Source organism: Canis lupus, chromosome 16, assembly GCF_003254725.2.
Source record: "Canis lupus dingo isolate Sandy chromosome 16, ASM325472v2, whole genome shotgun sequence".
In the NCBI taxonomy this organism is placed as follows: Eukaryota; Metazoa; Chordata; class Mammalia; order Carnivora; family Canidae; genus Canis; species Canis lupus.
Window position 1 is genome coordinate 4,426,538 of NC_064258.1, and position 224,430 is coordinate 4,650,967.

The 224,430-nt window shown below is 34.2% G+C and overlaps 1 long non-coding RNA gene across 5 annotated transcripts; it reads left to right on the forward strand.

The window, feature by feature from the left end:
• The first annotated feature begins 7,474 nt into the window (after nucleotides 1-7,474).
• Nucleotides 7,475-183,644, forward strand: LOC112651014 (uncharacterized). Of its 5 annotated transcripts, XR_003130551.3 has the most exons (10): nucleotides 7,475-7,913; nucleotides 111,804-111,884; nucleotides 137,982-138,105; nucleotides 144,754-144,838; nucleotides 146,430-146,474; nucleotides 147,700-147,802; nucleotides 154,105-154,134; nucleotides 173,462-173,508; nucleotides 176,344-176,472; nucleotides 181,364-183,644. It is a non-coding gene; the product is annotated as an uncharacterized LOC112651014 (long non-coding RNA). The 5 variants fall into 5 exon arrangements; XR_003130548.3 differs by lacking the exon at nucleotides 137,982-138,105 and having other exon boundaries at nucleotides 7,477-7,913; nucleotides 181,364-183,107; XR_003130552.3 differs by lacking the exons at nucleotides 111,804-111,884; nucleotides 137,982-138,105 and having other exon boundaries at nucleotides 7,476-7,913; nucleotides 181,364-183,138.
• Nucleotides 183,645-224,430: the final 40,786 nt, after the last annotated feature.

Here is a 224,430-nt window from a genome sequence, read left to right on the forward strand (position 1 = left end):
ATGCCAGCCTTAGGAACCACTCAAAGTTATTTTGAATTCTTTGAGAGTGGGTTTTAGAGTATCAATGTATAAGGAAGTAAATGATACTTCTTTCTCCAATCCATCCTTACTTATTTCAAAGTTGTGGACCAAATGTTATAGAGCAAGAGCAAAGAGAAGAAAATTTTGAAGAATCAAGATAGCTGCATTTTAGTTGCTAGGATTTGATAAATTGCACACAGTTTCTATTACAGTGCAATTTTGGTTTGCACTTTAATACTAAATAGGCAATTTTACCAAAATATAAATTAGGTTTGATAACTTTTATTTGCAATGGAAATGGAATTAATATCTTCATTTTTGATATAGTTTTGCATTATATTAAGGGCTTGGGTTATTTTATTTCCCCTATTCCATTATGTCCAACAAGGAAGTCATCATTACCCTCACCATCTTTATTCTAACTTCCACTAACTTGATTCAAGCTCTCATTTTATCTCACTGAGGTCCTACCCTTCTTACTAGCATCTAATGCATCTTCCATATCACCTCCAGAACAAATTTATCGAATGCAACGGTAGGCATAGAATGGTTTCCCAAAGATGTCCATGTCCTGGAGAACAGGACATGGACTGTAACATCTATGTTACATAGAAGGAAGGAGTGAAGATTACAGATGGAATTAAATTTGCTAATCAGCTGACCTTGATATGAGGAGGTTAATCTGGATTAACCAGGCAGGCCCAAAGTAATCATAGGGTTCTTTTAAGTGGAATAAGGAGGCAGGATACAGTGTCAGAGTGATGTGAAAGAAAGACTCTTCCAGGCGCTTGTGGTTTTGAATAAGAAAGGGGACATGTGGAAAGGAATGTGGTCAGCCTCTAGAAGCTGAAAAAGACAGGGAACCAGTATTTTCTTAGAGCCTCCAAAAGAAAAGCAGACCTGCAGATACCTTGATTTTAGCCAGTTGAAACCATCTTGGATTTCTGATTTCTGGAACTGTATGATTACAGATGGTTCAACCACCAAGTTTGTGGTAAGCCAGAGGAAACGAGATGTCACATCCTAATTTAAAATTTTCTAGTGACTCCTCATTACACTTTAGATGAAGTCAGTAATGCACTAATAAATGTTTAACAACTAGATCTATCTCTGGGATAAAAAGTCCTGATGTGTAGTGTTTCCAATTTCAGTGTTATTACTAATCAAACTATGGCTTATTTCAAGCTACCAACCTGGCCTAACTGAAATTCATGTTGGAAAGACAAAGATGTACACAGAGTGGTGCCTTACAATCTGATATAAGTGCATCACCGGACAGATCCCATCCCCGAAAGATGTGGCTTTTAGACCATGCTTAATCTAACTTCGGAGTCTCCAGTTGTAGTTCATATATCTTTCCCTGGTTTCTTTCATGTTCTTTGCATATACTGATCTCTTCCCTTGGAGGGCTCCTTTCATCTGTCCATTAGAATTGCACTAATTATTTACAAATCAGTGAAGACAATGCCTCCTTTGTGAAGCCTTCCCTTCCCATTTTACCTCCCACCTCATTAAATTCCCCTGAGGCATAGAGACCACAGCTGCCTTTTATTATTACTCTTTTTTTTTTGTGATGCTGAAAGTAGCTTGAAGCTTCTTTTATTGATGAATATCTCCCAACTAGCAATTTTAGATTTTTTCCTTAGTCTGAGACTCTAGTAAGTACAGATATTTCTGTTTATATTTTTAAATGTAATATGCTAGACTAGACATAGACCAAATATGTGGAGATGTTTGCTAGAGAAAAGAAGTTAATGCTATGGAAGGACTTACACCTGGAAATAAAAGGCATAGCATAAGGAATCTACTGAGTAGTATTGGGATAGTGATATACGGAGACAGAGAGTAGCTACACTTGTGGTGAACATAGAGCACTATATAAACTTGCCGAATCACTATGTTGTACACCTGAAAATCATGTATGTCAACTATACTCAAAAAATTACAAAAGGGAATTAATGTTCATTAACTTTACACTCTTAATACACAAAAGAGGTACAAAAAGATTTGTACTATTTGAGACAGAAGTAAAGAAGGTGAGAGAATTAAGACAGATTGAGTATAAATGGAATGATTTTGGTAATTGGACAAAGGTTAAGCCCCTGATTCTCAATATTCTCTTTAGTAGTCAACATTGTGCAAGCAATACTGAGGTAGCTGTAATTGCCCCATGCAATCTGGGATGTCGAATATAAACTAGCTCACTAAAAATGAGAAATCCTCAGGTTAGATTTTTTAAAGAAGAAAAAAAATAGCTTTGTAGTCTTTGCAAGGGTTAAATTTAAAAAAATAGACAAAAAGGGTCAAGATTAAAAATTTGAAATTTGAGTAAAGAAAGCCAATATTTGTCTATATCATAATATAAAATCTAAGGTGAATAATAGTAATAAAGTAAAATAATAACAAAATGTTCAAACACTCTGCAAAAAATGATCAGTCACGTACTTGTAATCAATTCAACTAGAAAAATGGAATCCACCTATAAAGTGAAGGTATTGATTTTATTAGAATACATTAGCAGGTTCACGACTAATTTGGAAAAGTTGAGTTTGTCTGTTTGACAAGCTTGTAGATCAAGAAGAAAAAAGGAGGGGGAAAAGAAAGTAAATTAACAGAAGCAGAGAAAGTAAATTATTCCAGTTCCAGTAATATGTGAGGTAGTTACATGAATGACTCCTTCTACTGAAAAAAAAACAGATATCCTATATAAAGCATTTGAAAAATAATAATTTTTAGAAAAACTTTGATTGCCTAGAGAAAATGTAAGGTCTTATTCTTAACCATACCATTTACTGAACATGCACATGTACATTGTATCAAATACATATTAATAAATATGTTAATTCATAATTTTATCATATCAGTACTAACTTTTTAGTGTTAATCAGCACACTCTTAAGAGTTCACAGATAACGTTATTCAGTTAGAATTTCGAGCTTCATGAGAAATAACATTAGAAAAGCTCAGTTGGTTAAGTATCTGCCTTTGGCTCGGATCATGATCCCAGGGTCCTGAGAGTGAGCCCCTCATTGGGCTCTCTGCTCTCTGGGGAGCATGCTTCACCCACTCCCTCTGCTGTACTCCCTGCTTGTGCTCTCTGGCTCACTCTCTCCCCCTCTCAGTCAAATAAATAAGTAAAAATCAGAAAGAAGGAAAAGAAAGAAAGAAAGAGAAAGAAAGAGAGAAAGAAAGAAAAAAGAAAGAAGAAAGAAAGAAAGAAAGAAAGAAAGAAAGAAAGAAAGAAAGAGAAAAAAAGAGGAAAGGAAAGGAAAGGAAAGGAAAGGAAAGGAAAGGAAGGAAAGGAAAGGAAAGGAAAGGAAAGGAAAGGAAAGGAAAGGAAAGGAGGAAGGAAGGAAGGAAGGAAGGAAGGAAGGAAGGAAGAAAGAAAGAAAGAAAGAAAGAAAGAAAGAAAGAAAGAAAGAAGGAAAGAAAGAAAAGAGAAAGAAAGAAAGAAAAGAAGAAAAGAAAAAAAAGAAAAGAAAAAAGAAGAAAGAAAAGAAAAGAAAAGAAAAGAAAAGAAAAGAAAAGAAAAGAAAAGAAAAAAAAAAAAAAAGAAAAGAAAAGAAAAGTGGACAGCCCCAGTGGCCCAGTGGTTTAGTGCCACCTTCAGCCCAGGGCGTGATCCTGGAGACCCGGGATTGAGTCCCACATTGGGCTCCCTGCATGGAGCCTGCTTCTCCCTCTGCCTGTGTCTCTGCCCCTCTCTCTCTCTCTCTCTCTCTCTCTGTATCTCATGAATGAATAAAGAAAATTAAAAAAAAGAAAAGAAAAGAATGATCTATTATGGAAGTGCAGGAGTCCCCAAAGTCTATTTTGTTATCTCTAATCTTTTAAGTACCCAGATTTCTGATGTTGAGATCAATTTTGTTGTTTTAATAACATGTAGAACTGGTAGTCCATAGAGTTTTGAGGAAGGGAGGAAGTTTGTTGGCCAAGATCTCTTTCAGTGGACTGTTTATAAGTGAGGTATATGTCACACTTGAAAGAAGAATTATAGGTAGTGACTCTGAGGTCTCTCACTGTTCATTATTTTGTTTTGATGGACTTTTCTGGAATACTTGTGATAAGGATCTTGGTCTCTGGTGTGTTTGGAGATGGAATTTTTTAAAAATGAGTTGATGGCCCATATCTGAATCTATCATTATTAGCTCAAAATTATTTACAGCTTTTACCAGGTACTCTTACAAGAACTGTATGAATAGTGAATCATTTGATCCTCTTAATACCTTCCCATAATGGTGTCCTCGATTGGTAAATGAGAAACTTAGGTACCGATAAGTAAGATAAGTAAGTGACTCTCCCTGAGTCACTCTGCTAAGAGGCAGAACTGGAATGTGAATCCACATAGTCCATCTCTACAGTCTGTCCATTTACACACTATGCTGATTTATCAGTTCCTTTTATAAATGGAACAGTGATGTTAATTGCATGATAGAAAATGAACATAATTTAGCCAGAACATTTCCTTGGTCAATGTACTTTTTGTTGCAAGTACCAGAAATCCACATTAGCGGATAAAGAGAGGAATGTGCCATGAGGGTCTAACAAAATTTATCTGGTCCCAGAGCACAATTTCCAGTCAAGTCCCATGAGACACTAATTCCACCCTCTTCCTTTCCTGCTAGTATGACTTGGTTTCTCACATCTCTTGCTCTCAGCTTCATTTAATTTTTATAGTAAAGAACTCCTCCATAGAGACAGTGATTTCCAAATTAGTCTTATCACCAATCTGTTTGGTGTGATTATTTAGGTTTTGGATTTTGTGTTAGATTTTTCATAACTCTGGTGTTCCTAAAGTTATTATAACATAACAACAGAAAAGAGCTAGCTTGTTTGTAGCCAGCTATCCATGGTCAAGTTGGCACTGTGACCACTACTTCCATCCCTCCCTGGGCACTGTTTCTGTGTAGTGTTTAGTGAGAGATGTCCAGTGATGGGAATTTGCTCAAGATTCACAAATCAGAAGTGAAACAATAATCATTGAGAGGTCATGAGTGCCTTCCTAGAGGCTTCATCGGTTTGTTGACTTTTTGCTTCACAAACTCCCATGTGGCAAATGCAGGCACTTCTGGGATCTATTCCCTAGTTTTGGTCTGCCTTTGTGGTGAGCACTGCAGATTTCCTCACATTTCTCCTCTCAACCTGCATTCTTGGGCTGAGGCCCAGTCCAAGACCTACATGTGGGTGTATCTGACTTTGGGGCAGCAACTATCCACATCTTTAGAGGTACCTTTCTTGAACTTCTCTCTGTAGTTAGATTTCTAATAGTCATGTAAGATTATAATTTCTTTTAAACTCTTTAATAAGTATACATAAACTTATTTGTCTGAATAAACCCTTTTGATAGACCCTTGTAACATCTCAAGACATTGTGTGTTTTGTTTGTTTTACACATGCAAAATTTTTTGGAATCCTGGACTAACAAGTCACGTTAAAGTTACTGGCTATTCTTAGGAGAGTGGTTATATGTTTAAGCCATACTTTTCTCTATTTTATCTACAACACAAATTTAATGGCTTTCTATTTTTTTTCTATTTTTTTTTCTATTTTATCTACAACACAAATTTAATGGCTTTCAACTAATTGGATGAGGCCTATTCAGATTAGAGAGAGGAATCCTCTTAAGTGTAACTGGATTGTCTATGTAATCACATGGACAAAATGTGTTCACAGCAACACCTGGACTAATATTTCACCAAATAGCTGTTCTATAGCCTACCTAATCAATGCATACAATCAACCATTGCATAGACCCAATAGAAAACTTGTCATACATAGACAAGATAGTTCTAGATGAGATATAAATGATGGTTGCAAAATTAAGATGACCCATAAAACATAACTTGTGGAAGATTTTAAGTATTAGAAGAAAACTTTCTATATAATTGTGAACATTTTATACCTTGAATTTCAGTGAAGATAGATTAAAGGTCCTCAGGTGGGTGATCTCACGCTTAGGTCATTTAACTTCTCCATACCTCAGTTTCCATACAGGTGAAATGGAGCTGATAATAATACATACCTCATAGAGTTTCTATGAAGCTGAAATTGTGAAGAATATAGAAAGCATTTAGAAGAGCACCTACTCACTGTATGTGTTATTGTCATTATTATTAGAAATAAACTCCTTTTTATAAAAAGTTACTTATATAATGGCAGGCTGTCTCTTATTAATCATTTAGAGGATTTTTTCAATAAAAAATTTGCCGTTACAGTTTTGAAATTATCATTACCACTGGAAATGATAGCTTTAAGATAATGAAAAAATAAAATGAGAAAAAGATAAGCATTTTGCTAAACGTGACAAAAGAGTTGTATTCAGTATGATGTACAGCCAGAAATTTCAAAACTTAGAATAGATATTGGACAATTTAAATTGAAGAAGGGCTAGGAAACAAAAGACAAAAAGACTGCTATATTATAAAATCAAACTCATTTTCCTATTTTCGCAAGGGTCACAATGTCTCTGAAATTGCTTCTAAAACAACTGAAGGTGTTAATATTTAGACATGAAAATGCCAAAAGAAAACTTTTGTTACTCCAAGGAAAGCTTTCTATTGCCCGAAGTTGCTGGATAGCCACAGTTTACGAGGTTACAACAGGACAACACAATAGATTCTACTTTAACCTCCCACATCAGCTTTCTCAATCTCCAGTACTCACTCAAGCACACACACGTGTATATATATATATATATATATATATATATATATATATAAAAGTTGTCTTTGAACATTTTCTCTTTTTGAACTGAGATACAGTAATACATGGAGAATATCTCTCGAGGCTTACACAAGATAGATGACACTGGCAGTTAAAAATAGGATATGTTAGATAAACTTTATAATGCAAAACTTGAGGCAGAGGAACTCTAGCCTATTATTTTAAGTAATCTCATGGATTTTAAATGTTATATAATAGAGATTGAGAACCAAATTGTGGTAATAATAATGTGAAATGCAAACCTTTCATATATCATGATATTAAATGATATCATTAAGTTTAAACATTAGTTTCACTCTATGGAAATCAGATTTAAATAGCACTATGATTATTTTACTCGTAAAACTAGACATCATCACAAATGTAGGTAAAAGTTACAAGTTATTTTATAGCTAGCACTCTTTTCTGAGTAAAAGGAAGAGTTTATTGGATGGAATAAAATTCAACTTAATTTTAACATAAAACAGAATTTGTGTTATAAATGTAAAAAATGTCAAGTTCTTTTTAGTATATATATTGATTCTGTATGTTATGCTTTTAAAAATTATGACATTGTTTTTCTCGATTCATAAATTCACAGTACCAGGTGCATATTTAAGTATATGTATAAGGAAAAACATATAGACATAAAACTTTGGAACTCTAAATATCATAAATGCCAACTCCTCCATTTTGTGATGAAATCAAGGCAATTGGTATCTGCTTCATACTCCAGGACTCTGTATTCTGTCTCAGAATACCTGTTTCCAAGCAACAGTCCCCCTTCCTTGTTTGATTACATGTAAGTGCATTCAACAGATATGAGTTAAGCACTTACTGTATTCCCTTGTTCCAGAACAAGGGAATACATAAATGAAAGAACTCTAGACTTTAAAGAGCTTAAATTTTGAAAAGAACGGATTTTGACACATATATAAACAAGCGTGGCAGATTATCCTAAGTGTTTTATTAAAAGTGTGCAGCCACTGACTATCAAGTTTCCAATGAGATCTGAATGAGGGAGGGAGCAGGGAGGGAGTGTTCATCTCAAGCTGAATGCTGTAAAGTGAATAGATATTTGCTAAACAATGCATAACAACACTGAATAAGCAGAAGAGTTGGAGCTCAAGTTTTGAGTAGACCAGAAGAGAATTGGAGAATGAAGAAGGTATATGGAGAGAGAGAGAGAGGTGAGATCAAAGATAGCTTTTTTTTTTAAGTAATAATGAATCAATATGCTTTAACTTTGTTTCTTATCTTAAAAATCTTAATACTATTCCCCACTTGAGTTGCAGCCAACTCAGAAGTATATGACATAGGGAAAAGCATTCTGCATTAGTCCCTTGGAAAGCGTCATCTTTACGTAGTCATTTCCACATCTAAGTCTAGCTGTACCAACATATGCATGAGCATTTCTCATTTAAATTATTACAAACTTGCATAGTAGATTTGAAGAATCAGATTTGTCCATCATCTGCTTGGGTGTTATTGCCTTACTTGCCGGCCCTGTATTCTTTCTTGATACGTGGAAACTGTTCTAGCTGCAGACTCGTCATGATGAGACCCAGGCCATCGTCAACCTACTACCCAGGTTGACAATAGCCTTGGGTTTTATGAACTCTCCTGTTTTTTAGCCATTCTATACTTCTGCTTTCAGAAGTAAACTATTCTTCTACAGATCTCTGTGTGAACTCTGTATACTTCTGCTTTTGGAAGTAAATTATTCTTAAAGATTCTTAAAGTTGTAAGGACTTTTAAACTTTTTATTTTGTCAAGATTTTCTTAAAATATTTCAGTTACAAATCAGTTCTGTTACCTTTATTCATAACACTGTTTTAAAGCAGAAGAAATTGTCATAATGAAAGTTATGTTGCTAGTTTGTTTCCAAAAGGCAAAAACGAACAAAAAACAAAAAACAAAAACAAATAAACAACAAAAAAAACAAAGATAAACCTCTAAAATAATGAATCATCACTGAAGTGTTTAAATAAAAATAGCTTAATCTAAAATTTTGCTTCCATTCTTTATTATGTACAAGCTAGGAAAAATAAAGTGACAGTGTTCTTGTCTTGTAGGGCATGCTGTTACAGATAGCTGAAGAGGCTTATGTCAGTAGAACAGTTTAAAGTGACCTGGAATACAGACAACTCTTCCAATTTTAGTATTAGTGAGTTCCCATGAAGTTTTCCCAAGATACCAGCAATTGTTCCATGAGGAAGACTTTGTAATATTTTCTTTTTTTTTCCCTCTTAAAAGTTTCCTTCTTTTTTTATTTTTTTATTTTTATTTTTTATTGGAGTTCAATTTGCCAACATATAGCATAACACCCAGTGCTCATCCCATCAAGTGCCCCCCTCCGTGCCCGACACCCAGTCACCCCCATCCCCCGCCCACCTCCCCTTCCACCACCCCTTGTTCATTTCCCAGAGTTAGGGGACTCTCATGTTCTGTCACCCTCTCTGATATTTTCTCTCATTTTCTCTCCTTTCCCCTTTATTTCCTTTCACTATTTTTTATATTCCCCAAATGAATGAGACCATAGAATGTCCTTTTCCGATTGACTTATTTCACTCAGCATAATACCCTCCAGGTCCACTCACGTCGAAGCAAATGGTGGGTATTTGTCGTTTCTAATGGCTAAAGAATATTCCATTATATACATAAACCACATCTTCTTTATCCATTCATCTTTCAATGGACACCAATGCTCCTTCCACTGTTTGGCTATTGTGGACATTGCCCCTAGAAACCTCGGGGTGCAGGTGTCCCGGCGTTTCACTGCATGTGTATCTTTGGGGTAAATCCCCAGCAGGGCAATTGCTGGGTCGTAGGGCAGGTCTATGTTTAACTCTTTGAGGAACCTCCACACAGTTTTCCAGAGTGGCTGCACCAGTTCACATTCCCACCAACAGCGCAGGAGGGTTCCCCTTTCTCCGCATCCTCTCCAACATTTGTGGTTTCCTGCCTTGTTAATGTTCCCCATTCTCACTGGTGTGAGGTGGTATCTCATTGTGGTTTTCATTTGTATTTCCCTGATGGCAAGTGATGCGGAGCATTTTCTCATGTGCATGTTGGCCACGTCTGTGTCTTCCTCTGTGAGATTTCTCTTCATGTCTTTTGCCCATTTCATGATTGGATTGTTGGTTTCTTTGCTGTTGAGTTTCATAAGTTCTTTATAGACCTTGGATACTTGCCCTTTATCTGATACGTCATTTGCAAATATCTTCTCCCATTCTGTAGGTTGTCTTTTAGTTTTGTTGACTGTTTATTTTGCCGTGCAGAAGCTTTTTATCTTGATGAAGTCCCAATAATTCATTTTTGCTTTTGTTTCTCTTGCCTTCATGGATGTGTCTTGCAAGAAGTTACTGTGGCCAAGTTCAAAAAGGGTGTTGCTTGTGTTCTCCCCTAGGATTTGATGGAATCTTGTCTCACATTTAGATCTTTCATCCATTTTGAATTTATCTTTGTGTCTGGTGCAAGAGAGTGGTCTAGTTTCATTCTTCTGCATGTGGATGTCCAATTTTCCCAGCACCATTTATTGAAGAGACTGTCCTTTTTCCAGTGGACAGTCTTTTCTGCTTTGTTGAATATTAGTTGACCATAATGTTGAGGGTCCACTTCTGGATTCTCTATTCTGTTCCATTGATCTAGGTGTCTGTTTTTGTGCCAGCACCACACTGTCTTGATGACTACAGCTTTGTAGTACAACCTGAAATCCGGCATTTGTGATGCCCCCAGCTGTGTTTTTCTTTTCTATTATTCCCCTGGCTATTCGGGGTCTTTTTTGAGTCCACACAAATCTTAAGATCATTTGTTCCAACTCTCTGAAGAAAATTCATGGTATTTTGATAGGGATTGCATTAAATGTGTAAATTGCCCTGCATAGCATTGACATTTTCACAATATTAATTCATCCAATCCATGAGCATGGAATATTTTTCCATCTCTTTGTGTCTTCCTCAGTTTCTTTCAGAAGTGTTCTGTAGTTTTTAGGGTATAGATCATTTACCTCTTTGGTTAGGTTTATTCCTAGATATCTCATGCTTTTGGGTGCAATTATAAATGGGATTGACTCCTTCCTTAATGTCTCTTTCTTCAGTCTCATTGTTAGCATATAGAAAGACTTCTGGGCATTGACTTTGTATCCTGCCACACTGCCTAATTGCTGTATGAGTTCTAGGAATCTTGGGGTGGAGTCTTTTGGGTTTTCTATGTACACTATCATGTCATCTGTAAAGAGGAAGAGTTTGATTTCTTCTTTGCCAATTTGAATGCCTTTCATTTCTTTTTGTTGCCTGATTTCTGAGGCTAGGACTTCTAGGACTATGTTGAATAGCAGTGGTGAGAGTGGACATCCCTGTCTTATTCCTGATCTTAGGGGAAAAGCTCCCAGTGTTTCCTCATTGAGAATGATATTTGCTGTGTGCTTTTCATAGATGGCTTAAGATGCTGAGGAATGGTCCCTCTATCCCTATACTCTGAAGAGTTTTGATCAGGAATGGATGCTGTATTTTGTCAAATGCTTTCTCTGCATCTCTTGAGAGGATCATATGGTTCTTGTTTTGTTTTTTTTTTTCTTGCTGATATGATCAATCACGTTGATTGCTTTATGAGTGTTGAACCAGCCTTGTATCCCAGGGATCAATCCCACTTGGTCATGGTGAATAATCTTAATGTACTGTTGGATCCTATTGGCTAGTATCTGGTTGAGAATTTTTGCATCCATGTTCATCAGAGATATTGGTCTATAATTCTCCTTTTTGGTGGGGTCTTTGTCTGGTTTTGGAATTAAGGTGATGCTGGCCTCACAGAACAAGTTTGGAAGTATTCCATCTCTTCCTATCTTTGCAGGTTTATGAGCAATGCTTCAATATCCTCCCTGGTTATTGGCCGGTTCAGGTTTTCTATTTCTTCCTGTTCCAGTTTTGGTAGTTTGTGGTTTTCCAGAAATATGTCCATTTCTTCTAGAGTGCCTAATTTATTGGCATATAGCTGCTCATAATGTTTTTAAAATCGTTTGTATTTCCTTGGTATTGGTGGTGATCTCTCCTTTCTCATTCATGATTTTACTAATGTGAGTCTTTTCTCTCTTCTTTTTAATAAGGCTGGCTAGTGGTTTATCTCTCTTATTAATTCTTTCCAAGAACCACCTCCTGGTTTTGTTAATCTGTTCCACAGTTCTTCTGGTCTCTATTTCATTGAGTTCTGCTCAAATCTTTATTAACTCTCTTCTTCTGATGGGTGTAGGATCTATTTGCTGTTTTTTCTCCAGCTCCTTTAGGTGCAAGGTTAGCTTTTGCATTTGACTTCTTTCCAGTTTTTGGATGGATGCTTGTATTGCGATGTATTGCCCCCTCAGGACTGCTTTTGCTGTATCCCAAAGATTTTGAACAGTTGTATCTTCATTCTCATGAGTTTCCATGAATCTTTTTATTCTTCTGTAATTTCCTGGTTGACCCTTTCATCTTTTAGCAGGCTGGTCCTTAACCACCACGTGTTTGAAATCCTTCCAAACTTCTTCTTGTGATTTAGTTTCAATTTCAAAGCATTATGGTCTGAAAATATGCAGGGGATGATCCCAATCTTTTGGTATCAGTTAAGACCTGATTTGTGATCCAGTATGTGGTCTATTCTGGAGAAAGTTCCATGTGCACTAGAAAAGAATGTGTATTCAGTTGCGTTTGGATGTAAAGTTCTGTAAATATCTGTGAAATCCATCTGGTCCATTGTATCATTTAAAGCTCTTGTTTCTTTAGATATGTTGTGCTTAAAAGATCTGTCATTTGCAGAAAGTGCCGTGTTGAAGTCTCTCAGTATAAGTGTATTATTATCTAAGTATGTCTTAACTTTAGTTATTAATTGATTATATACTTGGCAACTCCCATATTCGGGGCATAAATATGATGATTGTTTAGTCCTCTTGTTGGGTAGATCCTTTAAGCATGATATAGTGTCCCTCTTCATCTCTTAATACAGTCTTTAGGATAAACTTTAATTTATTTGATATAAAGATGGCTACCCCTGCTTTCTTTTGAGGACCATTTGAATGGTAAATGGTTCTCCAACCTTTTATTTTCAGGCTGTGGGTGTCCTTCTGTCTAAAATGAGTCTCCTGTAGACAGCAAATAGATGGGTCTTGCTTTTTTATCCAGTCTGAAACCCTGCGTCTTTTGATGGGGTCATTAAGCCCATTTTCACATTCAGAGTTACCTTTAAAAGATATGAATTTAGTGTCATCATGATACCTATTCAGTCCTTGTTTTTGTAGGTTGTTCCCTTAGACTTCTTCCTCTTCCTCTTCCTCTTCCTCTTCCAGAGTTGCCCTTAATATTTTTCTTGCAGATCCGGCTTGGTGGTCATATATTCTTTCAGTTCCTGCCTATCTTGGAAGCTCTTCATCTCTCCTTCTATTCTGAATGAGAGCCTTGCTGGATAAAGTATTCTTGGCTGCAGGTTCTTCTCATTTAGGACCCTGAATATATCCTGCCAGCCCTTTCTGGCCTGTCAGGTCTCCGTGAGAGGTCTGCTGTCATCTGATATTTCTCCCCATAAAAGTTAGAGATTTTTTGTCTCTTGTTGCTTTATGGATCTTCTCCTTATCTCTGGAATTTGCAAGTTTCACTATTAAGTGTTGAGGTGTTGAGCAGTTTTTATTGATTTTAGGGGGGGATTTCTCTATTTCCTGGATCTGAATGCCTGTTTCCCTTCCTGGGTTAGGAAAGTTCTCAGCTATGATTTGTTCAAATACATATTCTGGACCTCTGTCCCTTTCGGCGCCTTCGGGAACCCCAATTAAACATAAATTTTTCCTTCTGAGGCTATCATTTATTTCCCTTAACCTATCCTCATGATCTTTTGTTTTTCTCTTTTTTCCTCAGTTTCCCTCCTTGCCATCAACTTGTCTTCTATGTCACTCACTTGTTCTTCTACCTTGTTAACCCTCGTCGGTAGGACCTCCAGTTTGGATTGCATCTCATTTAATTGATTTTTAATTTCTGCCTGATTAGATCTAAATTCTGCAGACATGAAGTCTCTTGAATCCTTTATGCTTTTTTCTAGAGTCACCAGTAGCTTTATAATTGTGCTTCTGAATTGGCTTTCTGACATTGAATTGTAATGCAAATTTTGTAACTCTGTGGGAGAGAGGTCTGTTTCTGATTCTTTCTTTTGAGGTGAGTTTTTCCTTCTAGTCATTTTGCTTAGTGCAGAGTGGCCAAAAACAAGTTGTACTTGCTAGAAGCGCAAACTCTTCTCACTGTGGCATTCCAGCTGTTCTCTCTTTAAATCTCTGGCTGAATTCGTAGGTTTTCAGGATGATTTGAAAGTTATCTAGGTAATTTGGTGGGGACAGGTGATTTGGGGAGCCTACTCTTCTGCCATCTTGCCCCCTCCCCCTGTAATATTTTCATAGGCTTAACTGTCTACATGATTATTTTGATGACATACATTGAGAGAAATGTTCTTCCCCTACCCAGGTTTAGATTTTGTTTTCTAATAATTGCTACTTAATATATTTGTTGGTTGTTTTTCTTTGACAGATATGATAGGCAGGTGTGGCTTTCCAACTTTATATGATTCTTAGAGATTACATCTATTCCTCCAATAAGTAGGAGTGGGCTCATATAGTACATAAATGTTGCATAGAGGTAAGATATTGGAAAGGTAGAAATTAAAGATGTCATGAAATATTATGTCTGGGTAAATGAGAGTAGGAAATTTTCACCGGCAGAGTTTCTGTGTATATGTTCCATCAATTACTGAGCGAAAGAGAGGTAGTGATATCTCCAACTGTAATTATGGACAGGTACATTTCTCCTTTCAGTTCTAGCAAATTTTGCTGCATTTATTTTGAACCTCCAATTAGTCCATACAATCAAGAGTCTTAAAGTTTCTTGATGAGCTGACCCGTTTCTGAGTGCATAATAACCCTTTTTCATCCCGGTAAATTCCTTGTTCTGAAGTCTATTTTGTCTGAATTAAATAACAGTTTTGGTTCTTTTAAAAAAAATTTGTTTAAATGTTACATATTTTCTGTGTGGGTTTAACCAATTCATGTCTTTATTTTTAAAGTGACTTTCTTATAGACAGCCTACAGTTGGATATTGTTCTTTCATTTCACAAAACAATCTCTGTATTTTAATTGGTAATAATATTGTTTAATATTATTGATAAGGATGGATTAAAATACCATTTTGGTAGCTGTTTCCTATTTTTTCTATCTGTTCTATGTTTCTTTTTCCTGTTCTACCATTTTTGGTTAAGAAGATTTTTAAAAATTCCATTTTATCTATACTACTTATGTTTAGCTTGAAAATATTTTAAATATTGTTTTAGGGCTTATGGTGTACATTCTTAAGTAATAAGAACCTATCTTCACATAATATTATATACCATTTCATATGTGGAGCTAAGGACCTTACATTCCCAATAGCTTTTTCCATCCATTATACATTTTTGTCATATATTTTATTTTTATATGTGTTACAAACACACACTACATTGCTACCCTTTTGCTTTAAATAGTTGTTTTTTAGAACAGTTAATATTAATGGAATATGTTATATTTTTGTTCCCTCTATTTCCACATTTTTGTGTGGATCCTTTCTTCTGTCCAGTGTTATAATATACCTACCTGAAAGTCTCCTTTAACATTTCTTTCAGGGCAAATCTATTGGCAGTTAATTCACTCAGTTTTCGTCTGTCTGAAAGTCTTTATTTCTCCTTCGGCTTTGAAGGATATTTCCCTCAGTTGCCAATAAACACTCTGGTACAGGAGTGAGCAAAGGCACAAGAGCAAATGTCAGTTTTCCATTATTACATAAAAGTTCTGGTTAGCAAACAATAATCATGTTGTATTGAGCATCATTAATCCAAGGATTAGTAAATATTGTCTCAGCAAATTAAAATGGTTGAGTTAATGAGAATTAGGCAGCTACTTTTAATGACTTGAACTTAGGTGTAAGTAAGCCCATGTAAACATAAAACTGCATCTCTTATGTTAACGATCTTGGAGCAGAAGGAGCAGGGAAAGATAGGAGAAATTTTGAATGAAAATTGATTCTTGGACTTGGGAGACCACTGTGGTATCATAGCCTGCACGTTTCGTAATGTATTTATTGAGCTACGACTGAATTCCTTGGCTTCAGCCTCTGCCCAAACAGCCAGAAATGTGAACCTACTAGTGATTAAGATCATGGTCCAAAAAAGAGTCAATGTCCACTTCCAGTCACAGTCATTAAGAAATTAAAGACTCATCCTTGTTTTAAGAAGGGGAATTTAGAGTGGACAATAGGCACATTTATTTATTCTACTAATTCATCTAAAAATCAGCATTTTTTTTTCTTTTCAGAGGAAAGTGTTGATTCGTCATTTTCCACATGTGAAGTTTAAGGAAAATTGGAAAAGATCTGTTACCTTGTCTTAAATCACTACAGCCAATTCAGGGAACAAATAGAAGAAAATAAACTTTTAAAGAATTCTCAGGTTCATTTACAAAGAAACAACTTTTTATTCCTCCATGAGCAATGTGACTTAGGTCATATTGTAAGTTCTTCTTCGTGTTTTTAGCAGATTTCCTGTATCTATGATTATTAGTTGACTCATAAGTAATTTCCTCCAAGATTTTAAAAAGTCAGGTAACTGCTCTTTTGCTGCTGGAAGAATAGCAGCTTACAGTGATACAGAAAATGCAATTCAATAGCTAAGTTTGAAACATGAGATGAGAAACGTGAGCAGAACATGAGTGTGTGTAGGTGATTAATGCCTTGGGCTTAATCAAGAGACCTGAAGTCTCTCGGTACACAAATTACCATAGGAGACCACCTGTGCCACACTTCCTCACATTCTCATGTTGCTAGGATCTCTCTCTCTCTCTCTCTCTCTCTCTCTCTCTTTCCAGGTCCTTGTTCTCCAGTGTTGTGCTCTCCTAGTGACTGACAGTCTGTTTCTTCCCTCACACGTTGTGTTCCTCTCTCTGCCTTTGGCTCCTGCCGTCCTGCTGGTGATGCAGACAACCCTCTGGGTGCTTGAATCTTCCTGCTTAGCTCTAAGAAATACAAACAAAGCCAGATGTTGTAACTGTGAACTTTCTATTTAGACACAGTTTGTCAGTTTTTGTGAAAGCACTTTCTGTCAAAAGTCTGTCATAGGATTTCATAAGAAAGAAGAAAATGTTTAAAAATGCAAAATGTGGGCTTGAATAATTGAAGGCAGACTCAAAGGAATGACCTCAAATGACCATAGTAATGAGACGACTATAATAATAACATAATGTATTTGCTTCTCTTGTTGTCACTTTAGGAAATTGCAGCTACAGCGATTAAGTTAAGTGCCCTCATGTATGCATTCATAAAAGAGTAGAATCAAGATTTGATTCCTTCTGGAACATCAAGCCTATGTCCTTTCCTCTACAGTCAGTGCTACAACATGGTGGCAGATTTTCTAGACTGTTAAAGGTCTGGCATTTCTTGGCCATCTAGAAAACATATTCAGGAAAAAACAAAAAAACAAAAAAACAAAAAAACTTTAAATGTGAAAAATCGTAAGTATAACTTGAATTTAGTATATGAAATATATATCACCAGTTTAAATATTATGGAAAATAACTTTCAAAAATAAGTCCAGAAGTGGGTAGGGGATGGGTGATATAGATAAAGGGGAGAAACAAGAAATCCAATTGTGAAAGACCAATGGACTCTAAAAAGCAAAACAAATGAATAAACAAAGAGCAGAATCAGACCGATAAATAGAGAACTGATAGTTGCCAGAGGGGAAGGGAGTAGAGGGAATGGTCAAAATGGGTGAGAGAAGTGGAAGATACAGATTTCCAGTTATGGAATAGATTAGCCACTGGAATAAAAGGTATAGGGTGAGGAATAGTCAGTGATGTTATAACAGTGTATGGTGATGGATGGTAGCAGCACTTGTGGTGAGCGTGGCATAATCCAGAGACGTTAAATCACTATCTTACACCTGAAAGTTATGTAAATTTTGTGTTGACTAGGCAAATTTTTAAATATTTTCAAAATACGAGAAAGCTAAAATTATTAAATTTTAAATGTGTCAGTCTTTTATTTCGGAAATATAGAGTGGGTTTTGTCCAAACTTAGAAAATAGCACTTTCTCATCCATGAAATAAACCAATGAATTCTAAGGGAAAAATGAAATCACATGATTATATCCATAGAAGCTGAAAATGTTTGAAAAAAAAATCAGTATTTATTCTTCATTTTTAAAAATCCATCAGCTATGTGTAGATGTTTACTTGTCTATCTCAGATAATTTTTAATGAAGAAAAATCTGTCATTCCCTTTAAAGTTAAGAAAAATGCCCTCTGTCTAAACTACTGACTATTCAACTGGAAATATTAACATTTAATTAACCACAAGTAAAATGAAGTATTAAAAATCAGAAAAAATAGAAAAATGTTGCCAATGATATAATCACTTATGTGGAAAACTCTAGAGAGTGAGAGATTTGTCTTAAAAACAGTACAAAGAATAAGGCATACGTATTGTGGCATATAAAATTTATGTATAGGTAGCATTTGATTTCATCTTTACTACCAATCCAATAGAAAAATCACATATGTAAGAAAATTTAAAACCTAAAATTGGATGTAAAGGGAAAAGCATATCAAGATTTTGTATGAGATTACTCAACATCACTAAAATATTCATTGTCCCTGGTTTAATTCATAAATTTACGTGACATCTGTAAAACTACTTGAAGTAATTCAATCAGTATCTTCAATAAGTGATGCTTGGAACAAAATACCCACCTAGAAAGAAAAATAAGCTTTGTACGGTACCTCACATCAAACACACAATTCCATTCATATTTTCTCAATACCTGTGCAATTGTTTTCATACATTTGCTTTTATGCATATTGTAGAACACATGTTATAATAGTTGTTTACATAGTCCTATTTTTAAAAATATAAATAAAAAACATAAAATTTAACCATCAATTTAAATAAAATTTAACTGTATATAGCCATAGCCACAGAGGTAACATTTCCAGTGAATTCTATTCTTTCTTGAAGATTCCTATTTCCGTCTGGTATCATTTTTCTTCTGTCTAAAGGATTTATTTTAGACTTTTTGTAGTGCAGATCTGTTAGAAGTAAATTCCGTCAGCTTTTGTATGTTTGAAACAAATCCTGCTTTCGTTTTTGAAATACATTTTTTTTCTGAATGTAGAATTATATGGTGATAATTTTTTTCCTTCAGAACTTTAGAGATTTTAGTATGCTGTCATCTCACTTGCATTGTTTCCACTGATATATCTGCTATTATTCTTACATTTTGTTCTATATAAGTAACATGCCTTTGTTCTGCCTGCTTTCAAGACCTTATCACTTTATTTTGAGAAATTTGGTTACAGTGTGTCTTGGTGTCTTTTTTTTTTCATATTTCTTGAGTTTAGAATCCTTTAAGATTTTTAGATCTGTGAGGTTGTAGTTTGCATCAATTTTGAAAATGTTTTGATCACTGTTTCACTGTTTCTTCAAATATTTTTGTTGCCTTTCCTTTCTTTCAATGCTTCTTTAAAATTCCCTAAAATCAATGAACTGGGGCAAAAGTAGAACTAACTTCATTTGTTTCCTATCTGTTAGGGATTAGTGTCATTCATTGCCTGCTGTCTACTGTCCTGAAAACCACTTTCATCTATTTTTGTCTGGTGTTGTTGCTATTGTTGCCAGGAGGGTAAATTTGTCTTTTATTACACGTTAGCTGGAAGTAGAATCTCAAAGTTCTAAGACATTCTCAAGAAAATGCAACTCATTTATTATGAGCTATGTAGAAAATTAACTATTGGATATTTTGTATGCTTCCCTTTATAATAAGAACTATATTAATTGCTATTAACTAGTTTTCCTAGTTAGGTTAAAATATATTTTCAAAATATATTATATATAATTGATGTTATATGAAAAGAAAATTGAAATATGAATTTCATTTTACACTAATACTTTAAAATGCAGGAGATGTAAAAATTCTGAGATTTGTTCTTGTTTAAGTAAAAATTTCATATGCACTTTAAATGAATGCTAGTTACAACTTCAAATAGTACTGATAAATTTTGGAAATACAGCTGACTCATCGAAATGGACATTTCACCAGCAAAATACATATATGCTTTTCAAAATTAAGCCAACACATATGGAACACCAAATTAATCACTATATTTGTGTGATATGCACTATTATAATTCTCAGCTCTTGCTCATTCAAGTTGATTCTGTAGTCCTCTCCATTTTTCCAATATTTAAACTGTCCCTGATGTGCTGGTGAAAATACACCTGGAGAAGGACAAACATTATATGTTCTCATTCATTTGGGGAATATAAATAATAGTGAAAGGGAATATAAGGGAAGGGAGAAGAAATGTGTGGGAAATATCAGAAAGGGAGACAGAACGTAAAGACTGCTAACTCTGGGAAACGAACTAGGGGTGGTAGAAGGGGAGGAGGGCGGGGGGTGGGAGTGAATGGGTGACGGGCACTGGGGGTTATTCTGTATGTTAGTAAATTGAACACCAATAAAAAATTAAAAAAAAAAAAAAGAAACTCCAGCAGACTTTCGCGCTGAGCACAGAACCCAAAATGGGGGTTGGTCCCACAACTATGAGATCACAGCCTGAGCTGAAACTGAAAGTCAGACAATTAACCATCTGCATCACACAGGCACCCTAGGTCAAAATACTTTTTAAACAAAATTATCAAGATATACTTCACATACAATAACAGTCACTCATTTCAAGCTCTCTGGTTTGGTCTGGTTCTGATGGCCTTTGTTGGTATTGAGAAGTCTATATAGGTGGGCTTCCACTCAGCCCTCATTCTCACTAAGGAGAGGGTGGCTCAGTTTTCCTTTGGCACCACTAGTGGCTAATGTCTCCAAGCTCCCGCCTCTGGATTTGAAATCTTATTATTTGGCAGCACTAGGGAAACATACAGGTAAGTGGTTTTTAATATATTCAGAATTGTACATCTCCACAATCAGAAACCCCTCCCCATGAGCTGTCATTCTCTACTTTCTCCAAACCCCATCCTTCACCTGGGGCTCTAGGTAACCAGTAATCTACTTCCCATCTCTATAAGTGTGCCCATTCTAGATGTTTTATATAAATAAAATCATATAATATGTGGAAAAAAAATACACCTGGAGGTTCTTTCTATTCCTGTGCCTACTTGCAGATACACCTTTCATGACCGCTGCTCAGATTCCATGATGAAGTACTTTCTTCCCTCAATTCCTTCAGCAGAAGCCTACTGAAATAGTTGGGAGAAATAATCCTTTGCTATTACCATGTGCTTGCTCATTTTCAGTTTAAGCCAACAAGACCTACTGGCTGTATTTCTGTACAGAGAAATAACACAGATTTCTTTAAGAAGTTACAAACAAATAGAAAACATAACCAATTTGGTCTTACAAAAGTTCTGATATTGTTTGACTACAAAGTCTATTTGAAAATTGATTTGCTAATTATAGAAGAGGATTTTTGTTAGTCTTGATAATTATAAGATTAACAACTACGGTAAAGATAACACTGGGGCTCACATGATGTCGGTTACATTACCTAATGTTTTTGCATGTAATTAATAATTTGAGTTTTCTGAAGATGAGATTAATTATCTCCATTTTACTGTTATAAAAACTGGGATATAGATTTATGGTCATGAACCTTGTCATAGATCACACCGAGACAGGTGAAGCTGGGACTAAAAACCAGAAACATGACATAGTCCTGGAACTCTCTTTCTACTGTTACCTTACCTCTTATGCATACCTAATTTATAGAAATCAGTATTTTTTTTTCCTTGACAACTCAGTCATAAATAAAATTACTCTTATCTGCTATATATTTCTAATTACTATATTTTCATAACTTCAAAATTTTTATCTTTTACTCTAGAAATCTCTCCTAAAATGCCTCAAGCATCTCCACCTGGTCTTCAACATCATTATGAATGAGCTTTATTATTTTCACCACCACCTTCCAGTATGATTGTTTGAATATTTATATGAAGGTTGAAACTTTCAATGAGTATCTATAGTTGCTACTTCTATTTCCTTTTTTCCATTTTTTACTTCTACTTTTATTTGAAAGAATCACAAACTTACAGCAGAGATGCAGGTATAATAAAAAAAAATAAAACTTTTTTCCCCAAAAACCATTTGATAGTAAGTAGTTGATATGATACACTCTTGCCTCTGTGTAGTTTAATGTATTCTTCCTAGACACCAGGACTTTTTATGCATAACTGCAGGACAACCATGAAAATCAAGAAGTCTATATGGTCTATTATTACCATCATCTTCAGATCCCATTCAAGTCCTTCCAGTAGTTTCAAAGTGCCCTTATAGCAAAAGGACATAATTCTGAACGGCAAGTTCTCCTGAGTGTTCATGTCTCTGGTTTTCTCCAGTCTGGTTCAGTTGTACAATCTTTCTTTAACTTATATAACCTAGACACTTGTGAATGCGTAGACCAGTTTTATAGAATGTTTTACAACATGTGCTTGTGTGTTGTTTCTCATGGTTGGTTTCAAGTTGCATTCCTTCAAGTTAGTTTCTTCCACTGTGAAAGTAATACTCTGCTTTCTTCTCCAAATTTTTATTTACATTATAGTTAGTTAACATAGAGTGTAATATTGTTTTCAGGTGCAGAATTTAGTGATTCATCACATATAACACCCAGTGCTCATCACAAGTGCCTACCTTCATCCCCAGCACCCATTTAGCACATCCCCTGCCCACCTCCTTCTGTCATTCCTTCTTTCCTTAGTTTGTTCTCTATTGTTAAGTCTCTTATGATTTGCTTCTCTTTTTTCTTTTTTTTCTCTACCCATATGTTCATCTGTTTTGTTTCTTAAATTCCACATATGAAATCATATGGTATTTATGATTTTCTGACTGACTTATTTCACTTCATATAATACACTCTAGCTCCATCCATGTCATTGAAAATAGTAAGATTTCATTTTTTCATGAATAATATTCTTGCATTAATTTTAGCCATTTTGATACATGTGAGGTGTATCTCATTGTGGTTTTGACTTGTATTTCCCTGATAATGAGTAACATTGAGCATCTTTTTATGTATCTGTTAGCCATCTGGATGTCTTCTTTTGAGAAATGTCTATTCATGTCTTCTATTTCTCAATGGATTGTTTTTTGACTGTTGAGTTTGAAAAGTTCTTTATAGATTTTGGATACTGATCCTTTCTCAGATATGCCATTTGCAAATATTTTCTCCCATTCCATAGGTTGTCTTTTGGTTTTGTTGTTTCCTTTGCTGTGCAGAAGCTTTTTATCTTGATGAAGTCCCAATAGTTCATTTTTGCTTTTGTTTCCCTTGCCTCCCACCACGTGTGTAGTAAGAAATTGTGTTGACTGAGGTCAAAGAAGTTGCTGCTTCAGTTCTTTCTAAAATTTTGATGAATCTCTGTCTCACATTTAGGTCTCTCATCCATTTTGAATTTATTTTTGTATTTGGTGTAAGAGAGTGGTCCAGTTTCATTCTTGTGCATGCAGATGCCCAGTTTTCCCAACAGCATTTGTTGAAGAGACTGTTTTTTTTTTTTTTTTCCATTGGAGTTGAAGATTAGTTGACCATAGTTGTGAGTCCATTTCTTGGTTTTCTGTTCTTTTCCATTCATCTGTGTGTCTGTTCTTTTGCTAATACCATACTGTCTTGATGATTATAGCTTTGAAATTAGTATAGCTTAAAGTCATGGTAACTCCAAGGTTGCTTTTCTTTTTCAAGGTTGCTTTGGCTATTTAGAGTCTTTTGTGGATCCATACAAATTTTAGGATTGTTCTAGCTCTGTGAAAAGTGCTGGTGGCTTTTTTTTTTTTTAATTGGGATTGCATTAAATTTGTAGATTGCTTTGGGGAATATAGACATTTTAACAGTGTTTGTTATTCCAACCCATGTGCATAGAATGTTTTTCCATTTCTCTGTGTCCTCTTCAAGTTCTTTCATAAGTATTCTACAGTTTTCAGAGCATAGATCTTTCACCTCTTTGGTTACATTTAGTCCTAAGTATCTTATAGTTTTTGGTGCAATTGCAAATGCGATTGATTCCTTGGTTTCTTTTTCTGTTGATTCATTGTTGGTGGATAGGAATGTAATAGTTCTTCAGATTGATTTTATATCCTATGACTTTCCTGAATTTGTATATAAGTTCTAGCAGTTTTTTTGGTAGAGTATTTTGGGGTTTCTACACAGAGTATCATGTTGTCTGCAAGTAGTAGAAGTTTGACTTCTTCCTTGCCAATTCAAATGTTTTTTATTTATTTTTGTTGTCTGATTGCTGAGGCTAGGACTTCCACTATTATGTTAGTAATATATATATAATATAATATAATATATAATAGTAATGATGAGAGTGGACATCCATGTCATTTTCTTGACAATGGAGGAAAAGCTCTCAGTTTTTCCTCATGAAGGATGATATTAGCTGTGGGTCTTTCATATATAGTCTTTATGATGTTGAGTATGTTCCTTCTGTCACTACTTTGTTGAAGGTTTTTATCAAGAATGGATACTGAATTTTCTCAAATGCTTTTTCTGCATCTATTGAGAGGATCATATGGTTCTCATTCTTTCTTTTATTAATGTGGTGTGTCATGTTGATTGATGTAAAAATATTGGACCACCCCTATAGCCCAGGAATAAATCCCATTTGATTGTGGTGAATAATTCTTTTAATATATTGTTGGAATCAATTTGCTAGTATCTTAATGAGAATTTTTGCATCCTTATTTGACAGCGATGTTGGTCTGTATTTCTCCTTTATAGTGGGGTCTTTGGTTTGGGGATCAAAGTAATGCTGGTCCTGTAGAACGAGTTTACTCATTCAAAGTCACTCAAATCCTACAGGAACTTTTCCTTCCTTTTCTATTTTTTGGAACAATTTGAAAAATTGGTATTAACTTCTTTTTATTTTTCTTTTTAAAGATTTTATTTATTTTTTGGGATCCCTGGGTGGCGCAGCGGTTTGGCGCCTGTCTTTGGCCTGGGGCGCGATCCTGGAGACCGGGGATCGAATCCCACGTCGGGCTCCCGGTGCATGGAGCCTGCTTCTCCCTCTGCCTGTGTCTCTGCCTCTCTCTCTGTGTGTGTGTGACTATCATAAATAAATAAATAAATAAGATTTTATTTATTTATTCATTAGGTCTAAAATGATTGTCTTGTAGGCAGCATATAGATAGGTCTTGCTTTTTTTTTTTTAAACAATCCATATTAATACCCTGTCTTTTGATTGGAGCATCTTATCTATTTACATAAAGAGTAATTATTGAATAAGATACGAATTTGGTGCAATTAGGTTACCTGTAAAGTTGGTGTTTCTGGTAATGTTCTCTGGCTCAGATAAGCATGCAAACTAATAAAACTAAAACAGGAATAAAGAGAAAATTTCAATGGACCCATAACCAGCAAAGAAATTGAATCAGTCATCAAAAATCTCCCAAAAAACAAAAGTCCTGGGCCAGACGGCTTCCCAGTGGAATTCGACCAGACATTTAAAGAAGAGTTAGGGGGCACCTGGGTGGCTCAGTGGTCGCATCTCTGCCTTTGGTTCAGATTGTGATCTTGGGGTACTGGGATCGAGTCCCACATTGGGCTCCCCACAAGGAGCCAGCTTCTCCCTCTGCCTGTGTCTCTGCCTCTCTCTCTCTGTGTGTCTCTCATGAATAAATAAATAAAATAAATAAATAAAAAATAATGAAAATAAAATTCAATAAATCTTCTGCCCCTTTTCCTTCTCTTCCTCTTCTGGGACTCCAATTATATGAATGTTATTATACTTTAAAGAGTCACTGAGCTAAGTCCACATTCTTTTTCTTTTTTTTTCCCTAAGTCCACATTCTTGATCCAATATTTTTCTTTCACTATTCAGTTTTATTATTTTCCAGGATTTTTATCTTCTGTAGTGTTGATTTCTTTTCTTCATTCATCCTCATTCTCATTGCATCCAATTGGTTTTGCATCTAAGTTATAGCTTTTTTTATTATGGCCTGACTAGCTTTTAGCTCTTTTATCTCTATAATAAGGAATTCTCTAGTGTCTTCTATGCTTTTCTCAAGCCCAGATAGTATCCTTATGATTGTGGTTTTAAATTCCCATTCAAGCATCTTACTTATATCAGTTTTGGTGAAATTCTTGGCCATTACTTTTTCCTGTTCTTTTCTTTGGGGTGAATTCTTCCATCTTGTCATTTTGTCTAAGTCACTGTTTTGTTTTGTTTTATTTTGTTTTGTTTTTGCTTGTTTGTTTTTGTTTTTGCGATTGTTAGGAAAGCCTGATGTATCCCTGCTCCTAAGAGTAATGGCCATATTAAGAAGAGGTCCTATGTTGTCTTGGGACTGGTGCTTCAGGAGGTGGTTCAGAAAGTACACTTGGCTGTTGTGGTTTGGCTACTCTTTCCCTCAGGTCAATCCTCTGCTGAGTTTCTTCTTACCTGCAGTGGGGGGTGTTTGGATTTTGTTCACTGTGTGACAAGTTTTAACTAGGTGTGTTTCATAGGAAGAGGAGCTTGGTGTAAGCAGCTCTGGCCTCCACTGGGAAGCACTGTGTTGCTCACTGAAACCAGTCATTGCTGATGGGCAGGTGGGGAAGAAAGGGCATCACCTTGCTGTGTTGTTCCAGAGTGGAAAGTTCCTTCATACCACAGTCCAGGATGCCCTCAGAGAAGAGCAAAAAGTCACCCCTCTTGCGTCTCTGGCTTCCATCAGATCCCTGCCTTTGTCAGTGTCTGAGCTGTCTCCCTGCCAGGCAGTTCTGTACTCTTGTATTTTATCTTGGGCACACTGCTGAGTTTCAAAACTTCATATTTTAGGAACATGCAGGTTTTTGCTGCACTGTGGCTGGAGTCAATTTGTTGCAGAAGTCGGACCCTGCAATTATTCAATTTATGGTAAAGTGCAGCAAGAGGCTGGCACCAAGGTTTCCTACCCTCAGCTGATGCCTATTACTAGGCTAGTGAATATGGCAGCACCTTAGCACTACAAGTTCTTTTGTTCCTAAAGAGGCCTTGCCACCACTCCCAGATGCACTCCAAGAAGGGGAACTCATTCTCCCTTTGTGACCTAGGTGATCTTCAGATCATGCTGCCCACAGGAGCACTGCTAAGCCCACCAGGCATAACTGTTATGATGGTATGGATTTCTCTTTTCTTTTTAAAGATGTTATTTGTTTTGAGAAAGAGAGAGACAGAGACAGAGCACAAGCAGGTGGAGGGGCAGAGGTAGAGGGAGAAGGAAAGGGGGACAGATAAATTCTTAGCTGAGTGGGGAGCCAAACTTGGGGCTCGATTCCAAGACCCTGAGATCATGACATGAACCGAAGGCAGACACTTAACCTAACCAACTGAGCCATCTCGGCACCCTAATTATGCAGATTTATAAAATTTCAGACTTTGAACTCCATTGCTTAAAAAACAAATTACGGTAGTCAGCCATCACCTTTTCCCAATGGTTTTGGGGAATAGTCTTTCTTGTGCAATCCTGTGTGTGCTGCTTTCACTCTTTCTCTCTTTTGCGCTCTCCTCTGTCCATGATCAGGGCTCCGTCCCCTCTGTAGCATCTGTACTTCTTCTCTCCCCCAAATCAAGATGCAGTTTGTTCTCAGTCCTCAGATTGATTTCTGGGTGTTGAGAATGATTTATCTAACTGTGTTCAAGGGCCGAGGCAAGTGTACAACCCCCCCGCCCCCCACTTCTCGACCATCTTAACTCCTATTGTTTTTCCTTAAAGTTTTAGTTTAAATTCCAGTTAGTTAACATATAGCGTAATACTAGTTTTATTAGAATTTTATGATTCATCACTTACTCATCACATGTACTCTCCTTAATCCACAGCACCCATGTAATCCATCCTCCTGCCCACTTCATTCTGTTTTTATCATTGCACCCTATGAAGATGTACATCAATTTGACCTGTCCCCTTATCAGTTACAGTAATCCTTTGTCAGAGTTCTCAATTGTCAGACTTCTTGTCAGTCAATAAGTATTTTGTGGGGGACTACCTTGACATTGTGGAAATATCTTGTCCCTTACAAATGTTCAAGATATCCAATTCAATATATTCAAATTGGCCTATGGCTTCCTATTTTTAAAAAAATGATCATAGTTTGTTACTATCATTTTTAATTTCAAATTGCCCAAGGTCAGCCAATGAGAATGCATTGAATTTGGCTTCTGTGTCCTTTTAACATATTTGCTTTCTTCTCTGAAAACTGCTTCTCCAGAACAAGATGTTCCAGGCTCATCTTATCCTTTAACTGCTCCAGCCCTTGGGTTTGCTATTTCCTCAAGGTGTCTGCTTACCTTTTTTAGTAGAAAATAATGTTAGGAAACAAAAATCCATGTGCTAGGTCTCTTCATTGTTCTAAGGGTGTTTCTGTTCAAGTTCCTTCAGCAGATAGAACTGGAATGTGTGTGTGTGTGTGTGTGTGTGTGTGTGTGTAGTGTATGTGTACCTTTTATGGCTATTTCTCTACATGTCTATTTTTTAAGATTTTATTTATTTATTCGTGAGAGGAGGGACACAAGCAGAGGGAGAATTCCGCGGAGACCTGCATGTGGGACTCGATCCCAGGACCCTGGGATCATGACCTGAGCCAAAGGCAGATGCTCAACCACTGAGCAGCCTAGGTGCTCTTCTATCTATATATCTATTGCTGTATATTGAAAGCTGTGAGTTCATACTAATACCTCCAATTTCAATCTAATAGTAGGGTTTATTCTAATGTTATCTGTTACTTATTTTTCTAATAGTGAGAAACTTCTAACATTTAACATTCTCATTAATGTTAAGATATTTCTTTAGCAGTCCCCTTCTATGTGTCCTATTTCTGATAACCACCATTGTCTCCTCCCCTGCATACATACCCTCCTCATGCCATTTGGCTTTACCACCCTCCCTAAGCTATTTCTACTGTCAATATGTGAATGTTTTCCTCATTCCACCTTTAGGCTGACACTCAGTGCTGGATGCCTCAATGCTTTGATGCCCTCAAAACTCTACATACGCTCTAATACCCTGGACCCTTTTCCTCTATAACACCTTTTCCACCCTGTTCTCAGCCATTGTAACTATCTTCCCACCAATGTAGAAACTTATCTCATCAAGCCCCTCCTAATGGTTTGAGGTTTGAATTATTCAGGAAGAGAGAGAGAAACCTCTTTTTTTTTTTTTTAATAAATCCAAATCAGTAATGTTTCACTCACAGGATTCCACCAAGCATGTATTGCTAGAGGGACAAATGAGTCTCTTGCTAAATCCAACTCTCAAAAGTCCAGTCCTTTTCTAGTTTGACCCATTAGCAATGTTGGACCCAGTTAAACACTTTGTCCTCCTTCATATACATTCCATAGTTGACTTCCAGGATACCACACTCTTGTGTTTCTCTTCCTGTTATTCCATTTCAGACTTATTTTCTGGATCTTCCTCTGTTCTCTGAACTCTTCATCTTAAGGTGTCCTATATTCAGACCTTGATACTATTCACATATTCGTGTACTTTTTTGGTAATATCATTCTTCCCATCTCCGCTGCCAACACCCTGCAAAGAGATCATCATCTCCCCTGAATTTCTGCAAAGACCTCCTAACTGGCCTCCCTGCTTTTAGAATTGCTTTTAAGTGGTTGGTTCTTAATACATGAGAGCAATTCTTTTAAATCAAAAGCTAAACATTCTCTACTCAAAACCTGTGATAGCTCCCTATTTCGTTTAGAATAAATTCCTAAATGTCTACCAAGGCTTTCAAGATCCCACAAGATCTGGCTTCATTGTTCCTAGTAAGACCAGATTACTTAATACTCTATTCATTTTGCACCAGCTATGAGAACCTCCTTGCTATCCCTAAAAACATACCAGGCAGGTTGATGACCTTGTGTCCTTTGTACTATGCACTTGTTATTTCTTTCTAGAATTCTGTTTCACCAGACATTTTTATAGCTAACCACCTCACTTCCTATCAGTGGTCAAATGTCACCTTGTCAACAAAACTGTTATAATCAACTTTCTTAAAATTTTAATCTGTGCATGGACGTTGTAACCTTTAGTGTTTTCCATTTACCTTCTCTTGCTTTGCTTTCATAAAAACATGTTCAATGGCATTCATCTCATTCTAGCATACTATATAGTTGTTTTTTATGTTAGTTTTTTGAAAATGAAATATCCATATTGAAAATCCATTTTTTATAATGAGACACATAACTTGCTACATCATTTTACCACTGCCTAGACTCCAGGGCAATTTCTTACTACTTTCATCTCTAATCTTATTTCCTAACAATATTGCATAATATCTAATTTTCCCAACTTAACAATATCACATTGTGTTTCCATCTTATTTATCTTTACAATTTTGCTAAGGCCCAGACTTTTGCATGGAGCCCTCTCTTACATTTCTTCTCTCAGATACATTACTCAGCACAAATTAATCTACATAAATTAATCAATTGGCACAAATTAATTAAGCTGCACAAATTCCAAAGTTTGGTTGCTCATCCATTCTTGCCCATGAAATGCTGTTTTCTAGTTAGCTGTTCAAATATCTATTGCTTATATTAAAAAGTACATTAATTATTCATATAGTTGTCTTTCTTTTTTCCCTCTAATTCATGCTAGACTTTTTAGTAGGAATCAGCACCAGGAGGGAATTTAGCTTAATATTCAGCTTCAATTCTTATTTTCACTTGCTAAACTTATCGGAGACAATTATGATCTTGTGAAATTTTGAAGCAATTTTATTAAAAATAAAAAAATATTGTGCTTCTATCAGTACATATGTGTGTTATGGACATGGATATAAATAAGTTTCTAAGTGAATATACTTAAGGGTTTGTATTTTTTGCTGTGCCAGGTAGTAGTGGACATTTTCATTTGACTGATAACTAAGTTTTTCCTTTTTTATTTAAAAAAAAAGGAATCAAAGGCTAAAAAATTTCCCCTTAAATAATAAATTAATTAATGATAATTGCATGATGTGTAATAAAAAATTAGATTTTCTTTAAGATTCCTCAATCAAAGATAAAATTCACTCATTCATTATCACATTATTATTTAGCATCTTCTATCCACCAGACACAGTTCCAGAGTCTGGTAATATATTAGAGAATAAATAACTCTGGTATTCTTGTTCCTTATGGCATATACTAGAATATTGAGGATAAAAGTAATTGTATCTTTATGAACTAAAAAATGTAATGCAGATGCACTGCAAAAGTATCCGAGCAAATTATATGAAAAAGGTTTGAACAAATGCTCTACTCATGACTTTGATCCTCTGTCAATACAGTTTGGTTTTAGTTTTCTTCCTATAAAGTGATGCATGTAATTGGGCATAAAGACAGATGTACCATTATACTCTTGTATTCATCCTTACAATTTTCTTGGCATGCTTAGTTTAACTGGAAGTAAAGGAAATAATTTTTCATTTATTTTCTGTTATCCTTACCCTGGGAGGGCCACCCAGTTTATGAAATAAAATTGTGCTCTTTTTCAACTTCTGTTTCCATGGACATTTCACATTGCTATCACGAATCATTCCAGAGTAAGATACGGTTTCCATTACCTCACAGGTTTGCTTATAATTTATGAAGCAGGCAGGATTGTATTTGATTTCCCTAAGCTTCACTGAACCTGAAGGTTTGAGAACAACATTTGTTTTGACTGGAAAGCTGAATAAACACAATTTTACAGTTTTAACAGGAAACATTTATCAAATCCATCAAGTTAAAATAGTGGAATAATTCAACAGAATATTTATGTGTTTTCTTGTTTCTTTAAATGTTAAATGTGTCAATAATATTTCACAGTATGGATTAGGCTACGGACACTAGACTACATAGAATCAAATGTGATTATGCATCGATTCTAAGATATTCACATTTGTTTTAATCTGTGCTACTTATTAAGTATGTTTATGTCCTGAATCTCTATTGAATGTACTTGGCTAATTTGATTTTGCTATGTGTTCTTGAGTATTATAGTTTATGGTTTAATCAAATAGACCAAAGATCTAATTTAAGATATTAGAATTTAGAGAAAATTCTATAAGCACGTGATTGTTCTTAAATTACAATTTTAGTGTTTTCAAGGAATGTATCGTGACTTTAAAACTGTTTTAAGCCTTCTTTATATACAACTCTCAAAACACATGCCATTCAAATAAAGTACGCTCTGATAATTTGATGAAAAAATATTTCAAATAAATTTCAGCCGACTTTTTATAATGGAGAGTAAGTCATAATCCTTACTCTGGATTATAAATTCCTTTGATATGAATGAAATTTAATGACTTTTTTCTGATAAGACAGAAACACATGGTAATACATGAAACAATTTTAGAGTATTTGTTCTATGTTTTTCTTCTTTAATTTTTGTATTTGGTCCAAAGTGAGATGATTTTTGGATACAGGATAAAATGAATTAGTTTGTTTTAGGTGAAATGATTAAGGTATTCAGAAACTGATAAAAGTTATCTCAGATAGAATTATGATTGTATTTAACATCCATAAAGGCAAATTTTTGGAGAAGCAATGAGGTATTAGTTTGGGACATGTATAGATCCAGTGACATTGGAAAGAAAAACAAGGATTATGTAAATTTAAGCCAAGTTGAAGAAATGGGTTAGGGGATAAACATGAAATTAGCTGGGTTTGAGGCAGATACCAAAATATTGGTCAGGACATGGTCAGGGTAATGGAAACATATCAATACATGACATTAATTATAGATTCACATTTTTTTTCATTAATCACATAATACCTCCTAAAGTACTCTTCTAGGCACTTTGAGATGAAATGTGCAAATAAGACTGGCTATCAAGAAAATGATATTTTATTGACTGGGGAGTTTTCATACCCTTGAAGATGATAATAACCATGGTACATGTCAAAATTTGACCATATCAAGCATCAGGGGAAAAAAAGACATAATAAATTAATACTCATATAATAGCTTGTATTATGAAAATAAAATAGAATAAACAAATAAAATATCTTTTTTCAGATTATGTTTATTAAATTCATAAATTTTCTTTCTATTTGCTTGAGGAGAAAAGCTTAGTTCATATTTTTATTCCTCCTTTATCTCTTGGGAAGTCCAGATTAACAGCTTCTATTGATTCTCTCTCTTTAATATCATTATATTCTTATCAATTTCTCCAATTAAATGGAACCACATAGTATTCCTGCCTCCATTATTGTCCATTCTAGTTGATTGTAAAATTTGAAGCCAGGCTCTTTCAAACACACATATCTGACCTGAAAAGACAAGTCACAAACTTAGAGAAAATTTTAGCTAAAGACAAATATGAAAAAGGATTTGCATCTGGAATATATAAGGTTCTCTAAAAGTTCTCTAACAAGAAAACAAACTGGCCAATACAATATGCAAACGGTGTGAAGATACTTCAGCAAAACCATATATGGATGACATACAATAGCATGTACATTAATAATGTTAATAATATTGACACTCTACATGAAAGGAAGATAATAACAAACTATAGATGTTTAATATCATTAGTCATTAGGAAAATACAGATTAAAATCACAATAAAGTACCTCTACATACCTATTAGAATATCTAAAATAAAAAAACACTCAAATAGCATGGATGCAGGACTACTGGAAATCTTGTTGTTGCTGATGCAGACGCAGAATGGCATAGCCCCTTTGGAAAATATTTTGGCAGTTAGTAAGCATATAATTGACATGTGATCCAGCAGTCGCAATCTCAGATGTTCAATCAAGAGACATGATAACTTCTGTTCACAAATATGTTTATAGTTAATCTATTACATCACAAAGACTGGAAACAAGCTACTGCCTTTCAACGGTGGTGTATCAATACAATTGAGTGCTACTCGGCAGAGGCAGAAAAAGAAGCAGACTAGTGATACACAACAGCATAGATGAATTTCAAATGTATCAGGCTGAGTGAAAGCAGCTTGATTAAATAGGTGTGTGAGTCAATTGGTAAGATATTTTGGAAAAGGCAAAATAAGAGCTATAAAAATGGGTCACTGAGAACTAAAATTTGGGGATGGAGGAGAGTACGAGGAACTTCTTGGGAGATAGAATTCTGTATTTTGACTGGTGGTAGGTCTGACCCTATCCATGTGTCCAAACTCATAAAACTGTACAGTAAAAGTAAAGTGTGGTGTAATGGAAATCACATCTCCATAAACTTGACTCCTAAATAATGTGGTTATTCCACCCTCTAAAATCCTAAATGATTCTACATTACCCAAAGAATGAAATCCACTTTCTACCATATCACATACGTCTTTTATAATTTACTCTGATTGGCTTATGTAAGCTCCCCTTCTTCATTTGTTAACCAAATCCCACATTCAGTTAAACTGAAAAAAACCAGTTTCCAGCACTGAGCATTCACTCTCTACTTTTTACATGAGCCCTGCATTTTAAATTTATATGCTACTACTCTGATGTGCAGAACTGCAATTTTCTAATTTTTTTTTTCTATAATTGCAATCAACTCGCTCCTGAACTCTCATTTCCACTCAACAGAGGAAAACAGAATCTGGCCTCTTTAAGGAAACCCTATGCCACTCAAGTTGAAACAGTCTCTTAAGGTTAATTTCTCAATCAGTATTGCGTTTGAACTTCGTCAATTTACAATTTAAACTTACTATCAGAGATATTGTCCCCTCTTGATAATCTTTCCTTTTTATCCCTCTGTCTGAGCTGCAGGAAAAATGTTTATAACTTTGTGGTATTAGAAGGGCATATAGAGTCCTGAATTGTCACCGAGGCCAATTGTGGCCTCTCTAATGTATTTTGATGGATTTATTTAGTCTCTGGTTCATCTTCTGTCCCAGCATCTGCTGTTGCCATGGCTTGCTGTGGTATATTACCATTGTGCTGTGACATCTGGTTGTCAGGTCTGCAAACCTTCTGTCCTCCTTGTCCAGACTACAGCATCTTCTGGATGATTCAGCAATGTAATCAGTGTCTTTCCCTGAATCATGACTTACAGAAAAGAAAAAAAAAAAAAAAGTAAGTTCAATCTTCTGCATGTGGAATTTTGTCACTTGAGTTAAGCTTTAGAATAAAGAACCCATTTTAACTTTTGAACACCTGGGTCTTATAATCTAAACATGTAGTTTTTAAAAATAGTTTCTTTTGAATTTCTAAGCAGAAAAGAAAAAGAAAGACTCATTTTTATGACAATCCTAAAAAAAAATCTAATCTTTCCCAATAAAATAAGTGTTTCTGGATGAGAAAAAGCGAGAAATAAAGAACTAAAAAAACAAGCACACAGGTATCTTGCCGTATATTCTGTACCATTGTCTTATGTATGCTCCACTCTTTTCCTGAGCAATTTCTATCCTTCCTTCAAGAGCTTCTTACGGTCATATTTATAAAAACATTCTGATCTCTAAAGACTCTGTTGGTTACTGTGCCTCTGTTTTCACTTTGCAAATATTTTTCCCATTGTTAGCAATTATCACATTTATTGAAAACTCTCTAGTGAAAATTTCAATTATGTTTTACTTTTGAATTTATGAGACAGAAGTGCTTTTATTTTATAATTACTCAGTGTTCCCTTTCAAATTCATTCTAACTTGATTACATTTTATGAAGAGAACATGGTCTGACGCTACTGATGGTCTGATGTAACATGGTTGGTATTTGCTTATTGGGCTAATAAATGTAATATTTTTAAACATTCTATATATTTATTAAAAATAAAATCTTTGGATATTGGGTTTTATACATTGCTTAGAAGCAATATACAAAATATGTGAAAACCAACGCTGTGTTGGTCCAACCAACCAAAATGTAGGTTCGGTCAGTCAGAGCACCTGGGGCATGAACACTCTACCCAGAGATGACAGCTAAAGTTAGCTCTGTTTATGGCCAGTGGATCAAGCTTTTTTATTGTGTTGCTCAAGTCCTACATATCTTTAATATCTTCTTGAATCTTTATCATGTAATTATAATTGAGGGAATTAATGTTGAAATCTCTTAGTGTGATGCTAGATTTGACAATTCCTCAAAGTATTTGTATCCATTTTTGTTTCACCTTTATAATAAAGGTGTCTTTTTAAAATTTTGCATATGTTTGATATAATTATATTATCTTCTTAAGATCTTTTATCATGAGATCATAAGATCTTGTATCGTCACTTGGTAATCTTTATCTGGAATAATGTTGTGTCTTTAAGTGAAATTTTTTCCTGAAATTTATTTTTCTATGTTGTATATCTCTTGGCAGCATTTGGGTGGGGGGGGGATATTACTCATTTGTTATTCTTACAGATCAAATTTTGTTGGAGTTGTATTTAAATGATAAACATCTCATATTTTACCATCATACCTGTCTGATTATTCAAGTCTTGCTTTTATTTATATCTTTCTTCCCATTGCTTTTTAATTTTTCTTGGTTATCACTTTTTACAATAATGTGATAGAGATCTTATAATAAAAGATCTTTTATTTTCTAACTGATAGTTGGTATAGAGAAAATATATGTTATATATATTTGTATATCAACATTTATGCCTATTTTATCAATTTTACTATATTTTGTATAACATAATGCTACTAGATGATATTTTTGTAAATAATCGTATTTTCTTTTATAAAATTTTGCAGTAAATGAACCTGAAGAAAATCTTGCTTTTTTTTTACTGTTTTAAAAAATCTTCACTTTAGAAATTTTATTTTTAGTATGATACAAATATGAAAATGATTTTTAAAAATTCATCGATTTAAATAAGCATTTAAGAAGTTTTTATAGCAGCACATTCCTCAAATGAATTTAATGATAATAATATTCTTGATGATTGTTTAAGTCATTATTTTCTTATATGCTTAAATTGTTAAAGCAATTGAGACCAAGAGGAATTGTCTGAAAGGGCACAATTATTTAAAAGGTGTTTGTGTGTGTGTGTTTGGACCTGTAAATATAAGGCACAATAGGATCTAGCTAAATCAAATAAACTTTTTTCTCAGGGTGAATCAGCTTGGTCCCCTAAAGAGAAAAAATAAAACAAATTGAGTGCTTCAGTGTCAACAGGGTCTATCAACCAGGGTTACAAGCATGTATGTCTAAGACACCTCAAGGTTATAAAACAAATTCCTAAAAGTTCAGGTTTATTGCTTCACACTGAGTCACTGTAAAACCTTCTGAATCCCATTGGGAACCTTTTATTTCAAAATCAATGTTGGAGTTGTTTGAAGAGAAGAGATCTATCTCTGAACCAATGCTCAAGCAGTTAGAAAGGATTACAGATATTTGAAATAAACTTTTCAAGAAGCTTTTCAAAATTTGAAGAATAGACATAAAAGCTACCTTTTACATCCACAAAAGCACTGTCACCTACACATAATTAATACATATTGTCATAGAGAATTTTTATGGACTTCATGGGAAGCATTTTTATTTGTTCAAAATAGAAATTTAAATTTGTAATTTTTCAAGTAGATGTCCAAGAGCAGTGTTGATCTAGGCTTTAAAAAAGTGGGAGTAAAATCACATTTAGAATTTAAAAGATATTTACAGATATTTATAGTAGGTGGCTAAACATAGTTTGAAAAAAAGTAATGTGAAGAATCAAAATATTTATTTAACTCCAGTTATATACACAGGTTTGTAATTTAATGTGAACACATAGAGATAATACAAGATGTTGTTCAACAGAGGTCATCCTCCAGTAAAGATGTTTAGGGTTAGTTATTTCTTGTTTTGAATTATTTCTTGAATGCTAAGGAGGTTATCAATTGACAAATATTGCACAAAAATGATGAAGTAATGAGCTAAAAAAAAATTCCCTCAGCCTTTGGAGGCTAATTTTATTTGCTCCCATGTCTCCTTTTGTCTAACAATGACATATTGCATGTCCCACTGTAGCATTGCAGGTTCAGAACTATTCTGCTATTTAGGGTTAACACCGAATACTGATATAGGACTTCCTTCAACTGAGGCTGGAGAAATATTTTTTCTTTATTTTTTTATCCTATATACAATTGATCTAAAATATTCCATAAAATATTGAATGTTTTAAAATGGTATGTCTAACTTGTTAGATTAACAGTAATATAAACACTGTGGACACTACATGCAGGGTTTTCCATAGTTCTGGAAGCCACAAGTCTGAGATCAAGGTGCCAACAAGGCTCACTTCTGAGCACTGTGACGGAGTGTTCCAGACCTCTCTTGGATTATTGCTGGCCATCTTCTCCTCATGTGTCTTCACATTCTTCCATGTGTTTCTCTTTGTCCTAATTTCCTCCTTCCATTGTGGTTCTTCTCAGTCTCTGTTGGCCAGGGTGGGTGTTTCAGTATCACAGCTGATGTTCTAGGATTTTCATTCTAGTGTTTTGTCTGTGGATAATTGTTAATTGGTCTTCTTGAGAGGAGGACTGAAGTCCCGAGCAACATGTGTCACCATCTTCATGACATCACTCAACACAGTTTTATTATTATTTTTTAAATATTTTATTTATTTATTCATGAGAGACACAGAGAAAGGCAGAGACACAGGCAGAGGGAGAAGCAGGCTCCATGCAGGGAGCCTGACGTGGGACTCGATCCCTGGTCTCCAGGATCATGCCCTGGGCTAAAGGCAAACGCTCAACCGCTGAGGCACCCAGGCCAACTCAACAGGGTTTTAAAAGTAGAGCATAGTACATGCTTTTTCCCTGTGATATTTTTCTTTGTGCTACAAACACTTCTGAAAGACTAATGAATGTAATGTTTAGATTTCCCTTAATTTTGAACTTTATATAAATGCAATATAAAAATAGCTTTATTTTCTATTTTCCTTGAAAATTAAAATATGAGATTCATTATGTTGACATGTAATTATGTAGTTGATTCACTTTATTACTGCTGTTTTTTCAGCTTTACTGAGGTATAATTAATAAATAAAAATTGTATATATTTTAAGGTACAACTTCATGGTTTGACATATATGTAGTATTGTGCAGTGATCACCACAATCAAGCTAATTAACATGTCCATCACTTTTCATAGTTACCCTTTCCTTCCTTCTTTCTTTTTCTGTCTTTTATGGTGAAAACCCTTGGGATTTACCCCTATAGCAAACTACTATTTATAATTCATTACCTGAATATGGACAACTTATTTTTTCTGTTGATGAACCTTAGTTTGTTTTCAATATGTTTTTCTATTATCAATATTCTTGTACATGTTTCTTGTTGGCTATATGTCAGTGTATCTTTAGAATACACTTTAGAATACACTTTATCCTAGGTTGTTAGATGTGAGAAAAGCCGAATTGTTTTCCTAAGTAATTGAATAAGTGTAAACATGAATTCTCATTGTTACCATTTGGTTTTCTTAATTTTTTTCCAATCTGATGATTGTAAACTAGTTTTTTAAATGCTTTTAATTGTCATTTTCTGATTAAAGTTGATTGTCAAATATTTATTGGCAGCTGCATCCTCATCTATGTTACTCCCAGTTTGTTGAAATTTTAGAATTAATTTACAGAGGTCTGTTATTTATTCTGAGTATTTTCTTCTTTGTTAGCTATGTTTGTTGTGTTTATTTTCTCTCAACTTTTGGTCTGTCATTTTCATTTTAATAGAAATTCATTCGTTTTTGTTTATAAATGGCCAGACTTTTTCCCAACTGCTTTTTCTTGTGCTTCTATAAAGCATTTTATTCCTTTCGTTAATTTATAAAGATGTTCTCCTGCTTTTGTTTCTAGAAGATTACACATTTGTTTTTTACATTTAATTCCTTGATTTATATAGAATTACCTTTTGGAAATGGTCACAGTCTTAATTTTTTTCTTGAAGTTTCCTTAAAAAACTTGAAAAGTTATGTAATGCTTTGAAAGTTTTAATTTGACATGTGTGATATTTCAACAAATGTAAACAGTTGCAAAAATAGAATTTGGAGTATTTTGTCAGTTTTGGCATTCAGCAGGAAATTTGTCACTTCTAAAATGGTATTCAGGGGCACCTGCATGGCTCAGTCGGTTGAGTTTCCAACTCTTGATTTCACCTCAGTTTATGATCTTAGGGTCATGAGATAGAGCCCTGATTGAGCTTTGCGCAGACATGGAACCTGCTTAATATTCTCTTTATCTTCCTCTGTCCCTCTCACATTCACTGTGCTCTCTCTCCTTCTCTTTCTCTCAAAAACAAGAAAACAAAACAAAAAAAGGCATCCAGTGAATCAAAAGACTATGACAATTTGATACCCACAGCCATACAGTTAAAAAATTTGGCAGTTAGAGCATACTTAATATTCATATTTTTTACCTTGTATTCAATATTTAATATATTTTATGATTGAAATTATTTTAATTGCCTATAATATATAACTGTAACAAAAATGTAAGCATGATTTGAAATAATAGTTTGAGCATTTTTGTGCATTCAAGGCTCTCTACAACTTAATTTTTTCAGGAGTTTTTCATTACATTTGAGTTAGTATGAAATGTAAAAATGAACAAAAAACATTTTGATATTATCTGAATAATTATTAAAGATAAGGAATAAAATATAGACTCTAAATTATTTTTTGTGAGATAGAGGAAGCCTTTTTGTTTATTCCAATTAGCTCATATATGCCTGCATGGTTATTACTAATTGTTAGAATGAGGAATTTTCCTAGTTTTCTTTAGTATAGATGTAAAGAGAAAATTTGTGTATTGAAGTAGAGAGATAAAAATGAAAGCTCTGTAATAGAATTGTTACTCAGTGCTTTAAACACTTCAAATTATATTCCAAATAACAGTGGTTTCTCATAAAACCTATTTTTAATGTTATATCAGCTGACAACATGATTACTTCCTCCTTCAGTTTTATTGATAGCAAGAAATTGGAAATGACCTAACTTTCAAAAAGATTTGTTACCTAGTCATGAAGATCAATCACATACTGTTTCTAGGAATTATACCTAAAAGGCTTTACTAAGACTTTTCAAGAGATCATTAGTTATTTCTTTTCAGTTTTTCTCAATTTAGAGAAGCAACCTGTTTAACTTGATATACTAAAAGTTTATTAAAAGAAAATAAAAATAGAATTGGTTTCAATATACCTTATCAGTGCAACATATTTTTAGTTAATGTTTTAACTTATCTCATATTTTAAATATATTTGAACAAAAATCATGGAGCCATAGTTAAACTCATTTCATTTATGGGAAATGATGGTCATATAACCTAATTGGCAAAGTCAATCCTTGTCAAACAAATCAGCCAAGTGAGATTTACTTTTAGAAAGTAATGTAAATGTGTTAATAAGCTTCCCCTTGGCAATCATTGAACTTCTAAATTCCAACTCTAAAATGGATAGATCCCTAGCATGATTTTGCGGTCTGGATTAAGAAAAAAAAAGGGGAGGGGGACTACATCATCAGCATTTCTTTAGTTTTCATTCAATCTTATCCTTTTCTTTTTCCTTCCTTCACTCCCAACTTCCCTTCTTTTCTGAACTGCTAGACTTTCCCCCAGGAGTGATGCATTAAATATTTGACAATAATTTTGAAATATTTGGGAATAATTTGGGACTTTATCACTTCTGTGCTCCACACAGAATAAACTTATGAAAAACATTTTGATATTGAACAAAATGTTAAATTTCTCATGCTAAGTTATTTTTCTTTTAAAAAAATATGCATGAGAGAGGAAATGACAACCTCAGGTCAAGAGTATGACATATTGATCCAATGATGGCAACATTTTAATTTTTTCCTTTATCAGATAGTTCAGCAGTTTTACACCACAGGATAATTCTGGATGAGTGAGAGGTATGGCCTCTTTTGCAAACATGGATAAAGGCAGAAAGGAAAAAAAAAATCTTAAAAAAAAAAAAAAGGAGGCTAAAGGGCAGCCTGGGTGGCTCAGCGGTTTGGTGCCGCCTTCAGCCCAGGGGACTTTCCTGGGAACCCAGGGTCGAGTCCCACATCGGGCTCCCTGCATGGAGCCTGCTTCTCTCTTTGCCTGTGTCTCTGCCTCTCTCTCTCTCTCTCTCTCTTTCTGTGTCTCTCATGAGTAAATAAATAAAATCTTTTAAAAAAATTAAAAAGAGGCTATAAATAATGCCTTTTCTTCAAGTGTCTTCTCAGAGAAAGCAATTTTATGAAACAATAGATATTGAAGTTGAAAATTGATGTCTTTCTCTTCAAACTGTGCTTATCTAAGACTTAGGCACTCCTTAAGATTCTAGTTTGCATATGTCAGGTTGAAAATGATTGGTATGTGGTGTGAGGTAGGGATTTATTTATCTTTTTATATATATATTTACAGTCAATTGAGGTATCACTGTATACTGAATAGGTACCATTAGTCTGCAGTGGTAGCTGGGTCAATGATCATATTTCCATTTATTATGCATGTGTATCCTTCAGTGCTTTCTATACTGTTCGAGTGACTTTCCCTGTATCAATACCACAGTGTAATACCATAGCTTTGTAGAAATTCTTCATACATAGCATAGCAAATCGATTACTTTTATTCTCTTCCTCCATGCTGTCTCCTTGTCAGAATTCCATTGCTATTTTCTTTTATTTAACTTCTAGTTAAATTTTACCGAAAACCATTTTGAGATTTTTTTTTTAGAACAAGATTGGATTTAATAGTAGTTGAGGGGCAGCCCCGGTGGCACAGCGGTTTAGCACCGCCTGCAGCCCAAGGTGTGATCTTGGAGACCCGGGATCGAGTCCCACGTGGGGCTCCCTGCATGGAGCCTGCTTCTCCCTCTGTCTGTGTCTCTGCCTCTCTCTCTCTAGCTGTGTCTCTATGAATAAATAAATAAAATCTTTAAAAAAAATAGTAGTTGAGAATTGATAAATTTATCATACTGTATTTTCTGTTTGTAAATGGGCTATATCTCTCCATTTATTTAGGACCGTGTTAATGTTTTACATTTTACAATCTTTTTTTCCCACGAAGAGATTACTCTAGTTTTCAGCTTCATATCTAAGTATTGTGCATTTACACTATTATTTTTAGTAGTATTTTGTTTGTAAGAACCTACGAAGTTTATATTAAATATAAATATTTAATTTTTATTTATGTAAAATATAAAAATAATATAAAATAATTTATATTCATTTAATTCTCCAGTTTTAGCAAACCTGGAAGATAAGTATAATTGTCTAATTTTTAAATTTTATAATTAAAGTAGTTAATTATTATATAATTTAAAATCTTGAATGGCAGAGATTCATTTTGAACATAGGACTGACTAATTTCTAAGGTAGTATCCTTGCTTATGCCTTCATTCTAGAAGAACCTAAATATATACAGAGGAGACTATATATTAAGACATTTCAAGGCAATGTAAATAGTATCAAATGCAGGCTAATCAAAGGATAATTAAAATCCAGAGGAAGAGATAATAGATTTTTCCTTGCTTACATTAGAATATATTTATATTAGATAAAATATGTATATAACATAATATTTTACAATATACAGTTATATATTATATAATTATACATATAAATATATGCTATGTTATAATGTAAATATTAATTGCTTCTGCCTGAGGTTCCACCAGCCTACCAGAAATTTTATCTTTCAAATATATTAAATTGTATTATTTATGAACAAACTCAGGGAGAAAAGTCCACAGAAAAGTCCCAAATAGACTGGTACCATTCCTTTTTACCTTTGTCACTTCAGTGTATTTACTCACTCACCCACTGCATGTAGGGATAGTAAATATTTCACTATTTGAGGACATTTTTTGCAACACTCTTCATATTACTGATTTCTTTGCTTAATCTTCCAGTTGTTCCAGGTTAAATGTATATGGGATATTTGAACAACCTGTCCTTAGAAGGCTCAGTAGAATTTTGCTAATGATAATCAGGTTAGAACCATAGAGTCATGGTTCCAATAGAAAAAGGAGACATAACTCTTTTTTTGTAGCACACGATATGTACACATATGCTAAGTTTACCTCTAAATAATCTCTTTCCTACCGTTTAATTTTCTTGCTTTTTATTTATCTGGTTTATCTTTTTTCCCTTATATTGTTCACTCACCTGTCTAACTTATGCTATCTCAAAGGTCATTTGTGGTGTTCTTAGCTGCTATCAGTGTGCTATGCCAGCTACCACTAAAGGTGAAAAGTATATTTTTTTAAAGATTTTATTTATTAATTCATGAGAGACACAGAGAAAGAGAGGCGGAGAAGCAGGCTCCATGCAGGGAGCCCGATGCAGGACTCGATCCCAGCACCAGGATCATGACCTGAGCCAAAGGCAGATGCTCAACTGCTGAGACCAGGCATCCCAAGGGTGAAAAATATTGATCTCTCGTGGGCCCTGCACTACAGGAATTTTTAGTCTGCATTCTATTGTGAAACATGCTTTATTAAAAAAAGAAAGGAAAGAAAGAAAGAAAAAGAAAGAAGAAAGAAAAAAAGAAAGAAAGAAAGAAAGAAGAAAGAAAGAAAAAAGAAAGAAAGAAAGAAGAAAGAAAGAAAGAAAGAAAGAAAGAAGAAAGAAGAAAAAAAGAAAGAAAGAAAGAAGAAAGAAAGAAAGAAAGAAAGAAAGAAAGAAAGAAAGAAAGAAAGAAAGTCAAACCAGAAAGCAGTGATGGAAACAAGAGGTAAAAACAGCCATGAACAGCCAGAAAGAGACCACTTTCACATGTGCTCATCAGGAAAGACTCAGTCAAAAGATATATTTTGGTCTTCCCCTTTAAATAATTAGAGGTTTTGGTAGATATGGGCAAGAAAGAGAGTAGGTAGTGGGTTTTTTTTCTTTGTCTTTTCTTAAACTTGGCTCAACTATAACTACTCCCATATTAATTATGTTTTTGGGGAGGTGAGTGCATTAGGCTCTTTTCTCTCCGGTAGTTTGTGTCAAGTGCAGTAGTGTACTTATAAAATCACGTCTGGGGGCACGTGGGTGGCTCAGTCAGTTAATCTTATGACTCCTGATTTCGGCTCAGGTTATGATCCCAGGGTTGTGACATTGAACCCTGTGTCAGGCTCTGTGCTAGGCCACCCCCCATCCCTGTCCCTTATACAACAGAAGTAACTTCCATGGCCGCATACTACCCTTGTATATTTGTTTAAAAGAATCTAAACATAACAGCCTTTTTAGAAAGTGTGTAATAGTTGCAAATCTTCTCTGCTAAAGCAAGTACAAGACCCCCTCACAAGTCATTTTCAGCAATTGAAATGGATTTTGTCAATTGAATATTGAATTGATTCAGTCGCTTTTGCAGTCTATTGATTACATTAAAAATCCCCAATTTTTATGACATATTTTGTCTGAACCATAATAATGTATTTATTTATTTATTCTTATTTATTTATTTATTTATTTATTTATTTATAAATGTCATAGGACTCCTCTAATCCAAATTTCCTTCTCCAAAAGAAAGAACAAAATCATCTGTCTGGCCGGTTTAGTTCTCATAATTTTTCTTTTAATCAATACCATAGATACCAACCCATACTTTCACTGATGAAAGTCTTAAAAGAAATTTCTGTCCGGGGGCACCTGGGTGGTTATGTGTCTGCCTTCAGCTCAGGTTATGTTCCCGAAATCCTGGAGTTTAGCCCCACATCAAGCTCTCTGCTCAGCAGGAAGTCTGCTTCTCCTTCTCCCTCTGTGCGTGTACTCACACATATGTGCGCTCTCTCTCTTACACATATGAGAGCTCTCTTGTGCGTTTGCACTCATGCCCCCCTCCCCAAATAAATCTAAAAAAAAAAAAATTATGTCTAGGGATCTTCTACATGCTGTCAATATGTTCAAGATTTTATGTGCAGGGTCCCCTGGGTGGCTGAGTCGGTTGAGCACTTCAGCTCTTAATTTTGGCTCAGGTCTTGATCTCAGGAACTTAAGTCCAAGTCCTGTGTTGGGCTCCACCCCAATCATGGAGGCTACAAAAAAAAGGCGGTGGGGGGGGAGAAGGAAGGAGAAGGAGAAGAATCAATTATGTACAAATTCACTGCTACAGAGGAAACAGATGACTATAAAAAAAAAAAAAACATTTTGAAGACCACACCTTCTTTCTTACAGACTAGTAAGCAAACATCAGTGTCATAGTTTGTTTTTTCCTCTTATTTAAACTTTGTATGACTGCTATTAAAATACTCCTTCATCCTTATGTTTTCATAAACTAAAAGCTTTATTTTCCCCCCAAATTCTGAACATTGATAATAGAATGATATTTTGGGGTTATTTTCCTCTAGAGCAATGATGTTTCTAGTTGGAAAAATTTAATTTTTTCTCCTATGTTTTTGGTGGGAGGGATGGGTATATGGATTAGGGAAGGCGTATTAATAATAAATAATGTGAACATAAAATAACTTCTATGTTTGGAATTATATTTCTGTAAAATAGAGAATATGTGTCTTGGGACAATAAAGCTTGTTGAACAAAACTACTCATACTGTTCATGCGTTTTTTGCTCTGGTTACATTTGGTATAAAAGTGGGTGTCTTTATGTTATTCTAAGCACATTTCTATTAATGGATATAAAATTAGAATTGTGGGAAATATTCATAGCAAATATACAAAACATGGTAATATAATTTTGAGTAGACCTCATCTTAGAAGCAACTTTTACAATATCTCCTATTTACTTGGATTTTTTTTTTTCTTCATAGAACATAGTTCACCGAGTGTTAGCTACCACAGTGGAAAATATTATGAAGCCAACATTCCTAGACCTACCATAAAACCACCTAAATATTGTTTACATTCACTTTGTCCTTGACTGGGGGAGCCTACTACTTAGATAAGGTTACTTATCCTTAAAAAAAAGTCTAAAAGTTGAATTTCTTTTATATGCCACTGTGACATTTTGAGACTCATTATCTTACTTGATTCACACCATGGATAATGTCACAAAATTTTATTTTTTTAAGTTTGGAATCTCTTTTATTTTTTAATTGCAATTCCAAAATGATTAGCATAAAGTATTACATTAGTTTCAGGTTCACAATAAAGTGATTCAACAATACTATACTCATTGCTCATCACCATAACTCTCAATCTTCTTCACCTTTTTACCCATCACCCCCTAACACCTCCCCTCTGGTAAACACCAGTATGTTCTCTATATTTAAGTCTGTTTTTTGTTTTGTCCCTTTTTCTTTGACTGTTTTGTCTCTTAAATTACACATATGAGTGAACTCATATAGTATTTGTCTTTCTCTGACTGACTTATTTTATTTAGCATCATACCCTCTAGATCCATCCACATTGTTGCAAATGGCAAGATTTCATTCTCTTTTATGGCTGGGTAATATTCCATTATTTGTATGTGGGTGTATATGTATATATTAACATATATATTCACACACACACACACACACACACTTATCCTTTCATATTGATGGACATTTGGGCTGCTTACATAATTTGGCTACTATAATAATGATGCAATAAATGTAGGGGTGAATATCATTTGAACTAGTGTTTTCATATTCCTCGGGTAAATACCCAGTAGTATTCTTACTGGAGCATATGGTGATTCTATTTTTAACTCTTTGAGGCACCTCTATACTGTTTTCCACAGTGGCTGCATCAGTTCCTATTCCTACCAACAGTACACTGGGGTTCCATTTTCTCCACATTATAGCTGATACCTATTGTGTTCATGTTTTTTTTATATTTTATTTATTTGGCAGAGAAAGCACAAGGTGGGAGAGTGGCAGGCAGAGGGAGAGGGAAAAGCAGGCTCCTCACTGAGCAGGGGGCCCAATGTGGGGCTCAATTCTAGGAACCCAAGATCGTGACCCGAACCAAAGGCAGATGCTTAACCAACTGAGCCACCCAGGTGCCACTATTGTGCTTGGTGTTTTTGATTTAAGCCATTCTGACAGGTGTGAGGTCATATCTCATTGTGGTTTTGATTTGCATTTCTCTTATGATAAATGCTGTTGAGCATTGTTTTATGTGTCTGTTGGCCATCTGAATATTGTCTTTGGAGAAATGTCTGTTCGTGTCTTCTCATTTTTAATTTGATTATTTCTTTTTTTGTGTGTTGAGTTGTGAACTTTCTTTATATATGTTGGATAGTAACCCCTTATGCATTTACCATTTGCAAATATCTTCTTATGTTCACTATGTTGTCTTTTGCTTTGTTGATTATTTCCTTTGCTGTGAAGAAGCTTTTTGTTTTAACGTAATACCAATAGTTTACTTATACTTTTGTTGTCCTTGCCTCAGGAGACATATCTAGAAATATGTGCTATGCACAATGTCAGAGAAATGACCACCTGTGCTCCCTTTTAGGGTTTTTATGATTTCAAGTCTCACATTTCGGTCCTTAAGCAGTTTTGAATTATCTTTGTGTATGGTATATTAAAGTGATCTAATTTCATTCATTTGCATGTGGCTGTCCAGTTTTCCCAACACCAGTTGTTAAACAAATTGTCTTATTCCCATTACATATTTTTCCTTCCTTTGTCAAAGATTAATTGACCATATAATCATGGATTTATTTCTGGGTTCTCTATTCTGTTCTATTGGTCTATGTATCTATTTTTGTGCCAATACCATACTACTTTGATTACTATAGCTTTGTAATATAACTTGAAATCTAGGATTGTGATGCCTCCAGTTATTCCTTTTTCAAGATTGCCTTGGCTCTTTTAGGGTCTTTTGTATTCCGTAGACATTTTCAGATTATTTTTTCTAGTTCTGTGAAAAATGCTGTTGGCATTTTGATAGGGATTGCATTAAATGTATAGATTGCTTTAGATTGTATGAACATTTTAACAATATTTGCCCTCCCAACCAATGAGCATGGAATAGTTTTCCATTTGTCTCATCATCAATTTCTTTCATCAGTGTTTTATAATTTTCAAAGTACAGATCTTTCATCTCCTTGGGAAATTTATTCCTAACATTTTATTCCTTTTGGTGCAATTGTAAATGAGATTGTTTTCTTAATATCCCTTCCTGCTACTTCATTATTACTGTATAGAGCCTTGGTAGATTTTGTATATTGATTTTGTATCCTGTGACCTTACTGAATTCATTTATCAGTTTTAGATTTTTTTTATTTTTTAGATTTTCTATATATGGTATCAAGTCTTCTGCCAATAATGCAAGTTTTACTTTTTCCTTACCAATGTGGATGTCATTTATTTCTTGTCTGATTGCTGTGACTAGAACTTCTGGGATATGTTGAAAAAAAAGTGAGGAGACTAAAAATCCTTGTCTTATTCCTAACCTTAGAGGGACATCTCTGAGTTTTTCACCATTGAGAACAATGTTAGTCATAGGTTGTTCATATATGACTTTTATTTTGTTGAGGTATGTTCCCTCTAAACTTACTTGGTTGAGGGTTTTTGTTATGAATGGACATTACACTTTGTCAAATGCTCTTTCTGCATCTATTGAATTGATCTTATGGTTTTTATCTTTTCTCTTGTGATGTGTCACATTGATTAATTTGTAAATATTGAATCACCCTTGCATCCCAGGAATAAATCCCTCTTAATTATGGTGAATGATTTTATAATAAGTTATTGGATTCAATTTGCTAATATTTTGTTAAGGATTTTTGTGTTGATGTTCATGAAAGATACTGACCTGTAGTTATATATATATATAGTGTGTGTGTGTGTGTGTGTGTGTGTGTGTGTGGTGTCTTTATTTGGTTTTGGTATCAAGGTGATGCTGGCTTCATAGAATGAATTCAGAAACAATCTTTCCTCTTCTGTTTTTTGGAGTAGTTTCAGAAGAATAGATATTAATTCCTTAAATATTTGGTAGAATTCACCTTTGAAGCCTTCTGGTTCTGGACTTTAACTTGTTGGAAGTTTCTTGGTTAAATATTCAATTTCATTTCTGGGATTCTGTTGGTTGAAATTTTGTATTTTCTCCTCATTGAGTTTTGGGAGGTTACATGTTTCTAGGAATTTATCCATTTCTATGTTGTCCACTTTGCTGGCATGTAATTTTTCATAATATTCTCTTATAATTCTTTTCACTTCTGTGATATCAGTTGTTACTTCTCTTTCATTTCTGATTTTGAGCACTCCCTCTCTCTCTCTTTTAATGAATCTGGCAAAGGTTTATCAATTTTATTGATCTTTTCAAAGAACCATCACCCGGTATCATTGATCTTTTCTATATGTAAATTTTTTTTTAGTTTCTTTTTCATTTATTCCTTTCCTAATCTTTATTACATTTCCTTCTACTGGTTTTGGGTTTTGTTCTTTTTCCAGCTCCTTGAGGGATGAGCTTAGGTTTGATATTTATCTTTCTTCTTGACACAGGTCTGTAATGAGATACACCTTCCTCTTTGAACAGCTTTGGCTGCATCCCAGAGATCTTGAACAGTTGTGTTTTCATTTACATTTGCCTCCATGTATTCTTTTTATTTTCTCTTTAATTTCTTGGTTCAGCCATTTATTATTGTTTAGTAGCATGTTATTTGGCTTCTGTGTACTTGTGTTCCTTTCAGGCTTTGTTCTTGTTGATTGCTAGTTTCTTAGCCTTGTGGTCAGAAAAAAAAAATGCATGTTATGACTTTGTTTTTTGAATTTGTTGAGACTCGTTTTGTGGCCTAATGTGTGATCTGTTCTAGAGAATTTTCCATGTGCACTTGAAAAGATTGTGTATTCTGATGTTTTAGGATGAAATATTCTGAATATATCTGTTAGATCCATTTGGTACAATTGTCATACAAATGTGTTATCCTTTGTTTCTTTGTTGATTTTCTGTTTGGATGATCTACTCATTGATGTAAATGGGGTGTTTAATTCCCCTACTATTACCTTGTTACTATCAATTACTTCCTTTATGTTTGTTATTAGCTGCATTATGTATTTAGTGCTCCCATGGTGGGTTCATGAATATTTACAACTGTTTTATCTTCTTGTTGTATTCTTCCTTTTATTATCATATGGTGTCTGGCTTTGCCTCTTGTTATAGTCTTTGTTTTAAAGTCTATTTTATCCAATACAAGTACTGCTACCCAGCTTTCTTTTCACTTCCTTTGCATGATAAATGCTTTTTCATCCCTTCACTTTCCTTCTGCATGTGTCTTAGGTCTGGTGTTAGGAAAATCAGGAGTGCTTTTGAAAGAACTGGTCTTATGAAGAAGGGGTCCTGTAGTGCCCTGCAGTGCAATGTTGCCTATTCACCAGAACCTGGCACTTCAGGGGTGTTTCCTATGTGTATTGCATATGCCCTACTTTTGTGGCTGAGTCATGTTTGCCTTTTGTTTAGTCATCTATAACGACCGTCTTTGCCTGTTTGGGGAATAATTTGGCCTATATTTTTAATAAGCCAGTCTGGGGCAACCTTCGACTTGAGTTGAGTTAAGACCAGACATTTGCCAGAGATGCAGTATCACTGAACTGCATGGCACTTACCCTGTGTTGTCTTCTCAGAAGTTTCCATTGGTGGGTAGCACCTGCTGTCAAACTATATGTCTTACCCCACCCAACCTACTGCTAGAGCTGCAGTTGAACTAATGTGTATGATTTTCTTCCTTTCTCCCTGGCTCAGGAGTCACTTTATGGTGGTACTGACTCTTTTGGGGTTGCTTGCATACTGGCATGCTTGTGGCATTTTTTTCATGGGTTCCTGCCAAAGGAGTTTTGGAGGACACAGGTCCATAAGAGACAGAGGTGGATCATGTGGTGTTAGCGAGGTTGTGCCCCTCTGCTGTGGGAGGACACCTGCAGCTTCTTTGGAAAACTTCTGCTGAGTGCAGATTGGAGGGAGCAGTGTGCTTCTGTTAAAGAAAGAGCACAGGCAGTGTGCACTGTTAACAAGCTAGATGGTGAGTACTGGGGCTATTCTTGGTCCAGCAGGTCGTCCTTTTATCTAGGCTGGGGGGGGGGGAGGGGCGGGGAGGGCAGAGGACGGAAATGGTGCCTGACAGGTATTTTGCTCTTGGAAGTCTCCTAAAGATTCCTGCCCTTCCAGCAAATGCTCTAAGATTAGTGAAAAATCCTCCTGGATACCCTAGGTGTTTTTCAACTGCCATTTCTATGCTATACCTGGGTGGGGGCTATGTTAATCTGTCTCCTTAATGGCAGGCACTGTTTCTTCTTGTTGTCTGGCTCTCCCTGAGCTGAGCCTCCTGATTTTTTAAAGTTCTAGATTTTTAGATACACTGATTATAAGAACTCATGAGTTTAAGCCCCTCTGATTTTCAAAGCCAGATATTATGGGGATTTGCCTTCCCAGTGCAGGTCCCCCATGCCTGGTGTGCAGTCTGCTCCTTTCCCCAGTCTGAGCCTACAGCGTCTAGCCCTCTGGAGGACAGTCCCTTGTGTCAGTTTGGCTCCTAACCATGTCTCCACCTTTCCTACCCTCCTTGATTTGGCCTGTTCTTTACATTTAGGTGTGGAGAGTCTGTTCTATCAGTTTTTGGGTCATTTTCTGGATTATTTACACTGATGTGGGTGCTTTCTAGGTGTATCTGTAGGATAAAGTATGCCTAGGATGCTCCTACTTCACCATCTTCCCCCATCACAAAATTTTGAAGCCAATTTTGTAGCTAAGGAAATTGAGGTTTGTTGAGAGACAGTTAATGGGCTTCATATTTCTGAATCTTATGAACAGAGACACTGGATTTTTTTTTTTTTTTTTTTTTTGCTCTGGATTATCTTTTCAAAGATGTTTGTATGGCACAATCTTGGAAGATAGAGATAACATTCTTCTTTGGAGCAGAGAGAATGTTTCTGTACTGCTCTGTATAATAAAGATAGTATCTCTTTTCAAGGCAAATGTTGAGCAGGTTTTCCTGTAGCCCATTATAAACAACTGCATTTCCTAAGCCTGTGGTTCTTTAGCTATGATGAAAACCCAGTGCACATGCAGCATGCATTTGTGCTGCTCCATAACACAAGGGGAAATACTGCAAATGTGAGTAACAAAGTCGTCTGTCTCTGACTCATGAGCATCATATCATTTGCCACGTCATCTGTGAAACTAGTGAAGAGTTACTTTTTAGCTTATGTTGTCAGGTAAAAATCTCCTGTCCTTCGCAGTTTTTAACAAGGCTCCGAGAAAATAGGTGCAAGTAGAAATACTGGATATGAATGAAAGTTAATGCTATTTTTATTATTACTGTGTATCTTTTTATTACAATTATTATCAGGCTTATCTTGTATATTTCCTGCACAAGCTTATAATCAACCATTTCTCACAGGAGCCCTAGGTATGTGCATTACTACTTGGGTGTCATAACTTCTAGACCCTTTCAACACATAGAGCAAAGAAATATATCTGTGTATGCTGACCTGTGCATGTACCATAACTATAAATATTTCTATGTGAATAATACGTATCTTATATTAAGTTAAACATAAGTTCTTACTGTCTCCAACTACAATCCATTACCACATAGATCATTCTAACGTTTCTTATGTGCTTATCTGTAAATTTCCACCTCAATGATGAGAAACCTGACTTCTTACAGTCATTCATCTATTTACTTAATTGGTTAGGTCCAGGGTATCCCCTGGTAATTATATAGTAGTATCAAAACTGTTCAGTTGTACCTCAATAGAAAACAAATTCATGTAGAGGACAGAAATTATGTGCAGTCTCTTTGACTTTGGTTTTACATACATCCCTAACTCCTTTAGTGTGGTTAATTCATTTATTATACAGTGAGGTTCTTTTGTCACGGTCTGCATTCTTTCCGGGGATCTCATGGTATCCTAAGTGTTTTTTTTCTTTTAAATCACATACCCAGAGGTTCTGCTCACTATTAAGTTCTAAAGATTTCGACAAATGTATAATGTCACATATTAACCATTATGTTAATATACAGAACAATTTCATTGCCCTAAAATTGCCTGTGATTTACCTATTCGCACTACTCTAGTCCACAATCCCATTGCAATCACTAATATTTTTACTTTCTGTGTAATTTTGCCTTTTCCAAAACATCATATGGATTTTATGACATTCTAGTAGTTGTGTTGTGGCTTCTCATTTTTGTTTTAATTAGCAACTACCTAACGACAATGATATTGTTTATCTTTTCATATGTTTATTTTCCATCTGTAGATCTTTACTGGTGAGATGCTTGCTCAGATCATTTGACCATTTTCAATTCCATTGTTTTCTTGTTACTGAATTTCAAGAGTGCTTTGTGAATTTTAAATCCTTTGTTAGAGGTGTTTTGCAAATATATTTGCACAATGTGGCTTGTCATTTCATTCTCTGAAAAGATTCACAGATCAGAAGTTGTGGCTTGTCTTTTAATTCTCTTAAAAGATTCTCACACAGATTAGAAGTTTTTGATTTTACTAAATACAACTTCATCAATTTTTCTTCATGAAATGTGCTTCTGGTGTTATATATAAAAAGTCATTGCAAAAGCCATGGCCCCCTATGCCTTATCATGTTTTCTTTTAGAAACTTATAGGATTTTTTAAATTTTATATTTAAATCTATCATATATTTTGATTTAATTTTGTTGAGAAGTGCTTGTATATGTATGTCCAACTGTTCATTTCATTTGTTGCAAAGATAATCCTTTCTCTACTGAATTGCCTTTTGTCCTTTATCAGAGAATAGTTGTTTATTTTTAGTAGGTTTTGGGTTTTTTGGCTTTTTAAATTTTTATTTTAATTCATTTAGTTAACATACAATGTAATATTAGTTTCAGGTGTTACAATGTAGTGATTCCACACTTTCACACATCACTAGGACTCATCACAAGTACACTTCTTAATCCTCATCATCAATTTCACCCATCCCTCTACCTATCTTCCCTCTGGTAACCATCAGTTTGTTCTGTATAATTAAGAGTCTGTTTCTGGCCTGTCTCTATTTTCTTCCCCTTTGCTCATTTATTTTGTTTCTTAAATTCCACATATGGTGTTTGTCATTCTCTGGCTTATTTTGCTTAGCATAATACTGTCTAGCTCCACTATGTCATTGCAATGGCATAATTTCATTCTTCTTATGATATGAGATAAATATAATATTCAATTGCACACATGTATATGTATACATACACATATGCAATGGAATATTGTATATATCTCACATCTTTTTTAAAATTTTTTAAAGATTTTATTTATTTATTCATGATAGACATAGAGAGAGAGAGAGGCAGAGCACAGGCAGAGGGAGAAGCAGGCTCCATGCAGGGAGCCCGATGTGGGATTCGATCCCGGGTCTCCAGGACCGCGCCCTGGGCCAAAGGCAGGCGCTAAATCGCTGAGCCACCCAGAGACCCCCTATCTCACATCTTCTTTATCAATTCATCAGGTGATGGACATTTGGGCTCTTTCCATAATTTAGCTATTATAAATAATGCTGCTATAAACATAGAGGTGCATGTATTCCTTTGAATTAGTGTTTTTGTATTCTTTAGGTAAATATTTCAGTGGTGTCATTGCTGGATCACAGCACAGTTCCATTTTTAACCTTTTAAGGAACCTCCATACTTTTTTCTGCAGACTGGCTCTACCGGTTTGCATTCCTACCAACAGTCCACAAGTGTTCCTTTTTCTCCACATCCTGGCCAACATCCGGTTTTTTGTGTTGCGGATTTTAGCCATTCTGACAGATGTGAGGTTATATCTCATTGTAGTTTTGGTTTGCATTTCCCTGTTGATGAACGAGGTTGAACAACTTCTCATGTGTCTGTTGTCTCGTTTATCTGTATCTGTATCTGTATGTCTTCTTTAGAGAAATATCTATTCATGTGTTCTGCCAATTTTTAACTGGATTATTTGTTTTTTTTTGGATGTTGAGTTTTATATGTTCTATATATATTTTGGATACTTTTTCTCAGACATGTCATCTGCAAATATCTTCTCCAGTTAATTAGGTTGCCTTTTAGTTTTGTTCATTATTTCCTTTGTGTGCAGAAATTTTTTATTTTGATGAAGTCCCAGTTTATTTTTTGCTTTTGTTTTCATAGATTTAAATATAGGCTCTTCGTTGTGTTCTCTGTGTCTGCTCTTTAACTAATACCAAACTATTTTGACTTCTCAAGCTATATGAGAAATCTTGTGTTTGGGTGGTAATGGTTCTCTGAATTTTCTCAGCATTTTATTGGTTTTCCTGGGTCTTGTCCCAAACCATATGACATTTAGTTTCAGTTTGTCAATAACATTAAATTACTTGCTGGGATTCTGTTGGCTTGCATTGGATCTATGAATCAAGATTGGAAATATTCATATTTTAATAATATTGAGAATTCCTATCCATAGACATGGAACATCCTTTCATTTGCTTAGATTTTTAAAATATCTTCCATCAAAGTTTTATAGTTTTCTGCACATAGATTCTAGACATATTTTTGTCAAATTCATGACTGAGTTTTTCTTCTTTTTTTCTTTTTTGAGTTCAAATGTCAAAGATATCGAGTGGAGGAAACCACTCAATATATCAAACTGATTGATGGTGTTTACAACAGATTAAATTGATTGATGTTGTTTACCATAAGGATATAGCTGTTTACTTTATCTGTACTAATTCAGTTTCTTATGGAAACACAGAGCTGAGTCTTGCTTTTTTTAATACACTCTTACAGTCTCTTTTAATTGATGCATCTAGCACATTCATATTTAAAGTAATTATTGATATATTTAGATTAATATCTACCATGTTTTTGACAGTTTTCAGTCAATTTCACTTGTTATTTTTAAACTTCTTTTTTCTGCCTTCCATGTTTATTTTTGTTTTATACAGTGGTGAAGGAATCAAAACTCTATCTGCTGGAAGGAAATGGTACAATTTAATCAGAACATTTATCAGGAGATTTTGAGGCAATTTGGATAATTAGAATAGACTTCTCTGAGCAAGTGAATCTGAAATTGGAAGGATTAATAGGAATTAACTAGTTAAAGTGATGTGTGTGTATGTGTGGGGCTGATGTTAGGATATACATGCAAAAGGACCTTCTGACAGGAGTGAGATGATGCTTCTAAGAAAATAATGTGAGATTAAACCACAACTATCAAGTAGAAAGGTAATTCTCAGTGCTCCTGGAGAGGTCAGGTTTACTGTTCAAAGAGCCTAGGAGGCCTAGTCTCAAAACAATGAAAAGTCTTACACCATTGAAAGGTATGGGCTTTAAGGGAGGTGTGCAACAAAATTCTTTTTAATAAATGGTCACTCTCTCAGTATGAAAAATAAATTTTAGGATGCAAGAAGAAAACCATAATGATATTTATTAGTCCAGGGAAAGGTACTGATAGGTTGAACATGGGTGATGATGAGGAAGTTGTAGAGAAGTAGACAATGCTAAGAGATATACTAAAAGATAAACTCTCTCTCTCTCTCTCTCTCTCTCTCTCTCTCTCTCTCCACTCCTCCTTCCCTCTCTCTTTGCATGGTTTCTGTTGTTAAGTCCAATGTAATTCTTATTCTTAGTTCACTACTGGTAAAGTGTGATTTTTTTTCTCAGCATTCTTGCAAGATTTTCTCATTGTCTTTAGTTTTTCTACAGTATAAATATGATATGTGCAGATGTAGGATTGTTGGTATTTGTCCTGGGTAGTGTTCGGTTAGCATCCTGGATCTATGGTTTATGACTTCAATTAACTTTGAAAAATTCTCAAAAAAAAAAAAAAAAGAAAAATTCTCCATTATTATTACCTGAAATGTTTCTTCTCATTTCTGTCCTCTACTTCTGATATTTTTATTGCATGAATATTACACCTTTTGTAATTATCCCACTCTTCTTGTAGGTTTCTTTCAATTTTACTTTTAAATATTTTTTTTCTCTTTTTATTATCATTTTGGGAAGTTTTAACTGACTTGCCTTGAAGCTTACTGATTCTTTTTTGGCCATGTCCAGTTTATTGATGAACCCAAAACAAATGTATTCTTCATTTTTTTTCCAAGTGTTTTTGATTTCCAGCTTGCTCTTTTTAAGTTTATGACACTTATTTTTTCATTGTTTTTAGTTTTTATTTAAATGCTAGTTAAATATATGGTAAAATTGGTTTCAGGCATAGAATTCAGTGATTTTTTTAATAAATTATTTTTTATTGGAGTTCAATTTACCAACATACAGAATAACACCCAGTGCTCATCCCGTCAAGTGCCCCCCTCAGTGCCAGTCACCCATTCACCCCCACCCCCTGCCCTCCTCCCCTTCCACCACCCCTAGTTTTTTTTCCCAGAGTTAGGAGTCTTCCATGTTCTGTCTCCCTTTCTGATATTTCCTACCCACTTCTTCTCCCTTCCCCTCTATTCCCTTTCACAATTATTTATAGTCCCCAAATGAATGAGAACATATAATGTTTGTCCTTCTCGGATTGACTTACTTCACTCAGCATCATACCCTCCAGTTCCATCCACGTTGAAGCAAATGGGTATTTGTCGTTTCTAATGGCTGAGGAATATTCCCTGTATACAGAGACCACATCTTCTTTATCCATTCATCTTTCGATGGACACCGAGGCTCCTTCCACAGTTTGGCTATTGTGGACATTGCTGCTATAAACATCGGGGTGCAGGTGTCCCGGCGTTTCACTGCATCTGTATCTTTGGGGTAAATCCCCAACAGTGCAATTGCTGGGTCAAAAAAAAAAAAAAAAAAGAATTCAGTGATTTATCACTTAAATAAAACACCCAGTGTTCATCACAAGTGCCTTCCTTAATCCCCATTACCCATTTAGCCCCTCCCCCCACACACACACCTCCCTCCATCAACTGTTATTGCTTTTGATTCTTTCTTGGAGTTTCCATTTTTATACTTATGTTCCTCATCTAGTCTTAATGTTGTCTACTTGTATCTTCCCACGTGAGTCCTTAACATATTAGTCATAGTTATTTTAATTTCCTTGGGCTGTGTGATAATGGAATCTGATTCAGATGACTATTTTGTCTCTTCAGACCATGCATTTCTTGGTTTTTAGCATTCCTTGTAATTTTTTATTGAAAGCCACATGCAATATATTAGGTAATTGTACAGGATATAAATAGGCCTTTAGTGAGAGTCTTTGCGTTAATCTGGCTAGAAGTTAGGCTGTGTTTAATGTTTGCTGTAGTTTTTTGATACCAGAATCCACCTTCCTCTGTTGGTCTTAAAAAAAAAAAAAAAAAATGATGATTTGTTACTTGTATCTGTTGTGAAATGATCACTGCAGTAGGGTTAGTTAAATGCTTCTGTTGCCTCACATAATTACCTTGTGTGTGTGCGTGTGTGTTTGTGGTGACTTTCAAGTATACAATACAGTATTGCTATTTATAGCCACCATGATATACATTGGATCTCCTGAATTTATCCATCTTAAAACTGAAAGTTTATACCATACCCTTGACCCACATCTTCCTATTTTCCCCATTCCCTCAGTCCCTGGTAAACACCATTCTATTCTACTTCTATGACGTTGACATTTTTATATTTCACACAGGACTGAGATCATACAGTGCTTGTCTTTAGCTCTCTAAATTATTTTGCTTAGCATTATGTTCTCAAGATTTATCTATGTTGTCACAAATGTTAAGATTTCATTCTTATGTCTGAGTAATATTCCATTGATAGAAAAAAATTGCTTTTTTTAAGAAACTCATTTTAACTTGTGTGAGAGGATATCTCATCATGATTTCTGATTTACATTTCTTTGATTTGCATTCTCTGAATCAAGTTGCATTGTATAAGCATCTTTTCATGCTGTTGACCATTACATCTTCTCTGGAAGAATGTCTTTTCAGATCCTCTGCCCATTTTTAAATTGGATTTTTTTTCTATTGAGTTATATGAAGACCTTATATAATCTGGATATTAATCTCTTATCATAAAGATAGTTTGCAAATATTTTCTCCCATTCCATAGGTTGCTTTTTTGTTTTGTGTATTGTTTCTTTTGCTTTGGAGAAGTTTTTAGTGTGGTATAGTCCCACTTCCTTAGTTCTGCTTTTGTTACTTACACTTTTGGTGTCCTGTCCAAAAAATCATTGTCAAGAACCATATCAAGGAGCTTTTTCCATTGTTTTCTTGCAAGATTTTTATGGCTTCTGGCACTATGTTTAAGTCTTTTTAGTCCATTTTGGGTGAAATTTAGTGAGTAGTATAAGAGAGAAGTCAAATCATTCATCTGCATGTGATTATCCACTTTTCCCAAAATAATTTAAGAGACTATCCTTTCCCCATTCAGTATTCTTACATCCCTCTTCAAATGTTATTTGACAATATATACAAAAGTTTAATTCTGTTCCATTTATCTATTTATTATTTATTTATTTATTTATTTATTTATTTATTTATTTATTTATTTTTACCAGTACCATACTCTTCTGATTACTATAGCTTTGTGATACAGTTTGAAATCAGGAAATGTGATGACTTCAGCTTTGTACTTAGGAATGCTTTGACTATTCAGTTTTCTGTGGTTCCATTATGGATTTTAGGGTTTTTTTCTATTTCTGTAAAATATGCCATTAGAATTTTTATAGAGATTGTGTTGAATCTATAAATGGCTTTGGGTAATATGGACTTTTTAACAACATAATTTTTTTCTGATCTATGAAAGTGAATCATCTATTTATTTGTGTATTCTTTAATTTCTTTCACCAAAGTCATAGTTTTCAGTGTATAAGTCTTTCACCTCCCTGGTTAAAGTTGTTCCTAAATATTTTATTATTTTTATACTACTGTGACTGGGATTGTTTTCAGATATTTTGTTGTTACTGTATAGAAGAAACACCGGAGATGTTGACTTGATTTCTGCAACTTTTCTAAATTTGTTGATTAGTTCTGAGAGATTTTTGATGGATCCTTTAGGATTTTCTCAATATTAAGAGCATATATACATATAATTTTACCTCTTCCTTTCCAGTTTGGATTCCCTTTATTTCTTTCTCTTTCCTAATTGCTCTGGCTAGAACTTCCAATACTATACTGAATAGAGTGGTGGGATTGGGGCACCCTTGTCCTGTTCCTGACCTCAGAGGAAACCATATTAATGATCTGAACAGACAGAGGCTTACTAAAATATAACTTCCTCAGTGAAGCATTCTTTTAATACCGTACTTAAAATTGCAGCCTCATGTACTGTCTAGATATCACTTGATTTACTTTCCTCCGAAATTCTCACTGCCATTTATTCAATTTTTTTTTATTTTATGTGTTATCTGTGCTTTATTACATTAAAATTTAAATTCTACAATGCCAGAGATTTTTGCCTGTTTTGTATATTGCATTATTCTCCTCACCAAGAACTGTACCTGAGATAGGGCAGTTCTCAGAAAAAAATTGTCAAAGAAATTGAACAAACTCCATTTCAAATGAAGAAAGAGTGTCTCCTATACAAGTTGGAATGGGGTGTGATATTGAGGGTTTGCATTTCTTCTTAAACTGGGACAAATAATCTCAATGTTTTTAAGAGCCATATATGTAATTTTAAAAGTCTGATAAAACGTTTTCATGAGAGGTTATACTAAGAATAAGGATGTTGATTTTATAAATGGCTTTTGGCTTTAAACATTAAAAGCATTTTTGTGGGAATGCACAAAATGTTTTCTCTACTATTTGAGAAAAAGTAAAGAGGCTTTTAAAAAAATCATTTTAAAATTATTTATATTAATAATAAAATTGAAATGTGGTAAAGAGCTGATGGTATAGCAATGAAGTTGTACATTTAGTGAATGTTTATATGCTTTTAGCTTCACTAAACAAACTAATATTTCTGACATTGAAAATTAATATGTCCTTACATCCTGCTTTAGAAAAAGTATTCCATCTACACATTGGTTATATTTGTCTTTTCCATTTATGTCCTGGCCTTCTTGCCCAGGGCAAAAGAGTGAAAAAGAGCTAGTAATGGTATTTATTACAAAGAGTAATCAACCATAAAGACTGTAATTGAACACACAAGTGTAGTCATTACATGATTAATTACTTTGGTGAATCAGCCTCCTACATATATCATAAAAATATTCAAAGGAGCTAGAACAGAGTGTACAAAAAGCAGACTTTTCATCAGCATAATCACTGCCATTCGTGGCTTGTTTTCAATGTTTCTCAGTTTTCATAATTTTTCTTCCCTGCTAATCCTCTATATTAACTACATTTTAAGATAAATGTTTAGATGATTAAGTGTAGCAATGCAGGCATTGGATGAGGTCAAGTTTTTGTCACACGCACAAAAGATTAAACTCAAAGATTTATTTGGCATCTTATGTGTCTATTATTGATTGATATATTACTGTACTCATTTCTAATATTTCTGTAATGCTTCAGTTTAGTAGCAGTATATTAATACAATTTTTTCTCAAGTTAAAACCACTTCAATGCCATATGCAAAGCTCTGGAAAAATAGTACAGAGAATAAAGTCAAATTTGATGAAAGTGATTAATAGGAAATAATTTCCTTTGCCTTAGATGTTGTCATGTCTAGATATAAAATCTAGAACTTCTATAGTCATTCTATAACCTTGAGGGGAATTAACCTGAGGGGGAAAACTATCATACTTCAGAGGATGTCTCAGAAAAGTGAGAAGAACCCAGATTTTGGATAATGTCATTAAAGTATTGATACAAGTAAAGCAAGAATATGCCCTGAATCTGAACTTTGAGGCTTCTCAGGATGTTTCTCTGCTCAGAAACCCATAATGACCCTAATTACACCTATGCTGTTACTAAAATAATTTATAACAGAAAACAACAGGAATTTACTTTGGATTTATAACTCAGAGTGATCTTTAGCTAGTCTCACTCGTCCAATCACATTACTCATTCTCATCCAAAATTGCAATAGAAAATTTCTTAAATTTGTGCTTTGATTGAAACACCTATTGGATGATATATCTTAGCTCTTATCTATTTGGTAAGAATAGAGGTAGCCACTTCCATAACCCTCAGATTCCTTTCCAGTGATTCTTGCCCCCAAACTGGGCATTTCCTAAAGCTGGTATGTATATGTATCCCCTTAGATTTCAGAAATGACTCTAAAAACATTCCATTCACTCTATTTTTTTTTAATTTTTTTTAATTTATTTATGATAGTCACACACACACAGAGAGAGAGAGAGAGAGAGAGAGGCAGAGACATAGGCAGAGGGAGAAGAAGCAGGCTCCATGCAGCGGGAGCCCGATGTGGGATTTGATCCCAGGTCTCCAGGATCGCGCCCTGGGCCAAAGGCAGGCGCTAAACCACTGCGCCACCCAGGGATCCCTCACTCTCTTTTTTTAAAAAAGATTTATTTACTTGAGAGAGAGAGAGAGAAAGAGAGTGCAGAGCAGGGGGAGGGATGAAAGGAGAGAGAGAATTTCAAGCAGACTTTGCACTGGATGTGGAGCCCGATGCCAGGGGCTCAATCCCATGACCCTGAGATCATGACCTGAGCCAAAATCAAGAGTTGGAAGCCTAACCAACTGAGTCACCTAGGTGCCCCAAATTCCATTCAATCTCATAGTTCCAATAAATCATAAAGGTATAAATAACTCTGGAGTACTGGTGATCACAGTTTCTGTTAGGAAGATTAAGAAAATGGAAATTCATCTTAATTGGAAGACAGATAAAAGCAGCAAAATTAGCCAGAGAATAGGAAAATAATAGAGAAGTTTGACAGAGAATATTATACATTACATATTGTCACATACAGAAATCATGTTACATACTGAAAATGGAAGAGAAAGAGGATACATAAAAGCAATCAGATTGAATATGAAATTGTTTTTTTTCTTTACTAGGAATTGACAATATAGCTATGTATATTTAAAGTAATTTGATATACACACATTATATAATGATTTCCAATATTGAGATAATTAACATATCCATCGCCTTACCATGGGTAATTATTTTTTTGAGTGTCTACTAAGAATGCTTAAGATCTGCTCTAAAAAACATTTAAGTATATAATACGGTATTATTAACTATAGTCACTGTGCTGTGCATTAGCTCCTCAGAACTTAATCTATGAACTGAATATGTGTGCCCTTTGACCTCTAACATCCTATTTCTTCCTTCCCCCATCAGGCATTAGCAAACATCAGTTTCTCTGATTTTTTTTTAATTCTATATGTGATACCATACAGTCTGACTTCACTTAGCATAATGCCCCCCAGATTCACCAGGTTGTTGGAAGTTTGCAGAATTCCCTTTTGAAAATTTTTTAAATTTAAATTCTAGTTGGCTAACATACAGTGTAACATTAATTTCAGGTGTACAATTTGGTGATTCGACACTTCCATACAACACCCATTGCTAATCACAAGTATACTCCTTAATCCCCATCATCTGTTTGACCAATCCCCTTACCCACCTCCCATTCGGAAATTCTCAGTTCTCTATTTCTTGATTTGCCTCTCTTTTTCTTGATTTGCCTCTTTTTCTTGATTTCCCTCTATTTCTTGATTTGCCTCTTTCCCCCCCTATAATCATATCTTTTCTTTCTTAAATTCCACATATGAATGAATCCATATGGTATCTGTCTTTCTCTGTTCGACTTGTTTCACTTGTTAATAATCTCTAGCTCCATCCACATTATTAGAAATGGCAAGATTTTATTCTATTTTATGGCTGAGTAATATACTATTGTGTATATATACCACATCTTCTTTATCCATTCATTGGTTGTTGGACATGTGGACTCTTTCCAAAATTTGGCTATTATTAATAATGCTTCTAGAAACATTGTGGTTACATGTATCCCTTCAAATTAAAATTTATGTATTCTTTGGGTAAATATCCAGCAGTACAATTGCTGGATCCTAGAGTAATTCTATGTTTAACTTTTTAAGGAACCTCCATACTGTTTTCTGAGTTGGCTGCAGCAGTTTGCATTCCCATGAAGAGGGCAGCAGGGCTTCTTTTCTCCACATGCGTGCCAATACCTCAGTTACTTTATTATCAATTTTTGCCATTCTGACAGGGTCAAGGTGCTATCTCATTATAGTTTTGACTTGCATTTCTCTGATAATAAGTGACATTGAGCATCTTTTCATGTGTCTGTTGGCCATCTGTTTGCCTTCTTTGGAAAAATGTCTATTCATGTCGTCTGATCAACTTTTAACTGGATTATTTTTATAAGTTCTTTATATATTTTGGATACTCTTTCTCAGATATGTCATTTGCAAATATTGTCTCCCATTTTCGTAGGTTGGCTTTTAGTTTGGTTGATTGTTAACCTTTACTGTGCAGGAGATTTTTATATTGATGAAGTCCCAATAGTTTATTTTTGCTTTCTTCCCCTTGCCTCAAGAGAGTTATCTAAGAAGTTGGTATGGCTGATGTCAGAGAAGTTTCTGCTTGTGTTCTCCTCTAGGATTTTAATGATTTCCTGTCTCACATGTAGGTCTTTCATCCATTTTGAATTTATTTTTGTGCATGGTGTAAAAAAGTGGGCCAGTTTCATTCTTTTGCATGTTGCTGTTGAGTATTCCCAGCACCATTTTTTGAAGAGATTGTCTTTTTTTCCATTGGATATTATTTTATGCTTTGAAAATTAATTGACTGTGTAATCTTGGATCCATCTCTGGGTTTTCTATTCTGTTCCATTGATCTGTGTGTCTACTTTTGTGCCAGTATCATACTGTTTTGATCACTATAGCTTTGTGATGTAACTTGAAGACCAAAATTGTGATGCTTCCAGCTCAGCTTTATGTTTTCAAGGTTGTGTTGGCTATTCAGGGTCTTTTGATGTTCCACACAAATTTTAGGGTTGGTTGTTCTAGCTCTGTGAAAAATGCTGATGGTATTTTGCTAAGGATTGTATTATATGTGCAGATTGTTTTGAGTAATAGACATTTTAAAAATATTTGTTCTGATCCATGGGCACAACATGTTTTTCCAGTTCTTTGTGTCAGCCTCAGTTACTTTCATAAGTGTTTGATAGTTTTCAGAGTATAGATCTATCACTTTGGTTAGGTTTATTCCTAGGTATTTTATGGTTTTTGTTACAATTGCAATTGGCATTGATTCCTTCATTTCTCTTTCTGCTGCCTCATTATTATCATATTGAAATGCAACAGATTTCTGTATGTTGATTTTGTATCTTGTGACTTTACCGAATCATGTATCACTTCTAGGAATTTTATGGTGAAGTCTTTTGGGTGTTCTACATAGAGTATCATGTCATCTGTGAATAGGGAATATTTGACTTCTTCCTTATCAATTTGGATGCCTTTCATTTCTTTTTTGTTGCCTGCTGTGGCTGGGACCTCCATTACTATGTTAAAAAACACTAGTGAGCATCCCTGTCTTGTTCTTGACCATAGATAAGAAGTTCTCAATTTTGAACTACTGAGGATGATATTAGTGGTAGGTTTTTTTTGTATATCTAATTTATTATGTGCAGTTATGTTACTTCCACCCCAACTCTGTTGAGGGTTTCTATTATGAACTGTACTTTGCCAAATGTTTTTTTTCTGCAATTATTGAAAGGATCATATATATGCTTCTTATCCTTTTTCTTACTAATGTGGTGTATCATGTTGATTAACTTTTAAATATTGAACCGCCCTTGCAGCCCAAGAATAAATCCCATTTCATTTATTGTAAGTGATTCTTTTAAAGTACTGTAGGATTCAGGTAGCTAGTATTTTATAAAGAATTTGTGCATCCATATTCATCAGGGGTATTGGCCTGTAGTTCTTTTTATTCAATGGAGTGTTTATCTGGTTGTGGTATCAGGACAATGCTGGCCTCAGAATGAATTGGAACGTTTTCCTTCCGTTTCTATTTTTTGAAATAGTTTGAGAAAAATAAGTATTAAATCTTCTTTAAATGTTTGGTAGAATTCCCCTGTGAAGGACTGGACTTTGGTTTGTTGGGAGATTTTGATTACTGGTTCCATTTCTTTGCTGGTTATCAGTCTATTCAAGTTTTCTATTTCTTCCTATTTCAGTTTTGGTAGTTTATATAATTTATCCATTTCTTCCAAGTTGTCCAATTTGTTGGCATATGGGTTTTCATAATATTGTCTTACAATTGTTTCTATTTCTGTGGTGATGTTGTTTCTCCCCTTTCATTTGTGATTTTGTTTATTTGGGTTCTTTTTCATTTCTTTTTGTCAAGTCTGGCTTGAATTTTTTTTTTTTTTCAAAGAACCAGCTCCTTGTTTCATTTATTTGTTCTATTGGTTTTGTTGTTCTTGTTGTTTTTAGTTATATATCATTTATTTCCTTATTCTTTATTCTTTCCTTTCTTCTGCTGGCTTTAGGTTTCATTTGTTCTTCTTCAAGCTCCTTTAGATGTAAGATTAGGTTATTTGAGATTTTTCTTGTCTGTTGAAATAGGCCTGTGTTCTTATATACTTCCCTTCTTTTTTTAAAAAAAAAGATTTTATTTATTTATTCATGAGAGATACACAAGAGAGAGAGGCAGAGACACAGGCAGAGGGAGAAGCAGGCTCCATGCAGGGAGCCTGATATGGGACTCAATCCCGGGACTCCAGGATCACGCCCTGGGCCAAAGGGAGGCACTAAATTGTTGAACCACCCAGGGGCCCCCATATACTTCCCTCTTATGGCTGCTTTTGTTGCATCCCAAAGGTTTTGGACCATTGTGTTTTCATTTTGTTTTCTGTATTTTTTTAATTTCTTCTTTGATTTCCTGGTTGACGCATTCATTTTTTAGTAGCATGTTGTTTAACATCCATGTATTTTATGGTCTTTCTAAATTATTTTTTTACAGTTAAGTTCAAGATTCATAGTGGTGTTATCAGAAAAGATACAATTTAGATTGTGATCTCAATCTTTTTGTTGTTGTTGAGGCCTGATTTGTGACCTATCTGTGATCCATTCTGGAATGTCTCAGGTGCACTTAGAATGTGTATTCTGCTGCTTTAGAATGAAATGTCTTGAATATATCTGTTATGTCCATCTAGCCCAGTGGTTATTCAAAGCCATAGCTTTTTGTTGTTGTTGTTGGTTTTCTTTTTTTTTTTTAAATATATTGTTTGTTAAAAAAAAAAGATATTGTTTGTTTATTCATGAGAGACACAGAGAGAGAAGCAGAGACATAGGCAGAGGGAGAAGCAGGCTCCCTGCAGGGATCCTGATGGACTCAATCCCAGGACCCCAGGATCATAACATGAGCCAAAGGCAGCCACTCAACCACTGAGCCACCCAGGTGCCCCTTTTTCTTGATTTTCTGCTGAGATTATCTGTCCATTGATCTAAGTGGGCTGTTAAAGTTCCTCACTCTTATTGTATTATTATCAATGTTTCTTTTAAAAAAAATATTTCTTATCTATCTATCTATCTATCATCATTTATTTATCTTTGGTTTAAAATCTATTTTGTCTGATCTAAGTATTGGTACTCCAGCTTTCTTTTGATGTCCTTTTCCATTATGAAAGTTTTTCCATCCTCACTTTCAATCTGCAGATGTCATTATGTCTAAAACAAGTCTCTTGCAGGCAGCATATAGATGGGTCTTGTTTTTTAATCCATTCTGACATATCTTTTGATTGAAGTGGTACATTTACATTCAGAGTAATTATTGATAGGTGTGTATTTAGTGCCATTTTATTGCTTGTTTTGTCATTGTTTTTTGGAGATTTTCCTGTTGCTGTTGTCTTTGTCACTTTGGTCTCTTTTCTACCTAGAGCCCCCTTTAATATTTCTTGCAGGGCTGGTTTAGTGGTCATGAGATTCTTTAGTTTTTGTCTGAAACTCTCTCTCCCTCTACTTGGAATAATAGCCTTGTTGGAATATAGTATTCTTGGCTTTGGATTTTTTCCCATTCGGCACATTGAATACAATATGCCACTTTCTTCTGGCTTGTCAAGTTTCTGCAGCTAGCCTTGTGGGCGTTCCCTTATAAGTTAGGGACTTCTTTTGTCTTGCCGCTACTCAGATGTTTTCTTTATCAATATATTTTGAAAATATAATTACAATATATCTTGACCAGCTTTTGTTGATTTTGATGGGAATTCTCTGTTTCCTGGATCTGGATGTCTGTTTCCTTCCCCCAAATTAAGGGGAAGAAATAAATATTCTGCCCCCTTTCCTCTCTCTTCTTCCTCTGGGACTCCTATAATACAAATGTTACTATATTTGATGGGATCACTGAGTTCCCTAAGTCTATTCTTGTGTTCCATAACTCTTTCTCTCTTTTTTTGTTCACCGTCATTATTTTCTATTATTTTATCTTCCAAATCACCTATTTGTTCCTCTGCTTCTTCCATTCTTGTGTTTATTGCATCAAGTGTGTTTTGAATCTGTTACTACATTTTTCATTTCTTTAAGATTTATTTATTTATTAGAGCACAGGTCAGGGGGAGGAGCAGAGGGACAAGCAGACTCCCCCACTGAGTAAGGAGCATGATGCAGGGCTTAATCCCAGGACCCTGAGATCATGATCTGAACTGAAGTCAGATGCTTAACTCATGGAGCCACCCAGGCACCCTACTGCATTTTTCATTTCTGACAGTTTTTTAACTCTCTTATCTCTATGGAAAGGGCCTCTCTGAAGTCTTTCATTCTTTTCTTAAGCTCAGTGAGTATCCTTATGGTTATTGTTTTAAATTCTCCATTAGGCATGTTACTTATATGTATTTCACTTAGATCTCTGGCTTTGACTTTACTTTGTTCTTTCATTTTGGATGAAGTCCTCCATGTTGGTATTTTGTCTAAGTTTTTGCTTTCTTCTCTTAGAAAAGCCCATTATGTTTCCTGATCCTGACATTAATGGCTTTATGAAAAAGAGGTCATAGAATTAGGGCTTCAGGGAGTGTCTCTGATGTTTGCTGCATGTACTCTGCCTTTGTGTTTTGATTGCTCTATCCCTCAGGCCAGTTATCTGTGGAGGCTCTCTACCTTCAGTGGGCAGTGTTCTGTCCTTGGCCAGAATGTGGTGGGTTTTAACTAAATATGCTCTGGTCTGCTTGTTAAATGAGAGCTGATATTACTTTCTCTAGAACCGAAGCTCTGCAGAATTCTCTATTCAGGAGATGTAGCATGGGCAGGGGTTTCTGCTGGTCTTCTAGGGAAGGGCTCATTGTGCTGACACTGAGGCAAGCTTGACAAAGAAGGGAAGTCACATCAGAGTGCAGAGGTGTGAGACTTGGTGTAAGCAGGTTAGGCAGCCAGTATCAGCAATGTGCTGCTTACTACAGGTGGCTCTGTATTTATACTGGGGGCAGGAGGAGGGAAATGACACCAGCTGTCTCCTTTGTCCCTGGGGAGGCATCTTTGTGAACTCTCCCTGTCAGGGAAGTACTCCCAGAAGAGCAAATAGCCTCCCCACTGTGTGCCCCAGGCATTTTTCAGATCACTGTTTCCACACAGCTTGCCTCCGGGTTGTTGGCCTGTTTTCTCTGAAGGAATAGATCAGTGCCTGTAGGTCTCTGTCCCAGCCAAGCCTACAGACCATTAAATAAATCTTCAGTCTTTAATTAAGCCCTACTGTTTGTAAGAACTCACCAAATTCAGCCCCTCTCATTTTTCCAGTCAATGGTTTTGGGGAAACCAAATGACTTGGGCATTCCCCTGTGTGCTCTTCTTTATCTCACCTTTCTCTGAGACCACATCTCCCTCCCTCCACAGCACCCATGAGCCATGTGTCTCCAAACCATGTGTCTGCACTTCCTACCTTCTTCAACGAGGCTTTTTCTCTCCCTTTAGTTGTGGGGTTTGTACTGTCAGTCTTCAAGTTGAATTATGGGGTATTTAGAATGATTTGATAGTGATCTAGTTCTGTTTGAGATATGAGACAAGCCTAGGGTCCTCTTACTATGCTGCCATCTTAACTCCTCTCTCAAAATTTCCTTCTTTCTTATGGCTGAATAATATTTAATCATGTATGTATACCACAGTTTTTATACTTGTCAAAGGACATTTAGTTTGATTCTGTATCTTGGCTATCGTGAATAATCCTGCAATAAATTGGTGTGTATATATCTTTTCAAGATATTAATTTCTATTTCTTTGGGTAGACACTCAGTACTGGGATTGCTGGATCCTACAGCAATTTGATTTTTAATTTTTTGAGAAATCATCATACTGCTTACCAATATGGTTGTACCATTTTTTTTTTCTGGTTAAATTTTATATTTTCACCAATAGTGTATAAGGGTTCCCTTTTCTCTGCATCATTATCATTAGTTATCTGATTTCTTTTTAGATAACCATTCTAATAGATGTGAAGTGATATCTCATTGTGATTCTGATTTGTATTTCCCTGATGATTAGTGTTGAGCAGATTTTCATAGATCTATTGGCAATTGGCATGTCTTTTTTTGAAACATGTCTATTCAGGTCTTTGCCCATTTTTAATTGGATTATTTGCTTTTTTAAGAATTGTATGAGTTCTTTATATATTTTAGATATTAACCCCTTATTAGGTATAAACAGGCATATACACCAGTGGATTAGATTAGAGAGCCCAGACATCAACCCATGTATATATGGCCAACTAATTTTTAACAAGGGTGCCAAGAACACAAAATAGGGAAAGGAGAATCTCTTCAATAAATGATGCTGAGAAAACTGATCTATACACGCAAAAGAATGAAACTGGACTGCTATATTACACCAGTGACAAAAATGAACTCAAATGGATCAAAGGATTAAATGTGAGACCTGAAATCCGAAAACTCCTAAAAAAAATTTTCAAGGAAAATATCCTTAACATTGGTTTTGGAAATGATATTTTTGGGATAAGTTTCAAGAGCACAGGAAAAAAAAGAAAAAACTAAAACAAACAGAACTATATTAAAGAGCTTCTTCAGACCAAAGAAAATGATAAGTAAATAGAAATGACAATCTATTGGTTACATTTTTTCATATTTTATAAAATAAAAATATATTAATTACAAAAAAGAAAAATCTTAGTAGATTTTAATAAGAGTTAATTTGCAAAACTATGAAAAGAATGATAAACTTCTGAGGAAATCACCAAATGTAGCACAAAGATAAAAAAATTATGAAAATATCAATGTCTTGAGAGAAATGGAAAACAGAAAGGAATAAAGCAGTAGGAGTTGAAGAAGAATTAAATATGGAGTGAGAAAAAGGTTAATATTTAAAGAGAAATTGGTATATGTTTTATAAAATGCTAGGGGAAGGGAGAAAGACTTCTCAGATTGATTAAATATCCTGAGTCCTGAACAAGACCAAGAAGGCATTTACCATTGGAAAAGAATCATGACAAAACAAAAATTCAGTGACAAAATCTGAACAGCTACCAGAGAGAAAAACAGATTATACCAAAGAAAATAAAGTTGGACTAACTATATAATTCTACCCTTTAATAAAAAATATCAAAAGGCCATAAAATGATATGTTCAAAGTATTGTAAAAAACAATTTTTTTTCTAGAATTTTACATTTGAGGAAAATAAAACATTTAGATGACCAAATACAGAGAAGTTGTGGTGCCCTAAGCATATTTGGAAAGAACTAAAACTACACTCCATTTAAAATAAAATTAAACTCAGAAAGGACTGGTAAACTACAAGTATTAAGGAACAAAGAAATTATTAAACACATTGGTACATCTCAATTGCCATTGGCTATAAAAACATAATACTGGGTTCTCAGTGACACCTGGGTGTCTCAATGGTTGACTGTACGCCTTCGGCCCAGGGCGTGATCCCTGAGATCAAGTCCCATGTCAGGCTCCCTGCATGGAGGCTGATATTTATTTATTTATTTATTTATTTATTTATTTATTTATTTATTTATTTCTGGAGTTCAATTTGCCAGCATATAGCATAACACCCAGTGCTCATCCCATCAAGTGCCCCCCCTCAGTGCCTGTCACCCAGTCACCCCAACGCCCTGCCCACCTCCCTTTCCACCACCCCTAATTCGTTTCCCAGAGATAGGAGTCTCTCATGTTCTGTCTCCCTTTCTGATATTTCCCACTCATTTTCTCTCCTTTCCTCTTTATACTCTTTCACTATTTTTTTTATATTCCCCAAATGAAAGAGACCATAGAATGTTTGTCCTTTTCTGATTGACTTATTTCCCTCAGCATAATACCTCCAGTTCCATCCACGTCGAAGCAAATGGTGGGTATTTGTCATTTCTAATGGCTGAGTAATATTCCATTGTATACATAAGCCACATCTTTATCCATTCATCTTTCGATGGACACCGAGGCTCCTTCCACAGTTTGGCCACTGTGGACATTGCTGCTCTAAACATCGGGGTGCAGGTGTCCCTGTGTTTCACTGCATCTGTATCTTTGGGGTAAATCCCCAGCAGGGCAATTACTGGGTCGTAGGGCAGATCTTTTTTTTTTTTTTAATTTATTTTATTTATTTATGATAGGCACACAGTGAGAGAGAGAGGCAGAGACATAGGCAGAGGGAGAAGCAGGCTCCATGCACCGGGAGCCTGACGTGGGATTCGATCCCGGGTCTCCAGGATCACGCCCTGGGCCAAAGGCAGGCGCTAAACCGCTGCGCCACCCAGGGATCCCTCGTAGGGCAGATCTATTTTAACTCTTTGAGGAACTTCCACACAGTTTTCCAGAGTGGCTGCACCATTCATATTCCCACCAACAATGCAGGAGGGTTCCCCTTTCTCCACATCCTCTCCAACATTTGTTGTTTCCTGCCTTGTTAATGTTCCCCATTCTCACTGGTGTGAGGTGGTATCTCATTGTGGTTTGGATTTGTATTTCCCCGATGGCAAGTGATGCAGAGCATTTTCTCATGTGCATGTTGGCCATGTCTATGTCTTCCTCTGTGAGATTTCTCTTCATGTCTTTTGCCCATTTCATGATTGGATTGTTTGCTTCTTTGCTGTTGAGTTTAATAACTTCCTTATAGACCTTGGATACTTGCCCTTTATCTGATACGTCATTTGCAAATATCTTCTCCCATTCTGTAGGTTGTCTTTTAGTTTTGTTGACTGTTTCTTTTGCTGTGCAGAAGCTTCTTATCTTGATGAAGTCCCAATAATTCATTTTGCCTTCATGGATGTATCTTGCAAGAAGTTACTGTGGCCAAGTTCAAAAAGGGTGTTGCCTGTGTTCTCCTCTAGGATTTTGATGGAATCTTGTCTCACATTTAGATCTTTCATCCATTTTGAGTTTATCTTTGTGTATGGTGTAAGAGAATGGTCCAGTTTCATTCTTCTGCATGGGGATGTCCAATTTTCCCAGCACCAGTTATTGAAGAGACTGTCTTTTTTCCAGTGGATGGTCTTTCCTGCTTTGCCGAATATTAGTTGACCATAAAGTTGAGGGTCCACTTCTGGATTCTCTATTCTGTTCCATTGATCTATGTGTCTGTTTTTGTGCCAGCACCACACTGTCTTGATGACCACAGCTTTGTAGTACAACCTGTAATCTGGCATTGTGACGCTGCAGTCTTTGGTGTTCTTTTTTAATATTCCCCTGGCTATTCGGGTCTTTTCTGATTCCACACAAATCTTAAGATGATTTGTTCCAACTCTCTGAAGAAAGTCCGTGGAATTTTGAAAGGGATTGCATTAAATGTGTAAATTGCCCTGCGTAGCATTGACATTTTCACAATATTAATTCTTCCAATCCATGAGCATGGAATATTTTTCCATCTCTTTGTGTCTTCCTCAATTTCTTTCAGAAGTGTTCTATAGTTTTTTAGGGTATAGATCCCTTACCTCTTTGGTTAGGGTTATTCCTAGGTATCTTATGCTTTTGAGTACAATTGTAAATGGGATTGACTCCTTATATTTCTCTTTCTCCAATCTCATTGTTAGTGTATAGAATTGCCACTGACTTCTGGGCATTGATTTTGTATCCTGCCACACAGCCAAATTGCTGTATGAGTTCTAGCAATCTTGGGGTGGAGTCTTTTGGGTTTTCTAGGCACAGTATCATGTCATCTGTGAAGAGGGAGAGTTTGACTTCTTCTTTGCCAATTTGAATGACTTTTATTTCTTTTTGTTGCCTGATTGCTGAGGCTATGACGTCTAGTGTTATGTTGAATAGCAGTGGTGAGAGTGGACATCCCTGTCTTGTTCCTGATCTTAGGGGAAAGGCTCCCAGTGTTTCCCCATTGAGAATGATATTTGCTGTGGGCTTTTTGTAGATGGCTTTTAAGATGCTGATGAATATTCCCTCTATCCCTACACTCTGAAGAGTTTTGATCAGGAATGGATGCTGTATTTTGTCAAATGCTTTCTCTGCATCTCTTGAGAGGATCATCTGGTTCTTGTTTTTTTCTCTTGCTAATATGATCTATCACACTGATTGTTTTATGAGTGTTGAACCAGCCTTGTATCCCGGGGATAAATCCCACTTGGTCATGGTGAGTAATCTTCTTAATCTATTGTTGTATCCCATTGGCTAGTACCTTGTTGAGAATTTTTGCATCCATGTTCATCAGAGATATTGGTCTATAATTCTCCTTTTTGGTGGGGTCTTTGTCTGGTTTTGGAATTAAGGTGATGCTGGCCTCATAGAACGAGTTTGGAAGTATTCCATCTCTTTCTATCTTTCTGAACAGCCATAGTAGAAGAGGTATGATTTCTTCTTTAAACGTTTGATGGCATTCCCCAGGGAAGCCATCTGGCCCTGGACTTTTGTGTCTTGGGAGGTTTTTGATGACTGCTTCAATTTCCTCCCTGGTTATTGGCCTGTTGAGGGTTTCTATTTCTTCCTGTTCCAGTTTTGGTAGTTTGTGGTTTTCCAGAAATGCATCCATTTCTTCTAGATTGCCTAATTTATTGGCATATAGCTGCTCTTAATAAGTTTTTAAGATCGTTTGTATTTCCTTGGTGTTGGTAGTGATCTCTCCTTTCTCATTCATGATTTTATTACTTTGAGTCTTTTCTCTCTTCTTTTTAATAAGGCTGACTAATGGTTTATCTATCTTATCAATTCTTTCAAAGAACCACCTTCTGGTTTTGTTCATCAGTTCCACAGTTCTTCTGGTCTCTATTTCATTGAGTTCTGTGAGTTCTGCTTGAATCTTTATTAACTCTCTTCTTCTGCTGGGTGTGGGATCTATTTGCTATTCCTTCTCCAGCTCCTTTAGGTGCAAGGTTGGCTTTTGTATTTGAGTTCTTTCCAATTTTTGGATGGATGCTTGTATTGCGATGTATTTCCCCCTCAGGACTGCTTTGCTGTATCCCAAAGATTTTGAACAGCATCTTCATTCTCATTAGTTTCCATGAATATTTTTAACTCTTCCCTAATTTCCTGGTTGATCCTTTCATCTTTTAGCAGGATGGCCTTTAACGTCCACATGTTTGAAATCCTTCCAAACCTCTTCTTGTGATTTAGTTCTAATTTCAAAGTAGTATGATCTGAAAATATGCAGGGGATGATCCAAATCTTTTGGTATTGGTTAAGACCTGATTTGTGACCCAGTATGTGATCTATTCTGGAGAAAGTTTCATGTGCACTTGAGAAGAATGTGTATTCAGTTGAGTTTGGATGTAAAGTTCTGTAGATATCTGTGAAATCCATCTGGTCCATTGTATCATTTAAAGCTCTTGTTTCTTTGGAGATGTGCTTAGAAGATCTATCGATTTTAGAAAGCGCTCTGTGCAAGTCACCAAGTGTAAGTCTATTATTATCTAAGTATGTCTTAACTTTAGTTATTAATTGATTGATACACTTGGCAGCTCCCACATTCAGGGCATAAATATTGATGATTGTTAGGTCTTCTTGCTGGATAGATCCTTTAAGTATGATATAGTGTCCCTTTTCATCTCTTATTACAGTCTCTGGGATAAACTTTAATTTATCTGATATAAGGATGGCTACCCCAGCTTTCTTTTGAGGACCATTTGAATGGTAAATGGTCCTCCAACCTTTTATTTTCAGGAGCCTGCCTCTCCCTCTGCCTGTGTCTATGCCTCTTTCTCTCTGTGTCTCTCATGAATAAATAATATTAAAAAAATACTGGGTGCTCAGGGTTTTCAAAAAATTAAGGATTTAAGCTTTTGTAATATTGTATCCTAGGTATTGTGATAATTTCCCTGCAACCAAGTACATAAAAATGCCAGATAAATTACTTCAGAAAGCCATTTTAGTATATAATACTCTAAGTCAATCAGAGAAGGACAAATGCCATATGACTTCACTCATATGTGGTCTTTAAGAAACAAAACAAATAAGCAAAAGAGAAAAAAGTGAGGCAAACAAAGAAATAGACTCTTTATAAAGAAGAAATTGATGGTTACAGAAGGGAGGAGGTGGGGGGGTAAAATGTGTTGGGGATGAAGGAGTGTACTTGTGATGAGCACTGGTGAGGGTGTGGGAGTGTGGAGTCACTGTATTGTACACCTGAAATTAATATTACACTATATGTTAACTAGTTGAAATTTAAATAAAAACTTTTAAAAAACATCCTTTTTAAATTCACAGCTAAAATTGTAACAAATAAAAGGAAATAAAGGTGATTAAAGAAATACCTGAAATTTATAAACTAGATTATCTTTCTTTAAAAGACAGAACATGTTTTAAATAAATAAAAAAAAGGCAAGGCAGATATAAAAAGCAGATGTTTCTGGGGCACCTGGGTGGCTCCGTGGTTGAGTGGCTGCCTTTGGCTCAGGGCATGATCCTGGGGTCTTGGAATCAAGTCCCGCATCAGGCTCTCTGCATGTTTCCTGCTTCTCCCTCTGCCTATTTCTCTGCCTCTCTCTATGTGTCTCTCATGAATGAATGAATTAATTAATCCTAAAAAAAAAAGCCAGACAGACATTCTGTTTTCCTCCATGTTGAAATATGCTGCTTCTAGCCTAATGCAGTGAATACATCTCAAAACATGTTAGATTTGTAGTAATTTCTATTTTTTATTTTTACCATATTTTTCCATATTAAAAATTAGCTTTATATATAGTGATTCAACAATTCTATACATTATTCAGTGCTCATCATGGTAACTATACTCTTAATCCCTTTCCCCTATCTCACCCATCCCCCACCCACCTTCCTTCTGGTATCTGTTTGTTCTCTGTAGTTAAGTCTGTTTCTTGCTTCATCTCTTTTTCTTTGTTCATTCATTTTCTTAATTCCACAGATGAATGAAATCATTTTTCTGAGTGATATTTAGTAGGAGTTTGCACATAGAATACTTTGTCAATATTTGCTTTGAAAATGTCTTTGTATTGCTCAGCCTTGTATGATAATTTTGCTGGATATAAAATTCTGAATAGAGAGTTATTTTTCTTTGAAAATATTTTGTCTTCTGGTATCTTTATTCATTGAAAATGAGCTTAACATTAATTATAGTCCCTATGCAGATAATCATTCTATTATGGTAGCTTTTAATATTGTATCTATTCTTGATGTTCTGAGCATGTAGATGTAGATTTATTTTCTTTATCACTGCTTAGAAATTTACATTTGCTATCAGTGGAAAAATTCTGAGCCAACTATTTTACAATGTATTCAAGATTTACATATGAAATGAAGCTCCTGTCATCCACTATAGCAATTAAGTTAATAACATGTAATGATGGGTTCCTCTGTCTTCCTTCTCTGTATTATTTTCCCTCTCCACCAGCAGTATTTCCTTATTTTACAAGTAAACTACTTATACCTGAATCCTCCCTTTGGGGAAACCCAATCTAATAGAAATTATAAGTAAAATGTCTTTGCTTTCTCCTCTTTTTCTTTTTTTCTCCTCTTTTTCATAACCACCTAATGTGGAAGCACCCCAGTTCTCAGTACATGGGTTTCCCCCTTCTCTTCTACACTTAAGTTTCTGGTTATTTTATCCAGCCATTGGCTTTGAATACAATTTTAAAAGATCTTAAAAATACAGGCTCCTTCTCTAAACCCTGAACTAAAATACTCACCTAACCTGTATGATACCTCCATTTGGAGATAAACACTTTAAACTTAGCATGCCTATAATTGAACTGCTGAATTCCTCCAACCAACAAAATCACTACTTCTCATCCCTTTCTAGTTTCTGGCCACTTATTCATTCCAATAGCTCATACCAAAAATTCTTTAGGCATTTTAGTATTAGTTCTCTTATCCACCATATCCAATGCTGTCTTATCCACTTAAAAAATATATCCAGGATCTGGTTACTTCTCTACAAATCCTATTCCCACTCAGGTCCAAGCCATCAAATCTCCTGCCATTATTAGCATGGAAGTATCCTAACTTGTCTCCTTGCAATCACACTTGCTACTCTGCAGTCTGTTTCTATGTCATTTACAAAGATCGTTTGAAAACATATGTCTAATCATGTTACTCTTTCTTACACAAATTATCAGTGCACTTTCACCTCTCTCAGAAAAATCCAAAAATCCTACATTGGCTGTAACTCCACACATAAGGTATTCTATCATCCCTCTGCCCTTCCCTCCTCTACTCTCCCACTTTGGCCAGAGCATACTTCCTTCCTGGAATGTTCTATTCCCAACTGTCCTAATGCCTACCCCTCTCACCTTCTTCAATAATTTTTAAAATACCATTTTCTTTGTGGAGCCTGCATTGAAGATCCTGGTTAAGACTGCAAATCGCCTCCACCCCATTTATATATATTTTGTACTCTTTACTCTATTTTTGTTTTTTATTTTTGTTTTTTAAAGCACTTATTAACTATTAATATACCATATCTTTAACTTATTATATTTAATGTATTAATCTTTCTACCAAATATTTTTTTCTACCAAACAAATATAGCCAAGTTAGACAGAGATTTTTCTTTTAATTTATCATGTCACACAAGTAGCTAATAATACATATTAGGTGGTCAATAAATATTTGTTAAGTAAAGGATTATGTGTCTGTGTTTCCATGAAAAGTTCTGAAAGAAAAAACAAGTGACTATTGATGAGGATATTTAATTACATCTTATAGCAGAAGAATGAAGCCATTGAGAGAAGTTATATGAAGATCCAGGAGAGAATAATAGATTACATAATGTAGTATTATAAGAATTACGAAGGGATCAAATGAAGTTCATTGATCCAAAATGATAAATTTTCAGACTTCCCAGGTTCAGTGGTGAGAATATATAAACATAATCATTCAAGTGCACACATTATATGATACATATAGTTAAAATTAATAAAACATCCTAATATAGTCTCAAGTTGTGGTGTTGAGCCACATGTTAAACCAAAAATTTAATAAAAGTAACAGAATTGCCTATTTCCTGACCTATTGGGACTTATTACCTGAAAGATATATGCACCAGTAAGAGAATAAATTATGCCATATTTAAGAATTTTAATAAGGTGAATTTACTACATCCCATCAAGGTATTTAAATATGTATCTGCTTTTTCATAGATTTGGTCATTTTAGAGTAAGTTCATGTTTGATTCTGATTATCTTCAGCAAGTAGTCTACAAGAACCATGTGGAAATAATCTAGTCCTAATCTGTTGTTGTTATTTTTTCCATTGAATTATTTCTAAGGCACTACTCGATATTTCCTTATACTCCCTTTTCATCCTGAAGACTTTCCTGTTATTACACTTGGCAGGAATTTCACATTAAGCATTGATCAGTATTATGGTGCTCATTTTAAATAGAAACAATAGTGTGCATGCTACAGTTTTATTAATTAAATATACAAATGGTCTCTTTCCAAGTTTTTATGATGATCTGGAATTTACCCCAGAAATTAATTAAGTCTCTTTTTTACCATAACTAACTACATGAATCATGAAAGCTTGTGGAGATTAATTCTAAATTATTATATTGTCAACGAGACTGTATGATGAAGTTAAAATGTAAATGACAAAAGAAGATAAATCTCTAATTATTCTGAAATAATTATTTTGATTATCACCATATTTGATTGTATTGCTTCTGTAATATTATTTCCTTCAGAAATCAGACACAGATTCTAACTGTAATCTCTTCAAAGATGAGAGTGCTTCGTTTATCCAGAAGTCATTCATGCAACAAACTAAACTTCCTTAAAATAAAACCTCAATAAATCTGAGATAAGTGAAGCAAAATGTTTCTGAACAGCCACCATAGGTAGCAACCAAGGCAGAAAAATGATACGCACTTGTGGAAAAATGTGAACACATTTAGGACACTATAATAACAAACATATATGCATTATTATGGCTCAAAAGGTTACATAACTGAAACCTTATTTTGTCATGGATATTTCCTTCAGAAATATGTATCATTTGTTTAGAATTAATTCAAAAGACATTCTGATAAAATTAACATGTGTTGGGATGGGATGTTTCAACAGGCAGCCTTTTGGCAACAGAAGAATTAGTTTTACATAGTGTGTTAATAGATATATCTAAGAATTCAAGTTGAGAAACTTTTAAAAGCAAAACAAATTTTTAATATTATATATGTCTGTGGCTTATAATTTACTTAAACATATTTAAGCTTTTAGAAAGCAGAAATTTTAAAATTTTACTATTATTTTTTTCTAAAAATAAAAATCCATTTTGATAATATCTAAGGCATCTGTGCTCAAATCAAATATTTTTCCTCTGGAAAATGAAAGATTTTTAGTTGTTTATTTAGGCCTATGAGTTAATTATTACAGAGATCATTATTTTGCATATCGATAACCATTTGCTCCAGAATCATTTTTTGATGACTCTATATTCTCCATTAAATTATTTTTTGAAATCTATAGAAAATAAATTGACCATAGGTGTATTTGTTTATTTCTGGACTTTCTATTCTATTTCATTGATCCTTGTGTTTATACCTTCAAAATACCACATCAGGCTGATTACTGTAATTTATGGTAAATCATGAAATTATGAACTGCACATTCTTTAACTTTGTACTTCTTTGTACAAAGTTGTTTTTGTTCTAGTTTGATTCCTTTCCATATAAATTTTAAAATTCATATGTTAGTTTCTACAAAAATATTAAATGCTTGTTGGTATTTTGATTGATACTTAAATTTATAAGCCAATTTGAGGAAAATTGATATTCTACAAATATTGATTCTTCACATTTATAAAACTAGGATATATTTAAAATTTTATAGCTTTACTTTGATTTCTGTCATCAGTCTTTTATTGCAAATAGGTCTTGATAGCAGCAAATATATTTTGTTAAATTTATATAGAAGTTCTTTTTTTCTGATTTTTTTTATTGACATATAACATTAACTTAGTTTCAGGTGTACAATATAATGATTCAGTATTTATTTGGTGAAATGATTACCACAATAAGTTTAGTTAACATACATCTCCTTGCTTAGCTACAAATTATTTAATGTCATGAGAACATCCAAGATCTCTTTTAGCAAATTCCAAATAAACAATACAGTATTATTAACTATAGTAAAAATGCTCTACATTATATCCCCATGAATTATTCATTTTATAACTGGAAATTTGTACCTTTTGACTACTTTCAACCTTTTGACTACTACCCTCTACCCCCAACTCTGGCAACTGTCAATCTTTTCTCTATATCTATGAACCCATTTTTTTGTTTGTTTTATATTCCACTTACAAGTGAGGTCATATGCCATTTGCCTTTCTCTCTCTGATTTATTTTACTTAGCATAATGCTCCCAAAGTCCTGCCATGTCTTCACAAATGCCAGGATTTCCTTCTTTCTCATGAACTAATATTCTATTATATGTATGTACATAGACATATATATGTAAATCTTCTGTATCTTTCATCCACTGAGAGACACTTAAGTTGTTTCCTTGGCTACTATGAATGGTTTTATTTATATAGACTTCTAAGTATAGTAAAAAGTAAATTCTAGCACCAAGAATGGATAACTAGATAGTAGAACTCTGTAAAATTAATTCTAAGTAATTGAAAACATTCAACAAATTTTAAAAGGAATTAAAGAATATAGGATATTGTATACTTAAAATAATAGTAAACAAAAAACATATACACATTAAAGACAACAATATAAACTAAGAGGTAGGAGTTAGGACATAGTAACCAGACATTGTTCTCATCTTATATCAGAAAGTGATGATAACAAACTGGTAGATCAGTGAATATATATATTTAATTTTGGGAATAGATAATAAAGAAAATATAGATGCAAAGATTCAAATATGTTAAAATGTTATACATAAAATTAATGAAGTTTACAAGAGTATTTTCCCAAACCACTAGAGAAAACAAAAAAATAGCATCTTTCTATATTACTAAAAATAAGAAGCAGTAAGGAAATATCAAAAACTAAAAAGATACAAAATATAACTGAGTTAAAATAAATACATTTGCTACATAATTAAGTGTAAATATACTGAAATTATCTATTAAATTACCAAAATGGATAAATCCTATCATACAACAAATTTTGTTGTTTATAATAGACCATCTTAAATACAGTTTCACAGGAAGTAAATATTGAGTGAACAAAAACAAAAAGAGAAGGTATATATTAAAAAAATATTTGATAGACAGGTATATATTAATTAAAAGTTCATAAATAAGGTAAACTTGTCATTGTTAAAGTGTATAAAATTACATAATACATAAATAAAGTAATAAGAAAAAATGTTTTTAGAAATGTTCATACACAGCCTTCAAAAGTAGACATAAGGACATTTGAATATTAACTGAATATGATTATAATTATAATTTGAATTATTATTATTTGAATACTGTAGTTGGTTTAGGTTTTTGCATTTAATTCTAGCGCTTCAACACAGAAAATAAATATTGCACTAGAGCCTTTGTAAAGTTTTAGAAATACATAATAAAAAATTTAATTATAGGAATCAGAAATTCAATTATCAAAATATAATGAGATATAAATTAATAAAATAATTATGGAAATGTTAACTGAAATCTTAGAAACTACAGAATCCATCCTAATAATTAATTTTAAAAATACCCTGTAATTAGAAATATCAGAGAAAAACAATGATAGAAATCTTTCATGCCATTAGCAAAAATTGTACACAGAGATATTTATTGTATTAAATACTTTTATTTTTAAAGCATTATTATAAACTAACAGAGAAATATTGAATTATGTTAGAAAAGCCAGCCAAATTAATTCCTTTGAAAATAAGGGAGTATAATAACATAAAAGGTATCTGTATAAATGTGCTTGACAAACAGTACTGGTTATTTGAGTTTCTTAAAACTATGAGAACCTCTATCATCTATAAATCATTCTCTGTAACTTTGTTTCCCTTTATCTGTGTGTGTGTCTCTCTCTTCTTTCCTCTCCTTCCCTCCAATCAAACCTATTTGTACGTAGTGCTCTATCACCTTAAAGGTTAAGAAATTCTTTTCTATATTTTATGACATCTGAACTTGTAAATCAGAAGGTACAGATGACATGTTTTATTTTCTTAATTTACCAAAAAAGAAGCATTTTACAGAAGTTAATTTTCTTTTATTCCAGTTTTGATATCTCATTGGGTATGAGAACAAGAAAGAGGGACAGTCATAAGCCAGAGAATACGCAGGGAAGAAGTGGGGAGAATTTGCTTTTCTTCATCTGGAACATTCTGAAAGAGGAAGGGCAAGGATCCTTGAAGAGATGGGCAGCTTGTGACTATGTAGTGAAACTCCTAAATCTTCCATTAAAACTAAAATTACTGATAGATATGTTTTACTCGAACATTACCTGAAATAAATGGCTCTTTGCTCTACTTTTCTAAGGAAAAATATTCTCTTCCTTCCCTGAATACATATTCAGATTAGAAATTGCTTTACATGGAATCTGGTAGTCAACTTTTCTGAGTTTTGTAACCTTCTGATTACTCTCTCTGTTGTGTGTTTTCCTCTTTGATCCTTCAGTTAAATTATGTTATGAAGCATACTATTTTATATTTAAAAATATTATGGAGTTTTATAAGATTTATAATTAAATCATTGTCAAATTAGTGACCCATACACAGAAATTTTTTCCTCATTGTGTAATTTGATGAAAGTTGTAATAAGCTCTTTTATCAATTTTTTAGCCTCATTGTACTTTGCAATTTTAACATTTCATCATCTATGGTTTGGCACCCTAGATAGCTCATTTTAAGAGGTTTAGTCCTCTTTAAAAAAAAAAGTAATTCATTTTCATATTATAAAAATTCAAAAAAATCAATGCAGATTTACTCATACCCGGCAAACCTATCTTAATTATGTAGCTTCCACAAGTGAGGAAATTGAATTAATTCTTGCCTAACTCCTTAATAAGAGCTAGATTACTATTATATATATATATATATATATATATATATCCCTCTTCAGTGCTTAGTTGCCTCCAAAATATTATCTTCCATAATGATGATAATGTATGAAATCACTTCTGCAGTGTTCTTTGTGATCATATATGTACAGATTATTTTATGATTATAAATGTAAATCTTTTGGCCTGGGACTTTTATCTAATTTGAAATGTTTAGATGATTTTTCATACTTTCTCACTTATCAGGACCTGCAGTTGCCTCTTTTTAATTTTACTTATGCTCTTCAGAATCTATAAAGGTAAAATACAGGAGTTTTATTGTACTCCCACTCCCATTTTACTAAGTCTTTGTTATTATTGATGATGATGTTACTATGTGTTTCAAGAAAAGGGAATCTTTTATTCCTATTGCATTTCTTGCTAGGCACATGATCTAATAAAATTATTTTTTATCGTTTATTTTATTCTATAAGTTACTTTTAAAAGAACAGTCTTTCTTCATTGAGTACACCACATTTCACATGATCAGGTGCCTGGGTGGCTCTTTTGGTTAGGTGCCAGACTCTTGGTTTCAACTCAGATCATGATCTTGCAGTCATGAGCCTACTTCAGACTCAGCACAGAGTCTGCTTCAGATTCTCTCTCTTTCTATTCCCCTCCATTTGTGCTCTCTCTCTTTCTCATATAAATACAAAAATAAAATCTTTTTTTAAAAATTGGATGATCAGAAATACAATTTTCATAATTTCCCAGACTTATGAATTGTATTAAATTATAAAGCTTGTTGCAGTCCTGCTGTGTTTGAGTAAGAAATGCACCGCATCACCTATGGTGTATTCTTGGTAAAATGCTTAGTTTGAATGTAGCCTCCCAGTTTATAGACATTACAGGGATTTATTAAATGAGTTATACTCTGCCCCAAGAAAATAATAAGAGATGTGCAGAAGGCTTGGCAATTTTTTAGGGGAAAATTGGCCTGTTCTCTTCAAAATCCCAATGCATTAAAAAATGTGGTTGAGAAGGAATGCTGTAGATTAAAAGAAACATAACATCTGTGAAAAATAATTCAAGATGTGGAACTTATGTACATACTAATTTGATCAGGTCAAGGTCCAACAAATCATTATTAAAGATATCTTTGGGAAAACATGAATATGAATCTGCTGTTGGATGAATTCAAGATATTATGATTTATTTTTAGTTGTTAAAATTATATATTGACTCAGAAGTTAAGGAAGTTTGTTTTAAAATGACACTGATATCTTTCTATGGTTGTCTGGATTAAGAGCAATTGGGAATCAGGGGCTCCCTACCTCTTTCAGAGTATAAAATTAATCATCCATTATAATGAAATATTTTACAAATTTACAGTTGATCCTCATTATTTATGTTACATTTATAAAGTTACAGTGAACACTGAATTAGTGAATACTGACACATTGCTCCTGGGGGAAATGCAGGGTTAGGTTCCTGCAAGCTCTGGTCATAATATTTTCATCAACCAGTCAATCTTTAACCCGTTTTGTGTGTATTTCTATTTAACAACACCTTATTTAATATATATTATTGATTAATTAACACAGAACTCACAGTGAATAGCACTGTAACTCATGTCTGAATGAAACTCACGAAACATATGTGTATTGTCCATAACATATATCATGGGAATTTTGGAACAATAGACAGCACTTCAATACCATGCTTCAAGGACATTTTAGGCAGGGAAATTAACAAAATCAAATGTGAAAAGCATTGAATTAAATAGAAAAAGGATGCTTTTGATAGCATGAGAACTGAAACAAGAAAACAGAGCATTGCCTTATTTGACCTTAGCTAGGAACACACATACCTATTGGATGGCTAAAATTTGTTAGAGTTCAGTGCATGCGCATGTCTGTGAATAATGAAAGTGGTACAAGTATAGATTTGGGGACACAAATTTTAGTGAATAGGCAACTAATGAGAATTGACTCTGTATGCATAGCTTGATAGTATTACTATGCTATCATTATGAACATCAGCATCATCTATTCAACATTAATAATAGATAAATAATGTGTATAACTATCATTTTATTAATATAATTTTTGTATAAATGCAAATGATATAAATACTGTGAACAAGACCACTAACAGTTCGGTCACACTCTAAACTGAGCAATTAAAAAATACACATTTCAAAAATTGTAAATATAGGGCAACAAAATTAAAAGTATTTGACAGGTAACCTTTACAAAGTCCAAATATATTAGAAAATTTAAAATCCACTGTGTTTTTTTAATTCAATTTGCCACTATGCTTTTAGATTCAACTTACAGTGTCAAAAGCTGTCAACAACATCACTCCCACTGTAATTACACAAAAGTGAGAAATATACAAATTTATAACTTTTTTTAAATGTAGTCAGAGAGCGAGAGCGGAGACTGCAGAACAATCAACCAGCCTAAAATCTAAGGAAAGATAGACACTTCCAAGGAGGGATGGGAGTGAGCGCTGCTTTATGTGTGTAAGAGTACATAAAGAAGAAAGGTAAATAGAAGATAGTTTTATCAAATTGCTAAAGACCAAAAGTGTCCCCACCGACCAAAATTAACATAAATGGCCTGAGATTGCTACCCTTAAAAAGGCATGCTTGTAAGTTTGGGCTTCAGCTTGTGTCTGGGTACTTGAATTTTGGGAGGAGTCCCAGCATTCTGTAATAAGAATGGTTTCTTGTGCCTAAATTTTGCATATACTGTGTTTTTTGTGGAACATCTGCTTTTCTTCCAGGAGTCTGGAATTTTGATAAATGTTAGGCAGAGATGGGATCCCTGGGTGGTTTAGTGCCTGCCGTTGGCCCAGGGTGTGATCCGGAAGACCCGGGATTGAGTCCCACATCGGGCTCCCTGCATGAAGCCTGCTTCTCCCTCTGCCTGTGTCTCTGCCTCTCTCTCTCTCTCTCTCTCTCTCTCTGTGTCTCATGAATAAATAAATAAAAGCTTTAAAAATAAATGAATAAATAAATCTAGGCAGAGGATGTTGATAGTCCCCACTAAAAATCTTGGGCAATGAGTCTGTAATCAGCTTTTCTGGTAGATAACATTGTATAAGTTGCTACAAATTATTGCTAAGAGGATTAAACATATTAAAATGGACATTTAACAGAGAAAGAATCATCCATAAAAAATAAACCTGTTAAGAAATATCCTCAGTTTTTACTGTAGAAATTCAAATTTAAAAACCAAGAAGTACTGTTTTATCGTTAACTAACTGGTAAAACTCTTAGAATAGTTGTGGATGAAACGGAATAACTGTGTTCTTTAGAAATCCATATGACACTATCTAGTAAACTTAAATATGTAAACATAGTTTTAGTCAGTAGTGATATCTCTAGGCATTTTAGATTAATTCATGTTCATACACACACACACACACACACACACACACACACACACACATATGCAGTGTCAGGGACCATAAATAGTAGTGCAGTCATACAGTCGAATATAAATTTGATTAGAATATTTAAGTTTGCACATATTAATCTGACTAGAATTATTTTAAAATTCCTTTTCCTTCAAATATTTAAAGTAAATACATACCCATTATACAATTAAAGAAAGGTCCATAATATTTTTTTAAATCACCTATAATTTCATCAGTTGGCAATATTTATTATTTTTTCCAGTTTAATTTACGTAAGGATAAAGCTTATGCAGTTAGCCACCACTAGTTTTCCACTTATGTAGTTTTACTTTGGGTTAATCATTTAACTTCTTGAAGATTTTTCCTTATCAAAAAAGAAAGGATATTGTTATTAATAGTTTTTTTTGTCATACTTAATAAGGTAAGTTGTGTAATGCATCACATCATTTATCTTCTCTTTGTCTCTTTCTCCATCCTCCCTTTCTCCTTCCCTGTGTATTGATATCACACACACACACACACACACACACACACACACACAGTGTAGCTTGCCTTTGGGGGGGTTCCTTGTTATCTACTACTATATCTGTTTTAGACTCCAGGATCACACCCTGGGCCTAAGGCAGGCGCCAAACCGCTGAGCCACCCAGGTGTCCCATGCACCAAGTTAAAATACAGTAGAATTCAACCTTTTTTACCCCAGTTAGATTCCAAATTAATGAAGTCTCAATGAAATTAGACTGCAAGCCATTGGATCTACCATTGCATAGATGCTGCAAGCCTTATTTATTTGATCTCTACTTACTTCTTTCCTGGCTCTTTCTTTAGTTTATCAACTGACAGTAGCATAGAAAATTGAGCACGTGCTGTGCTTCTATTTTCTTCTTTGATAGCAGAGTTTGTAATATCACACAGCCTAGGTTGGCATGTTATCTTCCTCTTCCAATATACATCAGGCAAAATTTGAACAAATATTTTGTGATGAAACAACAAGAATTAGTATTTCTCTAGTCTATGATGACTGAATGCTTAGTATTTGCCTTGTGATCCTCTCCATTCAGTCAGTTCCATGGTTCATCTGTTCATTTTAATACACACTTCCAGGAACAAAACTCTGTATCAGTTGGAATTAAATTTATTCTGTATAACATCAAAAAGCAGCTACAACAAAAAAATAATAGTTACAGTAGATTTTTTTAATATTTCTTTTAAGTAATAGGATCCCAGATATAGATAAACCAGGGTTGATATGGTTTTTATGGAGTCTTTGGTGTCTTCAGAAGTATTGTCTCTTTTTATCTGTTCTTTTTTTTTTTTTTTTTTTTTTTTTTTTTTTTTTTTTAAATTTTTATTTATTTATGATAGTCACAGAGAGAGAGAGAGAGGCAGAGACACAGGCAGAGGGAGAAGCAGGCTCCATGCACCGGGAGCCCGACGTGGGATTCGATCCCGGGTCTCCAGGATCGCGCCCTGGGCCAAAGGCAGGCGCCAAACCGCTGCGCCACCCAGGGATCCCCTCTTTTTATCTGTTCTGTGGTCTTTTGTGATAAGTTTCCAAACACAAGGACTGGCTCATTTTCATGAGACAGCCATGGTAACTGTAGTCATCAACTCCATATCCTCAGAAGCAAGGAGGGAGAGGTAAGAATAAAACACAGAGTACCCAGCAAGGTCAGCCCTCTTTAAAGAGATTTTTGGGAAGCAAAATCCAGCAGTTTCTGTTTGAAAATAGAACTATATAATCTAGAATATGTCCACATCATTAATTAGTTTCCTGAAGGAAAACATAATGGAGAATATATAGTAAACAAGTAAGTGGAATTCTCTGATATATAACTGATATGTTATATTTCATGGGCTCTCAGAATATAATCAGTTATGAGGATGGATTGGTTGGTGTCAGCTTTACTCTCATGAAACTTTTTAGGAATTCTGTTGAAGTGCATATTTGCAAATTCCATCAAACATTATATGTTTCAATATATTAATTTCCTGATAAGCATACTTTAGTATTCTACTACATGGAGTCCACTTTCCACTTTTTATTTTATGACAAGTAACAAACACAGATACGGCTTTAAAAGAAAATGCCCTGCAGTAAATTTTAGATTAGATTTTGTTTTTTTTATATTGGTTCTACTGTTATTTTTTAATGGAATTTCCTGAAACAATAAAACAACTCACAAGATTAAGCTTTTTTAATGAAACCAATTTTATACGTTAAAATTAACATATTTTAAAAGATAACATTGCTTATCACTGCTATAATAGTGCTCATTTAGTGCTCATTTTTTGCACTACATCAAGTTTTATCTTGCTTTACAACTGGGAAAATATCATATATAAGATAAATTCAAACCAGATTCAAACAAAGCAATACTTTAAAAGCAAAAAAGAAACACTTGTTAAACAGCATTAATTGTGGTCAAATACACAAATATTATTTTTTCTTTTTTTGTGTTTCTACTTGACCCTAACATTAAAAGTCTGTATGACATTAGACACTTCTCAACACTCCAAATTTGAAACAGAAAAAATTCCATATGTGATCTGTAATAATAAGATTCACAATTGATCAATTCTTTCATGAGATCAACTGGGATTCAGGCAAGTTTGAAAAATGTCCCTTACACATCTCCTCCCACAACATCATATATTCGTCTTCATGGCAAAGGTGTAAATTAACAAAAAAATATTTTTTCTTAAGCATAGTGCACCAATGATCACACCGTTCTTCACAGTAGCTAAAAGGGAAGCAACCTAAGAGTTCATCGATGGTTGATGAATGGATAAACAGAAGTGGCATATACATACAATAAAACACTATTTAGCTTTAAGAAGAAATGACATTCTGACACATGCTTCAACATCAATTAATTTTGAGGACGTTATGCTGAGTGAATGAAATAAGCCATTCACAGAAAGATAAAAACTGTATGATACAACTTAAATGAGGTATTTAGAGCCATCAGATCCATAGAGACATAATGTAGCTGCATGTGAGCAGAAAATCTGGAGCCGACTTTGCTCTACAGATATGATAAAGGGTTTCCACAACTGTCAGCTTTATTTTTTTTAAAAAGAATTCACATTGCAGACAAAATACATTATACATGTAAGACCAGATATATGGCCTTGTATCTGATTTGGTAGAGTGTATAATTGTGCAGTTGTGTGTTTGTGTGTGTAACACTGTAGGTTGCACCTGTATTTAACAAAGGTATGAGTTCATACTTCCAAACTAGAAAACATGGCTGTGTAGTAGGCTTTCCATTTTCTTTTCCTTATTCATCATTGCTCTTTTCTTTAGTCTACTTCTAGCAGGAAGACTCTTATAAAGTTCTTAGGAACAGCTCATCTCACAGAATGCTATTAGTACATTGTTCAAATATTACAGTTAACATGAGTCAGTGGAGTTAGAGAGATATTAAATATTAATTTAAGACATGTGTTTTATGCTTTAATACCTCACTTTAAGGGAATCACTATAATGTATTCAAATGCCAGCATTTTATACCATTTTATTAAAATATCAAATAGAGGGCACCTGATTGGCTCAGTGGTTCAGCATCTGCCTTTGGCTCAGCTCATGATGCTGAGGTCCTGGGATCAAGTCCCACATCAGGCTCCCTACCAGAAGCCAGCCTCTCCCTCTACTTAGGTCTCTGCCTGTCTCATGAATAAATAAATAAAATCTTTTTAAAAATAAACTATCAAATAGAAAATGAACAGGGAAATATAAGAAACATTTTATATATCTTTTAATATATAACTACCATGTTTTAAGTAAGCAAAACATTTTATGACATTTTTTCTTTACATGAAATACACTTTATAGTGATCAGATGAATGAAATATCTTAATGATTTACTAATGTAATTTATAATATCAAAAACATGGATTCTAATGGCTATTTTTATTGATGCATAATATTTATAATTTAAGATGAACAGTATTTCACTAGCAAAATTACTATAGTATTTATGAATATGAACTGAATATTTATACGCAATAAAAGCATTAATATGGGAATAAATTCAGAAATTTAGAGACTTTGAAAATTATTACAAAATATTCCTTCCACTTAAGTCATCAGCTGTCTGTTTTTATCTTGGGATTTGTAGCATGAAGAATTGCAGCAAGTGGAATTACAGAATCTGAGAAAGAAGTCTAAATTGCCTGGTATATGTACATTTCAAAGATGTTCAAAGGAACATGATTATCCCATCTGCAATTCAGTTTCAAAATCTGAATACAACATACATTATTTGTCACAATTTCTCCTTTAGAATTCTATAAGCTGACAGCCCACACTTTAAGTTCAGAGTCTTCAAAAATATACTTACAGCACAAAAACAAGCTAAAATATTGGAAGATTATAAGGACTGCATTTGTCTCTCTGAACTTTTGTTTTCATAATAATGCTACATTATTACATATATAAACATATTTATGTAGTGTCTGGCATTGGGCAGGAGGCAAGTATTTGTTCAGTGAATGACTAATGATTTGATGTGGTTTAGCTTTGGTTGCTCATATTACAAGGCTTATGTTACAAATTGATAAATAAAGAAGATAAAGAGGGGTAGCCTGGGTGGCTCAGTGGTTTAGTGCTGCCTTTGCCCAGGTTGTGATCCTGGAGACCCAGGATCGAGTCCCACATCAGGCTCCCTGCATGGAGCCTGCTTCTCCTCTGCCTCTGCCTATGTCTCTGCCTCTCTCTCTGTGTCTCTCATGAATAAATAAATAAAATCTTTAAAAAAAATAAAATAAAAAAATTAAAAAAATAAAAAATAAAGAAGATAAAGAGAGATTATTGCATATCATTAATGCAATGCAGCATCTCATGACCTTTATTCTGTAACATGATAGGTACTATGATAGCTTTTAAAATCAGAGGATGGATATTGTTAGCATTCAGAAGTCTAATCGTGGGGGAGGAAGAGACGCTAGGAGTTGAAGATTGGGCAGTGAAGAGACACTGCAGTATTCTGAGTAGGAAGTATTATGATCCTAGATTATGCCAGTGGCATTTGAAATACAAAGAGAGGGATAAATATAAGACATTTTATGAAAAAAAAAATTCTTTTTCTTGTCTAATTACTATGGCTAGGACTGCCACTACTACGTTGAAAGAAGTGACAAAAGTGGGCATCCTTATCTTGTTCTAGATCTTGGAGAAAATTATTTTTCACGATTGAGTATGATGTTTGTTGCAGGATTTTGATATATGGCTTTTATTGTGTTGAGGTAAATCCCTTCTATACCTAATTTTTTGAGAGTCTTTTTTTATGAAAGGGTATTGAATTTTATCACATTCTTTTGCTGCATCTGTTAAGATGATCATGTGATATTTATTCTGAATTCTCTTATATGATTATTGATCTGTATATTTTGAACTATCCTTGCATCCAAAGGTCCCACTTGGTCCTGGAGCATGATCTTTGCAATGTGCTATTGAATTTGGTTTGCTAATATCTTGTTGAGAATTTTTGTATTCATGTTCTTTAGGATATTTGCCTGTAGTTTTGTTTTCTTCTGGTATCTTGGTATCTTTGTCAAGGTGATGCTGGCCTCATAAAATGAATTTGGAAGTGTTTCTTCCTCTTTTTTTTTTTTTTTTTTTGGAAGAGTTTAAGAATGATTGGTATTAATTCTTTAAATGTTTAGTAGAATTCACTTGTGAAGCTATCTGGTCTTTGGCTTTCATTTTTGAGGGGGCTTTTGATTACTGACAATCTCTTTATTTGTTATTGGTCTGTTAAAGTTTCCTATTTCTTTTCAACTTAGTCTTGGTACATTGTGTTTCCAGAAATTGGTCCATTTCTTCTAGGTTGCTTAATTTGTTGGTGTATAATTGTTCATAGTAGTTCCTTGTAATTTTTTTTGTTGTTGTTGTTATTTCTTTGGCATCAATTGTAATGTCTCTTCTTTCATTTTTAACTTTATTTCTTTGAATCGTTTCTCTTTTTTTCTTCATTAATCTAGCTAAGGGTGTGTCAATTTTATCTTTTCGAAAACTATCTTACTTTTCTCATTTTTTTCTATTTTTCTATATTCTCATTTATTTCTGCTCTTTATTATTTTCTTCCTTCTGCTAACTTTTGGCTTAGTTTGACTTTTTCTAACTCCTGAGTTATAAAGGTTAGGTTGGTTGAGCTCTTCTTTCTTAACATATGTGTTTTCAATATATATTTCCCTCCTAGTATGACTTTTTCTGTATTCCACAGGTTTTGCTGTGTTTTGTTTTTGTTTCATTTGCTTTGAGATATTTTCTAATTGCCTTTTTAAAATTTTTTGTCCCAATGGCTGTTTAATCATGTGTTATTTAATTTCCATGTATTGTGAATTTTTCCATTTTTCTTTTGTTACTGATTTTTATAGCATTTGGCTAATTAACTACAAGAATAAAATATGTTTGTGATTTTTTCACATTAAGCCATAAGAGAATGATGCAACTAGGAAAAAAAAAAAAAAACAAACAGAAGTCATTGGTTTGCCAGGGGACAAAGGAGAGCAAGAACTGATGGGGTTGGATGGAAGATTTATAATCCACTATATTTTAGGATGAATTCAGTTTATAGGAAGGATACAACCTTCAAATGAAAATGACCACAGATGGAAGCTACACTTAAAAATGTAATTGCTTCTTGAGAAATAAATGTTCAAGAAAATTGCATTTTGTTGAACATGACTTTAATGTAAAGGAAATCTGTAAACTTGCCTTAATCATAGAGAACATTGTAATACTTTTCTTTTGTCCTCATTGTTGGCATTACTTTATACAGATATGAGGGTTTAGGTTGTATGTGGTAGGTTGCATGAGGTTAATATATTGTCCACCACAGAGACTTGCTTTTACTGTCAGAGCTACTATTCTTCAACTTGAAAACTCAATATAAAAGAAGCTGGTCATCAATTTTCTTCATAAATATTAACTGTACTCTCAGCTCTGAAGTACTATCACAAAATAAGAAACTTATGTCAGGAATACACTTTCTAAAATGAGACAACTATAAATTTCTATCTTAACCTAGTGAAAGGAGGTAAAATAAAATGAAATTTTAGCCATCTCCACAAAACCCAGATTTTATAAAATTAAGCTATCCAACTAATGTTTACCACCTTTGAGATGACAGAAGAAATACTAGTTATCTACAGCTTATAAAATAAGATCCGTATGTATGTATATATGCATCCAGCACTCTCACTGGTAACATAAATTTAGTTTGTACAATTTCAGAAGTTTGTAGAGTTACCAAATAAAAATTCATTAGGTAGTGTCTCATTATAGCCTGGGGACTGAGGCTGCAAAGCAAGAGAAAGAGAATATTATCCAGGAAGACAAATGGAACTGCATTATAGCTCCTTAATTCCAAAGAAAATGAATCATTATTCATAATAAATTTATGGGGAAAATATTAACATAATAGTGTGTTTCAAAAGCCTGGTCTGTCTTATTTGACTGGAAACTTAGTTTTCCTCCAGGGCATATTTTATCATTTAAATTCTAGAAAAATGTGATGAACCTGAAATAATATTTGAAATAATAGAACCTAAAATTTATCTTAAATGAGATTAGACTATGCCATTGTTCCTAAAGGTATATGTCTTTTTTTAAACAGCTGTTGGGAAATAAATTTATTATTTCAATATCAATTCTAAAACAACCACTATGTATCTTTTGAGATTAATTGGCTTCTCAAAAATCTCCATCTATGTATTAAAAAAAGAAGAAAGCAAAGATATGCTCTTCATTGTAACTGAAGGTCTGTATCTGAGACAGTTAATACAAATACAAAAGCACACATTCAGAGATGCCTAAGGGATATTTAATAATTTCTGTTTTTTCATGAAATATTAGCTGGGTTTTTATGAGAGGTGATAGGGAAGCCTTGACTAAATATGGAAAGCATCTCATTTGTTTTATCTATATCATATTAACATAGATTTAAAAAAACTTCCACAAGGAAAAATTCAGAGTGAGATAGCACCTGTTATGTATGTTAGCATATTAATATTCAAAAGGGATCCTTGCTTTAGGATAACTTCAAATTCTTGTTTAGCTTCGTATTTACTAACAGAATATTTTACAAGAGGTAGAGTTTAGTGAAATCAAGAAAAATATATATGGTAAACTCTGGAAAAGGAAATGTGTCCTACATATCTCTAAGAAAGTAAGGATTTGTAATATTGGGACACAAAATATGTTTAACCTTTTCTCCTACGATTTCCTCTATATAAAATGATTCATTAAAAATTATTTTATAGGCTTGGATTAGTAATGAGTAAATTATAAAATACCTTATTATGATGATTATTAATAATTTATAAAACCTTAGGATGTAACAGAAGTAATCATATGGCTTGTATTTATATTGCATTTCATATATGTAATATTGAATTACACATAGTACTTCAATATATACAAGAAAAAAGGCAAGTTAAAATAATCTTTCCATCCTTGTCAATTTTCTTTAATTAGACTATTTCAATGTTATCACTTTGACCTAAAAGTTTCTTTACTGCACAGCATTACTGTCAGTGGAATTTTAAGTGTTTTGACTCTGTACTGTAAGTATAGGAAGATCGGATAGTAATTAGGGAGATGATGCCCATAGAGAAAAGAGCAAAAATAGCAGGGGTTAAAAAGTAGTGGCAAAAGGTAATAGAAAAGGGTCTTAGGCCTATTGTCACCTTCCTCACAATCTTCTTTTGTGATGCCACTACTCAAAAGATGCAAGAGCTTCTTTGTTCTCTGTTACAAATGGAGAGAACTCCTGCGTATCAGGAGAAAACAAGTGCTTTGGGGATCCCTGGGTGGCTCAGCAGTTTAGCGCCTGTCTTTGGCCCAAGGCGTGATCCTGGATCCCTGGGATCCAGTCCGATGTCGAGCTTCTGGCATGGAGCCTGCCTCTCCCTCTGCCTGTGTCTCTGCCTCTCTCTCTCTCTCTATCATAAATAAATAAAATCTTAAAAAAGAAAACAAGTGCTTTCTAATTCTTTATTCCCATCCTGAAAAAGCAAAATAAACATACAACTAAAATGATAGATATAAAAAATGGTTTGTCTTTAAAGTTTCTGGAATAGAGTATCTGTTTCAACTTTAATATGTCAGTTATATGTACCCTATTTACTTTAGAACAATATTAAAAAGAAACAAGTAAAATATTAAAGATTTTTTTCATAAAGTTAGATAAAAATAGATAAATTTAGTCATATGTTATTAAGAGTTCTTCATTTTTTAAATGACTTTACCTTTACCAAAGGATAATATCCCCCTGTCTATTTTTAACCTGGTCAATAAAATAAAATCCATGTATAACCCCAGGATATTTTTTCAAGTATAAGCTGAATTTATTCAGCTATCATATATTTTGTCATGGTTGGACTACACTATTAAAGATATATTAAAAATCAAACAGGAAATACTTTCTTTTCTCAAAGTCATTATTTTGAAGAGTGTCATGTTGGTAAAAGTATATTTGAGAGAGAGATGCTGTTATTAGTTATATTTAAATATTCTAAGTATTTGTAGGAATCAATATATTTTAAAGCAAAAAAAAATTTTAATAAAATAGTAACAATGTTTCCAGTAAAGATAAAGTAATAGAGACTAGATTTGCTTTACTGTCTGAAACAACCAAAAAAATGAACCAAATTAATGGAAAATTGTTTTAAAAACACTAGATATCAAGCAATGAAGAGCAGCAATCCATGAGATAAAGTAGCAAATAAATAAGGTGAACCCTATGAACAGCCAAATATACTATCCTGAATGAATTTCTAGGTTGTGCCAAGCAGAGAACCCAGGCAAAACCCAACTGTGTCCCTGAGATGAAGAACTGAAGTTGAGAGTACAGGTAGATCAACAGGTCTAGACCCCCTAAGACAGGCAACCTAAATAGAAATACTTGCACAGAAACAACACTCTATGCAAAATACAGATTAGCTCATGAATGTAAGAAGCTACTTGAAGCTAGAAAGGTTACAGATACTAGATATTATTAAGGATATAGAGTGCTTGGAATTCATATGGAGCCAGGAATATTGTAAATTCTCAATAGCTAAAATAGAAAGCTTCAAGATTAAGAATTGAATAAATATACCAAGACTCCTAGTTGATGAATGGGGAGTAACTAGCCTGAGCTGATGAATGGAGACTAAATAGCCTGAGGCCAAGCATTACACTGGTACTGCCCAATAAACCTTCAAAATAAGACTCAAAGGATTGAGCTTTTCCAGCTAAATTACTGAATTCCAAACAAAACACAAGAACACTTACAGGATTCCAAAACTATTCAACACGAAAGAAAATAAAATTCATGATGTCTGAATCCAATAAAATTTACTAACCATGCAAAACGCAAGAAAATACTCATAATGAAGAGAAAGATAAATCTATAAGCAGACTCTACACTAAAATATATTTTAGTATTAACAGACAAGAACATTACAACAGTTTCTATGAACTGTATTCGGTATATTCAAAAAATTAAGTGGAAACAAATGGAAGTTGCAAACAGTTACACATCTTAGAAATGAAAACTAGAGATAAATACATGAGATAAAAAATTCACTGAATGGTATATTCATAGCAGACAATCCACTGCAGAAGTAAACATTAGTGAACCTAAAGACATCATAACAGAAAGTATTTATAATTAAACACAGAGAGGAAAGATAATTTAAAAAAAAAAATGAACAGTGAGTTCAGGAATGAAGTCATGGAACCTAATATGTATAAGTAGATTCCAGAATAAAATTATGGCAAATGGAATTCAATACTATATAAACAGGACATACATCATAACCCATTGGAGGTTATTCCAGTTATACAGGTTTTTTCTTTGTTGTTGTTGTTGTTGTTGTTGTTGTTGTTTGGTATACAGGTTTTAAAACATTCAACAATTAATGTAATTTACCATATTAAGAAACTGAAAAATAAAAACCACATGATTATTGTAATTGATGCAGAAAAAGCATTTGACAAAATATGACAGCCATTTATGTACATCATATTTAATTATTGAGATAAACTGCCCCCTCTAAGATTGGGAGAGTGGCCAAAATATTTGCTTTCACTACATTTGCCTGACATTGCACGATATATTCTAGCTGGTAGAGTAAGGTAAGAAAAACCAATAGAATTATACAGAATGGAAAGAAACAAAAATAAGTTATCTTTATTTGTATGCAACATTCTATGTATCAGTCCAGCTGAATATATAAAAAGCTAGTACGTGATAATAGTAAGGTTACAGGATATAAAATCAAAATACAAATATCAATACTATATTGGTAATAAATCATTAGAAACTGAAATCAAAAGAATTATGCAATTTATAATACATCAGAAGAATGAAACTCCTTAGAGATAAACCTGACCAAAAAGCTGCAAGATCTACACCCTTAGGGAAGAGCTAAGTGGTATCATGTAGCACTTGCCCTTCTGTGTCTGGTTTATTTCATTTAGCATATGCTGTTGCATAATATTATCCAGATTCATCCATGTTGCAAATGGTAGGATTTCCTTCTTTTTTAAGGCTAATATTCCATTCTATGTATATTCGGCATTTTCTTTATCTTGGTCATCCACTGATGGACATTTAAGTTTGTTTCTATTTCCTTTTTGGCTATTGTGAATAATGCTGCAATGAACATGAGAGTGCAGAAAGCTCTCTGAGACCGTAATTTCAATTTCAGTTTTTTTTTTGTTTTGTTTTTTTTGGATATATACCCAGATGTGGGATTTCTGCATAATATGGCAATTATGTTTTTAATTTTTAGAGTAACTTCCATAAAGTTTTCCATAGTGGCTACACGAAGAAATCTATTGTACAGTATAGAGCTTATAGCACTGTCTTGCATACTTAAACATCTACAAAAAGGGTAGCTCTTATGCTGAGTGTTCTTACAGCACAAATGTAATAAAGAGGGTTGAAGGAAGCTTTGGGAGGTGATAGATCTGTTTATGGCATAGATTGTGATGGTAATCTCGTAGATATGCACTTACTTCCAGGAAAAAGAGAAGAGTCAGTGCCATATATCCCATCCTTTCCTTTTTCTGCCATTTCCACTGTGTCCAGAAATTCACTGTCAGGAATAAAGTGATTTCTAACCTAAGAAAGGTAGATGGGACTGTACATCAAGAAGCCATTTTTTTTTCTGGAGGTTCATTTGAATATAGAAATTTCACTTGCTGTGAGGTTGTTTTTATTACTAAAAAGATAAGAAGGGATTAGATGAGATCCAGAAAGGAGGACTTTAAAGGTATTTTCTTCTTTCTTTCCATCACTTGGCTGTATCCTTATGGGAAAGAGATACAAGATCCCTGCTTAAGTTTTCAGGCCAGCTTGCGATCATATGAAAGGAGACATAAATTTGGTCCATGAATTGTTTGTATTTGACAGTAGGTCCATTGTGGTTTCTTTCTCTGAAAACTGAAAATAAGAATTATTTTTTTTCTTTTTCTATATCTCAGTGTCCTGTACTCTAGCTCTGTAGTTATAGGATTTTGTTTTGTATCAGAGAATACTTTAAAACAATGTGATGCTGGACCAAACATCAGATTTTATTGTTAATACTACTAACTGCCCAAAAAAAAGAAAGATTGATTATTTTGATAATTTAAATTTTAATAAATGATCACTAATGATCTATTCATCTTTTTAAAGATATTTACAAAAGAATTTTTTTAATATTTTGAAATATCATTTGGATTAAACACATAATTTAAAAATATGTAAATAAACCAAATATATTCATCCACTTTTAGTAGGCCTTGAAAGTGATTTTTTTTTTTTTTTTTTGTCAAATGCAGATGTAAAAAAAATACAACTTGGAAACTTTACATTAAATTCTATAAACTAGAAATAACCCGTAAATATTTAACAGTAATTAACTATCTAATGGAATTTTTTTTTAAGATTTTATTTATTTATTCATGATAGACATAGAGAGAGGCAGAAACACAGGCAGAGGGAGAAGCAGGCTCCACACAGGGAGCCCGACACGGGACTCGATCCCAGGACTCCAGGATCGAGCCGTGGGCCAAAGGCAGGCGCTAAACCGCTGAGCCATCCAGGGATCTCCTATCTAATGGAATATTAAAGCAGAACAAAAATGACAAGTTTAGCAGAAAGTATGCCTATGGTACATAGATAGCAATACCCAGAAGAAACCATAATCCAAGTCACCATGATGTTGCTATCATTACAATGTGTCTTATAATTAAACAATAATACCCACCAATGTGTTTCATTTCAGTGCCACTGAAGAACTGGATTTTCTTCTTAGTGATATTCATAGCCACGGATGAGGAACGTGATATTACTTTATTTAAATTCAAAGGCAATCAGGGCCTTATTAATATTCAAAATATATGTTGAAGAGCCAGAATTTGAACATTTGGTTGTGAAAATACCAATTGAAACTATAATTTGGTTTGTTACATAGTTTGAACCTTAAGAAGTAAAACACAAAATGCGTGTGACATATTATGTGACATTAGGTAAACTACTGAATCTACTTACTCTTACATGCAAACATAATTGTAAAATACCTAATTATACCAATTAATTATGGATTCTAAAATATTGCCTTTTGAATAGGACACTGTATGTTCCTTTCATAAAATAGGTACAGTTTTAACTCCCAAGGACTAAGTGTTTGTGTCTGTCTTAATGGTTTTATTACTTTTCATCTCTGATTGATTTAAACTGCAGTGTCCTGATTTTAAAATCTATATAATTTTCACTTGATATTTATAATTTTTATAAACATATTTCATAAAATTATATTAGTAATAAAATCCTTTCCATGAGATACCTAAAATATGTAGAAATCTATATTCAAAATGTTATTTGTACTACTACTAAATCAGATTGTTGCCATTTGCTGACATGATTATTTTCTGACATTCAAGCATTTCATAAATCAATTTGATGTATGCAAATCAAAATTATTGAATTAACATAAACTGTTAGATGTCATACAAAATAAAATGCTAGAATTGGAATAGGGAAATAATTTTCCTCATCATTTAAATTCAGAAAACAGTTAACTTAGGATAAATTACTTTAAAATTTCAATATTACTTTTATTGTCAGTGTAATATTATTTTTAGTTAAAGCTCTTTTTAAAGGACTATAAGATGTCTCCCAATTTTGAAAAATTAAGAGAAAATGAAAAAACTGGTTTGCAAATATTTAATATTCCAAAATTTAAAACCAAACTACAGTAAAGGCTAATCAAATCATTTATATGTCACAAAAACATTTTAATAATAATTATGTTTAAGTGATACATATTGTGAATTTCTTGTCTTTTAAAAAAATTGTTTTAAAGGCCTAAGCATATTGCAGCAGAAATGGTCCATATGCTTTCTTTATAAGGAGTTTCTTAGATTAATACAACATATGTTTACTGAGTACTCTATTTGCAAACTTTTCTGGATTTTTAAAAGATATAAAGATAAAAGAGAGTGCATCTGTTTGCCCTCAATGAGCTCATATATTGTAGAAGAAATTAGTTAAAAGTGTATATAGACATAAATGAAAGATACCTCAATATTGATAAATGCACATAAAATATATGATAACTCATAGATGGGAAGGATAATTTTAGACTGATATTTTCTGCTATCATATATTTTATTTAGGTGATACGGAAAAGTTAATTAAATCTTAAAATCTCCCAAATGCACAGGTGTCTCTATTAATTGGTACCTATCCAACACATCAATACCTGTGAGTGGCTTGATTTTATTCACCAAGAGATAGCAGAGGACATATTGCTTGCTTCCCAGCATTTCTCTGGTAGCAGTAGCATATACACCAACACCACTGTGAGTAACAATAGCAACAACAGCAAAAACATTCAAAACAACAAGATACATGACAGGAAGCATTGTGAATGACAATACAAGCAATACATACTTAATGCCCACACAGATTTTCCTCAGCTTTTTGACTGTTCAGATTTTTTTTCTAGTGTTCTTAAAAGCATCTTGAAAGCACATCTATTCAAAGTTTGCCTGATTGATTTACTTAAAACAAAACAAAACAAACAACAACAACAACAACAACAAAAAAAAACAGCTCTATGAGCTAAAATGTGTACATGCCATAAAAATCATCCATTTCAAAGATGGTCTTTCCTATTTACAGAGCTTTGCCATCATCACCACAACATTATCATAGAACACTTCAGTCACTCTGGATGCGGACCTTACTGCCTAATTAGTTCTTATATTGTCCTTGAACTCCAAATAATGGGCTGGAGTGGGGAATGTTTAAAGCATTTGGAAATGTCCATAAAAGTGTATGTGGGTTTTTTAACACTCTGAAATTCCCACAATCAGAAATCTTTACTAATTAAAGTACTTGTAATAATTTTATCATTGATGGAGTGTGAGTACAGGAGGATATTAAATTTAGAGTTTTCAGTAATACTTCTTTCAAACCATCTGAATGAAAACTTTTGTGTACTTGGTTGACCTTTTGACTAAGTAAGGTTTGGTATTAACTAGGTGAGCACACCTGGCTAAGTAAATTATATTCAAATTATGTTAAACAGTTTGTCTTTAATCAAATATCTTATAGCATAAAGTAGTCTCTTATTAAATAATTCAAAGACAATATTGATTTAAATACTGTGGAGGCCGAGAAAATTAAGGCCATTCCACCTTAAGTTCAGCGTTAGCACAAGTACAGCCATCCCAGACCCCTGTGAATAAGAGCTGAACTTTACCCTACTTCAGTTACAGGAAAAAACAGCGCAATGCCCTTAAAAGCCCCATATCAGAATGTAAACAGAGCTTAAGAAATTCCTCCACCCCTTCTGGAAATCCCCTATAAAATCCAGCTGGAACCCACCTCGGGGTCCAAGTCCCTGCTCCGTGTTGGGTATACTTGGACCCAAGCTCGAGCTTGCTAACAAACCCTCGTGTGCTTGCATCTGTGTCGGCTCCTTGGTGGTTTCTCGGATTTGCAATCTTGGGCACAACAAATACTATTTCAATGAATTACAACATCATTTAGATAGAAAAGCCATTATTACACTAAGTAAAAAGCCGTCTCTAGCATTATTAACATATGTGAGATTGTGGTTGATTTTTTTTTTTTTTTGCCTTTTCTAACACTAAAAAGCAATAATATAAACAGGTACATAACCTATAGTAATAAGAAAAGACAAGTAATATACTTTTTAGATATAATATGTATAATATAAAATTTTCACTCAGGTCATAATTTTCCCTTAATAATTATTTTAAAATATTCCTAATTAAATTGAATCAGCATTCAAAATCTGTCATTATATTTATTAGTAAAGTTTAGCATACTTTTTAAAAAATTTTAAGTTATTTCAAGTTTTATTTAAATTCTAGTTAATGCAGAGGATAAAATGGGTTTAAGGTGTAGAATTTAGTGATTTATCACTTACATATAGTACCCAGTGCTCATCACAACTGCCCTCCTTAATGTCCATCACCCATTTAGCCCAACCCTTACCCATTTAGCCCAACCTCTACCCACCTCCCTCCATCAACCCTCAGTTTGTTCTCAATAGTTAAGAGTCTCAGTCTCAATATTCTCTAATGGTTTCTCTCTCTCCCTCTCTCTCTCTCTCTCTGCTTCTTTTTTCTTCCCTTCCTCCATGTCCATCTGTTTTGTTTCTTAAACTCCACAAATGAGTGAAATCATGTAGTATTTTTCTTTCTCTGACTTATTTTGCTTAACATAATACACTCTAGCTCCATCCATGTTGTTGCAAATGGCAAAATTTCATTCTTTTTAATGGATGAGTTATATTCCATTGTGTGTATGTGTGTGTGTGTGTGTGTGTATGTGTGTGTGTGTGTATCCCACCTCTTCTTTATCCATTTATCAGTTGATGGACATTTGTGCTCTTTCCATAATTTTGCTATTGTTGATAATGCTGGTGTAAATGTCAGGGTGCATGTGCCCCTTTGAATCTGTATTTTTTTTTATTTTATTTTTTTGGGTAAATACCTGGTAGCACAATTGATGGGTCATACAGTAATTCTATTTCTAACATTTTGAGGAATTTCCTTACTGTTTTCCAGAATGGCTGCACCAGTATAAGAGAGTTCCTTTTCTACACATCCTCAACAACATCTGTTTCTTACATTAATTTTAGCCATTCTGACAGGTGTGAAGTACCATCTCATCATGGTTATGATTTGTATTTCCCTGATGATGAGTGACATTGAGAATCTTTTCATGTGTCTGTTAGCCATCTGGATGTCTTTGGAGAAATGTCTGTCCATGTCTTTTGCCTATTTCTTAACTGAATTATGTATTTTGGGGTTGCTGAGTTTCATAACTTCTTTGTAGATTTTGGATAGTAACCCTTCCTCAGATATGTCATTTGCAAATATTTTCTCCATTATGTAGGTTGTTTTTTAGTTTGGTTGATTGTTTCCTTTGCTCTGGAGAAGCTTTTTATCTTGATGAAGGCCCAATCGGCTGATGTCAATAGGTTGCTGCTTATGTTCTCCTCTAGATGCCTTTCATCCATTTTGAATTTATTTCTGTGAATGGTGTAAGAAAGGGATGCAATTTCATTCTGCATGTTGCTGTCCAATTTGCCAACATAATTTGTTGAATATACTGTCTTTTTTACATTGGATATTCTCTTCTGCTTTGTTGAAGATTCCTTGATGATATAGCTGTAGGTCCGTTTCTGGGTTTTCTATACTGTTCACTGATCTGTATGTCTGTTTTTTTGTGATAAAGCTTGAAGTCCAGAATTGTGATGCCTGCAGCTTTGTTTTTCAAGATTGCCTTGGCTATTCAGGGTCTTTTGACTTTCCATATAAATTTTAGGATTGTTTGTTCTAGCTCTGTGAAAAATGCTGGTGGTATTTTGATAGAGATTGCATTAAATATGTAAATTGCTTTAGATGGATTAGACATCAAACAATACTTCTCCTTCTAATCTATGAACATAGAATATTTTTCCTTTGTGTCATCTTCAGTGCCTTTCAGAAGTATTCAATACCTTACAGAGTAGATTTTACTTCTTTGGTTAGGTTTATTCCTAGGTATCTTATTGTTTTGGTGAAGTTGTAAATGGGATCTGTCCCTTGATTTCCCTTTCTGTTGATTCATTATTGGTGTATAGAAATGCAACAGCATTCTGTATGTTGATTTTTGTATCCTATAACTTTCTTGAATTCAGTTATCAGTTTTAGCAATTTTTTGGTGGAGTTTGCGGGTTTTCTACTTAGAGTATCACATTGTCTGCAAATAGTGAAAGTTTGACTTCTTCATTGCCAATTTGAATATCTTTTATTTATTTTTCTGTTGTTGTTGTCTGCTTGCTGAGGCTAGGACTGCCACTACTATATTAAATAGTAATGATGAGAGTGAACATCCCTGTGTTGTTCCTGTCCAGAGAGGAAAAGTTTTCCTTCACTGAGAGTGATATTAGTTGTGGGTCCTTTGTATGTAGCCTTCGAGATGTTGAGATATGTTCCATCTGTCCCTTCTTTGTTGTTGTTTTTTTTTTCTATAAATCAGGAATGAATGCTGTATTTTAGAAAATGCTTTTTCTGCATCTATTAGAGGATCCTATGGTTCTTATCTTTTCTTTTATTAATGTATGGTATCACTTTGATTGATTTGCAAATACTGAACCACCTTGCAGCCCAGGAATAAATCTCACTTGATTGTAGTGAATGATTCTTTTAATATACTTTTGGAATCAATTTGCTATCATCTTGCTGAGAAATTTTGTATCCATGTTCATCAGGGATATTGGCCTGTAATTAACTTTTTTTGGGGGGGGCGGGGGTGTTGTTTTGGAATCAAAATAATGCTGGCCTTGGAGGAGTCTGGAAGTTCTCCTTCCTTTTCTATTTTTTTGGAAGAGTTTGAGAAGAATAGGTATTAACTCTTCTTTAAATGTCTGGTAGTGGGAGTCCCTGGGTGGCTCAGTGGTTTAGTGCCTGCCTTCTGCCCAGTGCGTGGTCCTGGGGTCCTGGGATTGAGTACCACATCGGGCTCCCTGCATGGCGCCTGCTTCTCCCTCTGCCTGTGTCTGTGCCTCTCTCTCTCTCTGTGTGTCTCTCATGAATAAATAAATAAAATCTTTAAAAAAGATAAATAAATGTCTGGTAGAATTCCACTGGGAAGCCATCTGGCCCTCGATTTTTGTTTGTTGGGAGATTATTGATTACTGATTCAATTTCTTTGCTGGTTGTGGGTCCATTCAAATTTTCTATTTCTTTCTGTCTCCACTTTGGTAGTTTGTATGTTTCTAGGAATTTGTCCACTTCTTCCAGATTGCCCAATTTGTTGGCATATAATTTTTCAGAATCTCTTAGAATTGTTCGTATTTCTGTGTGTTGGTTTTGATCTCTCCTCTTTCATTCATGATTTCACTTATTTAGGTCCTTTCTCTTTTCTTTATGATACTCATCTGGTTAGGAGTTTATCCATTTTATTAATTCTTTCAGAGAATCAGCTCTTAGTTTTCACTAAGCTGTTCTACTGTTTGTTTTGTTTTTGCTCTAATCTTTATTTTTATTTTTGCTCTAATCTTTATTATTTGCCTTCTGCTAATTTTAGGTTTATTTGCTATTTCTTTTCTAGCTTTTTTAGGTGTAAGGTTAGGCTATGTATTTAAGACTTTTCTCACTTCTTGAGGTAGGCCCGTATTGCAATGTACTTCTCTCTTAGGACCACATTTACTGTGTCCAGAGGTTTTGATCTGTCATGTTTTCATGTTCATTTGTTTCCATGTATATTTTCATTTCTTCTTTAATTTCCTAGTTAATCCATTCATTATTTAGTAGGATGTTCTTCAACCTCCATATAGTTTTGGTCTTTGTGAATTTTTTCTTGGGTTGACTTTAAATTTCATAGTGGTATAGTCTGAAAATATGCATGATATGATCCCAGGCTATTTGTCCTTATTGAGGGCTGATTTGTGACTCAGTATGTGATCTATTCTGGAGAATATTCTATCTGTATTTGAAAAGAATGTGTATCCTGCTGCTTTTGGATGAAGTGTTCTGAATATATCTGTTATATATCTGTTCTGAATATATCATCTGGCCCAGTGTGTCATTCAAAATCATTGTTTCTTTGTTGATTTTCAGCCTAGATGATCTGTTCATGGCTGTAAATGAGGTATTAAAGTCCCCTACTATTATTGTATTATTATTTTTACATCTGCAATGACCCTATTTCCAAGTAAGCAAACATTCTGAGGTATTTGGGATTAAGACTTCAGCATATGAATTTTTAAGGGACACAATTCAACCCATAACAATGTTTATGTATAGATTTCAAAGGATTGTTTAGGTATCCAGCAATGTCATCTTCCAATAATGAGATTTTAACTTCTTCCTTTACATTTCATGCCTTTTATTTCTTTTTCTTATCTAACTGTATGACTAGGATCTCCAGTATAATATGGAATAGAAGTGGTGAAGGTCCATACAGGTGTCTTCTTTATCTTAGCAGAAAACATTAAATATTTTACCATTAAGTTCAATGTTAGACTCAGGTTTTTTTTCATAGATGTCCCTGGTTTTTCACATAGATGTCCCAGGTGAATGAAATACCTTGAATTCCTAATTTGATAAGATTTTTTAACATAGTTTATATTGAATTTTTCAAATACTTACATATACGGCAATGATCATACACTATTTCTATGTTATTCTGTTATACAGTTAATTTTTTAACTTCTGAACCAAGCTTGTATTCCACGGATAAATACACTGGGTTTTATATATTATGTTATTACTAGGATGCTGACTTTGATTTGATAATTTGTAAAGGATTTTGGTGCCTATGTTCATAAAGATAATGTCTTTATCAGGCATTACTCTGAGGGTAATAATGGGATAAACAAAATGATTTGAAAAGAGTTCTGGCCTCTTCTTTTTTTTTTTTTTTTTTTAAGGATTTGTGTGAAATTGGTATAATTTCTTCCATTTGTCATTGATTAAACTTACTATTGAAGCTGTCTTGGTGTAGAATTTTGGTAGAAGTTTTTTTTTAACTAAAAGAGTAGTCTTTTTTTTCTTAAAAGATTTTATTTATTTATTCATGAGAGACACAGAGAGGGGGGATAGGGAGGCAGAGACACAGGCAAAGGAAGAAGCAGGCTCCATGCAGGGAGCCCGATGTGGGACTTGATCTCGGGACTCCAGTATTGCCCTGAGCCGAAGGAAGATGCTAAACTGCTGAGCCACCCAGGGATCCTAAAAGAGCAGTCTTTAATAGATACAAGGATATTGAAATTATCTGTTCAATTTCCTATTTCAATTTTGTTTGCTTTTATTTTTATTTACCTAAAAAGGTAAATAGTCTTTGTTAGAAAGGTCTTCAAAATATTTCCCTACATTTCTTTTAACAACTGATGGAATTTTGGTATTATCTTTCATTTAATACAATGGTCAGTCTCTTTATTTTTTATTTCCAAACAGCCTTACTAAGAGTTTATAAATGTAATTAAAGTCTCAAAACCAAGGTTTTTACATTATTGGTTTTCCTGACCTGATATCTGTTGTATTGCTTTACCCCTTCACTTTGTGGTTATTTGTGTGTAATATGCTCTTCTGTTTCTAGCATCTGAAGTGGAATGTCTCTTTTTATCACTGATAAATAATAGATTTTACCTTTTGGAGTAGACGTCTATTGCAATGCATTTCCTTGTAATCACTGCTTTAGCTGCAATCTATAAATTTTAATATATATTTTCATTTTCAACAAGCTCAAAATATTTCTATTTTCCTTTGTGATTCCTTTTTTGGTTCTTGTAGTATTTGGAGGGGTGCTGTTTAATTTCAAAACATTTTAGGATTTGCAGATATCTAATTTATAATTTGATACTGTTATTGTTGGAAAACTTATTCTGTATGACTTTGTTACTTTTAACAAGTATAGACATTTGTCTTTTGGCTCAGCTAATTGACTGTATTGATTAAGATTCCATATGCACTTGGAAATCATATGCATTATGTAGTTGTTGGGTATAATAATTTACAAACATCAATTTTATGGAACCAGTCTAAGTGTTTATCAATGGATGACTAAAGAAAATGTGGTGTGTGTGTAAAATGTAGTATTCAGCTATGAGAAAGAAGGAAATCCTGCCACTTGTGATAACATGATGGACCTTGAGATTATGATGGTGAGATAAGTCATAGAAAGAAATACTGTATGATATCACTTACATATAAAATATTACCAGATGCTTCAGAGTGGAAAAATACAAGAGATGTTGTGGGTTTGTTGTTGTTGTTGTTGTTGTTGTTTAAGATTTCATTTATTTATTTATGAGAGACACAGTGAGAGAGAGGCAGAAACATAGAGAGAGAAGCAGGCTCCATGCAGAGAGCCTGATGTGGGACTCAATCCTGGGACTCCAGGATCACACCCTAGGCCGAAGGTAGGGACTCAGCCACTGAGCCACCCAGGCCTCCCAAGAGATGTTGTTTAAGGGTAAAAATCTGGGATCCCTGGGTGGCGCAGCGGTTTGGCGCCTGCCTTTGGCCCAGGGCGCGATCCTGGAGACCCGGGATCAAATCCCACGTCGGGCTCTCCTGGTACATGGAGCCTGCTTCTCCCTCTGCCTATGTCTCTGCTTCTCTCTCTCTCTCTCTCTCTCTCTCTCTCTGTGACTATCATAAAAAAAATAAAAATAAGGGTAAAAATCTGCAACTAGCAGATAAATTCTGGAGATCTAATGTGAAGTATAGTCAAATATAGGCAACAGTATTTTAATATAATAAAAAAATTGGTGATGAAATAGATAAAGTGATAGAGGTGCTATCATATAAAATATATCAATTTTGTCAAATTTATTGCCAATATACTTCTAATCACAACCTTACTAAGTTCTTCTATTACTTACTGAGGAAGGGGTGTTAAAATATCCAATTATGATTATAGGTATATATACATCTTTCTTTGATTCTGTTCATATTTTCTGCCTTTTGAAGTTCTTGCTTTAGATACCTATTCATTTAGGGTTTTTTGGTGAATTAATTATTTTATCATTATGGAATGTCTCTTTTTATCACTGATAGTACTGTCATGAAACCTACAGTATCATATACTAATGTAGCTATCCTAGCTTGTCTTATGCTTATTATGATGGTTAATTTCTTTGTCAACTTGACTGGGTTATGAGGTGCCCAGACATTTTGTCATATATTATTCCTGATGTGTCTGTGAGGATGTTGCTGGATGAGATTAATAAATTAATAGAATGAGTAAAGCAGATTGCTTCAAAATGTGGCCCTCAATTATATGAAGGCCTAAATAGAACAAAAAGGCTGACCTTCCTCCTTCCTAACTGTCTTTGAGTTGGGACATTGTTTTTTCTTTCCTCTTTTTTTTTTTTTTTAAGATTTTATTTATTTAGAGAGAGTGGGCATGAGTCAGGAGAGCAGCAGAGGGAGAGGGAAAGCAAGAATCTCAAGCAGTCTCCATGCTGAGTATAGAGCACCTTGTGGGGTTCAATCTCATGACTCTGAAATCATGACCTGAGCTTAAATCAAGAGTCAAGTGCTTGGGATCCCTGGGTGGCGCAGCGGTTTGGCGCCTGCCCTTGGCCCAGGGCGCGATCCTGGAGACCCGGGATTGAATCCCACGTCAGGCTCCCGGTGCATGGAGCCTGCTTCTCCCTCTGCCTGTGTCTCTGTCTCTCTCTCTCTCTGTGTGACTATCATAAATAAATAAAAATTTAAAAAAAAAAAAAAGAGTCAAGTGCTTAACCAACTGATGCACCCAGGTGTTCCTTCCTGCCTTCTTTCAGACTGGAACTATATCATTGGGTCTTCCTGGTCTCCAGTTTGCCAACTGCAGATCCTTGGACTTTGTCAACTTTTATAATCATGTGAGTCAATTCCTTATAATATGTATGTCAAGTATATGTTGAAAGTATGTATGTGTCCCTTTGGTTCTTTTCTCCAGGGAACCCTAATCTGTTAGTCCATTCAGGCAGTTATAACAATGATCTATACTGGGTGGCATATATAACAAACCTTTTTTTTTCCTCTCTCTCTCTCACTGTATTGGAGTCTGGGACATCCAAACAAAGGTATTGGCAGATTCCCTGCCTGGTGAATGCCCACTTCCTAATTCATAAATGGTCTTTTCCCCATTGTGTCCTCACATGGCAGAAGGGGAAAAGGCCTTCTGTATATGGACAGCAATGTTATTCATGAAGGATCCTTCCTCAGGACCTAATTACATCCCAAAGTTTCACTTCTCAATACCATCATATTGGGGATTACAATTAAAACATGAATTTTGGTGAGACACAATCATTCAGTCTATAGCACTATCTTATATTATTTTACTTCCAGCTTCTCTGTTTTCACACACACAAAATATAAATGTTCTCTGTTAAAAGTCCTGGTATTTTTCTCCCTATGTCATAATCTGTGCCCATTACAGCAAATGTTTAGCTGTTTTAAAATAAATAAGGACTGACACTATTAAGTCAACCATGTTAGCTTTTGTTGTGTATTTTTCCCATTTGTGTTTTGTTCCTTTACTTATTATGTTCCTAACTTATTTTAGGTGTTTGAATAATTTCCTAGTGTTCTATTTTATATTCTCTGTCTTTTTGTTTTAAGAATTTATTTATTTATTCATGAGAGACACAGAGAGAAGGCAGAGACATAGGCAGAGAGAGAAGCAGGCTCCCACAGGGAGCCCAATGCAGAACTCAATCCCAAAACTCCGGGGTCATGCCTTAAGCCAAAGGCAGACACTCAACCATTGAGCCTCCCAGGTATCCCTTTTTCTCTGTCTTTTTAGCTATATTTATTTTATGTTAATATGGATTGTTCTAAAGATTTAAATATTCATCTTGCACTTCTAATTTTAAATGAGTAATAAAATAGTCTGATTATAAACTTCATTTATGTTTTATGTTGTTTTCATCATTTGTTTTACTTTTAAAATGGTGGTATTTTGCTAAAGTAGTAAGTTTCCTTTGAAAAAAATATAAAATACTTTTTAAGTATATATAATCACCCTTTATTCTGAATCTTAAGGTTTCAATGTGATATCATCACTTTTTTTCCCTGAAAAACTTTTCATACTATATATGGATATATATGTCTTCTGGAGACAGTATCTCTCATTTTTGTGTTTCTGAAAATGTAATTTTTCTTTCATATAGAAGAGAATTTCTGCTCTATGTAGAATTCTGAGTTAACAATCTCTTTATCCTCAAACATTCTTATTGAGAAGTCATTCATCTGTCCTATGATTGTATCTCTTTATCTAATATGACCATCCTTAATGTAACTTTTTAAGTTACTCTTTATCTTTCTTATTCACAAGTGTGACTACAATATGATTTATTATGGTTTTACCTGAATTTATCCTGCTTAGGATTCCTTTGGTTCTTGGGTTTGAAGATTAATTTCTTTGATTAATTTTGTAAAATATTAGTCATTATCTTCTCCTTGTGGCATTCCAGATATATTTTATATTTTATTTAATGTTCAAAAGTCTCAGATTCTCTGTTACATTTTCTTAATTTTCTTATTTTACTTTTATTTATAATGATCTTTCTTCTAATTCATGGCCTCTTTGTTGTCTTCAATCTACTACTTTTAAAACCATCATATGAATTCATAATTTCTGATATATGATTTTTCATAGGTAGCATTTTCATTTATTTAGGGGGACAGTTTCATTTATCTTTGATGAAATTTCCCATCTGTTAATTTATGTTTTACTTGTTTAACATTTATCACACTTACTTGAAAGTCTCATTTGGGTATTTGTGAGTCTGCTTTTATTGACTGCTTTTTCCCTTAATCATGTATAACACTTTCTTTCCTTATATCATCACTTAAGTAATATTTATCTTCAAGAATGACACATTAGTATTATCATGCCACAGCTCTAGGCAGAGAGCTGAGTTAAAGTTAATCTGAAGTGATTTAGGCTTAAACTTTCTTGCAGGTTTAATTGGATTAATTGTCCTACTAGTAGTCAATACTTTGAAGTTGTGAATTATGGCATTTCCTGAGAGGGATCTGAGATCTTAGAACCATTAAGACTCTAGAGAGTTCTTTTTGCTTTATAGATCAGGTGCCAGCTTTGCAAATTATGGTGAATTCTTCTATTTTACAACTTAGTTATCAGGTTTCATAGCACTAGGGAATTTTCTTTGCTTTCTATCCTTATTCTAATTTTTCTATATCTTGTTAGATTTCATTATCCTGTGGCACTGCCCACAGACTTGGGAGATTTACTACAGTGCCCTCAGTGGAGAGTCTCAGAAATATTTTTGTTTTGCTCATAGGCTCTACCACCATCTTATATATTCAAGTATTTCATGATTTCGGGACACCTGGGTGGCTTAGCGATTGAGCATCTGCCTTCGGCCCAGGGCATGATCCCAGAGTTCTGGGATCGAGTCCCACATCAGGCTCCTTGCATGGAGCCTGCATCTCCCTCTGCCTGTGTCTCTGCCTTCTCTCTATGTCTCTTGTGAATAAATAAATAAAATCTTTTTTTTTTAAGTCTTTCATGATTTCTCTGTTCTCTCTGCTTCTCACCACTCCTACTATACCTACATGCACACCTTTCTGGTGTATCAGCAGTACATCTTCATGCCCATTCATGCTTCTACAACACCTCAAAGTTAATGGCTCATGTAATTAAGTTCCATGGATCATACAAAAGATTCAAACATTATTCAAACCATTAAGAGAGTCCATTGCTGACACACAGCCACTCTTTTTGAAATCAGCTTTTACTCATTATCTGGTATCTGAAATTCATGAAGGGCTCTGATTCTCTTCCTTTAAAATGACACTTTGTTTCATCCAAAACCACTTTGCCTTAATATTTTGGTCTCCTAACAACTTTTGCATTTTGCATAGTATACAGAATCATGGAAATAGCTTTAGCACTTCACTTCTCCTAAAATAGTATTCAAATTCTCAAGGAGGATAACTCTTTTTTCTCAAGTGCCTCCCCACCACACACACATAATTTTCTCTTTAGAGGGTAAAAAAAAAAATAAGGTGAAATACTGAACTGATAAAGAGGAAAGACCATGAACACTTATAGGTGAATTTCTGTTTATCTTCTGCATTATAATCTTTTGTATATGCTGCTCTATATATGGCCTAAACTTTCTACTACATTTTTCCCTGCTGTTTGAGTATATAATTATATATAACTACTTGTCTATAATCATTTCCCCTTTTAAAATGTGATCTCATTTATGGTAAACAATATATCTCTGTCTTTTGTGTAAGTACAAGCCATTTCACAGTGTTTTACACTTAGTAAGTGATAGACACTTGCTTGCTGAACAGAACTTCATTGAATTACTTGTGTAGTTTGAGGAGCTATAAACATAAAGGTAGAAAGTATTGTGGTATCAGGTGGTAGATAGATAGCATCGAAGCTATCTGCTAAATCCTTTTTGTTACATTTTCCTTTTTTTGTTGTTGCTCTATAATTGTTTCCCTTCAAATTTCCAGATGTTGTATTTAATCCTAGTATGCTTTCAGTTGGAGATTATACCTCATATTAAGTGAGAAGTGATTATATATGAAAGGAATTAGATAAGGAGCTGCAGCTCAGAAAATAGAGCAATATTGAGATGTGTAAAAAAAAACATTGAGAATAGAAATAAATATGTGTATAATGTAACACTGTGTTGATAAGAAGTGAATATTAAATAGGAGAAAATACGACTAAGGGTTGTACATGGTTCTCATTTTTTAGAGTAATTACTGAAATTTAATATTGCTAGCCAAGAGTTCCAATATATAGGTAACATCTTTTTATTATAATTTTACATGTAAATGTCAAAGTATAGTACCAGCTATTGTTCTCAGAATAACCAAAATGCAGGGAATTATTCCAGGGGCATATTTTTAAAAGTCATCTGTTAACACTTCTGATAATTTTTTTATGAATGCATTTACGATAAAATGCTACTGCTAATTTATTTGTTGTATGCCAGAAGTGTGTGTTTTATGAAAGTATGTGTGCTTGTGTATATTCTGAACATTTGTGCATTCCTCAAACTAAGGCAAAGATCCATGTTAAGATCAGGCTTTTAAGAATCTGATTAATGGAATAGTGGAAGACTAGAAAACAAAATCTGACTTGGTTCAATAATTCCTGAATTAGATGACTTGTGCCCAATATGTAGTACAGTTTAAAAGTTGAGAATTTAAACTTTCAGAAGATGTACTCTAACACTGTTGGGAACTCACTCTAGGAAATATAGTGGCAGGAGAAGTATTCTATGGGGAAAAAAATAACCACTCTTGTAATATTAATTATGAACAGTCAGGGACTAAAGTGGACATTGGAGTGAGAGAAATTTGCCTGCATGTTTTAGGGCCTAAAATAAAAACTGAAAAGAAATTTGGAGAAGTCTAGTGACAGGGACTAAAGTGGACCCCACAACAAGGAGGAAAAGAAGAACCCTCACATTATGTTTGGACTGGTAGACTCTAAAAAAAAAACTGTTATTTTAAATATTTTATTTATTTAGTTGAGATTTATTTAGTTATTACATTAGTTTCAGCACAAGTGAGGTGTAGGGGCAGACAGAGGGGGAGGCAGACTTCCCAATGAGCAGGGAGCCTGATACGGGGCTCAGTCCTGGGATTATGACTTGAGCTGAAGGCAGATCCTTAACCAGTGAGTCACCCAGGCGCCCTAAAAGAAATTATTTTTAATAGCAGCTTTTCAGTACTCTCCATTTGAATTTGCCCTAATCAGAAAACATTTGGAAAGCTTTCTACATGTCATAGCCTAGACTTACTCGTACTAGGATTGATTATGTAATAATGTTTCCCCTCAAGTCCGAAGGAGAGAAGCAGAAGAAATCATCTATAGGAAAATAGCTATATCCAATAAAATATCAGTGGGCCGTGGGTGTTCACCATCAGAGATAGCCACCAGCAGGCCTAGAAGATGTAATTTAAAGACCTAGAGGCTTGTCCAGAGGTAGATGGTTGGGGATTCACTGATTTTAGGATAGGCCCAAGAATGTGATTTTCTCACAGGTTGCCAGTAAGGCTTTATTACATAATAGCCTGTGTACTTAAAAGAAATTGTATTTAAGTAAGGCCAGTGACATATGGGTTAGATAATTAAAAGAGACAGGAAAGTGATAAAGCAGATACATGAAAAGGTATACAAAGTTCTTTTCAATCCTTGTAATTAGAGATCCATATTAGGAAATAAGGAACTTGCACAAGGTCAATACAGCAAGAGGCTGCAGGGACTGGAATTTGAACCATATGACCTGTGCTCTATTGCTTTTGGCAGGAGTGAGGCACAAAAATCCTAGAACTGGATAAGGCTCATTCTCTACTTGATAATCTGTCTTCTATTTTACAGCAACCTATTTTTCAGGATCCCTGTTTTCATTCTGTTCCAGTTTACTTTCTCATCTTTCATATGGTTCTAATCCCAAGACTTTGAAATTCTTGAAGGTAAACTCTGCAGTTTGGCAAGCTGATTTTAATTGTTGAATACACATTCAGGCATTTGAATCTGGAATAGAGTCATTTACTACAGTAAAAATTCAATAAGGATTTCAGGATGGCAACTTTAGTGGCTTCCTAAACTCACCTTATTACATGGACACAATTTATCTACAGATATATACAGAACAATTTCCTCTAAAAACCCAAAAATCAGCTGAGTAGATCATCCACATTGGGCAAATGAGGGGAAAAAAACCACATTGAAGCGGGTAAAAGAGGTTGAGACAAAAATCTCATCATAAACCCTAACCCATAATTAGATAAAAATGTTGAGCTTCTAAGAAGTGAAAGATGTGAACCCCCATGTAGCCGCCCAACTTTTAGGATTTATACCTGAGAGATCAACCTCCAAGTCATCTATTTTGAAAGCCCAAGGGTCTTGTAGTGAACTAAGAATCATTTCTTAAGGGTTTATGCATGTAGATCAGGTGCCCCAAGACCCCATACAGAGACAACTAACTGAAAAGTTCCCAAGACTTTCTATAAAAGCTATTTTTTACATCATAATACTTAACCTGAAGTCACCATCTTTGCTGTCTCTCTCACTCCACCTTGAGAAAAGAGTTGGTATACTCATGTGGCACCTGGATTTTCATGATTGCCACCAGGGAACACGTCAAGATTGCCTGGCTCTGGTAGCTAGTGGTGCTCATGTTCATGGATTCAGTGGGGCAGTAGCAAAAACATAAACAGGTCTTTAAATTCTTTTCTCAGTATAATTAACAAATATATAATGTTACATTAGTTTCAGGTAAATATAGTGATTCAACAATTCTATACATTGCTCAGTGGTCATCAGAATAAGTATTTTCTTAATCCCCTTCACTTCTTTCACCCACGTCCTAGAACTTCCTTCTGGTAAACATCTTCACAGTCTATATTTGAATGTTCTTTTTTTCTCTTTTTTTTGCCCTTTGTTCCTTTGTCTAATTTCTTAAATTACACATGAATGAAATCATACACTATTTGTCTTTTTCTGACTGACTATTTCATGTAGCATTATACCCTCTTGATCCATCCACATTGTTGCGAATGTAAAGATTTCTTTCCTGTTTATGGCTAATATATATGTACACTATATACACTACCTCTTTTTTATCCATTTATCGATGGTTAGAAACTAGAGTTTCCTTAATTTGGCTATTATAAATAATGCTGCAATAAACAGAGGGGTGTATCTACCTTTTCAAATGAGTATTTTTGTCCTCTTTGAGTAAATACCCAGTAGTAGAAATACTTGATTATGTGACAAAGAATTTTTATTTTTAATTTTCAAAGAACCTCCATACTGTTTTCCATGGTGGCTACACCAGGTTATGTTCTTACCTATAGTGTATAAGTGTTGTTTCTTCTACACATCCTAACTCTTGTTGTTTCTTCTGTTTTTGAATTTAGCCTTTCTGACAGGAATGAGGGTATATGTCTTAGTGGTATTAATATGCATTTCCCTAATGATTAGTGAGTTACAACAACTTTTCATGATTTTGTTGGCCATTTGTATGTCTTTGGAGAAAGGTCTGTTTTTGTCTTATGCCCATTTAATTGGCTTAGTGTGTGTGTGTGTGTGTGTGTGTATTGAGCTGTATAAGTGCTTTATGTATTTTGGATATTGATCCCTTATCAGATACATTATTTGCAAATGTGTTGTCCCATTCAGTAGCTTGTCTTTTAGGTTTGTAGTTTCCTTTGTTGCATATTACCTTTATTTTGATGTTTGGCTTTTCTTTCCCTTGCCTTAGGAGACATATCTAGAAGAATGTTGTTATATAGTCACTGTCAAAGATATTACTACCTGTGCTCTCTTGTAGGATTTTTATAGTTTCATGTCTCATATTTAGGCCCTTCTTCTCTTTTGAGCTTATTTTTGTGTATGGTATATTAAAGTGATCTAGTTTCATTGATTTGCATGTGTCTGTCCAGTTTTCCCAACACCATTTGTTGAAAAGACTGTCTTTCTCTCATTGCATATTTTTCCCTCCTTTGTTGAAGAGTATATGCCTCTGTGTTCATTTCTAAGTTTTCTATTCATTCTATTGATCTGGGTCTATTTTTGTGCCAGCACTATACTATTTTGATTCCTATAGCTTTGTAGTATATCCTTAAATTTGGGATTGTGAATACCTCCAGCTTTGTTGTTTTGTTCTTCATTTTCAAGATTTCTTGGGCAATTCAGAATCTTAAAATTTTCATATAATTTTAATGATTACTTGGTTCTAGTTCTGTGACAGATGCTGTTGGCATTTTGATAGGATTACATTAAATTTATATAAATTGCTGAAACATTTTAACAATATTTATTCTTCCAATCCATGATCATTGAATATCTTTACATTATTTCATAGCATCTTCAATTTCTTCCACCAATGTTTATGGTATTGAGTAGACATTTTTTATCTCCTTGGTTAGCTTTATTCCAATGCATTTTATTATTTTTATACAACTGTAAATAGGACTGTTTTCCTAATTTCTCTGTCTCCCTCTTCAATATTAGTATATAGAAATGCAACAGATTTCTGTATATTTTGTATCCTGTGACTTTATTGAATTCATTCATCAGTTCTAGTGGGTTTCTTGAGAAGTCTGTGGGGTTTTCTATATATAGTATCATGTCATCTGCAAATAGTGAAAGTTTTACCTCTTCCTTACCCATTTGGATGGCTTTTATTCTCTTGTATGATTTCTGTGGCTAGGACTTCCAGTATAAGTTGAATAAAAATGAATGGACATCCTTGTCTTAATCTTGGGGAGAAACCTCTTAGGTTTCACCACGGAGTATGATGTTAACTGAGGTTTTTTCATATATAGCCTTTATGATGTTTATATATGTTCCCTCTAAACCAATTTTCTTGAGGCTTTTATCATGAATGAAGATTGTACTTTCTCAAATGCTTTTCTCCATCCATTGAAATGATCATATGTTTTTTCTCCTTTCTCTTGTTAATATGATATATCACATTGATTTGTGAATATTGAACCACCTTTGCATCCTGGGAATAAATCCCACTAGATCTTGGTGCATGATTTTTAGATGTATTGTTAGATTCAGTTTGCTAATACTTTGTTGAAGATTTTTGCATCCATATTCATCAGGGATATTGGCCTATAGTTCTCTTTTTTGTAATGTCTTTATCTGGTTTTGGTATCAAGGTAATGCTGACCTCATAAACTTAATTTGGAAGTTTTCCTTTGTCTTTTATTTTTTGGAATAATTTGATAAGCATAGGTATTAACTCTTCCTTAAATGTTTGGTAAAATTCACCTGTGAAGCTGTATGATCAAGGATTGTATATTTTGGATTACCAATTAGTTTTTATTGCTGTAATCATTCTGTACAACTTTTCTGTTTCTAGGAATTGTCTTCTAAGTTAAATTTGTTGACATAATTTTTCATAATATTCTTATAACCCTTTGTATTTCTGTGCTGTCCGTTGTTATTTTTCCTCTTACATTTCTGATTTTGTTTGAGTCTTCCCTATTTTTGGGATGAGTCTGGCTAAAGATTTATCAATTTTTTTCTTATCTTTTTCAGAGAACAAGGTTCTTGTTTTATTGATTTGTTTCTTTGGTATTTTGCTTCTGTATCATGTATTTCTGCAATATTCTTTATTATTTCTTTCCTTCTATTGGTTTGGGGTTTTTTGTTCTTTTTCTAGATCTTTTACGTGTAAGGTTAGGTTGTTTGAGGTTTTTCTTGCTTTTTGAGGTAAGCCTTTATCACCATAATCTTCCTTCTTATAACAGCTTTTACTGTATCCTAAATATTGAAACATGGTATTTTATTTTCATTTGTTTCTATGTAGTTTTTCATTTCCTCTTTGATTTTTTTGGTTGATCAATTCATCATTTAATAGCATGTTATTTAGCCTCTATGATTTTGTGTTCTTTCCAGATTTTTTCCTGTGAATGATGTCTAGTTTCATAGCATTTTAGTCAGAAAATATCCATGATATGACTTCAATCTTTTTTAATTAGTTGAGACTTGTGTATGGATACACATTTTACATGTTATCTATTGAGGAGACTATTCCTGTGCACTTGAAAAGAATGTGTATTTCAGTGTTTTAAGATCGAATGTTCTGAATTTATCTAAACAGAAAATCAATGAAGAAACGATAGACAATTGGACCAGATGGATCTAACAGATAAATTTCCCTACTAAATTTTGTGTTACTATCAACTACTACTTTTATATTTATTAATAGATTTATTTATTTGGACAGTAATATTGGGTGCATAATTCTTTCCAACTGTCACATCTTCTTGTTGAATTCTTCCCTTTGCAATTATTGTCTCTTGTTACAGTTTTTGTTTTAAAGTCTATTTTGTCTGATAAAAATATTGTTTCCTCAGCTTTCTTTTGGGATCCATTTGCATAATAAATGTTTTCCCATTCCTTCACTTTCAATCTTCCTTTAGGATTGAGACTTTAGGTCTGAGATGAATGTCTTGTAGGCAGCATCTGGATGAGTTGTGCATTTTTATCCATTTAGTCACCCAATGTCTTTTTGTAGTTGTGTACTGACTCCTTCTCTTGTTCTTTCTTGATTTGTTGACTTTCTTTAGTGATATACTTGGATACCTTTCTATTTTTTGTACATCAAGAGGTTTTGATTTGTAGTTACTGTTACTGCATAAGCAGTATGTTGTGGGAGGGGACTTGAAGCTGCTTTGGAGTATTCCTCCTGAGAGTGATTGCATGGGAATGAGCATGCTGTTAGCAAGTTAGGTGGAGAATGCGTGCATTGGTCTCCACAGGTGTTTGTGTATCTAGGCTACAATTAAAGAAATAGTGCCTTCCAGCCTGAAGACTCCTGCTGCTCCTGTGCTAATTCTGAGATTAGTAAATAAATCTCCTTCCTATATATCCCAGGTTATTTTCAAACTGCTGCTTTTATGCTATATCTCAGTGGAGTTGTTATGCTGGCTATTTCAGGGTGGGGAGTCTTTCCTATGTGCCCCCCCACCCCCGCCCGCCCCGGGACCTCTCACAAAGTCGAAAACCAAAACAAACAAACAAACAAAAAACTTGAAAACCAAAGGGGCTTAAAGCTAAATGTTATAGGGATTAATCTTCCCCATGTGGGTCCTCGTGCCTGGGGTCGGTTCCTGTCCCGATTCTGTATATGGGTTCCTAGACAGTCACATGGGTTAGTTTTGTTCCTCACTATGTTTCTGCCCTCCATACCATTTTCTGTTTGTCTCGTCTCTACATTTATCTGTGGATAATCTTTTCTGCCAGTTTTGGGGACACTTTCTGGGTTACTTACACTGGTTTGGATGTTATCCAGGTATATCCATGGGATGAAATAAGCTTAGGATCCTCCTATTATGTCATCTTCCCTGGCTATCACCTGAAGGTTCTGTGCAGAGGGAACAGATATGAATACCAATACCCCAGTCTTCCTCAGAAAAAGATATACTTGCATAATTTAAAACATGGTACCAGGAGTCTGGCTTCCAGTCAGTCTGAATCTAGGTGCTAAGTGAGATCCTTACCTTTGGGAGGACATTGACAGATCTTCACAAAATCTTAACAAGTAGGTGCCACTAAAAATAAAATAGAACACTTGGATAATGACAGAAGTTTGAAAGTCAACTTCAAAAGGGTTCAAAGACAGTTGAATAAGGCTCAAACATTCTTTTGTAACTGGAAGAGGAAGCTATTGTATCTAATGCCTAGAAAACAACATAGAGAAGGAAAATGAAGCAACAGAAGAATATATTCGAAATGAAAGAACACAATCAAACCTCAGAACAAGACTTTAATGAAATGGAGATAAGTGATTAACTGATATTTTTTTCACATAACATGTATGCTGAGGACAGAAGAGTAGATGAAAAAAGAGAATTTCAATAAAGAGAAAGTATAAGAAAGTACTAAGTAGAAGTCACAGAACTAAAGAATACAATAACTGAACACTACAAGGAGGTATTCAACAGCTGACTAGAGAAAAGAAAAAAAAAAAGTATCAGTGACCTGATGGGGCAGTAGAACTGACTGAATCAGAATAGAAAAATAAAGAATGTAAAAGGATGAAAATAGCTGGATGGACTTATGGGACAATACAAGCAAACTAACATTGACATTATAGGAGTCCCAGAAAGAAAAGAGAAAGGAAGGTCCAGAAAACTTACTTTCAGAAATAAAGGCTGAATAATTTCCTAACCTGGGGAAGGAAACAAACATCCAGATCCAATAATTTTGAAGAGTTCAAATGAGATCCACATCAAGACATACCATTTTTAAAGAAGAGGAGAGAGTCTGAAAAGCAGCAAGAGAAAAACAACTTATTATATATGAGAGAACCACCCCCACCCCCCCACCGCCCCCCCCTCCCCCACACACAGACACACTGGCCTCCGTAAGACTATCAGGTTTTTCATCACAAACTTTGCAGGCCAGAAGAGAGTGGCTAATATATTAAAAGTGTGGGGGGAAAACCTGCCTCCCAAAAGTACTCTTTCCAGCAAAATTGTTCTTCGAATTCAGAGGAAAGATAGAATTTTCCAGGCAAGCAAAAGCTAAAGGAGTTTATCACTACTAGACTGGCCTTGCAAGAAATGTTAAAGGAAATTCTTTCAGCTGAAATGAAAGAGTGATAATTAATAACAGAAAAACATATGAAAGTATAAGTTTCGCTGATAAAGATAGTTCATTACTTATAAAGCTAGTCTGAAGACTAAAAGGTAAAGTATGTAAAATGTAATTGTGATATCAAAAACAGAACGTTCATGAAGGGAAGTAAACATGCATAGGTTTAGAGTGTGTTCAAATTTTACTTGATATAACAGCCTATTTGGAATTGATAAGTTGTTTTATGTAAGCCTAATGGTAACCACAAAGCAAAAACCATTGGTACATACATAAAAAATGAAAAGCAAGAAATTTAAGCATAACACATAGAAAATCATAAAATCACAGAAAAGAGAACAAGAGAAGAAAACAGAAACAGAGTAACTACAAAACAACCAGACACAATTAACGAACTGGCAATAAATATGTACCTATTAATATTTACTTTAAATGTAAACAGACTACATTTTCCAGCCAAAGACACAGAGTGGCCACAGAGTGGCTGAATGGATAAAAAAAGGATCCACCTAGATCCTGCCTACAAGCAACTCACTTCAGCTATAAGGACACACAGAAAGTGAAGGGATGGAAAAGATATTTCATGGAAATGGAACCAAAAAGAAAATTGGTATAGCTATATAGATATCAGACAAAATATACTTTAAACAAAGACTGTAACGAGAGAGAAATAAGGTCATTATCTAATGATAAAGAGATCAACCCAACAAGAGGATATAACATTTGTAAACATTTATACACTTAATAGTAAAGCAAATATTAGTGGACATAAAGAGAGAAATAGACAACACAATAATAGTAGGGGACTTTAATACTCCACTGTCATCAATGGATAGATCATCAGACAGAAAAATCAATAAGGAAACATCAGCTTTAAATGACACATTAGTTTGCTGGACTTACCAGATATACAGAACACTTCATCCAAAAGCAACAGAATATTCTCCAGGACAGGTCACATGATAGGCCTTTAAACAAATATTAATAGATGTAAGAACACTGAAACCCTATCAAGCATTATTTCCAAGCCACAATGGTATGAAATTAGAAATCATTTACATGAATGAAACTGAAAAATTCACAAATACATGGAAATTAAATGACATGCTACTAAACAACTAACTGGTCAAAGAAGAAATTTTAAAAATATTTTAACACAAAAGAAAACAGAAATACAATATACCAAAACTTATAGGAAACAGCAAAAAGGAGTTCTGAGAGGAAATATCACAGTGATAAATGCCTACATCAAGAAATAAACTAAGAAAAAAGATCTAAAATAACCTAATTTGTACCTCAAGGAACTAGAAAAGAAAAAAGTCCAAAGCTGGTGGAAGGAAGGAAATAACAAGTATCAGAGTGGAAGTAAATACTCATAAAGCATTAGATTAGATTAATGGAACTAAGACATGGCTTTTAAAAAAGATAACCAAAATAGACAAGAAATGAGAGACCTTATAACAGATACCACAGAAATACAAAAGATCATAAAAAACTATTATGAACAACTATACACCAAAAATTGGACAACCTAGAAGAAATTTACATATTCCTAGAAACCTGTAGTCACTATGAATGAACCATAAAGAAGCAGAAAATCTTAAATTACGAATAAGTAGATCGGATTAGTAATCAAAAACCTTCCAACAAACCTAAGACCAGGACCAGAAACTTCTCTGGTGAATTTTACCAGACATTCAAAGAAGTATTGCTAATTAATCTCTAACTCTTGCAAAAAATAAAAGAATACTTCCAAAGTCATTTTGTGAGGCCAGCATTACCTTGATACAAAAACCAGACAAGGATGCTGCAAAAATCCTCAATAACCTATTTATAGACAAATTCAACAACACATTGAAACAAGCATACACCATGATCAAGAGGGATTACTTGCAGGGTTGTAAGGATGCTTCAATGTCCATAAATCAGTCAACATCATACATGACATTAATAAATGAAGTATAAAAATTATTATCTCAATAGGTGCAGAAAAAGCATTTGACAAAATTCAACACTCATTTATGATAAAAACTTTCAGCTAAGTGGGCACAGAAGGAATGTACCTCACCTTAATAAAGGCTATATTATGACAAATCTATAGCTGACATCATACTGAAAGATGAAAAGCTAAAAGTTGTCTTAAATTAGAAACAAGACAAAATTGTTCACTCTCATTACTTTTATTCAACATAATATTAGAAGTCCTACCCAGAGCAATTATGGGAGAAAAAAGAAAAACCATTTAAAACAGAAAAAGTAAAATGTTACTATTTGCAAATGACTTAATATTATATGTAGAAAACCCTAAAGACTCTAAGCGCACCCCCCAAAAAAAATTAGGGTAAATGAATTCAGTAAAGTCGTGAGGTACAAAATCAATATACAAATACCTGTTGTTTTTCTATACACTAACAAATGATCGGATAGGGGAATTAAGAGAACAGCCCCCATGTCCCATTTACTATTAAATCAAATAATAAAATACCTGGGAATAAATTTAATACAGAAGGTGAAACACCTGCACACTCAAAACTATAAGACATCAATGAAAAAAAAATTGAAGATACAAAAAAATGGAAAGATTTCCATCATCATGGATTGATAGAAGTAGTATTGTTAAAATGACCTTTCTTTTTTTATTATTTTTAATGGCCTTTCTATATGAAGTAATATCCAGATTCAATGTAATGCTTATCAAATTACAGTAGTATTTGTAACAAAAATAAAATAATACTAAAAGTTGTATGGAACCAGAAAATACCTGATAAAGCAATTAAATTCATACATATATGGTCAGTTAATTTACAACAAAGGAGCCAAGAAGAAACAATGAGAAATCTCTTCAATAAATGGTGTTGGGAAAACAGAAGAGCTACATGCAACAGAATGAAACTGGATGAGTATCTTCCATCATATGCATAAATTAACTCAAAATGAATCAAAAACCTGAAAAGAATAAAACCTTAAGATTCTGAGAACACAAAGCAGTAATTTCCTTGACTTAGGTCTCGAAGATTTTTTGGATTTGATACAAAAAGAAAAGGCAACAAAAATAAGTGGGACTACATCAAATTAAAAGGCTCATACACAACAAAAGAAAATGAAAAGACAAGTTATGAATGAGAGAAAATATCTGAAAATCATCTATCTGATAAAGAGTTAAGATCCAAAATATATAAAGAACTCATACAACTCAATAGCAAAAACAAAACACATACACACAACCAAACCTAAAGGCTCCAAATAAAAAGTGGGCAGGGTAACTAGACATTTTCCCAAAGACAACATGCAGATGGCCAACAGGCACAAGAAAGGGTGCTCAACATCACTAATCCTAAAGAAATGTAAATCATAACAACAATGAAGTATCACCTCACACTTGCTATAATGGCTAAAATAAAAAAGACAGGAAATAACAAGTGTTGGCAAGGACGTAGAAAGAGGATAATTACTGTGCACTGTAGGGAAATGAAAATTAGTATAGCTATTAAGGAAAACAGTATGAAGGCTCCTCAAAAAATTAAAAACAGAATTATCCTGTGATCCAGAAATTCCACCTCTGGGTAAAGATATGAAAAAAAACAGTAGTTTGAAAAGATATTTGCACCTATGCATTCATAGAATCATTATTTACAGTAGCCAAGACATAGAACAACCTAAATGTTCCTTGATGGATGAATAAAGAAAATGTGTTGTGAGTGTGTGTGTATGTGTGTGTGTGTATGAAAAGAATCCTTTCTTGTATGAATGGCAACATAATTTGCCATTTGTGACAACACTGGATGCGTCTTGATGGCATAACACTAAGTGAACTAACTTAGATGAAGAAAGACAAATACCATATGATCTCACTTAAATGTGGGCTCTAAAAAAGAAAAGTAAAGAAAATAAACCAAAAAACTCACTTACACACAGGCCAGATTGGTGGTTGCCAGAGTTGGGTGTATGGAGGGTGGAGAAGGAGATTCAAAGATTCAAAATTTGAGTTATAAAATAAATAAGTCATGGGATGTAATGTACAGCATGATGACTACATTTAATACTATACTGTAAACTTGAGAGTTGTTAAGAAAGTGAATCTGAAACATTCTCATCACAAGAAAAAATATTTTTTGTGATACCTGGGTGTTTGAGCAATTGAGCATCCGCCTTTGGCTCAGGGTGTGATACTGGGATCCAGGATCGAGTCCCGCATAAGGCTCCTTGCAGGGAGCCTGCTTCTCCCTCTGCCTATGTCTCCGCCTCTCTCTGTGTGTCTCATGAATAAATAAAATCTTAAAAAAAAAAAAAGATTTTGTATCTATATGTGGTGATTGTTTTTAACTAGACTTACTATGATGACCACGTCTCAATATAGTTGGCCCTTGAACAGTTTGGAGGTTTAGGGCCCCAATGTTCCAGCAGTCAAAAACCTGTGTGTAACTTTGGCTCCTAAAAATCTTAATTACCTATAGCATACTGTAGACAGGAAAACTTACTGAAAACATAAACTGTCAATGAATGTATATTTTTGATGTTATATGTATTGTATAGTAATTCTTACAATAAATCAAATTACAGAAAAAATATTATTAAGAAAAGAATGAGAGAAAATGCAATTATGGTACTGTATCAAAAGATTTTGACATATAAAGTAGACCCAAGCATTTCAAACTTATGTCATTCAGGGGTCAACTATATACACAAAATCCATGTGTTGTATAATAATAATTTAATATCAATTTTATCTCAAAAAAGTAAGGTAATTTATGAAATTGAAACTCTATTTTCAATGTATTCTGAATTAGAATAAAGGTTTTACAAATACTGAAATAACTGTAAATATAACGATGCCCAAGTTTTCAACATTATTATGCCTTGTTAATTAGAAAGTAAAGAAACTGTTTAGACAAAAATTCTACAGGTCCAAAAGTTCTCACCTTACACACTGACATCAATTCTTGGTAATAGAGAACTATGTTAAAAAGTAAGATCAGTGAGATTGCTGTAATGGGTAGTAATGTCCTCAGAACATGCGGAAACTTTTTAATATTGATCTAGATAAACACTATCTTGTCATCATTTTAACTAAGAGAAAAAGAAATGCAGAACAATATCACAAACAATTTCCCTTCCCTATTGGTTTCTGTAAGACATGTATGTAGTTCAAATACTGAAAATTTCATTTACAAATACATCATTGCTTAATCTCAACAGAGATTAATTCTCACAATCTCTAGGAGACCGTTGAGGCATTCTGCAGCAGCAATCATTGCTCAAACAAGAAAGATGAAAATCTTTAGATGAAAGATAATTATAAATTAATCTGGGAAAATAAGATTACCTAGGAAGATGATACTAATAAGAACAAAATTAAAGTAAAAATTCCACTTTAAAAAAAAAAATTCCACTTTTTTTCCTATAGTGGAATGAAAATATAATTTCTTATAAAAGCTCATTGTAATGGTATATTTGTATAGTGATTAATGAGCTCATTAAAATTGGTCACGCATAAAAATTCAAAATTTCATAGTAATAATTTGAATTATTTTTCCATATAATAAAATTATTTAGATAATCTCTAGCATTTTTGATGAGCCTATTAATGAGCTCACAAGTCACAAAAATTTTAAGGGAAAGCATATAGTTCTTAAAAAAAGGAGCATAGCAATTCAAAATTACAAAGGAAGTTGGCAGAATTGAGTATTTTAAGTGTCAAACTGTTAATATACATAATAATAAAGGTGACAATAATAGATTGATTTTGGCAAGAGAAGATAACCTTGTAACTTTGAATTCTCAGTAAAATGAAGAGAATTAGCTGAAATAGGCAAAAAAAACCTCAGCTGAGAAAATTATTTTTTTCTAAATTGGCTGTCACAAAGGATTTCCATAGTAATTGACCAAACACTTCATTAAACATAGACTCAATTCTCTTTTGTCATTTCATATAGAAATTTCTTATATTCATATTTACCTCAGTTAAATGATTTTCTTTAAGCAAAATATTACATCCATGACACTATTAAAAACAGTACAGTCTGTAAGTAATATGCTTTAAATAGAAGGACTCACAGAAGATGAAAGTGAAAGGACGGAGAAACATACCATGATAATAGTAATAAACAGAAAGTTGAGTAGCTTCATTATTTTCAGACAAGAATTTAGAAGTATAATCTTCAGAGATAAGACATAAAAAAAGAACATTAAAAAGGTCAATTCTCCAAGAAAACTCTAAACCTCTATGCACCTAACAACATAAGATCAAAATAAAAAATTAAAAATAAAACTGAAAGGAGACATAGACAAACCCACTCTTTTAACTATATTTTTAAAATCCTTTTTTTTTTTAGTAATTGATAAACCAAGAAGACAGAAAACCAGTAAAAATAAAATTGACCTGAAAAGCACTAGTCTATGAACTTGATCTAATTGATGTTTTTAAAATTCTCTATCAAAAAAAAAAAAATATTCTCTATCCCTCAATAGCAGAATACACATTTTTCTAAAGCCCACATAGACCATTAAATAGGACAGATCATATCCTGGCCATAAAATAAACTTTAATTTAAATGAACATAAATCATATAAAGTGTATTCTCAGGTGCAATGGAATCAATAATTAATAATTTCCTAAAATAGAAAGCAATAGTCCCAGGTGATTTCACTTTTGAATTCTGTCAAATAGTTAGTGAAGAAATGATACCAATAATCCACAATCTCATCCAGAAGATGAAAACAGAGGAAACACCTTCTAACTCATCTGTGAAGCCAGCATTATCTTAATAACACAACCAGATGAAGATCTTATAAGAAAGGAAAACTAAAGACCAAAAATATGCTATCAATAGACATACAAAATTCCTCCACAAAATGTTGACAAATGGAATCCAACAATGCATAAAGTAATTGTACAACCAAGTGTGATTTACTTCAGATATATGATTGTTTCAACATTCAAAAATCAATTAAGTTTACTTATCACATCAAGAGGATAAGAAAATTCATCAGACCAGATCAATTCATGCAGAAGAAGCATTTCACATATTCTAATACCCATCCATGATAAAATTCTCAGCGAAGTGAGTGCAGAGGAGAACTTCCTTAACCTGCTAAAGACTATCATTTCATGAAGGTACAAAAATCAGGGTGCTATACAACAAAGTAAATACCAGAGTGAGACGAATCCATGCTTTACATCTTTCCTTACTTGTCCATTGCTGAGTTGTGGAGAGTGGCTGTCCAGTTCTCTTACTGATCATTGAAATTCTCAACTGGTTTTCTGTTCTTCACGTCTGTGTGTTATGAAACACTTCCATTAGTAAGTATAGTTCTGTATGGCTGATAATGATAATTACTATTAATGTAATAGCTGATGTTTAACATTTAGTGAGGATTTACAGGTCACACCGGGCCCACCGGTCTACATGGATTACCTATTGCACCTCAAAACATTCTATGATTTATTTTTAATTCCCATTTATAGCTGAAGATCCTAACATACAGAAAGAAAGCAGTTTGACTAGCGCTATAAATTTAGGATTCAAGCCTATATAATTAGGCTCCAAAAGCAATGCTTCTCCTCTATCATGATGACTTGCCTCTTGGGCAGGAGAATATAGTTAGAAAAATAAAACCCCTCAATTAATTCTGGTGAAAGCCAGAGCCTTCCCTTCTCTTTGAGAATTCCTGGGATACACCCTAAATCTCCACATCAGAGTGTCAAAGGACCCAGTATACAAGTTTAGAACTTCTGCCCTTTCATATAGTCTATTTTCACAAAATAAAGGCCAAACTTAGTATTCATTGAAACTACATTTTTTCCTCCCTCAATCCAACTCCATCTCACTTTTGATAAAATTGTGATCTTTTTCCATATCCTGACATTAGATTATCTGTGAATCTCTGTCTGAAGTTAGTTTTTGATTCTTTTGTTATATTCCATCATAGTGAGAAAACAAATATTACTTACAGATAATTAGAAATGTCTCCTTTTATCCAGAAGCTTAAAACTAGTTTTAATTAGTTAATAAATTTGTCCCAAACCAAGGAGTAGGTCATTCTGGAGTTTTAATTTCCTGGGTCAGTATTATTCTAAAACAAGCAAAAGATGATATTTTGATTTCAGGAAGTTTAAATACTTAGGAAATTTTGTGAAATTGAGTGCTCTTATTTTCTTGGTCTTTTACATGAAAAAATTCCCTATATAAAGAAGTTAATAAAGATAAATGGATTATTCACTGAACAAAACACAAAATACTAGCTATACAGTACTATAATTAAATTACCAAGCAGATAGAAATACTGAAATGCCAAATGGAATTCCAAGCAATTTGTCCTTTATATGAGTACATGACTTTCTAAAGAACAATATACTTTCATGTTTAATGTCAATTGCATAATTGTCTGCAAAAGAATTCCAGCATATAAAAATAAAACTGTAAAAATAAATAAAATAATAAATACCTGTAGGTGCATTTTAAGTTTTCTTTTGTTAAGGATATATATTAATTAAGTAGAAAACACATTAAAATTTGACAATTTCTGGAGTGGGAGCAGGCATGTTTAGAAAAAGCTTTTAAGTTCTTTTTCTCTTAATGACTTACATTTGGGGGGTGGAAATCACAGCTTTTTTCATTGCTCTTAATTTGTCTCCTTTTCCATAAAATGTTTGGGGAAAATAAACTTTAGTCTTTCCACTTACATAGCTACAAAATGCCTAGTCCAAACCTATTCTATTCATTAGAATATCCATTTACATTTTTATAACACTAAAATAGTGATTGCTACTTCCTTGCTGACTTTGAATAACTGGGTGATAAGAACACTGGACATAAACTATAAAGGAGTTGTAATTTAAATATGCTTATTAGGGCTCTTCACCATAATCTTCATATAACAATTAGAGTTCCATCTATCCCAACAGTGATTCTTGGGATTTATTACCTTTCAATGTTTTTTTTTTTTTTTAAGATTTTATTTATTTATTCATGAAACACACAGAGAGAGAAAGGCAGAGACCCAGGTGGAGAGAGAAGCAGGCTTCTCACAGGGAGCCGGATGTTGGACTCAATCCTGGGATCCCCAGGATCATGCCCTGTGCCAAAGGCAGACGCTCAACCTCTGAGCCACCCAGGCGTCCCTATTAGCATTCAATCTTGAAACAAAATCCTATAAGAACTGTTTATGACCAAGAAAAAGTAATATCATCTGAATTTACACTCCCAGCTTAAACAACTAAAAGTCTGGACATACTATGTAAATCAACACTTTTCAAGGCATCGGAAATTCTGCAAGTGAGGGCAGTGATCCCTAACTGCAGGTACACAAAGGTGTACCTAGAGGTGAGCTCTACGATCACCACCCTAAACTTCAGAGAAGCCTTACGCTGCCTCTCAGGAGGCAAAACCCAGGCAGAGAGTGTACTCTGGGCTGAAGAGGCATTGAGAATGTGGGTAGAATGAGAGGCTAGAGTTCCCAGGGCAGAATCCTGAGAGGAGAAAGCTTCACAGAGAAAGCAATGTGGAGAGATGTACTGGGTTCTCTTTCAGTCTTCAGCTGAGTACTTCTCAGTGTTTGATGGTGAGGAAACTACTTGAAGCCCCAGAAACAACCATCTAAAATAAACAGAGGGAAGCAGCCTTCAGAGTTCACACATCCAGGTGTAATTCCTATTCACCCCGAGTGGAAAACTTCACAATTCATGGGTCCTTCGGTAGACTACTCAGAAGAGATTAGTCCCCAAACCGGAGAAAAAAAATAGACCTAGGGTGAACTCTGTTCTGGTCCTGCCTAACAAAACTTAAAAGCAAGACAGAACATATTATTTTCAAGTAACTTAACTGATCCATTAACAAAGCTCAGTCCTATTCCAAGGAATGCAAAGGTACAGAGGCACAACTAGGTGTTCATTAAAAAATTACCAGGTATGCAATAAAGAAAACATGACACATAAAGAAGAAAAAAATCAATTAAAATTAACCCAAGAAATGCAGATTATAGAATTAGTAACAACACAAATTAGAAAAACAGTTATTATAACTGGATGCTATGTATATAAGAAGCTAGAGGGAAAGAGTATGTTAAGTGAAATATGCAAATGTAAAAAGATGTAAAAATAATCTAGAGATGAAAACTACAGTGTCTGATATATAACGCACTAGATAGGAATAATGGTAGATTGGACTTTTCAGAATAATTAACAGTTGTGGATTAATAAACTTGAAGACCTAGATATAGAAACTATTCAAAATATAAAAGAGCAAAAAGAATGAAAAAAATAAATTGTTTCTCACTGAGTTGGTGGACAAACTCGATCAACTTACTATAAATGCAATTAGAGTCTCAGAACAAGCAAGCAAATTGAAGGAAGAAAGACAGAAATAATAGGAAAAATAAAGTTTGAAAATAGTGCAAATTTAATGAAAATAATACCCACTGATTTTAGGAGCTAAATGGACCCCAAACATAATGATTTGACAAAATCATTTGAAGGCTATATCATAGTAACTTTGCTTAAAACCTATGATATAGAAACATCAAAGAGTAGAGGAAAAGCAAACAGTACATACATAGGAACAAAGATAAAAATAAGAATAGACTTCCCATGATATAAGGCAAACCAGAAGTTACTAGAGCAGCATCTTTAAGATGGAAAATAGCCAAAATCAAACAAAGCAATCATTGTAGTTATATGCTCAACGTAAGTGTCTTCAAAAAAAAGGGGGAAATGAAAGCATGTTCATAATTTCAGTGGCTAAAAGAATTAATATTCTACAAACCTGAAATACAGCAAATGGTAAAGGAAAATGTTCAAGTAGAAGTAATGACACCAAGAAATCCTAATATACACAATGGAATGAAGAGTACCAAAATGGTAACTATGCAGATAAATATAAAATAGGTTTTTCCTCTTATGTAAAAATCTCCAAATGATAATTAACTGTTTAAAAAATAATATTGTGTTGTGGACTTTAAAACGTATATGTGACTGTAACTGTAGACAGTACTGACACAATGGCTTATAGGAAAAATGCAAGCATACGTTGTTCTTACACTGTGTATGATGTGGTATAGTGTCTTTTGAAAGCAGACTGGTAAGTTAAAATGTATAATACAAACATAAGCAAACACTAAAACAAAAAAATGTTATCGCTAATAATTAAAGGAGAAAAAATAGAATAATAAAATCTCCTAGCCCAAAAGAATGCATTCCAGTAAGGAAAAAAATGGAACAGGAATAAACAGGACATAGAGAAACAAAGAGCAAATAATAGACTTAGAACCAACTACAGCAATGATCATATTAAATGACATAAACTATTAATACACAGTGATTATAAACATGGATAAAAAGGGAATAACTAACTATATTAGAATATATAACTAACTATATTCTGCTTTCAAAACACCCACTTTAAATATTAGATGGAGTGAACAAATTAAAAGACAGAAATTACCAAAGGTCATTCCAGAAGAAAATATATTACACAAATAGCCATATATCAATTATCTATAGTTGAAATCCTTCCCACAGAGAAAGGTCCAGGACAAGATGGCTGGAGTTTAGTAAATTAAATCCAACAATATATAAGAAGTGTCATAATTCACACCTTGAGTCTTAACAAAAATTAACATAATATAGATTGTGGACCTAAATATGTATCCCAGACTTCTGGAAGAGAGTAGAAAAGAAAATGTTTGTGATCTAGCATTGGGCTAAGATTTCCTAGAAGTGTAATAACTGAATAAAACAATGTTATGTTTTATAAAAAATAATAACTGGTTTTTGAAAGTTTCTACTAACACAAAGATAAGTCACAACTGGGAAAAATAATCATATATCTGATAAAGAACTATTCTGACTATATAAAGTAATAGCAAACCTCAATAATAAAAAAAGTGACAACTTGAGTAGAAGTTAGACAAAATATTTGAATATATTTTTGTTTGCTAAGGGAGAACTATAAGTGCAAATAAGGATTTGAAATGTCTTTCATCAATCATTATTAAAAAACTGCAAATTAAAATCACAAATTGATCCTACTCTACATCTCCTAGAATGCCTAAAATCAAAAAGCCTCACCAAACTAATCAGTGGCAAGATTGTTGAATATTTGTAAATCATACTAACTACTGGTAAGAATGTAGAATGCTAAACATGTTTTCAAAAATGTAGAATGCTAAACATGTTTTCAAAAATAGTTTGACTTTTGCCAAATAAAATATATGTCTTTAAAAAATAAAATATAAAAATTATATTTTAACACATTAAAAATATATGTATTAAAAATTTTAATACATTTTAATATATGTATTTTTAAAAGTAGGGATCCTGGGTGGCTCAGCAGTTAAGTGTCTGCCTTCCGCCAGGGTGTGATCTTGGAGTCCTGGGATCGAGTCCCACGTCCGGCTCCCTGCATGGAGCCTGCTTCTCCCTCTGCCTATGTCTCTGCCTCTCTCTGTGTGACTCTCATGAATAAATAAATAAAATCTTAAAAAAAAAAGTAAAAAACTAAAGGTCTAGGACTCTTAAGACAATCACAACTAAAACTTGTAAAGGATATCAGTATATTTACATTATATATATTTTAAAGATTGTATTTATTTATTCATGAAAGACACAGAGAGAGAGAGGCAGAGACACAGGCAGAGGGAGACGCAGGCTCCACGCAGGGAGCCCGACGCGGGAATCGACTCCGAAACTCCAGGATCATGCCCTGGGCCGAAGGCAGACACTAAACCGCTGAGCCACCCAGGGATTCCCTACATTATTTTTCAATTCAAAATGTAATATATGTAAATATGTTCAATTTCCATATTAAGAAAATACAGAAGTAACTAGGAAATGGCCCAATATTTATATTGATAATAGTTATTAAAAGTGGTGACATCTACTTATGCAGCTGATGTGGGGAAAGTGGCTTGCTCTTGACTACTCATGAAAATGTATTTCTTTCAGTCTTTTGGAAAAGCAACCTCAAATGTACCTACTAAAATTTAAAACACATATACAAATTGAAATAAGAGACAAAAAGTTATCTCTTGTATAGGCAACAGATTTGGAAATAAATTGCAGTGCTAAGTACTCAGGTATAATATATGAAAAATAAAAATTTACATCAGTAATCAGAGAATTCCTTAGATACAATTAATGTGAGAAGAGCTAGATGCAGAGAAATGTGTATAATGTTACCCATTTATACACAAAAATAGAAGAAATTCATTTTATGTGTGCTTACGTATATCAATAATGACATTATGAACATGGAGAAAAGTACACATCAGGTTAACATTTGTTACACAGTAGGTAGAGAAGGGGAAAAAAGGTGAAAGGGATGTAAGTAAAAATAATATCAAAATGCTATAAGAACAAGAATGTCCATTTTCCAACTAAAAAATAAAATTCCTAGGGTTAGATATGTGAAAATATGTGGGTGGATGGGAGTTTGGGGCTTATCTAGAAGGATATATTTTTAAAAAGTTATAAAAATATTAATAATACTTCTTTTGGGCTATTGAGAACATTTTTTACTTTCTCACTTAGGTTTTTATTGCTTAATATTTTTACAATGACATTATATTGTAAATATAGTGAGAAATCTATTAAGTATATGAAACTACACAGAGAATGTAGGAGATTTTTAAACAATTATATTTGGATGGAAAATGTGTTAGGCCTTTCCTCCACCTTCCCTCCAATTAAACTATTCAAACTTCAAAAATGTAACAATTTAGGAACATATTCACATACCTGACAAGTACCAAGCTTGCCTGGGATTTCAGCACTCTGGATACTAGTACCTGCAGGGCATCAGAAATGTTTCTCCACATCTTTCTGCATTGCTTTCCTTTGTGTGGGATTTTTCAGGCAAGTTCTACTGAAGGTCAACAAGATAGTCATAGAAAGATCAAGGCTTAGATGCAACTAGATGAAGACTCCAATGAAGATGTGATTTATTTTCTTTATCCAATGCAACAGCAATCATCCCCAGGTGAGTTTTCCCTTACTTTCATGTAGCCTGGGTCATGTGTTCCACCTCTGCGAGTCTTGGGATGCAGTTCACTCACCTGCCAAGTCCACTACTTATGCTAATCCTTGGAGTCAGAGTGGAGTCCGCCCACCTGAATCATATAGAGTCAAGGTGATTTCCTTCTTGGAAACAGTTTGCCGGAACCAGATGAACAAGAGTTGGGCAATAATCCAACGTATAAGAGAAGTCTATATTATCTCATTCCTAAATGAGATAGAAAATTAAACCTGAATTTATATACCTTGTCTACATGAAATATATAATATTATATATATAAATATATAATATATAATTAATTATAGGTAAAAGATATTGAAAAATACATATATTGCAATAAAATGTTTAATATTTGTATATAAAGTCTCTATAATTCCTGAGGAAAAAAGGATAACAATTGAAAAAAATAATGAAGGACAAAAGCATAATTCCCAGTTAAAAAATGCTAATGACCAATGAGCTTATAAAAGATTATTCTCAGGGCATGTGAGTGGCTCAGTGGGTTAAGTGTCTCACTCCTGATTTCACTCAGGTCATGATCTCAAAGTCCTGAGATTGAGCCAGGCTCCATGGGCAGAGAGGAGTCTGCTTGAGATTCATCTCCCCCTCTGCCCCTGCCCACACTCATGCTCTCCCTCTTGCTCTCTAAAATAAAATCTTTTTAAAAAATTGTTAAAACAGTCTCATTTGTAACCAGTAATTCAAATAAATGTGACCATAAGATTTCAATTTTATTAATTAGATGATGGGACTGAAAATGAAAATATAAAAAATTGCAATGATAAAGCAATCTGCTAAAATTGGTACTCTCACACATAGCTGATGGAAATATAAATTGGTACCACTTTTTTGCCTGGTACAGCTTTCAAAGTTGACGAGTTGACAGTAATCTGTCGAAATTGAAAATGTGCACACTTATGTCTACCATACAAAAATATTCATAAATACACGCAGATGTATATTTGGTGTTACTGCACCGTTGTTATATGAAAAATTAGAAACTAAATACTAGGATAATGATTAATAAATTATGGGATGTGCATACTGGAATAATGTGAAAGTCCATAAAAGTATAAAATAGCTTGATATGAACAGAAATCTATAGCTCAATAGACCGTGTGTATATGAATTATTGAAAGTCATTCTGTATTTATATGCAAATACTAATCCTAACGAACCATACCCATCAGTACACGTGCGTGTTTGAGTCCATAGAGAAGGAAAAGAAGGATGAGTGTGAACCGTTTATAGAGGTTACTTTTGTGGAAAAGCAAGAGCATGGGAAGAGAATAGAAAAATATATTTCTGTGTTGTTAGAAGAGTGTTTGCCTTTTTTAGTGATTTTTTCAATTTATCGCTGGGGGAATGCTGCACATGTTGAAATAAATATGTCATATTTGCAAAAATTAGAAAAATCATCTTTCTGAAGCTTGTTCAAAGAAATAGCAATTGTTGCTTTTGTTTTTACCTTCATTTCATAAACAAGCATTATTTATTTTTTTACTTCTGTGTCCTAACCCCATCTCCCCTCCACCATCCCTAAGCCTCCTGATGCTGGATATACATGTGGTGGTGGAAATGCTAATAGAAGTCGATCTATACGAGGCCATTTAGCATGGTCTCCATGGAGGTGTATCTCACACTTGGTAATTTATTTCCTATGATCAACACACCATTAAGAATGTATTGGCTACAATTTCTTTTGTCTTCTTAAATCTTTAGAACTGTCCTAATGGTTGAAGGAGCTAAGCCTAGAACACAATACACTTACTCTTGATCGTCACTCTCTTGGCTTTTTGTTTGTTTCCATTTTAAGCTAATGTAACTATTGTATTTTTTTTTCTTTTTTATCGTTGAAAATAGCCAAATGATTCTATGAATCAGTAGTCACTAGAAAGTGGGCTATTACTTGTCACGATTTCTTTTGGGATGGTTAGGCACACCTGGAGCTGGGCCTGTAATGTCTGGTAGACTGGTCCTCCCTAGGAGCAGAGTTGGGGCTGCCTGTTGGCTGTGGCCAGCCTGAGGACAAGTCAGCACTGCTTAGATTGCACCAAACAAAGGAGTTCTGCACAGACCTTCCAGAGAGCTATGTAATTTGAGCATGCCTATTAGTGTAATACAGAAGAGTTATGCTTTTTATTTTCAAGACAAACTTTTATAAAAACTCCCTTTTCTCATTTTTATTTATATTTTTTATTTTAAAGATTTTATTTATTCATGAGAGATACAGAGAGAGAGGCAGAGACATAGGCAGAGGGAAAAGCAGACTTCCCCCGAAAGGAGCCTGATGTGGGACTCGATCCCAAGATCAGGATATCATGCCCTGAGCCAAAGGCAGACGCTCAACCACTGAGCCACCCAGGTGTCCCTCATTTTTATTTTATTATGAAGCCAAAATTTGTTTTGTGTGTGAGAGTATATTACTATAAGTATAACGTAGACTGAGACAATATTATGATTTGATTTACCTAAGAGTTTTTGCATGAACTTTTAAGAAAATACCATAAAGAAACAAAAAGACAATATAAAAAAAATATTTTGCATCTGTAATTCTAAGAAACCTGGCTTACCATTTAATTCTTTTTTTATACTCTGCACACTTTTCAGTAATTGGCATTTTTTAACTAATCAAATCCATCAGCTTGATCATTCTTACTGTTGTTTGCCTTCAGTTCATTTTTTTTAATTTGTTAATTGCCGTGTTATTGTACTTGCCCTTGTTTGAGTCAAATATTTTTTTAAAAATCACATTACTGATGCTATGATGATATGAATGTTTAGCCTAAATGTGCCTTGAGGGAAGTTTTTGGACCCAAAGTTTGGAGTATTGCAGACTTTGGATGAAGGAAAACTAAGTTCTTTAATGTAACTTTAATGCATTATTTAATGACTGCAATAAATTCTGATGCATTTTTCTCTCTACAAAAGAAGAAAAATCATTTAATATTTAATACAATTTCTCAATTTACAATTGAGGTTCCAAGTATTCATTTTCCTACTCTTGAAACATAAACCTCTTCATCATACAAAATGGCTGTGAAGGAACTTTTTTTCAACAATGAACATAATATCAGCTTTCAATTTAACAATTTTTAAATCAAAATTATTTCTTGCATAAAAATCTTTTTTTTACACTGCTTCACACAAAAGCAAATGCATAAACTTGATAGATAGCTTTTTTTTTTTTTTAACCTCACGTATTTTAAACTCATTTCTATGTTGGGGAACTGTGCTTTTTCAGCTATTGAAGTTATAAGAGGGAATAAGTAATTGTATAGAAGAGGAAAATACTATAAAAATATATTTGACTTCTAGAAAGCTTTGCATAGAAAGCTTTAGAAAACTTCTATAAGAAACAGTGCATCACCTACTAATTTATCACTGGACTGAGAAAAAAGGAAAATTTTGTCTTATTTTTGGAACTAGCATATGAATTAAGAAAGACCAGAATAAATAAGCATCACTTGGAAAGGCAGGGGGTGGGGGGTGGGTATGGAAGCAGAGAGAGAAATAGTTGTGTTTCCTCTTTTCCAAAATGTCTGGAAAGAGGCAGTATGGGAAAATGTTTAGTTGATGCATACTCTTCTAAGTACTGAGGTGTAGGATAAGAGAGAGTGAGCAGGAAATAGAAGGTTAGTTAGAAAAAGTAAGTAGGCTTAGATTAGGTTTTAAATAATGTTTACAGGATAATGGACTCTGAACTATCAATAAAGCCCTAAGAAAGGCATCACATATATAGAAGCCCGAGCAAGAAAGACTTTTAAATAATAAAGAGCAACAAAAATTATATTAGAATTCTTGCATTTGAATAAGATGTATTACTTAATGAGGTAAGGGAGATATTGACAGTATACAAGCTTATTACAATTAATTATTGGAATATTCCATATAACTTCTGTTGTTTTTGTTCTATCTATGCAATCATCCATCACTATTTATCTATCATATGCTTACTGAAAAGTATATAAACAATATCATGTAAGTTTAGAAAGCAATTTTTCAGGTGCGTTGTATTGATTTCTTAATTTGGAGGAATAGTTTACAGTCTAAATCACATTTGAGGGCACCTGAGCAGCTCATTTGGTTAAGTGTCCCACTCTTGATTTTGGCTCAGGTCATGATCTCAGAGTCATGAGATCGGGCCCCACATCAGGCTCCATCCTCAGCAGAGTCTGTCTGAGACTCTCTTTCCCCCTGCCCCTCGCCCTACTCACATTCTCTTTCTCTCAATAAAATAAATAGTAAAATCTTTTAAAAAAATAAAAATAAATCCTATTTAACAGGTGTTAATGCCTGGACATTCTTAGCCCTATGAGATAGGTCAGATATTATTATTTCCATACAAACAAGGAAAAATGCAAAAATTCCCAAAGACTCCTGAAATAATTAATGAAGGAATTCTGATAATTTTCTTAAAGCATAATAACTGTGGTTTATTCCTGTTTTATCTTTTGTTATTATGAATCTTATTGTTGACAATTTGATAACCCTCAAGTTTGATAATCCCTCAATTATTTTATCTATTCCCCCAGTCATTTATTCAAAAAGAAAAACCTGATGTACATACAGCAGGCTTTAGGAGGGAATGGAGATGCAGCTATTAATAGAACTTGGTTCTTTCCTTCAAAGGACTCACAGTTGTTTCAGAAACTCTAGCACAGGAAATATGCTTTTTACTGATTTAAATGTATAAGATATAAAATTTTAAATCATCAAAAACATATCATAGCATAAAGTTTCACGGGTCAGAATAAGACTGCTGAAGCTCAAATCTTAGTTCTCCCACTTTCCAGTTGGGGTCTTAAGTAATTTCTCTTTACCTAAATGATAGAGATTGAGTATTACATGTCTCGTGGTATCATTGAGAGGGTCAAATGAGTCAATTCATGTTAAGTGCCTAGAAGAGTACCTGGCATACAGTGGGAACTTGATAAGTATCTTCTATCACATACATCAATCACTCATTCATATGATACACTACTATTGTCCAATAGTGGTTACGTCACTTATTAGTTTATATTATATGTATGATACATATTGTATGTATGTATGTTGATAAACATCTTAATGTTTAAATAGTACAGGTTTAAAAAAAATGGCACTTACTGAACACAAGGAGTGCTTCAGTTTGAATGAGGACACAGTTCCAGAGAAATTGGTTATCTGGAAATGTATGGGAGTCTTCCGAAAATTTAAAGAAGACTTTTAATTAACATTTTTGTAAAACTTAGGATTTGGCCATTGGTCATTATGTGATTTCTGTGGATAAATTACCCACTGGGTAATTTATACACCAGAAGATTTCCTCAGATATTGCCTCTTACTGGCGCTCTTATTCAACAAAGGACACAAAGCATATTTCCACACTGGGACTTGGGATCCCATCTCGAAGGAAAGGTATTTGAGAAGTAATCTCACAGTGTGCAAAAACACAGACTTAGGAATTTGTTTCGTATGAATCCCACCAGTCCCACTACAAACTATTTGGGTAATCTTGGGCAAATCCTGCAATCTTCTGTGTTTGGCTTCTTCCTTTGTTAAAAGGAGGTAAAGATTAATACTAACTTCATGTTTTGAAGAGGAAGTAAATTAATAAATGCTAAAATCTTGGAGAAAGTATGACCCATCATAAATACTATAAAAGTGTTTGCCATTTTTTCTCACCATTGGCTACTCAGAGTTTAGCCATTTTAGAACAAGGATTAAATTAATTCCATGTTCCTTGTATCCTGGTTCCATATGTTTAATTCAATGTGTATTAACTCTGCAACTCAGGAATAGCCTTTATCTTTAAAGGCCGTGCTCATGCCAGTGATGTTCTTATCATATGTTAAGTTCTTGCAAGTTATAAGAGAACCAGAACTACCTGCCTTTCCTGGAGGTTCTCCATCACCATTATCTAGGATGCTAATTGTAAGCAGATAAAAGGAAGGGTTCTCAGATAGTCCACCTTATTTCCTAAAATGGCAACTGTTTTGTGAGTGTCCTGTGGAAACCACTCTCACAGCAGGAGCAAGCTCACACACTGAGGGCTCCATCCAGTGGTGATTCCCAGTCTCGTCTTTATACAGGGCCTGTGTATTTTTGTCCAGTTTCATTTCCCCTCAAGGAAGTAAGTTACAGGTCTGTGTTAAAATAGATTGATGGCAGGAAGAAACATCACCTCCTGAGACCTTAGGCCCATTCATATGGGGAAGGACTCCAAGCAAGGAGCATTGAGCAAGCCTCAAACTAAATCTTAGGAAAGGTCCACTTCAGTCCTTTCATTTAACTTTCACCATGTGGCAGATGCTGAGCTTCTCCAAACATCCCAAGAAACTTTAGTCAAGTGTGTCAGGTTTTGCCTGATTCCATGAAGATCCTCCACTCTAGAAAATACGTTCTTCGCCTCTGAAAAGCATGAGCCATTTCTCGATGGAAAGTGCCATTCATTCTAATGTACCAAGCACTGCAGGTAGAAAGAAATGCAACGATGAATGACACAGTCCTTGTCTTCAAGTTGCTCATAGTTCAGAATCACAATATTTCAAATAATGAAGACATGAATGAATAAGTTATATGTGCTCAAATCATTAAGTCTAAGTCCTCATTTCCCTCTCTTAAAATAAGGCTAATAGCACCATGTATCTCGGAGGACCTAAGGTAGAAGCACTAACATGATGGATGGAGAGGCTTTGGCAGTGCCCTGCATACAGTAAGCATTAATTTTTCATATTTTGTGTTATGCATGCAATATTTTATCATTAGTATTGGATATTTACCTCATTTAGCCATTAATGTTGACCTCTTATGTGATTGCACTCAAAATGTGAATAATTAAAATATTTTTAATAACTTTTATATCACAAATGGTGGCACAGTAAAAATCTTTGTGCTAAAAATTCCACTGTCATTTTTGCTTAATACTAAGTAAATCAGACTAATTTTGCTAAAGATTAATAAAACATTTACTAAGTTATCTTCTCACTGATTTCTATAAGGCTGATCTATTTGAATATAAAATTCTCATTGAAATAAAACTAAGAAATATCAGCACTTTAATTAAAATGTTATTTGAGAAGAGTAAAATATAAAATTTATTTTGATGTATTTAAAATTTGTAATATTACATTCCAAAAATTAGAAGTTACTATGTAAGAATTATTTTCATTCAGTTGCATGTGTGTGCAGACAATACCTTTGTTCCTACAGAAGTGCTTCCCACCCATTCCTACCTCTACTGAACACTTGGGTGCTGGCTTCAGTTTGTATCCAACCAGTTGGACACTTGAATAGGTCAGGATGATTAATGAAATCACACTTCTTTGTAGGGTCATTTCAACATGGCTATGTCTCTGGGTTAAAAGTCACAGTTCTCTCAAATTGACCTTGTTTCCATCATGATCTGTTACTGGGTGGGGGTAAGCAACTATTTTCTCCACATTGCTTCAGGTCTCAGGAGAGTGACAACAGCTGTTGTTAGCCCTGTAATAATGCAGGATCTCCTGAGGTTTCCCTATACTCTGGCCACACTTTCAAAATGGCCCCCCTTTTTAAGCTCTTTGAATTCTTCCAACTTAAGTGTACCGTCTGTTTCATGCTAAAAATCCCAATGAGAACCATCAGTAAAAAAATAAGGCAAATTAATTTTTTAAAAAATTATTTTTTTAATTAAAAAAAATTAAAAATTTTTTAAATTAAAAAAAATTGTCTCTGAAAAAAAACAGAAAACTGTGCTTATAAGTTTGAGTTGGGGAGGCAGAAAGCACAGGGTTGAGAGTGCTGTATCTTAGAACATTTATGACAAAATTCCAATTTGGTCATTTATTACTGTCATTTACTTTATTTCTCTAAAATTCAATGTTCTCATAAAACGGGTTCATAGCAAATGGTCAGTGGCTTCTGTCTCATATTATTGATGTTAGAATTATATAAAAAGACATATGTAGACTATTTAATCTGATAACATTGTCAACAGTTCAGGGTTTAAATTAATTTCTTTTTTATTACCATCACAAATCTAAATACTATGAGTAAAAAGATCTATGTGCATATTTTGAAGTAAGTTTAAGTTATAATTCTATTATAAAATAAAACATGCTTTGAGTCATTATATTAAAATTATTTTTAACTATCTAATGCAACCTATAATTTTTAGCATTTGTATTACCTTCATAGAATATTATCTGGTAAAGTAGAACAATTCTAACAAGTAGGGTAAGATCACAAATAAATAAGACATTTACTAAACTTCTTTCTATAAAAATGTTACTCTAAACTTAGTGTTATTTATTCTTTCCTCACAGATACTATACTTGCCTGGGAGGTTCCTTGGGAACTGCTTAAAGCAGGTAAAGCAATTCAGTGGGTAGGATTCAAGGTTCATACTAGAGCTGCATCAATTTTTTATCTTTTTAAAAATATTATACTAGAATAGATATGCCTTCTTTTGCAAGGAAAGTTTCATAGTTTAAGCTTAACCCAAATCAAGAGAATCACTATTATAAAAATGAAAAAGTATGTATAATATAAAAATATATTTGCTCATTTTTCTGCCTGTCAGTTGCATATTTTTTAAGCTCTGAGGCTCCTACAAAATGTATTAGACATAAGTATATATAATTGGCCTTAAATACATATCAGAAACTGTCAAATGTGTATTGAAATCTTCCAAATTATTTTAATGTAATTTTTTATGGTTTTTCTCATTTCAAGAGCAATACATACCTTATTGCAGAAAACTTGAAAATTAGAGAAAAAGTATAATGAGGAATCTATAATCGCAAGATAAAAAAGCAAACACTGTTAGTATATTATTATATAAATACAGCTTCTTGTTTTCTTTGGGCAGCTTGATTTTAGATATAAGGTGCTATTGCATTTTTTACTAAAATTATTATAGGGTTAATATGTTTCAAAATAAGTATTACATGGCAAGTATTTTTCTATGACATTACAAAAATCTTGAAAACACCATTTTAGTAGTATGATAATCACTTTATAAAAATGCATAATTGATTTAAGCACTCTGTGCATTTAGGTTCTTATAAATTTTTCAGTATTTTAAATAACTACATAATGATAATTCTTGTAAGAGAGTATTCTTTTTGAGATTTATTTATTTATTTGAGAGAAAGTGAGAGAGCATGAGCCAGGGAGGGGCCACTCTCAAGCAGATTCCATGCTTAGCACAGAGCCTGACCTGGGTATTGATTTGAGGACCCTGAGATCATGACCTAAGTTAAAATCAAGAATCAGAAGCTTAACCAACTAAGCCACCTTGGTGCTCATAAGAAAATATGTTTATAGTTATCAGATTACTTTCTAAGAATTTTTGAGTCGTAATAACTGACTTGAATACAAACCTATTTAGCTCTTAAAATATGCTTGCTTTATTATTTTGAGTTTTACAGATTCTCATACATAACAGCAGGAAATATTCTTTCCTTTTCATTTTATTTTGCTAGTTTAATAGATGGGGGATGACATATTACTGATTTATTTGCATTTCTTGTTTTATGCTGAGATGTATTATTTTATCATTGGAATATGCTATTTGTATTTCTTTTTATACAGCATTTTCTCTTTGGAAGTTTTCTGTGTTCTAATGCTGATGACAAGAAACAGACAAGTTATACTTTCAAAGACATGAGGTACCTGTGGAGTCTAAGAAGACTAGGTAAACTAAAACCACATTGGGGCTAGAACCAACCATTCAGGGGTGAGCTGATAGATAGGCAGCTGCTTTTCAGGGTGAATTTCCAGATGTGAGCATAGGCTTAGGATGAGACAGTGGACTGTTGGTAGATAGAGAAAGGGAAATCTGCAAATCTTTTAACTGATATGTGGTTCTGGAATGATCAAATCTGAGGATTTTTGAGGACTTATATATAATCCTGGTTTCCCCTGCTCTATCTTGATCGAATTGTCAGACTCATTGCTGGTCTAAGGAGTCAGGAGGAAAACTCTGGGAAGGAAAGAGAAATCTCTCATAGACTTGATTCAGAGTTTAAGAACTTCCCCTGTGAAAAATAAATTGGATTTAAGTAAAAGCAAAAAATAAGCCAGATGAGGAAGCTGGAATGAGTGGTGAATTCACACTTGGAATATACAGCCAATATTATGTAGGAGCACTGATTTGGGTCTCAGATGAAGATTCCAAGTCCAGTGTCAGAAGGTAGGTGCTGTAGGACATAGAAACCACTGGAGATTTTGTGTTTGCTGTGTGCAGTATGATCAAGTCAGAGGATGGGGGAGCCCTCAAAACCAAGGAGGAAACTCCTCACAAGACACTTGCCAAATTTTGAAATATTATTCAGCAGAAGTTAAAGAGAAAACCCTTAAAAATTGACTCAACAAGAACTAAACCTTCATAGTCTTTCAATATAGACAAAGACCCATAAGATGCTCAATTAAAAGTCCTGAAGGACTACAAAGTTGTAGTGTAATGATGATTAACCAAAAGTAACTGAGGGACACCTGGGTGGCTCAGCAGTTGAGCATCTGCCTTCAGCTCAGGGCATGATCCCAGGGTCTGGGTCAAGTTCTGCATCAGTCTCCATGCATGGTGCCTGCTTCTCCCTCTGCCTATGTCTCTGCCTCTCTCTGTGTCTCTAATGAATAAATAAATAAAGTCTTTAAAAAAAAGTGACTGAGTGTTCTGAAACTTTCACCCTGCTCTAAATGAGCTTTATCCTAAATTGGGTGAACATGGCCAGGACCAAACATGAAAAGGAAAAGCAGAATTATCTCTGGTAAAGGATACATTACCATTTGCAACCTCTATACTTTTTTTATATACAGTATCTGCCAAATGATTAAACACCAAGAGAAGGATGAATTTTTCAGTGTGCAACTTCTACATCAGTAAATGTTTCTTTTTTAAAAGGACATGAAAAGTAAAAACAAAAACAACCCCCCCAAAAACAAAACAAAACCAAAAACCATGGAAGATTATGGCTATCTGATAAATAACATAAAGAATAAGATAGATAGTAGAAATAGATGAATAGATGATCAATATTGATGTTAGCAGATGAGAAACTTATAATAATTATTTCTTAAAAGATTTTATTTATTTATTCATGAGAAACACAGAGAGAGAGAGAGAGGCAGGCTCCTCTCAGGAAGCCTGATGTGGGACTCGATCTCAGGACTCAGGCCTAAGCCTAAGGCAGATGCTCAATCATGGAGCCACCCAGGCATCCAACTTATAATAATTATGATTAATATGCTCAAAATAGAGAAAAAAGTCAACTGAGACAAAAGAATGGAAATTTTCACCAGTTAATAGAATCTAAATCATCATCATCCTCAAATATTTTAGAGCTGACAAATATTTGAAATTAACAACTCGATAGTTTAATCATATATTGTTTATAGCATAACACAGCATTTGTGAGGTACAAGGCACATGAATAAAAACAACCATACTGAGACAGAGAAACCAGAAAGAAGGAAAAGACAGAACACAGTATAAGTGGTTTAAACCTTAGGTCATATGGTCTAACACATTGAGTTCCCTTGAAGCTCCATTCCCAGACGGTTGTTACTTTTTTTTTTTTTTTTTTTTTTTGAGAGAGAGAGAGCATGCAGAGGGTGTGGCAGAGGAAGAGAGAACAAGAATTTTAAGCATGCTCCATGCCTAGCATAGAGCCTGATGCAGGGCTCTATCTCACAGCCCTGAGATCATGACCTGAGCTGAAATCAAAAGTCAAGCACTTAACCAACTGAGCCACTCAGGTGCCCAAACAGTTGTTACTTTGACCTGTTTGTTCCCTGCAGAAATCCTTTTCAGAGGATTTGTCTTTATTTAACCTGACTCAGAGGTCACTGAAGGCAAACAGGACTGTCTTCAGGGTATTTATCAGAAACAATTAGCAACAAGTGTTCAATAGAACTGTGGTGAGTGATAGCTGCCTTAGATGTCAACACCTTTTAGGACAAACAGGAGGCTGACCAGAAAATTTAAAAGGAAACTAGGGAATAGTAATAACATGTTCATAGAGGCTTTGAAAATTTGTCACATATTTCTGTTTATCTAAAAGGACATGTGGATATTCAGGGCTGTAAATTTGTCCAGGAAAGACTTTGAAATGTCCTAATTTCTCATTTCTGGTTTACTTTGAGGTTCTGTGAAAGTAGGAAGTGAAGGCTAAGGCAGAGTTGTATACTGTAATGAAAGCATATCCCCAAACCCATATGCAAAACCCCTCAGCAGTGGCTAAGAGATTTATTCGTTCCAGGCTAACTAAATTCAGCAACATATAAAAAAGATTATACCCCATCATCAATTGAGTTATTTCATGAATGCAAGGTTGGTTTAACATCTGAAAATTAACTAAATTAACACATAATAAAGACAGAAACAACATGATCATATCAATAGATTCTCACCTATTTGAAGCATTTCCTGAATATCTATTATCCTTTTGTGAAAAATTACTAGGAATAAAGATAATTTCTCTAACCCAACAAAGACTATCTATGAAAAACTCCAGGTAACATATTTAATGGTATAAGGCTAAATGTTTTCCCCCTAAGATCTTGAGTAAAACAAAGGTACTAGTTCTCATCACTATTACTCACCATGGTTCTGAGAGTGCTAGCAGGAAAAGTTTGGCAAGAAAAATTTTTAAAAGGTACTTAGGTTAAAAACGAAAAATAAAATACCTCTGTCTAGACACAATCTGATTTTAAAAATTTACTGACATCAATATATTGAAAAATAAAGAAAGCTGCAGCAAATTTCAAATAATTGAAATCACTGAGAGTAAATAGGTCTCTGATTATAAGAGTTTTAATAAAGTTAAATAAAATGAGATTTAATAACTTTAAAATAAGCAGAAAAATCTCACAATCTGGAATTTAAATAAGAGTCTATATAACAAGAGAAAGGTGAAATCAAAATCAAAAAATAATTTGAACTAAATTATAATTAAGATATGATGTATCTGACATATCAAAACTTTATAAGATATAATACAGTGCTTAGGGAGAAATGCATAGTCTGAAAGGCTATATTAGACAAGAAAGACAAAAAAAAATCAGTGAGTTAAGCTTTCATCAAGAGAAGCTAGCTTAAAAAAGAGACAAAATTTTAAGTAAAAGAGTGAATATAAAATAGACATCAATGAAATTGTAAATAAGCACACAAAAAAATGAAAGATATTTCTTTGAAAAGATTTTAAACATTGAATCCTAGCAAGCCTGGTAAGAAAAAAGAGGATAATAAAAATTTTTCTGTCAAAAATGCAAAAAAGGGTAGCACTACAGATTTCACAAACAGTAAAGCAATAATTACACACAAAAATCCACAATTTGAATCTGATGGAAAAAATCCTTACATAAAATACACTTTTCTGAGATTAAAAGAAGCAGAAATGGACAATATAAATATGCTAGTATCAACTAGAGAATCTGAAAACATATTAAAAAACTTCCCACAAAGAAGACTTAAGACCCATGAGTTTCATCAATAATTTTTTCCAGACAGTTAAGGAAAAAACCATAGAAATATTCCACAAACTCTTTAGGAGAGAAAGAATGAACCCTTTCCAACTCATTTTATGGGATGGATTTTTTTTTATTGTTATGCCACAAGGAAATTAAGATAATAGAAAATGACAGATCAATCTCCCCTACAGATATGAATGTAAAACTTAATAAATATAGCAAATGGAATCCAGTAAATATATATATACAATCATTGAATAGAGTTTATTACAAAAACACAGGGTAGGTAGATTCAACATGTGCCATCTCGTTAACAGATTGGAAAAAGAAAAAAAAAATCATGTATTCCCTGAAAGATACAGAAAAAATGTTCCTGATAAAATTTTTTTCCCATTCATTTTTTTAAATGTAGCAAACTGAACATACAGCTGTAACTTCAGTTCTCTGAAGCGTGTTCTTTTCCTGATAAAATGTAGCAGCACAAATGAGCAAACCCAACAGTACAAGCACATTTCAAGCCGCTACTTATACCGTGGCTGTTAGCTATTTATTGACCAAATTTACTCAAGTAGCTTGCTCGCTGTGCTTTTCTAACACTTGGCTATTAGGAGTAGCTTCAAGACTGGTAGAGACAAAAGGAAAAGAAAAAAAAAAAAAAAAACAGACAACAATTATCAGGTCTCCAGGCCTTCTGCTACTACCTTTACATTAAGCATAAAGACCTAAGGTCTCTTAAAGAATAGGCTCAGAGGTGAAAAGTAATTTGAAAAACTTTATCATTCTATTCTAGCACTGCTTCTGAAATACCCCGTCCTTTTTCCACTGAGAACATCAGCTTTACCTAAAATATGCTCTGTAGGATCTGAACTATACAAAGTCAGGGATATTTCTTGGTATTTTGGGACAAATGTGACACTATTAAATTATTATGTGGTAGATTAATTTTTCCTTTAAAAATTTTTCCTATGTTCTTAGCTATTTTCATAAGGAACTTCAAAAACCTCTATTTTAAGTCATTTTGAAATATCCAAAATATTTCAAAAATAATGAAAATCTCTAATATTTAGTCCTTCACCTAAGGACAGAGTGTGATCTCCTCTTATTAAATATATATATCATTTTGGGGTTTTTATTCTGTTCTTGGCTTTATTCATGAAATGCCAGAAAGTCATTCATAGATACTAACATTTTACCACTAATTTTTGTCAATAGAATATTTTTCTTTTATGTTCTAAACTGATTTCATAGTGTTTAGCAAATGCATTTATTTTATATTTTTATTTTATACAGGCTAACTTATTGAGCCCTCTTATTGGTCTAATTTTTTTCACTTAAATTGGACTTTTGATTCCTCTCATAAAATAGATCACAAATAATTATAACATATGCCTTACTTGTGTTTTATGTCTTAATGAATTTACTAAAGCTCCAGAGTAAGATAAAATAAATGTAATTTCACAAATATTTGAAGAAATTTTATGTGAATTTTTACCCCTGAGGGATAATAGATATTTCTAGTAAAAATGTTTTAATATTCTTTTGTATTTATTATGGAATTGTTCAGAGCCAGGGGTAGCAATTTTGTAGTGTCTGTAGTGTGGAAGATCTTTCAATTACTTTGCAGCTAGCACAAGCTTTAAAGTTAAGCATTACACATAGAGATTCTGAATTTATATGTTAGAGAATTCCAAAATCTGTAAATGAAATGATAAGTCTGTCCCTATCGTAAATAAATAAAAATCGGCAAAATAAAGCATGGAAATTAACAGAATAAAAGAAATATACCTTTGGAGCTTATTGAAAAGTTTCCATTTTAGAATTACTTGCGAGGTTTAGAAAAACCATTTGATTACCTCACTCAAGATCTGGCCCTCCAATTTATACTTTAAGAAAATAACATATTATCCTATGTATACATAGTTAATACATTAAAATCCATTTTGATTAAGATTATGTTCAAAATAACAAAGCACTTACACATTATCAATAATTACATACTGCGGGTAATATATTCCACTTAAATTGTGTATCCATGTTCTGTATAATAAAGTACTGGCTATGAGGATGGTCTCATCATCCTCTAGTTTATCTGTAAGTTGGGCCACTGTTCAGTGAACACACACCTTGAATAACTACTGTGTATTAAACCATGTACTGTCCCAAATAGCAGCCACTAGTAACATGCAGCTATGAATACTTAGGATGTGGCCAGTCCAGACTGAGTGTGCTATAAGGGATAATATACATAACTGATTACAAAGACTTGGTAGGAATAAAAAAAAAGAATGTAAAATATCTCAATAATTTTTATATTGAGTCATGTTGAAATGATCTTTGGGTATATTGGGTTACAGAGAGTGTTACTAATTTTGTGGGGTTTTTTTAAGGTCTAATAGAAAAATTTAAATTATATATATGACTTACATTATGTTAACATTAGACATAGTTGGGACTCTTATACAAATATTAAAATGCATATAACCTTGCTCTTGATGAGTGATGTTTATTATTTCTGATGCTTTTCAGTTTATTGAAAACTCACGAATGCCTAATCAGGTAATACTTTTATTTATTTTACACTCTAGATAGGTAAGGTTTGAAGTGGTTAAGCTATTTTTTCACTGTTTTAGCATTGGTATAGACTGAAGGTAGATTGTAAACCTAAACTTATCTAGTATGCAAAGGCATTTGTCTTCTCTGCATCTCTAGAGAGGATGCAGCCCCAACAGAAAAAAATAAAAATATAAGACAGTTTATTTTGGCCCATAAATAGGGTCAAAGACATTTCCTAGATAAAATTAAAACTCTGTAGTCTACTTCATGCAGAGTTGAAAGAATAACTATTTGAGCAAAAATACAAATCTGTTGCTTTGTATTTTTTAACTAAAAGACAACTTCTCATCTCCATATTTGGTTTTAATAAAAGCCTCATGTTCTCTCCAGCAAAATCACATTCTTGAGTCAATTCCCTCCCAGTACTGCTGAGATAGTTGATGTGAGATGTGCTAAGCTTTCATTCTTTTCAGGACACCCGAGTGGCTCAGTTGGTTGAGTAGCTGACTCTTCATTTTGGCTCAAGTCACTATCTCAGTGTTGTGGGATCGAGGCCCCATTGGGCTTCATGCTTAGCAGGGAATCTGCTTGATATTCTCTCTTTCCCTCAGTGCCTCCCTCCCTCACTCCCCCCACCTCTCTCTCAAATAAGTAAATCTTCATTAAAACAAAACAAAAACAAAATTTTCATTCTTTTTAGAATCTGGAAACAAGGTCTCTGCATCAAAACCATCATAAGGCTATACAGTTTAAAGATGGTGCTTCTAATTTACCTTGGAAAAGCTTTCAACATGTAGAAATACATTCTTGGTTTTTACCATAAATATAATAAATAACCAAGAATAAAGTGAGAGTGTACCTACATTTCTGTTCACAGCAAGATTCAGAAGTTGCTCACATAAATTCTGATTACATTTAATTTCCCTGGACTTCGTCATAGGAGTGTCTGGTATTTGAAGGAAGACTAGGAGATTGATTGTCTAGGTGCTCAGGGAGCTCCCACTAAAAGTAAGGAGAGGATTGACACAAGTTCACTATTACTAGTGTGTACCAAACATATTTACCTAATCCCTTTCCAAGGAACTTCCAAGTTCTGTTGAAAAGGTAGTCTCTATAATCAGACCCATCACTTTCTTGTAACTGTAATCAAATTGGTATAGGCTCTAAATGTCCAGTCATTTTTAATATGTGAAATGAGTTTATTTAAGCACAAATGATGTTAATATTCCACAGTTATTGGGGGCCTTCAAGATCACAGCATATAAGGATTTTTTGGATGTTAAGCCTCTCAAGTAAATTCAAATAAGGTATTATTTTAATTGTGAAGGAAAAATTGCTTTTTTAAGTACTATCATTCAACATCCATCAAAATTGGGGCTTCTGATAACTAAAAATGGTGTGAATATTATATTCATAAAATTAACAAAAAAGATAATTCAAAACAGAAAAAAATATTTCAGAGAACATATTTATAAGACCTCCTGAGCAGACAATATGATTTATGCACAAAAGCACACCTCCACACACCACAGAGAAACACAAGATACACATGTATATTTTCTGTTTAACATTGGCAAAATTCTATAAGGCAAGCTTCCATTTTCCAAATGAAGATAACCGAGGCTTAGAGACATTATGTAAACTAAGCTGGTAAGACACAGAACTGATATTATAATCCATATGTGACTCCAATGCCAGAACTAAGACTTAAATATTGATTCACACTTTATAATGATTGAGCCAAACACTATTTTATTAAAGATTCTTAGGTTTAAAAATAGTAGCAACATTATCAAAAGTAATATTACTACATTGATTTTAATTCTAAACATTACTTCTTTGCTTTGGAGCAAAGATATTGGAAGTTTTGATTAGATTGCTAGTAACTGAATAAGGAAAATGTATAAGTTTTTACTATTTACCGACTTAATTCGTTACAATAAGATTTTCTAATAGATATAAAGAATTCATATTCTAATGGAGATTGTAAAATTTTATTGATTTCGTTAATTTTTGCTAAATAAGAGCTACCTAAAATTAGATCCATATCTTCATATGCTGTCATTGAGTGAATCGAAAATGTTTGATCCCTGATGAAATATTCACATTTTGTCCAGTTCAACAGAAATCAATATTGATTCATCATCTTTAGTTCACTGGAGGAAACATCCAAGTGTCAAACTATAAGCTCATCAACTTCATTAACAATTAAATTTCCTTTAAAACAGAGATGTGGGGAATTGAATTTGCTTATTGTAAATGGGAAAAAGATTGGATTGTAGCCTGGTTCCTAGAATGATTTAATCCTTTCCGGGTGAAGCAGTATTAAATAAGATGACCAAAAAGAGACTGCATCTTTTTCTTTTATAATGTGAATGGACCAGCTTTCAGAGTGAGTGCCAGAGGTAACATACAGCCACTCAATCAGTTGGAAAAATGAGGAATGGAAACCTTATGGAAAATTAACATTTTTTTTAAATGTCCAGAATAAGGCAGGCAGAACCTTCTCCAACTTCCAGGTATATAGCAGGAGCAGGACATACCAAAATCAATTCTTCCTCCCTAGGTTGTATATATAGTTAGTGGGGAGAGGGAGAGAAAAACATGCCATTGAGAAGGTTTCTGAATGTTACTTGCCCTTCCCTGCAAATCCATCAAGGTGATGAGCAATTTATACCTGTTGTAGGGCATTGCTACCTCACTGAAGCATTTAAAGATATTATGAACTTTCTTTGAATACTGGGAAATATAAACATCAAGCTGATGTCATCTGGGAGTCTTGAATTCTTAAGTTTTTTTGACATTGTATATGGTAAATGGGTAAGTATAATCGAAAAGAGATGATGACAAAGGTTGAATGATTTTTATGAGGTATCTTAGTATATAATATATGAAAACAAGTTTGGATCACTTTTTATAAAGACCATCCCAATGCTGTACTAAATCATTGCTTCTTAGTTCTCAACAACTATAGGGCTTGACATACAATTGTGAAATAGGTGCTCTCCACCTGCCATCATATTGCTTCATTTATTTCATCATGAGTCCAATAACCTAATACTTTTCCCCACATCCACTTTTAAAATATATTCTCAGCTAATTTGCTCCAATTAGCATTTATAGCTAACAGCTTTAAAACACTTGGTAGGATTTATTTATACCATGACACTCCATGCCCCATAATTAACATTAGGATGGCTAGTGTTACCAATAAACCCCACTGTCCTAAATGAATTCCCAAGTATTCTCTAAATTTTGCCAAATATTCTCTAAAAGGGAAAGACTCAACCCTGATATTCTCTACTCTTCATCATCCAGATATTTAGCAAATGAATTTTTGGCTATTACTTCCTCAAAAATATTTTTAGTATCATGTAATGGATATTAATTTTACATCTTAGGTTATAATCCTATACTACATTGGCCATACAGTTAACTTTTTTATTTCAATTATTAAAATTTTAAGATCAAGAATTCCCATTTGGTTTTCATTTATCGTTTCTAATTATTCCTTTCAAATGGTCTATTAACTCATTAGGGCTAAATTTCCTTTTAATATGTTTTTATAATTATTTGAATATTTTATGGTAGATGCAATTTGATAAGTCCAACATATGTGCCATCATTCAGTTGGCTTCTATTGACTACTGTTTTCTAAAGTATGAAACACATTCTCATGTTTGAGTGACCAGCAATTTTTTTTGAATTTTACATTGGACATTATAGCTTATATACTGTGCATGTACTAGGTTCTGTTACTGTCCTCTAATGGTGTTGATTTTTAGTTAGGTGGGCAGTTCCATTACTGGTTGATCACTATGAACTTGGATAGGCTTGATTTTATACCTTTTTTTATGCCTGGGGAAGACATGCTGTGTTTCTCAGACCTCTCTAAATTGTCAAGAGTCAATCGCCAATCTCTATTTTTTTATGTAGATACCATCATAGTTTCAGACCATGTTAGGGTGAGTCTATAGAAGTCTTTCTAGAATGTGTGTGTAACTCCTAAAGAAGGGCCTCTGTGGAGTCTCTGTAGGGTATCAGTGTAGAAGGATGTGTCCAAACCCCAGTTGTCTCCAGCATGTCACAGCCTCAGTATTCTTTCTTCACTTTGAATCTCATAGCTGCTGATTTCTGGCAAGGCTATACAGTCTCATTTTCTGTCTAGAGAGCCCAATCCTTACCCAAGCACTCTGGAGGAATTTTGTTTGGCTTCTTTGGACTCTTCTATCTTCCTCTCATGTATAGATTATAGCTGCTTCATCTGTCCCAAACTCTGATTTTTGCCTTCTCTACTCAGCAGGACCACATGGTTTGGACTCCACTTCACTGCAACTGGTGGAGAAATATGTCACCATAGAAAGAGCAGCACTGAAAGTGGGACATCCATTGTGCATGTTCATTTTCTCAAGGATAAAGTTCTTGAATTGGCTATTGCCCAATGCTGTAATACAGCACATGTATTTATACATATCTGTGTGTATATACATCCACTCATTTAATTTTCTCATCATTTACAGTGGGAGAACTAAGTGTGGTCTGATATCTAAATGGGAAAAAATGTTTTCCTACAAAGTGAGTTGAAGTTTTTTTTTCTGTATTTATAAATTCCTTTTTAGAAATAATTTCACCTTTCACCATTGCTTTTTTTTTAATCAATGCCCAGAAATCAGTGGCATTTCTCACTTATATTCATTTCTTTTTAAGATTTTATTTATTTATTCCTGAGAGAGTCAGAGAGAGGCAGAGACACAGGCAGAGGGAGAAGCAGGCTCCATTCAGGGAACCCAACATGGGACTCAATCCCGGGTCTCCAGGATCAGGCCCTGGGCTGAAGGTGGTGCTAAACCTCTGAGCCACCCAAGCTGCCTTTATTTTTCCACTGTTCTTCCATGTAAAATGAGATTTTTGTTAGAGATTGCTGGGGATTACTTCCTGACATATTTTGCCCATTTCTTTAGACTTTATAAGAATATATTTTTTCAACTTGATTTCCAGACAAGTGTTCAGAAAAGAAACACAAAGTGGCTGTTTCCAGTGGTTTGTGTTTAATTGTATAACATCATCTCTGAACCAGACTTGTTAAAGCATAAGCATCAATTAAAGAGGAATCAACTTGAAATAAACATACTTTAAAAATTTACTTTTTTCCACAGAATTTTCACTACAAGATTCCAAGATGAATATGTCCAGAATTCAAATTGCACTGAATTCTTGCTGTAGCTATTTTTATAGCTTTAGTCATCTTTAAATGTACTTCTGCCCATTATTGAATTTACATCTGCTAAGTTTATTCACCAAATGTTTTTGAAAGCGTAGGAATCATGATTTTAGGACAATATGAAAACTAGTTACTATTAACTTAATATTTTTAATAACATGTTTTTAAAGGGTGGCAATTTACTGGCAGGACACAGCTTTTAATCCTTTGTCCCCTAGGAGCATCTTCTATTAGTAAGTTTCTCTTACTTAAGTAGTTCCTACTAGGATACGTATATGGATTCTTAGACACTGTGTTAATCAAACTGTTAAATAAATATCTAGGCATTGACTTCTTATTTAATCTTTTGAAGATCATGACTAATAAAAAAAATTATTCCTAGAGTTACTGCATTGACATCAAGTAGAACAGATTTCATTGTAGATGGTTTAGAGCCTCTATTAGCAGATACAATTCACCAGCATTGGCTGTTGAACCTAAATGGTAAGGAAATAATTGTGTTCCTTCCTTAACTCTACCTTGTTCACTAGCAATACTTTAAACTATAGGGTGTGACTTTTCTTCTAAGTGATCTTTGGGCTTGCAGAAACTTGAGAACTGCCAAGACATGGCAGACTGTAGAATACAAGAGAGTCATGTGAAATAAAGATTAAAATGTAAATTAGGGAGACCATAAAGGAAATCATTAGACAAAAATGTTACAAAATGAACCTAGAGAGGAAAATTTCACTAAAGAGTTTAATTTAAAAAAAAAAGAGTTTAATTTTGTCTGTTACTCATTTGACATTATCTAAGAGCCTTTGAATGATTTTAAGCAAGCATGTAATGAGGTCAAATCTTCATTTTGGTATGCCGAAGACATATCAACCACCCAAATGTTAGGAATGACTTTCCCAATGTGAGGCAACTGTAGTTGGCTGTGGTAACTGTGTCCTTTATTCTTTCCCATATTCCTTTCTACTACTCTTTATTGTCAGGCACATCCATCCCTAGGGCCATACATTCAGAGTTACCCTTCTCTCATTGAAAGAGGAGAGTGTCTAGAGGATTGATCTTAGGTTCATATGAGGATAAGCAATTTGATTAACTTAGCACTTGAGAAGATGGATTTCAAAACCTCTCCTGTGTTAACAATGACATGTCATTTATCACTTGAATAGTTTCAGATAAATGCCTTAATATCAGCTAGTGGGAACTTTTGGTAATTTCTAATGATATGAAAAGCACAAAGAAAAATTCACTGGGAATATGAAAATCTCTTGACTCCTAGACAGATTCTTGACAAGAAGAGTTTGGAGGATCACAAATAATAGACATCCACTGGCACCATTCTTTTTCTTTTTTTAAGATTGATTGATTGATTGATTGATTGATTTGTTTGTTTATTCATGAGCGACACAGAGAGAAACAGACAGAGAGAGTCAGAGACACAGGCAGAGGGAGAAGCAGGCTCCATGCAGGGAGCCTGACGTGGGACTCAATCCCAGGACTCCAGAATTATACCCTGGGCTGCAGGTGGCGCTAAACCACTGCACCACCAGGTGCAGTGCCATTCTTATTGGCACCTGTGCCATTCTTATTTTATAATATAATAAGACACTTAGTAATGGAAAATATTTATATGATTAAATCTTACCAGCAATTGTTGATTAGCGGTTTTGTGGTATCCCAATTTTTGGTTGTTCACATATTTGATAATCACTCTAAATCTTGCTTTTGTCACAAAAATTAACAAAATCTTAGATTTGAAAGATTGTTGAGCCCAACATTTTTCCTTCTATTCTTCTTATTGAAATATCCTTCATTCTCTACTTTCCTTAAGTGTCAAGCTTTTCTAAATTTTTCTAGTGTTCACCATTCTTTCCTTAGATAAGCAACTTTCAAACCTCTTATCTTCTCAAAATGTTTCCCTGGGAAATAAAATATCTTAAGAATAGATAACCAAGATATGAAAGGTAAGGCCAGTAACTGAATAAATTATTATAAAATAATGTATCCTCTCTAAATTTTCTGATCCAGTCACATCGGAGGCAAGGATTCCAGGACAAAAAAAAAAAAAAAGGGTTACAAGTAGGCTGATCATAGTTTCCCAGCATAACTTGGAATTTAATCCTGTTGTCCCAGGACCTCAAATCCTGTTAGAGTCCTCTGCACTCAAAATTGCCGAAATTTAGATGATACATTTTAGGATCATCCTAATTGTAAGTAGCAAGATGAATTTTAAGCAGGAGTTTATATCCTTTTAGCCATATCCTCTCTTGGTACTCAACAATGTCAAAATTACAGTTTCTTTTCTTTTTTCTTTTTTTTTTTTTTTGCCTAACTTATGCTCCTAACATAGAAAATACTTAGGGGATGGGGAGCTGGGGAGCGAAGGAATGTTACTTAACCCTACCCAGTTTTACCATCTTCAAACCCTCCTTAAAAATGTATATTCACCTTAGCTTAGTGTGAACAGATTTGGGGATTTTAAGATGCAAGAAAAGTCTCTCATTTCTCTGCTATCATTCAAGCATATCTCTCCTCTGAGACAAAGTATGACAAAGTAACTTAGGCTAAGGTGGGGCAAGTAGACAGGGAAAAGAGCTTTAAAACAAAACAAAACAAAAAAAAAAAAACTCCCAATACATTATCCTGTCATGTATTTCTTTGCTTTTCTGGTAGTACCTTTCATATAAAAGTCCTCATTAAACATTTGGTGAGTGAATGAATGACCTAGAATGAACTATGTCTGTATATAAAATCTGAGGTGACCAGGACACCTTCCAATTTCAGAAAATGATATTAGGCAGCTGTGACCCTTGAGATACTATTGCTTCAGCTGGAGCTCATATAAATTCAGCATGTTAAAGATTGTTAATCTTTTGTTGTTGAATATTCAAAAGTATAGCAACTGGTTAGAAATTGCTTGAAATTTATTTCTGTTTTTCAAAGAGTTCCCAGCCTTAAAATGAGCCATTCTCAAAATTATTGGAGTAATGTTGCTGGGGTGATTTTCATGAAGGTTTACAGAAAGCTAGGGATATATGTGGAAAAAAGCCCAAAGGAGCATGTAGGGATGGCCAGGTTAAAAAGGCATTATGCAGTCTACTTAAGGGACTGGCATCACAGCTCATGCTGGCAATTTTGAAGCGATACTTCAGAGCTTGAAGCAGAACCAAGTCCTTGCTTTGTAAATCATGGGGTACCAAGAAGGCCGCTTCAATGACCATATGACAATGTGTGAATCTGAAATGGAAGAAAATTTCTTCTCTTATCTACAAAGTGTGGCATTCTTTTGTTATTTTGGTGCAATGGAGCCTATAGAAAATGCAGTAATACTTTGACATTGTGAAGATTTTGTCTAATATGTCAGTACATGAGCAATAGTAGCAGTGGTAGTAATGAGGAACCTGGAAGTGACTACATGGGTGAAAATAAGCTTGAGAGCAAGTGAAGAAGAGCATCAGAACACCAGGTGAGAAAAAGTTCAAAGTACCAACCAACCAGAGTGTCGTGTCTGTGGAAAGGTGCTAATGGAGGAGGGTTGTTGTTATTCATAAACCTGGAAGTTTGCCATTAGCTTTTAAGGGCATAAGCCAGAGAAACAATGATTATTCTTTACAAAGCTTCATCTGTACCCACTATTCTCTGACATGACTAGATAAAATGGTTTCTATGATTCACTTGCATGTATATTTGTTTTTCAAAAGAAACAGTCACTATTTTAGAAGGACCAATTTAGTATATGATCCTCTGTCAAGCTTGACTCTTATCATGTCCCTAGGTTATGGATACTAGATAAGCAAATAAAAATATGGTACACCTATTTAACTTTATATGAACAATAATACTTTAATGTAATGTCCCAAATAGAGATTGCTGGGAAGACGATGGATAGAAGGACCCTAAGCTCACCTTGTCCCATGAATATGACTAGAAAACACATCAGTGTAAATAACCCAGAAAACAACCGAAAGACTGGGAGAACAACCTCTAAAAGTAAATGTAGAGAAGAGGCCACAATAGATGATAGGGCAGGTGGGGAATGGTGCGGAGCTAAATGAACCCACTGAACTGTCCATAGGAGGGAGGGAGGCTATGTGCATGGAGAGGGGAGAGAAAGAGACTCTCACACCTGGGAGACTGCACTGGGAAGACAAATATGAATATGCCATAACATCCTTTAAAAATCACAGGGGCCAAATTTCATAAGCTCTTACAAGCAACAGAAATTTTAAAAATTAGTAGGCTCCTCTCTGGGAGAGGATATTAAGTCCTGCCCCTAAAAAGACAGCACAAAAGACACTTCACAGTGATAAAGTATGAATATGGTAGTTTGAAAAGTGTCTGGGGCTTACTGGAGGGATAGTTGTTTATTCATCTCAGAGCATGTCCTGGAGAGACAGATCTTTGGTAGACTCCTCCAACAAAGGAGTTGGCAGGCACATTTTTATTCCTCCCATGAAATACATGGCACTAGCAGGAACCAGCATAGAATTGACATTCACTACCTAACTTGCCAACACTGCCAGTGCACCACCACCTGCACACACTTTGGTGGATCTGCCTCCTCCAGCCGGGCCTACCTCAGTCCCCCTGCTATAGGTCTCCTCTCACATATGACCAGGCCTCACCCTGGAAACACTGCACATCCCATCGCTTCACACGTTGCAGAGTCACCTCCTCCAATACATTCTTGGCTGAAGCACATCCAAAGCCATGACATGAGGCTGGCAATGTGGAAGCAGCCCCAACAGGGGTAAACACCAAAGAGACTCCTGTCCTAAGAAGAGAGAGTGATAAACACACACACATACCAGGTAGACCACAGCACCAGCAGTGAGCTGAGGTCAGACAACTGGTCTGACTGTAGGCTCCACCCACCAATGCAGGTTTTCAGGATAAAAACACAGGGAAAGTGGCCTGTGGTTTGAAAACAGATAGTCTGACTCAACTCAAGCCCAAGGCTGACTCAGATTGGCCCATTAACATCACAGGTACCCAACACTGACCACAACAGGCAAAGAGAGCCACTGCAAAGGACTGAACTGAAGGAAAAGGTGGCTCAGCCACAAACATAAGGGCATATGCAACACACATAGAAGAAACCACTAAAAAGTGAGGTTATGGTGGAAAGGGGATACTGTACGGCAGGGCACCAGAGGACCTCTTCTTCATAAGGCCACCTTTTTTTAAAGATTTTATTTATTTAGTCATGAGAGACACACACAGAGACAGAGGCAGAGACATAGGCAGAGGGAGAAGCAGACTCCATGCAGGGAGGCCAATGTGGGACTCAATCCTGGGATTCCAGGATCACGCCCTGGGCTGAAGGCAGTTTCTAAACCCCTGAGCCACCCAGAGATCTCCAAGGTCATCACTTTCAAGAGCAGGAGAAGTAGCTAACTTTCCAAATAGAGAAATAGTCACAGAGAGTTAGACAAAATTGGGAGACAGAAGAATATGTCCCAAATGAAAGAACAGGAGAAACTCATAGCAAGAGATCTAAGAAAATGGAGATAAGTAATATATTTGGATAGAGAATTAAAATTAATGATCATAAAGATATTCACTGAATTTGAGTAAATTGTAGAGGACATCAATGAGACCCTTAATAAAAGGAAAAAAAAAAGAACCAATCAGAGATGAAGAACAAAATAAATGGAATTAAAAATAAGTACGATGGAATAAATAGATTAGAGGAAGCAAAAGGATAAATCAGTGGTCTGAAGGACAATGTAATGGAAAGCAATCAAGCTAAGCATTATGCAAAATGAGAATAAACTCAGGAAACTCAGTGACATCATCAAGCATAATAACATTTGCATTATAGGGATCTCAGAAGGAGGAGAGAGAAAAGGGAACATTTTTTTGAAGGAAGAATAACTGAAAACTTCCTGAATCTCAAAAGAATACAAAAATAATCTAGATCCAGGAGGCACAGGAATCCCCAACAAAATCAAACAAATGAGGTCCATACCAACACATAGTAATTAAATGGCAAAAAGAAGTGATAAAGAGAATTTTTAAAGTAGCAAAAGAAGAAAAAAAAATAGTTATATACAAAGAAAACTCCATAAGATATAGGCTGATTTTTTAGCAGAAACTTTGCAGGCCACAAGAGAAGGGTGTGATATATTCAAAGTACAGAATGGGAAAAAAAATAAAACCTGCAACTAAGAGCAGTCTACACAGTAAGGCTATCATTCAGAATAGAAAGAGAGATAAAGAGTTTCCCAGAAAAACATAAGTAAAGGAATTCATGACCACTAAGCCAGTTCTATAAAAAATGTTAAAGGGGGATTTTTTGAGTGTAAAGGAAAGACCGTAAGTAAGAGTAAGAAAAATAAGAAGCACAAAAGCAGTAAAAATAAGTATATCTGTAAGACCCAAACAAAGGACTCACAACATAAAAGGATATAAAGAATAACATCATATACCTAAACCATGGGATGCAGTGCAGAGAGGAGTAAAGAAGGAGTCCAAGCTTAAGTGATCATCAACTTAACATAGACTGCATTATGCAGAAGATGTTATATACAAACCTAATATTAACCAGAAATCAATAACCAGTAATAGATGTACAAAATTAAAGGGAAAGGAATCCAAGTATATCCGTAAAGAAAGCCAACAAACCATGAGACTTCTCTCATGAGAGAAAGAGAAGAGAATAGAGACAACAAGAGAAGGAATAGAGACAACCTACAAAAACAACCATGAGGCAACTAACAATATGGCAGTAAATACATACCTATAAATAATTATTTTGAATGTAAATGGACTAAATGCTCCAATCAAAGGACATAGTTTGATGGAATGGATCAAAAAAAAAAAAAAAAAGACCTATCTATATGCTGCCTACAAGAGATTCATTTCAAACCTAAAGACGTATGGAGATTGAAAGTGAAAGGATGGAGAAGCATTTTTCATGCAAATGTAAGTGAAAAGAAAGGTGGCATAGTAGTAATTATATCTGACAAAATAGACTTTAAAACAAAGGCTGTAACAACAAAGGACACTGTATATCACAAATGGAAAAATCCAACAAGATATAATAATAGTAAATATTTATGCTCCCAACAAGAGGGCACCCAAGTATATAAAGCAGTTAATAATAAACTTAAAGGAACTAATCAATAGTAATACAATAATAGTAGAGGACTTTAACACCCCACTTACATCAATGGGCAGATCATCTAAACAGAAAATCAACAAGGAAACAGTTGCTCTGAATACCACCTTAGACCAGATGGATTTAACAGATGTATTCAGAACATTTCATCCTAAAACAGCAGAATACATATTCTTGTCAAATGCAGGTGAAACATTTTCCAGAATAAATTATACCATGCATCTATTCTGACCACAACACTATGAAACTAGAAATCAACCACAAGAAAAATTTTGGAAAGAGCACAAATACATGGAGGTTAAATAACATGCTACTAGAAAATGACTCGGTGAACCAACAAATCAAAGAGAAAATCCAAGAAAATAGATGGAGACAAATGAATATGAAAATACAATGGTCCAAAATCTTTGAGCTACAGCAAAGCTGTCCTAAGAGGGAAGTTTATGGTAAGACAGGCCTACCTCAAGAAGAAAAATATTAAATAAACAACCTAACTTTGCATCCAAATGATCTAGAAAAAGAAGAGAAAAAAAAAAAAAACAGCAGAAGGAAGGAAATAATAAAGATTAGAGCAGAAATAAATGAATTAGAAATGGGGGAAAAAATCAATGAAAACAAGAGTTGGTTCTTTGAAAAGATCAACAAAATTGGTTAACCTTTAGCCAGACTCATAAAAAAAAAAAGAGAGAGAGAGAGAGACAGAGGACTCAAACAAAATCAGAAATAAAAGTGGAGAAATAACTGACACAACAGAAATATTAAGAAGAGAATATTATGAAAAATTACATGCCAACAAATTGGACAACATAGAAGAAATGGATAAATTCCTAGAAATAGATTACTTCCCATAACAGAATTGGGAGGAACATAAAATGTAAAAAGATTGATTACTAGCAAAAAAAAAGAAAAAAAAAGAATTAGTTATCAAAAACGTCCAACAAACTGAAGTCCAGGACCAGATGGCTTCAGAAATTCTTCACAAATCCTACCAAACATTTAATATCTATTCTTCTGAAACTATTCCAAAAATAAATAGAAGATTAAGAAAAGCTTTCAAATTCATCCTATGAAGCCAGAATTACCCTGATACCAAAGGCAGATAAAAACACTACAAAGAGAGAGAACTATGGGCCAATATCTCTGATGAACTTAGATACAAAAATCTTCAACAAAGTATTAGCAAATCAAACCCAACAATACATACAAAATCATTCATCATAATCAAGTGAGATTTATTCCCAAGATGCATTTGTACATACTAATAATAAAGTATCAGAAAAAGAAATTAAGAAAATAATCCCAATTGCACCAAAAATAATAGCTAGGAATAAACTTAACCAAGGAGGCTAAAGGCATACACACTGAAAACTACAAAACACTGATGAAAGAAATTGAAGATGATAAAAACAAGAATATTCCATGCTCACATTGTTAAAATGTCTATATTGCCCATGGCAATCTACATATTTAATGCAATCCCTATCAAAATGCTAACAACATTTTTTCACAGAACTAGAACAAAAAATCCTAAAATTGGTATGGAACCATAAAAGATCCTGCAAAGCCAAAGCAATCTTCAGAAAGAAAAACAATGCTGGAAGTATCACAATTCCAGATTTGAAATTATATTACACAGATATGTAATCAAAACAGTTTGATGGGATGCCTGGGTGGCTCATTGGTTGAGCGTCTGCCTTTGGCTCAGGGCATGATCCCGGAGTCCCAGGATTGAGACCCGCATTTGGCTTCCTACATGGAGCCTGCTTCTCCCTCTGCCTATGTCTCTGCCTCTCTCTCTATCTCTCCTAAATAAATAAAATCTTAAAAATAAAAAAACAGTTTGATTCTAGCACAAAAGTGCACATGCAGATCAATAGAACATAACAGAGAGCCCAGAAATAAACCAGGATTATATGGTCAATTAATCTTCAATGAATAGGGCAAGAATATTTAACAGGAAAAAGTCTGTTTCACAAATGGTATTGGGAAAACTGGATGGGCCCATGTGAAAAAACAAAACTTGACTAGTTTTTCACTCCATAGACAAAAATGAACTCAAAATGGACCAAGGATGTAAATGTGAGACCTGAAACCATAAAAATTCTAAAAGACAGTACAGGCAGTAATTTCTCTGACACTTGCCATAACAACACCTTTCTAGACATACCTCCTGAGGCAAGGGCAACAAAAGTAAAAATTAACTTTTGGGACTATCTTTAACAAAGCAGGAAAGAACATCCAGTGGGAAAAAGGAAGTCTCTTCAACAAATAATGTTGAGCAAACTGGACAGGAACAGGCAAAAAAAAAAAAAAAAAAAAAAAAACTGGATCGCATTCTTATGTCCTACACAAAAAAATAAATTCAAAATGTACTAAAGACCTAAATATGAGACAGAAAACCACAAAACCCCTAGAGGACAACACAGACAGTAACCTCTTTGACATCAGCCATTGAAATTTCCTTCTAGATGTGTCTCCTAAGGCAAAGGAAACAAAAGCAAAAATAAACTATTGGGACTACATCAAAATATAAAGCATCTGCACTGAAATGGAAATAATCACAAAACTAAAAGACAACTTGCTGAATTGGAGATGTTTGCAGATAGCATATCTGATAAACAGTATTCAAAATATATAAAGAACTGATACAACTCAACACCAAAAAATACAAATAATCCAAATAAAAAATGGGAAGAATACATGAACAGATGTTTCTCCAAAGAAGACATCCAGATGGACAACAGACATATGAAAAAATGTTCAACATCACTTATTATCAGGGAAACGCAAATCAAAACCACAATGAGTTATCATCTAACACCTGTCAGAATGACTAAAATCAAAAACACAAGAAACGAGTGTTGGTGAGGATGTGGAGGAAAAAAAACCTGTGTACTGTGGGTGGAAACTGTCCTAACCTAATTTGTCCTAATGCAAACTCTCCTAACCCCTGTAGAAAACAATATGGAGGTTTCCCTAAAAAATTCAAAATAGTACTACTCTATGATCCAGTAATTGCATCATTGGGAATTTTTTTAAAAAGATTTTATTTATTTATTCATGAGAGACACACAGAGAGAGGCAGAGACACAGGCAGAGGGAGAAGCAGGCTCCCTGAAAGGAGCCCGATGTGGGACTCAATCCCAGACCCCGGGATCATGACCTGAGCTGAAGGCAGAAGCTCAACCGCTGAGCCACCCAGGTGTCCCACATCATTGGGAATTTAACTGAAGGATATAAAAACATTAATCCAAGAGGATATCTGCATCCCTATGTTTATTGAGGCTTTTACAAAAAATCAATTTATAGAAACAGACCAAGTATCTATCAACAGATAAATGTATAAAGGAGATGTGGTATATATATATAGAGAGAGAGAGAATAGAACTACCCTACAATCCAGCAATTGCACTACTAGGTATTTACCCAAAGAATTCAAAAATACTAAATATATATATATATATATATATATATATATATATATATATATTCAATGGAATAATCTGCCATAATAAAAATAATGAAATCTTGCCATTTGCAACAACAGGGATGACATTAGAGAGTATAGTGCTAAGGAAATCAATGAGAGAGAGAGAGAAATATCATATGATTTCACTCATATGTGGAATTTAAGAAACAAAACAAAGGGGGGGGGGTGGCAAATGAAAAAAAAAAAAAAAAACAGACTCTAAACTAGAGAGAACAAGCAGATGGTTACCAGAAAGGAGGTGGGTGTAGGGAATGGGTGAAATAGGTGAAGGGGGGATTAAGAGTACACTTATCTTGATGAGCAGTAATATATCAAATTGTCAAATCACTATACTGTACAACTAACACTAATTTAACAGTTTAACTATACTGGATTTTTTTAAAGTCATCTATCTAAAATTCAAATTTAAAAGGGTAATTTTACTTGGCAACTCTGAGATCTCTAGGTCTGTTCCAGGTGTCCATCTCATCTATTGTGAAATAATAATAATAATGGGGACTTGCCTTACAAATAATTCTATTTGACTCTAGTCCTGCAATTATATGGCTCCCCTCTTCACTGGTATCCCCTGCCTCTGGATGGCACTCTCTGTGGTTCAGGCCTTCATTCTGTGGCTGAGTGAGCATTCCCTCAGTCAGCTTCTACAGTGAGCAATTCTTCATCATCAGTTAGCCTCTTGCTCTTCTGTACTCCTTTCTAATATGAAGACAAATTCTTTTCTCTTACCCCTTCTTTGGGGGGGGGTGTAACTTAGAAAAAAGAAGTTTTCCTTTTTTTTTTTTTCTTTTTCTATACAGCTCTCTCCTTTCCAGGGGTGGGTGTGTGGATGATGGTGTTGATAGGTGTGAAGTATATTTAGGAGCAATTAGTACAATACTCAACAGCATTGTTCTCCCCAATATTTACTCCGTCACTAAAGTTGCCCACTATAATGAAATGATGCTGAACATCACTGATCATCAGGGAAGTACAAATCAAAACTACAAGAATATATCAACTCACACCAGTCAGAATGTCTAAAATCAACATGAGAAGCGATAGATTTTGTTGATGACCTGGAGGAAAGAGAACCCTCTTGCACTGTTTGTGGGACTGCAAACTGGTGCCACCACTCTGGAAAACAGTATGGACATTCCTCAAAAAGTTAAGAATAGAACTACCCTACAATCCCGCAATTGCACTACTAAGTATTTACCCAAAGAATGTAAAAATACTAATTCAAGGTATACATGGACTCTAGTATTTATAGCAGCATTATCTACAATAGCCAAATTCTGGAAACAAGCCAATGTCCATTGAAGGATGAACGGATAAAACGAATGTTATTCGGCCATAACAAAGAATGAAATCTTGCCATTTGCAATGACATGGATGGAGCTTAATGAGTATTATGCTAAGTGAAATAAATTGGAGAGAAGCTAATAGCATATTATTCTACTCATGTGGAATTTAAGAAAGGAAACAAATAAGCAGTGAGGGGGCAAAAAAAAAAAAAAGAGAGAGAGTTCGACCATGAAACAGACTCCTAACTATAGAAAAATGCTAGTTACCAGAGGGGCAGTGGGTAGGATGATGAGTTAAACAGGTGATAGGGATTAAGTACACTTGTGATGAGCTCTGGGTGATGTATGGAAGTGTTGAATCACTACATTTACACCTGAAACTGATACTACGTGGTCTTTAATCCTAATTTAATAATAATAATAATTAATAATAATAATAGTTAATAATAAAGTTGCCTATTATACAGAACTCCTTCCTTCTTTGTGGAAATGTTTGTCTAAGGAAAATAGTTGTTCTTCCATGGGTTATTTCTTACCTCAGGTTCATCAGTTATTTGTCTCTATGTCTGAAACACTATTTTGGATACAAAAAGTTCTCTTGCTTGGGATTTCTGAGCCCTAAGTATAAAAATTTAATGAAACATCTATTCCATGTTCCTATGTGAAGATTAAAATGGCTTTCCCCTCCTTTTGTTTGATTTTATTTGTTATTATATTTTGGTTTCTTTTTGCTTTGGTTGATCTGATACAGAATATACAAAAGAACACATATATGCTATTCTCACCTCTGTTTTAATGGTGCATTTTGAGTATCAGCTCTAGCCCAGACAAAACACTTAGTATACTTTCTAGTCAGACACTTTCCACCTAAATTGATTATTTAAAATTTGCATGTACATTTTTTAGACCTCTTATAATAAACATATTCATATTCATTCATTTATATACATATATATAGTTATATATAGATGAGTTTACCCAATTTTGTAAAAGAAGAGAAAGGTGCATAGGTATAGCAATAAGTAAAATAATTGAGATAGCAAGACACAAATTTTACTCTTGGATTTAACCACTAATTCATTGTGCTACCCATCCCCACACTTGGATTTCCTTGTCTGTGAAATGAGCATGATATACCATGGTGTTGCAGGAACAATATTTTTTTTGTGTGTGTTTTTGTTTTGGGGAGGATTTTTAATAGTAAGGTGCTATTATTACATTCTGGATATAATCAAGGGGTTATTTGAATATATACGCGCTACTTTATTGTCAGTGCTTTTAGCTCATAAATTGAACCATTCCTTAGGAGCACAGGATTTTGATCCCACACTGTGACAAGATATTGTCCATTTCTTTCATATAATATTGTTCAAAGAAGTAAATATTCATCTCACTCTTAAATGACTCTCACTGATGCCTGATTTCCAGCAACCCTTTGAATTTCTCAGTTTTCAAAAGCATTGCTTCCAGAGGCAGATTGCTGTGGTTTTCCTCAAATTAAGTCCTAGGCATACTTACATCAATGGGAACTGGGCTGTCAAGGAAATGAACACAGCAGAAGTGTAGACACACAAGTTCCAGTACACTGAAGTTGCACATCTGAGCTCTTACTCTGTTTCAACAATAAAAAGCTTTATGATACTCACAAATCTCTTTTCTTTTCACCTTCTGAGACCTTGATTTCTTTCTTCTTCTTCTTCTTCTTCGTTTTTTTTTTTTTTTTGGTTGATTTTTTTTAAATACAAAACCATGGCAATAGAATAGATTTGTGATTCCCAGATACAACTGATGAACAGAATCACCTTTGATTTTTTTTTTTAATTTTAGTTTCCTGGATCCCACCCCAGACTTAATGAATCTGACAACCACATCTGGAGAATTTCCTCATGCCAATGATTTCTTTACAAAATAGACACAGTCAAGGAACAACTGGTTTGGCACTACAGAAAAATATGAATCATTGTATTTACCTAAATTCAGAAATCCAGGGTTGAGTGAAAAATACATATATTTTTTTTATTTTTTTATTTTTTTTTTGCAATTTTTTTTTATTGGTGTTCAATTTACTAACATACAGAAAAATACATATAAATAAAATATTGTATATTGAGACTACAGTGTGATTAGGGAAGTTGCAACATTAGAAAGGAATAACGGGATTTTAAGACACACACATTGTGACCAGCAGATCCTGGAAATCTGTCATTTTTATCTGTTTTCAGATGATTCTGAAGATTAGCGATATAAAAGAATGATTGGGTTCTTCCAGGTAACACATTTTATTTCATGTAAAGCTCTGACTGCTGCAACTAGTCTATTGTTTTCTTTTATAAAAGTGATAAATATTTAATAATTGACAAGAATCAAAGTGAAAATGTCCCTCATTTGAAAGTCAGATATGACAGTCATTCTGGATTTTTAAAAACTGCCTTGACAAATAGACAAGGAGTAATATCTCAAACTGTCTTTTATATTGCTCTTCACTAGGTGAGAAACTTTCTTCATGAATTCACAGACTTATCTGTGCTACAGGAAGCTTATATGGAAAATCTGCTACCAAATCAAGCCTCCGTGTTGCAAGCCAACAAACAAATGAGCTTTGTATCAATCAACTAAATCAATCAAAACTGGCTTCCTATTCAAAGTTGCATGATGTTTTCTTTTCCATGTTTCTGTTGAACCTATGGACTATTTATTGAGCACCCATTATGTGCTTAGAACTACCTACAGAAAATAAATTGATCTCTTTTCTCACGACGGTGGGAGAAGATGTGTAATGAATGAAGCCTATGTAGCTGTGTATCTTTATGAGAAAAAAATGAGTAGAGTAGATTACAAGGGTTTTTGAAGGAAGGAAGAAATGAACAGTAGGGAGAGCAATCTAGAAAGTCTACATAATGAGAAGAGAGTGCTTGGAGTGAGCAGAATTTGGTTATGCTAAAGGGGGTTAAGGAAATACGAATGTGGACATTTCACAGGTACAACCAAATCTCTCTGTCATGGGATTTTCCAGCCCTTGTACACACACCTCCCCACATCAACAACACATTCTGCTGCCAGCCACTGCCCGTTGTGCATCTTCTAGATGTAGTTTGTTGGTTTTCCTGTTTTTCGATTTTATATTATACAAAATCCATGTAATCTTTTTTTCTTTCTCCATAGCTCTTTGATCAGAAGGTCAATGCTTTTGTTTGCTTCTATGACCACTTTTTAATAGTTGACACGATTTCTTGAGTTTCTTAAGGCTGTTAGTGTAATCTTAGTTTTTAAGGGAGTCTTAAGTACCTATTTCCATAATGCCTACTCTTAATCATCGCTCCCTTTACAAAAACAGGAAAACTGTATGACAAATTATTTTACTTCCTTATTTGGCCACCTTTAAAGTTTAGTTCAATTGGCATCATGTGGTATAGCAATTCATCCAACTATGCTGTTCATTCTAATTCATATACTCTCCACAAAAACACTAAAATATGTTTCATTATAGTTTTGAAACTACAAGTTCTAGGTAATTGCATATTCTCCTTTAAAACTATAATTTCCACTGTTTTCCTCAGAACTGCAGGTCAAATGTGTGTTTTTAATGAAAGTCTTACCTAGATTAGTGCTATAACTTTTCCCCAAGCTAAGTTTAATCTCCATATACAGTATCTGTTATCTATATAACTTTTTTTACTTAAGCAGGTCTGTACTTCTGACATTACATAAATATTAGAAATCCATCTATTTCTGCAGCACAAAAATGAATGTTCTTTGAGTGTTTCCAAAATGTAGGATAAATACTGGTACAGGTAAATTCCTCAGACTGGGCTGACAGAAACTAGATGATAGATAGAAAGATAGATGATAGATAGATAGATGATAGATAGATAGATAGATATAGATAGATAATAGATGATAGATACCTAGTTAAATTTGAATTTCAAATAAATAATAAATAACTCTTAGTGTAATTATACATGTGTGGGTCATATCTCTATTACAACTGTATTAATTATTTGTTTTGAAACCAGAGGTAACTGGCTCCTGTGTTTTTACTTGCTGTAGCTGGCAACACTACCCAAAAATTATTACCGAGACTCCATCGGGCTTCCCCAAAGTTCTCAGCTTTGTGTTTTTCTTCTGTCCCCTTTGTCCTCACATAATTCCTCTTGCTACTTGGCTTAGTCCCTCCTGTTAATGCTGCCACCTGGCAGTATCTTTGATATATAGAGTCCCTGCCTCTGGTTCCTCACCTGGCATTCTCATCCAACATATTTGTGCATGCTGTCTTGAAGCCTTTTATCATGGCCTCTGAAATCTTCCATATTGCTCTTGGGTCCACACACGATTGAGTCCAAATTTCTCAGCTGGATTCCAGGCATCTTCTTACTGAGGTCACATTTCTACTCAACTGTTGTCCCACTGATTCTCCAAGTTAATGTCTCACTCTTAATATGTTTAGGTTAAACATGTTTACTGTGTATCTCCATCACGTCAGCCATGCTACTTCTGTGTCTTCTCTCTTCTCATGTCATGATCCTGTCAAGCCATTCTGCAAAATTCATCTCTTGGCTGCTTTCCTATACCTGTCCATCCTCTTATGCAATTAGTCTTCTATTGGTTACCTGCAACAATCACTTTAAGACACAATCATATACTACATTTCCTTTTTAAAGCAATGTTACTTCTTTCTCCATCAATGAAATAATATTTTTAAGGTCAGTAAATATATCCTGGGTTGTTTTTTCCTTTTCTTTTTTGGAGTGCTAATTAAATTGCAGGCATTCAATTAGCATGTTTGGAATTGAAGGAAAGATGATCATGCTCTCTTAACAATAAAGAGTGCCATTTTCCACAGAGAAGGAAATGATTAAAACAGTGTGGGAGGATATGGGCACATCCATACCCCCTTGCTTTAGTGTATCTGCTGGATGAAAGTTGCATTCAGTAATAATCAAAAGGGAGTTGAAAATTGAAAACAATCATCAGGCTTTAATCATGCAGCTCAAAGTGAAAGAGATAGGGCCCTAAGATGCCCTAAAATAGTATTTTTGCAGTGTTCATTTTAGAACTTGGAAGACTAAAGTTACATTCTCTTTGTCCTGATTGTTCATTTTTGCAGCTCCAGCCTGACCCTCCATTTCAAGTTCAGGTTCCTACAACTGGATGTTTCCTGGCCATTTTGAAAAGTTATTGCATTCTATTTGAGACAAGATCAGTGGAGGTCAAAGGTCAGAACACTTGACTGGAGGTATGACATTAGGAAAATGGGCATTTCAGTAATCATTCTGAACTTGATTTGGAGCAAATAATAAGGCAGAGACACCTTTGATCTACTGACTGAGGCCCAGACGTGGCCTGGTATTTTTTGCTAGTGCTATATCTCTAGAGTTCATATAAATCAATTTACAAGAACATTATTTATTCCTCTCTCCAAGACGATTTGCCAGAATGAGGTCAGAAAGAAAGATTAATATGACACCTAATATCGCAGCAAGAAGAAAACTGTTTTACAATTAGGGTCAAATCTTAAAGAGGCAGGTGTTTTTCCTTTGCCAGAAAATACTAAATTCACAGTCTTGCATTAAGGGACCTGGTAGGCCTTATTTTCTGAGTCCAACAGCAGTGACACATATGCAAGCCTTGGATATTTGAAATCCTAGATTGAGTATTTCTTTAACTTCTCTGACCCTTAGTTTTATCATCTGAAAATAATAGGGTTTAGTAAGGATTAAAACTGAAAATATGTGGGTGATAGAGCCCTTCTACTCATAGTGCTCCTTGATTTCTGTTCACTCTTTCCCTAAGAAACCAAGGTTTGGATGTAGGTAAAAATTTATACAGTACTGTATACTGTCAAGGCCTACCAAGTGTATTGTTTCATGTATTAAAAAAATACTCCACTGAGAAGCAAAGACTATATTATCCTTGCACTTTTCAGAGAAAGAAAATGAACCACAAAAAAAACTGAGACAGAGTGGAAAGATTCCTAAACAAGAATCAGGAAAGTTGGTTAAATTTCTAACTTAGCCACTAACTACTTTATGGCCTCGAGCACTTTAGCCCTCTTGTGTGTAAAGTAAAAATGCTGACCTAGATCCTCGCCGTTGTCTGGCATAACTCTCAACATCTGTAATGCAACCCAGACAGGGACAACATTATAAACAGAAAGGGTTTTTTTTCTGGTTATTAAATGGTATGACTCTCCTCACTTGATCACATTGCTTCTTTTGCAATTATTTGAAGCATTGATTTTTTACATTTACATGAAGAAATATAAATTTCTTTGCCCTTTAAAATCCAACTGCTAAATGTGTGTGTCTTACAGTAAATGTTGCTCAACCACCAATGATTTGTTGTAACTGCGTGGGGGACACACATAAATCAAAAACGCATTTAGAGCTCAGTCCAAATTATAAATTCAATAACCTGGTACAAATTATAAATCAAGTAACTGACTACTGTGCAACTGTCAATCAATTGAAATAGATTAACACCCTCAACCCAAGTGACTTGAGGAACTGTAAAAGTTAGGGGAACTACAAGATTGTAGCTCTAATTTGAAGAGCTCTCCACGGTGTTGGCAGCACACTTCTGGACACAGAGTAATAGGAATAGGGAAATTTGTGGAACACACACTGTGGGCTTTATTCAGACTATCTCTGTGTTCTCATGACTACCCTATGCAGAAGTTGCTCTTATCATCATTATTTTCTCAAGGATGGGTTGAAGACAGAGGTGAAGGTGCTCACGCCATGTCATATGCTCCTAAAACACAGCAGGACCCAAACTGCCTGGTGCATCTTTGTCTAGACACTGACCTCTCAATAGTTACGCAGTACTAAACACTCCTTATATAATTCTAAGCAGAGGAGGATGACTGGTGGATGGAATTTCATGCTCAAATTATCTTCAGTTGAAAACCATCTTTTGAGCTAGAGAATATAAAGATTTCAGGAAAGCCAGAGTATGTTGGATTTATCTCCTTCAATGATGAAAATGTTTATTTTTGCTCATATGCATTATTTTCTATTATCAGGATGTGCTTTGCACCTGTGTAGTCTTCATTACTTAACAGAAGTACAAGTTTCAGATTGCAGAATTAGGTGCTTTGGTTTTTCTTATTTTTATAATGACTTTGTTGAGCCACTTAATCAAGACCTACAACTTCCACCCTCTCCAGACACAAGAATGTGTGGCCATGTCATGGGATTTTGTGAGGACTGAAGAGGGAGGAGAAAGTGTTTTGCCAATAGCTCGGCATTCTGTTTCCCACATATCATATATTAGGTTAAGATAATTGGCTTTCATCTTATAACAAGGTAAAATGAGTACCTACTGAAAGACGATGGCTCTGTGAGCAATCTTCACATACATTATCTTATCTGATTCTGAAAACCCTGGGAAACAATTTTTTTTATTAAGATTTCTTTAGCAGTCATGCATTCTGTGGAGTTGCTTGGGAAATATAATGAACGTGTGTACTTTCTCTTGCAGAACCTTAGGTGGCTTTATTGACCTAAGATCCCAGCTCCTGTGAGGAGAAAATATAAAATCCCAAACACTTCCCATTGGAAATACGATTCCACACAAACATCCATTGGTTAAACCTCTCTCCATACTGCTGTGACTTTCTACATTTTCCATAGTTCACCAGCTTTCAGTATGGTGACAACCCTAACCACCCCCAAGAGGATCAACCATGTGCTCTGGAGAGATAAGGGAACATGCTTGGAGATTTGCCTCACATAACACCAACCCTCTCCAATGCATTTACCATTAGTGCTTTCATTGTTGTGTGTAGTAGTAGTAGCAGTAGTAGTAGTAGTAGTCGTAGTATCTCCTGCTAGTAAATCTTAAATGTTTCAACATGGATCAAGATAGCCAGTACCTCTGAGCTCAGAACCACCTGGAACTATCACTACTCACAGGCATTAAACTCATTCAGCTGCTGAACAAGTAGGCTGACTATATCTCATCAGGACAGGAGATCATAAAACATGTTGAATGCTGGATATTTCAAGAATATCAAATACTAGTAAACATAATATTCTAAGATAATAATAGTATCAACATCTTTTGTTAAGTTTTTGAGATAATTATCTATTATTTTTCACATCAGATTTATTATTCTAATATACAATACACAATATACACAATGTACATACACACTATGAACACAGTATATACACACTATTTGTATACATATATACACATACACAACTACTACACACATACACAAGTATATCAAAATTTAGAAAATTGATCACATGCCAGCAGCCCCCTCAATAGTTAATACTCCACAAATATAAATGCTATTCTTACTTCTATTACCACAAACTTAATTTGCTTAGTTTTGAATTTCTCATAGTGGAATGATACTAATGATACCAAGCCCTCTTTGTATCTGCTTTCTTCATTCAACAATCTGTGTTATAAAATCCATCCATATTGTTATGTGTAGCAAAACTACAATTAATTTATATATAATATTCCATTTTGTGAATATATCATGATTTACCAATTCTGTTGATGTATCTTTGAATTATTTCCATTATTTTGTTATTATGAATAAACACGCTATGGAGATTCTTGTGTATGCTTTTTGATGGGCATATGCATTTATTTGGGGATGGTGTTGTATAGCCAGGAGAGTAATTGCTGGGTCACAGAATAGATGTATATTTAATCTCTGATTGATATTATGAAATAATGTTAAGTGACTATATCAATTTAGACTCTCTCCAGTAATTTATGAGTTCCAGCTGCTCAGCATCCTTGAAAATACTTGGCATTTTTAGTTATTTCACTTTTAGTCATTTTGTCTCTAAGCTTAATTTCGAATATGTTGTTGTGGGGTTTTGTTTCTTTTTCCTGAGAGAAAAAGAGAGAGAGAGAGCACATATGTGTGCTGAGGGAAGGGGGGCGGGCAGAGGAAGAGGGAGAGAGAGAATCTTAAGTAGGCTTCACACCCAGCATGGAGCCCCCCTGCTGGACTCAAACTCAGGATACTGAGATCATGACCTGAGTTAAAATTAAGAGTCAGGAGTTTACCCAACTGAGCCATCCAGACACCCTGTTTTGTTTTTCTTTTGAGGTGATATACCTATTTTTTATCTGTAACCAAATAATAGGTAGTAGGCAAAATTTTATTTCTGCAATATATATATGTGCCCTGTATATGCTTCATGTTGTGATTTTATATACATATACATACATACATACATATATTCATTCTGTGTAAGTACAAATGCAATGAAAAAATAGGTTAAATGATGTAACTACTTTGTTAATTACTGTAATTTTGCATACCAAATAAAAGCACAGCTGCAACACAGACCAAATTTTAAAAATATCAATTTTAATTAATATGCAGTTTCTAACTATGAGCAAGAGACTGCAAAGGCACTATAGGGTATAACAAAAAAGTGAGGATTGAACAGGCTCTCTTTCCTTGGAACTTACACTCCAAGATAGGGAGTTAGAACCAAATGTGAGTAACTGACAAATGTCAAAGAAATCAAGAATTCAAAAAGGGTCATAAAAATATAAGGCATCATTGTTATATGAGATCAACCAAAGTAGATAGTTAGTTCCAATCATAGGAATTGGAAAAAAATGATAAAGAATTTTTTTCTCAAGGGAAACAAAGGATTTCAAATAGTAGAAATAAGTTAGATGATTTTCTGAGTAAAGGAAGAACATTAAAAAAAATCAACACTGTCACTATGTTAGAAAAGTTCATGGAAGGATTGATTGATTAATTGAAAGTAGAAAGATCTATTCCATTTGGTTGAAATGGAGAGATATGGAAGAATAGAATAGTCTCTGTCAAAAAGATGAGATGTTCACTGATAAATAGTAAAAAAAAAAAAAGTGGATAGAAGAATGAATGAATACATGAATGATTCCATTAGTAAATGAAGAAAGAATCAATAAAAGATTTTTGGGTCACAGTTTCTGTATCTATCCCACTGTTGGATGTCTTGTGGGTGAAGCACTGAATGTCTTTTTTTCTTTTTCACAATCTTCTCAAAGATGTTAGTATGGTGAAAAGCCTTGGAAAATAATCAAGTTCTCTGAAAACAAAGGACAGATTTACTTACAGTCCAATACAACAAATATGTCTTTTTTTTTTTTAGGATAACAAGCTAATTTGCTTGAAGAAAGAAAGAAAGGAAGGAAGGAAGAAAGAAAGGGTTTGGATTTCCTAAATTCAGGGCTCCTCAACTGTGATGCATAACCACATGAGTGCAATAGACCTCTGACACCTTCACTTCAAATCTGTGGGACTGGAGAGGCAAAAGTGATGCAAACACCATACCCATGGGCTTAGTGTGCCAAGAGTAAGCTGTTCCTTTATCTCTAACTCAGGATTTTCATGTCTTCTACCAACATGCCTATGACTTTAACAAACTACTTTGTTAGCTTCTAAGCAGTGTAAAATCTCAGACTTTTCATGACAAATTTAAAAGGACAGTCTCTTCAAAAATGGTGTTAGTGAAACTGAATATTCATATGTGGAAGAATTAATAGGACCTTATTTCACATCATATACAAAAATCAACACAAAATGGACTAAAGATTTAAACATACACTGAAAACCTTAACATTACTAGAAAATAACATAAGGAAAAGGATTTTTGACTTTGGTCTAGGCAATGATTTTTCGGATATAACACCAAAGGCACACAGGCAACAAAGGAAAAATAGAAAAGTGAGTTTGTGTCAAACTGAAAGCCATCTGCAAGGCAAAGAAAACAACCAAGAGAGTGAAAAAAAAAATCTATGAGAGATATAGGGTGAAATCTATGGAAAAATGGGAGGAAATATTTGCAAGCCATCTCTCTGATAAGAAGTTAATATCCAAAAATAAACAAGGAACTCCTACAATTCAATAGTAAAAAAAAAAAAAAATCAATAGCCAAATAATATAATTGAAAAAAAATGAGCAAATAACCTAAATAGACATTTCTCAAGAGGTATATGAATGGCTAATATGTATGTGAGAAGATGTTCAACATCACTAATCATTAGAGAAATACAAGTCAAATCACAGTTACCTACCATTTCACTCCTATTAGAATGACTAGTCTCAAGAAGACAGAAAATAACAATTGTTTGCAAGGATGTGGAGAAAAGAACCCTTGACACTGTTGGTAGGAATGCAACTTGGTATAGCCATTATAGAAAAAGAGTATGGACATTCCTCAAGAAGCTAAAAACATAATTATCATATGACCCAGCAATCCAATCCTACTTCTGGATATATGTCCAAAGGAAGTGAAATCAGGATCTCAAAGAAATATGTGCACATATATTTATTAAAGCATTATTCTCAATAATATATATATATATATATATATATATATATATATAAATTGAATATTATTCAGATTTGGAAAAGAAGAAAACCCTGCCACTTGCAACAACACAGGTAAACCCATAGGACATTTTGTTAAGTAAAATAAGTCAAACACAGAAAGTAAACACGTGTGATTTCACTCATATGTTGGACTTAAAATAATCAAAATGAAACCAGCAGATTGTAAAATGGTGGTTGCCAGGGGCTGGGGAGGAGGGAGTAAAGAGATATCGGTAAAGGAGTATAAAGTTTCAGTTATGCAAGATTAATAAGTTCTGGATATCTAATGTGCAGCAATGTGACTACAATTAACAATTCTGTACTGTATTGTTGAAATTCACTAAGAAGGTAGATCTTAAGTGTTGTCATGACAAAAAACAATAACAAAATGAAAATGGTAACCTATGCAAGGTGATGGCTATGTTAATTACTTTGATTGTGGTGATTATTTTACAATGTATACATAAATTAAAGCATGGAGTTGTATACCTTAAATATATACAATTTTTATTTGTCAATTATCCCTCAGAAAGGTGGGAAAAAAAGAACATAGACATATTATTAAAGATTATATGTGTATAACATGAAATAAGCCAATCACAAAAGGACTGAGATAGTAGGATTCCATTTATATAAGGTACCTAGAGTAGTCCAATTTGTAGAAATATAAAGAATTGTGGTTTCCAGTGGCTGGGAGGAGGGGGAAACAGGAAGTTGGTGTCATGGGTACAAATTTCAATTGAGAAGATATAAAAGTTCTGGAGCCCGTGGTGATGGTTGCACAAGAATGTGAATGTACTCAGTATCTCAGAACTGTACCCATAAAATGGTTAAAATGAGAAATTTTATGTTATCTATATTTTATTGCAACACCACCAACAACAAAAGCTGTGTCAGGAGCTTATTTTTGGTAAACTTTGAGAAGATGCACTAAATTTACCATTTAATTTACTTTTCAATTGTTTTCAAAAAGTAACATTTTATATTATATTTACAAAGAAAAATATCTATACTTTCAAATACCTACTGGACTTAAACTTATCGATGTAAATACAGGAGGAAAAGGACACTGTAATTCCTCAGAATGAGGGAATCTGGATTCTAGAATTTTAGGTCTTTATCTCAGTCTGGCTCATCATTGTACTTCCCTGGGCTTCAGTATTATCACCAGTTAAATGAGTCACAGAATAATTTCTAAGTCTCTATTTAGCACTAATCATTCATCTTTTCTCATGCTCCAACTTCAATATTCAGAAATCTCTTATGCTTTGGGCAATAATTATTATTTCTAGTTTTGCATTGGCCTAAATTTTTAACAAATGTGATATAGCAGACTTTTAAATAAGACACTTTCCCCTTGAGGAGAAAGTCTTTATTTTCATTTATGTGTTTTCTAGAGTGTTGCTCATATATTTGTAATATGGAGAGAGCCCTAATAAATAAAATCTTATATTCCTTCTCTAAGGAAAATAATAGAAAGGTGTAGTTTGGCCCTATACTCTAAATAGTTCTATATTTGCATCCTCTTAATTAGGAATTATGTATACAACATTCTTTTATTAGAGGTTTTGGATCAATTGGGCTGGCCAGAAATATATAAAATAGGGAATTATTGATGCATTACCATACATTTATTTTTCTTTTGAGATTTTTCACATACAGTATTCAGAGAAGAAGTAGACATAAGATAAATAATTAGAAGTCTGTCTTTCTCTCAATCTCTCCTATCATCTCTTTCTGTATTTTGGGAAATGTGCAATCAGAAAAACTATTAACAATATATACTCAGAAAGGAACCATAAATCATTTACCCAAATTTATTCCCTAGAAGTATAGCCTGCTGTTGCCCTTCTGGGACAACATCTATTTTAGTTATTTATTAGTAGTTATTAGCATTCTTCAACATTTCCCCATTGGGCATTTTATCCTAAAAGATACAAATGCTAAGTATACAAATCGAAAACTGTACAGAGAACACTTCATGCTCCATCTAAATATATTTGTCACTTACACAGAAGCTGTAATCTCAAAAAAGGACACAGCAAGGTTCCTTAAATGTTAGTCCTTCATAGATGATTGCTCATAAATGAAGGCTATTTTAGAATGCTTTGTGCACCAGCATAACTCCAGACTTCTTGACTTCTCTCATAGCAAAGGAAAAAAAAATAGAAGGAAAGAAAAAAGAAAGAAATGGTGGCAAAGACAAAGAAGCATTTCCACACCATGGGCACAACTAAAAAATGGAATGATACACTTATACTTCAGATAATTATGGATTGACCATCATCCCCATGAACTAGATAAAAAATTCAGTGGCCATTTTCTGGAGTATTTATCACTTTACCCCTCTTTCTGTCTCAATTTCTGCTAGAAAAAAAAAAAAACATGGATACAGAAGTGCCATGCAGGATCATGTGTATATATGTGTGTTTGCATATGTGTTACTAGGAGAGAGAAAAGGAGAGAGAAAGAGAAGGTGTTACAGTTTTCAGATTCTGTATCTAGATGTTATTACATACCATGGATAAATTTTAGAAAGCATGTTATAACATCCTTGTCTTTGAAAAATCCACAGACTCAGCAAGTCAGAACCATTCCAGGACAGTATATTAATAAGTAGTGTAGTATCAATGAGTGCCATATTAGTAAGTCCCTAAAGATTTTATTCATAGGTCCATTATAACAGGATAAACACTGTGTATGTAATAGGAATATAAGTAAGATAGAGATTGGTTATAGCTGAAAACTTCAGTATAGTTTAGTAGACAAGCTGAAGCTTAGTTGGCTTTGCAGGGAGACAGGATTCAGAGAATCAAAAAGAAGCAGGTGATGTGAAGATCTTTATTTGCTAAGTACATTTATACATGATGAATGAATGAAGAAAAATATAGCATAACAATGTGAATGAATAATCAGTTATGAATCATTTTACATAATAAGTATTTATTAAAAAGCATTGTGGATATTTATCAATAAAATGTTTATCTTCTTTAATCTCATGGAACCTGTATTATAGTGGGGAAAGAATACACATGTGCAGGGAATTTTGGACAAAGTATGTTAACTACGTGTGAAAACACATTGAGAATTAAATATAAAAGAAGGCAGCCTCATGTTAAAATTAGAAAGAATAGCAGAGGTCCATCCAGATCACTCCCCTCACTCTATCCATGAGAAATTAGAAGTGGGGAAATATCAACATCTTAGCCAAAGTGACAAAGGTTTTACTGTTGGAACAAAAGAAAAACAAACAAGCAAAAGAAACTGAAAATGATATCAGCAAGGTAATAAATAGATCATTCATGACTTTATTCCCCTCAGAAGAACAATAATTAAGGTGGGCATGTGATGTAATGAGCACTGGGTATTATATAATGACTGATAAATCATTGAACTCTACCTCTGAAATTAATATACTATATGCTAATTAATTGAATTTAAATTTAAAAAATAGATTTAAAAAATTAACAACTATTCATGGACAATATATCACTGAGAAAATCTTAGAACGTGGAGGTGAGGCTGAAGCACCACCCCTTCCTGTACCACAGAGGCCAAGACATACAACATTAGAAGGGTAAGAATGGCAGTTACCACTGAATTGCCCCTACTTCACTTCTGGGCAGAGCACCATGCCAAGAGATCAGAACTCTCCCTTGAGCCTAAAGTCCCTCCTGTGGGAAAAAGAGCCCAGGTTGGACATATCCACTCTGGTTTTATTCCTTAGGGATTGTAGGGGAATCTAAAGGGATTGATCATAGGAAATCTGATTATAAAAGAAGCAGGGAAGGGGTTGTAACACCAATACTTGGATCCTGCCAGACAGATTTCCCACCTGTAGTACTTAAGTAGTCCAAACCCATGGATTTACTCATCCAAAGAGCTAATGTGGTGGCACAATTTGACCAGTCAAGTTGGTTGTGTGTGGTTTTACCTAATATGGGTCTCCAAATGAAGAGTCCTTCTAGCCCTGGAGCCTGGTCTAGCCCCACCAAGACAAAGCCCATTGCTGACTATAACTCCCAGCCCCGTGTGAACAGACAAATTATCCAGAACCTCTGGAAGATTAGTAGCCCAATAATGCTCAAGCCTAAAGTGCAGCAGGCAGAGCCCATTATACACTAAGTCAGTGGCAATGTTTGGCCAGGAAACTTGCAACATGGGCCAACTTGAGTCAAAACCACAAAGAGTCTTTCTATGCTATATCTGGTTCTCCTTTTCTGTCCAGGCAGGGAAACTAATTTATAACCTTGCCCATTACTGAATAAAGCTTTCAACCTTCTCAAACAAGGTAGACTTAGCCAGACTGCATAGGAAGTTTTGTAGACTATCCAATAATTCTGCTTACAGTGGCACTTAAATAGAGAGCACAGCCTGTGGATTTCTCTGTCTGCAAAGCAAAATTGGTGGCCGCATCTGGCCAGGAAATTCAGTGCCTAGTCTTATATGATGCAGGTCCCCAAATAATGAGCTGTGTGGGCCCTGAAGCCTGTTCTGCTGCCTTATGAAGATAGGAAAATTAATTCAAAGCCTTCCTAATACTGAGTATAGTCTCAGTCACAACCATTTAGTAAGCCTGGCCAGAGAAACCAGGCAACTGTAGAGCCCATCCTATAACCTTGCTTGTCTGGGGAATGAAGCTAGCAGTCCTATCCAACTGTTCTTGGCCAGCAGCACTCCCCTTCTGACTTCAGAGCTCCGAAGTGATATGTCCCCAAAATAGATCATGATCACAAGCCCATTTGCCCAAGTATATTACCAGTGGACACATCCAAAAACATAGACTGAGCTTATCTGAGCTTACCTGATAAAGAGCTGTGTCCGCCTAAGGAAACCTGTAAAGTCAGGAAGAGGAGACTTCTTATTCAAATGTGCAAATACCAACATAAGGACTCAGGGATCATGAAAAATCAGGTAAATATGACACCACCAAAGGAAACTAGTAAAGCTCCAATAATAACTGACATTAAAGAAATGGAGATCTAAGAACTGTGAAAAAATTCAAAATAATTATCTTAAAGAAGTGGACCACAAGAACGCATAGACAACTAAATGAAATTAACAATGTATGAATAAGGCAATAAGCTCAACAAAGAAACAAACTATAAAAAATTCTAGAGCTGAAAAATACATAAGTGAACTGACTCAGTAGAGAGCTTCATAACAGATATAACCAAGCAGAAGAAAGAACCAATGACCAAGAGGACAGAATATTTCAATTATCCAAAAAGAGGAACAAAAAGAAAAAATAAAATGAGAAAGAGTTAAGAAAGCCTACAGGACCTATGGAATCTGCCATAGTCAACTGAAATAATATCTGCTTTAGGAATATTCCAGAAAAAGAAGAGAAAGAGAAAAAAATAGAAAGTATATTTAAAACAATAATGGCTGAAAATTTATATTTGGGAAGAGAAATGGAAATCCAAATCCATGAGGCTCCAAAGAACCCCAAAAGAGGTGGAATTTCAATGGGGCTAAATTGAGACACATATTAAAATTGGAAAAATCAAACACAAATAATTAAATTTTAAACAGCTAGATAAAAGAGAGAAGTTAGGTCTAGGAAAACACCCATCAGACTACCAGCAGATTACTCAATGGTAATTATTCAGGCCAGGAGAGAATGAAATGATTTATTCAAAATATTAAGAGAAAAACACTGTCAATCAAAAATTCTATAACCAGTAATGCTTTCTTTCATAAATGAAGGAGAAATAGAGGCTTTCCAGAACAAAATCTGAGGGAGTTTGTCACCACTAGATCTGCCCTACAGGAAATGCTAAAGGGATTTCTTTGAGTGAAAGTAAAAGGAGAATATAACCCATTATAAAAACATAAGGTAGAGTCAAATGGATTGGTAATGACAAATATATAATCAAAGATTGTGTAATAAGATAATAGTGCTTTAGAATTCATTTACAACTCTAGTTTAAAAAACAAGCTAAAAACTAAAAAGTCAAAACACAAATATAAAATAACCTTAGCTACAATAATCTGCTACTGGATACAAGTAAAAATAATACATAAACTATAACATCAATAATCTCAAATATGAAGGAGGAAGAGAAATAAAAAAATTAAAGTTTAGGAATTCTAACCAAGTTAAATTATCAGTTTAAAATAAGGTGTTATAATTTTAATATACTTTATGTAAACCTGATAGAAATCATAAGGTGAACACGTGTAAATATACAAAAGAACATGATGAAAAAAGTCAAAGCATACTGATACCAAAAGACATCAAAACACAAAAATAGCAGGATAAGAAATGAGGAACAATGGACCCACACAACTACCAGAAAACAATCAATGATAAAGGGGTCAAAACATCAAGGATATAGAACAATTGTAAATATTTATATGCCCATCATGAGACACCTAATATATAAGTCAAAAATTAAAATAACTAAAAAAATAAATAGCAATATAATAATAGGGACTTTAATATTCCACTCTTAATAATGGATAGACCACCCAGACAGAGAATCAATGGGAAAATACTGGATTTGAAAGATATTATAGACTAAATTGACCTAACAAACACATACAGAACATTCTAACTGACAACAGTAGAATACAGATTCTGAGGCACACATGGAACATTTTCTAGAGTTGATCATATGTTCAACCACAAGTGTTAACAAAATTTAAGAAGACTAACATCACCAGACATATTTTGTCTCACTGACCACAATGGTATGAAACTAGAAATCATTAATAAAAGGAAAACTGGGAAGTTCACAAATACATGGCAACTGAAAACTCTACTGAACAACTAATGGATCAAAGAAGAAATTAAAGGGGAAATAAAAAAGTGTCTTGAGAAAAATAAAAATGGAAGCATGGCATACTAAATTGTATAGGATGCATCAAAAGGAGTTCTGAGGAAAGTTCATAGCAATAAATGTTTACACATTAAAAACTAAGAAAGATCTCAAAAAACCTAACTCTATTCCTTAAGGAACTTGAAAAATAACAGATTCCAAAGTTAAGAGAAGAAAACAAGTAATAAAGATTAAAACAGCAATAAACAAAATAGAATGCAGGAAAACAACAGAAAAGATGAACAAAACCAAGAATTGGTTCTTTGAAAAGATAAACAATATTGATGCATCCTTAGCTAGACTAGCCTTTGGGGGGGGGGGGGAGAGGACCCAAATCAACAAAATTATAAATGAAAAAGGAGACATTACACTAATACCATGGAAATGCAAGGAGTCATAAGAGATTAATACGAATAAGTGTTGCCCAAAACACTGGAAAATCTAGAACAGATGGAAAAATTCTTAGAAGCATACAGTCCATCAACACTGAATCAAGAAGAAATGAAAATATGAGAAGAACAATTACTAGTTTTTTTTTTTAAAGTAAAAAGATAGATTCAGTAATAAAATTTATCCCAATGGAGAAAGGCTCAAATAGCTTCACTGGTGTATTTTTACCAAACATGTAAGAAGAATTAATACCAATTCTTCTCAAACTCTCACCAAAATTTGTACTCATTTTATGAGAACAGCAGCACTCAGATAACAAAACCAGAAAAATATACTACAAGAAAACTATAGGTCAACATTTTTGATGAATACAGATAAGCTCACAGCTAACATTATATTCAATGTTGGAAGCTTTTCCTCTAAGTTCAAAAATAAGACAAGGGTACCCATTGTAACCATTCCTATTCAACACTGTATTATAAGTCCTATCCAAAGCAATCAGGCAAAAAATATTTTTAAAAATTTAAACGAAAGAAAGAAAAGGGAAAAGTAAAAGAGAAAAAGTAAAACTGTCTTTATCTGCAGATAACATGATTTTATATATAGAAATTCCTAAAGACCCTACTAAAAATCTGTCAGATATTATTGAGAAAATCAATAAAGTTGTAGGAATCAAAATTAATATACACAGTTCTGAAGATTTTTAATAAAATAACAGTGAAATGTCTGAAAAATCAAAGAAAATTATCTCATTTACAATAACATTAAAAGAAGTACCATATTTAGGAATAAATTTAACCAAGGAGTGAAAGATCTCTACTTTGAAAACTACAAGACATTGATGAAAGATTTCAAAGAAAAATCAAATAGATGAAAAGATATCCCAAGTTCATGGAATTGATAATATTGTGAAAATGTACAAATAAATTCAATGCAATCTCTGTCAGTATTCCAATGGCATTTTTATAGAATTAAATAAAAATCCTAAAATGTATATGGAACCACAAAAGATCCTGAATAGCCAAAGCAATCCTGAGAAAGAACAAAGCAAGACACATCACATATCCTGATTTCAAGCTATATTATAAAGCTATAGTAATCAAAGCAGTGTAGTATTGGCATAAAAACAGACACATAGACCAATGAAACAGAATCAAAAACCCAAAAGTAAATTCATGAATATATATTTAATATTTGATAAGTGAGCCAAAAATACTCAATTGAAAAAAAGTTTCTTCAATAAATGGCACTGAAAAAAATTGAATATTCACATGTAAAAGAATTAAACTAGACTCTTCTCTTAAACCACTCATAAAAATTAACTCACAATGGATTAAGGGCATAAATATAAGAAACCATAAGACTCCTAGAAGAAAACATAAGAGGGATCCCTGGGTGGCGCAGCGGTTTGGCGCCTGCCTTTGGCCCAGGGCGCGATCCTGGAGATCCGGGATCGAATCCCACGTCGGGCTCCTGGTGCATGGAGCCTGCTTCTCCCTCTGCCTGTGTCTCTGCCTCTCTCTCTCTCTCTCTCTGTGTGACTATCATAAATAAATAAAAATTTAAAAAAAAAAAAAAAAAAAAAAAAAAAAAAAAAAAAAAAAAAGAAAACATAAGAAAAAAGCTTTTTGTCATAACTCTTGGCAATGACTTTTTGGATATGGGACTACATCAAATAAAAGTTTTTACACAGCAAAAAGAAATAATAATAATATAATGAAAGACAGCCTATGAAATGGGAAAAATATTTGCAAATGATATATTTGATAAAGGGTTAATATACAAAATATATGAAGAACTCATGCAACTCAGCAGCAAAAAATAAATGACAACAAAACATATAATTTAAAAAATGGACAAAGGATCTGACTAGACATTTTCCTGAAGAAGATATATAAACAGCCAACAGATACATGACAAAATGCTCAAAGGGGAAATGCAAATCAAAACCACAATGGGATACCATCTTATGCCTGTTAGAATAGCTGTTATCAAAATGACAAGAGATAATAAATGCTGGTAAGAACATGCAGGAAAGGGATTCCTTGCACACTGTTGGTGAAATTTCAAATTGGTACAGCTACTTTAGAAAACAAGTTGGAGGTTTCTCAAAAATTTAAAAATAGAACTAACCATATGAACCGACAACTCCACTTTAGGGACTTTATCTGAAGGAATCAAAAACATTTTATCAAAGAGGTATCTTCAAACCCCCCCCCCAAGTTCATAGTAGCATCATTTACATTAGCTAAGACATAGAAACCACCTAAGTGTCCACTGATGAATGGATAAAGAAGTTATGAGATACATAGATGAGTATTTTTTGAGTCAAAAAAAGGAAATTCTGCCATTTGCAATGACACGAATGGACTCACATTGTATTTTTTGCTAAGTAAAAGAAGTTAGACACAGAAACACAAATGCTGTATAATGTCCCTTATATGTGGAATAAAAAATAGAACCAAACGCACAGAAAAAGTCATCAGATTTATAGTTAACAGAGGTGGAGGGTAGGGGAATTAGATGAAGCTGGGCAAAAGGTACAAACTTACAGTTACAAGATAAATAAATACTAGGAATGTAATGTAGGACATGATGACTATAGTTGACACTGCTATCTGGTATAGTTGACATTTGTTAAGAGACTGGTTCACAGAAGTCTCATTACAAGGAGGAAAAGACTTTTTTTCTTATTCTTTTAGTTTTTAGTTTTTAGTATCCATATGAGATGATGGATGTTAACTAAGCTTTGTCAATCATTTCACAATATACATAAGTCAAATTATGACCTTAAACTTATACAATGTGATATCAATAGATCTCAATAAAACTGGAAAAGGAAAAGGTGGTATATATATATATGTATATACATATATATATATACACACAATGTATTATTATTCAGTCATAAAAAAGAAGAAAATCCCATCACTTGCAACAGTATAGATAGAACTTAAGTGAAATAAGTCAAAGAAAGACAATATACTTTATGATAACATTAATATGTGGAGTTTAAAAGCAAATTCAAAGATACAAATAACAGACTGGTGGTTGCTGGGGCACAGGGTGTGTGAAATGGGTGAAGTTTGTCAAAATGTACAAATTTCCAGTTATAAGTAAATCCTAGGAATGCAATGTACATCATGGTGACTATAGTTAATAATACAGTATTATATATTTGAAAGTCACTAAAGAAGTAAATCTTAAAAGTTATCAGAGAAAAGTCTTTACGCGTGGTGATGAAATCGGCTACTTTTATTGTGGTCATATTGTAATATATACACATATGGGATCATTGTGTTGTACATCTGAAACTAATATGTCAATTAATATCTCAATAAAGAGGTACTGAACAAAAAGAGAGAGAGAGAGAGAAAAGAAAGTGAAAGATGTTCTCAGCTTTGTGTGGGACTAAAAGGATGTAGTTTGTATGTGAGTTCCCTCCATATATTCTGCATTTAGTTTCCCAGTTCCTGAAAGCTTAATTACAAAAAGGCCTACTTTGGCAAATAGAGTATCACCAATATCAGGACTCTGATCCATGGGTTTGTAGAAAGATCTAAGTAGAAGTTTTGAAATTATCTCTCCCTAGCAAAATAATGAAGCAAAAACCATGATGTATTCTTGAGAGAACTGCAAACCAACATGCTCCCATAAACATTTTGTCATTGTTGAGCATCCAGTCAATGTAGCAAAGGTGTGAATGAGCAATAACAGGTACTGGATTATAGCTAGCAAAGTAATTTCAGTAATTTCAGTAATTTCAGTGGCAGACTCCCATTTCTGCTTAAAATAAAGAGGTTCCTATTTCCTGCCACTGAACCATGGTTGATATCATACTTCTAACACTGACACAGAGCAAGTAGCCAAAGATGGATTCGTCAAGAAGTTATTTAGATGAGATGATCAGCAATGGAAATTGTGCAATTCTCAATTCCTTTTGCAGTTGGAATATGGAAGCATATTCAGTCAAGCAGAAGTTCAGCTATAGCAGGATACACTTATTAGTACAAGTAGGGCCATGTTGCTGGAGTTGAGAGAGAGAGATAAAAATCTGATGTCAAATTTAAAGAAGACACGGGGGGCGGGGGGCTACCTTAGTGTTAGAAACAGCAACCAAAATTGTTCCTAAGAGAACTGGTTGTTCTTAACAGAGATTTGCTGCAGTGTTCTCTTTAGGGAGCCAGGTCAAACTAGCTGTAGGGCAAGATATGGCATGTCTTTGTTGGACTTCTCCAGTTCCATGAAGGAGGCAATGCTATGGATTTTTAGTGCATGGAAGACACGGACTGAAATTAGATAAAAATTAAATTTCTGAGGTTTTGATTTGTGGTTTTTGAATTCACGAGTATTCATTTAATCAGGGCCCTGATCACTGCTATGAGGCAAAGGAGGAAAATTGTTTAGAAAGTCACATTCTGTAATAAGTAATCAGAAAAGATTTCATATAGAAAATGCCTTTGATCAGAGGCTTGAGGTATTGGGAGCAATTTGAGTGACAGAGATGGGAGAGCAGTATACATAGAAATGGGACTTGGGCAGTTCAGACGAATTTTAATAAGAATGAAAGAACAAAAAAGCAGAGTCAAAGATCATGCACTACCATGTTCTTCCATTCTAGGAAAGCAGATAACAGAGATTTAATTTCACACTCTGAGATAATCTCTTACTGTATATAGAGACATACCTGACCTACCTCTGTTTACTCATTTGTAATGAATGCCCATAATAATAGCATAGAACGGTTTAAGTGAAATAGCATAAGGTAAATGCTTAGCCTTTAATAAGTTTTCTAAAATGTTGTTTTCTACAACCCCTGAAACCATTTTTCTTTTATAAAATGACTTTTAGTTTTCAATGAAAGACACTATATATAAAAATACACTGGAGGCAGACTAAGAAAAGCTTCTTAGCTAAGACTCAGGTTGAGAAAAACAACAATTTTCCCATAAAATGGGGCAGAGATAAGTTACCCAGAGAAGGGTCAGCTTTAGGAAATTCACGGTTCTTCTTTCACTGCCCCATGGCATTTCCTAGTAAATTCATAAGGGTCCTACAAATTGTAGCCCATACATAATCAATGCTAAAAATAAATAACTTCCTGATATTTCCAGGTAAGGAGATGCTTCACAGTAGTAATAACCATACAGCTTATTTGTACACTTATCACATAGTTGACCTGTTCCAGCCCTACCCTGAGAGGTCATTATTGAAAAGACCATGTTCCAATATGCTCCATATCCACAGCAACTATAAAGTATCTGAAACATAAGAGGAGCATAATAAATACTTGCTCTAGAATAAACCAGAAGGCAAATGATAGTTGATGATAAAGAACCAGAAAGTCAAGTGTTAACCATAAATTTTTACTTAGAAAATTTGTGTAAAGCTAACTTTTAACTTTTACTTAAGGCTATTTGGGACACCTATGTGGCTCAGTCCATTAAGCATCTGCCTTTGGCTTAGGTCATGATCCCAGGGTCCTGGGATGAAGCCCTACATAGGGCTCTCTGCTCAGCGGAGAGCCTGCTTCTCCCTCTCCCTCCGCCTGCCACTCCTCCTGCTTGTATTCTCTCTCCCTCTCTCTCTCTGTCAAATAAATAAATAAAATATTTAAAAAAAACAGTTAAGGCTATTTGTTTCTTGATATAACATGCAAAGCAAGAAGGAAGAGAAGGGAAGAATCAACCCGAACCAAGCTAACAGAAATGAAATTCTACATTAGAGCTTCTGTGATTAGAAGGAATAAAAAAAAAAATTATGCATTATTAGTCGTCAAAGATTTTTGAAGCTTCATGTAACTAGATTAACAAATCCCTTACTATGAGCCATCTGCTAGGTTTCTGATGCCTTTTTTATAGGTCATTTTCTCTCTCTCTCTTTTTTTTTTTTTGATGTGAAGACCCTTATAATAAGATATTATTTCATGCAATTTTAGTCCTCCTTGTTTGAACTTATATAGAATAAAGGATTGGGTAGAGTTTTGTGACTTTCGAATGGAAATATTTGTAATTAAAGCAAACATATGGGGGTGGCAGGTGGTCATCTTCCTCTATAATGGCTATGATATGAATTAATTTAGAATGCTAAATTAAAGAGCAAAGAGTTCCAAAATGCATAATCCATGCAAGGAAAATAGCACATTGAGTCTGTGCCTATCCGTTGTTAATGGAATCAAAAGAATGAATGAACTTTTTAATTCCCAGTGCTTTGTTAACCAAATCTCATGGTACGTTCCAGTATCTGAAACACAGTGTCTCTAATAGCTATCCATATAAGCAACTGGGAAGGAAAGGTTATTTCTCTGAAAACAAAATCAGCCCTGGAAAGAATCCAGTGGTGTTACTAGTAAAGTTACTAAGGCACTGGTTGGTGTGGTCCCACTGGAGTGGTAGTGACTTAAGTCTGAATGCAACTGATGAGGGTTCAGAAGCAGGAGGTGAAGAAACTGAAATGACAACTATTGATCTTTCCTTGAGGTCTCTGATGTGAAAATCAGAGAGGACTGAGTTGAGTAGAAGAGATGAAAGATAAGTTATTTCTTGTGAGATGCTTAAAAAATCCTATGGAGTTCACTAGAATTGTATTTTAAAAGTCTTTTGAATGAATGCTTTATCTCTGATGACTGGATATTCCTCTACAAACCTATTAACCATGAGTAACTTTGAAAATGGATTGCAATGCTCTGAATAAGACTAGGAAATTGTATGGGTCATATGTCATTTGTCAGGCCGAGTAAATAAGGGCCAAGGAAATAAGGAGATGGATGGCTCTGCCCAAATTTGATTCAAAATAAGAAAGCAATCTCAAAGTTTTAAGAAAACCTTTAAGCTATGCTTCCTTCCATCATTACAACCAAAGAACAATGAAGTCAGGTTTCTATCTAATGGTCCTCATGTCCAGAAGCTTTAACAAGTTTGGTTTTCCATGTGAACACAACCAAGGAAGTAAACAAGGGAACAAAAGTAAACATTTGGAAAATATATGAATATTTATGGTGATTCTGTCTTGAAGATATTATGTCCTTTGCTGGAAGAGAATGGTAAGAAGGAAGACATAGTAGTTCAGTCTTTTTCCCTCATTCTCATTCTGTTTTTATATGAAAATGCTTTATAATTAACATGAATTTCTCTATTTACTAGTCCTTACTTCAAATATTAGCTTTGGTCAATATTCAGTGTTTTACTATGAAACTGTAATCATATGAACACCTCATTTTCCATTAAAAGTCAAAAAGAAGAAAAGTAAGCTGCTGTCCATGAAAATTTTTAACTAGAGACATTCCCAGATCAGATCTAGATAGAAGGCGACATACAAAACAGATTTGGCAATTGCCAGGCAGCAACAAGTGGATCAATAAAACCTGTATAACAACATAAATTTAATTTCTGTTGCCTAGGATATCTGAAACTACTCAAAAATACCATGGTTCCATTGACTAGTAGGATATATTTGCCCTGCCAAGTAAGAGGCTAATAGTTCCTAAGGAGATAGACTAAAGTTTTTGTTCCTCTTCTGTCAATAACAAATTCCATACACTAAACCTGTTACAATTCTGAGCATTAGTGTTTTCATCTTTGAAACACTTTGAAAGGTGTTTTCATCTTTCATCTTTGATTATATTTCACCTAATGTTCCATCACTATAAACTTCTACAATTCTTTGAATCTACCCTGAGTAAGTTCCTAACACCAACAAAATTGCATTAAGGATTATGTATGTTGAGGGTATTGTGTTTATAGAAACACACGTTAATGTACCCTAGAATTTATGTCAGGGCCAAACTGTGAAGGGTATAACCTGCTGGATATGTTCAGATATGTTCTGTAACTGACATGGCACATATAAAAGCTTTTTAGGCACTGGGATAAAGCAAGCATATTTACATTTTTAGAAGATGACTACAACATAGGTGGTATAAAGAATAAATCACTAAAGGCATTGATACCTGACTGAAATGAAAAGCTATTTTAGAATGAAAAGGATGAAGGTATGATGTAGGAAAGTAGAGGAAAACTACAGGTAAAATAGTTTGGAAACTGATCAACAAAACTTAGTGATATATTTAGATTTGGGATGAAGGACAAGATAAGCCAAACTCAAATGAGGTCAATACAAAGAAACAAGTGGCAAGGGTAGCCTTTTAGATTTTTATAATAAAATTCTGTGGTATTGAATCTGATCACCCAGTTTGAGCACATATGGAGAATAAAGGGAAAGTTTAAATGAAAAGAGAATTTTAGGGATGCCTGGGTGGCTTAGCAGTTGAGCGTCTGCCTTCAGCTCAGGGCATGATCCTGGGATCTGGAATTGAGTCTCACATCAGGCTCCTTGCAGGGAGCCTGCTTTTCCCTCTGCCTGTGTCTCTGCCTCTCTCTCCTCTGTGTCTCTCATGAATAAATAAATAAAATCTTTAAAAAGAGAGAGAGAGAGAGAGAGAGAGGATTTTAAAGACCATGACTTCTAAGAGTAGACATGGCATGAATGACCTACAAAAATACTGTCAAGCAACAGCTATAAGACTGGAAAGGAAATATCTTGTAATCAGTCCACAAAATCCAAAGGAATAAGTAGTTCTTAAGAAAAAAGAAGAAAGGAAAGAAAGAAAGAAAGAAAGAAAGAAAGAAAGAAAGAAAGAAAGAAAGAAAGAAAAAGTCAATGCTGTCAAACAGTGCAGATCTTTAAAAAAAGACAAGCCATGGAAAGAATCCAATAGAGTTGGTAGATAGTAAGATCATCAATGGCACTGGTTGGTGTGGTTCCACTGGAGTGATAGTGACTTAAGCCTGAATGCAATTGATGGGAGTTCAGAAATAGGAGGTGCAGAAACTGAGGTGGCAACTGTTGCTTTTTCCTTGAGGTCCCTGATGTGAATATCAGAAAGGATTTAGTAGAGTAGGAGAGAGAGAACGTCAAGGAAATAGCCAGTGGAAGAGATAACAGAGGTAACTTTCTGATATGCAAGGAATATGCTGACATCCTTAAATGCTGTAGTAAGAAATCAGTAGAGAGGAGAGTTGAATTTGTAAGAGTGAGCACAAATATTGTTAGTATTTTTGGGGGATGGGTGTGGGCTCATGAAATTGGATGTAAGGGCTGGTTAAAAGTAAGTGTAAATGAGAGACACTGAAAATAAACTTTCTTTAGTTTCACCTAAATCTGCCTAAACCAAAAGAATGTTATCTGTATTCCAGAAGATGAAGTATCATCATTTTGGTTTTCCATAAAGTTCACAATACATCACAATCTCAGCAGCACATGGACCCAGAGAAACATGACAAGAGGTGTATCATTTGCTGTCCCCATTTCCCATGTACACCTGTGATAAACTCCTATTACCAGTTATTTTGTCAAGTTTTTAAAAGCCTATTTCTTGTGGTCAGATTGACATTTTGCTCCAAATCATATTCTAGGTTTTACCTCTAATATGGCTTTCTCCAAATTTGCATTCACTGATCAATATCAAATCTGCTCTGTTTGGTCCCTCCATCTGCATTTCCACCACCATTCAAGTTGAATTTTGGCTTCATTTCCCCTCAAGGCTTTCTGCTGGGAGTTTTTCACCTTTTACTTCACTGACTAATTTGTACTAGATAAAACTGCCTAGAACTGCTTTATAAGATCCAAATAAACTGGTAATCAAGGTCTATTGCAATGAAGTTCAACATTCTCCCTTAGGTACTCCTATATTCTTACATGACACTACATTTCAGACAAATTGATTTATTGGTTGCTCCACATTCCATTTAATCCATATCTTTTATGCATGCTACTCCCCTGATGTGGATTTTTCTCAGCCCTTTTTACCCTATTAAGTCATTGTTCATTCTATATGAGCAATTTCAACTGTTACATAAATATTTTTCAGATTTTAGTATCTACTTCTTTTTTAATTGCCTCATCACATTCATGGTGCTCAGTATCTTCTGACTGGTTCATAAAGACTACAAACTCTTTGTGAAAACCATAAAGTAAACTTCTTTATTTCTCTGAACACTTATATGTTTTGAAGTACGTAAATATATGTTCACAAGGATTTGAATTTCAAATAGAAAGATGTCATAGCTAGACACTAGTGGTAATGAGAAGCTGCTGTTTTATATGTATAACTGTATTCATTGTGCCTTAAAATTATTACTAAGAAATAGGTTATTTTCTTTTCCAGGTTTTACAAACCCGATTAATACATGAAACTTCAGCTTTACTCTTTTCTAATGTTACCTATAGAAAAAAAAAAAAAAACCTGTTTGGCAAGCAAAAAAAGCAGCTTCTTATTTGGCAAGAGAAAATGACAAGCAGATTTTCATACACATCTTCAGAGATGTGCTCTGGGAAGTAGACTAACTGGAGTTGTAGCAACCTATTTTACAAACTATTGAGACAGAGAATATGTAGAGTCCCTTGGATTTCCAATCACATAGTAGATGAAGTATTATCAGGTCTCAATCTGCTCCACTTCCTTTAGCTGTACTCAATGCCATTCTTATTTATAACTTCCTCTTAGAGTATTTCACAGGTACTTATAAAATTCTTATAAAAATGTCCTGTGCATGAGCTACTACAAGACACAACTTAAAAATGCTTCAATAGGCCATCCAGTTAGGGATCTTATATTTTCAGTATTTTAAGTTGGTAAATATTCATTTTTTCTGCCCAATGCTCCAAATAAATTTTGCTAATTCAATACAATCAAATACAATTGAAATTTTAAATTCAATGAAAGTAACAGAATCTTTATAAATTTTGAGAATTTCAGATTGCTCTTGATCACAATAAGATCCTAATAGAGCATTCTAAAAGAAATGGCCATTTTTATATATAGGCAAAAACCTTTTCCATGGTACACTGAGCATTCCATAAGAACCCACCATTATTATAGCATTAGTAAAAATATGTAGCTGTTCCAAATAATATTTTCTTTTTTCAACTATAATAATATCACTAGGAATAGGTTATGCCTCTTTATTTGTAATCCTTAAGTCTGGCCTTATTGTTATCCAGAAATGCTCCTAAAATGCTCACCATAATAACCAAAGTTAATCATGTCCTAGCACTTCATAAAAACTCCAGAACCTTAAAGAAATTACTTAATAGATGAGAACATGCACTAAAATAATTCAGACAGTGTTCTAAACATTTATTCATAAAGCAGGTACTATATATTTTTGTGTCCATTCACCAAGGACTCTCAAATTTCTTTCTCCAACCAATATCCTTCCCTTCCCCTGATTTCCAGCTATATCCAACTGTCTCTATCACATTGATTAATAAACATCTCAAACTTAACATCTGTAAAACCTCACCTTCCACCCCCACTCCACACCTGCTCTTATTTCTCTCTATTTCAGTTAAGTATTTTCTCCATCTCAGCAACTATATTCTTCCAGCTGCCCATTCCAAAATCTTGGACTCATCACAGTTTCTGCTTGCTTTCACATTGCATACTCAATTTCTCGGGCACATCTTGTCCCTACTATTTCAAAATACACCCAGTACCAAACAGCTTCTCACCTATATACCATTAACCCTCTGTCCCCAGCCACCATCATCTTGGAGGGTACACAGGATGGCACTTGATTTTGTTAAATTGAATTTTCATGAATGTAGTTCTGGATTACATATTAGGGTAATTTAAGATTTTATTTATTTATTTGAGAGAGAGAACATCAGCAGGGGGAGGAGCAGAGGAAGAGGGAAAAGCAGGCTCCCTGCAGAGCAAGGAGCCTGATGCTGGGCAAGTTCCCAGGACCCTGGGATCTTGACCTGAACTGAAGGCAGATGTTAACTGACTGAGCCACCCAGTCACCCCTAGGGTGATATTATTTATAAAGTCCTTCCCTGACTAGTAGTATAAGACAGGTAAGAGTTATAATAAAAGAGGAAAAATTTAATAAGCTAACACCAATTCCATTAAGAAAAGGAACCAATTGCTTGATAGCCATATGATAAAGTACTTAACATTATTAAGCAGAAATTTCAAATCCTAACCACATGATGAATTACAAACCACCCCATTTGTCAAAAACCAAAAGTCACCTATATGAAATGTTATGTTGAAGAAAAGTTCTCTATCATATATACATATGGAGAGAATTGAAATGGATGCTCATTCGGGCATATTTATATCATTGAGATTAGTTTATTAATATTGGGATTATTTACCCATTTTCTTCTATTTTTAAAAGCTTTTATTTAAATTTCAGTTAGGTAACTCAGCATTGTGTTAGTCTCAGGTGTACAATGTAGTGAATCCATAATCCCATACAATACCCAGTGCTCATCACAAGTGAACTCCTTAATCATCACTTGTTTCACCCATCCCTTCACTCACCTCCCTTCTGGTGATCATCAGTATTTTCTCTACAGTTAAGAGTCCATTTGTTGGTTTGCCCCCTTCCTTTTTCCCCTTTGCTCATTTGTTTTGTTTCTTAAATTACACATCTGTGTAATCTTATGGCATTTGTCTTTCTCTGACTTATTCCGTTTCATATAATACGCTCTAGCTACACCCATGTCATTGCAAATGGCAAGATTTCACTCTTTTTTTTTTTTTTTCAGTTAGGTTGAACTTGAGTGTGAATTCATCTGTGTTTTACTGGTGCTTTTGATTTAAATTCCATTACATCCCTTTCACTAAGCAATCTATTCTCAATTTGCTACAAATTCTAGAGACACAAGTACAGACTTTCCTTCTCTCATCTATACCGAACAGCTACAAATGAGTGTGAACTTCTCATTTCACCCTTTCCAGAAATGAATTTGATAATTTCCCATTGCTTTGATGAGAAATAGCATTTAATTGGCATTTATCTGTTTAATACGGAGTTTCACCAAATTGTTATTTGATGTAAAGGAAAAACATACCTCAAACATCAGAAAGCATTTTTTTTTCTCTTAACTCTCTCCCCAAATGAATACTGAAGTTAGCAGGAAATGAATCTTTTTATTTATATGTAAGCCTCCTGAACTTATGAACAATATTTTCATCATTTGCTATTTTTTGCTCATTATATAAAGATATTTCTACTCAAAGGAGTCACGTTGGGAAATTACAGAGTATTTTTAATTCTAGAAAATCAAATTTGTGTCATACAGGATTATCCTTAAGTATGTTATGCATGTGCATGCATATATACATACACAGATCTGTAAGATATGCATGTGTGTGTTTATATGTACATTCATTATCTTCATTAGCATATTTTTTAAAGTTATTTTTTTTGTCCTCCATGACCCAGATTTTGTTTTCAGACTATTGTACTCACTTTGCTTGCTCCTTCTCTAGCACTATTTATGTATGTAGTGATTTTACATTTTGTACTTAATGGAGCTCAGACCCAGTTTCTAACACATCTTAACAAGCCCTAGCCTAGGAAATTGTAGAAAGTGCAGCTACTTGTGTTTTATGGTGCGACAGTTTGGCAGAAGACAAATCACACAATAAATGAGGTCACAGTAAATGATATTCTGGAAAAAAACAACTTGTAATAAATTTGACCACAAAAAAAAGTTGATAACTATAATATATGAAGAACCTCATTACTTCATTTAAAAAGACAAAAGAAAGTTGACAGAGTATATGAATAAGCAAAGTGTAGAAGAGTAAATACAAATAAAAAATGAAAACTTATTTAAATGTAAGACTGAAGGCAATGTAAATTAAAATGAGTTATGGTTTATATTTATCAGACTAGCAAACATTAAAAGATGAATGCAACATTGCAGGGGAAACAAAGAAAAGAATGTAGTTATACACTTCATATCTATAAACTGGAATTAATACCAGGACCCTTATTATAGGTTTTATGTCTATAACCACCGCAGATGATTGAGCAAATCTCAGTTCATCCTTGCCAGCACTGAATTTTTTAATTTCCCATTGCTTGAATGAGAAAGAGAATTTCATTTAATTGATATTTATTTATTGAATACTAAATTTCACCAAATCGCTCTAGAACTGATGAAAAGGAGAAACACACTGTTCAAAACAAACACTGACCCAAGCTAATTCTATTTCCCAGGAAGTAGAATGTTTTGGAAATGAGGTGAGCTTTTATTTAATCAAACACCAAATTGGACAACTTTTTTTTTTTATGACAAACACTTTTGCTCATGACTTCCACTCTTTCTCTCCATTCTACAGTATGATATGGAGAAAAGGAATAACAGGGAAGAGTAGAGCAGCTTTATCTTTTTAAAATAAAAAAGAACCCTCAGAATTACTGGAGAGAAAGAGTTAGGGAACAGAAGAATAAAAAAGGCAGGTGTTTGGGAAAGAAGGTTCCCAAACGATTTAGCAGTTTGCTGCAGCACCTATGAATGAGCACAGCACTGAGAGAACTTCCTATCCGAGGTGTGGCTGAGGCAAATTTAGGATATCAATATTAATATTAAGAAAACTGTTTGCTCTATTGTCTCAAAAAGAGAGGACAATCTTCCATCCCAAGAGAGTAACCCACAAGGGATTTTCTGGAGACTTCCTCTTAACTCTCAGGCAATCATGCATATTAAATAATAAGGTCCACTTAAATAATCAATTGTGATAAAACATATTATTAAGGCTGCTATATGACTTATTTTTAAGGTGTTGAAACAGTGCTAATAATTGAGTACATTTTATGATGGTATCATTTATTTATTTTCATTTGGAATTCCCTATGTTTTCACTCCCTATTCCTTCCTCTCATTTCCTTTATCACTATTATTCTTTCTTGACAATTGACATTCTCTTTTCTATAAGTTACTAATAGCTTATCCTCAGATACATGTAACCAAAGATTCATTTCTTCCACGTGACACACTTAGACACTTTTTTCTGGAACTGGAATTACAAAAGCCTGGATAAAATAATTTAGCAAGCAGAACCAGCCTACTACCCTGTCCCTAAAGAAGAAATTGAAAAACCTTGCTATCGCTGTCTGAAATATGGCTTCCAGGGATAACAAGACTAAATCAATTTCCTCTCCCATCTTTGTGTGCTCTTGTGCTGTCAAGTTTTCTGTTTGGGTACTGTTTAGTTATATCTTTTGTTTGTTGAAATAAACAAAAATCTTGGAGTTTAAAAACTCCATGAATTTGTAGGTAATCATCAAATGCATTTGGTTTAAAAAAAACTCCCAGTTGAATTTAAGCTTTTTAAAAACAATTACACTTTAAAGAGCATTTAAACAATCTTCATATTTAATTCATGAATATGGATACTTTGGATTTTATGACCAAATAATTTGATATGCAAAACAACTTAATGTTTTCTTCTCTGACTCAAGATGTCTTTTTACTGCTAATAAAAATAATCAGTCTCATTTTCTCTTATGTAATAAACCACATGATCTGTACAATTCTAAGCACATTGTGTCTATTACACTAACCATGACCACAACCATGCCAAGTAAGTGTTATTCTCTGTCTTACACAGAAAAATCAGAGAAGCTACAGAACTTGCTTAAAGCCACAAAAGTAAACACTGGCAAATTTATAATTAAAACCTGATTCTATCTCACAGTTTTTTAACTGTTTAAATTGTATTTACCCATCTCGATACAGGTTACAGTTTGAGGAATTTTGATAATTGTATATTGGTGCTTAACTTAGGCTACAAAAACAGAGATGGAAGAATTCCATTGTTCTTACCATTTTTCTCATGGTCCTTTGAAGGTAATGTCCTCTTTCAATCTCCAGCCTCCTGCAACTATCAATCTGCTTTCTACCTCTATAAATATTTTCCAGAAGTTCATATGAATGAATCACACAAGATGCAGTCTTCATGTGATTATTTTCATTTTTCATGTTTAAAATTTACCCAGCAATTGCACTACTGGGGATATACCCCAAAGATACTGATGCAGTGAAACACCAGGACACATTGTGCACCCAGTGTTCATAGCAGCAGTGTCCACAGTACCCCAACTGTGGAAGGAGCCTCGATGTCCTTTGACAGATGAATAGATAAAGACAATGAGGTCTATATACACAATGGAATATTACTCATCCATCAGAGAGGGCGAATACCCACCATTTGCTTTAACGTGGATGGAACTGGAGGGTATTATGCTGAGTTGAATAAGTCAATTATAGAAGGACAATCATCATATGGTTTCACTCATATGTGGAATATAAGAAATAGTTAAAGGGATTGATTATAAGGGAAAGCAGGGGAACTGAGTGGAAAAATTAGAAAGGGAGACAAACCATGGGAGACTCCTAACTCTGGGAAACAGAGTTGTGGAAGAGGAGGTAGGCAGGGGGATGAGATAACTGGGTGATGGGCATTAAGGAGGGCACTTGATGGGATGAGCACTGGGTGTTATACTATATGTTGGCAAATTGAATTTAAATTTTAAAAAATGTAAATAAATAAAACAAAAAATAAGATAATTACTAAAATTTAGACATACTCTTGCTAATGTTTTCTTTTTCATTGCTGAGTAAATCTTCCATAGTAGTAATATGGCGGTTTGTCAAGTTTGCTCATCCTTCTGCTAGTTAATGGATATTAGAATTGTTTCTAGTTCCTTTTTTATTATAATAATATTGTTAAGAATATTTGCCCAGAAATCTTTTAGCAAGCCAATATTTCCACATTCTTCATGTGGAAAATATTAGAGTACAATTGTTGGTTGGTATGAAGACCCTACAGAATATCCTTATTGCTACTGATGCTGCCTCTGTTTCAGTCAAAATGAAGATTCTGATTTTTGGAGTTATAGGAAAAAAAACACACAGGGAGTTAATTCTGCCATTGGTATGAGGCCCCTAACCCTGGTGATACTGATTTGAAGCTCTCTGGATGAATATTTAAATGTAAGCAGGTTAGAGAGAACCTCTCTTCCCAAACTCAAAGTGTATCTAGTACTACAAGACAGAAGAAAAGAACGAGAGAGAGCAAAAGAGAGAGTGAGAGAGTGTGGGAGAGACAGACTGAGAGAGAAGATGGAGGTGGGCATATGTAAAATCTGGGTTTGGAGGGAGAAAACAGAAAATTAAAAACTGAAAAGGAGGCCCACAGTTCAGTTTAACCCAAACAGATATCCAAAACTTACTAAAAGAAGTTTTACAACAAAATTTAAAAGGACCTCTAAAACATAGGTTCTGAATTAATTTTAACATCTGCTGAAATACGTCAATTGGCCAACCTTTATGGCCTTAATACTGAGACTCAAATTATAACTTTTTTTAAATTTTTATTTATTTATGGTAGTCACAGAGAGAGACAGAGACACAGGCAGAGGGAGAAGCAGGCTCCATGCACCGGGAGCCCGATGTGGGATTCGATCCCGGGTCTCCAGGATCGCGCCCTGGGCCAAAGGCAGGTGCCAAACCACTGCGCCACCCAGGGATCCCTCAAATTATAGATATATTTGGAGGCCCCACTAAATTTAAACAAGGCACTACGTATAATTTTACCAAGTAGAGAACAGAGGAAAAGCAAATATGCTTCATCTTAACCATCAGACTATTGTCCTGCCTCTATTCCCCATAGACATAGCACTCACGACCCTAAAGTATCCCATGGTGGACATGGATCCTAAGACCCAAAGAGAGATAAATTAAATTATCTTTGGCACTAACAGTTGGTTGGCCAATTTGAAATCCTATGAGAGTTCCTCTCAGTTTAAACAGTTCATATTGGCCAATGAAACTGAAACAGGATCTTTAAGAATTGAAATCCATTATACAAGATATTTTTAGAGAAAGGGTAATCATAAAGCTTTTGAATACTTTGCTTCTGTGTCATCTTCCTCCTTTCTCAGAGATTTTATACAAGTCTCTTTTACTGAGAGCACAGCTGTGCCCTTGAACTCCACACCAGAACACTTTTTTTGACTGTTCATTTACACTCAAATGGTTTCTTGATTCACATTTATAGTATATCTTTGTCCTCTACAGAGTTATAATCCTTCTCTGCTTATGTGAACCGTACCTGGCAGGTGATTAATTCCATCCTCCACTTGCCAAAATTTTCTTTCCTATGTATAATCTCCAGTTCACATCTCAAACTCTCTTGTCTTTTCTCTGGAGTTTTGAGACTCTCCAACATTACTTTTATTTTATGAATGTGATATAGCAACTAGTTCATGCTGAAGAGATCAATAGGATCTTTTAATATTGCCTCTGCATAGAAGCATCAAAAATTCCTAAAGGAAAAGTTATGTCATTTTACATGCATTTAGGGTTTCATATATTACAAAGTCTTTTCTAAACATCATCTGTTTTGTTTTGTTTTGTCTTTGAAGAGCATCTAAAGCATGATCCCATTTTAGACATGGCAAGACTGAGGTTCAGCGAGATTAAGGTGTTAACCCAAAATAGTAGATAACCCATGCTAGACTCAGGTCAAAAAATAATTTTTGCCCCTGCTCTGCCCTTAGGGCTCTATCTATCACAAAATACAGATTTAGGTTTGACCATTTTTTCTCCTGATACCATCTTCTACCACCTTGATTTACTCTAGTGTCTATCAGCCCACTTATATATCTTAATTGCTACTGTGTTGGGATATATTCAAGATATTACTAACACTGAATCAACTTGAGATTCACAGAAGCCAAATGTGTCCTAAACTATGCAAAATAAAGCTTATCATGGTGACAGGCCCTACCATAGTTCTTTCACAAGACTACTCTCAGACCCCTGGATGCTCATAAATGTTGCCAATATTGTTTTCTATTTTCCTCTTCTACCATCATCAGTGATGCTCAGAATAACAATCTTCTTTCTTTTATTTGTTCACAATTATCCCATTCCTGTTTTCTTCTTTCTCTCCATCCTGACTAAATAAATTTATTTTTCTTTTAGCTTTTCAGGTTCATGCTTTCTACTCATGGGTTACAGTTGGTATTCTAGAACTTCTCCTTCTACCATGTTCTCTTTCAATTACTCTACCACAGATCTCTTTCCTGGCACTGAAATAGTATCTCCGTAGCTACACACACTACTGGCATTTCTCCAGCTCTCTCCTCATTCTAAGATTCATCAGTCACTTATAGTTTTTGAAAAAGTTCATCTGATGCTCTGAAAAATCTCAGTGAAATGGAAAAATATTATTGTATGCATTTTTCAAACAAGGTAACTAGATAAACTTGGTACTTTTTCTAAGCTCTTGAAAAGGGAATTAAAATTTTTTAAATGTTATATACATTTATCATGGTGAGCATTTCATAATACATATAACTGCTGAATCATTATGTTATATACCTGAAACTAACATAATGCTATATGTCAACTATACTTCAAATTAAAAAATAAATAATTCTTAAAAATAAAAAGTAAAATAAAAAAAAGGTGGTTATACCCCAGGTCTCCTCTTATCCCAGGGTTTATTAATTAAGCTTATATCTATAATTTACCACTTATGATCTGATTAAGCTTTTAGAATATTGGTATAATGTCAGAGTCAATTCATGCACAAGTTGAGTTCATATTTCAGAAATTCTTCTTCAGTACGGATGGAATAAAGGATTACTAATAGTAAGGAAGACAAATTTGACCTTAACACCTGAAAACAAGCATTTGTATTTCAACAATTTGTATTTCTCAAATGAAATTATTAAATACCCAAGATTCTTTTTCAGCTTAATATTAATTAACATAATCACCCTTTCCTTATTCTCAATTTTATATAGTCATTTACTTGAAGCAAGAACATTATTTAGAAACAATAGTTTTTCCTGCAGTTTGGTGTTTTATACATACATATGTATATAAATTCTCCTATGCACAGAGAAACATATTATTAGCTTTTTTGGTAACCTAGGCCAGGTAAAATCAAGAACTCTTTGAAACTTCAAAAGAAAATTTACATCAAATCACATTGACTTCAGTTCACTTCTGATTCACTTAACTTTTCCTGATATTTATGCTGATTATACGACTATGTGAATATGGCTTTTATGAACCCAAGAAGTCAATAGAAAGATAGAGCATTAGCTTTAGTCTAGCTTGCTAAATTTATGAAATAATGAAATAACAGGAATTATCATTAATCTAATATTACCATATTTATGATTATGCCTGTTTAAATTTTAAAAATCAATATTTAAAATGGATATAGAATAACAATAAGTAGAAAAATTACAAATAACTTCAGAGTTTCATTTGCTTTTCCAAGAGTTTCCATGACATTAATTCCAGCAAACTATTCTAGGCTGCCTTCATGCATAAACTACTGGTTCCTCATAATGGCGTATGGCATTTCAATTTCAAACCTGCCCTCAATAAACAGGATGAAGAATTACCGTGCTCATGTATAAACTGCTTTGTGACTCAATGTTTATCTACCATAATCAATAACACCCAAATTCAAAAAAACTCAAAGCACATGAAAAGTAAAACAATTTTATTTCATCTGCTAAGCAAATTCTTTGTTCTTTTCTGGAGTAGAAAAGATTATTGAAACAATTGGTGCCACAAGGTAAACTCCATCATACAAAAGCTGTAATGTAAATTAAGCAGTGAAGTGTTCAAAGAAACTGCTTATTTTCTAAAGGTGATTTTGTTTATGCATTTATTGATTTCTTCAGATGTATAATCTCGTCCAGTTCCTCTATTCGTCAACCCTGATCTGTCCTCTATAAACCCTCAAATAATGTAATAAATACTATCTAGGAAAATGCATTCTGCTGCAAAGCAGTATCTCCCTGTGTAGAGAAATGTCTGAAATAAAAGATAAAGCAATCTAAATCGACTTCAGAGTGCCACAGGTTAACCACACTAGAAAATAAGTTTATTGAAGCAAAAGCTTTGTTTTTAATTAAATTCTAAATAAATTTTTATATTTTACATAACATTAATTTAAGATACAGCTTTTATATTTGGAGGACTGGATCCTGTTCTTTATTTTTTCCAGTCCTAAAGCTAACATTTTCTTGAGTATCTATTAAGTATCATTTTAAAGGTCACACTGTATGAGAACTTCAACCAAGCTTAGCTTTTACTGTGACTATCACAACTGTAAAAAAAAAGAATAATAAAAAGATTTTAGGATCTGCCTTCTTCTGCTTCCATGAGGAAAATACTCTTCCTGACTTTGCTATCTATTAAAACCTTAAGACCACATGATATGATAATCCTTGCCTTCCCTTATTTATCAGGAAGAAAAAGAAAAAGAATTTTGGAATTAGAGGTTTTGTGATTTGTTAGCTGTATGGCTCTTCTTTCATTTATTTATCCATCCAGTACATTTTCATTAAGCAGCTCATCTGTGTCAGGAAACTTTCTAATCTCTGGGGCTACTTTAGTAGCCAAAACCAAACCAAGTGCCTTCCCTACGGAATATACATTCTAGTGGATATGACAGATTAAACAAACCCATTACATGGGCAGCTACAGACATATAAAGAGTGAAGTAGCATGGTAAAATAGAAGTATAATATTTAATAGATTGGACAGAAAGACCCTCTCCGAAGAGACAATATTTGAACAGAGGTATGGCTGAGGTAATAGAATAAGAAAGCTAATAGTAATTCCTAGTAGGGGGAACACTAGTGCAAAGGCTCTGGAATGGGAGTGAGCACTGGGAGTTCAGAGAGGAGACAAAAGTTAAGGTTCAAGTGGCTGAAGCAGTATGTGTCATGCAAAAGAGGCAGGAGAGTAGTTCAGACTGGTATGTGGGAGACAGATCACGTGGGCCTTGTAAGCCACAGCACATTGCCTAGGATGGGAAATCACTAGAGATACTGAGTAGAAATGACCTGTATATATTCTTGCTGTAAAAGGCTCACACTGGCTGCTGGCAGAGAACGTGCAAGTTATTTAAACTCTCAAATCTCAATTTCTCATTTTTGAAATAGGAATAATAATGTTTACCTAGTTTGTCCCATAAGCATTGAATGAATTAGCATGCATGTCTGACACATAATAAGATCTTGATAACAAATATTTCTTTTTCTGTGTTTCTTTCTCTTGAGTTAGATAAAACACTGTCCCTATTCCTTTCAAAGCAAATTCTACCCATAACCTCTATTCCCCTAATTTCATCTTTTTTCTAACTCTGCCAGGTTCTTTTCTGTCAAATATTTTTCTTCACACTCTACCTTTCTTCCAAATGATTTATTCTCTCAAACTGAAAGCATATAAATGTCCTCTTACCTCAAACAAAACCATTTTTCTTCAATCTTGTTATTTCTGGTATCTCATCAGAATGTACCACTCTCCTTCATTTTTATAAAAAAATTTATAAAAGCAATAGTCAATATATAATGCCTCCATTTCTTTCACATTTCATTGTTCCCTCATGTTTATAGTTGAATATTTGCCATTACAATTCTACTGAATCTAAGTCCCTGATTGTTCTACCCAGTAGAAGAGGCAGTGGAAGACTTTAATCACGATGGCAATGAAATAATTCTGCTACTGAAATCACATGCTTGCCAAGGCTTCTGAAAGGTACAGATAAATTTTAAAAACTAGTCTATTAGAAAAGGCAACAGCATGAACAAAGTACTGGGTATAATGAAGTAAAAATTATTTCAGTGAAGAAACTATGGAAAGTTCCAATTAAAAATTACCCTGCTGTGGGGGCTTCTCCTCCTGCCATGATGGGGTAACTACTGCAGAACTTGCTCACTCACTGTAAACAATTCAACAACTGGGAAGTTTTATGGTAAAACTGTGTAAAACATCAGACAAGAGGCATTGCATGCATGATTTTGATCCATGATACTTAAAAAAAAATGAGGTGAGGCTTACAATTATTGGATTTCTACCTAGAGGCACTTTCACACTACAGCACAGGAAGAGGGGAAAAAGCAAGCATGATGTTCTGACAGAGTTGAGGAGCCCAACCTCCAAATTCAAGGAGGACAAAGTGTCTAGAATTGATGGGAAAGATTATTGTGCAAAAACGAGCCATACAGAAAAAGAGATCGAAAAATCTACAGAAGGCTCCCCTTGAGTGTGTTACTGAATAATAAGCTTTACAAGAGATGTAAAAAATCAATTCCCAGAACTCACACAAGACCAGGAGATAGTTAAGTTCTTACTAGGCAAATTGGAAAAACCATACTGAACACCAAGAGCATTCAGCTTGAGACTCCAGAAATGCTAGATTATAGTAGTCACCAAGTTCTCACAATTGCCCATAATTTACCCATTGACTTGCCTTTACCTAACTTCCTCCCACAGGCCTCTGAACTTTGGTTCACCTGCAAATTTAACCAAGGACTAGCATGCAGAACATCTCCCCTTATCAGATCATTTTGGAAATTGGCTGACTGCAAAGAACAATTTCTGTAGATCTGCTTCAATAATACTCTCTGCTCACTCGTCGTTGTTTGTCTCAGTTCTCTTAGCCTTGCTAACTCCTTGTAATGGGCTGAATGTTACCCCTTCCAAAAATTTAAGTCCATGATTAACCCCCAGAATCTGTGAGGGCTACCTTATTTTGAAAAAGGGTCTTTGCAGGTGTAATTAAACTAAGGATCTTGAGATAAATTCATCCTCATGGGCAGCTCCGGTGGCTCAGCAGTTAAGCGCAGCCTTCAGCCTGATCCTGGAGACCTGCGATTGAGTCTCACGTCAGGCTCCCTGTATGTAGCCTGCTTCTCCCTCTGCCTGTGTCTCTGCATCTCTCTTTCTCTCTCTCTCTCATGAATAAATAAATAAAATCTTTTAAAAAAAAAGTAAAAAAATCCTTCCTCATTATCCAGTTGCACCCTAAATCTAGTGACAAGTGTTCTCATAAAAGACAAAAGAGAAGACACAATGAGGAGGAGAAAGCCATGTAAGCTGAGGGCAGAGATTGGATTAATGCAACTCAAGCCAAAGAATGTCTGCAGTTACCAGAAGCTGGAAGAGAAAAGGAAGATTCTCTTTTAGAGCCTTCAAGAGGGAGCACAAACCTGCTGACACCTGGATTTCTAACTTTTGACCTCCAAAACTTTGAGAATAAAGTTCTCTTGTTTTAAGCAACCAAGTGCGTGATAATTCTTTATGGCAGCTCTAGAAAATTAGTGCAGTCCTCCTTTATGAAATAAAATACTTTCTCTCTTTTATTTTCTGCTGCTTACAGATCCTGAGGTAAGAGTGCTCTTCCTACTGCATTATTCTTTTTGAATACAGTCTCTTACTGTTTCTTTCTTTTTATTTGATAGTAGTATGGTTAAATAAGCCCTAATGTAAAAGCAACTTCAAACTCCTCATAACTTTAAAAACAAAACTAATAAAAAGCCTGGAAAATATAAAGCTGACCCACTAGTAAGCAGCTTAACTGCCAATCTGAGTTTTACAAATTTAAAAAAGACAACTTCCATAAACAACAATAGAAATATATAGGTATTGGTCTCTGCCTCCATTTCTGGTGACAGAGCTCCTAAAACCTTGTGATTTCCTAAGTGTTAAGAGCACAAAGAGAATTTTTTGTTCTATTATTTAGTCTTCGGTGCCAGTTCCTGATACACAATGTTCCTGTTACTTTTGAATTTCCTAGGTAATAGGTGTCTGTTTTATTCTGATGAAGCAACTCTTGATGGGCTCCTGAATAGCTTTAAGATTGGTGTTGGTCATAAGAAAGATCACACCATAGCTAGAAGCTTAGAACCTTAAGTCCTGCCTCCATCCTCTGAGAAAAGGAGAGGGGTTAGAGACTGAATTAATGACTGATCATACCTACTCTATGAAGCCTCCATAAAATCTCAAAAGCACAGGATTAGGAGAGCTTCCTGATGAGTGGACACATTTATATGCTGGAAGGATGGCAGATTCCAACTCCATGGGCCACATTCTCCCACACTTGGGACTTTTCTGGACCTTATCCCTCTGTATCTTTATATGTGTCTATCTGTATTCATTATCTTACCCTTTATTATGTAATAACTGGTAAATGTAATTGTTTCTCTGAATTCTATAAGCCAGTCTAGCAAATTATCAAACCCAAAGAGGAGGTTGTGGGAACCCAGTTCATAGCTGGTCACCCAGAAGTCCAGGTGACAATCTGGATGCCATCTAGAGTGAGGAGAGGGTACACTCTTATTCAACTGAGCCTAATCTTGGGGACCTGATTCTGTTTCCAGGTAGTGTCAGAAATGAGTTAAATTGTAGGACACCCAGCTGGCGTTGAGAATTGCTTGCTATGTGTGGAAAACCCCACACATTTGGTAACCAGAAGTGAATTATTTTTTTTCCAGAAGTGAATTATTATAGTAATGTGAAGTAAAGGAGAAACACATAATTTTTCCAACTCAACAACAAAATCCCAATATTCAATGACATAACTTTCCTAATAGGCAATATAATAACAAATATCACAAAATATGTGAAGCAGGAAAATGGATCTCATGAGTCAGAGAATCAGTCAATAAAACATACTCAGAAATGGCAGAGATGGTGGAATTAGCAAACAATGACTTCAACACATCTATTACAAAGAGCAGTAAGATGTTAAAGGAAAACATGAGCATAGTGATGAAAGAGATAAACTCCATATGGAAATGATACAATGGAAAGTCTATCGCTTAAAAATACACAAACATAGTTTAAAGCTATCATTCCATAGATTCAAGAAAGGTAAGAAAGATAAGGATACGTAAGCAAAATAGGTACAAAGGAAGACACACCAAGGCATGAAATAAGTATATTAGGAAAACCAGTGATAAAGAGGACATCTAAACAGCAGGAGAAAAAAAAGTTTCATTTCATCTGAGGAAAAAAGAAACACCTGAGACTACTCTTCAGAATAAAAAAAAAAAAAAAAAAAAAAAAAAAAAAAAAAATTCCAGAAAATAATAGAACAATTTTATACTGAAAGAAAACAAAAACAAAAACAAAAAAAAACAAAAACCTCATAGTTTATCCAGGAAAAATACCCTTCACAAGTAAGCATAAAATTAAGGCTTTTTTAGACATAGAAAACTCAAAGAATTTATCAGCAGTAGACCTACAGTTAGAAGAAAGGCATTGGAAAAAAAAAACTTCATTCCTGGAAAAAAAAAAAAAAAAGTATGAAAAGTGACAAATGTGGTCAATAACTTTTCCCACAAAAACTTCTTAAAAAAAAAAAAAAGATTTTATTTATCTATTCATGAGAGACACAGAAAGAGAGAGGCAGAGACACAGGCAGAGGGAAAAGCAAGCTCCATGCAGGGAGCCTGATGCAGGACTCGATCCTGGGTCTCCAGGACCATGCCCTGGGCCAAAGGTGGTGCTAAACCTCTGAGCCACCAGGGCTGCCCTCACACAAAAATTTCTTAAGAAAATTTGCAATTTAAAGCAAAATGTTTGAAATGTAACAATTATAGCATATGGAGAATATCTTCGTATTATAAAATCAGTATAAAGGACAGGAAGTAGGAATCATGAAACAATTATTATAAGAGTTTAACTTTATATAAAGTGATATAATTTGGAGTGAGACTGTAACAAATTATTAAAGATATTTATTTTAACCCTGGAGCAACAAAGAAAAAAAGTAGTTAAATTTCCATTAGTGAACATAAAATGGAACACTAAAAAATGCAGTTACTCCATAAAAGGGAAAAACTGAATCGTTTTCTAAGTCCTAGTGTCATCAGGAAGTACTGGAAGTTGTGCCAAATGTAGTAATTCATATTAGATTTTAAGAAGTCAAAGATAAATGTTCTAATCTCCAGGAAGCCTCTCAAAGAATATTATGAGATATATAATGTCAAGTTAATAGAGGAGAAAAATAGAATATTAAGACATTGACTAGTCCGAAAGATGGCAAGAAAGGAGAGTAAAAGAAATGTAAAAGATGTTTGTCAAATAGGAAAATAAATCACAACTTAATAAACGATTTGCACTTCATGGATGCTGCTAATACTAGGAAAATAAGAAAATAAACTTTTAAAATGCACATTAAAAAGGAAATTTATTTATTTATTTTTTAAAGATTTTATTTATTTATTCACGAGAGACACAGGGAGAGAGAGAGGCAGAGATACAGGCAGAGGGAGAAGCAGGCTCCATGCAGGGAGCCTGATGTGGGACTCGATCCCGAGACTCCAGCATCATGCCCTGGGCCAAAGGCAGATGCTAAACCACTGAGCCACCCAGGGATCCCCAAAAAGGAATTTTAAAAAGCTTTAAAACATTTCTATTTTAAGATTCCAGGATAAAAGAACCAAAATAGAAAATATAGTTTATTCTTTTTTTTCAGGATTTGTTTATTTTTTTAAAAAATTTTATTTATTTATTCCTGAGAGACACACAGAGAGAGAGGCAGAGACATAGGGAGAAGGTGAAGCAGGCTCCTCACAGGGAGCCTGATGTGGGCCTCTATCCCCAGACACTGGGATCATGCCCTGAGCTGAAGGCCTAGCTCAACCACTGAGCCACCTAGGCGTCCCCTGTTTATTTATCTTTAGAGAGAAAAAGTGAGAGAGCACCTGTGGTGTGGGTGGGGTGGGAGGAGAGAAAAAGAGAAGGAGAGAGACAATCTCAAGTAGACTCCCCAAGGATCATGGAGCCCAGAGCCCATGCAGGGCTCAACATCAGGACCCTGAGATCATGACCTGAGCCGAAATCAAGAGTCAGACACTCAACCAAGTGAACCACCCAGGAGCCCCCAATATAGCTTACTCTAAAAGTTATAATTGAAGTCTTTTAGCAAGAAATAAGGAGCAAATATAATTTAGCAACATCAAGAATGAAAATGAAGACATCCTTACTGTTCCTAGATATCATATAGTTAATAAGAAAATATTGTGAGCAACTTATGTCTAATTACTTGAAAAATTGCATGAAATGTCCCAATTTTTTTAGAACACTGCTTTCCCAAAATGAATTGTGTGACATCTACTTCAAAAATCGAATCTCTTCAGTATTTTCACAACGAGAAAATTCTATATGACTTAATCCAGTGTAGGAGGAAGTGGGGAGTAGGAGGGGGAGAAATAAAATAGATTCACCTGGATTGATTTAAAAGTTTTATAAACTCCAACACTCATTAATGGCCAATAAAATTGTGGCAACCTAGCAAAATAAGAAGATTCTCAAATTGATACAGAATAGTTCAAACACACTACCAGGAAGTTTTCTATCTGTGATCAGGAAAATTTTGACCACTATCACCATTTTTATTCAACGTTGTATTTTAAATATAAGTTACAATAAGGCAAGGAAAATAAATAAAAAACATAGGATTGAAAAGATTAAAATGAAATTATTCACAGAGAGCATAACTGAATTCCTAAAAAAGCTGTTTCCAGAAGTAAATTAATACTTTAGAATTTGTACTTGAATTTGTAGAAAAATCAAGATTTCTTATTGCTCATGCAATAAGTCCTAGTCACCTAAATCTCTTGACACAACAAAATAATCAGGCCTGCAGTAATTTTTCTAGTGAATTGCTCTGATCCAAAAGATCATAAAACTCATCTTATTTCCTGAGAGAGCTAAGTGGTTACACCCTGAGAAAGGCCCTAGGTGAAGCCTCACAGTGCTGCAAGATTCCAATACTATCTCCCTGTATAATTACATATTTATGTGTCAGATGAAGCCTGGAATTTGGAAACCTCTCTAAATTGTAAAAGCTGAGACGATGTGAGCTATCTGGCTACCTGGAGACACTTTATTTACATACCAAATGGATAGAGTAAGAAGGAAACTCAAGAGGGACAACTGCCTTTGTAAGGAGAAAAAAATCATTTCTCCTTTTTGTTTGATTATGGGGTATGGAGTTCCTCAGAAAAATTGACCTGGCTTTCATCCCATCACACTAAGAGTGAATTCTAGGACAAATGAGGACTGATTAACTTATGTAATGTTAGGTATTTAGTAAATCTTTGTTACAGTATACCTCATGTGATCATTCAGGATATAATTATAATAACAATAAATATTAAAAACCTAACAGTTCATTAAGATCTTTGGATCTAAGATCAATATTCCAAATTTCACTTTATTTCTATATACTAGAAACAATGCATAGAAAATATGCTAACAGTATAGGCAAAAAAACCCTGATAAATTTGGCCTCATTATAAAAACATATATTGACCAAAAGACAGTATTAAGAGTGTGAAAAGTCACGCTATAATCTGGAAGAAGATATTTGCAGTACTTAGATCTGACAAAGGCTTTCCATTTACAACAATTACGAACCAGTAAGAAAAAGGCAACCTCATATAGAAATGGATGAAAGCTCTAAATCCTTCATAATAAAGGATTTCCAAATGGTCACTGAGCATAAAAAGAAAGAGTTAATTTTATTAATCATTTCATAAATACCAAAAAACCCCCAAAACCCCACAATGAGACATCAGTACATATGCAACAGAATAGCTAAATAAGAAAAAGGAATAAAAATCTATGACAAATGTTAGTGAAGCTGTGGAGGAATTAAAATTCTCATACATGGATGGTGGGATTGTAGATTTCTGAAGTGTTCTACATGTTTAGAAGAAAAACTTCAGCCACTCAGAATTATTCAGTTATACAATAAACAAGCCACAGAGTAGAAAAATGCTATTTGTTTTATATATAGATATTAATATATGATATATATATATTTACATGTATATATATATTTACTTGTATGTATACATATATTTGAAAGGACTTGTATTCAGAATACAGAAAATAAATAATTTTAAAGATCACAGAGAAAAAGTACAGAATACATGGCTCTCATATATGAAAAGCTGTTCAACTTCACTTATAATAGAAATAAAAATTAAAACAAAGCTGAGATACTGTTTCTCGCAAGTCTGAAGAAAAATTGCATACATTTGACAGTATCAACATGTAGTGAATCAGGTGCTCTGTTGTAATGCTGGTAGAATGCATCATTTCTTTGTAAATGCCTATGGAAGTAACTGGGGAAGCTGCTCTCAAAATGACAAATTCAATGATCTTTTGACCTAAGAGTCCCATCTGTGACTCTTCAACTTTCAGATACACCAGTGTGAGTAAAAAAATATTTAACATGTTTACAAAATAGTTGCTATAGCTTTGATTATGATAGAAGATCAGAAATAAACCATATTCATTACTATAATACATCCACATAGAACACCATGCAGCTAGAGAAAAGATCTGAGAAAGCTATTTTTTTACTCACACCAAACAATGAAATGATAACTGAAAAAGGCAAGGTACAGAAGGTTTAGTGTTGTCTTTTGTGAACGATGAGAAAAGCAGAAAAGAAGGTATAGCATTTTATATTTACCTCAGTCTGCATAGAAAAACAGTGAGGATGTTACATGTTGAGTAAAGAGATAGTGGGGCATTTGGATATAGGAGTGGGAACAGACCTTTCAATGTATTCCTGTATAGATCATTCTAATTTTTTTAATCATGTGCGTATATTATCTAAACAAAAAAATATAGTGTCATTCAAATACTTTAAAGTTATAAAAATTAAAGTGCTAATCTTTATGTTAGGATTTACTTTCTATGTTTGGGTGTTAGAAAAAAATCCCTTTTGTTCATGAAAAATGAGTCAACAGGAAATTGCTTTTACCATCTTATTTCACTAAAAATGACAATCTTAAGTCTGTTTCTCTGTTTAATTGTTATGGTTTCTGTTATGTTTACTATATTTTATATGGAGAATAAAACATAATATGGAAAGCACCTGATATCAAATTCAGTTTATATGGAAAGCACCGGATATCAAATTCTACATTATTATTCTTTTCTGGGTCTCCAGTAAAGCACATACATAATGCTTATTTATTTTATATGTAATGAAGAAATAACTTCTCTGAATTTTCAGTTACCAGTCCTTAAATTTACTGAAAAACTCTATGAGAAGCAGCCATGTCATGAATTTTCTGTATATTCTACAAACAGGAAAAGCCCATTATGCTGTGCTTTGACAATTACATTAAAATTAATTAAATAAGTTAAATAACAAAAATTAATGAAAGATCTCTTTTGGGAATTACAAATTAGGAAAAAGTATATTTCTTCTGAAAAACTAGTGTTTCCAGTTAGCTGGATTTCTTGCTGACTCTACATTAAATAAATTAATCCTTACTACATAGATGCTAAATGTTTTATTAATCTAAATTATTAAAACATTTCATTTTAACATATTAGTGCTTCTGTTTATATTAAAATTCACTTCAAATCATTTTTGACAGTAGTTAGGACATAAATTAGCATATTAGCTTTCCATGGCTAACATAACAAATTACCATTAGCTTAACACCTTAAGACAACATAAATTTATTGTCTCACAAGTCTATAGGCCAGAAGCTTGGGTTGGCTGAGCTGGTTTTCTCTACATCAGGTCATGCAGGTTATAGGAAACCAAGGCACCCACTACTGGGCTGTTATCAAGAGGCTCTGGGAAAATCTACTTTCAAGCCCATGCATCTCTATTGTTGGCAGAAATTATTTAATTTGCCAGCTGACATCTGGGAGGTCCCCGCTTGATCCCAAGGGGCCATGCTGTGGTCCTGGCACATGTGCTCCTATGTCTGAAAGACCACAATGGTGTTTCCAACCCTTATCATTCTTGAAATCTTTCTGACTTCTCCTACCACATCTCTCTGCCTCTAGCCAGAGAAATCTCCTTGCTTTAAAGGGCTCATGTGATTAGATTGTGCCCACCTAGATAATCTAGGATACTCTTACATCTAGAAGTCCATAACCTTAAATATATCTGCAAAGTCACTTTTGCCACAAAATGTACCTTCTTCACAGGTTTCATTGATTACTTTGTGGACATTTTTTTTTTTTTTTGGAGGGGGAGATGGGAGATACAATAACATGTAAACCAAAATATTTGGCTATTTCCCATACCTCAACGCCCACAAAGTATAATTGTAACTGATTGCTCAAAAACTCATAGAATGTATCATTAATTTCTATAGATAAGCAAAATAGGGGAAACATATCTTTTGTTACAAAAAATTAGAAATGTTAAAAGAAGAAGGTAAGCCTTTGAAAATAATTGACTTGGATTGGGGAGAGAAAATAAAGAAAGCCCTTTTTTATTATTTGTTCATGTTTTATATTCCAGAATCTAAAATATGTTTTAAAAAGCTGCCCTATTTGTCAATCTGTCATGAAATATATTTCAGCTTCAAGTCTTATGCTCCTGGGGAAATCACAAAACATCTCATTCAGCTGAAGAGGCTGAAACTCTAAGCAGTGCAATTAATATCTTCCATTTTTGCCATCGGCACAGAAAGCAGCTCCTTGGAATCTGAATCACTAATTGTGTCTAATAGCTTACATCTGGCTTGTGCAAGTTCAGCACATCAGGATTTGCTTTATGTGTCCTGGTCATCAGGCGTTGAATGGATATGCTCTGACCTGGGCTTCAGACTAGCTGCCACATTCTAACCTTCTCAAGAAATAGAATATTCATTAATGAATGAAATCTGGTTTCAGGAAATTGTCTGTAGACATTCTTCCCACTGAATGCAGCTTTATTATAACTGGCAGTCCTGAATAAGATGACAGAAACACCATAAAAAACAAAAATCTTCCCTGGAGTGTGTCAAATGAAGTTTTGTTTAAAACTGAGATAAATAAGGTTGTTATACTGATTCACTTAATTTATTTTTGTGCTATGAAAACTCAAGACTCTTGCATATATTAATTTTAGTAGATACACCAGGAAACCATTCATCTAAGATATAATCCAGAATATATGAAAAGTTCACAGTTATCTTGAATAACTGAAATAATGCAGTATTTTCTTTCTGTAACTGGCTTATTTCACTTAGCATAAAGATTTAGCCCTATTGTTGCATATGGTAGGATTTCCTCCTTTTTAAGGCTGAGTAAGATTCTATGATATGTACACACCACATTTTCTTTATCCATTCATCCACTGATGGACATTTAGGTTATTTCCCTATCTTGGCAATTGTGACCAATGCTGTAATAAATATGAGAGTGAAGATCTAGTGCTTATAGTTAACAACACTAAATTGCACACTTAAAATTTGTTAGGAAGATAGATCTCATATTAAAGGTCTTAATACAAATGACGACGATAAGAAACAAGGAAACTTTTGGGTGTGTTGGATATGTCTACTACCTTGTGGTGATGGTTTCATGGGTGTGTGCACACCCTAAACTCAACAATTATATTTATTAAATATGTGCAGTTTTGTATATTATAGCTCAATAAAGCTTTTTAAAAAAAAATAGCATTACACAGTTATCTGAGCTAAGCTTTGACCCCGCCTTTTTCCTTCTTCCAATTCAGAAAAAAATTTCCTGACATTCCCTAGTCACATCTACCCTGACAAAAGGTATCCCAGCCTAGCCTGGCACAAATTCAGCTCTTACCTCATCCCTAAGATAACTTTCTTCTAAGTGACATAAATGCTACCATCTGGGCAGCACCCATTCTCAAGGCAGTGTGATGTCACTTTAAGATTCCTTCACTTTGGGAAGGAGCTGAAAAAGCAATAATTGGGCACAACCTTTGTTATGAGGAAAGAAGATAGGCTATTCCATGGCTTCACTTCTCTTCATGTGCACACATGGTAACTTACCCACTATTTCCTTTAGGATATTTTTCCTTTCGGCTTCTGTGCTCAAATCTCCTTGCTTTCCATTAGCATTTTTTGTTCTTGAAAAGAGGAGGAGGAGAAGGAGGGCCCTTAGTACTGCAATCTTGCCCAAAAATACATATTCTGCTATTTATCAATACTGTTAAGTATGAAGAACACTGTAGGCCTTAATTACTTGGACAATGGGAAAGAGGGGTGCTAAAAGCTTTTATACCTAAATCTCCTAGTACTTTTATAGAAATATACAGTATTTAAATACCCTAAAGATAGATCAAAAAGGCACTCAGATATCAACATTTTAAGAGAAAAAAATAAGAGAAATTTTTACATACTATCTCTTAGTTGGTGCTTTAAAAGACACATATAACAAAAAATATAGTACCTGTCCTTATAAAGCATCTCTTAACATCCTTGCAGTTATCTTGGCATATTTTTTAATTGTTCAATTTCATAGTTAGAGGGCAATGTAATCTTTCCTTGTTTAGGGCTACTAAACTTATCCCTGTATGTGTTTGATATGTGTAGGTGTGTCTATGTTTGGTTTTAATGGATTTTTCCTTAAAGATGTGAAGCAATAATTACAATAATTAATACCTAGCATTTGTTTAGCATCACATACATACAAAAGTAAACACACTTTATGTGTCTTCTCCTTGTTTAATATTTAAAACATCCCAAGAAGATGGATTTTATTAACATCTTCATATAATCTCTGAGGAAAATGGAAACGCAGAAGGATGATCTCACTGGCTTGTGTCATCTATAAGAGATGTGTTCAAGGTACGTTGGTGACATAAAGTACGGAAAAATGAATAACCCTGACTTACGTCATGTTCAGAAGGTGAAAATAAAATGACACCAAAGATGAGTAAGTCTTAGCAAAGACAACCAGAGGTAAAATGCTTTTCAAGCAGAGAAATATGCATCAGTAGGGAGCTATCAAACAGGTCTGGTAAAGAATAGGGGGTGAATTCAAAGGGGTTCTGAGACTGGAGGCAGGAAGGGGATTTGCAGATGGGGCCCCAGATGGCTAGGAAGGGAATCCCACAAGACAAGTAGAAAAGGCTGATCCTTCTCTGAGAGTCAGGCTAGAAACAGAAAAGCAAAATGCAAAGCACAAAGGCTGTAGATTATACAAAACCACCCAGTTGAGCATAACAACATGTATTTGGAAGAGCTCAAGAGTGAAAGATACA